We start from the raw sequence: 210,881 nt of genomic DNA on the forward strand, positions 1-210,881 counted from the left end.
TCCAGCCCCGACTCCCATGCGCGAGGAAAGGGCTGAAGACCTAGTAGAGTAGAATCTACAGTCCCCCCCAAATTGCCGGAGATTACTATATAAATCCGCCTGCTGAAGAGCCACTGTCGCAGAGTTCGTGCACTGGGGCACAGATACGGGTGGAACATTATCCATCGAGTTCCTACTTCTAGTTTGGGTATTTAGTCTCGGTCTGAGCATGCATCTTCATTCAATCCATGACAATCCTGCCAAAGAAGGAAAAAGAAGGCGGTGTTGCTTCTCTTTCGATTCCCGAGTGGATGTGGGTGAGTGTCCGCGTAACTCGTAATCTGGATTTGTGGTAGTCTTTTATAGCGTCATATCAACAACAGAATAAACAAGACAGCACTATTACTTTCGAACGTCTTTGCATTTCAACATGAGATAAAAAAAAAAAGCTTGAAGTTTATGATCCTGGCCTCCATTTTTTGAAAAGTTTTTCTATCTAAACCCCGCGACACACGAGATCGGTATCTATATTTGCTGGCTTGCACTCTTTCCTGCTTTTTAGTCCTTCTCCAATCTGACGGCCGGGTTGCTCTCGATGAAGTTGAGGTCGACCTTGTGGCCTAGCAATTCACGGATGTTGCTGACGCCGTATCTGTAGAGCAGAAGAGATAGGGGTTAGAGTTGTTGTTCTGGACTTGCCTTAAGGGGCAGGGCAGACTTACTTGATCATCGTGGGGCGCTCCAGACTCAGACCCCATCCGTACACCCGCATGTCCTTGGGGATGCCCATGGGCTCCAGCATCTCGGGCCGGAACATGCCACTGTTACCGATCTCGACCCACTTGCCCAGGCCGTTGTGGTAGCCGAAAATCTCCATGCTGGGCTCGGTGTAGGGGTTGTAGGCGGGCTTGAAGCGCAGCTGGTGGATGCCCATCTTGGCGAAGAAGACCTCCATGAAGCCGATGAGGCCGCCCAGCGTGAGGCCGTAGTCGGCGATGACACCCTCGATCTGGTGGAACTCGGCCAGGTGGGTGGCGTCGACGGCCTCGTTGCGGAAGACGCGGTCGATGCTGAAGTAGCGCGCGGGCCGCGGGTTGGCCGCCAGCTTGTGCAGCACGTAGGTCGAGACCGAGGTCGTGTGCGTGCGCAGCACCAGGCGCAGCGCCTCGTCGGCGTCCCAGGGGTAGCGGTAGCCGATCGAGCCGTATTTGCCCGTCTCGTGGACCGCGCGCACGTCGTCCCAGTATTGCTTGTAGTCGAGGGGCTTTGTAGGAGATGAAGAAGAGGAGGAAGATGTGGTGGGCTGGAGGGTCTTGATCTGGTGCGGGTCGTTGGCCGGGTCCTCGCGCGGGGGGTCGGCCTTGACGGGGTCGGCGATGTAGAAGGTGTCTTGGAGGTCGCGGGCGGGGTGTTGCTGGGGCACGAAGAGGGCGTCGAAGTTCCAGAAGCCCGTCTCGACGAAGCGGTTGGTCGGCATCTCCTCGAAGCCCATCTCGAAGAAGATGTTGCGGAACTCCTGGCGCACCTTGTTCAGCGGGTGGAAAGTGCCCGCCGGAGTGGGCGCGCCCTTGGCCTTGAAGTTGTACGGCTTCAGCTGCGCCGTCTTCCACGAGCCGTTCATCAGCATCTCCGCCGTCAGGTCGGTCTCCTCCTTGACGAACTCGCGGGCGTACTTGGGGCCCTTGGCGATCTGGAAGGTGATCACCTTCTGCACCGTCGCCAGCTTGCGCCGCTTCAGGTCCGTCAGGGCCTTCGCATCGGGCACCGCCTGCGTCTTCTGGACCGTCAGCAGCAGCTCGCGGGTCTCGTCGACGATCATCTCGGTCGCCGCCCGCAGCACGTCCTTGTCCTTCTTGATCCACCCCTTCTTGAACGCATTGCCCTGGCCGACCTTGGCGGTGTCCTTGCCGACCACGCCCGGAAGGTCGCCAATCTTCAATCCATCCAAAGCCGCCAGCACGGCTTGGAACACCTTGGCCTCGTGACTGCCATTGGTGGCGATCTCCTCACCCTCCGGCGTCAGGACGGCGATTTCCTTCTCGATGGTGTCATACTCGACCATCTGTCGGGAGGCTAGACGGTCGAGCGCAGCCTTGATATTTAGTGAGGGGGTGGAGGGGAAGGCTTCGCTGGAGAGGATGGAGGCGTCGGACGCGGACAGAGCGTCCAGAATGGGTTTCGTCATATCGGTCGCCATGACTGCAAGCCGTGGAGTCCCCAAGAAGGCGGAGTCCAAGGGATGTGGTGGGAAAAGGATGAGGGGTTGAGCAAAGGAGGAGGGGTCTTGGAGGCACCGATCAGACACTGCCCACTTCACAAATATGACTCTTTTCGGGTACGCTCCTTCAATTACGGCGGGCGATTGCGACCACCGCCGTCGTCCCGTGACCTGCCACCGGTTTAAACCCCGCCATTGCGGATTTGTTCTTCAACTGTTCTAAAGGGCGGATGCCAATTTGCCCAGCGGACTACTCTCTTTACTCGGATGAGGTACGAAGTTCAGATGTATTCATCTTTGCAGGTCCACGGAGGACCACAGACTTAACAAAACAAGTCCCATGATCCCGCCCAGGCCGTCCAGAGACCGAGCGGCTCGAAATTAAATGCATTGTATCAGCATTTGCCTGTGCGACCATGTATATTGACTATCGGTGACAGGTATGAGCATAATGATCGGAATCAACCATGGTCGATTTGCGCATATACCCTTCCAACTGCAAGGGGCTTGGGCCCCGGGGTCACCCAAAACAAGAGCGAGGTCAAGGACCGGAATGAAGGGTAACGTTATTCTTCCGTTGAGGCTCTCTCCGTGTATTTGGGTCACGATCAAAACAATCCGTGCAAAATTAAGTTCATTGGAGAGGCCCTGTAAATGGCCACTACGGCGCTGTATTCAACCTTCGAGGGGGGATTCTGTTATCTACCCCGTGACAGACCCGGGTCAAGCCGTCAAAATCCTCTGTCAACGTTGTACGGCCGTAAAATGCCAGGTCTGGAGTGTATAAATATGGTGGGCGGAACATCCGAATGGACGGATGAGATATATTCTCGACCGAACCAAGGCAGTTATGACCACAAGGTGCAGGGATCCTTGGCCCGAGGAACCTCCCGAGATTGATGGAGTGGGAACGGGGGCAGGGGGGTGAGATCCAATGATGCAGAAGCAGTTTCCACAGTCCTACACCATCTTTGGCGATGTGAAGGATTATTCCTTGCTTGTCCCGTGGTGGTGGTGGTGGTGGTGGCTGGATATACCAGACTGCATAGTACCGGTAGTGGACTACCTAGAAGCGCAAGCATGGTTTCAACACTGGGCAACGGTAGACGAGGCCCAACACAGTTTAGCCCGTCATTAGTTCTCCAGGATGTAGACACCCCAGTAATTTATTCTTGACAGGCAGGGTTAGCGTCCACCTCAAAAGCAAGATTTAGGGGGCGGCAGCAGCAACTTTTGCTACTCTCGGCTTCTTTGGTGATGACTTCCTTGGTAGTTGACCAGCCAGGCCGGCCTTCAGCTTTCATCACCCACTACTGCTATTACTGCTAGTCGAGGGCTGGTATGTAGTCCTTCTTCACTCCCTCCTCTTCCGTATCTATCTATCTATATATCTACTGCTCGAGCAGAGTCACAGAAGTGTAAAGGATAGTTAGTTACAGGAAGTTATCAATTGGTGCCTCTATTATCTGGCATTCCTCGATCCTCGCATGATAATCCGATTATCCCAGACAGGTTTAGTTGGATGGGGCTACAAAAAGCTCTTCTCAGTATCGATCTCCATGATTGGCTTATCGGGAATAATCGATGGGTCTTACACGCGACCGTTGGGTCTGGAACTGGATCTCCCCCGGGGAGGGATCGTGATAGATGAATGCTATCCGTGTGTATATCTTCCAGGAAGCTATTGATAAATCATAAAGCAAGCATTTGGCTGGCATCTTATTGTGCAAGCTCTCTACCAGTGTTCATACTTTAAGTCTTTAACAATGACGATCATGTCGCTGCCCCCATAGAAAAGACTTCGAGAAGAGGGTTGGGAGGATCCCATTCCCATGGTTCTTCCTCAAGCTGTTGCTCCACCAGCCCTCACCAGCCGTGGCTGATGCCTGTAGACAAAGACTTGGGTCATCGCCTAACACGGCTGGCAACCTAATTTGCACCGGCCGATGAACCTTGGGCGTTGAATTACTGTACTAGAATCACTATCGATTCCAGGACTGAACTTAATCACGTTAAGATTCGACCACCCCCGGGCGAACGGGCGATGGTTTCGGGCATGGACCTGTGCGCCTGGGCTGACGGTGCACAATAACGGGCGGGAAGATATGTATCAGAATCGAAAGATGAGAGGGAGAGAGCTACGTATACTCGGATCCAGCCTCTATAAACCCTACCTTCTCTGGTCGCGGGATGATACAACCAAGCAGGAGATATTGGAAACATTAAGTCATAGATCAGTTTCTAGACCATCCACATCCAGGTTGTGCGGTGGCTAAGGAACCCGCAACATCATCTCATGGGACAGAGGTGTCCTGTTCCTGCGGTGGTTTGCCTGTCCAGACCGGTCTGCCCTGCATCATTCCTGATTTCCTTGACTCCGTTACCCTCTCTCATTTTACCTCACTGTCCATTCTCCTCCCGCCCTGCAGTGCTTTTGTTCTGTTTCCCTCCGGTCACCAACCAGTCAGATTGTTGTTGTTCGATTGTGATAGGTAGATACAGGCCAGGGCCGTCCTTCTTACGTCTCACCTGCCTTCGGAGCCACGGCAATACGAATGCCACTACGTAGTCGACTAGACGAATACCTGTTCTTTGCCCCCTCCCTCTGACGCTTTTCTGCTTCGTTCACGCGGTGTGGAGGAGGAAGAGGAGGATAGGGAGGTGATGAAGGGAATATGACCGGTCCTGCTAATTTGGAGCTCGGTAGGCCACAAACATGCGTGCATCGAGGTTTGCTTGTTTGATGCTGCGAATCGATGTCTTTCTGCAAGGCTTCGCTAGACGGCACTTGTGGTAGGGTAGGTCATCTCTCCCTCCCTATGTGCACCCCCGGTGCAACGCTAACTTTTTTTTTTTTATTTTCGGTACTTTGTAAATGTCATTGACTCAGTGCATAGATTTATTCAATGTTAGCAGCCCAAAGAACCAATACTCTGCAGCCAAAGAAGACAGACACCCCTCCCTCACTTCCTTGGATGTGAAATTTTTATGAAATGATCGGTAATTAGTGAGCTGCCTGGTGCTTTCTGAACGCTCACAAAGCAGGAATGCCCGTGCGTTCGACCGCAGTAGCTACTATTTAGCAGTGGTGGTGGTCATTTGGTGGCGGTAAGGTACGGACGGTATGGGCATCATTTTTCCTCCCCCCTCTTCCTTCTTCCGTCTCTTTCCCTCACACACTAGGTACAGTACTTACCTGTCTATCTATCTGTCCGTCCGTTCCTCTTGTATGCTCACGCGGCAAGGTCGCTTTCCGACACGCGCCAAGGGCACACACACAGAAGAGCAGTTTGGTGACACAGGGAGAGAGGACTGTTAATTTTTTTTTCTCTCTTTCCCCGTCGTTTCTTTTTTTTTTGGTTGGTGTGAGACACATTTGAAGGGACCACTTACTATAATGGTATAATTACTGTCCCTATGAGACATGATTATCCCGTATTCGTTCTGGTTCAAGTGTGGCAGTTCACAGGAAAAGGGAAAAAATAGGAAGGGCAGAAAATTAAGTAGTTCGGTCAGAGGTCCCCAGTCCCCACACCACGCGAGCTGAAAAATGCATTAGTGACTACTGTCATGTTATGAACTCTCCGTTGTTGGTTCAACCAAGGGGGAAAGGCATTTCTAAGCCCCGGGAACGAAGGGTCGTTGTCATATCTCGGTACGGTTCTTTGGGAAGGGGGGGGAAAGAGGGAACACCTCGGAGATTAGGTTAGATCATTTATCAAGTTAAGGTCTGCCGGTCTGTCGGTCTGTCAAAGAGAAGTAGTGGAAAATCAAAATGTCAAATGCAAAGCGATGCGGAGTACAGAATAATATACAGATCAAGCTGTCGACTAGATGCTTACTGGTCTGTCTATCTGTACATTCCAGTTGCTCTCCCATTTTCTGTGCGGGGAGAAGGAGGGGGATGAAAATCAAGGAAAATTCTCCAGATCCTCCGGGTGGGAAGATCAACCGGTGACTGGACTACTAAAGGAACTGTCCAGCGGTAGCGATCCCTTGATAATAAATACTATACTACAATCTCTGAGGTTGAACGAGCGCTGTCTGTTTCGCAATTGCTGCTTGCTTCTTTGTTCACCGATGAGAGGCGTGAAGATCGCTATTGATCATATTGTCTCATCTAACCAATTTAGGCATCTCAGTAGACACAAAAGAAAGCGTAGTAAGTCAATAGTACATATACATAGTACCTACCTTACTCGGTGCTGAAGTACTCCATAACTTGGTGAGTACTCCGTGCAGTACCGCCAAACCCCCCTCTCCTCCCCTCCCTTCTCTCCATTGCATCCGATCACGCCTTGTTGTTTTGCCTCATCGCCGGGCGCGTTGCTTCCATCCAGCCTCATTTGACTTGCACACATGGGACTCGGACAGGCCCTTCTTATTCGTACTTTTTCTGGATAATTTTCTATCTTATCATTCTTCTCGTCCCCATCATTATTCTGAGAACTGTAATTTGTTGTCATTTGCTCTGTCGGACGGCACACACTATTATGATTGATTGTGTCTTCACACACACACACACACACACACTCTCTCTCTCTCTCTCTCTCTCTCTCTCTCTCTGCTGACTGATCCGACATCGTTTCTCTCCCCCCTCCCCCTTTAACTCTCTCTCCCAATAGTAATCCCATTTCTTCTTCCCTCCCCGCTCGATCTCTATTGCGCGCTGCGCTCTGTTTGGATCTACTTGAACCCGTCCATCTGTTGTCCGTCCGTTAATCTTACCCGGCTACTTTTCACCCAGCCTGTCGTCGGCTCTGGTTCCAACCTTTGAAACTAGGTGCCTTGCCTGCCTTAACCCACCGACCGACACTGGCAGAGTCCACCACCTACCTACCTGTCTGTCTGCCTACCGACTGTTTCTCAATTCTTCTTATTTTCCTCCCCTTTTTGATTTTACCCATCCATAATCCACATCTCCCGAGGATCAACAATTTCTTTGAGCCTTCTTGGATCTTCGCGCCTACTCCACTCCACCGGGATAGACAGAAGACGGACAGAGAGATAGACACACAAACCACGAACCCCCATGTCGTCTTGACACCGAGCCGATCTTCACCTTCACCTTCACCTTTACCTTTGCCTTTATCTACCTTCTTACCTTCTTTCAGAACATTCGTGTCACGAAACTACTCAACTCCCACTCTTGATTTCCCATCTAGGTAGGGAAGAACTTCTCTCTCTCTCTCTCCCTCTCTCTCTTTTCTTCCTCCCCCCATCACCGTCAATTCGTCTCTTGTGGCCGACATTTGCCATTTGCTTGCTTACCCACTCTTGCCTCCTCTCACTCTTCCACTCTTCCACATTTGTGCTGCCTTCATCCAATCATTCTCCCGCCGAGGCCAGTGCATTGATTTTCCATTATTTGCTGCTATTTTGCCCCCCTCTCTCAAGTCTCAACACAGCTTGTTGCAAAACTGCCTTCTCCCCTTTCCGTTGGAGTGAAATACCGAGTACTGCTGTTGCTGGCTGTTTCTCCCAACTCCGCTTTGCTGTCTAGTTTCGATTTTTTTTCTGTGTTCTTTTCTTATTTTTCTATTTACTCACATTTTTCTCTCTTTTTTTTGTATTTTTTTTCTCTCTCTCTATTGCCCACTCGCCATTCATCCTCAATCCTTTGTTATCTTTCTACCTCTTCTCATTCCTACTTTCTCCATTTCTCACTTTGATTTTCCCACGGCATTTGCCCATATTCTAATCTAATCACCCTTCGGAGTCGAGTCCCGGTCACACCCCCAATAAATTGACTTTCGACTTTTCCCCTCCTGGCGTTCCCCTCCGCCCGCTTCCCTTTCTTTGCCTTGTCTATTATTCTGCCCTTGGCTTCTTCCCTCCCTTTCTTTATCCTTTTGACATTCACACCGTTACTCCCTTTTAATTGCTCCATCTTTTTCATTCCCCCTTTCTCATATGCAGTGTCACAGTCCTTAAGCCCGTCATCGGATCTCCCCTCCCGGAACAAAAAAAAATCTCTTCTCGCCGCTTATACATATGTCCCCATCGGACTGAGAAGTCCTAAGGCATAATGGCTGGCGCAGACGAGACGCTCGCGGCCGCTACTGCCATCCTCAGGGAGCTCGCCAGAGAATCTCCCGGTGCTCCCCCCTTCGACTTTGAATTCTCCCACACCTCATCTACCAATGGTTGCGACTCGAAAGTGGCCAAATTACCAGGAGAAAAAAGCGCGGCAAAAGTAGCATTCGAACAGGAATTGGAGGCTTTGGTCCGACGGGTTCACCATCTGGAATTTCAATCTGTCAGTCATCGATCACCCCCAGGAATCACCCTCAAGGCCTTTCAGCCCACCCTCGTCCCTAGCGAGACCGATCCCGAGACCCCTTGGGCATTTGGCCTCCCACGCTTGGCATCCTCTGACGGTTCTGACTCTTCTTGTCTTATACAGCAACACAACCCACATCGCTCCCATGGATCAAGGCGATCAGCTCCCGGACCGGAAGATGGTGAAGCGGAGGAAGACATCGATGATGAGGACAGCGATGAGGACGAGGATCTGGGCTCAAGGACACGTCTAGTACGCGAGGAGGATATCAGTTACTTACGAAATCATGTGCAGAAACAGGCGGAGGAAATAAGCTTCCAGAAGGACATCATCGCTCAAGTTCGGGACGAGTTACAGCAGCAGGAGGAACAGACTCGCAGGGCTCTCACCAAGGTGGAAAACGAAGATGTCGTGCTATTGGAGCGAGAGCTACGTAAGCACCAACAGGCCAACGAGGCTTTCCAGAAAGCATTACGGGAAATTGGCGGGATCATCACGCAGGTTGCCAATGGTGACCTGTCGATGAAGGTGCAGATCCACCCCTTGGAAATGGACCCTGAAATCGCCACCTTCAAACGTACGATAAACACTATGATGGACCAGTTGCAAGTCTTTGGTAGCGAAGTGTCCCGAGTCGCACGCGAGGTCGGTACGGAAGGTATCCTCGGCGGCCAGGCGCAGATCACAGGGGTGCATGGTATCTGGAAGGAATTGACCGAGAACGTCAACATAATGGCCAAGAATCTCACTGACCAGGTCCGTGAAATTGCCGCAGTCACCACGGCAGTCGCCCACGGAGACTTGAGTCAGAAGATTGAAAGTCGGGCGCAAGGTGAAATTCTGGAACTTCAACAGACGATCAATACTATGGTTGACCAACTTCGGACATTCGCCACGGAAGTCACGCGGGTCGCGCGTGATGTCGGTACAGAAGGTGTTCTTGGTGGACAGGCTCAGATTGAAGGGGTACAAGGCATGTGGAACGAACTCACGGTGAACGTTAACGCCATGGCAAACAATTTGACTACGCAAGTGCGTGACATTGCAACAGTCACCAAGGCGGTCGCAAAGGGTGATTTGACGCAGAAGGTCCAGGCCAACTGCAAAGGAGAAATCGCGGAGTTGAAAAACATTATAAATTCCATGGTGGACCAATTGCGGCAGTTCGCCCAGGAAGTCACTAAGATCGCGAAGGAGGTCGGTACAGATGGTGTTCTCGGTGGTCAAGCAACCGTCAATGATGTGGAGGGTACATGGAAGGATCTGACGGAGAATGTCAACCGCATGGCCAACAATTTGACGACCCAGGTCAGAGAAATCGCAGACGTCACCACTGCTGTCGCCAAGGGTGATTTGACCAAGAAGGTTACTGCCAACGTCCAGGGTGAAATACTCGATCTGAAGAGCACGATCAACGGCATGGTGGACCGGCTGAACACCTTCGCTTTTGAAGTTAGCAAGGTCGCTCGCGAAGTCGGCACAGACGGTACCTTGGGTGGCCAGGCCAAGGTCGATAATGTCGAAGGAAAGTGGAAGGATCTCACCGACAACGTAAACACCATGGCCCAGAATTTGACCTCCCAGGTGCGAAGTATCTCGGACGTGACACAAGCTATTGCCAAGGGTGATCTTAGCAAGAAAATTGAGGTGCATGCCCAGGGAGAAATTCTGACGCTGAAAGTTACCATCAATCACATGGTGGACCGACTGGCTAAATTCGCAACCGAGCTGAAGAAGGTCGCACGCGATGTCGGGGTCGACGGAAAGATGGGTGGTCAAGCTAATGTGGAAGGAATCGCTGGTACCTGGAAGGAGATCACGGAGGACGTGAATACCATGGCAGAGAACTTGACCTCTCAAGTGCGTGCTTTTGGTGAGATCACCGATGCTGCAACCGACGGAGATTTCACCAAGCTTATCACGGTCAACGCTTCCGGTGAGATGGACGAGTTGAAGCGCAAGATCAACAAGATGGTCTCCAATCTCCGGGACAGTATTCAGCGTAACACGGCTGCTAGGGAGGCGGCCGAATTGGCCAACCGCACCAAGTCTGAGTTCCTGGCAAATATGAGTCACGAGATCCGGACTCCCATGAACGGTATCATCGGTATGACGCAGTTGACGCTGGATACGGACGACCTCAAGCCTTATACCCGCGAGATGCTGAATGTTGTACACAATCTTGCCAACAGTTTACTGACCATCATTGACGACATACTCGATATCTCGAAGATCGAGGCGAACCGCATGGTCATTGAAAGCATTCCATTCACTGTGAGGGGAACCGTCTTCAATGCTCTTAAGACTTTAGCGGTGAAGGCCAATGAGAAATTCCTCAGTCTCACGTACCAGGTCGACAACACTGTTCCTGACTATGTCATCGGTGATCCTTTCCGCCTGCGCCAGATTATCTTGAACTTGGTCGGCAATGCAATCAAGTTCACTGAGCATGGTGAGGTGAAACTCACCATCTGCAAATCCGATAGAGAGCAATGTGCAGCCGACGAGTATGCCTTTGAGTTCTCAGTATCCGATACAGGAATCGGTATTGAGGAGGACAAGCTGGATCTCATCTTCGACACTTTCCAGCAAGCGGATGGCTCGACAACGCGGAGATTCGGTGGAACTGGTCTTGGATTGTCCATCTCAAAGCGCTTGGTGAACTTGATGGGTGGTGATGTTTGGGTCACGTCCGAGTATGGTCACGGCAGTACATTCCATTTCACCTGCGTCGTGAAATTAGCCGATCAGTCTTTGAGTGTCATTGCGTCGCAACTCATGCCGTACAAGCACCATCGGGTCCTCTTCATTGACAAGGGAGAGAACGGTGGTCAGGCCGAGAATGTTACGAAGATGCTCAAGCAGATCGACTTAGAGCCTATTGTTGTGCGCAATGAGGACCACGTACCGCCACCGGAAATCCAAGATCCCTCTGGCAAGGAGTCCGGCCATGCTTACGATGTGATTATCGTGGACTCTGTAGCGACTGCCCGACTGCTGCGGACATTCGATGACTTCAAATATGTCCCTATTGTCCTCGTCTGCCCCTTGGTGTGTGTCAGCTTGAAGTCCGCCCTTGACCTCGGTATCAGCTCATACATGACGACGCCATGTCAACCAATTGATCTCGGCAATGGTATGCTGCCTGCTCTGGAGGGCCGTTCCACGCCCATCACGACCGACCATTCTCGCTCGTTTGACATTCTCCTGGCGGAAGACAACGATGTCAATCAGAAATTGGCCGTCAAGATTTTGGAGAAGCACAACCACAACGTGTCTGTTGTCAGTAACGGTCTCGAGGCCGTCGAAGCCGTGAAGCAGCGTCGCTACGATGTCATCTTGATGGATGTGCAGATGCCGGTAATGGGTGGATTTGAAGCCACCGGAAAGATCCGTGAGTACGAGAGGGAGAGCGGCCTCAGCCGAACCCCTATCATCGCGTTAACGGCGCACGCCATGCTGGGCGATCGAGAGAAGTGTATCCAAGCCCAGATGGATGAGTATCTGTCCAAGCCTCTGAAGCAGAACCAAATGATGCAGACCATCTTGAAGTGTGCTACCCTAGGTGGTTCCCTTCTGGAAAAGAGCAAAGAATCGCGAATCTCCAGCAGCGGCGAGATGCATCCCGTCCATCACAGCCCCGCCGATGGCAAGCATCAGCGCCCAGGTATGGAGGCGAGAGCCTTGACCGCATCAGGCGCCATGAACGGTGGTAGTCTGGCAAGCCCGACTCTGGAGAAGGAAGACCTGACCATGGAAAGGGTAAGTTGCTCACGGCATATAAAAGTTTGCTCATACTGACCAAGCACACAGGCACTGTTGCGGTCCAACAGCTCGTGAGACGATTTCAAGATTCTTCCATTCCGCTTGTTTTTTCCTTTTTCATCTTTCGAGTGGCTTCGATACAAATCATATACCCTATCCCTTTGCGCGCCTGTACGAAATGTTCACTGGCATAGTGACTTCTACGTCTTTCATTCAACATTCCTCCATCGCATCATCTCAGTTGCACATGTGAGTTTTGGGAGCCTAACTCACTGAATTTCATGTGCGACTGAACATACCCAGCTCTCGCTATTGTCTCCCCCTCCCCTGTCTCCTGCTTCTCGGTCGAATCCTCCATCTTTGCATACGTCTGGTTGCGAGTAACCATTGTCGACAGTTCTAGCCTTGGCCATTTATGCGTTGTATCTGACACGTTTTCGCGTATACTATATCTTTTGTCTGATCTCGGATTGTGATTGTGACCTGTAAGGCCCATGTGTCTCTGTGTGGTGTTTTGTGGCGCATGGAAATTTTATTCTATGACTTAGTGGGAGCGAGAAGGGATGGAGGGAGAGGCGGCGCGGGCTGCTCTTTTCAATTTCTGTCCTGAACTATACTACATGTTCGCATGGAATGAAGATTGGCATGAGTTTGACTCCGCAACCACACCCACCAAAAAATCTCCCTGTATGTCTGTAACTGGTTGCAACTTTTTTGTTACTCTTGCATATGTTTCTCTCCACCTTTTCCACTTTCCACCAGATTAAGTCTTTATTATATTGAGGTGTTTCCGGCATCACCCTTGATGTTCTAGCCCTTTTTTTCCCGTCTACTCTATTTTTCACATCTGGGGATGTGCCATTCTTCCTTCTCAAAATCTGTATTGTATTTAAACCTATATTACTTCCCTTCGCTTCTAGCCCCATCAGGAGATAGGATTTGAGTCAGATACTCAATCTATATTTGGACTGAACAAGTGTATCATTACATGGATTTCATAGGCACCATGGGTATCGCAAGCACCATAGAGACTACGAAATACTATGAATATCACTACCTACGCACCATAAATATCATAAACCACCAACTTACAACCCGGAAGACGAGGAACGAGCTAGCTATAGCCTGGCGTGGCGTGACGTGCATTGAAGAAGGAGCCAACTTTTTTTTTTAAATAACCGCGACCCCTCCATTATTGAAGAGGATATCAGATTCGAGTCCAGACTCGAAAACAGAGAGATAGTAGCAATATCAGAAGAGAAGAAACGAGGAAACGAGGAAACGAGGAAATCAAGCGAATTACATGATCATAATCATTCACCAATGAGCGTTTGTTCGCTACCCCCAAGCCCCAGCGATACTACGGACCCAACACACACCGCCCTTTTGACTTTCGAAGATTTTCAAGTGATTAGATCAGATCATACCAAGACGTCGCCAAGGTCCCGCCGAATCACGGGGAATCGGAACTCGTGGTGGCGTGCGGCTAGGTGTCCCGCTGGTGCTGCTGGAGCTGGAGCTGGAGCAGGCGGGTGTGGTGGTGGCTGTGAGGGACGGGATGACGACGACGACGACGATGATGATGGTGACGCCCGGGAAGAAGAAGGTGACGGGGCGAAGAATGATCCCGTTACGGTGGTGGAGGAGATGTGTGTGGGCGTTTGAGTGGAAGAAGAGGACGGTGAAGGAGGAGGGGCCGGGGGATGCGGTGGTGCATGTGATGACGACTCAGATGGCTCTTCTTCTTCGTCTTGCTCGATTTCGGGTGGGAAATGGGGCATGGGGAAGGGGATGGGCATTGTTGTGGGAAGTGGAGGGTGAAGGAAAGGGAGAGAAGTAGGGGGGATGGGGAAGGAGGTGGGAATCGGGAAGGTTGCGGGTGGTGGACGGGGAAGGGAGGTAGGGATTGGCGCGGAACCGGGGCCCGGGATGGGAAATGCATGGATGGGGATGATGCTGCTGCTGCTGCTGCTGCTGCTGGATGATGGGATCTTCGATAGGGTTGTCCGTGACGGTCGAATGGTGCGGCTGCGAGTGCGAGTGCGAGTGCGAGTGCGCGTGCGTGTGGTGATTGTGCGTGTTGGTCGCGGGGTTTTTGTTTCGATACCGCCGCCACCACTTGTGACACCAGGGCTGGGATGGAACCCAGGGATAATGCCTTGGCTTGCGATGGAGAGGATGGAGATTATCCCGCTGCTCGGCGGGGGCTGTACTGGCGCAGTGGAGGAGGATGCCGGGATACAGATGGGGAGGTCTTCGGGGAGAACGCAGATCAGGATGTCTTCTTCTTCCTCTTCCTCCTCCTCTTCGGCCTCCACTTCGTCGTGGTAGGTGTTGGGAGCCGCGCTTGGAGTCGCGCTTCGAGTGAAGCTGGCTGGTAGGACACCGCTGCCGTGGTTGATTAATGCATGTCTTGGGGTGAGGATGTGCACTGTAGTTCGGCTGCTGCTGCTGCTGCTGCTGCTGCTGCTGGAGCTGGAGCTGGAGCCGCTCACGGTTACTGTGACCGTGTGGACTGAGGGACAGGGTGGACACTGCACAGATGGGCATGCAGGCTCGCTTTCTTTCGGCCAAGGCGTGGGCTCGGGCAGGATCTTCGCCGAACTGCTATCGGGAGATGCAATCTTGCTAGGCTCTGAAACCGGGAGGGAGTGAGTGGGGTGCACGACGCCTCCTGACGAGGTAACGTGAATACTGCTGCTGCTGGAGAGAGGAGGACGTGGGATATGCTCGGGAGTACCGTCATGAGGTGTAGGTGTTTCCGGGACGCCGTCGTGAGGCACGGAGGGGAATGGGTGTGGTGGAGGTATAACAGGCTCAGAGGCGGAAGGCACCACTCCAAGGGGGATGTGAACAGTCTCGGACGACGTGAGTGTAGCCGTCAGTGAGATAACTGGGGGGAATGGGTGGATTGGACGAGCATCTTCATGGTCTCCGTCTCCATATGCAGGTATGGCACTCGGTGTGGCTGAGTGAGATGGATGCACGACACTTTCAGAAGAGGAAACGGGCGTGCTCGAGGTGGAGTTCCCTCCTTGAGATGCAGACACAGAACTGGAAGATTTGGTTCCTGTTGTGGAGAGAGACCCAGGATTTCCTGCAAGGATTCCTGGATACTGAGGAACAGCTGCTACGCGGGGGCCAAGAGCCCAGAAGGTCAAGACCACTGCTAGAATCTGCTTGGAGGAGGGCATCGTAGGCTGGCAATAATGTTGATCTTTCCAAAGGATGTTTACCGAGGGCAAAACGTGAAGCAAGGCTGGCAGGCCAGACCGTCTCATGTCATGGAATCAGTGGCATATATAGGAACTCTGATGACTTTGTCTATATGTAATCCGGGAAGCGATGTGTAATTTCCTTCCAACCCCTCAGATTAAAAATCCAATGAGCTTAAATTGCTCATCATGACAACAGGCATGTGTGATGGCTGGCCGCCGTAGGTTTGTTGGGCAGACCTCGTCGGAAGTGAAGTCCGCAAATAGACGTCCGGCTCGCCTCATGGTATCGCGAATGGACAGCTGCATGCATATCTATACCTATTGTTTCTGCGATGTGGCTCAAAGCCTCCAAAAATGATATTATTTATTAGACTGGGAAGTAAGATTGATACCCATCTATGTCATAGTTTAGTAGATCACGAAAGCCTGGCGCCAGCCGACACGGACCAACTTGGCTGCAGTAACGCAAACAAGACCAAGGGCATAGCAGCAGATTGTAAAGGTGATGAGACCCCAGTATTTCCCATTGCACCGGGAAAGAATCACACCAGCGATAGGCATGCCAGTAAGGGTTCTGGAATTCTCGTCATTAGCCCTGCAAAATCCTTATTAGACAGTGGGGAATCGCCTTACCCAAAACTGACGATCGTGTACGCTGTGGCATAGTATCTGCCGTAATTCTCAATCTTGCAGAGCTGAGAGATACAGACTGGCGTAAGACTGATGTTACTGCCGCTTGCAAATCCAAAAATGACACAGTACACAATCATAACCGGGACACTGTTGCTCGCTGGAAGCCAGAGGCATGCGTTGCATACAAGACACAAGGCAACAGTGACGATGAGAGTATTGAAGCGGCCCAGATAATCAGCGACAAAGCCAGGAATACCTCGTCCGAAGAACGAACCAGCGTTCAAGATCGCGAGCATCTGGTACGACAATTTTGTCGACACGCCATTATCCAGTGCGTAGGAGGAGATATAACTGATTGGGACGAAAAGACCCCATTCGATAAAGAAGATCCCCAGGGTTGTGAGAGTGAATACAGGATCCCGAAAGATACGGAAGTCGGGAAGAACGTTTTCTTTCGAAGCCGGTTTCTTGGGCAACCGGGATTTGATGAGCAGGCATGCTGCTAGCAGCGTGACGAGACAAATGAGAGCAATGACTCGAGTTGCCCATGCCCACCCTATTTTGGGGAATAGAGCTTCCAGTGCCAGGGGGAAAATGACGCCACCAACGGAGCCACCCGTTGCGGCGATGCCCGTCGCGATTCCGCGCTTCTCGTTGAAAAAGTGTCCGATGGCAGAAATTGCTGGCGTAAACAGCAACGAGGCCCCGATACCCCCTGCGACACCTATTACTAGCATGAAGTGCCAGTACTGTGTGCAAAACCCCAAGGCGATCATCATCGCCATGATCAGCACAGCTCCGGCGCAGACAAGAAACCGGGGTCCTTTAGCATCGAAGATAGGGCCTATCTGGATGCCGCAGAAGAAGGTCAGGAATGCGTAGACGCCAAAGATCCACCCGATGTTGCCAGAGCTGTAGTCCTTCAGTTGGTGGCTCTCAATGTACGCCTGTAAAGTACCGATGGTATTCACTAGACCAAGAGAGCCAACGAGGCCCATGAAGCTCCCAAAGACTACCAGCCAGGCTTCTAGTCCACCTTCAGGATAGGTGTTGCCATCGGCATCAGTCGTTCCGACAGTCACTGGGACACTATGCGCTGAATCGTCCGAAGGAAATTCGCCAGTTGAAGGCCTGTATAGACCGCCTTTGAGCGACGTTGGTGCACCTTGTGGGAGGCCATCGTTGATTAGGGTGTCCGGTTGTTTCTCCTCAAATGCTGGGGTTGTCGTTTCACTCAAGTCATTGCGCTGCGTGGTGTGTGCAGTTGACTCGACGCGCGCATTGTCCGAGGACTCGAAGTTCGTCGCCATATCAATTGCGGTACCGGCGGCAAGGTGGACCACAGACGATTCAGAGGGGGAAGCTTATTTCGTTCCCGTGTTTTCAAACGGCCAGTATAAAAGTTGAAAGAGATACAGCGGGGAAAGGGCAGATGGAAGGCACCAGGAATTAAGTAGAAGTTCTACAAGGAAAAAGCAACCCTCCACAGGACAGTCTGCCACCAGTCTTCAGGTGTAAGCAAATATGCCCGAACGAAACAACCAGGTACCCTGGGAAAGCATGGCGGCAAAAGAAGAAAAAAAAAGTGGGAAGAGAAAAGGTGTGGATGGATATTGGATACTAAGCTAGCCGGACAACCGATTAGTGGGTGGTATCCAGTGCTCCACAGTGGGGAGAAGGTTGTTTGCTTGGGCCTCTCTGCTTCTTCTCTCATACTGCACTTACTATGAGCAATTACTCCACAACTTCAGAGTCTCAGACTGACCACAAATCATGTATCATGGTGATAGACCGCTGAGAAGCGAGGCCAATGACCCTGTCGAGTCGGTTTGTAAGAGTTCAGGGTCTGGCTGTGTCTGCTCTCTTGGCGAGGCAGAACATACGCTAAACGCCATTGGGAAGGTGGAACGAGAAAGAGGAGATCGAAGATGAACTGTATCCTGGAGTCAGCAACCAAACAGGCTTGTGACTCATACTTAGAAACTCAGAAGACAGACAAAGGAGAAGAAGAGATGGAAGGGAGGCAGAGGAGCGGTGGAGGTTCTAAGATCGAAACTGAGGGAGCCTTGAACCTGAGGACATTACGTAAGGTAGGGTCCTAACACTGGCCTTTTTGGGCAGGGGTGCTTCAAGCCCTGAGCCTGTGCTGCTGTTACTCCAAGGTAAGTAGTCTGTCTTATCATGCAGTTTGTTTCATATTCTCTTTCCCTTGTTCAGGTTGCTGTACGAGCCCTGTCACCGACCACCATAGGCTCATCAACGTGCAAAGATTGGACCAGGATGCTAGTATTGCACAACAGAGGAGGTGAAGGATGTGCAAGTAGCCGTAGGAGTAGGCGCCACATACTAACACTCGATACAGAAGGAAATGAAGCCCCATGCTGTGTGACTGCTCACGTATGGCTGTCAGTCACCACCATTGCCCTGTTCAACGTTTGGGCATCTCGGCTCCGGAAGTAGCACATCCCCAACTGTTCAACATGTTCGAGTGGGATGATGTCCCTGTAGTATCAAGGCAGGCTTTTTCGCATTCGAACCCTTTACGATGTTCTTTCACACACTGTGTATACCTGAATCACCCATATTTGTAGTATCGCACCCCACGATGGCTGGTATCATGCCAGACATTCCAGGACCGCACATCAGCGAGCAACCAGTTACACTCCGCAACTGGCACCGCCATATTGCTTGGTTTAACACGACTTTTATCATTATAATACCGTTATTTGGCTGCATTGCCGCTGTCTCCACACCCTTGCGACGACCGACTGCCATCTGGGCTGTGCTCTACTATATTTGGACTGCGCTGGGTATTACCGCGGGCTATCATCGGCTTTGGTCACATAGAACCTACGAAGCGTGAGTTCTTCTCTGTGTATGAACTGGCTCCAGAGCTCCGGCAATTTGTACATATGAGCATGACTGTTGACGGGCATTCCATCTTCAAGCGGCCTACCGCTCAGAATTTTCCTGGCCTGTGCCGGTGGAGGCGCCGTGCAAGGCTCGATTCGCTGGTGGAGTGCGAAACATCGTGCCCATCACAGATGGACTGACACAGAGAAGGACCCCTACAATATCCGAAGGGGCCTCTTATACTCCCATGTGCTATGGATGATACTGAAGCAGGACCCCAAGCACTGTGGTCGGCCAGATAACTCTGACTTGAACGAAGATCCAGTAGTCATCTGGCAGCATCGCAATTATATCAGATTTGTGCTTGGCTTTGGTTTGATCCTACCGATGGTCATGGCTGGCTTGGGGTGGGGTGACTGGAAGGGTGGCTTGGTGTATGCTGGCATCTTGAGGATGTTCCTATTCCAGCAGGCGACGTTCTGTGTCAATTCATTGGCGCATTGGCTGGGAGATCAGGCCAGTTCTCATGTGCATTGGCGAAGGAAGCCTGATCTGCTGACAAGCTCTAGCCCTTTGACGACAGGAACTCGCCTCGCGACCATATTTTTACCGCGTTGGTCACACTTGGTGAGGGCTACCATAACTTCCACCACGAGGTAAAGCTATCCGCTTGAGGACCGGATACCAATTCGAGATTTTTAGGGATCGTTGATAGTAACTTCTGGGTTGCTAGTTTCCCTCGGATTATCGCAACGGCATTGAGTGGTGGCAGTATGATCCCACCAAATGGGCTATATGGACCTGGTCCAAGTTCCGTCTGGCCTCGAACCTCAAGCGATTCCGCACCAATGAGATTGAGATGGGCCGTGTGCAACAGATGCAGAAGAGACTTGATCAGAGGGTAGCCACTCTCAAATGCAGTATTCCTCCGAATTAGCTGCAGGTAGTCGACCGCAATCAATTTGTCGTAGATGTGCGGAATGGAAACGTGGTGATTGCTGTTCCGGCTCTGCACATGACGCGACAAGAACCGTCTGTTAAATTCTCATGGGAAGGGAGCTGCTTTTTCGAATGTTAGCCAGAGCATGTGCACAAGCGGATTTTGACATTGCCAATTGAGGTACAGCCCCTTTGTATGTATTGGTGAGGAGGAAGGGAAGGAGGAAGAGGGATGATCTTAAGGGACATCATTGCAATTGGACGAACATGGGATTGTTCTGCTTAGAAAGTCTCTTGACTGGTCAGTCTAACACATTGTGCTGGAGCCTAATGATGATTGTAGATGACCTGTGGTTTTCATTCCACCCGTCGAGCCAGGTTCTTATGGAGCGTGTATCAGTTTTGGGTGTCCTGACACATAGACCCAGTTGAGGCTTGAAGTTGAAGTCATACCGTAGAGCTCGTTCCAGAACTTCATGTCTTTGTATACGTTGTTAAACCTGAGCAAACATTTCTGCTTGGGAATATCCGTCATTCGTCCGTTGACAAAAACATGCTGACGGCTTTATTGACTTCGATCTGGGGTACCGCTGTGTAGGTAGAACTGGTTTCGACGTTCTCAACAGAAGGACTTTTGCAGGCGGGTTTTATTTTTGCCTTTAGGAATCATTTGGCAAAGTGAACTGTGCTTCATCTAGAGCTGGAGATGCACCACTGAAGTGCCAACTGAGTGAGAGTTCACGCCATTCAGCGATCAATGAAAGTGCTTAACTTGATATTGACCGTGATGGTACCCGCAGCCTTTGAGGAATATCTGCCGGAAGTCAAAGCCTCGACTGCTAGATCCAATCGTATACTTCAACCCATAGCAACAGAAGAACGCGCGTATTCGCTTTAAAAGACAAGAGCTTGGAGTATATTGTAGCGGAAAAAGTGCTTGTTTTGACCGGAAACACAGCGGCTATTTTTTCCTGCAAACACGAAGGCCGGATCCCGGCGAAAGCTTGTCCTCGGCCCAACCACTGCAGTGCAGTTGTCGGCATTCCCATCGCGGCTAGACTATCCCCGTCGTACTCCGTCCCTCCTCCGTAACTCGCGAGACACCGCGATATTAACCACGAACCCATCACATCATCCCGCCTTGGGAAAATGAGGAGAGCAAGGTTTGAGCCAGTGACTGCTCGTCTTTCTAATTGTCTTATCTGTGCAAATTCCATCACGTTATCACCTTCCTTGACGATCGCTAGCATTGTCGGCACTAAGCGGCCAACAATCCCGTTTGTGTATTAGCCCGGAGAATTCTCCACAGCTTAGGGACCTATCGCTTCCGGCCGGAACTGAGCATCAAATGCTACCTGATCCTGTCTTCATGTCCATCGCTGTGTCTACCGTCTGATCCAGCCGCACCCTTGCCAATCGAATGCTTTCTTTCCCATATCGCCCACTGCACCTAGTGTAATCAAACCAACCCGGAGATAGAATTTGGTACGGCGTAAGCAGTACATATCCCCGACGCTGCAAGGTCCGGTGCCTGAAAACAATCGGCAACGGTGAGGAGATAGCCGAGCACCATGCAAGGTCCCATTCTGCCTCTGCCTGCCAGAAGTCTTGCAAGCTATCAGAAGAACCAGTTAGTCTGTCCACGCTTCTCCACTTGGTCATATGCGGCCCTCTCAAGTCAAGGCATCGATTGAAGCTTTCTCCGAACCTAAATGGCTCCACACGATGACCGTATCAAATAGCTCATCACCCTATCTTGCTTGATAGGTAGTACAGCTTGAGTGACATAAATACCCCTCTTTCTCTTGCTCAGACTCAAGAACAGCCGAGCAAGTTTTTGTCCCAAGGCTGCATCCCACATTACACTACCCAGTATGCTGTTCCGTAGTCTACTGTCAACGGCTGTCCTAGCCGCCTCATTATGCGCGGACCATGCATCTGCTGGTAAACTTGGCCGGTTCGCTCAAAGATCTCGCGACGCCAAACCGGCCAAGCGCGCAGCGGAGCTTGCGAAGAGGTCTCACTCGACCCCTGTTGAGGACTATCGGTTCTACAACAACGCTACGCAGGGTATGGAGCCCGGCGCAATGATCAAAGAACAGAGCTGACTTGGGTCTCAGCCTTCCGTGTGAAGAGTCTCCCTGATGTTCATTACGACATCGGTGAGACATACTCTGGATTGATCCCCATCGAGAAGGACGATCCGTCAAGAGCACTTTTCTTTGTCTTCCAACCTACCGTCGGTGCGCCTGTGGATGAGGTCACCATTTGGTTGAATGGCGGCCCTGGGTGTTCGTCTCTGGTTAGTTCCTGGCCTTATTATTGTTTGCATAGATGCACTACTGATGCGTTTACAGGAGGGCTTTCTCCAAGAGAATGGACGGTTCACTTGGCAGCCTGGAACATACTTGCCGGTTGAGAACCAATACTCATGGGTAAACCTGACTAACGTGCTGTGGTAAGTTGCCATCTCTGATATCCCACCAGAGGCACCTGAGCTAAGCCAGCCGTTTAGGGTCGACCAACCTGTCGGCACGGGCTTCTCTGTTGGCACCCCGACTGCAGTGTCGGAGGAGGAGATCGCACAGGACTTCATTAAGTTCTTCAAGAACTGGCAGCAGACCTTCGGCATCAGAAACTTCAAGATCTACGTGACTGGCGAGAGCTATGCAGGCCGCTATGTCCCTTATATCTCGGCTGCCATGCTGGACGAGAAGAACACGGAGTACTTTGACCTGAAGGGTGAGTGCCTCCAAGAAGTTCGAGAACGAACCCGTTTGACTGATTACCCCAAATGCAGGAGCATTGACCTACGACCCTGTCATCGGACAGTTCGACTATGTTCAGACCGACGCCCCGGTCGTGCCCTTCGTTCAGGACAACAAGGTCCTCTTCAACTTCAACGCCAGTTTCCTTGCCGAGCTGGAGCAGCTCCACGAGTCGTGCGGCTACAAAGCCTTCATCGACGAGTACCTCACCTTCCCCGCCAGCGGGGTGCAGCCCCCGAAGAGCATGAACTACTCGGGCGACTGTGACCTCTGGGACCTGATCAACGACGAGGTCCTGGGCAACAACCCCTGCTTCAACCCGTACGCGATCAACGAGAACTGCCCCATCGTCTGGGACGTGCTGGGCTTCCCGACCGAGGTCGAGTACACCCCGCCGGGGGCGACGGTGTACTTCGACCGGTCGGACGTGAAGCGCGCCCTGCACGCCCCGGCCAACATCACCTGGTCCGAGTGCTCGAACGAGAGCGTCTTCGTGGGCGTGGGCGGCCCCGAGGGCGAGGGCGACCTGTCCGCCAACCCGATCGAGCACGTCCTGCCGCAGGTCATCGAGGCCACCAACCGCGTGCTCATCGCCAACGGCGACTTCGACATGGTCATCCTCACCCAGGGCACCCTGCTGTCCATCCAGAACATGACCTGGAACGGCAAGCTGGGCTTCGAGACCGAGCCCGCCACCCCGATCAACATCGAGCTCCCGGACCTCCAGTGGGACCCCATCCTGGGCGGCGCCACCGGCGGCCAGGGCGACATGGGCATCCAGCACTACGAGCGCGGCCTGATGTGGGCGGAGACCTACCAGAGCGGCCACATGCAGCCGCAGTACCAGCCCCGTGTGTCGTACCGACACCTGCAGTGGCTGTTAGGGAGAATCGATAAGCTGTGAGGCATCCGCCGGAAACTTGAACCCCTAGTCCATCCTGTATAGCTAGTATATATATGATCTGAACCTCATCAATGTACACGATAAAACAAATGAGAATCTGATATCGTCCAGAAGGATCTTTTTTCCAGAAAAGTCCACATCCTCCCGGGACGATCCCGTCACAGCCCTCCAGTCCAAGCGCCTAGGCTAGGTCAAACATTCGGGATATACGTCGACTTACCCCTTTAGGTAAAGAAACACATACGCGCAGCCATTTCCCCACGGACAGACCCCTGCCCTACAGTAAAGTCCTGCCCAGTGAAACAAGCTTAATCGACTTGGGACCACGAACCCCTCTCCGATCCAGCAGTAAACAACACCCCGTCTGCGATATCATATTGACATTGAAACCCGAATAGGGAAAAGCCCGTATCACTCCTAAGTCCCTATCGCCCATGTATCTTCCAGAAGGAGTAATATCCAGCCACATCCCAGAGAACAGGCCCCGAGACCGATAATCCGTAATCAGTATTAAACAACAGCGAGCTAGCACCACTACCACCACCACCGAAACAGGCAATCTATTCCTGGCGAAGCTCACGGCATCACGTTGAAGCTACGCCACAGCACCGCACTCCTACCACAAAAGTGCCGGGGGCAGTACCTTAGCCCTTGTAAAGCCCCGAGGAATAGCTATTGTAGTTTCGGATCATTGTGGCCGCCTGGTTAAGCACAGAGGTTTTGGTTCTGCAAGTACCGTCCATCCTGGATGGGTTTGGGCTTTGCTTCTTATGGGTTGCTGGTTAATGACGTGTGGCTGACTGGCTGTCTTTGCAGGTACTCATGTACCTACTAGATAGTAGTGTTGATGAATATGGTGATGGTGATGGACGATAATGTGGAATGGGTTTTTGTATTGCAATCTATGGTTGATGGACATGGTAATGGATGATAACTATTCAACGGTGTGAGCTAAGTGGTTGGCTAAGTCTGACAGTCGCAGTAAAGTACAGTGCCCGATGTACGTTGTCTGACAGGTACAGGGCCAAAGTACTCAGTGCACTGCATCAACTACCGAGTCACTGACTTATGCTTGTGGCAAGTGCTTACGCTGCTCTGCTTATATACTGTAGCCCAGCACAGCACTGGAAATCGACTAGCGCTGTTTTACTCATACTACCTTAGTGTCGCTCCATAACGTATACAGACTAGTCTTATTCATCTTACGGATAATGGCGAGATTGAAAATTCTCTTCGTTGTTATGCATAGGGACCCTCATATCAGACCATGAATACAACTCATTGTTGGCGGAACAGTCCTGGCGCGGATCATGCCATTGGTAGGTGGATCTTAGCGGAAGGGGGGGAATCCCTATATTCAGTAGAGACGGCTGAGGGTCTGAAAAGATCTCGGAGGGTAAATCTGGGCCGATTTTTACTCATGTATTGAGACTAATCTTGGAGGAAGAAAAGAGGCTGAAACTGAATGACGGTGGCTTACGATAACTAGCTGATTCGCTACTGTATACCTACTCATAGTGGTCTACGGTTACTATGCTCGGGCTCATGTAGCTGACTGGGACAAATCTTCTCTTCCCCCTTCACCCCGGTTCATCTGAGAAATAAACAGAACACATGGGAGCCGAAATTGCACAACGTAAGTCGCAGTCTCGAACAGATTGCGACTCGTGTCCTAGTCCGACATCAGTACGCTAACAGGTCGGGGGAACACATCTTACCCCATACCTCGGGATGTCTTTTGCCCCCCAAGACGGTCCTTTCTGGTTGAGAATGAAAGCTCCATCCGGATTGGCTGGGACCAAGGTATGGCAGTGCCGAGCGAAGTCGAAGAGAAGACCATGGCGAAACAGGCTAAGGGGTCCCTAATCATACTAGACTAGGAGATGCTCGACTTTGGCCCCATCACCATTGGGATTCGGGACGGGTAAATGAGTCCCGGGCCACTTCGGCGGAAAAAGTACCGTCATTGGTCAGGGCGAGACAACGTTTCCCGTCGCTCACTCAACGGATTGCAGGAGTGACTGGAGCAAAGACATTATGCAATATTGTCCAGACTCGTCTCTTCTGTTTCTCTGTTCGGTCGTGGGGCAGGATTGGTGCATTATGACAATTGACTTGAGGGTAGGGGTAGTAGCGGAGGCTCCGGGCTGAGGCATCATGGCTCAAGACGGATGCGGACATGACGAATCGGACCATGACGAAAGGCTGCATCAACATCGAGCCTAAGCCTGCTTGGGAATCCAGCCTCGTGTCGACAGGGTCAGACAAATTGAAATTGTTGACTCGTCGCTGAACTCTTGGCTTAAAAAAGCTCAGTTGGTGCGGGTGGTCGTTCGCATGTGTCCTGTAGATCGTGCACACTTCAGTTGCTTGTCAGATACGCCTGCTGTTCCTTACCTCGTTACCTTGACAGCAAGTATGCGAACCACCCCCTCCCATCCTAATTCCGAGAAGACAATTGCCCCCGCCATGAAGTTAGATCCCAACCGAATCTCGTCGAAAGACCGTGAGCCGACGAAGTTTGGGCAGCGGTAGAATTTGGACAAGCGATTTCGCGGCACCTTCCGAATGTTTTCGAGACATGGGCTTCGGTACCGACGCTGTCACCAGATGGGGTAATTTTACCTCCATGTGATTACCGGTTCTGGATTAGTGCCACCGTGTCTTCGATGACGTAGAGGCCAGGTCAATCTTGGCACGTGGGATTTTTTTCTGGCCCATCTCTTTTCCTTTCAGCTGGTTGATCAATCGCAAGATAGAAATGCGGTAAACCCTGCCTGAACCCCGTTCATGGTCATCACGAGACCCGAGACCCAAGACCCGATGGGCACAGGGCTGGCAACCTGGCACAATCTGAATCAGCGATGCAAGCGATTCATGAGCATGTTCAACGTGTGGTGGATCGTCTTTCCCTGAGGCGGAGCCCGAGGATGGCCGGAGAGTCGGAGGAGACCCAGCCAGCCGCCCAAAGAAGCTTAAGGTCGCTTCCCAGTTCGATTATTTCAGTTGCGACGCCAGGCTCCAGGAAACATTGTGAGCCAGCGGAGTGAGCCACAACGGCAAAGAATGGGTCGCCATGATGGGGTGGCTGTTCCCGTTCGTGGACCCTCCTCCAGTTGACCATGAACTTTCAAAAGATGCATAATGATGGTGGGATGAAGGAGAGGAAGGGAAGTAATAACTATTTCTGTACAATGTTGTCAGTTCTTGCCCTTTTAGTACAAACATCATTGATAGGACCCCAGTGACCTAATCTGCAAGATAAGGAAGAGGCGACTCATTATCAATGGAGTTCTCCTGTCCTGTCTGATTGTTCCTGTTCCCTTTCCATCCATTCCTTTGCAGTGCTGCTTTTAGCGGGCCGTTCTGCAGCCAGCCCAATGCCAAGTCCACTAAAAGCCCCCACCTCCACACCACTTTCGTCTTTTTGGCCAATGAGCATTCAACCAAAAAAGGAGTCGGCGTCGGCCGGCGTGATCTGGGCTGAGCCTATCAAAGCTTCCGCGCCATTCTCCATTCACTCCGCTCCCGGCTACCCTTCACTACTAACCAAGTGCATGTGCTACTACTACTATTACTACTACTACTGCTACTACTACTGTATGTACAATCCCTCAATGTGGCTTGTGAACAACCACCATCCCTTGCAACTGCCCGATTTTATTGTTACTCACTGCCTGCTATTCAAAGAAGCTCAGAGGATCTTGTTGCAACAGAGATTTTCGGCTGGTCGCCTGGAATTGAGCAGCCAATGCTAGAGAATCTGATAATCCTGGGTGACACCGAAAAACTTTTCTCTGCCTTTTGCAATCTTGATGCTGACAGACTTGCTCCACGCTGACTGGCTCATCGGCTGCATAACGACCCATTGTTGTCTTTTGCCCCTCCAGTCCAATGGTCTCTCTACCTATCGATAGCGTACTAGCGTAAAAAAAAAGAAAGTGTAGGGAAAGAAGAGAAGTAGAAGCAAGATGAGGGACAATGCCATCACTCGTTGCTCCTTCTCTGTTGCTGTTTCCTCGACTCCCAAACCGTATATAGACTGCGAATTATTCTCTGTACCCTGCAATCTTTTCTCTTTTTCTCTTCCCTACCACCTCACGGCCCTACCCTCTCTCCTCCTCCTCTTCCTCTTCCTCTTCCTCTTTTCCCACCTTTCCTCCATTGCTAGTGGTTCCTCTCCTTCCTCTCCGCCCCTCCCCCGCAATCCCACCCATCCCTCCTTCCTTCCTATTTCATCCATTTATACCACGGCACCAGCAGTGAAGACGCCCGCCTACTGTTGCGGTAATTGTCTCATCGCCATCAGAAAGCTTCAATTTCACCTGCTTTCCCCGCTCATCCCAAATCTCCCCAAGAGGTTCAGTCTCCCTGTCTGTGACCTCAGCCTTTCCCCCCAGGTTCTCTCGTCCTGTCATATCAGGTCATTGGACTACCGGTTTTTCCAATTTCCTCGCCCCCTGGGCTATCAACATACCATTTACTTCTTCTTGGCCATTTTCAATCATCGCTTGAGCAGTTCTGCTGTACTCTTCGTCACTGGCAGCGACATAGGACCGACTGACCCCATCATTTCCCTCGCGCCAACTACCGCGTGTCCCAGTCCCTCGCGCCACAAACAATACCATTGCGCCTCCCACTTGACCCTTGCGACAATCCGCTTCGTTAGCTTCTTCCCATTCGCGCTCTATCGTCCCGATTCCCAGCCTAGCACCTGCGTCCTGTGCGACTTGAGAAGTAGAACGAATCTCTCCCCTGCCCTCGGTGACTGCAGCCCATTCTACACGGTAGACGAGCCCTCGACAGCGCTTCCTCGGTCCCACAACCGGTCATTAACCCTCGAAATTGACCCGAATTCCAAGCACCATCGTTCCCCGAGCGACAATGCCCTTCGGAATCAACCCCTTCAAAAACCACGACCACAGCGACTTCGCTGGGGTCGTGATCCCTCTCGATCAGGCCCCAATGCGCTCGAGACCCGACGCCCAGACAGCCAAACAAACGGGCGATACTGATGACAAGACTGATGAAAAGAGCCTTGACAGAGCTCCCTCCGAGGAAGCTGGGTTTGGATCCCTCCACAACTACGATCATATGACCATCGAAGCCCTCCGCGCTGAGATTGAGGCCGATCTGGTTGCCACGGGGCAGGACTCTGTCTATGACCGTACGTTACATAGCATTATCCTTCGCGCTAAGAAGTGGCTCCATAACAATCATTCTTCTTATTCGTGTCGATGAGCGAAGGCAAAGCTAAATTATATATGCAGGCAAAGCAAAGGTCATCAACAGAGCCATCCAGGATATTGGCATGGGCCGGTATCAGTGGGAGCTTTTTGCTATGTGCGGCTTCGGTTGGCTTGCAGACAAGTAAGTAGCAAAACGCTTCCCTCTCGCAGTGATCGTGTTGCTGACGCCGGGCCGCTAGTCTCTGGTTACAGGTAAGAGACCAAAGATGGTACCATCCAATGTCTATCATACTAACCTTTCAAGGGCATTGCTCTAACCCTAACACCGATTGCGGAGGAATTTGGAGTTTCCTCCACGCGGGTGCGATTCACCACCTGTGCTCTGTTCTTGGGTCTGTGCATTGGTGCTTCATTCTGGGGTATCGCTTCTGATATAGTTGGACGCCGTCTCGCCTTCAACACGACGCTTTTCTTGTGCAGTGTCTTTGGTGTGGCCGCTGGTGGCGGTCCGAACTGGATTGGGTATGTTATGGCTTTCATGTCTAAAGATAATCAACGATTGATGCTAATCGTTCAGGACTTGTGCCCTCTATTCTTGCTTGGGTCTTGGTGTTGGTGGTAACCTACCCGTCGATGGAGCTTTATTTTTGGAATTCTTGCCTTTTGCTTCCGGAAACATGTTGACCATGCTGAGTGTCTGGTGGCCTGTCGGTCAGCTGATCTCCAGTCTGCTCGCCTGGGCTTTGATTCCCAACTTCAGCTGTGACAGCGGTCTTCCTTCGTGCGGTGACGTCGCAAGTGGGGTCGCTTGCTGCAGCAAGCAGGACAACATGGGCTGGAGATACTTCGTCTTCACCATTGGTGGCTTGACCTTCCTCATGTTTATCTGCCGTTTCTTCCTCTTCCACCTCTACGAATCGCCCAAGTTCCTGCTGGGCCGTGGTCGCCAGGCTGACGCCGTTGCTTCTGTCTACGGCATTGCTCACAAGAACAAGACCAAGACGTGGCTCACCGAGGAAATCCTGAACGAGATCGGCGGTTATCAACAGGAGGCTCAGAAGGAGAAGCTCAGCTCAACCGAGATCGTGAAGAGATATCTTTCCAAGTTCTCTTTCGACCACATTGCCCCGCTCTTTGCCACAAAGAAGCTTGCTATGAGCAGTACGTATTAGCCATTTCAAGTGTAGCTCGTGTGCTTGCTAACATTTCGCCTTAGCTATTCTGCTCTGGTTCTGCTGGACTACCATTGGAATGGGCTATCCCCTCTTCAATGCCTTCCTTCCCCAGTATCTGGCCAACAATGGAAGTGATGGCTCCAGCTCCACTTACATCGCTTATCGGAACTACGCCATCACGTCCGTTGTCGGCGTCCCTGGTTCCATTCTAGCCTGCTATACCGTGGAGATCAAGTACGTCGGTCGCAAAGGAACGATGTGCATCGCGACTCTGATCACCGGCGTCCTGCTCTTCTGTTTCACTGCCTCCACCGACTCGAACGTCCAGCTCGTCTGCTCCTGTCTGGAGGCATTCTTCCAGAACATCATGTACGGTGTTTTGTACGCGTACACTCCGGAGGTCTTCCCGGCCCCCAACCGCGGCACTGCCACGGGTATCTCCTCCTGTCTCAACCGGATTGCCGGTCTCTGTGCTCCCCTGGTCGCCATTTACGGCGGTTCCGCCAGCCCTGATGCCCCCATCTACGCATCGGGTGCATTGATTCTGGCTGCGTTCCTTGCCATGTGCCTGCTGCCCATCGAGACTATGGGCCGGCAAGTCATGTAGAAAACCCACCCTGAAAAAGGAAAACGGCGTCACCCGTGCCTTCTCGATGGGAACCTCATGTCCTCATGTTTATAACCCTGTGTTTGTTGACGATGCAGCATTGATCTGACTCATGATTGATACCATTTTTGTACGATTTGTTTTTGTTGGTTTCTTGGGCGATGTTTTGTGATCCGTGCACAAAGGTGAGGTATGGGTTCGCATGCATCGGTTGGATGTTTTTTATTTTTCCCTGTGATTATGATGTCTGATGGATGGAGCGAAGGCTCCGCTTATACATACTTTAGACTTTTGTGTATAGAATCATGATAGAATACAGAAACCCCCCCAACCCTAAAATGGCATTCTTACGTTACACAACACAAAACCCCCACGACCTTTACATAGCAGATTTTACACACCATTTTGAGTCAAGTGCGGAGTAATATCCAAATACATTCATCTATCATACAACACACATGCCGATCATCAGGTCACTTCATTTACAGACCAAAAATAGGAAAATTCAAGAGAGAAAATTGACGGCAAGTCGGTACTAGTAATCTACGTACCAAAACGCACCTTCTACGCACAAAATTCGTCAAGGAACAAGGCAATCATGTCGAAGACAGCAATGGAAAGGGAGCGAAGGGCAAGAAAGAAGAGGGGAGGAAAGAAACGGTGTAAACCATAAAGTCCAGACATCATTGTTCCTGCGCAGGTATATGTTCATGGACGAGTTGCATCAAGATATATGACATGACAAGATCCAGGGGGGGAAGAGGTTTAAGTGAAGAAGGGGGGGGGGCAGGAGATGTATATGGTTCGATCATGCGAAGAGAGGAGGGCGCATATATCCATCCGTAGTGTAAGTCCGGCTGGCAATCCCGACGAAGAAGGTAGGAAGGTAGAAATGATATGTGTAAAGTGTGGGGAAAAGAAGAAGAAAGGTACCGTATGTTGGGTTGAAAATGGAAGGGAAACTGAAACTTATCAACGCAAAGAGGTAGAACACGCACAAGAAGTTTTATCATAAATGAAAACATAGTAGAAAGTCGAAGAAGAGAAAAAAATAAAAAAGGAACACCCTGAGAAATGCGACCGATTGATTATAAACCACCCAGAGGAAATCAATCCCATTCACCAAGCCAGAGAAACATTGTCACCGTATGCACTGAACTCATAAAAATAGGAACTCGTAGCCCGAAGGCTGTCTCGATTCGTTAAGGACGTGACCTCGGATCGTCGAAAGAAAATTAAGCAACAGGCTGGTGGCGTCGACCGCGTTTCTCTAGGAGAGTTGCATTATCCAGGTTCAGCTCGAAGGGCTCCCGCGCGCCTCGGGCAATGCTCTGCCTTGCAGCGGCGGCCACCTTGGCACTGTGTTGCCCGTAACCTTGTTGCTGTCGGGGTTGATGGGCTTGTCGTGCTTGCGCGGCATGGCTGGGAGCACCACTCAAGTTTGTAGATCGCAATTTCGCCTCCATGGCAGCGACATCACCAGCCTGCTGTGAGGACTTGGGAATCTTGGAAGGGGCAAAATCTTCGCGCTGGACGGGTTGATAGTTGATCTCATCCGGCTCATCGTAGTCTTCGTTCAGAGGGTTCAGCGCCGACCGGAAGTTCGTCGAGGGATTGGCCCCACGATAACCTTGACGGAAGTTCTTGCGACGTTTGCCCTCCTCTTCTTGTCTGTGCACGGCATAACCAACATCGAAGACCTCGCGCAAATTGATCGCTCCAGGAGAACGGAAGTCCATGGGGCGTTCCATACCAGCCGATGGTTGGTCGCCGAGGCGGGCACTGATCGGAGCGAATGGCGCTTGGTCGGCCGCAATTGCATCCAAGGGCTGTCCCTGCTTGCGGGTAGTAAGAGGCGTTGCAAGTGGAGGAGCATCCGCAGCAGCTTCAGTAGCTTCATCGGTGCCACGGATCCAGGGATGGGCAAGGAACTGCTTGATGGTATAGCGCTTCTCCGGATCCACCGTCAGAAGATGAGAGATCAGATCCTGGGCGGACTTGGAAATATCGTCCCACCACGGCGATAAGAAGGTGTATTGACCACGAGCAACCTTTTCAGTCAGGATCTGAATGCTCTCGTCGTAGAACGGCGGGAAACCACAGAGGAGAGTGTAGAGAACGCAACCCAGGGCCCACATATCGACACTCTTGGAGTACCGCTCATCTTTGACGATCTCAGGGGCAGTGTATCCGACTGTTCCACATGGCGTCATGGTTTGGCTGTCCCAGATAACCTTCGACAACCCAAAATCGGCGATCTTGATCAAGCCAATACCACCAGCACCTGTTCCAGGTATAAACTCGCCCTCGTCGACCTTGTCTTCGTCACCGGGCTGGCGAGGTTTGGGGTGCTTGCTCGGGATGAATTCTGTCGGGTAGAAGAGAAGGTTTTCGGGTTTGATATCACTATGACTTCAGTTAGTGTCTTTCGATCATAGAACATATGTTTCTAAATCTCGTACCGATGCACAACTCCGGAAGTCTCGTGGAGATACTCAATTGCCTGGGCGACCTGCACAATAACATGGCGACTGAGCTCTTCACTAAAGTAGGTCAATCTCACGATTTGATGGAACAGCTCGCCACCGGGGCAGAGTTCGAGGATGATATAGTAGTATTGACGTGACTCGGAGAAACTGATCAGCTTGACGATATTGGGGTGATCGAGATTGCGCATGATCTGCACTTCTTTCAGGATGTTGGCACGCTATAACAAGGTCAGTTACTCTGGTTTGTAACACAATGGGTGGCAGCTATAGCAAACGACGCGGAGCGGAACGTTGCAGAGCAGGTGTGAGCGATAGACAGGGATGCCCGATGAATGGATGATGTTATCTAGTGTTTGCGCACCTCCGTAGCTTTGGGTTTCTTTCTGATCCCCGGATGCAGATGGGCGGCAGTCTAGTAGAAAGACATTGGCCAAATGATTCAAAAGATGACAGAGCACAGAACAAAGAACCAAGAAAGAAATCGAGAGAAAGCAGGAAGCGACTGGCAAAAGAGCAAAGAAGATAGCTAGCGGTCCTACCTGGTTGCTGTTCATTTCAAACTTGCGCACCACCTTGATGGCGACTTCCCCGAACTCGCCGGTGGTGTCCTTGGCGCGATAGACGTTGCTAAAGGCGCCATCCCCCATCTTCTCCATCAAGATCCAGCGCTCAAGACCCGGGTATTTAGGCATCTTGTTCCGACTACTCTTCTCTTCGGCGATGATCTGCTCGATCTCGAGTTCGCGAGCGCGCCTAGACTGTGACGAGTCGGAGTTCCGCTGAGAAGGCTGGGCGTTTCCGTTGCCTAGTTTGCTGTCAATGGCGTCGAGGTTGCCGGCAGCGGCGGGATAGGAGCCCTGTGGTTGACGTTGTTGTTCGGCATGGATGGGCGAAACATTGGTGGTGGGTTCGGCATGCGGCGTCACCAGGCGGGCTTGCTTGCCATGACGTATGAAATTTTTGAGATTCTGTATGGTACTCATAGTGCTGAGTAAGGGGGGGGGCAAGGGCGTGGAAAATAAAATGAGATCAAAATGGGAACGGAGAGGGAAGGGAAGGAGAAGGAAAGGTTGGAGGTAAGGTAAGGTAGCAGCAGAGCAGCAGTAGCCGGAAACAAAAGGTGATGATGAAATAGGATTTGAAAAGAGACTGTCAACCAGGAATGGTGCGGCTGTCGTCCGGAAACTCTTTTCTGTCTAGGGTTTCCCTGTCTTGAATAATTTGTCCTCTAATTATTACTTGTTGTGTTTGTGCTCAACAAGGTCTGAGTGTTGAATGTTAGTTGTGTGATTGAAAGAGGGTGAGGAGAGAGAGATTAGAAAGTGGTGGAAGTGATAATGATGACGATAGGGAAATGGGTCGGGAGTCAAGAAGACATGAGATGGACACAGAGAATAGCAAGAGGGGATGACAGGTCCAAGACAGTTGGGAATGGGATTGGAAAAAGAAAAGAAAACAGAGATCGAAGGAAAAAATGCAGGTGGGGAGGGGGAGATTTACCAGGTGATTAAATGCGCCGTGCAGAAGAAGAAAAAGGTGTGCGCGGATGACGGTGGTGGTGGTGGTGATGATGAGTGGGGGGGGGGGGGAGGGGCTAATGATTATCGTAGGGGAAAGACAAAAGAGGTATGAGATAATTTTAATTTAAGGCTGGGCTGATGGAAGGCAACACAGAAGGCGAGAGAAGAAGGCCGTCCAAAGCAGTTTCAGTACCTGAAAGAGGAATTCTAAACGTCTTGCAGCCTGAGAGAGGAGAACGACGAAGGGAGATAGTGGGGAATGGGCCGATACAGTTTCAATAATGTCTTTTAGATTGTTGTTGTGGGAGGGAGAGAGTCAGAATACGGAGGAGCAGGAAGAGGAAGCAGAAGAAGAGGATGAGGGAAAATGAAACAATGCGATGGAAATGAGGATATAAAGTCTAATTCGATCCAGTGCTCCGTAAGCACAACGCCATGGCTTTTTCTTGGTGAGGCAAAGATGTTAGCAGCTGATGAGCTGAAGCAGAAAAAAAAGAGCAAACCAATACGTACATCATCAACGAGAGGAGCAGCAGCAGCATAAACTGACAGTGACAGTGACAGTAACAGAGAGATAGGAGGGAAACAGCGGACAGCGTCATCATCAGCTACCATCAATACCACGCAATACAATGTCCATACCTGAGTGATACACTCCCATCCATACCCAATGCCCCAGTTGGACCCAACTTCTTCGATCAAAATTACCGCCTGACCGAAAACCACAAACAAGATGACGTCGAGGGCTCCCGGAGTATGGTGGCTGAGTCAGCCGCCCAGGGCATGCATCGCATCCCCTCTTGGAGGTCTGGAGGTGATTCCTAACTAAGGCTGGCTCTGTTTGTCGCTTCTTCTTTCCTCGGATCTTTCGTCGTCGCCCTCCTCCTCCTCCTCCTCCTCCTCCTCCTCCTCCTCCTCCTCCTCCTCATTCATTCATTCTCCCCTCCTCCACTAACGGGCAAGTGACGGAACTCAGCGTCATCTCTCGTCATGTTCCCTTCGCGATCGTCGCGACCGTGGTTCTTTCTACTGTTTGGTCTCAACAGAAATAAGATGTCATAGCTCCGCATCTCCGCAATCCTACACAATAGGTTGAACTACAGGTACTCTTCATATAACCCGGGAACGAACAGCCCCAGTCGTTGTCTAGATCTTGATCTGATCCACCATTCACACACGAAGAAGATCCCTGAAACAAGAGATGGCAGATGGATGTCATGGTGATAACGCATGGCGGCTGGAGACAGTAACTAGACTCATCCGAGTACTTAAGAGATCGAATCTTGCTGGCTACCCTTTGCCCCTTGTCTTTCCCCATGTGTCTTCTCTCTACCAATATCATGGGTTAATTCCCGGCCATCAATATCAGCGACTATTTAAGCTTCCCTTCGGTTGAAGCGAGGTTGGTGAGGATTGACCATGGGTTGCGCAGCGCCACTCCCGAGCGACGGCCATGAGAGGATGTCATCGATGATGCAATGCCAGACACAGCGCCTGGTCCGTGGGAAGGGAAAAGTACACTCGGTAAACAAATACTAAGTACCAATCGTGGGGAGGGAGATATTCTGACAGCCAACTGTTAGTGTTGGTAACCTACTCATAGTAAATAGGTACTATGTAGTAAGTAGTCGAATTGGTAGTGCAGGAAATTCCCGTGATGCTGCAGGCTTGGTTGGTGGACGAAATCTCCCCAACTTTTCCTCTTTCTTCCTTTTCTTCCTTTTCTTCCTGTATCTCTTTCAAGATCCTCTTCCCAACCTTTGTGTTTGCCCTTTTCAATTACCTTCGATTTACTGTCCCCTGTCACCCTTTCTCTCCCTCCCTTCCACCCCCCCCCCCCAACCAAAATTCAACTAGCCATACAGATGTATCCCTTAAGTTCAGTCATGTAGATCATCCTGGCCCGACATCGATTGTCCGCAGCCAGTCTCATTGCTTTCTGGAGGGTGTGACTGTCACTATCCGCCTGCCCGCGCGTCGGATCCCGCAACGTGGAATGTCCCTGCAACTCGCGCACTTTGTCTCGTTCTCACTCGCTTTCCTCGGGTCTTTTCGTGCCAACAAGATCGCGTTTTGCGGATCGTGCCTTGCCTGCTGTCCGTTCTTATCTACATACTCTATTTGTAGAACCAGCTGGGACTAAATTTACCTGGCTGTGGGTGTGGGCTGGCCTAGAGCGGGTGTTGGACTTTGTAAGACGCGCATTGGAAGACAGTCACACACACACACACATACTACACTATACATTCACCACACATTCACCACACACTCAACCCTTACGCTGCACCAAATCTCCCTTGCTGGTTAGCATTCATCAGGGTGGGAGAGGAGAAAGGGACCGGAGTTCTTCGCCGTGGAATCTCTTCGGCTCTCTTCTTTTGTTCTCTTTCGCTGTCCATTTACAAGATTGTAGTCCTCCTCCACCAGACCCAACCGAGACACAGCATCACCTCCCCCCTCACCATTCCTACGATATGCGACCGGCACCAAGTTGATTTGAAACTCATTTTTTCCTTAAAAACAAAAACAATAGAAAACAAAAAAAGGGAACCACCAGAACTAAAACACCATTCAAACCCGACCACTGCCCGCTTGTCACTTGGACCAATCTGCCGGACCGTTGGGCCTCCTCACAATGCCCAGCCTGGCGAATGCTGGCACCTCTGTCGCCTCACCAGAACACTTGGATCCGCCCCAGTTGAGGGCCCACAAGTCTCTACGTCGCCGGCCAAATGTTCTCTTGAATTCTCCATCCGCCGCCCAAACAATAAAACCAGTGGGCCACAATGGCCCCCCGTCAGGGACAGCCTCTCTACCACCAGCTCCCGTTCGTCCCTTGACGCCTCCCGCGGTCGCCTCAACTGAAGATTCCAACACCCACGGGGCGCATATCGCAACACCACCTTCTTTACTCTCTGTGAGCGATGCGATAACCCCGAGGCCATCGCATCCTCCCACGCCCGAAACCACCCCTCCTCAAGTCGCAGCCTCGGCTCAGCGTCCGGCCCTCAAGCAACTCGCCCAGTCCTTCTCCTCGTCTCGGGCGGATTCCTTTCGGACTGCGCTGGAAGTTATCTCAGATGCTGGAACTGAAACCCCGTCTCGGTCAGCTCGGTCCTCCTCGTTTGTAACCAGACAGAGCGATCCGTCCGACCACAGCGACACGCGAAGCGGAGAAACAACACCGATACCAACTCATACTCCTAATCGGATGCGTTCCGCGACACCAGAGATGTCCACGGCAGAGAGTCGGCAAGATGCGACACGAAATCCACCGGCACCTGCTCCCCGTCAAAAGGGATCTGCATCTAGCCGTATCGACCGTGACTCAGACACAGCGGAACACCTATTTTACATGGTCGGGTCGGATGCAGACAGCACGGACGTGCTTCCCGTCCGCTCGAAAAGCGTACGAAGGCAGGGGGCTGACTCGCACGAGCCTGTAGGTGGATTGTCAATCGAGCAGTTCCGAGAACAAATCGGCTGGCCCCAGACCGAGCCTATTACAGCCGAGCCAGACGCCTCGCGAAGATTCTCCAATGTGTCCACGACGTCCACCGTTGAGGTTATGATTATTGACTCGCCACGATCAACTCAACGATCACTTCGTCACACTGAGAAGAGGAGCTCTCTCCGCTCAGTCAGCTCTCCCTTGACAAAATCGGAACATACCTCACTGGTCTCTAACCCGGACTCGCAGCATCGGCTGGTTCATAAGAGTGCGCGCATCACAGAACAAGACCGTCGAAGTGTTGCTTCGGAGATGTCGATTTCGGGGGTTTCGACAATGAGCTTTCTCCCGCCGAATGTGGAAATAGTACCGGTGGTGGTGATACCCGAGCGGCGGTCGTCCCTGAAGTCCTCGACCTCGACCAGCCGGAATACCTCCCAAAGTCGCTCCCGACATTCGAGTCGACGAGCTCCGGTCGCCTCGGGCAGCCGCCCAGGCTCGCTGGAACCTCCGCGCCGCAAGGAGCGGACGCTGTCCGATGCGAGCACCAACGCGGACAGGCGGGCGCAATCTCGAGGCCGTAGCGATGGTAGGCCGGTTATCCCCCAGCGTAATTCGTCGTTGTCTGCACCAACCAGCCGCAACAATTCGCGGACCACGTCTCTCACCTCCAAGAGCCTACGGAATCACACGATGGCAATGGAGCAAGAGACGCGAAAGAAGCCAGCGCCACTTCCTCTGTCCCAACCTGAGGGGTCGTCCCACGGCCGGGCTGCGCACGATGTTCCAGAAGCCGCGAAAACGCAGTCCATCATCATCGGTGTCGAAGATATGTCGCATCTGCGGCCGCCATCCATGCCCTATACCCAAGTCTCCATCCAGTCATCATCTCCCGGCGTGATCGAAATCAGTGAAGCGAGGACGATCGCCATCTTCCCGCACAACAACGAGTCATTATTGCTGGTAGAGCCACTATCACAACCTACCGCGCGTGAGCAGATTCCTGATATAGCATCCCAGGACAAGCCCCAAACGCCGGTCCCGTCGACGCAGTTCGAGGTGGAGTCACCGTTGAAGAACCCCCGCCAACCTCCCAAGCCGCCGGTCTGCCAAGTGTCGCCGCCATCGCCCGTGCAAGACGCCAGTCGCCAACTGGGAGCCGCCGTGAGTGAAGCCGAAGCGAATGGACGTCCGGCCCGTCGGTTCGGGTCCATCCGACGTCCGTGGATGGTACGTCCTCGGTCTGATTCTTATAATTCTGCTCTCGAGTCTTTCTCACTGACGTCCGTGAAGAACCGCAAGGCGGACAACCCCGAGATCGACGGGCGCCTGCAGCCCTTCTGGCGACCGCGTCGCTTCTGGGACGACTCGGAGACCGACACTTCCTCCCCCAACGGGACTCCCGTTGAAGACCGACACCACCACGAGCCCGACACGGTGATCAAGAACTCGCTGGGGATGCCGCAGCAGCGGACGGTGCTGGAGGGGCCGCCCATCTCGCGCAACCCGGAGACCCGACGCCGGCTGGCCGGCCACCACCACGCTGCCAACCGCAGCACCCTGGTAGGCAGCAGCCAAGTGTTCACGCCGGAGGCCCTGTACTCGCAGACCTCCCTCCACCACCACCGGTTCCAGTCCCTGTCGTGGTGGCGATTGCGGCTGCGGGCCGGCAAGGTGCGCAGCCTCCGCAAACGCATGCGGCGGGTCTGGCAGCAGCACGGCGAACGTCGACGCGAAGCCAAGCGCGAGAAGCTGAAGCAGAGCATCGGGGACGCGGTGCTGGTCGATTCCAGCACAAGCCCAAGGCCATAGCCGAGGCTGCGCTACCGTTAATTACAATCGACAAATGTTGCATTTTGGCTTAGAGGATTGGATACACAGGTTGATTTTGATGTTACGCATGCTTATGATTTGTTTGTTTTTTTGTTGTGTCATGTTTACGATTGATGATATTGACGATTGACGATACCAATTTTGTTTCTGTCTGTTTTTGTTCTCAACACCGAAGCAAGCCCTCGTTCGTCCCACTTTCATTCTATTCCCAAGATTCAGACCAAGATACCACAAGATAAGCAATTACCGATGACCACAAATGATAACCCCGAGTGCAGCATTCCTATGAACCCTCCCTCTAAGAACAAGCCAGACCTAATACAATACGCAAACCCCTTCCACAATCAACCAGCCCAACTCAAAACAGCACAGACATACAACTTAGAAGCAATCAAAGCATCCCTCGCCCTCTCCCATGCCCATTCAACACCCACCCCAAAACAACCACCTCACATCCCACCCCAACTCACCACAAATAGATATACAAGCATCCCACCTCCACGCAAATAGATAATCAAACAATCCCGACTCACCCACAAGTAGCTAACCAAACACACCCCATCCCCATCCAAAACCCCCTAAATCCCTAAATCCCAAAGAAGATGCCGACAAGACCGAATCCCCATCCCCATCCCAACACTCCAAACCCCCAGTAACCCAGGTACCAACAGAAAAATCACCGCAACCGCCCGCGAACAGCCATCCCCCCAAACTCCGCCTCCCTGGCCCTCTTCCTTCGCCGCAACTCCTCACTCTCCTCCACCCCCGGCCCTACTTGTCGTGGTCCACCCCCATCCCCGCCCCCAGATCGTGCAGCATCAACACTCCGCATCCGCATCCGCATCCGCTCCCAACACCCTGGATCAAGGAACGGCTGCGGCGCGAGCGCGAAGTTGAATTCCGTGTCTCTTCTGCTTCCTGCTTTGTCTCTGGATGCGGGGTTGGGGTTGGGGTTGGGGTTGGGGTTTGAGGATGGGGATGTGGGTTCGATGAGAAGGGAAGGGGGACGGGTGGTTGTGTTTGGGTTCGGTGAGAGATTCTTCATCTTCTTTGGGGGTAAGAGAGCCCGTTTCTGCGGGATGAGGAGGGAGGAGGAGGCGGGGCGGGTTGTTTGGAAGTTGGGGGATTGCGGGTTGGAAGGGGTCTGGGGTTGGGCTTGGGCTTGGGGCATGATGGGGCTGGGTCTTGGGTTTTGGTTGGTTTGGGGTGGTTTGGGGTATTGGAGGGGCTGGTCTAGGAGGTGAATTTAAGGGGAGTATTAACTTAAAACTTGCTGAGTGTATGTGAGGGTAAGGGTTTACTGGGTGGATGGTTGGTTGGTTGGTTATCGATGGCCTAGAGGTTCTGAGGTGGTGACGTAGACACGTGATCTTATACTACACACAGCACCTGCACCTAACAAGTATTGCCACGGTATCTGAATCGGATGTAGTTCGGATTAGAAATCGAACCTGGCAAATAACGTCCGATGATACTATGTAATATATACAGCAAGCCATTCGCCCGTCAAATAAGCATCGATCGATGCATTCATCGTTTGTAAAAACAGGTATCACATGATTCAAGAAGCAGCAACAGCGGCAGCAGCAACGGCAACAACAAAACTCCATCGATCCCTGTCCAGCTTATTCTCACGGTGGACAACCTTGTCATCGTCATCCCGCTAATTATGGTACACATGAAAAAGAAAAAGGTCATAAAATTTTAGAATCGACAGCCCCCACACCACTACGCCATCCCTTGCGACTCCATCCCGGATATCGTGGAATAGGAATATGGCAGGTCGACCAATCCATCCAGAAGCCAGTTCAGTGGATCGAAGACTTCATAGTTCGGCTCGATAAACCCGCTGGGCAATGCCCCAACGCCACCGCTGGGCGGCACGCTGATGCCGGGCTGCGGGAGCAGAGGCGCAGGCGCGAGACTGGGGTCTGCACCGCCTACCCCGGGCGTCGCGGTCGAGGTGCGCGTCGGTCCGGTTGACGATGCCGACGATTCGGCGTTGGAATCTGGGTTGGTCGGGTTTTTGAGGCACGCTGCAAGCCGGGTCAGCTTTGAGTCACCCGACGTCGAGTTGGTGACACATACCTTCGATATTACGCCCCTTGGTCCGCGCATCCTCTCGCCACCGCCACACAGAGTCGAACAGAAGAGACATGCTCATCCGGCATCGTACCTTCAGCATCAGGGAGTCGTCAATCTCACTGCCGTCGGGCCCGAACTTGGGCGTCGGCGCATTTCCCAGTCGCCACATCTGCGCCAGAACTTCCGCCAGCCGCTCGGGGAGATCGTTGCTAGACACCGATACCCCCCGAATGGCCCAAATGGTCCGGTTGAAGAGGTTCTTGGCATAGTCCATGTCAATGTGGGCTGCAAAGAAGCTCTTGCAGAGTTTCAACAGAGTGCAACCTCCCGCAACCATCATCTGATACACGTAGTACGGGGTGTAGGAGAGCACGGGCCCAACTTCGGTCTCCAACGTCATTGCAGCCTCGAGGAAAGTAGTTGCGGCGACGTAAAGCGAGAGAAGGCGTTCTCGGTAATTCTTGGCCGTAGTATCGTCGAAGAAAGCCGACAGGTGGAGATGGAGATTCGATGCGCGCAGGAAGAGATCAGTGATAGCTACATAGGTTAGAGAGTCTTCCATGCGACCGGATTTAGGGCCTTACGGTCTCGTTGCGGCTTTAGTTGGCTTTCCAACTCGTCAAAGTCTCGAGAGAGAAACGAGATCAACGCCGATCTCTCCTTATCACTGCAAAGCCCGACAGGGTCCCGGCGATTTTTGTAAAGTGACCTTGTAATCTTGTCGCAAAACTTTTCAATCTCCAGTCGGGGTTTCATGTCCTCCGGCAACTTGAAGTTGGGATCCATGGACTCGTTCGAAGACAGTGTCCAATCATATAGGGTTGACGGCGGCTGACCGTAGCCAGTAGCGACTCTGCGCGAAATTGATTAGCTTGTCGGTTCATTCGATCCTCGGTCAATGCTTCTTCAACACATACCTCTGCGCAACTATATTGCAAATAGCCCAGGTTCGGACCTTATCTCGAAGCTCCTCTTCAATAAGTTCCACCCGAAATTTGCTGAAATCCTGCGTATGTGACGGCCGATGCAGACCAAGCTGCATGGCAACCTGCACCATCATTCCGCACAGCATGAATGTAGGGTCCGTGGAGGTGCTGCTCGTAGGAAACGGCCACGTGCATAGCAAGCACAGTGCTTTGACTACATGGTAGCTCTGTGGGATGTCCGCCAGCGTACTCCAGACCAGTCGTGTCACCGGGCCAGCCAGAGAGTTGAGGAGATGGGTGTCGGATTGGTACCGTCGGGCGCCAACACTGATGATTGTCCAGAAAAGTAGAGGCGATGCAGAATAGTATTCATCTGGCGACTGCTCTCGACTAAGGAACGGAAGAAACGGGTGATAGAATGTGAAAAAACTAGACTCGTTAGACGTGCTGCAACAAGAGCCGACGGCGTACACTTACAGATTGAAGAGCTCTGTCACTCTCTCCGGAACCACAGCCACATCCTCAATCCTCTTGAAATGATGAGTGCCATTTCGCATGTAGCCACTGCCATCGAAGCCTGATCGCAAGTCCAGCAGGGATGCGACAGCTTCGTGCGACCCCATGTACTGATCAGTAGACATGGCTGACGGCGTGTGGTAGACACCAGCCGAGCCAACCTGGCTGGGAGTCTCTTGTTTCGGAGTCTGCACCGTGGGCAAGGAAGTCGGGGTCTGCTGTGGCGTGCTCCCGTTTGCCTGCACAGTCGCGATCTGCTTCCGAAGTTCAATGATCTCACGCTCCATCTCGGCGTTGCGGCTGCGCTTCCCGACACGTTTGAAATTGGATTCGATCTTGCAATCCAGTTTCAGGCGACGGCATCGGGAGCAGTCGCTCCACGGATCTTGAATTACATCGCACCGAAGCTACACGAATAACAGTTCACGTCAGCGGGGGAAACCCCGTTGGATGAGCCCGGGCACGCGGCATACCTTCTGCTGGCGACACTCATTGCAGGCCCGCTTGACAGGCTGTCGCTTCTTCTCATCACGGCTATCGAGGTCTTCCACCTCGTCGATACTGGCAGCGGGCGAGCTGTCCAAGCCTGCGGTAGCAACAGTACGTTTCCTGACAGGTCCCCCGCCATCGGACCCGACAGCAGGTGAGACAGATGGATGGTCGGCACCTCCCATTACGGGGCTGGAGGCAGCCGAAGCATTCTTCCTTGCGCTTGGGTCCAGATTGTTGCCCTGCACACCCTTGCCTCCGATTTCGCTGGGCGATCCTTCGAGGGAATCCAGACTGGTTGCGTGCAAGGCTGATCAACGCTGGGACAGTATAAGAGGGAATGGCGGAGAAAAAAAAGGCTAAAAAAAAATAACAGGTCAAAAGTCACAGGTGCACTGGACAGTAATAAAGACCACGTGCCAATATAGCAAGAGGGGAGAACGAATTAGCGATGAGTCAAAAAAACTTTTACCCACCGGCTTGCACCGTGTTTGCAGACCCTGAAATTAAGTGGTGGAGGAATCACACTCGGCGGCGGGGGTCCTGCGAGGAGAAGCTGTCCGATCTCGCTCTCACGTGCAGTGGACGGATTAGCTGACAGCACGTGACAGTTGCATTGGACCAGTGATTAGTCACGAATAAGTCAGCCCAGACCCATCAACCGTCCACGGCCCCACCACCCAATCAGTCCGTGCTTGACTGCTTGTCAACATCATGAATTGAGTAACTACGTGCTAAACTAACTTACTACCTACTCAACTACTACACTACACCATCTCAACTGTACTTCCTACACAGTCTGCATCATACAATTGCATACACAATGGACAATCTTTGGCACCAGTGCCTGAGAGCAACGATGTAGAGATGTCTATTCCCTCGTCACAGGTCATACCACAGACCACAGGCTGCCCCACGCACAGACTCCCACCACCGTGCTAGTTCCGGCGGTCGCCCGACAATTGTCCATTGGCTCTTCTTATTAGCGGACCATATGAGGTCGATCCCATAAGATGAATCCGTGTCTTCTCAATGATACGCAGTGATAAGCACTGCCACCTGCGTTCTATCTGGATTCTCCTTAAATCGAGGTCGATCACAGTCTGTCGTCTTCTGCTTTCAGAAGTGAAGCTTCCCATCACATCCGACTGCACTTCGTATCCTGAGGCTTGCGCTTCGCCTCGATGTTCCACTTGCTAGAACCACTGCCCACGAGGCGAACCTAGGTTAATCCTTGTATTGCGGCACTGCCCTCTGTCAGCGCCGTGGTTTGTCTAGAGACGGGGTTGACCCTTCTGCTCTAACGAGGTGCCCGACGCCGGCCTCTGCCACTATCTTAGAACCTACCCAGTCACACCAGGCAGTTCGGGGTCTACTCACCCACAGTTCGGTCGCTCCCGTACCTGTCAGACTACAGACAGAGAGCATAATTCTTTCCTTTTGGAGAATCTGTGGTTGCCCCGCGTCATTGCCCCGGTGGCATTGCTAGCCGATTATTCTGCCTCCATTCCAATTATGTCAGGCGTCTATCGAGCAACAGTGACCTACAAATGATAGTATAAAGGAAGATTGTTCCGCTGCAGCATCAGTCTCGAATTCTGTCATTCACACTTCTACAGTCCATGCGTGGCATGCAGCCAAGTCCAATATAATTTATGCCTGCCAAGATGGCTAAAGAAACCGAGACTGGTGGAGGTCAACCACCTGCATACAATCAGCTCGATCAGTCGCAGTTGGCATTACCCCCCTTAGACCTTTCTCGGGACGCTGGCCCATCCCAATACACGACAGTCACATCTGATCAGTGTGCCGCTCACCTCAAGCTGCTCGCAGCACTGGCCGATTTGCGCGACAGCGTAGCCAGCACTCGCGGAATCTTCGGCATCCAGGATCCTGATCCGGAGCTATTCCAGCCAGGCTCCAAGGAGGCCAATGAAGCATGGGCTCGAGTAAAGGAGAAGCGGTGGGCGGTTTATACCACCCGAGCAGTGGACCGATATGCAGCCTGGTGGACGTTGTGTGCCCCCGCTTCTCGCGCGCAGCCCAAACTCAGTACCCTCAAATATACCAGCTACGAGAAGATCACGACCTCTGACGAGCCAATGAAATGGTCTCAAGACGATATGCCTCCTCTCGGTAAGTTGAGTCACGGTGCATGCTTGGTATCGGCCACTAACCATTCTAGACGTGCTGATGGTATGGCATGCGCATATGCTGAACCCCCGTGCTTTTCTCGAGGACTGCATACGGCACGGGAAGATCAGCTTCTGGGCCAGTGGCCTGCCCTGGGAGGCCGTTGACGCTTGCGTTGACAATGTGACCCTCGACTACGATGCAGGGCCGAAGGCAAAGGAGACGTTTCTTCGCAAGACAAATTTCCCCTGGGACAATCTTGTGGACACGTCTGAGAAGTCGTTAAACTGCCCCGGTTGCGGAAAGCATGTCTCTGTCCCTTGGACAGACGGGGGCATGCTTCTTACGCTGGACAATGCATTTGAGCACTGGCATGGGTTCGCAGACAAGGATTTTCGCCACTCATGCCCTCACTGCTCCTACAAAATAAACCACGAAAGTCTAAAGATCGCCAAATTCTGCGGGGACATCAACCTACTATTGCAAAAAGACCTTCCGATGCCAGGAACTTATTACAACCTTCGGGGAGTCCCTGAGCCGGCCAGCGATACCAGACGACGGAAACAACAATTCAATTTCCCCAACCGCCTTCTAGAGGTCGTCGGCACCGATATCATCAATTATGCCTACCCCGGCTGGAATCGAGGCAAGAACCTGACCATGAAGACGGTCAACGATTACCTGGCTGCGCAAATGAAGCAGAAGGACGTCATGTACAAGGCCAACCCCGGCAGCCTGCAACTCGCCCTCCACCCGGAGGAAAAGGTCGCCTACCGCCGCATGATGTCGCACTACTGGGACAACAGCTCACCCCTGGCGCTCGATCTCGTTGGGGCCGTCATCCGCCAGGGCACCTTCATCCAGAAAATGGATCACATCGACTGGCTGCACTCGCCGACCCTCACGGCCACCATGGACCGCCTGATCAAGAGGTACCACGTCTTTTTCCGGATCATGTCCCAGAACCCACGGCGCATGGCCGTCCCGACCCTCGACGTCGACCTCGCCTGGCACACGCACCAGCTCGCGCCGGCCCGCTACTTCGCCTTCTCCACCCACCGCACGCGCGAGGACGGCGGCGGCGGCAGCAACAGCCTCGCCATCCTCATCGACCACGACGACAAAGTCGACGAGACCAAACTCTCCGACGGCTTCGAATGGACCAGCAAGGCGTACAAGAAGCTCACCGACGGCGAGATCTACAGCGAATGCACCTGCTGGTACTGCGAGGCCGTCCGCGTCGCCGCCGACTCCCCCCTCGCCATCCCCTTCTTCTCCTCCACCTCCCGCGCCCGCCAGGCGGCCGCCAAACTCCACGACCGCGACGACATCTCCTCCGACCCCGACAAGAACCCGCACATCTCCGCCCACAACGCCGTCCGCCCGCAGACCACCACGACGGCAGGTAACACCCGTGGTCTCGATCCCCGCGAGCTCAAATTCCTGAAACTCCGCCACGACTACGAGAAGGCGCGCCGCCGCGCCGAGAAGCGCAAGTCCAAGGACCAGAAGGCTGCTGCTGCTGCTGCCGCCAACAAGGAAAAATCCGGGGCCGCCGCCGCCGCCGGGGTGGACCCCGTCTATGGCTACTACCCTCTGCTGTGGGGGTATCCGGTCTATGTGCCCTTATATGCCCCGTATACCTGTGATCCCGGGGTGCATGCGGATGCGTATGTGGCGAACCCCAGCTGTATGAGTTTCGTGGAAGGGGTGCATGGGAACTGTGCGGCGGGGACGTGTGGAGGTGGGGTTGCGGCAGGCAGCTGTGGAGGGATGGGAGGGAATTGCTCCGCGGGTTGTGCTGGGGGTGGATGCGGTGGTGTTGGGGGTTGTGGTGGTGGTGCAGGGGCTGGTTGCGGCGGCGGTGGTGGTGGTGGTGGTTGCGGAGGTGGAGGCGGAGGGGGAGGTTGTGGTGGAGGAGGCGGGGGCAGTTAAACTGCGATGTTTGTGATGTCCATGCTTTCGTATGCTCTGAAATTCGTGCACGTCGACAATGATCAGTATCTAATTGTTTACTTTTGACATCTTAAATTTGCCAGCCAACATTTCGAACACGTTTCGCGGATGCTGAAATATGAATGAGACATTTAGTTACCAATCACACGAGACTGGATCAACCCCAGCCCTCCTGATGCGTTTGAATATATAAGAAGCCAACTTCTTACCTGTAACACAGATAATAGTCCCAGGCTCTAAACTAAAGAAAACGACGCCATCGCTCTACAATCCCAAATATGTTCCTGGTCCTATCAATATACACTCCAAATCTTCGAAACCAATGATGCAACCCAGAAAGAAAAAAACCAAATCGAATCGAGATCTGATGAAAAAGCAAAATGGGAAAAAGCAGCCCTGCTACATCACAATACACTTGCTTCGCCGTTTGCTCCTCTCGTAAATAGTTTGTTCGTTCCACTCCTCTATGCGTCTCCGCCACAGGTCATGGGCGGCAGCTTGAGAGCTGGCGGATAGCGTGGGATCCGTCGAGGCCCGGTGGTGAAGGGGTTGAATGCTGGCCCCTATCAGCGGTAGTGGAAGGTCCTGGGATTGCGGACGACGGTCGCCCATCTGGTGGGGGTAGCCGGAGCGCATATGACTGTCTTGGAGGACTTCTGGAGCATCGTACTGCAGGGCGGATGGAACTTGGAGGTTGGGGGAGGAGAAGGAGTACTGGCGGGTGTTGCCGAGTTCCTGCGTGGCGGGAATGGTTCCCGGAACGTCGATGCAGGCATGTATGGTAGGCTGCTCGGGCGACGGATTGGCGTAGTTGGCTTGAGAATTCGAGGGCGGTAGAGATGGGTCAGTGGAGAGGAGGGGCACGGATCGGTCAGGCTGCGCTGGGTAGTCGGCTATGCTCTCTAGTTGGAAGTGTATATGCTGCTCGGCGTGTTCTTGAGAAGGAGTGACCAGCGGTGCGAGTCCGTTCGTGTCCTCGATGGTTTGCGAAGCGCCGGTGGCTGAACCTCTTCTCCTGCGCATGAATGTGTTTTGCCTGCGCGCTCGTTCGGGAGATACGGGCTCTCTGATGCTATTTCGCATTAGGCGAGAAGCGAGCCTCGAGCTCGCGATGCTGTTCAATCTGTGCAGTGACGCCCGAGAGGACGATTCTTCGACCATATTCTCTAGACGGCTGGTTTGCGAGCGCTGGACTTCGGCCGGAGGTTCGCCAACTCGGATGATCGGCTCTGTCCTGGAGGGTAGCAGAGTCCTTCGCAAATGATCAGGGAGAGGTGCATCCGGCACGCGAGTATAGGGTGGAGGGGGCGGTACCCAGTTGTCAGCGTCACTTTCATGAGGTACCTGGAAGGTCTGCGACGCTGGTCTCGGGTGGATGGGGGACTGCGCATCGCGATGTGGAGGGTGATATCGTTCCCTCGTGTTGGCGGCAGCAGTCGCAGCACGACGCAGTGTATCCCTAGACCGCGGTTGCCCATTGTCATACGGGGACTCTGGGATATGATACGCATCTCCATTCGAAGAACTGGAGAAGAAGGAGCTGTTGCGGCGAATATTCGGCCGAGAAGCGTGAGACACCGAATGGGCCGACGGATATGACTCCCTAGCGAAAGCTCTGGCTCGCGGCGACGTAGCGCTTGCACGGTGTATGCGAGTCCTTCTTCTTTCTAGTTCTACCTCGGTGTCTAGACTCGAGTCTGGCTCATAAAGCATTTTTGGTTCCGCATCACCAATCTCAATGCTAATCTCGGTATAATTGCCATCGCTCGCTGAACGTGCAAAGTCCAGCAGAAGGACTCGTCCACCATCCACCGGCACATCTTCTTCGCCAATGGTTGGGGGGCTGATGCCACCTGGTGCGACGGCCACCAGGCGGCGATTTTCTGTAGCGAGACCCGTACATTCCACCCAGTGGGCTGCAGTCATGCCCGGCATATCACTGATTTTATGACCCTTGATGAGTACTTTTGGTTTGGTGATAGACCGCTGCAGTCGAGATGAGCAATCTTCAACAGGCAGCGCGCCTTCGTGTTCCCAGTGGTACAGCTCCCCATTGGACCCAGCTGGTGGTCGTGTGCTACTCGCTACGGGAGCGATATCCAGACGATCGGGTATGCCATACACCCAAAGACCAGATTCCTCAAAGCCAGCCGCAACCAGTTCCCCCATATCATCAACAGTAGGTAGCATGGTGGGGGCAGATTCCCTGGTTCCATCATCGGACATGGGCGTCACAAAGTACGTTGTACCTGAGCTAGTGTTATTGGCCCCAAACGCTCGGAGTGAGTTGATTTGTTCATCAAAACCCATGATCCAGCTACCTTCGCCCTCGGAGTGGAGGGGGAGCATACATGCGCGACTGAAGCCCGTGGTAACATCCGGAAAGAGGATTTGAGTAGTCCACATCCGTCTATGGACATCTCTCAGAGAGAGTTCAGGCTCCGATTCGGCATAGAACGGTACTGTTATCGTGACCAAGCCACTATTTTGAGGATCGGCAGAAGTGCCAAGAAGCATGGCTCCATCTGCAGAGAAAGAGACAGAATCGACGCCAGAGCAGCGCACGGCTCGTCTCTCGGTGGCCAGTACCCCCTCTCCGGTCGCATGTACTTCAATGCGATCATCATACGCAATAGCAAGCACACCTCCCGTGGGAGATAGCGCTAGCGTCCGAGGAACATCGTTCAAGGTTAGGTCTTGGACCAGTCTTACTTCCTCGTCACAAAGACTGTAAACATTGACGCGATGGCTAGAAGAAACCACCGCAAGCAGAGACCCGTCGTCAATGATCGCGGCATGCAATGGACGCCTCCAGGTTTTGAGTTCATGCTTCACTGAAGCAGGGTTTGAGGTGACGTCAAGGACAACAATTCGAGAGGAACTGATGCACAGGATTAGTTGACCGTTGGGGGAGAAAGAGAACCGGAAAGCTTCGCCCTGCGGAAATGCTGTTGACGAGCTCATCGAGGTCGATATCAGCTTGATTAGAGTCTTGCGAGGTCGCAAGAAGGTCTCAAAAGCATTCCGTCTGATTTGAGTGTAGAACACTTGTTTGAGGTGTGACAGGTCGCATGGCTGTTGACATGGCTCCGCGATGGCCTTCTGGGTCAGAGAGAAAGATGGGCATTGGGCTAAATGATGAGAGTATAGCAGAGTCGAGTCGGAAATCCGCCTCCATTTGCGATTCAGTAAGGCTAGAGAGGCGAATGTGTTTGCATCCGCAACGTAAAGGATACTGTGTAACCCGTTAAGAACGAACCGCATATAGGTCAAGTTACCGCGCAGTGCGGGTGAGCGATATGGAGAAGCGAACAAGCGCCTCCCAGCTGACCAGCTAGAAGAAGTAGAATGAAAGTACTTACTGTTCAATGACTGTGCGAGGTAAACGGGCAAAGGGTGAGGAACGTTGCTCGCCTGCGAGCTCTTTCTCCTGCTTTACCATATCGCTTTGCAGCTTGATCAAACATGTTGTCGGTTGCTGGTCATCATCGTCTTGATGGGGCCCATCGAGCCGCTCAGCCGCAGGTAATAGGACATCCTCATCCATGATCAACGATGTCCAACCCATGGGTGTCTACATTTGCTAAAGACAAATGCAGACACAATTATAGGATCAATTGCACCCATCCAGCATCATGGCGGAAAAAAGGCGTAGGGGGAAGTTGGCAGGATCCCGAATGCAGGATTTGGCGCGTTGGGGGGGAGTGTGGGTGGTGGTGACTCTGGTGAGTGGAAAGCACGGGAAGCGCCAACTAGCGACCCCGGTGGCTGTGTCTCTCCAAACGTAGACCAATGTAGACCAATGCAACGGTGATCGTCTGGTCCGGTTTCAGTGGATAAAACTCAAACAGAGCTAAGCTAAGCTAAAGAGGCATAAGAAAAGACAGCAAGTCCATGCGTTGGCTGCATGGTCTAGCAAATAATCAATCAGCTGGGCTGTACGGAGTACTCGGAGAGTGGATGAGAGGTAAGTGAATGAGTGAGCTCACTGCAAGTCCGTTCGCGCATGCCAGGCGGGGAGAAAGTGAAACGGGTGCCTGAAATAGGCCTGAGGCGGGCGCGGGGACCCTGTCCAGTCCCATTTGGGCCTAGTCCACCCGATGTGAATACGGACTCCGATTTAGGAGCACGTGGTTGGTCTGACCCGCTGACTCAGCTCTTTTCCTCCCCACAACTTCACAGCAGCCGATAAGAACGAAGATTTTATCGGATTCGGAGAAAACGCAAGGGAAATAATCATCCCGCGCTGGATGGACCGAACCACCCCCTCCCCCAAAAGTGAACTCGTCGCTCATCGCAATGCCTGTTTGATTTCTGTATGCTGAGTGACCATGCAGTACTTGGCGCAGCTTCGCGACTAGCTTACCCCGGATCAATGCTTTCCTCTCCTACTCTCAGAGTCATTTAGCCGGGTACAGCGCTTGATCCCCGATCATCGGTGGCCGGCCTAGATCCGATCCTCCACCATACGCACGCTTCGCACTCGACGGTGTTCGCCCTCTATCACGATTGCATGATTTGCAGTGTCCTCAATTGGCTTACGATTAGTTGATGATCTACACAAGAATCCCCGAGCAGGTCGCCCGTTTGCTGAAGGCTCATCATGTCGTCGACGACAGCTCCGAGTAGCTCCACCCAGAAGCTCGCCTCTCCGGGATTCAACGCCGGCGCCAGACCATACAGGTCACATAAGGTCAGGGCATGTGATCTGTGCAGGAAGCGCAAGTCTCGGTGCACTGTGGATATACCCGGCCAATCGTGTCTGCTGTGTCGCGTGCAGGGCGCCGATTGCCACTACCAGGAGGATTCCAGCCAGGATGCTCCACTCTCAGACGGCCATGACACAAAACGCTGGTCCGCAGATCCGGCGCAAGTGTCGACTGTTGGTCAGAAGCGTAAGCGCAGCTCAGAAGTCGGCTCCCCGGCCAGTGGCAGCCGCCCACGGGCATCCAGTGTTCCCCAGACAGACTCAGTCGGTGGCCATCGAGGAAGCGAGTCCAGATTCGATGATCCTCACAATGAGTCTGTCCTCATTGTTGGGCCTGTGGTGGCTGACGACGCCCAAGTGATTGAGAAGTACATGCCCACCGAGCGGACGAGCAAGTCCGTAGAACCGAAGAACAATACGTATAATGTCTACTCGAGCGATCCAAGGAAGCCCATTCTGTACACGACTGTTTCGAGACGAAGACAGGGAATGCGCGTTGGTATTCCGCCAGGAGAGAATCAGAAAGAAATCCTGGAGCAGATCTTAGGACCTTTCAAGCACGACCTAGTTAGACTGTATGTCTCCGTCTAGGATTGGATCGGATCGGAATGACCTACTAATCACCCAAAATAGGTTCATTGACAGGTTCAACGCTGCGTTCCCCATCTTCGATGGAGAAAGCTTTTGGGAGGCTTTTATTTCTGAGACTCCGGGGGACCCGCCAGCCTCTCTTTTGTGTCAGGTGTATTCGATGTCTTTAGTGTATTGGAAGCACACTCCCAAGCTGGCGTGTCATCCAAAACCAGACGTCCGTTACGCGGTCAACATGACTGTGGCCGCTCTACACGAGGAATTCTCCGCCCCTGGTCTGTCTACCATAAGCGCCGCTCTTATTGATTTGACCGGTCGCCCGATCTTCTCCATGACTGGAAATGCGATCAGTAGCGGCCGTATGGTCTCCCTTGCACACTGTCTCGGACTCAATCGCGACCCTAGTCATTGGAAACTGTCCCCAGCTGAAAAGAATCATCGCATGCGCTTATGGTGGGGAGTGGTCATCCACGATCGATGGTAGGTATCGTTTCTACATAGCAAGAAAGGGCTACTGACATTGGTTTCAGGGGGAGCTTCGGTCACGGTGTACCGCCACAGATCGCAAAGAATCAGTACGATGTCCCTCTTCCGACAATCGACGTACTTATACCACCAGCATCTCGCACCCCTGAACGCGTCCGAGCCGCGCATTGCCACATCGCGCTGTGCCAATTGACGGAGATTCTGGGCGAGCTACTGCCCCTTGTCTACGGTCTTCAGCACCGGTTCGCGCGCGAAACCACTAAGAAAGTGAGACAGATCCGGACGGACCTCGATGTCTGGGAGGACTCGCTGCCTGACTGGCTGAGAAACCCTCCACGTACCTCTGAGGGACGCATCTCCGGCACAAGCAGTCTTCAGCTAGCGTTCCTAGCTGTTAAGATGCTAGTGAGCCGGGTGGAATTGAACGTGAGCGACGCACCTGCTACAAGACACCTCCTGTCCAGCCAAGCTAACAAATCCGTAGGAGGTCAACAACTCGGAGACCGAAAACCCGGAAGCACGCCGGTATTTCCAGACTGAATGCCGCAAATCGGCGGAGGAGATAGTACAATTCATCTCCTCCCTTCGAAAGGAGAATTTCCAAGAATTCTGGCTACCATGTAAGCACCTCTCTCTCACTTTTGTGACTCTTGGACCCATTCTGCCAGCCAAACCAGAGACTAACAACCCCACCCCCCCAAAACAGACAGCGCATTCCACCTCACCACGACTGCGACGCTTCTCGTCCGCTGCGCCCTCGAAACCACCGACAGCGAAGTCGCGCGGTCCTGCCTCACCAACGTCGAGACCTTCCGCGCCATCCTGCGCCGCGTCCGCGAGGACGAGGACTGGGACGTCGCCGACATGTGCCTGGACCACTGCGAACGGCTCCTCAGCCGCCTAGCGGCGCCCCCGGGCAGCGGCGGCGCCGGCGCCGGCGGTGGTGCCACCAACCCCGACACGACGTTCAGCCAGGTCATCGGCCTGGGCGGCGGCATGTTGGGCGGCGGCAGCGCAGGCGGCGCAGGCGGCGCGTCCGACCACCCGGGGGCCACAGGCCGTCTCGTCAACCCGGCGGCCATCTCGCTCCCCGAGACGCAGACCAACAATGACATCGTCGACGACATGATGTCCATCTCCGGCACGTTCGGCACCATGGACGGCTTTCCCTTCGATATGACGGGCATCTGGGACGTGTCTGTCTTCCAGGACGTCAACCTATCGTAAAAGCCCGCAAAACAAAATAATCCTTGAACAAGGCAACATAACCGTAATATTCTGTGTAACCAATCACCCCAGGTTCTCATTGACTTTGTTTCAATGATCTCTATCAAATCATGCTCATTTTTCAACGAGAGTATGGATACCCACTTCTCCCTTTCGACTACTTGATCTTTTCCCCCCTCTGTCTTTTCAACAAAAGAGTCGAAAGTGAGGGTGAGGGTGAATGTGGAGGTTGGGGTGGAAGGAGGAAGGAGGGGAGAGGGGAGGCTTTCTGTCTTGGTTTTTTTTTTTTTAGAATATACCCATTGAGGCAGTGAGTGCAAGGTTGCTGCTGCTGCTGAGTTGCAGGTTCTTTCTGCCTAGAGAGAGAAGAATACTACAAACATACATACCTTTTATGACATTGAAGCTCGACTGCCGCAACGATTGTTCTGCGATTGCGGAAATCTGGCGGTTCGGCAGACAAATGATTGTAGGGACCCAGGTGGTAGCCGGAAATATATACTTCAACTCATCCACACCATACATAATTCGAGCCTAACCTGCTATGCAATTCAGCCTACCCTACGCGTAAGTAATATAGAAACCATGCATATGATTAGATTTTATTTCCAATTTATACATAACCTCCCTCCTAGATGGACAACAATAACGAAAAAAAGGATGCTATTTTACAATCAGCCCGTGATCAAAGGATGGGTGCGCGGGACAGAAACCCCTGCTTCTAAGGAAAGAGAAGAAAAAAAAAGCACAACACGAAAACCCCGGTCCCGAGAACAACAGTAACAACAGTGTACCCCAGGTATACGTAGATTAAAAGAAGAAGGAAGACAAGACACGAAAATAAAGAAGAGGAGAGAGACAGAGAGAGAGGAAGTTCGTTGGTGGCGCTCGTATGGAACCCAAGCACCCGCTCTCATAAAGAGTGCTCCTGCAATCAAGAAACACAAAGCAAGTGACGATCGGTTTCACTTTTTGACTTTTTGCTTACTGCTTCCTGTCACCACCAGCACCGAACATGCCGGTCAAGGAGCCCTTCATCATGGCCATCTGTTCCTGACGAGCCTTCTCCTCCTCGGCGGCCATCTCGGCCAGCCACTTCTCACCGTTTTCGCGGATCTCCTTCTCGATCATCTCGTAATTCTTCTGGCCGCGCTCGCGGATCTGGTCCCAGAGCATCTTACCCTGGGCCAGGCCCTCGGCGGGGCTCTGCTCGCCGTCCAGAGTCCGGTTGGACTTCAGACCCAGAGCGGAGGCGAAGCCGCCCAGACCACTCCGAGGGCGGCGCTTCTGCTCCTCGGCGAGTTCCTGCTCGAAGCGCTCGCGCATGGCCTTCTCACGCTTGGCAAATTCGACGGGGATAGACGAGCCCTCGAAGGACTTGAGGACGGGGCGCACATCCTCAACGCCCATACCGGCGAGGTATTCCAGGAAAGGAATCAAGGCGACCAGGGTCTTATCCTTGGGGTCGCCACGCCACTTGTCAAGGACGATAGCGTTCTCGGGCTGCAGGCGAGCGTGTTCCTCCTTGGTGTCAAGAAGGATGACCTTGGAGAGATCACGGTTCAGGTAAGACAGATCCTATGTAGCCCATATTAGTGACGTGGATGGGGAAACAGCCGGCTAGAGTCAATCGCGTCATACCTTGATGTATTCACCGTCCTTATATCTGGTGGCCTCTCGGAACAGGGGCCAGCGGATGATGCGGTAGGGGTCGAGCTTCCGGAGCACCTGATCGGCCATCATGCTGGGCACGCTGGTGAACAGGACAAGCTCGTAGTACTGGTTCAGATACCGGAGGAAGTAGTCGACACCGGGTCGCTTGGCCACACGCCAGCCATGTTCGCGGCTCCACTCGCTGTGCACCAGCAGGTCCTCCAGACTCAGCACCAGAGTGTAGGGCTGGCGCATGTTGGGGTCCTCGTCCGGTAGCAACTTGGGGAAGGCCGGGTCCTTGTAGTAGCTGGTGATGTCACCGAGACGGGCCTTGGCGCGGTTATACCACAGTCCTAGACCCCAGCCGGACGGAGTCTCGGGGTGAGCCTTCTCTTCCAACTCGTTCTCCCAGTTCCGACCCAGGTAAGCCACTCCACCAGCACCGGCTAGCAAGAACAACGCCGAGAACAGGTTGGCCATGCGGGCGCGCTTGCGGTCGAGGGAGGAAGTATAGTGGTCTTTGGATTTATCGCCGCGACCCTCATCTTCGGCGTAGTCTTCGGCGCGGGAGGGATCCTCGGTGAGGTTCAGAGTGGTAGATGGGCGACCGGTCTGGCGAGCTTCCAACTCGGCCGCGAGGGTGGAGGGGATACCCTGGGTAAGGTCGGGGAGGGGCTGGCGAGGGAGTTCCTTTTCTTCGGGTGCGTGTGATTCAGGCTAGTGGAGCCACACTGGTCAGCTGAACGGGCTTAAATATCAATAGGATGCAGCGCAACTCACGGAGGTCTGTTGGGAAGAGGCATTGCTCTGCGGGTCGGCCTTGGTATCAAATTCGGCCTGCTCTGCGGCATAGTCTGCTTGCTTGTCTTCTTGCTTGGGAGCCGGAGCCTGAGAGGGCTGCTTGGACTGCGACGCCTTGATGGAGTCGGGAAGGTTGTAGGAAGATTTGGGTTTGCTGTTCTTCGCATACCAGCGCGAGTGAGGGACTGTGACTGTAGAAGCACGGACAGTTGAAGCGAGGATATTAGGCCTCGTCAGAGGCAGTACGGCCCGGCTAAGCATTATGGATGGATGGGGGAGGAGAATCGATCAAGGATTTTAGAAATGCAGATGGTGATAGACAGTTTACACATGCACCGCGGAGCACACAGCACACGGCAGGTAACAGAAAGACCAATGTGGGATGAGGAGAATGGCAGGGTCAAGAATCGATGATCCAGAGTGTCTGGTCGAGTTTGGGAAAATCGGCAGAGGTCGGCGGCGGAGAAGACGGACGCTAACTAACACTTGCACTTGCACTTGCACTGGCAAGCTCTCTCTCTCTCACTCTCTCCGTCACTGCAAAAAAGTTCAAGGCACGGACCAGCACTGCTCCGGTTGGCGACAGAATCCTTCAACGCAGTTTATCTCCTCATATAAAATCCTCCGTCTCCTGCCAATCCCTCTCTGTTTTTTCTTTTTTTCTTTAACCAAATGAAAGTTGAAACCCAGTCCACAAATTTGACCCTTCGTGCCAATTATATGCATGCCGGGTTGTATTAGCTGGGGAGACCAATGAAGTTCTGCTTCAATCCCACACCCAAGAGCCGCAGCAAAGGTCTCCTCTGCAGCTGCAGCCCCGTTAGTGGGATATAATTCTCTTGATTTCGCCTCCTCGGCTAAGTAGTTGTTGTCAGCGATTCGATCCATTTGCATCCGCTCCCATCCCGGGTCATGACATCCCCAAAGTAGCGATGGATGACCGAAGCTTGCATTATCTCGGTTAAAACAAGATCTCTGCCTTTTATTGTTCGTATCGTGCCGCATAAACTTTCCCATTGTTTTCGGCCGCAAACCTTAGAACACAAAAACCCGACCACATACATATATCGATTGGTGTCCTCCGAGACAAGATGACCGCGTCCCTCTCCCGAGACCTGGAGAAACTAAACCTGAGCGGCGGTGCACCACCGCCCAGTAAGGGCTCCAAGAACCTGCGCCCGCAACGGAAGAAAGGCAAAGCGGCGATCGAGCCCTTCCGCTTCTTCGACCTACCCTCGGAGATCCGGCTGCGCGTCTACCACTACGTGCTGTTCACGCCGAAGCGGCGGCGGACGGTGCGCGCGGCGGGCAGCGTCGGGGCATCATCGAAGAAGAACCCGCCGCTCGCCCCAGCGTCGCACCGGATCGCGCTCTTCCTGGCGTCGCGGCGCCTGCACGACGAAGCCGCCGACTACTTCTACTCGACGCAGGTGTTCCGCCTGTTCCACCTGCAGGATTACTCGAAGATGCCGACGGTGCGGGCGATCGCGTCGCAGTACCGGCCCTCCATCGCCACCATCGAGCTGATCCTGGGCTCCAGCTGGACCGACCCCCCGACCGCGTGGCGCGTCACCCCGTCCCTGGGGCTGGAGGAGATGGTCCGCATCCGCACTTTGAAGGTGTTCCTGGAGGTCGACCCCTCCCACCCGGTTTTCGAGGGCTTCCGCATCTCCCGCGACTTCTACACCAACTTCTCCGGCAACATCCTGCACGAGGTCCTCGCCCGGCTGCCCAATCTCGAGTACGTCGAGTTCGACGCCTGGCCCTCCGTGCGCAAGAGCGGCGGCCTGATGAAGCGGCTGCTGCACGAGGCGCGCGCGGCGCGGAAGAAGATCGCCTGGGGCCCCGACCGCGGGTGGACGGATTACGACGGCGAGGAGTTCGACGAGGACGCCTACGGTCTTAAGGCCCAGGAAGCAAAAGCGGAGGAACACCGGGCACAGCAGCTCGCCCGCTTGAAGGCCATGATGCCGGCGGGCTTTGTACCGGAGACGCTCATGCCGGAGACGGCTACGGTTGTCGAATCGTGACGAGAGACGATTATTTATACATATACACACACACGCATATATACTGTACGATATACGCCGGCTCGGACGAGGCGGATTGATGCTGTGGGATGTGCTCAACATATACAGACATTCTTCGCATCATAGATTAGATATTTTTAGATTGGTTAGCGATTTCATGGTTTACGCATGGTTTACGAATTGAAGTCATTCTGCAATGAGTTTCTTTCCCTGGCGTTCACACGACTCAGATCGCCACTGTAACGTTGACATCATTCGTAGCTGGTAACTGCCAAAACTCAAGACTCTATCGTCCGTCTCCGCACATGAAACCTGTCCAGTAAGAAGGAAATCGCTTTCACTCGTGGTATGCATTCAGAGACAGATATTATACGTTGATCAGAAGCTTAATACATGCTTAGAGCTCTTCGTCCACTTCCATACCAGCGCCGTTCTGAGACTCGGCTCCATTGGATTGCCGTGCCACGGACGCCTCCTTATCGATCATCTGTCGGGAGACAGCGACGATATTATCCTCGATCAGCTGCTGACTGACGTCTTCGATGTCTGTAATATGGGGTTAGTCCTGATCCGACAAGACGGGAGTACTGCATATAGCTTACGCTTCTTCGGGTCGACCTTTCCAACATATCTCGTCTTGAGCTGGTCCTTACTCAACTCCGTCTCCTCCTTGACCCGCTTCTCATAGCCCTCAGCCAGGCTGACGAGCTGCTTCATGCGCTCCACGTTGTGCTCGCCCTCGTCGTGGAAGTCCTTCATCTGCAGTGCCTCCGTCCAGACGTGCTTGTGCAAGTTCATCAGCATGTTCTCTTCCAGACCCGTCTTGCGGTAGTTGATCGCAATGCTGTAGTAGTGTCGGTTGAGGCCGTGAATCAGGGCCTGGATGGAAGGCTTGTTCAGGTGACCGAGGTTGGAGGTGGTCTGACGGGGCTCCTGGCCCATGACGACGGTCTGAGGTTGGATGAGACGGAAAGCGTCGATGACGACCTTGCCCTTCACGGACTGGATGGGATCAACGACAACGGCCACGGCACGGGGGGTAAGCTGCTCGAATGATTGCTGGGTGTTGATATCGACGGACGAAAGCCAACAACCGAAACCAGGGTGGGAGTGGTACCAGCCAACGACGGTTTCGGGCCTATACGCAACAGATGGTCAGTTGAAGTTGAAGCCGGGGAGCCGGTTCGAGTCTCGTCTTACCGTCCAGTTTGCCGCAGCATGTCCATCATCTTGGTCTGGAAGACAGGATCCACCGCCTCGACACTGACACCCGTACCACTCTGAGGCATAGCAAAGACATCAACTACCCGAACCGTGTATTCATCAACGAATTCACCGAGCATGAGACCCATGACTTCCATAGGAACACCTGCCCGACCATGCCTTAACATCTTCAACAGAGCGAGCGACGAGATGTGAACGGTTTCGGAGTTATCGATCAGGTTGGGAGTATCCTAGATTAGGTATATTTAGCTATTACTGTCGAAGTATTGCTGCAGCGTTGATTGGCGATTCCGCCGCCTGGCGGAGGGCGGCATGATAGCCTTGGATAGAAACAGCAAGCAATCGGAGTTGTGGGACTTACGCCACCAGGAGCTCCTCCGCCCATGCCCATGCCCTGGGCAGCCTGCAGCATTCTATTGAGACGATCCATGATTGATGAGGTGATGTGAGTTGAGGTAAGTTGGATGGAAAGACGACACCGGATGTCTTCCTGGGCGGAAGCTCCAACAGGAAAGAGGAAACGGATGGATCGAAGGGGGTTTGGAGCTGCAGAGAAGCGCGGAGTAAATCGCTTGAAATGACGGGGTCGTAAATGAGATCTAAATGGTTCTAGGGAGGCAAGAGTGAGCAGCGGGGAGTTGACGGGAAGATGAGTGGTGAGCGGCGCAACTCAAGCGTGAAGCCATCGGTCGAGCTTCCAAGAAGCCTGACGAAGGCGGTGGAGCAGCTCGGGGTTCCCGCCTTTGCGTCTCTCCTTCCCTTCCCTCTCTTGTTCCCGTTCCCCATCTTTTAAGTTATCGTTCGCCCGCCTGATTGGGAATGCCTCTTCCTTGTTCCAATCCCGCTACCACAATCAACTTGCTTGGTTGATTGACGAGGGGATACCTTCTGTCACTCAGACTTGGCTTCTTGCCTTGGTCTGAATTCCATTCCCTTCCTTTTTCTCCCATTCAGCCCCGTTGTGATCAGACCGAGAAAACACCGCGCATAATCCATAGAATCCCCCAACTCCTAAACTGCGTGAGGATCCGTCTCGTGTACTTACACGTTTCCCTCCAACATGTCGACTTCCTTGCCTCCTTTGGACCCTATCACCAACGGGTCGGGGGACCGCGGTAAGAAGGTCGCTTACTTCTACGACTCGGACGTCGGAAACTATGCCTATGTGTCGGGTCACCCCATGAAGCCTCATCGCATAAGGATGACGCACAGTCTTGTCATGAACTATGGTCTTTACAAGAAGATGGAAATCTACGTGAGTCTAGCTGGCAGTCCTCTGGTGTTTGCGGAGGTGCTAACCGTAAGATCGCCACAGCGTGCGAAACCGGCCTCCAAATACGAAATGACCCAGTTCCACACCGATGAATACATCGATTTCCTTTCCAAGGTGACTCCGGATAATATGGACTCCTTTGCCAAAGAACAGAGCAAGTACAATGTCGGTGACGACTGCCCTGTCTTCGACGGGCTCTTTGAATTCTGCGGTATCAGCGCGGGAGGTAGTATGGAGGGTGCGGCACGGTTGAACAGGAACAAGTGCGATATCGCGGTCAACTGGGCTGGTGGTCTTCACCACGCCAAGAAGAGCGAAGCTAGTGGTTTTTGCTACGTGAATGGTGAGCCAAAGAAAGTATATTGGGTTCAATCTTGACGCTTACTGACTGGGTGATAGATATTGTTCTTGGCATCTTGGAGCTGCTGCGTTTCAAGCAGCGAGTGCTCTATGTTGATATCGATGTTCATCATGGAGACGGTGTCGAGGAAGCGTTCTATACTACCGATCGTGTCATGACAGTCTCTTTCCACAAGTATGGTGAATATTTCCCGGGAACCGGTGAGCTCCGCGATATCGGCGTGGGCCAGGGCAAGCACTACGCTGTCAACTTCCCCCTTCGTGACGGTATCGACGATACTTCTTACAAGAGCATTTTCGAGCCTGTTATCAAGAGCGTGATGGAATGGTACCGGCCCGAAGCCGTGGTACTGCAGTGCGGAGGTGACAGTCTCTCAGGTGATCGTCTGGGGTGCTTTAACCTCAGTATGCGCGGCCACGCCAACTGCGTGAACTTTATCAAGAGCTTCAACCTGCCCACTCTAATTCTTGGCGGTGGTGGTTACACGATGCGTAACGTTGCTCGAACCTGGGCGTTTGAGACCGGTATCCTTGTGGGGGACAACTTAACCGCGGAGCTTCCCTATAACGACTATTACGAGGTAAGATCGAACGTGCGAATTTTGGTTAACTTGACTAACAAGTGCAGTACTTTGCTCCCGACTACGAATTGGATGTGCGGCCCTCTAACATGGACAATGCCAACACGAAAGAATACCTCGACAAAATCCGGACGCAAGTTGTGGAGAATCTCAAGCGCACCGCCTTTGCGCCTTCCGTGCAAATGACTGATGTACCCCGGGAGTCTCTTGTGGACGGCATGGACGACGAAGCGGATGCGATTCTGGATGATCTGGACGAAGATGAGAACAAGGACAAGCGCTACACGAAGCGACGCTTTGACCAGTACATCGAAAAGCCCGGCGAGCTCAGTGACAGTGAAGATGAGGATGAAGCTGCGGCTAATGGTGTGCACCGCAAGCCCCAGTCGATGAAGCGCAGAAACCAGGTTAACTATCGGAATCTGGACGTTGCTGATTCGGGCCCGGAGAGCGGCATGGCCACCCCCGTCGACGCTTCCTCAATCCCCGACGACGACATGGACCTGACCGCCGATACGAAGATGACGGAAGCTCCAGAGCCATTGACTGGGGCACAGGGTACGCCCGCGGCCGCTGACCTGCCGGCCAGAGCTGAGGCGGCAACGGGTGCAGATGCCATGGAACTGGCACATGATGGACTCGGGGACCAAGCTGCTCCCTCAGCGCCCATCTCTCGCCAACCATCTCCCAAACCCCAGGATGAAGATACGACAATGGAGGACGCGGGAGATGAGGCGCCTGGGCCGGAGCAGGCTGAGAGCGCACCGGCCGCCGCCGAAGCAGAGAACAAGGGCGAGGATAAGAAGCCTAGCGCAGAGATTTCTGCCTTTGAGAACACCGCACCTGAGGGCTCATCAGCGCCTGCCAAGAGCCAGTCAGCCTCGACAGAGACGACCCAGCAACCCGAGACCACCGAGGTCGCAAACGCCAAGTCAGCGGCTGCGTCAGCCGAAGCCAGCGAACCGAAGGAAAAGAGCCCCGAGGCTCCAAAGAGCGACTCGACTGTTCCTAAGGCCGAGTCGGAGACGAGTGACGGAGCCAAGGAGGCTACGAAGGCAACGCAGCCTGACGAGCCCACGAAGAGTGAGGACTAAGGGGCTCCTGTATTCGCGGGGGTTGCTGGCGCAAGGGACGGGCAGTAATGGTGTTTCTGGGTGCGATCTTTGCATGGGAATTAATTCCGACATATATCTCTGGTCTGATTATTGCTTCTGTTTTTTTACTCTTTCTTAGATGTATGTACTAGGCGAATGCATGATGATATAGGATGTTCATGTGTTTTGAAAGTAACAGTCGGTTGCTCGACGAAAGCCACCTACCTATGTGCTCTTGTAAAGTGGTGGAGGCGAACGGCGGCCAATGCAAATATACGAGAAATAAGTGCCATGAATTTGTATCGACTGAGCGAATCACTCAGCCACTACTTTGCGAAGCAGCTGGAGGACACTCATAAAGTACCTCTTTTCTTAGCATGCAGTCCGATCTATCTACAGTACATCTTTGCCCTAGCTATAGTCACAGGGCACGTGACTGGATCACAGGATCACATGACCTCTACTCAGCCTAGGAGACTAGCCCTAGGGCATTTCCCGCCTCGACCAATCAGATTCTCTCCGCCAAGATTTCGCCCACTGAATTTGCGCGCCCACTAAGCGAGGATTCGACCGACCGCCCCGACCGCCCACACGCCCGCCGTGCGACCCCCCCGACGCCCGCCCGCTGAGAGAACGAAGCTCGAGTTCGACCTTGTTGTCGTTGTGTCCATCGCCCAATTCTCCATCTCTCCCGACAACCCCCGTGTTTAGAGATACACAGCAGCCAAGATGTCTCAGAGACCGTGAGTTGACCGTCCCCGTTTTCGTTCAATGAAGGAAATGAGGTATTGGAGGAGAAGGCAAAGGGGAGAGAGGGAGGAAAAATTGCATCGCAAGAGGTGGAACTTCTGAGTGATCTGGGACACGGGAAATCGGAGAACGACAAATTTTCGCACCGGTGCCGTCGATTACTGGGATGTTGGCGCTCGAGAGGCTTTTTCCTGCACCTTGGTCAACAAGGAGAAGGAAAGAGGATCGAGCAGTCGAGGGAACAGACCGGGAAACATGAAGAGTTGGGAAACGATTCGAAAAGCGCCCTTTCATACGGACTTCAACGACACTTGGGAGTTTCTCTCTCTCTCTCTCTCTCTCTCTCTCTCTCTCTCTCTCTCTGTTCTTCCGAGGATAGATTGAGTGTTCTCGACGAGAAAACTTCACGACGAAAATCTTTCGATATCCTTTTTACGACGGTTTTCGGCATTGAATGGTCAACGCTATTACGAATGGATCTTGAGGATGCAATTTTTCTTCTCCGGGTGTTGAGGAAAAGAGATGCGAACTGAAGGGAACTTTGATATACTCAGTACTACTACTACATCGACAACAACGAAAGCTGACCATGTTCATCTCTTCCACAGGCGTCCCTCCGGCAACAAGCTCAAGATGACCCTTGGTCTTCCTTGGTACGTGTGCATCGAATGCTCCCATCCCTGATGAACATCGATCCAATCGACCATTGTTCTACCCACCACTTGAACAAATTCCCGCCATCGAGATCAACGACATGAAAATCGATCGAAAGACTAACAGTCGCAAACAGTGGCGCCGTGATGAACTGCTGCGACAACTCCGGTGCCCGCAACCTTTACATCATCTCCGTCAAGGGTATCGGTGCTCGCCTGAACCGTCTCCCCGCTGCCGGTGTCGGTGACATGGTCATGGCCACCGTCAAGAAGGGAAAGCCTGAGCTCCGTAAGAAGGTCATGCCCGCCGTTGTCGTCCGCCAGAGCAAGCCCTGGCGCCGCGCTGATGGTATCTACCTTTACTTCGAGGACAACGCTGGTGTTGTAAGTTTTTTTCCGAAATAAGTCGTTCCGGCACAAACTAATTTTCTTGGTTAGATCGTCAACGCCAAGGGTGAGATGAAGGGCTCTGCCATCACCGGTCCCGTTGGTAAGGAGGCCGCTGAGCTTTGGCCTGTACGTTTCCCCCCTCTTTTCCCTCCACACACAACATTGGAAGATTACTAACGGGGCTGCTTCCTTCACAGCGTATCGCCTCCAACTCCGGTGTTGTCATGTAAAAAAAGCCTTGAATTATCTTGCGGGTGTGTGACAAAGCGGATTTGGGGAACTGATACCAAAGCTCGGAATCATGGGTGGGGGTTGCCAATTCAAATCTATGACCTCGAATAAAATGAAAATGAATTCATAAAAAAGTTATATTCTCTCTTGTTGTAACTGTAAAGGTGGTTGTCCGTCGTATCACAATAGTTCCTTCCCATGTTTCCTGTACCAGCACTTGTTGAGCTCACGTACCATGTCCGCGTGGCATGTGAACGTCCACTGAATTTGTGCAGGGTTCAATGGTCTTTGATGATGGTAAATATTATCATGGATTTTATGCTTGCAGGTTATACCTGATGTGCTTGTTATACCTGATGTCTAAGATTTATATAGATGTGTGTGTGCAGATCCCCCTGCTATAGTTACAGTTTCAAGTCGACCTTTTGCGGCCGACTTTTTACACCATTTTCCCGATCCTGGGGCTTCTTTGACCGCACCGCTGTCAAAAGGAGTAGGACTGCTACCACCACCACAACGCCGAGCGTCACCAGATCCACCACATGTACCGCCCACCAGATGTGCTGCACCCCGGCCGCGCACATCTGGATCTCATACTCCCACTCCTGCTTGTCCATGTCAAACCACACGGACAGCAAGCCCGCGTACCCGCCATACGCACCCATCATCGAGCGCATAGTGACCTCGCGGATGGAGGGCGTTGACGTAGAAGTAGTAGTAGTAGTAGTAGTAGTAGTAGTAGTAGTAGCGGCCTCCTGCGCGGAGGAGTAGCGTTCGGCGTCCCATTGCCAGTCCCTCTGCTCGGAATCTGCGTCTGCAGCAGCAGCAGCATCTTCAGTTTCCTGTTTGCCTTTGCCTTTGTCCTCGCCTTCGTGCTCACCGCCATCCTCACCCTTCCCTTCACCCTCACCCTCGCCATCATCTTTCAAGACCGAGTCCAAACCCCCACCCCACCTCACAAAATGCAAAACATCGCACCCCTCATGATCATGCCCCGTCAACACCAATCCCTTCCTCCCCCATCCACTACCTTCCACCGCGCCATCCCCACTCATCCCAAACACCCCCTCCAACACCCCATTCCCACTCACCCACTCACTCAGATGATTCTGCTCGCGCAGCCCACCGGCAAACCACCTTTTCTCCTCCCCAGTGGGGGAATCATCATCCTCCTCGAAGAACTTGAAATGCGGCGCGTCCACGCAGACGCCCGCCCGCTTGTGCAGCGGGAGATGCGTCAACAGCAACGTGAACGTGGAGCGGTCGGTGACCGGCGCGAGACGGTCGGCGATGAGGGCGTTGAGGTAGTCGTAAGAGGCGGACTGGATGTCCCGGCTGTGGGCGGGGGTGTCGAGGGTGAGGGAGTTGAGGTTGATGATGTGGATTTGTGGGGTTGCATCGTGGTTTGAGGCTGAGGTTGAGGTGGAGGATGTGTTGAGCCAAAATTTCACGTCCCAGTTGACTTTGCCGAAGGTCTCTTCGAAGCGGGCGATGCGCGCGGCGCTGGCGTCCCCCGCGTATCCGATGTCGTGGTTGCCGACGATGTTGAGGAGGCGGTTGGTCCATCGGGAGGGTTGGGTGGTGGGGTTGAGGGCGAAGTCGTTGTCGTTGCTGTCATCGGTGTCGGCAGGGGGGGCGGAAGGGATGAACGAGTCCCCCCGCACACCACCCTGGAACACTCGCTCCCAGTATCGGTGGCCTCGGCGCTGGAATTCCTCATCGCTGACCCATTGACTCCCGATTAGATCGCCGAGGACCGTGACGTGCGTGGGCTGCGTCCACCAGTGGAGGGTGCGGTAGATGTGCGCGAGGTAGTAATCGTTACCCAGGAGGTCGAGGCGTTTGCGCGCGGCTTTGAGGGCGCGGGGGAGGTCGGTGTGGAGGAGGGAGTGCAGGGCGCTGGTTATGGCTTGTTGCGTGGCGGGGAGATTGATTCTGAACGGGGTCGATTGGTTTGCGCGGGTGTTGAGGTCGGGGTTGGGAATGGGTTTGGGGTCTGGCTCTGAAGCGTTGCTGGAGGTAGCATCCGACGTAGACTCAGCATCAGTGGCCGAGCTCGAGTTTAGAGGAAGAGCTGGAGAGGTCAGGGCAGCCCGTATCCGCCCCCAGTGGAGTCGCAGACGCGCTGGCAGCTCATCCTCTGCCTTAGGTAGCGAGCTGTCTCCCTCTAGTTGAGGGTCTGCAAGGACGAGAAGACGGAATGGCGCTGCTGGTGCGGGCTCAGCGTCTATGGGCAAGTGCTGTCGCACAGTGGCCAGAAAGGCATCCGAGAAAGAGTGAGAGTCATGCTGCGGCAGAGGAAAGGCGCACCCGTGGACGACGGGATACAGATACAGATACAGGCTGCTCGTCACGGCCAGCGGGACGAGCAGCACCAAAAGACGGCAAAGAAGGGATTGGAGGGACATTAAAATAGAGTAAAGGAGTGTGGTTGAAAGACAGAAGCATCAGGGACAGTCATCATTATCCGGAGGGGCGTGAGGTTGTTGGAAAGTTGGTCGATGCGGCGGGAAATAAATGGGCCTGCGCGTCTCGGCCCGCCGATCCTCACGCTATCGCCGTTATCAGTTGACTTCTTTTCGGGTCCAGGGGTATGTAAATACAGTAGGCAGTGCTCATTCTAAGCTTGGAGACGAAGAAGGTAAGAAAGTGTGACCTGGAGACGAAGAAGGTAAGAAAGTGTGACCGGGTGATTGACTACAGATCTAGTAGGCTGTAGTTGGAAATAGTCCAACTATCGTTTCATTAACCATGCTTCTACGAAAGGCAACATGTGAATCAGGGTTCGTAGACAATGCAGAGCTTCAAAAAAGGAAACCATACAACAACTCATTCAATCCAGTATCCAATCAAGCTATCGACTCAACACAAGTCTTCGCGGATCATCCAAGTCCGCTTTGAAAGAAATTCCAATGGGTATATCACATCAACGCCAAGCGAGCTCGCCGTCATCACTACAAGAAGATATTAAAAGAATGTGAGGGAAGAATGGAAGAATGGAAAAATATAAACCCCATGCGACATCACTGCGAGCTTTGAATCGAATCCGGAAGTAGAGACGCAGGGCCAGTGTCAACTTCTAAAGGTTTCGAGAGTCTGGAACCATCCTCATTGCCGTCGCTGCTGGCAGGCTCGCCGTCCAAATTGAGCCCTTTGATCATCAAGCCTCGTTCCTCGGGTGTTTCAAACGATTCAGCGGCTGTCTCCGCGTCGGTGGTCTCCGATGATGCATTCAAAGACGCATCCTCTTTATCCATCGCCTCGGGCGCCGCACCCTCTGGTGCTCCAGCTGCCGCTCCCACCATCAACGCCGGAGGCCGCTGGTTCATCAACTGCGCCTCCTTAAGACTGATAGTACGCTGCTTATTCGTTGTCTCCACTGGCAAGTCCATGTCCCGCTCAATAGTCGCCTTCATCAACGCAGCCATCCAGCGTCGACCTTCCTGCACATTGTCGACCTGGAAATAGTGAACTGCCGGCTTCGTGAACTGCACTGTACGCGAAGAGCCCGACTTGGGCGGTACCAGCTTGAAGAAGAACGGGCCCTCACTTCCGGACTTGCTAGCTCGGGGTGCTTCAATGCTTGGAATGGGATCGGACGATGAAGTCCCGTCGGCCAATTGAACCGAAGGGGCAGGAGCGGTTGGCGACCCGGTGGAGCCGGTAATTGTGGCATGCAGCGCGACCATAGGATCGTGATCGGCGCGTAGCACGCGATGCGCAGTGATGTCAATCAACCCTCGTTCCTCTGTATCTTGTTCTGAATAATAATACGACAATCGGCGACCCCGCAGCACGAATAGCCGTGGCTTCCAGGTGGTAATCAGGTTCGGAGACTTCTTTTTCATCCAGCCAACGTAGTCGCACCCTGCCATCTGCTCCTGCGGAGACTTCTTCTCCAACCCACGCATGTAGGCACTGGTGTCTTTCTTTGACTTGGGGCCAGTCCTGACGGACGGGCGGGAGCGGGGCCACAGACCACCCTCCGTTGCCTTACCGGAGCCGTCCGTACTCAACCGTTCGGAACTTTTCGTGGTCGAAGGGGTCGTGGAACCAGTCCGAGGCGGAGCAGGATCTCGATCCTGAACTGGGGACGGCGGCGCAGCGGTTGTATCAACGTTCTTGCTCACCACATCCGACATGGCTCGGAGGCCAACGGCGCGACGGAACTTCGGGCCACCAATCTTAGTTGATTGCTGAGACGAACGGGGTGTGTCGCTCTCCGACTTCCCACCGAACAGCGGACCGAACAGACTAGATCCTCCAGAACGGTCCTCAATCGCGGAAACGGGGGCCGATTGTGGTGTTCGCCGTTCGACCAGACGGGTACTGAGACTACGAAGTCGTCCCTTCGGCGCAGGAGTCGTGTAAGACTTGTTAGGCGGAGCAATAGGCTGCGTGGCCTTTTCTCGAATCGAGTCCATGCTACTGATACGTGAATGCCGCTTCGCAACTCGAAGGGGCTCCCCGGGGACCGGTGAAATGCGCGCATCGGCACTGCCGGCGGCGGATTGCCGTTTCTGCAACAGTCGTCGTTTGCGGGTGTCCCCCTCGGGGCCAGAGAAATAACCGCGATCAAGGTCATCGGGCGTTGCACCTGCCGTGTCTGAGCCATTCGACTGGGTTGGATGGTGGAAACCAGTATGTACGAGCCCCGTCTCTAATGCTGGAGAAGTGCCCGTCGAGGTCCCGGCCGATGTGCCCGGCCGCGTGGGAAGGCGTTGCTGGGGTCCCGTCGACAACGACCAGGCACGGTCAAAGGAGCCGCGCTGTGTGGGTCCTGGTGAGCCATCGACGACTCCCGAGTAGCGAGTCGTCGCATCTATAGACGAGTGTCGACGCGAATGATTGATTTCTCGCACGGACGCAGCAGACGGGCGACGCGAATGATCCATGAATGATGAGCTTTGCGGTGGGATCGGTGAGCCGCTGCTGGTACTGGGGACGGCGTTGCTGACCAGTCGAGGATGGGGCGTGTTCGACGTGCGCAAAGTCGGGATGCGCGGTAGCAAAGGCGCAGTCTGTCCAGTTCGGCTGCGTGTGCGCTCAGGTGAGCTAGGAACTGCCGCCAGCGAGCTGCGCGGCAGAGTTGGTGACACTGCCGGCGATGGCTGCTTGTGGCCAACTTTGACCTGGTCTTGGAAGGTGCGAATCTTGTGCCAGGTTTTCAAACGACGGCCCATAACCCCAAAGTCAAACTCTTTCATAAAAAGAAAGTCCTGGTTCATATCGAGTAAAACTTCGCCACTAATCTCTTGCTCCTCGAAGATGTCACAGTGCTTGTCCTCAATGCCTAGCTGGCGCAGCTGCCGGGCCGTATAGGCAGGAGACCAGCGTCGAACCTGGGCCTCCTGTGGCTGCCGCTCTTCCTCCTCGTCGGTTTCATGACCATTGATGTAGGAGCGACGGTGATCGAGATGACTGCTATACTCGCTGGCGGAGTCGTTCAGAACTGAAGGCTCTCGGTCAGCCACACTATGCCGGGGCGTACTGAGATCGGTGATGTGTTCATCTATCACACTGAGGGTCTCATTCATGACAGGGCTATCTTGGCCATTGCGATGTTGCCCCTCCAGTGCCTGGCGGATCTCAAGGGACATCTTGGCAGCCGGCAAGGGGGAAGAGGCGGAACGTTGCTGTGGCTGCTGCTGTTGCGGGGGCGACCGCGGCACCTCGGGGGCGCGTAGGTCGGAGATGCTGGTATGGCGCGAGACTTGAGGGGTGGATTCGCCGCTTCTGAGAAGCGGTTCGGCGTCAAGAGCAGCGCCATCGGTGTCTGTCGAGTTTTCGGAGGTCGTATGCGTTGTGCTCTCGGCAGGAGGGCGACTGCGGATCTTTGGAGCGGTAGTGGTGTATACTAGATAATTGACTGTTAGTGTTCGGTTGCTCAGCTGTAGGTAGACAAAATTGGACCCTTAAAAAACCTACCTCCAGGAAAGAGACCAGTCGAACCGGTGGTCAAGTCCTTGCCCAGATACCAGCCATCTCCAAAGCCCTCATCCAGCTCGACCAATTCAATCTTCTCACCGCGTCGCAAGGTCAGCTCGTCGGGGCCGCGGGCGTCGAAATCATCTGCGCAGGTGAGCAAGGCTATCGCAAGCAAGGTAACAGAAATAAACATAAATAAAAATGGAAATACTTACGGACGACGAGCAGGAGATCCCCGGGGATAACACCGCGGGGAGGGGCGGCGAGGGCCATTGGGGGGGGAGGGGGAAGTGGGAGGCGTAATGACCGAGAGAGAAGGGTGGGGGGAGGAGGAGAAAGTGAGACTCAAGTGCCGGGCATGGGGCCGCCGCCCAGATCAAAGATGGTCTAGAATGAACGGAGGGATCGCGAGTGCGGGAGGGAGGAAGTAAATATGGACGGAAAGACGGAGAGAGACACAGCAGAAAATAGGTCTGGTAGGCACTCGAGTACTAGTTGTTGGCGCAGGGAAGGAGAGTTAAGCTGGACTGAAAGAACCAGTCAGACAGAGAGAGGAGTCGATGATGCAGGATGATGGCAGTAGTGGGCAAAATGATGTCGATCAGTTGGTCCTTGCCCAGGGGATTGATTGCAGCTAAACAGAGGGGGGTTTGGACGGAAGGATTTTGATGGATCAAAGCAAGTAGTAGGTAAATAGGTAGGTAAGAATAAGAGAGTGAAATTGAGGAACGCAGAGAAGAAGAAGAAGAAAAGAAGAAGAGAGAGAGAGAGAATGCCCGAGAGGAGGAGAAAAGGAAGCAGAAGAAGCAAGAGAAGCAGAAAGCGAACGGTTTGAATTGGCAAGCGTCAAGACGGACGAACCACGAATCGGAGCGGGGAACGAATTCTGTGCTGGTCGGGCAGAATTAAGATTAATTTGGTTATAATTAGTATAGGATATCTAGATGGGATGATACTATGAGTATCAGTATCATAAGTCCCATCTGGATGTCCACTGATTAGGAATCGGTGATAATTATAAATTAAATTGTTTTCTTGAGGAGGAGAAGGAGTGGAGAGGAAGAAGGAAGAAGCTCATACCGCCGAGTAACCCGAGTAAGTTAAGTTATCTCCAAACTATGTACAACTATGTACATGTACAGTAAATACCGTTGAAGTATATACTTGCTTCTTCCCCCTTCCCTTCCTTCCCTTCCCCTTCCCTTTCCTCAATGACTGCATTCATCCATTCATCCATTCAACAATCCATATTCTCTTGATAACCATTAACCCCCCCCACCACTGCTTCAGGATCAACCAAGTCTCCTTCCTAGTCGTACAGTTGGCTCACCTCCAATTGACAGGTCAAGACACTGCCCGAAACAACGCCCTGCATTCGGGTAATGATGGATCGCATTCAGCCCATTGTGATGTATCCAACCCAACCTGGTCGGGGAATGTTCGGCTGTTATCTTACGGAGTACCTCTGTATACACACCTCATAGTCTACCCTGGTCAAGCTTGAACGAACTATTATTCACTACTCGCAGTACTACTGCACCAGAGCAGTAGTTAGTTACATAGTTAGTGTGGCACAGTCTGTCATTTCGTCTCGGCTAGTTGTGAATTACCCAAGGTCAATCTCGTACTCCTATTCAATTTAGTTTCATCTTCACTGCCAGATGTTTAAGATAGTTTCTGGAGGGAGAATTCACATGTGGTCTTCTTTTGTTTGTTTGTCTGGGATCGAAGGTGGTTGAGTCGTTCCCCTCCTTTTCTTTCTCTCGAGTCTACTACTTTGGCTTCCTTTTCTACCTTTCCAGTCCTGCTTCTTCTCTATTTCGATTGGAAACAAAGAAAAGTAATCGAGATTGATGTATCCTCTGTACTATGTGATCAGAATCCTACAACAACAACTAGGACTGCCAACAAAACATGCACCATGTCATCCGCGAATCAACCCGCGTTACAGTCGAGCAACTCCACCGCCCACATATTTCTAGGCGGCGCCCGACCAGCCTGGATGAATGCCTCTCCTCCTGTTGCTGTTCCTGTTGCTTCACCACCTTTGAATGTTTCCCGCACACGTCCACATCCACATCCACATCCGCAGCCACGTCCACGTCCCCTTGGCCTGTCGATCCCTTCTCCCTCCGCCAGAGCGTTCCCTCCGCCTCCTCCACAAACCCCACCATCAACTTTAGCAGCACCAGTTCCTTCTCCTCCCGCGACAAGCTATCCCACGTCCTTACGCCAACTTCAACCTTGGTCGAGTCCGCTTCAGAATGTGGCTGCAGCGCCTGTTCCCTCGTCGCGCCCTACGCCCTCCATTGCCCCGTCCATGACGCCCCCTATCACACCGGGGCCACCCATTGAACCCCGAGGGCGTCTCAGGCCCAGAGCTGGTGCAAAAACCGCAACAACCATTGCGGCAACAACCACGGCAACGACCGCAGCAAATGAACCAGTCAGTACTATACATATACCGGACGTTCCTTTGACCTATCCACCTCAACTCAATGGGAATTCCGCGTACTTTCCCGCCAGCTTAAAGAAGCTGGATGCTTTCGCCTCTCACCCGGGACGAAAGACCTCCGCATCCGTGACTTTGGAGAACGCCCGCCTGCGTCTGCTGCACGATGCCCTATCATGTCAGGATCTCATTTATCTAGTGATTCATCAATTATACACTCTAGTATCTTATGCTCCCGCCGAACTGGGGCAGCTGCAGGGTTTGTCCGAAGACCAGCTTGCTGGCTTGAAGGCACTGGAGCAGCTGCTGGTTGACAATGCACGTCTGTCGCCGCAGTTTCTTCAATGGGCCGCGTGCTTTCCCGAGCCAATTTGCAATATGTTGCACCTGCCGTGGTGGACGGCTGCTCTTTCCCAGGCCATGACTGCCCTGGCCATGCTTGGCCACCGCTGGAATGCCTTTGAGGCGCATATTCGTGAGCGAGGCCTACCACCTCTGATTGAGGAGCTGGTTCAAAATTTCGCCTTGCGCTCTCATGTGCTGCATCATACCATTTTCTTGGCCTTGACGCGCCGTATCTCGGGTCCGAACAAGCGGGAAGAACGTCTCTCCGAGATCTTTCGGCACGACGCTGCCCTGACAGAGGTCCGTCTGGCTGAGGCCATGAAGAGATCGGTTCCAATTTCGCGCGCGCGCAAGGAGACCGATGCGATCCTAACGCTGTATCACATCAATATGGGCTACCCTCCGCCCCACACACCGCCGTCCGTCTTTGGCCCTCAACCCGTCATTGCCTCAGCTCCCCCGCAGGCAGGCCGACCCATTCACTCGGCTCGCACGCCGGGAGTGTTATCACTGCCCACCCCACCTCTCGCCGGCCATTCCCCACAATTCACACAGGCCTCACCTGTTTCCGCTGCGCCAGCCCCGGTCTTGCATCCTCATACACCCAACCTGACACCCACCATGGCTCACATGTCTGTCACGGTTCCTTCTCCAGGCTTTATTCCTGTCCCCACAGTGACGCCGGTTCAAGGTCCAGGTCATCCTCGTCGCCCGTCTGTACAGGCCGAAGCTGCTCAGCAAGCTATACTCGCAATGCGTCAAACCTCGCGGCCGAGGGCGCTTCCTCCAACACCATCTAAGCCTTCCACGTCTACGTTGCTCCTTCCTGCGTCTGGAAAGAAAATGCCAGCCAACGCTCCGCCATTACACCCTCTGCGTGATGCGTTACATCAGGTCCATCTTCGAGAACCAGTTCACCAGCTAATCAGAAGGGACTCTTCGGGCCAGGCTCAAGAGACAAAGCTATTCCAGTATCTAGATTCGTTCGCACTCACGCCAAGACCACTGGGCCGCTTTGAATGCCAGTTTCACTGGTCCTTCACCCTATCACAAGAGGCGGCGGATCGCCTTCCAGCTCCCTCGCAAAAGAGTTCTGGCGAGCTTTCCCACCCTGTCCGTGTATTGATGGACGGCCAGCAGCTCTATCGGATGCGTTGTATATCTGTCTCGCCCGACACAAAACCCCCGATCGACGAATCTACCTGGAGTCGGGCTGACTGCGCCTGGCCCAGCGTGATCTATATCTTCGTCAATGACACTGAACTCTTTGTACGTCGGAAATTACATCATCAGAAGGATGTACCTCTAGACATATCTCCTCATTTGCGCGCGGGTGAGAACAAAATCTCGTTGCACTTCATTCGCGATGCAGCCGAGCAGAAGGACAAACTTTACGCCGCTGCCGTGGAGATCGCCCAGATTGCCGCTATCGAGCCTGTCATGGCCCTTGCGCAGACTCTCCAAGCGGATGACTCCCGTCGCCAGATTCACCAGCGTCTTGAGCAGTCCTCCCGCAATGAAAACGAAGATGATGACCTCCATGTGGTTAGTAGCGACCTTATGATCAATCTTGTCGACCCCTTTACCGCTCGCGTGTTCAAGCAACCTGTTCGTGGACAGCTTTGTCTTCACTCCGAATGTTTCGACCACGAGACATTCATACAAACCCGGGCCGGGGTCTCCGGGCCGCGTGCCTTGCCCAACGACTGGCGCTGCCCGATCTGTCAGGGTGATGCTCGTCCACAGATGTTGGTACGCGACGAGTTTATGGTTGACGTGCACGAGGAATTAGTGCGCACGAATCAACTTGACGACGCCCGCGCCATTCGAGTCACTCTCGATGGTTCCTGGACTGTGATCACTGAAGCAGATCTTGCAACCTCTAAACGCTCCTCCACGGGCCTGGACAGTCCTATCCCGAAGAGACAAAAGATGGTCCAACCGGAGACAAAACCCCAGCCCATTCGGACAGTAAGCGCGACCCCGGAAGTGATTGACCTCGATTGAAATTCCGGCGCATCATTTGGACTTCCAAGGAACTCCCCTGGCGGAGAACTCAGTACGGCGTCCATCTAAAGTTAATTCATGATTACGTCAAGTGTTGCCCAAAAACGGTGCTTTTTGTCTCCTTCGTTTCTTTTCGTCTTTCTTCTTTGTTCTCGTTTATTTCTCCCGGCGTTTAAGCAAAAGGAGCTCTCTCTTCACGATACCCCGAAATTATTGTTGCTCTATGTCTATTTTATACCTCTAGATGAGAATGGAATTAGGATGCCAATTCCGTGGATATAGCGCTTTTTTTCTTCGGTAAATACAGACACATATCCCCAGTAAAAAGTCAGTTTCAACTGTTTCTGAATTCGTACCTTTCTGACTAGTAGTATGTAACACACTCCGTCCATGCACCGGTTCCACACTGACATTCTCAACTAGTGGTCCAGGGGTGAACCTACATAGGCTATGTGCATCTTCCGCTTCCAGAAGACCATAGTCCACATGATGGGTTACGTCGGTCCATTTGGTGCATTATCCTTAGGATGTGTATCCGAGCACAGTGTGCCAATACTCTACATCCAAGCAACAAATTATCGTATCTTTTCTCCACCAGGCGGGATGTGTATCACCTCGGAGTTGTTCTGGTATGACGAAATGAAATCAGTCAGCGTCCACCTGAACAGCTGGAGTGAACGGCTATCCATCACATGAAGTAGGCAGTACGGCTGAGATCCGATGTGTCTCTGAGTACTTGCACTTTGCATATTCTTCCACCTGCGCACGAAGTGATAACTGAACCACCAACCTGTGCTACTTCCACCGAATCCAACCATGATGATTCCAGCAAATTCAACCAGATAAACCCGTCCGTCTGTTTCGGATAAACTAAGCCAAGGCACACACCACACAAAGAGAATTGATTAGGGAAGAATGCATCAGGTATATATCATGTCATTACCAATAGAATTAGAACTTTGTTTCTTCCTCCATTTTCCCGGAGCTCCAAATAACCACTGCACCCACCCCAGCCCAAACCGATCGTCGTTTGTATCCTCAAGGTTTTCCCGCATCCATCCGGAATTGACTTTTTTCGGCCCCATCCTCATTATAAGCTATAAGATAAAAGATCATCTGTCCGGTGGTTCTTTTCCGCGAGATATTTTGGTGTGCTCTACTACTACTATTCCAACTCCGTACTACTTCCTCACTCTCCTTGCATGACTGACGAGATTTTCAATCACGCCTTCAAATGCCTCTTTCTCGCTTACTAACCCATCCAGCCGTTTGAGCCAGTATTCCAGCACCGAACTCGCCCGCAACGTGACCCATTCCAATTCCTGGACGTGGCCCTTGAGTTCCCCGTCCGTCAGGCCCCCGAGCGCCGCGTCTGTGGTGGCGCAGAGGCGGCGGACGGCCGAGAGATCGAGCTCGGGTGGTGGGGAGGCTTCCCGTCTCCGACGGGCGGCGGTGCTGCGGGGCGTTCCGCCGGGGCTGCCGGCGGTACTTTGGATGCTGTTGCGGTTGGCGTTGGCGGCGAGGCTCTGGGAGCGGGAGTGGGAGCTTGCGTGGGTTGGCGTGGCGGTGCCGGGGTTTTGGGAGGCGGTATTAGGCGTGGCGGTTGAGGAGGTGCTGGAGGAGATGGTGAGGGAGGGGAGGACGAGTTTCTTCTGTTTCGAGGCGGGGAGGATCTCGTCGAGGTCGACGGGGACACCGAGTGAGACGAGGAAGAGACGGCGGATGCGGGATTTCACCCAGTTCTGAGGCTGAAGAGGTGGGGGAGCGACGAGTTGGGACCAGAGGGAGAGGGAGCGTTCGGTGCTGAAGATGGCGGTGGCGTTGGGGATGGGTTCGGGTTTCGAAGATGGTAATGGTGATGTTGTGGAGGGAAAGAGTTGATCGAGAGGGTCGTCCAGCGCCGCGTAGAGGTCGGGGATTGTTTGGTAGGCGGTTAGATCGAGGAGGGTCGGCTTGAGGGAATCGTTAGCAAGGAGGCCCAGGACGAAAAGACTCTTTCACATACAACAGAGGGCGGCGTGGGAGGTTGCGAGACTTCAACATCCACGGGGACCGCTGCACTCGGCTCCTGGAAGCCGTCGTCAAAGTCCCCAAAGTCCGCGTCGTCGAAGTCTCCCATGTCGTCTTGCCCCTCGGTGAAATCATCGAAGTCGTCTGCACCACCCCCAGGCGTTTCTTCTTCCCCGAACTCTTCGCCCGTCACTGATGATTTCCGGCGGGTGTGACTTCGATGGCTTGCAGGCGAGTCTGCATTGGTCAATCGTCCCTGAAATTTTATGCTGGTGGTTAACAGAAACCCGACTTACCTGGGGGCGCCGCGGTGACCGTTTCCGTTTGATCCGGCTGGGGGTCACTGGGTTTTGCCCGATGAGCATGTGGTTGTGATTCTTCGGTGTCATCTGATGATACTTGTGGCGATGGTGCTTTGTCGTTTGTAGGGGAGTTGACTTGAGACAGCAGCGTCTCGGGGACCGGCGTATCAGTAAGAATGGAAACGGACTCGGGGATGGGCGCAGCATCCGACTCGGATGCTTTCACGACAACGTCTGGTACTGCATCCGCTCTCCTTAGTTCGTAGGCCGGAGTACCAGGTATGTCCCCGTGACTCGGTTGATTCAGATCCACCTTCTCGACCACCGTCCGGGGAATCGGAGAACTGGGCGTCATCGGTCGTGGTTGCTGCCCGGATGTCGAAGTGCTCCGACTGCGGGACCCATCAGGGACGACTTGGACTTGATCGGGAACGGCGTCTTGAGTCCTAATCTCATATGCCGCCGTGCCGGGGACTTCGCCATGTGCTGGATTCTCATCGACTCGTTCCACTCGTGTTAAGGGGATAGGGGATGCGCGCCCGGCGGAGGAGGAGGGGCGGGAAGGTGGGAGTTGATGACCCTCGCTGGCATCAGAGAAATGCTCATCGTCGCTATTGGCGGCTATCATGTCATAGGAAGTGTTAGAAGGTCCCGCGACCAGGGACCAGTCCAAATTGCGAGGATGGTGGGTTTGCAAAGAGGCTTACCGGAGTCCTGAGCACCGGGGTCTTCCAACTCGACGGTCTTCCTTGGAGGCTCCAAGTATGGACTGGATGGACGGGAGATCCGATCCGACATTTGAGGAGCGGGGCGTTCAAGTCAGATTCCAACAATAGAGCATGTATTTCTAAATGCTGTCGTCCGTGTTGTAAGAAATTACGAGGCAAAGGGGACTGGGGGGGGAGCGAGTAATAGCCAGACGAAGGTGCATGAGGTCGTCTCAGCCGTGATCGTCGGGGTCGATGTGAGTCTCGACCGTGGCCTGAGGCAGCAAGACATGCTGTTCTTTCATGCCTGATTCTGAGCCTTGTGGCCTAACCGCCAGCCGCCACAAGCGCCGATGTTGCTTCCTTCAGCCGCCTGTCCGCCGCCCAAAGAGTAGAAGCGGCAGAAAGTCTGGAGATTCCCAGCTTCAACTGCCACAACGCTGCTGACCTTGATTTTGTCTCTGCTTGTCAAGCACGCGGATTCCGCTCTCTCAGTCCGATCAATTGCGCTTCTTGCTTTCTAGAGGGCGCTTCCGTGACCTCGTTCTTGGGCGCAGTCAGTATCCCTCTGCCTGTTCGGACTCTTTTCATCTCCTTCACTTCCCCGTCCGAGACTGACTTTGTTTTCTTTTCCCCTTTAGGGTAGCCCTGTCAAATCCATATCCCTCACTTTCCCTTGACTTCCGGCCCTATCGCCATGAGTATGTTCTCCTTCGACTCCAACGCCTCCAGCGGCGCTTCCAAAGGTGGTCTTTTTGGGTCCGCCGGAGGCGCAAATTCTGGTGCTCCCAGCGGCGGTGGGCTCTTTGGCAATGTAGGAGCTACCACGACAAGCGGCTCATCTACACCTCTTTTCGGTAACGCTGGAGCTGCCGCTGCCAACAGCACCGCCTCACCCTTCAGTTTTGGCGCTGCGAGCAAGCCAGCAGCAACGGGCCAGTCGACGCCCTTATTCGGTTCTAACGCTTCCTCCACCCCAAACAAAACGACCGAGACCCCCAGCTCGGGACAGACTGCTACCAGTGGACTTTTTGGGAACAACGCCCCCAAGCCTCTATTTGGCAATGCCACAGCTACCCCGGCGCAACAGGGAGGAGGCCTCTTCGGAGGTGCTTCGTCCACTACGCCTGCTGGACCCCCGCCTGCCACTACCGGCCAAGCGCCTTCTCTCTTCGGAGGAGCCCAGCAGGCACAAAAGCCCGCCAACTCTCTGTTTGGGGGCTTGAACCCAACTCCCTCCGCCCCGGCCCCGGCTGCTACAAGCACCACCAGTTCTGCGACCACCGCGGCGACCGCCGCGGCGACCACCGCTCCTTCGTTGTTCGGTAATGCCAACGCTACACAGCCGCAGTCGACTGGCGGCGGCCTTTTCGGGTCAAATGCGGCTCAAAAGCCATTGTTCAACGCAGCCCCTTCGGCAACCACGGGCGGTAGTCTCTTTGGAAACGCGAACAAAGACAAGCCTGCCGAAACCACAGCAACAACCCCCGCGACTACTACCAATGACAGTGCCCCAAAATCTCTCTTTGGCAATGCCGCTCCGGCTGGAGGTGCTGCCCCTGCTTTCAAGCCACTGAGCGGTGCCGATGCGACAAAGCCAGCCTTTCCCTCGCTAGGTACCCCGACTACCGGCACCACATCCTCCACCACACCCGCTACTTCCTCTTTCACTCCTCAAAAATCACTATTCCCTACACTCGGCGGAGCGACTTCATCAGCCACCCCTTCTACCACCCCAGCTGCCCCTAGCGGCGGATTGTTTAACCTTGGCGGAGCTGCCGCGACGAGCACAACCACAACGACCCCAAGCACCACAGCTACTGCTCCCCCAACAACCACCCAATCCGCTGCCCCTGCTACCGGCGGGTTGTTCAGCAAGCCCGCTGCGACCCAACCCTCCACCCAACCCGCTACCACACCTGCAGCTACCGCAACCGACAAGCCCGCGACGTCGACTACCATGCCTGCAACAGGCGCCAGCGGCCTTGGTGCCTCCACGGCCGGCCCCACCCCTCCCGCCCAGTCCCGCCTAAAGAACAAGACTATGGACGAGATTATCACCCGCTGGGCTACCGATCTTACCAAGTACCAGAAGGACTTCCGCGAACAAGCCGAGAAAGTTGCCGAATGGGACCGCATGCTCGTCGAGAATGGCACCAAGGTCCAGAAGCTTTATGGTAATACCGTGGATGCCGAACGGGCCACACAAGAAGTGGAACGCCAGCTCGCCTCCGTCGAGGGACAGCAGGACGAATTGAGCTCGTGGCTTGACCGGTACGAGCGTGAAGTCGATGAGATGATGTCCAAGCAGCTCAATCCTGGTGAATCTCTCCAGGGACCGGATCAAGAGCGTGAGCGAACGTAAGTTGCTTCCTTCCGTCCAGTTGATCAGCCACTGATTTTAAAACAACTACAGTTACAAGACTGCTGAGCGACTTTCGGAGCGCCTTGACGAGATGGGCAAGGATCTTACCAGCATGATTGAAGAAGTCAACACTGCCTCTGCTACTCTGAGCAAGACAAGCAAGGCTGATGAGCCGGTGCGTATTCATTCGATACTCTTTTGTAATGCTTCTTCCCTGATACTAATCCACGAAATCACAGATTTCTCAAATCGTCCGCATCCTCAACTCCCACCTTGCGCAGCTTCAAACGATTGACCAGGGCACCACCGAGCTCCACGAGAAGGTCGCCAAGGCGCAGCGGGCGGGTCAGTCGCTGTCCTCACGATTCGGATACGGAGGATTGGGTAACTCGACGATGGGCGGTAGCGCAGCGGATGATTTCTATCGGTCTTACATGGGACGGCGCTAAACATAATGCAGTGGAGTTTTGATTTCTTACTGGTGGGGGCTTCTTCACGTTTGCGCTAGGCTTTTACTCTGCAGTTTTGTATCCACTGAGAAATGCTTTTTTACCGGAGTACTCGTTTTGCACTTGCGACTGTGGTTGCGTCGGATTTGTCTTGGGATGGGATGGATAATGAAGAATAATAAAGTATCATTCTACCTAGAAGTCCTTTCGTATGCCTTGTACTGCGGTATAGGTATTGATTCAAATAATCTATGCGTTCTTGAGCGGAACCGTGGGACCGTAGGTATAATCATGATAGATTTACACATAGAACACAGCGAAGAATCAAATGCTTCCGTGTAGTAAACGTCTCAGCGTAGACTAACTAGCTACACCGTATGCTAATATCGAAAAAGCATGACCATCACATCAACATACAAGTCATATTCGTTAAATATCGCTCCGATTTACGAAGCAAGGATAGCGAGAGGGGTGTGACACGTTCGCGGGGATATAATAGGAACGAAACAAAAAGAAGAAGCAAGAGGCTTATGTAGTAGACCCAGCTGAGAGGTCGACTTCGAAGCTATAGAGGGTGTTGGGGGTATTGGTGAGTGTGCTGTGCACGCAAATCTAGTTCTGCTCGCCGCCCTGCTCCTTGGTGATCTCGTCGCTATGTGAACAATCGAGGTTAGTTAAAGGTTTGTGGACGAGTTCTCTTAGAGGGGCTGGAAGCCTTACATGTGCTTGTCGAGCTTGTCAAGGTGTTCACGCTGTGCCTTGATGCTCGCTTTTAGCTTCTGGAACCTGTTGATTTTAGGTCAGCATTGAGGTAGGCGATTGTGGTTTGGGGACAAAATTGGTCGATGGACGTACTTCTCCAATTCCTTCTCGTGGATGTAACGGCCTTCCTGGGCGGCTTCACGCTTGGTGAAAGAGTCACTGCGTTGGGATTCGGGTTAGCCTTAGTCTTGAAATTGGTGGTTGAGGTGGTGATGATGATGATGATGTCATCTGTGAGCAGTGTTGTGGAGAGGATTGGGATGCTTGCGCTGGATGGGATTGGCTTTGAACGTACCTGGACTGAACACCGCCAGCGCGGGGAGCACCGGTATCACCTGCAGCCATTCTGGGGGCAAGAGCAGAGAAGGAGCGGCTGATGACAGTGCTGGTGAGAGGCTTGGTGATAGATTGGCGGAGCATGGTGATTGAGTTGGGCTGAGCGGGAAGTGGTTGGGGATGTGAGGAGTGAGGAGGGGGTGGTTCGAAGGGTAGAAGGTGGAAGTTATCGGTTGGAGGAGGATGTGTCAGATGGTGATAGTGACAAGACAAGGTACACGAGACGATGTAGCGTGAGGCGAGCTTTGCTCAGGTACTTGTAGTACTTTGGGCTGGTGGTACTTTCGTGCTGGATTACCTAACTTCCCACTGCTGTCGAGACCAATGACGACATTGAATGGGAAGTGGTTGGCACGGCACTGGCCGATCATGTGATGCGTCGGCCGCGGATGGGGAGATGGTCCGGTGTCGCGGGCGGGTTCAACCCAGAGCGGGTGACTCAGCCATCGTCAGGTCGGGCCCGATAACTAACTTGTGTTGTGTTGCTGGTGGTCAGGTGAGCTGCCGCCGGCAAGCTCTAACGGGTCCCGCGTCATGACTGTGCTGCTGCTGCTGTTGTTGTTGTGGTGGTGGTGGTGATGGTGGTGGTGGCTGAGAATGGAATGAAGATTGTTGCCATCTCCTCAGTCCCTGCCCACCTCCCCCCTTGGTGGTATCCTCACGTCAAATCTACAGATTCACTTTCCACACTTCTAGTGTCTACACAGACTCTTGGCCTAAATACCAATCATGTGCTACATTCGAGTCCCTGTCAACAGGCAACGGGCCAACACTGATGATAAGCTTGACGAGGAGCCGCCGACCTGCCACTGCCAGCGATCCCTGAGGGATATTAATAGGATGAAAGATGGGATAGCTTCCCTCCAATAGTCGGATCCATCAGTACTATTATTCCCCGAGGTTCCAGAAAAAGAGAAACGCAGACCCCCTTGAGCCCAGATCAATCAATATTTCCAATACATCGGTCACAGATTGCTACCTGGCGGCTCCTCCATCTTCACCCTTTTTTTCTCCCCTATTGTTTTCTTTTTTTTCGGTACCCGCTTCATGAATTGTTATGTGTATCGTCGGCCCCCTTCATGATGACCTTGACTGGGGTGGTGAAAGAGTGGGCTGGACAATTGGCGGAAGTGAAATAGGGATGACGATGAGAGGCCCACCGAACCACTCAAGCCACCGACCTAAACCAGCCAGATTGGCAGGCAGGCAATCACCCACGCCATTAAGGATTCAGGACTCAGGAGAGACGTATCCTATGCGATTTTGTGCAGACGCTTTGGAAGCTGCTCTGTACGGAGTAGTCGGGGAGAATTTCTGAGGATTCTTCTTGATTCTGTCCCAGTCTGGATCTTTGTTCAATGGGCGTCATGCTTCCGGTCTGCTGTATGCGCCTTCACCCAGTGCATTGGGCTTGATGTGCACTACGTAGGCGCCAACCGACTAGCAACAGAGACCTTCTGTCTGCTTCTGTCCGTCTCTATTCTGCTTTCACGCTGGCCTACTCTCCCAAACCCTGCGCACTCCCCAGCAAATCAATTCTAGAAATCCACCAGAAGGGGAGAAGATCTTATTATTGGCAGTAGTACCGTATTGACAGCAATAATATCCCGGCCCGCAGAACCCATAGTGGTAATATTGCGGTGTATTTCTCCATTTTGGATTTTTTTTTCTCTGGGTAATAATGAGGGGAAGGGGGTCGAAAATGGATACGCCATCATCCACCTCCTATCTAGACTCTAGCCTAACCGTGCGATGTCCATTGTCGCAACAGGAACTGACTATTCCGTACGGTAGGGGGGAAAGAGAGTGGCTGAATGGTTCATTTTCTTTAGGTACGGATGTAAAAAGGAGTAAGAGGCGTGCATGAGTTCCTTGAGTTAAGTTACAAGTTAGGCTGAAGAGGCTGAGGATCATGACGATGATGACAATAATGATGCGATGTACGGAGTACTTGACTAGGCTTGGGGGAGGGGGGGGGGAAGATTTCCTGACCATAGAATGAGAAAGGGAGGAATAGAGGGAAGTAAAGAGTAAATGAGTGCGTGACTGAGTGAGTGACTTGGTTGACTCTCTCCTGTCTGTCTGTCTATCTGTCGGTGTCTGTTCTGTTCTGTTCTGTTCAGTCTGGCTCCTCCTACGCCTCCGTTCCCCTCCCTCTCTTTCCGGCCGCCATTAATTGCCCATTTCCCACCTGGACTAAACAGACCCCCCCCTTCTGCCCTTCCCTTCTCCCTCCCTCTCTTCTTCCCTTCTCATTCCCCTCCCCTCCCCCGACACTAAGCCAGCACCCGCCAACAAACTACTACTAAACCTCTCCCATCTTACATCCTCCAACTTACTACTACTACTACCACCACCACTCTAAATCTATCTCTCTTCCTCTCTCTTCCCTCTGACTAACTCCTTCCAACCTATCTCACTTCTTCGTCTCCTCTCCAATCCGGTCAGTCAGCAATCAATTCTCTGATTTCTCCCTAATTTCCCCTCCGTCTTCACCCAAACCTACCATTTCCCCCCTCCCCCCCCCCTGCCCGCTTAGTGATCCAACTTGGCCTCTCCCCCTCCCCCAATCCTCAAAATTCGAAACAGCAAAACATCCCAAACGAGCAGTACAACAAGGAATAAAAAAATCTCCCTGCTCTATAATCCTTCACTCACGCCTATCTCACTCTACAATACCACTGACTTTGCAGACAACAGAGCAAATACAATCCCTTCTCTATCTTCCGTTCAGGTGAGTTGGTTTCCTATCTGTTCCACTGCCGTCATCTTTTCCACTTCTACCACCAAAGACACTCCCCCCTCCCCTCAAACTTCCCCTCCTCATCCCGGATGACGCAGCCGCTCCGTCGTTTCCGGTGGCTTTCACGATCGCAAATGATTTAGACTTGTGGTATCGAGAGGTTCTGGAACACTGGAGAGACCATAGTCAGCTCGCGCGTGAAATGGTTGGAACCACATGCAGTCGTTGCTCTCCCCTCTCCGTCCTAACTACACTGGAACGCGACTCAGCACTTTTGTCACCGGCTAGCCGAACGGAGGCCTAGCAGAGCAATTTACCCTCCTTCAACCGTCAACAAGCCTCTGGGATCGTCGCCGTGCGTCTTGTTGATGGGTGGATGGATGTGGGTGCGTGGTAGGGGGCCGATCAGTACAGCGGACAGGATCTGAGGAACGATCATGCTTGCTTGTTCCCACCTCCATCTTCTTTACTCCCGACCATTTTACGTGCTTGCTGCGACGGATGGGCAATATATTCCCTATCGCGGGGAACGCTTCCAGGAAGCCGGGAAGAGGAGGGGAGGGCGGTTATCGCTTTTCGTGTTCCTTGCACCACTTGACTTCACAGCCTCACTTTTGTCCTGTGACTGGCTGCCCCTCGCTTCGGAGACACTATCTATCATCTTCCGTTGATCGCTGTGGCGCATCCCCCCATCATCCTCATTTCCCCCATCAACACCATTTTTGTCATCACGTCGACTCTCTGCCAGAGGACTCTCTGTTATTTGACTAACCATTTCATCTTCGGTCTCACACAGATAACTCACTTTCACAATGGCCCGCGAAGATGCTGTTTACCTGGCCAAGCTCGCCGAGCAGGCTGAGCGTTACGAAGGTACGTCATCCCTGAACGCTCCACCCCGCGCTCGCACGACCACCCTCATGCTAACCTTTTTCTCGCAGAGATGGTCGAGAACATGAAGGAGGTTGCCTCCACTGATGTAGAGCTCACCGTCGAGGAGCGCAATCTCCTCTCCGTCGCTTACAAGAACGTCATCGGTGCCCGTCGTGCGTCCTGGAGAATCGTCACCTCCATCGAGCAAAAAGAGGAGTCCAAGGGCAACGGTCCCCAGGTTACCCTTATCAAGGAGTACCGCCAGAAGATTGAGACCGAGCTCGCCAAGATCTGCGATGACATCCTTGAGGTTCTCGACAAGCACTTGATCCCCTCTGCCCAGAGCGGCGAGTCCAAGGTCTTCTACCACAAGATGTGCGTCTGTCTCTTAAGTACCGTTTAATGGCTGCAATACTGACCTGGGCGGGTGCTCTTAACAGGAAGGGTGACTACCACCGTTACCTTGCTGAGTTCGCCATTGGCGACCGCCGCAAGGGCGCTGCTGATGCCTCCCTCGAGGCCTACAAGAGCGCTACTGAGGTCGCTCAAACCGACTTGGCCCCTACTCACCCCATCCGTCTCGGTCTCGCCCTGAACTTCTCCGTCTTCTACTACGAGATCCTCAACTCCCCCGACCAGGCTTGCCACCTGGCCAAGCTTGCTTTCGATGATGCTATTGCCGGTATGTTTATCGTATGACCCCGTGTGAGCAGGGCAAAGACTGACAAATGCCCGCAGAGCTTGACACTTTGAGCGAGGAGAGCTACAAGGACTCCACCCTGATCATGCAGCTTCTCAGAGACAACCTGGTATGTATACAGCTACACCCGGCTTGACACGCCCGTACTAATGCACACCTAGACGCTCTGGACCTCGTCGGAGGCCGAGACGGCTGCTCCTGAGTCCAGCGCTCCTGCCGATAAGGAGGAGGCTGCTCCTACTGAGGAGAAGCCCGCTGCCGAGTAAATTAGTAGAGATAACGATGGACTCGCGTCCGGGTTTGCAAATGAAGTCGGACAAAATACGGCGTGGGTTACGGGTGCGCAAGGGCTGCGGGGCCAAGGTTAGAAAAGGGGATCAGCGCTGCACGCTTGCCATTATGCCCGATGACTTTGCATGGTCTTGAACTATCACTGGCAAAGGGCAGAAGTCAAAAGTTGGTCTGCGCTGTGGGGGTGCTCTGTGCCTTTGCTTTCCGCTTTCCGTTCATGCGATCCTCGCTATGCTCTTCCATCCAACACATTGCCCATGTTTCCCCTCCGGGTTCACCTGCGGATCTTCGATTCCTGTTCTATTTTTCCTTTACATTTTCTCGTTGATTTCTTTATCTTTTTTTTCTACTTCCTTGCCTATTGCCGCAATTCCCCCTGGAAAGAATACCTCTCTCTTGTTACCTACCCACCCTCATACAACAACAAACACAATTGTCAAGAACGACCCTCTCGCGTGGGCATTGACCTCGGAATACCTTCGCAATCATGGCGCTTGCCATGGTTGGTTACATTTGTCTCCCGTATGGCGTTTGATCGTGCGCCTTAGCTGCGTTTTATTAGATTTCATTTCCAGCCGACAGGCTTCAAGAAACAAGCTTGCAATTCGTGACTTCCGGGTGGGAGGACTATAACTAGTCAGGAACGCGGGTGGCAGATAAAGAAATAAGCATAGCTGTAAGCATACCGCATGTACACTAATCTGGGCAAGGATTTGGGCAGAGATACATGGGCATGGAACTATGGCGCAATTGACCCCAGCTGTTTCTAAATAGAAGTGGGAAGCCGAGCACCGTACTCCGTATAGTATATACACACACCCGGCACAACACTCGACTACACTATGTGACTCTCAGCCTCACATCACATGCGCCCGTCCTTGGTGAAATGAGTTTCTGCATCTTCTGATTGAAACACTGACCGACATTTAGCATTTAGCAGGAATAGGTTCTTGAACAAGATGACTAGATAGGTGAGACTTGGTGCTAAGTTCTCAGTCAATTGTATGTGGCTAAGAAAGATTTCTTCCTATACAATGCTACATAACGGTATACACCATGTACTGTGTACATACATTCCAAGACGAACAATTGCGATGTCTGTGCTTTACCTACAAGACTGGTCTCTGTCCCCTTGTTACTGAGCCAGGCAAGAAGAAAAAAAACTTGATCGATCTATCCTATCTCTGCTAAATGCAAAATGTCGGTCAGTGTTTCATTCAGAAGATGCAGAAACTCATTTCACCAAGTCTCACCTATCTAGTCATCTTATTCAAGAAGACACAAGATCAAAAGTACTGTCCCTATAGACTTATGGGCCCATATACTAGCCGCCACATACCTCCCTCAATTGTACAGAGTACCTTGCCAACCCTGTACTTGTATGAGTAGAATTGCTTTTAGGTAAGAAATCTATGGAGCATGGAGCATGGAGTCCCACAAGAGCAACGGGATGTGATTTGATCTCCAGGTTCCTGTTTCCAACACTATCATGAAGTCTGTAGAATGCACACCAGTCCCCTATATCCCTGGCCATAGTCCACTCTGTTAAGCTTGTCCCGGGACGACTTCCACCCAAAACCCCATGACAAACCCTGTACTTAGCACATTCAAATTTATTTTCTTTCATCATCTTCTTATTTTGTTTAATCATCTGTGACAAAGGATGCCTCTCTTTACAGACAGTTGGTTGTCACTCGTTATTTTTTGTACCATTATCGAACATCGAGATTAACAGGTTGCCACATCCAATCAATAATCCCAGCAAAGGGGGAAAATAACAGCCAAGGCACAAGAAACTGTCGAAGCTTGCTCGACTCACCAAAATCAAGGTAGCCACCTACCTAACCTCACTAACTTCACCCTTCGTGCAGAGTCCATAGTATTGTACACGGTAGAAACGAGTATACACACAGCTCCCCGGCACCTCATCCCTCAGCCCCAGCCCCAGCCCCAGTTCCTCTCCCCCACCGCAAGACACAGCGGGCAGCGGCAACGGAAGTCAACGCCACGGGCCCCGGGACCCAGCAAACCGCAGATGGGAGGGTAAGGTATGACGTACGCGGCTTGCAGATTCACGGGAAGATCTTAATTTATTCTTCTTTTTTCTTTTTTCTTTTCTTTTTTTTTTTGCTTGGGATTTACATACTCCGTAGTACTGACTGGGCTGTACTGTACATAGAGTGATTTATGGGATACGATCCCTCTGGCGATAGTACGGTAGTCCTCATACTACTGACCCTATTTCTTTGGTATGAAGGCTGAAGGCTGAGCATCGATGATAGTGGGGTTGGGACTTCGGGACTCCGTGAGCATGTATGATTATTGTGCTGCTAAAGAAGTAACGGCTGTAATGCATTGGTAGGGTTGTGGGGTGTTGTTGTTGCTGCCGTCATACTGTCTGTCCACTTTGCTTTGCTGTGCATGGATTGTACTAGGAGTGTCAGGATCGAGAAGAAAAGTCAGTGGATGTTAAACTGCCCATGAAATGACGTTTCCTCTACCCCTCTGGTCTAGTCAAAGACAGAAGTGCGAGCCTCCGGACTACATCAATTACGACAATAGGCAACACGCATACACTATCTGGAAGGTGGATGTAACCGAATGCTTGTTGCCCCGGCAGTCATTGTTCCTCACACCCATACTCATACTCTCCAGTCGGTTAATCGGCTGTCGGGGAGAGGGGGGGGGGGGAAGAAAGTACGGGGGAAAGTATAAGAAGACCCCAGTGCACAGGTGAAAGATTGTGACTCCGCCGATACAGAATGTCCTTGATGTATGTACGTAGTATTATCGATTTATGCAGAGTGATGCTACTGGGGGTTACTGTAGTACGACCCTTCGGAGATGACGACGGGATGTTTCATCCCTATAGCAACTTCCGTTCTATAGCAAACGGATCTACATAGGTACCAGCCCACACCGTGTCAGACAACTCGTGGTTGACTAGGTCACAATCATGGTATTTTCAGCGCGATGAGCGAGCCCCACAGTCAAATCCTACAAAGCTACGCGAAACACCAATGTATCGAATTTCTTTTTTCATTTCAAATGTATCAACAACCGCTCGCTTCTGGGTATGGTAAGCAAATGTCTTCAGTGCCAAATGAGAACAATCAAACAAAAAGAAAAGCCGCAATTTCCGAATCGTCAGACCGGGACGATTCCAATGTACACGAGTATAAAGGGGGAAAGGCGTTGAGAGCGGTGGTAAGGTTGTTCGAGGTGGATGTGGAGGAGGCGGAGGGGGAGAAGGGTGTGAGGTCGGATGACGTGGACCCACGATGGATGGTGATTTGTAACTTGACGAGGGATAGTGTTGGTTGGTGGATGTTGATGATGTTGATGCAAAACCACATGAAGATATTGGCTGCTCCGTGAAAATGCTTTCCCGCCTTTTTGCAGACCATGAGAACAAATGCGCCCAGTGCGGTTCCGTATTTGAAAAAGAGATGAAATGATGGAAACAAACAAAAACAATCGAGTCTAAGTATCAATCCCAGTCAAAGTCCCAACGCCACGCGTGCTATGCCAATACACAAGGCCTCCGGTATGATAAGACAAGTAGGAAAAGAAGTGGAATAAGACGAAGGCATAAAAAGAGAAAAAAGAAAAGGGAGAAAAGAAAAAGAAAAAGGTATGAACAGTAGAAGGTAAACAGGTCCGGGGTTTGGCTATCATCGGCTTTGACAGGCAGCATAAACAATGGTGCTACCATCACGGATCACGCGCTGGCATAATTGCCAAGATTGTAGGCGTCGATCGACGAAAAAGCTCCCATAGAAACAGATAAAAAGAATATGCAATGATGTCACAATCGTTCTTCGGGACGTGCGCAATGCGAATTGACGTGTGGGTCGGCGACATGCTGGGTGGCACGGCAGACTAGGCCGGCCGAAGTCGTGAGATTGTCAACGTGATCGCCACCCCTAAAGTCATATCGATTTCGTAAACAACACGGGTCATCCGAGGACGTATGTTTCGCGAGCCTTCGGTCGAATATGGCGACCGCCCTGGGTAGCACGAGGTTCCACCTGACAAAGCCGCAGATGTCATTCCAGATCCCAAGTTCAAAGAGCCGGCCTGCTTGTGAAAATTGATCGACTAGCGGATTGCGGAGGACGCGCTTGGGCCAACAGCAACCATTCTCGACTATGCCAGGCACGCAGGGACCGGCCGGGAATGTGGCTCGACGAAGACCAAGAATTTATCGGCGGGGATGGCGAGAAATAAGGAGAAAAATGGGGTCATCGCATGGCAGATGTGAAGTTTCGTGGCTTTGATCGAGCGCTCGCCATCCGTCTCGTGGCAGCAGCTGCTAGGCCCCGACCGTTATCCGTCCCAAACAGCCAGGGTCGATTACAGGGATCTTGTGGTTATTTCTGCGCCTTTCTGACTTTGGTGCTCGTCCGTCCCATTTCCGTCTTGGTCATGTTGCGGGTCAATCCACCAATATAATCCTGAAGGAACTTGTTTTCGCTTTCCAGTTTGTCATGATCGGATTTCACGGCTTCGATGCGTTCTGCTAGCGCTTGGAGTGAGGATTGAAGGGCTCTAGCTTGCCTGTTCGTAAATCGCCAGATTCCATTAGCTTCTTCCTTTTTTGACCCCCTTTGTGCGTGGTCGGAGTCGCGCCCATGCTATGAGACGGGTATATTGATGGATGGTGCCCAAAACTCACTCCTGTAATGTTTGCCTGGCCTCCTTGCCCAGTCGCTCCAGATCTGCGGAATTTCGGCGGGGACTCATGGCGCGCGCGTCGTCGGGCGGGAATTCCTCTTCTTCAATCTCGATTTCGGGGTGATCTCGTGGTACAAGGATGGACGCACTCGGTTTTCGACTGGCCATGCGAGGGCGTTCGGATCGTCCTCTTCGTTCGGTTTCGACGTCAGAGATGGATGAGGATGAGGAAAGTGAGGACATATGCGAGCGACCGTTGTCGTGGGGATGCGGCAGGGTTGGGACAGGCGAGGAACCGTGCATGTCTGACGTCGACGCCATGGTTTGTGCGTGCTGGCGGTGGCGCCGGTGGTTGGATTTAAGAATTCCGGTGGTTGAGGGTGGCTTGAGCAATGGAATCAGAGCAACTCTCGGGCGGTCGCTGTGACGGGTTTCCAGGTTTCCCGGTCGTTCAAGGTTCGGTAGAAATCCCACAACAGGATATGGTCAACAATCGAATTCCTTCTATTCTCACAGTAGGCCGTGACTACCTCTAGCGATGACCTCAGATTTGAAAGATCTGCGTTTCGCTGGAGGTAGCTGTCGTTGAAGCAAATGGGGGGTGTTTCCCAGGCCGGCAGACGAGGATTCTGCCGGAAAAAGCAATCCAGGACAACGAAAGCAGACAAACAGCTGTAACGAGATCCGGGTTCACCACGTCGGAGAGGCGGCGACTTCAGGGGATCGATTAGAATAAAACCCTAACTGGAATCGTATAGACTTTGATTGATTTGTAACCGGAAGATTGAAGCGCAGGGGAGGGGGGGAGTAGAAAAGGGGAGGGCCTCCCAAAATAGTGATGGTCAAAAAAGGGAGTGACCGAAAGGACAGACGTATCGGTTAAGCGAACTTGGAAAGATAGCCGATACAGTTGCTGGGTAGGTAGGTAGGTAGGTAGGTAGGAAATGATAGAAGAAATAGAAGAATCAACAATAGCAAGCAATTCAACAACGCAGGTTATGTGTCCCTGGGGAATAATTGCTATTGCCAATGTTCCTTTTTCGGGCGAAGGGTCTATTTGAATTAGGGAATTAGATTTTATTCGCAGTCGTCGAACTTGAGTGGGAGAAAGTTCGTTGGGCAGTCCGAAAACGGGCGGACTAAAATCTTGGACCGGGGGGGGGGTGGTTAAAAGTGGTCAGTGGAAGTGGGTGGAGAGGTAGAATTGGTGGTCGAAGCGGTTTGGTGGTAGTGTGGTTGAAGCCGTTAAGGAACGGAAGTTTGTCACCGTCGCAATCCCGTTCGGTCGAAAAGGGGAGGGAGGAAGAATGGATAGATGTGCGAGTGAAAAAGGAAGAGGGGGGAAAGAGGAGAAAAGAAGAAGAGAGGGGAGAGAGAGAGAGAGGGAGAGAGAAGAAAGAGAAAGGGAAGGGGAGAAGGAGAGAACAAGAAGAGCTCTGTCTCTGTGTTGGTTGGTAGTAATAGTGGAGGAGGAGGAGCAAGAGGAGTAATAGTCTTTAAAAAAATTGGAGACACTGGAGGAAGCCGCGGCGAGAGTCGCTGTAGGAAGAGTTCGTCGCAATAATAATGATGGTTCCAGTGGATGTTTGGCGGGCAGAGCGCGGGTGTCGAGGTGAGTGGGAAATAATAATGGCGGTAGTAATGAGAGAGAATGGTAAGTGATAATCAATTGACCCAGGGACAGATACTTTTGCTCATATAATTTCATTCGGCCGTAGTCACCAGAATCAAGTTAAGTTAGTAAGGGAAGTACAGTAATGAATGATACCAGAAAAGAAAAAAAAGCCGGTTAATGACTCGGTAATAAACCATATGGAGACTAATATTACCAAATTTGTACCAATTGGGAAAGGAAAGAAGGAGGCCCGGAGGAGGGAAGGAGGGGGAGGGAGAGGAAAGGATGTGAGAGGAGATAATCCTACGATAACCTACCACTCACTACACGCGGGATACCTATATTTGTCCACTTTTACTCAAGAGGAATACTTCCGATGACCAAAGCCGCTTACTCACTTTCCCTAAGCGCATACTATTTCCCTCGTCATCAAACTATGTGTAGTGTACCATATAATCAGCTTCGGATATGGTTTATAAATAAAGAGGCGAAAAACGCCCTGACATAAAAAATAAACAGAAACAACAAGAAAGAGAAAGAGAGAAGCTGAAGATAGAGCGAATCCAGTACGTACTGTACAGTGTACACAGCCCAGTAGAGACCACACTACCTACGTATGCGATGGAGCAAGTGAGTAAAGTCACATAACCCATCTAGTACATGGTGTACTTTTGGGCAGAAAACAGTGCCAAATTCGGTATGGGAGGTACAAACAGAGTACGGAGTGGTACCCCGGTGGATGCTACTTGTCCATTTTCGGGGCTAGTGCCAGCGCACTAAAGGTGGGAAGACTCGTGGCCGCCACTGGAATGATATTCGCCGTATTCCTGGGTACGGGAATATTCAGAAAGAGATTGAGATATGCCCAAAAGAGAAAGAAAATATTAGATAAACATCACCTCCAAAAAATGGCATGGGAAATAATATACAATATTATACAGAGCAAGCAGCAGCTGAACCGGCAGTTTGGTCAAGTAAGGTACCCTATCGACAAGGAAAAGAAAATCTTCCTACGCGCTAATCATTCAAGATGATGATGGTGATGACGATGATGTGAACTTCAATCGTTTCTTTTGTTCTCTAATTTTCTTTTCTTTTCTTTACTTTTTTCTTGATTTTCTCAATTCCCCTCTCCCTCCTCCCAACAACACAGCATCAGCAGCAGCAACAGCAAGCAGCAAGCAGCAGAGCACTGACTGTTGAATGTTTCGGTGAAGGAGCTCCGTTCGGCCTGCCTTCCTGTGGTTGGTGGGCGGGCGGAAGAGGGGAAGGGGGAACCACTACTTACAGGTTTTCCACGGCTCTTTAGGGGTTCGTTCGGTGCCTCTAGTTCGGTTAGTGACTTTCACGCCCAGGATTTCAAGCCCCTTGGTTCGACGACTCCTTCTCCTTAGCAGCGAATCCAAATCCCCCCCTAAAGGGGGGCAAAAAGCCAACCCGCCCGACGAGAAGAAAGTTGTGGTCCATCGGAGGAATGGCGATGATCCTGATCTGTTTCCCACCGCTTCCCACACTTTGCCCAGTGCCACACCACACTCAAAAACTGTCTGTGTGTGTGCCGGTGCCGAGGAAGGCGGAGAAAGGACACCATGAGGATGGGTTTCAATATAGGCGATGATGATCGATGGCGATGAATGATGTCGAAGCGTGACATGATGATCTTTCTCCTTTGTTCGTGCCCGTTCACGGACAGCCGCCGCCCCCTTTGACTCAAGTCGTTCCGTCGCCACGGGTTCACTAATCACAATCGGCATGATTGACGACACAAAAACCCATGAACCACGACCATCATTCTACTCATACATACAGTACGTAGCCAGGGTCATAGCAATACTCATGCCCAGCGAGTGAGAGCAGGCGCGCTCGCGCGCGCCTCCCCCTGCTCGACTGCCGAGGCGGCGGCGGGCGGCGGATCATTAAGCCACGCAGGGCAGAGCGAGCCTACCGTAGATGGCTAATCTCCCTCTTATGGGGCAACAGCTGTCTGTAGTCAACGGTAGTCAGTCGGTCATAGTTCAAAACGTCTTTTCGTTTCTGAAGTCCTTCAGGGGAGGTCATGCAATGTCGATCGAGCCCATCAGATTGTGGCTTCTTGGTTTGATCCCCAGCGAGACACAACCTGGTAGAAATGGGGATCCTCAGGGCCTTGGGACCTAAAAGTACCCTAGTCCCATGCCCTATGGCTCCCCCCCGCTGGGATACTGGTAGATGGGTGGGAAATCACCCGCAATATCAATCAGTCCATGGCTGATTTCAGCCATGAAGCTGTTACTATTTCTGCTTCTACGACGACGGAGCTAGCGATGGCAATCAAACTGCGCGCCCTTCGACGGTGCAACATTCCATTGTCCTCCTAGTAGGGTGTCCAGCTGGGTCGGGAACCGCGATTCCACCAGCTGGTCAAGTCTCAGATTAGCACGGAGTCCTCAATACAATACTACACATGGGTAATCTACACAATACACGATACTATACACACAGAGCGACACACACACATCCACCCACCCTTGATGTGCAGAAAAATTTCAAACTGCCAGTGATCGATTGGCGGCGGGTTTACTCCCTCTAGCTTAAATTCCACCAGCAGCATCAACGGCTGGGGCAGGACGATCCATTCCCGCGGGTTCGACATCTTCTGACGGATCATGGCCGGGAACAGCCAACGACTGAGGAGGCAGCGTTGAATATTGGGCAAGGATGTGCAAGCCGCCGATCCAAGAACCACCCGGGAACATGTGTCTCTTCGGGGGGATCGAATCACAGCGTTGCTAAAGTGACGAAATTGGTCCCCTAATTAGTTGTGAATTGTGATTCCCCCCTGAGATGTATGGGGTAAGATAGTGAGTTTAGTACATATGCAGTGGATAGGATCGATAGATAGGAAGATACAGCACATCTACTGCTGCTCTTGATTTATAGGGTGGATGTTGTTTGAAACAAGGATTCCAACAACGGCCATCACGAAGTCGATTTTCCTTGTCTGTGCTGTGCACATGGGTAGATACAGTAGACTGGATGAAAGAGCTTTTCGCGGTGGTTGCACAGTACATGGCCCATATTAGTGGGATTCTAACACCGGTAGCCACTCCACGCCCGACCACGGGAAACATCTCACAAAAAATTCAACACTGAACAAACTCCCTTTCGTTGCGCGCCTGTCTTTTCCAATCACTTCTTACCTTTGGTCCCCCTTTTGGCCCTTGCGGCGCTGACCGTCGGCCACCGTGGTTCAATGCTCGGGAGAAACCCAGAATGAATAAGGAAGTATCGTCGCCCAGTGATGACGGGTGAGCACGTCATGGGAAGTCTTCTTATTGGACCTGTCTCTTGTCACGACCTTTTTTTGCCCTCTCGAAATCACAAATTGAACAGTTCTTTCGGTTAGGTCTGATGGTACTTTTGTTTTTTTTTCATTCCTACTGGCTCCGATTCAGGAAGGACTGGGCCAAAGTACGCGAGGGAGGAGAGGGGGAAACCCAGAAACAAAGGATTTACTTCAGCTGAGGCTGTCAAGTATCTCCGACCGACTCCATTCCATCTACTCCGTACCTAACTCAAACATAAGTATCCTTCCTATCTATCTATCTGGTGGAGGACTGAAACAGATCAACGTCACTGGGCGGAGTCATATTATGAGTTGTAGGGACTAGGGAGGGGAGGGAGGGGGGTGGTAGGAGGAGGAGGAGGAGGAGGAGGAGGGGGAAATTGATTTTATGATTATAATCTAGTATCAATACTTAAATCCTTCAGCACCGACAGAGTACTATGTAGCAGATCGCATCTCTCAGCCCTTTGGACCGCTAGTACTATCGTGGCAAATTTGCAGCAAGGCGCTGCAGCAAGTTAACTGGTTTAGTTACACATACGGACATACATGAGCCCCAACTCAACGGACGACGCCCGGAACGTTCCCCGGCGGCTACTTTAGTGCACCTTTTTTTTTCCTTTTGACTTTTTCTCGTTAAATGTCGGTATTATTTCATGGGGTTGGTGAATTTTCTTTGGCTGGTCTTCTGGTACACTAGATATACACACCGTCCACTCTTTTCGAAGGAAGAGCAACGCGTCTTCCTTCTGGTCCGATACAATAGTTTTGTCTATCCGGTTTTCTGCTCTCACTTACACGAGCTCGACCTTGACTCCTGGCCGGACTGGGGTCCCGCAGAGGGATAACACAGAGAAAGCTCGCGGGGATTCCAAATTGCAGAAGTCAGGAAAGGTCCAAGAAACAAATGACTAGGAGATCTTGGCAGTTTGATCCTCGTTAAGGGCAATTGGCAGTACTACTACTAGTAGTAAACCCGGGTCAATCAAATGAGGTTGAAATTGAACACAGCAGACCAGCAACCCGCCGCCAGCCAGTGGCAGATGTTCCTTAACCCCCGCATCATTGCATGCAGTTGCGCGCGCGCTCTTTTCTCTTTCTCGCTCACACATCTTACTCTTAGCCATGGAACACTCTCTCATCCCCTGAAGGAAGCGAGAATATGACTATGAGAGATCCAAAGAGCCTTGAAAAGATCATGGGACTATCAAGTCAACTGCGCTTACAATCAGTTCCCCATCATCTCTCATGAACTACTACTTAGCCACACTATACCTGTCGTCCGATGCTCTGCGCGCGTGTGCGTATAGTGGATAGCATAGTGGGTTAACTTGGTTGGGTATGCGACTTAGACAATGAAGAGGAATAGCTGTAGTAAGTCAGTCATGTAGTACGTATAACTGGAAGTACAGTACATACATACAGTACAGTACCACCTCTTCCTCCTCCACTTCTCGCCATCAGGCGATGGGGAATGTCGATGGGGCTGTCTTACTGTTGCTCTTTGTCTCGTAAGGACCCAAAGGAGAGACACAATGCTTATTTGACGATCGGCAGGCATGGAATCCCAATTCCTTCGCTTACTGCTGCTTCTATGCTGCTACCTGCTGCTGTCTCAAATGTGAAGAAAGGTGACCAAGTCAATCAATTGTCATTCTCCATATTGTTCAGCCTCGTTTACCTAAAGGGAATACATGAAACCGAGACAAGCGAGGAAATCCCGAGATGAGAGAAAAGGAAGGAAGGAAGGATCCCAGAGGGGGGTCTTCCGGTCGAGTTTACCATACCATACCAGCGTTCCCGTGATGTACTAAGTAAGGGTACACACAACTGACTGACCGCGTGACTACTTCTTGCTCCACCAGTCCATTCCACCCTTCTCCGGTGATGATGATGATGATGATGTTGATTGTTATTGTGATGGTGGAAGACGATGGATTATCCACGATGCACCTGTTTCTTTGCAAGAAACAGAATGCAGTGCAGGAGAGTGGCTACCTGCCTTACTTCAGCGTGAGGCATTTGATAACTTCACCTTATCCACCGGATCCTTTCTTTATGCTTCAGGAACAGTCAAGACAGATAGCTTAGGTGGTTACAGGACAGCATATCATACAGCACTTCAGGTCAAATGGTAAGTACCAGGCGAGTACCGGGATACACATGTCCCATTGCCAGTTGAAACAGCGATGAAATCACCCGACAGCGAACGAACCTCACAACCACATCACCCCTGGTCGCGCTGACCGTGATGACAAGCAAGCTAAAGTGCCTGCCCACGATGCTGCCCTCGTTTCCTACACTCCCTGAGCGAGTGACGATAAAGAACAGAACCGCCGATCTGCGATCGGGTAGTGGCTGAACTGCGATTCTCCGCTATTACCGCCAAGTGCGAGCAAGCCTTTCCTTTCTTTCACTCAACCTTGACGATGACTAAGATAGGGCCATCTTTTGGCTGACGGTCTCAGCAATCCTGATCAAATGTCACTTGATATTGGATGGGCTCTCCCTATCGATAATCCTGATCGGCGCATAAATGTTGCCGCCTCCTCATTTTGATTTTCACACGGCACACCGTTCTCCTCAGACTTACGGAGTACATACACGAGGCGGAGAAAGAAGGTCAATTTCGGAGCCACTGTCATCATCTATCAAAGGCTGTCAGTCATCGCCGTCGGTTCAGAAGGAGGGGCAACTAGAACTACTGGGCTGTGGAAGAAAAGGATCAATCGTCCCTCCGTATCCATCACCTAGTGATTGGAACCCCCCCCATCAAGCTACCCACTACCCACTATCCACCACCTCGGCTGCTCCCCTCCTTTATTTTGAATTTCCCACCCCCTGCTCTACCGTTAGCATGCCAAATGGAGTCAGGTCGTGGTACGTATACACCTCTTGGCTATTATTATTGCCTGGTAGGCTACCACGCCCTGACCGTGTGTTAGGTTGGTTTACTGGTTCTCAGGTACAGTAAGCACATACCAACTCACCAAGCAAAAATCAGGTAAACTAGTCAAGGAGTTGGTGATAGATACTACTATACTAGCCAGGTACCAACCACCGCCCAACAGTAGCACCCACCCATCTGGAGCTTGGGGGACAATTTTCCCTGGCAGATATGCAACATTTCCCAGTTCATAACCCGTTCACCGTTCTCACTGTCCACACACACCCCTTGGCCGTCCATCTACCGAGCCAATCTATGTTTTCTGTCAAGCAATCCAAAGTGCATCTCCAAACCAACTAGCTAGCCCACTTGGCAGCAGCAGCAGCAACAAGGAAAACAACAAAAAAGTCAAGCTCAGGCACCACCCCTCATTTAATCAAATCTATCAATCAATCAATCACGGTGTCAAAAAAAATGGTCACCAGTTCCGAACCCAGTAGTTCCCTTCCTCGGTCGTTGATTTGCCAGAGACCGGGGGTTCATATGAGAAAAAAAAATTAAAACTAAAACTAAACCACTTTTCACATATCCACTCGGACTAACAACAAATCCAATCCGATTTCCTCCTCTCCCCCCTTCCGAAAACCTGCATGGTGGCTTTCAGCCCAAACCGCAAGATGAAAAACCAGCAAGAAAGAAAGAAATTAGAAAAGTAAACCATCTTTGAGTTCCTGATTTGTAGCTCAACCACACTGGCAGTTGTTTAAGGGCATATAAAACATGACATTGCACTCTTATGAGTATATTGAGAGACCCTTGGTCCAATCAACATAGATACTAGATGGGAGTGTGGTAAAAATTCGGAGGTTCGGAGTTATAAACCTCAACCACATTCGAAAGACCTTGAAGAAAGGCTCAGAACTATTCATGTACAGTACATTTCCACGATCTATAAATACATCTAAATGAAGTTATGAAGATATAGAATCAGATATCTTGCGAGTAAATCCGTCCCCTAAGGGAAAAGGGCATCACTATGACAATATCTATAGTTACCATCAACCATTATTCATCTATAGCATCTTCTAGCTCAAACGTCAACAGTTACGTATCATGCAATGAGCATGGACAGACAAACAAACAAACTCAGGTACTCATAAGTCGACTCCTGCTCCTTCATTCCCAAATCCTCCAATCTTCCCCGTAGTCTACTCCGTAGTCTGTTCCGTACAGCAACTAATGTACGGGTACAGGGTCATCAGAATCGACCCCCCGAAAGAAACCTGAAAACCCCTCCCCCCTCCTCCTCCTTCCAGAAGGAAATTAGAATCCTCTGTTCCCTCCTGTCCCCACCATCTCCGATCCTCCCACAACCTCCTGGCGACCAGTCAACTCGCCTGGAATAGGTAGTCATGCTGTTTGATAACGCGGATCCGATATGCTCATAGTACTAAGTACTTATGCGCTTGTTGTACAGCACCTCATACGTACTCTCGATATCTTCTGCCCCCTTCAATCGGTATATGAAGTTTCCTACAAACCTAGAAGAGTACATACAGTAGAAAGGATACGGCCAACCGATCAGCAAACCCACAGTATACATCCCAAATCACCGCACACTGCACTGCATGCACATTGTCACCATAACACACAACATGGAACTCAACTACCGCCCACTGTACGATATAACCCACTAACTACCTACTAGCCTAGCATAGAGCACCAATATAGGTGGATATACTGTGTAGTCTACAACAAGTCCCTTGAAGCCTGAACCCGATAATCACCCACCCACCCACCCACCAACCAACCTCAAATGAATCCCCCTCGTCCCAAATTAATATCAACTCCGAAATCACTAGCACTAGTACTCATAGCAATCTAGGGGAAACAACAAAAAACGTGGCTTTTAGGGGAGGGAGGGAGGCGGAAGGGAGGCGGAGGGGGGGGGGTGGGTTCGTGCTCGCCTTGTATAAAAACAGACTAGTCTCAATCAAACCAAGTCAAATCAATTCATCATGAGATCCTAGGAAAACACTAAGTATGAATGTTGCATCATCAACGTTGTTTCATCGACTGTGATGTACCTGCGCATTGTTGTGTATGAACACACGAGGATAGCACCCTCGGTATCTTCTCGGTGGCGGACCACCCCCCCAATTGACTTGATATCATGGCTGTTGCTTTTATGAAAGTTGGTCTGAGTCTGAGGATCTCTATGTAAAACTCTCCCGAAAGAAGAAATTGGTAGAACTAACTACCCTAGGGATCAGAGAATCGGGAAGTAATGCCGTCGTCGTCGTCGTTGTCTACTGTCTTAGTGGGGAACAACAGGAAGGGATTGGAACTATGGAGTAATAGCACTAATTAAAAAAAAGGAACCCAAGAAAAAAAAAAAGAAAAGGAGAGAAATCCTGAGTTACGGAATCTGCCGAGTAACCGACACACGCCTTCCTCTTTTTACTCAAGAATCTTTTTTTTCCCAGCAGGAATTAAGTACATAACAGGCTAATGGCACAAGGAACCTGAAGAGGCCACATAGGATACGGTAGAGACGAGAAAGGAAAGGAGTCCCTGAAGTCAGCATCATAATTAATTCTGAGACTTTACGGAGCACTGAACAGTACAGTACATACACCGACTGCTCCAACTACCAACTTTCTGCGGATCGTTCATCCTGTAAAACAGCCAAATGTTCAATCCCGCCTGGCTTACATCATTTGAACAGTTCATTATGCAGATCTCGGGTCTGCTGATTACTGTTTTTTTTTCTAGGGACGATCTCACGTTATATCATTCTGTCGGTCAGATGGGGCCGGCATACTCGGGGGAGGGGACAAAGGGGTTAGCCCCGGTGAGCCAAAGCTTTCCTCTCCCCATTTGGCAGCCTGCCATGGAGAATGATGTACAATGTACTCGGTATATGCATGATTCAACGAGGTCTAACACTCATTTGGGAATCTTGTGGAATCATATCGTATGCATGCACGGCTACAACATCGGATGACGCAGGTGCCTTGCCACCGGGCCCCAACTCCCCATGTCTATAATGACCCCTGACATATAGGTATGTGCATTATACTCATAACCGCTAAAATATACAGGATACTTTAAGCAACTTCCCCCAATCATGCTAGAGACGGTGAGCTTTTCCATTGGTATAGGGCCCGCAACACTGCGATGCCCCCTGACTGTGTCTCAACAGTACGTCCTCGGCCCCGATCATTGGCATCGTGCTTGCCTTGCTCGGTTACGTCTGACTGTTCCTCTGAGGAGCGTGACCACCCGGATGCGAGCCCCCAACCGTACGGCTGCGTTCCGATCCCAGAGCCGGACCTCTCGTCAGCGAGTCCCCGCGAGTCACGGCTGCGCAGGAGTCCCGTCAGCCCTTCGGATCCCTCAGCCCGTGCTCCATAGTTCTCATAGTCAATCGCCCCCGGCGGCAGAGGGCTTTCATCGGTGATAGTGCTCCCAGATACGCGGGACTGGTTTCCCCACCACATGCCAAACTTGCCCTCGTTGTTCCGAGTCACAAGAGCCGCGTTCGCATTATGCTCGATCCACGGCCGATATGCGCGGCAGCGAGCTTGGTGCCACTCGTACACATACTGCCATGCCTCTCCTTCCTCATCTGTCTGGTTCGCACTAGCCAGGAATCGTACCTCCTGCGGCCGGATAGGCCGACAAAACTCCGCCAGGTGATGGAAGAAAATCCCCTTGAATGTGTGACTGTTCTGAGAGCAACTTCCGGAAGAGTCACACACTTCCTCCAGAACACCGCCGCGTCCAAGACCTTGCCATTGTTGACTGTCCTTATCGGGCCATCCGGTTGCCTTGATCACATTCAGGACTAACTGATGACCATCATACAGGTACTGCTGCAAAGCAGTTGCCAACCAGAGTCCCCTTAGCCCGCTGAGGATCACCCCCTGGTTGTAGGTATATACCATTGTGTTAAGGACATCGCACTTGCGGGTGCCAGGCCGGTCATCGCTCTCCCAGCCACTGATGTGGAAGCCGTCACCATAGAGCCCATTGCTATCGGTCATGTTAGACGAATTGAGCCAGGCATAGCCCTCAATGGCGGCTTGCAGGTGGGCAGGGTTATGCGGATAGCCATCTGACCAGTTCTCATCCTCAACGATTTCTGCCACAAAGGGGGATTGAATTTTGTCACCTGGAAAATACAGGTACATCCCAATACTCGCCGAGATATATAATTCGTTCGTGATGGCATTCTTGTAGGGGGTCAAGTAAGGGCTCCAAATCATCCCACCGCCACAGAGCAACTCATCCCACCCGCCGGACGCGAGGCCGTAAAACACACGTGCTCGATGCGCCGCGGGGGATCGAAACTGGGTTCCGTGCCAGCGTAGCTTCGCAGTTGCGTTGGGCGAGAAAGGGTCGTCATAGTGCAGATCAGAGTGCAAGATTTGAAACTTCATGTTTTCCAGCCAACCCAGGACTACCCACAGCATATCATCGAAGGCCTGACCACGCAGGGAGATGGCATTCTCGCCAAAGTAGAACGCGGAAGTCTGGTCGAAGAAGTGGTTGATCAGGTTCTCCGAGCCCAGTTCGTATCGACCGCGCTTCGTCGAGTGCATCCAATCTTCAAGATCACCCAGTGACACAGCGGTCGACAGCACGTCGCCGGTGGTGGCAGTCAGCGAGGCAAGTGTGGCAGAGACATGGGTGCCCAGCACAGCCGCAGTCCAATCGATACTCGACGGCCAAGTGCCTTGCCACAGTTCGAAGTAAGCATCTTGCATCACATGGAGAGCATCCAACAAGTCGTGCAACGTGCGGCTGATGCTCTCGGTGGACTCGGGAGGTGAATCCGGGGCAGGCAGGGGGAGCTGCTCCGACGGTGATGCATTTGTCCCCTCGAGCGGAACCTGTGCGTCCAGGGCGACTGGCGCAAGGACGTCCTGCGACCGCAACGCCAGCGCATTGGTCTCAAACAGGGTTAGGAGCAGACAAAGAAATCTAAAAATGAGCAGAAATGCTTGCATGATTGTAATTCTGTTCTAACTGTATTTACCCCGGATCCGAGGGGTTGGGGATCTGCTTGTTTCGAGAGCCTGATAATAAAGGGAGGAAAGGGACAGCAGTAGCAGCAGCAGTGGAAAGGCAGATAAGAGGGATGACGATTGTCTTTTGATTTTAAAAATAGCTATTTCAGACACGCGGGGGGAATAGATGCACGGAGAGTGGGCTGCATGCAATTGAGGGAGCTGATCGAATGAGACATAATCGGCTCAATGCTGCCCAGTCCGTGCCATGAAGCAGGAAAGGAGGGAAGGAGGGAAGGAGGGAAGGAGGAACCGGGCTTAGTCCGGAGGAGTGATGATGATGATGATGATGATGGAGGATGATGATGGAGAGATGGGGAAAAGTAAGAGTCGGGAGTCTAAGGTTAACTTCGGCGTTGTGCGGGGGAGGGAAGGAAGGGAAGGAAGGTAGGGAGAAGGGAGGAGTCTCGGCGGACTTAACTAATCCCACCTTGGAATGAGCTCCATTTCTTTCCACGGCACCTTCAACTGGCAGTTGGCACTTCTTTCTTACAGTCAAATCTTGGTCTTGCATCACGCGCCCTCCTTGTTGTTGGTCGCATGCCATTCAGAACTTAACCCCGGAGTCCCGACGATCCTATGCTGATTGCTTCGCTTGTCCGGTGCCTTGACCCCCCCCCTTCCCAATTCCCCCCTCCCAATCCCCGCATTTACTTCTCGGATGATCATTTATCAATCATTTGGAGAGTGTTTACAAGGATCCATGGTTTCCCAACAGTCTCGTGGGTTAAGGGTGCCTGTCATGTAAATCACCAAGGTGAGCAACAAAGCATTTTGGTTGAAGGGCGCTACAAGCATTGAGATGGCCACGCGACACTCGTATTCGGTGAGTTCAAGCGACACAAAGATTAAATACACACGCTAGTAGACAGAACGGGATATCTAGCTCTGTAACATCAGTCATCCAGGCTGGATGTTCCTACTGCAACATTAGGTGACGGTCATACAGAAATAGGCAGGGCAGATGAGAGAGACCAGTAGCACATACCATATCACTGAAACCTCATGATGCCGGCACCATGCTCCTTTGAAGGTTTTTTTCCCCCGTCAGGCGACGAGCATAATATGGAACTCCCAGGAGACAATGCCGGCTTTGTTCTGCTTCTCCCACCCCCTCCTCTCCCTCCCCCTAGAGCCGATTTGGTCGAGCCAGCTCCCAGACTTCCAGCTCATGGCATGAATTATCTGGACAATCCTAAGCAGCCAATGCGATTCTTATTGTAGTGCGAGCGCAAAATAGCAGGACCCCAATGCTGGCGGAGGTCTGGAGCAAACAAAAGGCCAAGTGTCTGGCGCATCCACGGCCTGTGAGATGAATTGAAAAGAAGACGCTCTCCCAACAAACAAAACATCACGGCGGGCTTAGTCCCGTGCATCATCGGCTCCAGGACTGCGGCTCCTCTCGCGGCTTCTGCTGCGGTTCCTACCGCCGCCACGTCCACCTCTCTGTCCTCCACCCTTTCCTTTATTTGAGGGAGGCGGTCTAACGAATGCGAAATCGACGGAGATGGTCTGGTCCAGTAGTTTGGAGCCGTTCAGGGCTTTGATGGCGTCCGAGGCTTCGGGGAGGGTGGAGTACTCGATCAAGGCATATCCCTGTTTCACCACAGACGAGTCAGTATCTGGCATACTATGAGAGGCAACGAAGAGAAGTTCAGGGGGTAACAGCTGGCAGAGCTTTCCAGCTCCGGTGATGCTGTGTATGGTAGAAGTGAAGGAAGCAGTAACCGACCTTGACGTAACCCGTCCGGCGGTCCAAGTTCAGGCTGAAATTCTTGATCTCTCCATATTCGGCGAACAAGTCCGTGACGTCCTCTTCAGAGGCCTCTTCATGGATGTTGGTCACAATGACAATCCATCCCTCGATGCTGCGTACTGCGACGGCACCCGCCTGTGTTCTCGGATCGTGGCTACCGTTGCTGGACTGCGCGGGAGCTTCTTCCTCTTCCTCTTGTTGCACCACCGGAGGGTCGACTTCCATTTCCGTAGACATGATGGTGGTATTGGAGTAGTAGCTATACGCTGAGGAAGAAGATAGCTTTGAGGTAGTAGTTCGAGGAGGGCCAATGGCTGGACTTGCAGTTCACCGTCCGAGGCTTGCCATGGGATCTTGCGAAGCTTTGCGGTGTGCTTAGGTAATCGGACTCACTTCCCGACGGCACTCAGTGACTGGCCCTAACCTCGTTCCTTATTCGATCTCAGCATATTCAAGGGCTAGAATAGTGTGATAGAGTGCAATCCAAGCAGGAAGCAGATCTTGACTTTCTAGTCAAACGAATAAAGGAGGATTTACTAGGGAAGTCGTGAAGTTGACAGTGAGTCCATAATGATACGTAAATATATAGATCAGCTAATGACCTACACTTAGATCTCACCTACTTATGAAATGCAATATCGCATAGATTGAAGTTCCTTCTGTAACTTGTATCTGACCAGCTTTGAGACAAGTTGCCTATTACCATAGGTGAATAGATGGTCTTACTCAGTACGCTTAATGGGTGCAATGACTAGAACTACCTTAGGCAATAGCTTCTTGTAGGACACCTGCTATCTTCAAGGAATGACAGTATCGAAGCTTCACCAGTGATGCTCACCCACTGATACATTCAACCTAGGGGACAGCAGCTTTCGTGGCAGCATGTCTATTATACTAAGCAATTGAATGCGGCTGGAGGTGTTCTACATGTGAACGGCAGTTTGTGTGCTGGGATGATATCTCACTCTGTGAAGCTGATCCAAGACCAGTGACCGCTGTATAGCTGACATGTTGGGGGCACTAAGCTTTTAAGCTTTGGTTTCTAGCTCACTCTTCACATGTAGCATCTAGTATATATTGAGAATTGTATAGGATTTTGAATTTGCGAACACAGTCCACTCTCTACATCAATGATTGATTGCTTGATGTGCAGGTATTGAAATGATATTGAGAAGCTTCCATGCTTCCTTTAGCTTTTCTCGTTGTAAATGCAGTGGTACTTCCGCTGAGAGCTCATCACCATAATGTGGCATAGCACCTTGAGGCGAAGTGAAAGTTAGGCAAGATCATCTCTTGACTATGGAGTGCTACAAAGATAAGCACAATGTTCCCAGTGAAAACTGCTAGTGAACCGACAGTTGCTGCGTGCTATCATAGTGTAAACACCCGCGCGATCCTAATACCAATCCCATTCCCTCACACAGCTCTCTTTCCCCTCATCGTCCCCGTGTACAGATCTTTACAGAACTCACATCTTTCACGAGCCAACCTAAACACAAGCTCTTGAGAGAAAGCAATCTCAATCCACCATGAAGTACTTTCGTGCACTTCACCCTCATGCACCTGAGAAACCGACAGCCGAAGATGATCAGACCAAGCGTGTGTCAGTCGCGAACAATCCATGGCAAGTCCCCCCCCTCCTCCTACATCAACAACAAACATGGCATGAATTCTCATACCTTGAAAACTCCCTCGGCCAGCGACGATCCGTCGTGCGTCTGCCACTTCAGATATCCCATCCGTTTCCGCAAGCTCGAAGCCGTCGTATGCGGTCCGGAAACAGGCCAGATCCACGAGCTGCACCAGGACGAAACCCAGCTAGACGTGGCCTTCGATGCGGTCGGCAGCCGAATGCTCATCAACGAGCACTACCCCAACCCCGTCAACCGCTCCATGTCGGTCGACGTCAGCCTGATCCTCAAAGCCAAGTACGTGCAGTTCGTGAACCTCGAAGGTCTCTCCGACCACTCCCTGCTCCTCACCTTGCGGATCGGACGCACCGCCTCGGCCGTGAGGGGCAACAAGATGATCCTGAAGGAGAAAGTGCGCGGCTTCTTCGAGTGTCCGCCCTACATGCGCCTGTTCGAGGATCTGTACAAGTGCCGCTGGCCGGAGAAGTTCATCCAGATCCGGCTGCCCGAGAAACGATGCAAGCGCTGGAAGACGGTAGCGCTGATCCTCAAGGCGTTCAACCAGATCACCTCCGAGAACTATTGTCAAATGGCGGGGATGATGATGACCCCTCGTGTCGGGGGCTTGGATGCGCGCGCCATACAGAGGGAGATCAAAGTCAGGAAGGAGAAGGGCAAGGGCCCGAATAAGGTCCGCCGTCAGGAGCCTGTCTCGGCGAAATACAGAGTTGCAGTGAGCGATGCGGACAAGATTGAGCGCGTGAACCAGGCATATGCGGTGCATCTCATGGCTTTCATTAATTCCTCCCCGTTCACCCCGCGCGAGTATATCGACAGGCTCTCTTGACTGCTGCGTAGCTCTGCGGCCGAGACTGTGTGCTGCGCATCACCTTCGACTTCGATCTAGCAGTGAGAAGGAGGACATATGAAGAGGAAGAGGGGATTGTGACTATCACAGCCTGTGGTGCTAATGGGCTTACACCACAACCGATCTTCGGGATTAGCGAGAGAAAGTACAGACTCAGCATAAGCATAAGATGCTCGAAAATGAGGGTCACTTGGGGCATCGAGGTCTTCGTTTCGGTCTTTGCATCAGCGTTGGGCGCAGGTATTTAGGGAGAAAACGCTTTAAGTCTTTTCATTCCGGATAATTTCTTCCATGATGTGAAATGTTAATATCTAATGAGGTAATGTTATTACGGATGATCTTCGGCAGAACACCGAAAAGAAAATGATTGATCTAGGCTCGATTGTCCGCGTTCCTGATCTTATATGGTGCCGTATCTCCCAGGGTTTCCAAGCCATGGATCCATGAAAGAGACCCAAGCTGTCAAGACTTGTGCCTCACATGATCACATACTTTATCAGTCGATTCTATCATGTGATATCTGCTAATTTTGGCTCGGACTTATGAAGAAATTGATACCATCCCGATTATGCCCCTTGCATAATGCTCTGTACCGTACCTGGTCGAGATCACACCAGGCTCTTCCTATGAGCAGGTATTTCCCATCGGTTTCTGCATCTCAGCAGAGGCCCCGCGCATAGCTTCTTTCCTCAACTGATATATTCCTCGTTTCTTCGAAAACCAATTGAGAAGATCGGATCGAAGGTATGACTCTCCTATCCTCAAAAGTCAAGAGCCTATGCCAAGCTTTTCCATGTGAGACCAAGTGTTTTGGGTTTGTCCCTTACATACTACGTATTCTCTTGCGAGGGCCGGATGGGTTGAAAACACAATACTCCGTAGAAGGCCGAAGGATGTCTGTTTATGAGTGAGGATGCAGTATGGCGCTCCAAAAAAGACTATGCTTGAGAATAACTCCCTGAGCATCTCGTTCTTCTCATCCAACAACCTCGATTCCCGAACCAGTTCATAATCAAGGCCGCATGAGCTGTAGGTTACCGCATGCTGCAACACGCCCTTGGCCATGATTTACTGTCACGGTGCGGCTGGGATTATCCTTACATACAGAAAGGGCTGCCATTGTTTCACAGACCGTCAGGACGATTCAAGATGAGCCAATCGCATGTGAATCCGCTCAAGGATACTTACAGCATAGGTCAGGACGAGAGGCCGCCTCTACATTGACCGTTTTCTCCCCGCAAAATGTTGCGCCGGTTCGTGCATCCGGAGTTATGCCTGCATGTTTCATCAGAACGAGCGAGACTCGATCGAACCACCACAGCGTGTGGTAGCACAGTACAGCACATTGCGATACCCACAGCACAGTTTCGAAGTTCTGCATGGTTCTTTCATTCAGTACAACCGCGTATGATGCAAGCTGCAGAGCAACTTCTGGCAGCTCCACTTGGCAGTATGCCGGTCATTCTCCCCTTGAACCATAAATCACCGAGGGGCATCTTGCCTAACCCTATAATGAATCCTCTCGGACTCGGCCGCTCAGAATCTGAATTTCCGAGTCTGCGTGCGTTGTCTTTCCTTAATCTTCTTGCGCAATCACATTCATTTGTCGATACCATCTAAAGTATAGATTCGAGAATCTCGAGATCAACCCTTCCTTAATAGACCGGCTCCAAAATCAACCCTCTGTTTCTCTTGTCTTCTTGCTCTCAAGCAGGAATATGGAAGATATATGAAACAAAAAAAGTAGCGGTGGCATTCAGAATAACATCCCCATTATTGGTTGTCACATAACATAGCCTCTTCCCAGCATACACCTGCAAACACACTCGTACGCCATGGCATCACCACCCCGCAACGCGCGATGGCTTCAAGCACTGATGCTCATAAGCCCCTTTAGCACGGCATTGACGGCAAGCACCGGGGCATGGCGAACCAGATCGGTGTATCAGACGATGACCGACCGGTTTGCTCGCACGGATGGGTCGACGACTGCTCCTTGCAACACGACCGCCGGTCTATACTGCGGTGGCACCTGGCGCGGCATGATCGACCACCTGGACTACATCGAGGGGATGGGCTTCGACGCAGTGATGATCTCCCCGATCATCAAGAACGTCGAGGGGCGCGTCGCCTACGGGGAAGCGTACCACGGCTACTGGGCGGAAGACCTGTATGCCTTGAACCCACATTTCGGGACGGAGCAGGATCTCCTCGACCTGAGCCAGGCCCTCCACGCCCGCGGCATGTATCTGATGATGGACACGGTCATCAACAACATGGCCTACCTCACGAACGGCCACGACCCGGCCACCAGCATCGACTACTCGAAGCTGCAGCCCTTCAACGAGGCCCGCTACTACCACCCCTACTGCAAGATCACCGACTACAACGACTACCCGCTGGCGCAGCGGTGCTGGACGGGCGACGACATCGTCGCCCTGCCCGATCTGAAAACCGAAGACCCGGACGTCCAACGCATGCTCAACCGCTGGATTTCTGAGATCATGGCCAAGTACTCGATCGACGGGCTCCGTCTCGACGCCGCCAAACACATCACCCCGACCTACCTGGCCGCCTTCCAGCAAGCGGCCAACAACTCGCTGGTCACCGGGGAGGTCTTCGACCGGTCCGTCGACACCATCTGCAGCTACCAGGCGGACAACGAGCTGACCAGCGTCCCCAACTACCCGATCTACTACGCCCTTCTGGACGCCTTCACCATGGGCGACACCACCGACCTCCCCAACCGCATCGAGGAGATGAAACACGCCTGCCCCAACGTAAGCACCCTGACGACCTTCTCCGAGAACCACGACGTCACGCGCTTCGCAAGCCTCATCAACGATCTAAACGTACGTCTCTTTGCCCCTTTGCCCCAAATCCCCCATCCCCCTCCATCACCCCCAAACTAACCCCATGTCCAAACCCAAAGCTAGCAAAAAACATCCTAACATTCACCCTCCTCTACGACGGCATCCCAATGATCTACCAAGGCCAAGAACAGCACCTCACCGGCGCACACGACCCCCTCAACCGCGAAGCTCTCTGGCTAACAGGGTACGCGAGCACGCCCGAGACCGCGCCGCTGTACACGCACATCGCGACGCTCAACGCGCTGCGCCGCCACGCCATCCGCATCGACCCGGCCTACGTCGACGCTCCCACCTACCCGATCTATCGCGGGTCCAGCGAGATGGGGTTCCGGAAGGGCCGCGAGGACCGCCAGGTGGTGATGGTGCTGTCGACGCAGGGCAGCGCCAGCGGCGCGTACAAGATCCGGCTCACGACGGGGTTTCAGCCGGACGTGGAGCTGGTGGAGGTGTTGAGCTGTGAGCGTCTGACGGCGAGCGAGGTCGGGGAGCTGTGGCTGGGGATGGATCGCGGGGAGCCGAGGGTGTTGTTTCCGGTGAGGTGGATGGAGGGGAGTGGGTTATGTGGGTTTGGGGATGGGGAGGGGAATGGTGGAGAGGGGATGGGGGGGAGAGGGAGGGGGAGAGGGGGGGCAAGGGTTGGGAGGTGGTGGTGGTAGTGCTGGAGGTTCAGCGGGTGCGGGGAGGAATACGGGGATACCTTCGGGGGCTGTCTCTGTTCGCGTTGTTAGGGGTTGGGGCACTGGGATCGGGGCACTGGTTGGGTTGTGGATGGTGGTCCTAGGGATGTGAGCTGGATTAGGGTTGGTGTAATTGTGGGTTTGACATAAGTTACAGGTCAGATGCTTGCGCCGTAGTGAACAAGCTACTGAACAAGCGAACAGTCGAAAAAAAAAGATACTACGAATGCTATGAACATGAACCTGAGTGATGATGAGTGGAGATGTCTATTGTTTCCTCCTGATATGCGGCTAATACTAAAGCTATGCATACATTTGATGCTGGACCCCCATATTCCTAGCACCTAGAGCCGACCATTGCTGTTTCCCAGCATAGGGAGGGTTGGAATGTGCCCTAGTGAAATGTTCCATCTACAGGCAGTAAAGAAGGATCAGTGGGAAATATGAAAGGAATAAAATTACACCGGGCGCTTAAGCAGAACCGAAATATCAATCAACCTTGTTCCAACTTCTCAGTGATCCGAACTCCACAAGGGTTCCGGTTATTCATGTGACGAGTAGTCAACCGGTTAATAAAAATAGCTCTCGATGGAGCCACAGGATCGGATGTTGTGTTCACAGAAGCTATAGCAGAGCATTTACTTCCGCTGCTGGCGCATGCCCAGAATCTGGACCATGCGGACGAAGATGTTGATGAAATCCAGGGTCAAGCTGATGCTCTCGTTGACAACATCCTTGCGAACGAGACCGCGCTGAGAGAGGCGAGCGTGGTGAAGGATCTTCTGGACGTCATAGAGGGTGAAGCCACCGAAGACAGCCAGACCACCGTACAGCCAGATCTTCTCGGACCACATGAGAGTACGGGTGGCGGTGACAGGGAGAACCATAGGAGCGAGACCGGAGAGAGCAACGATGGCAACACCAGCGAGCAGAGGACCACCCAGGTACAGGTACTTCTCCTGCTTGGCGGTGGCACCAACGAAAGCAATGGAACCCATCATTCCGACAGTGTAGAGACCGGCGCGGGCGAGCAGAGCGGGGCTCATGAACATCAGAGGGGACAGGAGAGCGGCTTGAGTGATGTTGAAAGCAGTCCAGAGACCATACTTTACGACGTAGCTAATGGTGCTGTTAGCATTGCTGTTCGGCCTAGCTAGAACGGGGAAGCCTCGCGGAGTACTCACTTGTCAGGAGAAGTGTACAAAGTACCGTACATAGTTCCAATGCTAGCGACGAGACCAAGACCCATAACCAACCAAGGGTTGGCAGCCATCATGCGGTAGGAGAATCCGTTCATGTGCATAGCGCGAGCGGCAATGGCGATGATACCGACACCAAGTCCGGTGTGCATGAAAGTCTCGTTCAGGTAGCTGCGCTCATAATGGGGCATACCGCCATCCTCGCGGGTCTCGCGGTTGAAGATAAGGTTCGTTGCAATGATAGTACCTCCAACGATGGCGGCACCGTAGCCCAATTTTTGCAAAAGTTCGCCACGAGTGCTGTAGGTTGGCTGTTGCATATACGTCCGGCGGAAAGCATTCTGGAAGGTCTGACGAGATTTGGCGAAGATGGAAGATGAGACGGGGCCAGTAGGCTTCGGCTGGGCAGGCTTGAATGGGGTGTTGTGGATGAAACGAGCGCTGTTAGCAGGCTTGGAGATTTGACGAAGCGCCGTCGGAACGGCGAACGGGCGCCGCAAGAAGAACGCCATGATTGTTGGGGTGGTGTATCGCTGGATGACGACGATGAGAAGGAAGAGGAGGAAAGCGCTTTAAATGCGAAGCGATGATATCAATCCGGGGTCCCGCTGGCTACGGCGGCCCGAACGTTCGAGAAGTGAAGTCACGTGTAGTGACTCAATAATTACTCAGCGCTGGCCGCGCCCGGCGATAATCTTGGTGGAGGAGGGGGAATTAAGGGAATTAAGCCGGATATCTGCGATTCAATTCTACGTATTCAATACTTGTAAGTGACCTCGCACCTTCTAGCATGTGCCTCTGTTATATTTCTGACCACTGCTCGGCAGATCTGTTCCGTAATCAATAGCCTCGCTTCGCGCCATGTCTTCCTCGTTCGTCGAAACCATAGAGCTTGCGCATCTGCCACCTTCGATGCCCGTGCATGTCGCACTTTATCGGGATGTCAAAAATGCTGCTTCTCTTCGACAACAGCTGATCTCAGGAAACGCTGACTTTGAGTATGCCTTCATTGATGCGAGCATGGTATGAGATGATCATCAAAAACCTGGGTCAGTCAATTACCATTGTTTCTGATGGTGGTTCGCAGGTTCTCTCCAGAGCTCATGCTTTGTCCGCCGTCTTCCGAGCTGTAAACGACTCGATCAACGGACGCCTTAAGTCTCGCAATGTTCACTCAGAGATTGTGTTCTCATTCAGCCCAGCGAATAACGTGCGTTTTTGAGGTGGAACGCGACAAGCACCGACAGCCTGGCTAACTCTCTCCAGATTGCCGAATCATTCCGCAAATTCGGTATTGCCGACTCCACTAAAGACCTACTTGTGATCAAGGTCTCGATGACACCGGACGTCACCCACGACTCAGTCGCAACCCATCTTTCTCAACATGTTGACGGCTCGACTGTGCCATTTGACGACGAAAACCTGTCGAACATTGCCGATGTGACGAAAATCAAGAAGGCTTATAAGCTGGGTGCACTGAAGACTCCTTCCTCAACTCAGGCAAATGGCACACAGGGAGATGGTATGAGACAGCTTGAACTCTCTATCATGGGAGCGATTGCGTTGCGCGGGGCTACTTGATTGGCACGTAAGGTTTGAGATACCTTTCCTGCCAATTCCCATGATGGAACATCAACAGGCTTGTGAAAGCAGCCATCTGCTGCTTCACGCTATTCGACTTGCCTATTGCATTTTGGGACTGTGTTAAACAGGCCCAACCAAGCCTAGCTTCGTCCAAGGCTTGTCCCAAGAGATGCTTCTCGTTCCGGCTCCGGAATGAGTGAATCATTTGAAGCGCTATTGCTCTAGCATATAAGAGACAAGGGTTTCCAGGATCTGTGCACCGGATTTAGACAGACAGTGCTCGGAGTTGCAATGCCATGTACTGTACATAGTTCATGCAAAGCAATGAACTAGAACAGATAGCATAGAGATATCCAGTGGCCAATACATTGCTAAAACACTTTTAAAAGTGAAAAGTGTAGTCGCATAAATTAAACAGACTACATAGTAAGATGGTAGCGACAGGCGAACAGATCACATGCACGCGGTTGCCCAGCCCACCAATGTCGTCATCCCGAAACGGAAATCATTCAACTTTGCCAAGACACATCGCGGAGGTCTCGATCCTCGCCGCATCTACAATTTGGACAATTTCAATACATCTTGTTTGGCCTAGCAACTCATGCACTATACCACAACCAATGTTCAGATTCGCGTTATAGTATCGAGACTTGTGAGTCATATCTCAAGCAAAGTTCTACGGACCATCGTCGCCTAGATGTCCCGGAGAGATCGGACTCGTCGATACTCGCCACCATGACCGCCACCGCGGAGGTCATTGTACTGTCGTCCTCGCCAGAGCACAGCCCAGTGAATACACCCGCGCCACCCAAGTACGATGCGCAGCAGCTCTTCGGGCTGTCACCGATCGATACCTCCACTTCCCAGCCGCCGTCTCCATCGGACCTCTTCCAGGACCCTACGCGCTCCAAATTCTTCGAGGACGGGAAACAGACCACCAAACGAGCTCGGAAATCCCCCAAAGCCGCATTCGAGACTACAAACGTCGAAGGGGCAGATGCGACAGGGGTCAAAGACGGTTCATCCGAGGATAAAGTGAAAAAGAGAGGGAGGCCTAAGAAGAAAGCAGAGGAAGGCGTGGAAGAATCAAGCCGTACGGGCGAGGGTCTGTTTAAGAAGAGCTTGTCGAAAAAGCCGACTACTAGGGAAAGGAAACCGAAGGTGCCGAAGACTACGACGAAGCGCGCGACAGCTGCAAACAAGACCATTTCGGGGAGGGTTGCGAAGGCTGGTAGCTCGTCGCAGCCAATCGAGGGACAATCTGGCAAGAAATCCGATTGTCCCTCAACTCCGCAGCTTTCTTTGGATCAGAGCTCTGCGAATGATACCCGCGACTGGGAGAAGGATGGCCTGCAATTGGAACAAGCGTTAAAGAGAAGACTGGATTGGACGCCCACGAACGGCACTATAGAACAAACTAGCGGGTTGGATCTCAAATTGGATCACAACATCAATGAAATGAAAAGCTTTGGGACTTTGCTATCTGAGTTTGGTTTTGGTGGCATCTCTGCTCCTCAAGCTATGAATCAGGTTCTAGAGGAGAACGGCCCTACCAAGAGGAGGCGCATTGAAGTATGTCCCATATGCTTGATCTCGACGATCATTCACTTTCGTCTCGACCCGATAACTAACTTCCGCACAGCTGATTGACGCTAGAGTATATCCTGGGACAAAGCCAAAAACCAATGAGAGTAGCGAAAATCACTCCACTGAAGATGAAACCTCGAGTTCAAAAGCCCCAGCCGCGAAAAAGAAAGCCAGTAAGCCAAAGAAGTTCTCGACACTTACAGCGAGGGTAACTGCTCAGTATCTCACCAATGCTGCGGAGGCTATGGACAATTCAGAAGGCAGTTCTTCGGCCAGTATGCCATCAGCTCTCACGTCCAAGAAATCGACAACAAAGAAGGAGAAGAATGCTAGGGCGCAAGAACCAGAGCTTGTCTTACTCTCACCTGATGCCGCCATCCGATCTCTGGAGGATCAAGAGCTGGTCTTTGGCACTTGCAGTCAGTTAGAACGTGAGGACTCTCCTACTATGATAAGAGAATTGCAAACAGCAATTCGGGAATCGGAGCAAAGTCTAGCCTTGGAGACAAGCATCCGTGTGAGCAATGGCGCAAATGAAAGCCTACCGTTGACAGTCTCACGTTTCAAAGCTTCGAGAAATCTGTGGTCTGTCGCAGCCCGCGATGTTGACGGGTCGGCCTTGCCGGTTGAGGTAGTCGACTTAGTAGACGTCTCAGACACACCGAAGCCTTGTTCTGCTGTCAACAACGGAGACAGTAAGGAAAAGAAGGATAGAGATGTATCTGCAACCTCCAACGAAGCAATAGTGCTCGATGCACAGAAACCCGGAGAAGATGTGTCTACTTCTGCCCCTGAAACCTCAGACACTCTTGACAGACAAGCAAGTGTGGGCACATCACAACGTCGAGCCCGACAGCCTAAAATGCCACATTTTAGTGGCTTCACAGATGCTGAACTATCTAAACGAGTTGCCTCTTATGGATTCAAGCCCATAAAAAACCGCCTAAAAATGATCGAAATTCTCACCAAATGTTGGGAATCCAAGCATGGCACAGCTGCTCCATGCGCACCAGGCAACCCGGCTCCCCAACCCCCTACTTCATCATCATCGAAAACAGTGATTCCCAAGACTTCAGCCAAGGGCACTCGATCGCAAAAGATTACAACCACCAAGAACACATACGCAAAACCAAAGCCAAAGAAATCAGATGCAATCACGGAGTCAACGATAAAACCAACAGCAGCCAGGAGCAGACCTCCCAAATCTTCACAAACACCCACCAAACCCAACCACTCATCTCTCACGAATAGCGTCACTTCAACGATTTCTTTTGCAGACGTTGAAGAGATACAAGACTCCGAAGAAGACGAGAGCATTCCCTCCCCGAGCCGCTTACAAGAGAGATACCTCCTCCAACACGCCGCACCCCAACCAAGCCTACCAACCACTACTACCACCACTCCACCCACTTCCAGCAAGATCAAACCACTTAGCCTCTCCCGGCAGACCACGGATAGCGTAACGACACTGAGTTTCGATGCCCCCAACCTCCACGATCAGATCACCCAGGCTGTCCACGTACAGCCTCGACTCCGACCCACCAGCATCAACAGACAACCCAGTTGGCACGAGAAAATCCTCATGTATAATCCCATTATCCTTGAGGACTTCACAACCTGGCTGAACACGGAGGGTCTGGGCCTTGTCAATGAGGATCGTGAAGTTGGCGCGGCGCTGGTGAAGGAATGGTGCGAGGGGAGGGGCGTTTGTTGCTGTTATCGACCGAAGGGAAGAGACGGGTGAGGTGTCGTCTTCTTGCTGTCGGAATTGGATTCTGGTTGCGTTACGACTGCGTATCATGTTCGCATATTCGATCTCATACATTGATCTCCTATGTTACTGGAAAGGGCGTTTTGAGATACAAATCTGGGTGCTCATTGGGAAAGGGAAATACTCTATATAGGTACTTGGCATAAGGTGTTTTGAATGTGAACTTTTTTTCTTTTGGGGCATGCATAAATCTCAATTAAGTATCTGGTTATCTTTACTAGTATATCTGCAACCGCTAGCCATGGCTGTTTTCACCGCTAAATTGCACTCCAGGCAAGTCCATATTATGGATACCCCCTCCCTCCTCCCCCTCCCCCACAGTTATACATATCGCAGCCTCACGCAAGCCATCACCCCAATCTGGCAGCCCAGTGTTGCTGCCTATGTACATCACGCACTGTCAACTGATAGGCTACGTACCCTTCCTTCTCCTTCCTCAGCCTCATCCCTCTGGCAAAAGCAGTAAGTACGAACAATCGCCGAAGGGACTGGATAACATACGAGAGCTTTCCGCAAGGGCCCAACGGATATCGTGCATGTGTTGCTTGCCTGGTCTACTGATATGATGATGCTCTTCTACTTAGTAGCCTTACACCAAGATATCCGAGAAGAGAGAAAGTGGGGAGGAGGGATGTTGGATGTTCTCATGACGCATTGGGAAGGCGCACCATGATGCTCCCCCCCTCCCCGGGTTGTGGTCTGTCGTATAAAATATCGTGTACAGTAGGTATTTAGTCAGTATACATGGATGGGGATTGCTGAAGCGGTGGGATTGAGTGAGCCCCAAAACAATTCACAGCATAGGATAAGCTGATATTCTGCTGACTCGACTTAGCAATTCTGATTTCCACAGACTTTGCACACTCAGTTGATCAATTGGTAGGAAACGAGTCAGAAAAGAGAGAGAGTAAAAATTCAGATAGAGGAATCTAAGGTACAAAGAACGGAAACTGGCACAAGTTCCTACATGCATACAATATCAACCGGCTCAACCTGGTATAATAGACCATGCTGCCATGTGCTTCTGTGTCCAGCATCAAACTCCTTTCATGCCTGCGTTGCCGTCATAACCTGTAATATCAACTGCGAAGATAAAAAAGACCCCCAAATCCCACCCAAGTATGGACATATAATTCGCCAGAAGAGCCGACCTAGAGTTGAAACTATCACTTCACAAGTTCATGCGATGCAACCAAAATCCATCACGACTTCTCGAGTCGTGAACCTGAAAGACATATGGAGAGAACCAAACTCCATGACCCAAGCGAGAGTATAAGATAGAGAGGGAAGGAAATGGAGGTTAGAGATATAGCCTCTTATAAAGCGTTATAAAGCGATGAGGAAACGGGAAACAAGTGTGTCCCACGGTCAATGCGGATGGCGTATATTAGACAATAATTGCTCCGATTCTGGAATCTAAGGACCATGTCTGCTTCAGTGTCGACAATTGTCTAGAGGGCCATTGACTTGTGGCGATGAAGTTCTCCCGCCGCGGCTTGAAGCTGCCGACGCGACGCCGCAAAGGCTCACCGGAAAACTTTCCCGTTTACAGCAACGGTTTCGAAGCTGATTCGCCTTGCGTATTTGGAAAATCCTCCAGCTTCCAGCCATGGCGTGAGATTCTTGCATTGACTGACATCGAAGGACTCTAATTTATCGCAACCCTCTGCCACAGCCTCAACGCCAGCACCAGTGACTCGGACACAGCCACGAACAGACAGACGCTTGAGATGCAGGAGATGGAGTCCGATACTGCGCAACGAAGGGTCAGAGATAGCAGAGCCGCAAAATGACATGTTGAGGTAGGTCAGGTTGGAGCATTGTAGGGCGAGTACTTCTGTCGCAGTATCTGAAAGGGCACAGCAGAAAGACTTTGCTGGTCAGTAAGCGTCTCATGCGAGGAGGTAAGGAATGCTCCTGTGCTTACCAAGTCCAATTCCTGAAGTTGTTTGGCGGCATTCGTCAGATAGACAATAGCATTGTCGGTCAAATATGTACAGTCTGCTAGACAGAGCCTCCTCAGATTGGTAAATTGCGCGTTTCCCCAGTACTGAAACCCTTGATCGGTGATTGTCGTGCAGCGGGTGAGGTCCATTTCCTCGATTCTGGATGCAGCATGCGACGCGATATGATGCATCGAGCGATCGGTAACATGTTTGCAGTAGGATAAGGTCAACTTCTTGAGATCGGGGCAGCCGTACACAGTCCCGGCTGCAGTTTGCATGGTGGGTTTTAAGGATGCTTTTCCGGACTTCGCAGGCTCCTCGCTGGGCTTATGTTGACCGGGTACAACCCAGCCTACAATCCGCGCCAATAGTGTGTCGCCCACCTTTCGACAGTTGCTAAGATCAACCTCCTGTAGGCCTTTTGCTTTACTGGCCATGTCAAGGATGGCCGATCCCGTTACGTCCCACACACTCTTCATCTTCCAGGCAGTAACGTTGGAACCACATACGGCAACTAGCTTGCTGAACCCCTCATCCGTGATATGGAAGCAATTGCTAATGTTGACGTAGCGAGGTCTGCTGCCGACAAAGGGGCAAATGATTTTCGCCAGGACGTCATCCGTGATGCACCGATTATACACACTCAAGTCGAGATTATGGAACAGTTCAGCGGATGTGCTCAGGAGCTCAGACCAGTGCATCGAGACAGCTCGGAGGCGTAGAAGGTCATGAAGCTCCATATGCCGGAAGATCTTTGTGAGGATATTATCCGGAAGCACACCATGGTTATCCTGGCGGGGTACACGGGTGCTGTCCTGGGACGTGGAAAGTCTAGAGGATCCAGGTAACGTGAGAAAGGATGAACTCGTGGACCGTGGCTCAGAAGATGGAGTTGATGGCCGCTGTTGCTCTCCGGAGGCTTCCTCCGGGGTCATCGGGGCAACAGACCCGCGTCGACTTCGAAGGCGAACTTTATCCAAGCCGATGTTAAGAAATGGGTCTGGATCTGATGGGCGTAAGAGAGCCTGCTCATCTACACCATTGGGTCTTGGCGTGCTATCCAACTCTGTCTCTGTCAGTGTTAGAAGCGGCATAGACTGCCTCCGAGAAGCCCTTAATTTGAAGTTATCATCGACCTCCATCTGATTGCCGTAAGGCTCAGCGCCCGCATCATCTGACATCACAACATCGCCATCAGAAGCTGACTGGAGCCGCTCTTTAGCGGTTTGCTCGACTTGCTGACGGACCTTCTGGGGACACCTCTCCCAGAACTCGGCCAACACCTCACCGCTGATCATCAAACATTCTACCGCACTAATAGACCGCACAGTAGCGGTTCTTCGAGGTGCTAGCGACAGGCTTACGACCTCTCCAAAATATTGGCCTTGTTTCAGCCGTGCTTTTACCTCGAAGCCCGGGTGTTCGATAGTCTTCGGTAGGGACTGCGTTTGCTGTGCTTCTGCCCTCTCCGATAGAACCTCCACTTCGCCGCGAACAATGAAGTATATCTCGCGTCCCTGAGAATCCTGTTTGATGATGTCGGTGAAAGGAGGGTAGGATCGGGGTTGCGCATTGAGTCCCAGGAAGTGAAGGATATCCGGCGGCAAGCCGGCAAACAGCGGTAGTTCCTTGAGAAGAAGACGGACATTGACCAGTCCATTCGCCAGCGCACTGGATGATCCGTCAGCCAATCCAGGGCTGGGGGATTTCCGCTTCTTGTTGACGGACGCCAATGACCTGCCATCCTGCTCGCTGAGACTGAGGTCTCCAGAAAACGTATCTCTCACTCTTTTCGAGCCTCTCCTGGCCGGACTTCCGGGCTCGACCACTGGCACGGATGTTTCCTTCTTCTTTTTCTCCAAGATCATCAATCTCTCCTGTGCTTCATCCCTGATGGCCCGCTCAACATCAGGAAAGCGGGGGAGAATTTGTCTGAAATCCTCCTTGGTCAGTACGACCAGTAAGCACCTGGTGCGGGCGACAATGGTCGCGGTCCGTGGGCGATCCATCAACACGCCAATCTCACCAAAGAATGCACCTGCTTCGAGGTCGGCATACACACTCTCGCCATCGCGGGAAGTCACCGAGACCGCACCGCGGACCAACCAGTAGATAGCCTTGGCTTCGTCGCCTTCCGTCAGGATGTAGTCATTGGCTTGCTGGAGCTGGGGGCGGAGATGCTGGCCGACATCGATCAGGAATGATTCTGGGGTGGATTGAAAGAGAGGAAAGGAGCGCAATCGGTCGATGAGGTCTAGCGGCAAAGCTCGGATGCTCGACGAGGTTAACGGCGACGGACGTACAGGACGATTGGGGTTTATCACCGAGTCGAACGAATGTAGCAGGGATGCGGTTTCGGAGATAGGAGTGACGGCTTTAGTCGAACCTCCGCTGGCCCTTCCATGGCGGCGCATTGTGAAACGGTTGAGGGGGAGGTTCCAGGAAGCTTGGGAAAGATACAAAGGGGTTTTAGAAAGAAGATTCGATGGGGGAGCATATAGTTTAATTCGGCCCCAAAGCGATCAATGAACCGATGACGTCGACGAAAAAGGGAATCACGGGGGGAGCTTTTTTTTTTCAGAGAGACATCGTTCGGGAACCACGGTGCGGGGGAGGAGGACAAAAGATTCGGGACAGGCAGGACAGTCGGCTTCGAGCCGTTCAGGGTTGACAGTGGGAAGAAGAGCGACAATTAATTCAGGTTGTAATGAGAGGAGGTCTGCAGAAGTGAAGCAAAAATGGAGTGATGGGCTAAAGTGGTAGAAAGTAGTCCTGAAGAAGGACTACAGAGCATAATGGATGGATGGAGGGGAGTGGAGGGGACGGAAGAGGGGAGAAGAGGGGAGTTGGAAGGGTGGTTGAAGAAGCTGGGTTAGTTAATAAGAATAATAATAATTAGTAGGTAGTCTTAGTAGTTTAGTCTACTTAAGCTGTGAGTCGGCGGAGCAGAAGGAGCAGAAGGAGCAGCAAGAGTAGCAACAGCTTCCCACAGTAGCTACTAGTTAAGCCTAGGACTCTTAAAATTCTAGGACTGACTCTAGGGAGAATAGACACTGCAGTTAGTCTAGAGCAGTAGCAGTTGCAGCAGAGCAACAGAGCAGCAGGAGCAGCAGCAGCAGCAGCAGCAGCAGCAGCAGCAGCTTAGAGAGGCTAGTCCAACAAGCAGCAACATGAAAGCGGGGATCACCAACGTCAAATTCTTTGGTTGAGGCTCCACCGCCGCCGCAAATGGTCAGTGAGTCTGGGACCCGACGGAGAGTCTGGGACTCTAGGTCTCTTTCGTTCTGTTCTTTCTTTCAGGTTTCTCTCCGCCACTTAAGGTTCCACACTGTCGGTACAATCCCCTATCCAACCAATATCCCCTCCCCTCCCTCCCCCCAACGGAGTATGTTCAAGCAAGCCATCCACCATCTTGTCGACTCCAAGCAATTTTGCCTAGAGTAAGCAGGTGCGGAGTTGTGCTCATGTGGTGAAACATGTGGCCTATCTTTCTGGAACAATCGGGACTTCTTCTTATCCACTGCCGCTGCTGGCGGCAGCATAACACAATCAATAAATCATACCTAGTTGTCGGTTACAGGTCAGCAACCATTGAATGAAGCGGAGACCATTACCTGTTTCTCTCATCCCTTCTTTGCTCTCCTCTTCTCTATCTTTGGTATCTTATCAATTTGGTACCTATATTTCCCCCTACAGTTGAATACATCCGACCATTTTTTCAATGCATTATGCTGCAAGTAGATCTCAAGTCGTCTCATTATCAACGGCCACCTGCATGTAGCGATCAACCAGGGCACGACCTCTTACCCGTAGAAGCGACACCACTTGTTTGGCTTGTTTGTTTGCCGCTTTTGTCACGGCTTGGGGACCGCTTTTGCAGGCAGCTCATCCTGATGCCATTCAGTGTATGAGTATGAGCAGTGAGCATCGGAGCGCGTTTTACTCAAAAAGTTACCAGAGGCTGCATAATGTTCACAGAGCGTAGTTTGTTTGTTGCTGTGTTGCTGGATCATTGGATTGTTACGATTCACCAATGCCCATCCCCACGCACTGTACCTCTCGTAGCCAAGTCACCTGCATTGCTGAACTAATATGCCACATGACAACCTTATCCCCTGCAGCGGAAATTATGCACCACCCCAGGCTGAGCAATTTCTGGTACTCAAGCTCTGATGCAACCCAGCGTTGATGCAGACTCACTTGGAATTCAGTTCACACAAAACCCGTGTATGCTCATGTGTCAGCAATGGAGCATACTGTAGCAGTTAACTAAGATCTTCCTTGCTGACGCGACTAAATGGGTCAGATGATACCGCATGCACATTAATTCAGACAACAGTCCTAGAAAATAGTACGCAGAGGACTGGCTCTTCCTGCTTGCTGCGATGGAAAACAACATCAATTTGCAAGGCTCAAGTGTGCCATAACTTCGAGCTGCCTGTTCAGGTTTCTAGTACAGAGCTGGGGGAGTGAATTCCACAGAACGAATTGGCACTTTCACTCGTAGATAACCAATGGACCAACAGAGTCATGAAGATACATAAAAACTATATGACAAGTGAAGCCGAGAATTTAGCACTGAGTTTCAGCTATTATCTGTATCAATGCTTAAAGGGCTTGCCGCCCGCTCTCTCGAAGTGTGAGATCACTTCGCCCTCGTCAATATATAACAATGGCAAGCCACGATACCAGAGACAGGAAGACTGTGTCATCAATGGCAGCTCCGTCAATGAACAACAATGACGTGCAGAGTGTGCGCTTTCTGGAGAGTAGACCCAAAAGAGATTCAATGGTGCTGGTTTCCAGACAAATGCTCAATTTCACCAAGCATAGTAAGGAGTGGTCGAAAATAACTATCTGGAGACTCTGTCTCCGTGCCGTAGGCTGAAGCCTGGAAGTCTGACATGATGCAGCAAATCGTGGATGTATACTCCGAGATTTGACAATCCACCGCTTCTTCATTATTTGTATTCGTAGGGTCGCGCCGTGGCACCCACCGGAGTGGGAAATGTCCAAGCTGTGCTGGGCAAGGCAGTAGGTTTGAATATGTATCCAAGGAGTCTGGGCCTGTGGCTCTGATGTAGAGCTTTCATATCGGAAAAAAGGGTTGTGTGATCTTCAGTATCATCACTCGGCCTTCGATTGAGGTTTGCCCATGATAAATTTGACATAGGCGGGCGGGTTACCCTTCAAGTATGCAAGGCCGTCTTGAAGCAGTCCGTATGTCAGGCCTAATTTCAGACCAAGTTTGGCGGTACGGGCTGCAGTGAAGACATCATGACGGGCTAGAAAGATAGGAATAGATTAGCTGGCAATCTCAAGAACGCCGAGGAGCTTCAGTAACGGACCTAAGAGGCTGTAGATGCCGGAGAATGACAAGCCTGCTACAACCGTCGACAGAAAATCCCGTTGGCCGTGTCGGGCATTGTCCACGATATCCTCAAAGACGGTGAAGACCATGGCACTGCCGCCTAACCTGGATCCCATTCTAAATCCCTCTCGCATGCCTGCGACGGTAGCAACATATCTCCGAGTCTTATGGTATTGCCACCACGCCATTGAGGTCAAAGGCTGTCGATGAGCGTTCTCCGCACGGAAACGATAGGCCGACGTGGTGTTGCCTTTGGAGAATCCGAGACACAAGCCTACGCCAAAGGCAGTAGCACCTGTAGCCATCATGCGCCTCCCAACACTTACTCCTAGTCTTTGATATGGATCAACACTAAGGAGCTCCTCCTTCATGGTAGCGTAGGACAAGGACTCGGGCGCGTCTGATGGTTGCTGGACATCCATGCTGAATGGTAGATGAGAGTGACCCGTTGGACTCAAACTGATTGCGAACCAAGTCAACGATAGACAGGGCCTGGCAAATGCTGTCGGTTCGGTGTGCAATTGGCTGTGAGAGTGTCTCACTTTCTCTGAACGTGAGTTTTGACGTGCGGTGGACGTGCCGGACTCGACTTTTGGCGGCTCGCCGAGCTCCGAACTCCAAAGGCTCCGCGGTCCCGCCAAAGCTCAGCCATCAACTTCAAAAGCACTAAATCCAACACCATGGTAGGTACCGCCTCGCGCTGATCACAAAAAAATGTCAAACTAGTCTGATCAATTTACTTACAGCCTCAGCCCGATCCTCTCAGCTGGACTTTGTTGTTCAAAAAGCACAGAACGACCGTGCTTCTGATGCTTCCTGCATCCGAAACGATCGCCGCAACCAAAAATGCATTGCTTCGGGCCCTTCAAGCTCGGGGCCTGAGAGATATAAATGGGGATGTCGTTCCAGTGGACGCTTCTGAAATTGAGCTTGGTGTTCCGGTAGACAAGAACGACTTGGAAAAAGGCTGGACGAAGCTTGAGGTTGACGTCGCCGACTTCGATGTTACCGACGCGCCCAAACGAGGAGCCGGGAAGAAGGCAGCTGGTTCGCTCACCTTACTAGCCGCCGATATCAAGAATGGACAATCCATCGCATTCAGGTTCCGCATGCCTACGACCGACGATTCTGAGAAGAACGATGAGTTGGCTAAGTTGGCTGAGCTAGATCTGGAAGATCCAGGATGGGATGTTGTCCTCCCTAGCTTCGAAGACGAAGAAGATGACGTCCAGAACTGAGTGCTACCTTCAAACCAAAAATAATGAAATGAATGACATCAAGCCCGTCTGTTGGCCGCAAATGAGATCCAGTATACCACACAGGTTGACAGAGGTTGCTACCCGGACAAGTGAGCCATGACCAGAATAAAATGTCGACAGTCTCATGATATTAGCTCTTATGCAATATCTGGCCAACAGGTGTACACTTTCGCTTGCATCTACTCTCTGTGAGAGCGCGATACGATGAGCTATCTACACTCTTGAGTTACCCTGGCGCATGGCTCATATCGGTCTATAGCAGGCGGCTTTAATAAGCTTCCGTGAATATCACTTTAATAAGATCCTTAGTGTATAACCACATGCTTCTTTTCTACCACATTACCTGATTGTAGTACGCGTCACTTCAACCCATGTTGGTAGAGGAGTTTTCCACATATTGGCGAATACTTCCTACCGCCTTAGGACTATATACCCGCCCGTCAGATGGCCCCTACATTTTGGCTGATGGGCCTATAAGATTTGAGACCTCGTTTTGGTCTGCAACAGCTATCAGATTATAGCGCAGATCCATAGTAAACTGTAGACGAGGACTCCGACATAATAATCTCAACTGATCATGTAGATACCCGTCTCTAGCCGTTTGCATTGAAGGTGGAGAAGATGGATCAAAGGTGCGTGGTGATAGTCACAAGCTGGACGTGCTCTTTCAATGGCAGTCGGCTAGGATATGTGAGGCGGTGTGAGAGCACCGCAGGGGCACGGCAAGCTTACTTTATCTACACGTCGCCCGGTTGCTAGGAGTAACAAGGCGGTGGAAAACACGTCAATGTCAACAGATTGGCTGAAGGTCGAACTAGTGCCAGCGTTGCTCAACAGGGGAGACTTTCTGGGGCCGTCTTTGATTAATAGGTCCACAATCAACATTCCTCACTTCCACGTTTTGTGCACCTAGTTTTTCCATCTCTTCGTTGTTCTTTCTTCGTCTGCCTTGTTGACGGTACAGGGCGTCGCTCCCCTGGATAGCCGACCTCCGCGTTGAATTACCTAGAGGGACGTGACGCCTCTGCGGTGATAGTTGATTGCACTAATACAATATGGCCGACGCTTCTTCCATCACTGTCGCGGTCCGGGTAAGGCCGTTCACAATTAGAGAAGCAGCACAGCTCTCAAAATGTGAAGACGGCCCATTGTTCCTTGGTGACGGGTCACTGGCGGCAGCGCCGACACCCAAACTCAACCAGAAGGGTCTTCGATCTATCATCAAGGTCATTGACGATCGATGCCTGTGAGTAGCACAGCATGCGTGGCCAGTGTGCATGGCTTGACTGATCTCTGTTTCTATCAGTGTTTTCGATCCCCCGGAAGACAACCCTGTCCAAAAGTTCTCGAAAAGCGTCGTACCAAACGGAAAACGCGTCAAGGACCAGACCTTCGCTTTTGATCGAATTTTTGACCAGAATGCCTCTCAAGGCGAGGTATATGAATCGACAACGCGGGGCCTTCTCGACAGCGTACTAGATGGGTACAATGCTACTGTGTTCGCTTATGGTGCCACGGGCTGTGGAAAGACTCATACAATTACTGGAACCGCCCAGCAACCGGGAATCATCTTCATGACGATGCAGGAGCTCTTTGAGCGTATCGATGAACGATCAGACGAAAAAGCAACCGAGATCTCGCTCTCCTATCTCGAAATCTACAACGAGACAATTCGTGATTTGCTGGTGCCTGGAGGTAGTAAAGGAGGTCTGATGCTTCGGGAGGATTCCAACCATTCGGTTTCGGTGGCTGGCTTGTCGAGCCATCATCCGCAAAATGTCCAGCAAGTGATGGATATGATCATGAGGGGCAACGAATGCCGCACCATGTCGCCTACGGAGGCCAACGCTACCTCTTCGCGCTCGCATGCGGTCCTTCAGATCAATATTGCACAAAAGGATCGGAATGCAGATGTGAACGAGCCCCATACAATGGCCACATTGAGCATCATTGATCTTGCAGGAAGCGAGCGTGCCAGCGCTACAAAGAACAGAGGAGAACGACTCTTCGAAGGTGCAAATATCAACAAATCCCTTCTTGCCCTCGGAAGCTGCATCAACGCGCTTTGCGATCCCCGGAAGCGAAACCATATCCCTTATCGAAACTCGAAACTTACCCGGCTTCTGAAATTCGCGCTGGGCGGCAATTGCAAGACGGTTATGATCGTTTGCGTTAGCCCATCAAGCCAACATTTCGATGAGACCCAGAATACGTTACGCTATGCTAATAGAGCGAAGAACATCCAAACGAAAGTTACGCGAAATGTTTTCAATGTTAACCGCCACGTCAAGGACTTCCTGGTGAAGATCGATGAACAGATGGCGTTGATTAATGAACTGAAGGCCCAGCAAAAGAATTATGAAAAGGTTGCGTTCGCCAAATTCAGGAAGCAAACCGAGAAGAAGGACGCTGTCATGCGAGAAGGAATTGCTCGTATCCGCAGCGCTTACGAACACTCACTGTCAGAAAGACAGGAAAGGACCAGCAACATGATCAAATTGAGACATATCAGCCGCCGGATCGGACTACTCTCATCTTGGATCGCCGCATTCGATCACGTTTGTGCATCCTCCGAGTCTGAACAACCACTATTCAATCTCAGAGCCATTCGCAAAACAGCACAAGGAATCCTTCTCGAATTGGAGAGTAGCAGGCAACACTACCATCAACGGTTGGCGAAGTCCACGTGGGACCGCAGCTTGGTTAGTGCTGTCGAGCATGCTGTTCGTCAGCTCCAAGAATTCAATTTCAATGACAGCAGCGACATCGACAATATCCATCGTGAAGCGGAATTATTGCGAGCAAATACGGAGCGCGAGGCTCTCTCCGCGGTTGCTGAACAAGATAAAGCTGGGGACGCAGCCGCCGTGCAGACGCTGCTTCAGGCTCAATTCGAAACGATCTCTGGGATTGAGAATATCATGGAGATGAGTGAAGAAGAGGCTGTCGAGACAGGTAGAAAGATTCTTGCCAGAATGCTTGGTTCCTGCTCTGGTGTGACATCTAGCCTGGTCAAGCCTGATGGTAGTGTTCCGTCTCTCTTACTAGCCAGTCCCATTAAAACTATGAGCTCTCCCAAGCAAAAGAAGAGAGTTAGTTTAGCCGCTGCACCGCCCATCGGTCGACTCTCATATACACCTGTGGTCTTGACCCCAGCAGCACCGCCTTCTCCTACCAAAGGTTCTCCTAGACGCCGCAAGCTGAACGTGGGAAGGAAGAGCGTCAGCTTTTCGCCCAAGAAAGCCCAGCCAAAGCCGATCATCAAAAGAAGTGTGCGGTGGAGGGATGACGAAGAAGATGGTGCCCTGACGGAAGTCCAGAAGACCCCTCAAAAGCCGGGTTTAGCACCAGTACCAGAAGCCAGCCCTGGCGAACCCCCATTGCCTCGGGCATCTCCTATCCCGCGCGGAATTCCAGTGCCCACCCGCAACTTCAGTCCGTCAAGCGCCTCGTCCCCAATCTCAGCTGTACCAGAACCGACATTGAATATCCAGAAGAACAGCAACCGCTTCAAAACTGGGTTCCTGTCGAAAAAGCCCAGTAGTTCGCCGATGGGACCACCTCCCACGTCCACTCTTCCCCTGTCCGACAACGAAGCCTCGCCCCTCCGGGACATTGAGAACAGCAGCTTTTTGAACCGTTCAGTCGAGCGCCCCTCAAGAATTGCTGTTCGCACACCGAGTGGAAGCTACTCCGGCAGCCCTGCATCAGACACTAAGAGTGCAACAAGCTGGAAGGCAAGCAAAGATGACGCTATTAAGATAACGTCTGCAATGAGGCGCATCTCCGGAGGCTCGTTCGGAATCGGACCCTCGGCTAACGCACTCCGCGTTCACCGTCGCCGAAGCCCAACAGCTGTAACCTACGGCAGTTCTCCCACGGAGAATACCATGTTCACAGCTTCGCAGGCACGACGCATGGTTAAGAGCGAGAAAGAGGAGACCAAACCTCGTGTCTTGAGTCCTCGTGCTCTCCCGATCATGAAGAACACACAACGCCGTAGCACATTGGGTGGAGACATTCGCCCGCGGGATATCAGCCTTTCCAGTCGTGATGCCATAAGGCTCAGCATGGTGGCAGCCCCTTCCCTGGAGAGACCTCCAGAACGTCTCTACCCCAGCAATGGATTCGGTATGAGGTAGATGAATTGCATATGGAATTGTTTGGTGTCATTGCATTGGTGATTTGGGTTGCTGGTACGGTGTTTGGGAATAGATACCATTTGCTTTCTTCCATCCTTGAAATTAAGACCGCGCAATCCGAGATTCGGTACAAACCTTATACTATACTTCTTCTCAGCTTCAAGAGGCTTGAGTCCCATCCAGGGCTTGGACAGACATCGTCGGCCATCTTCCTTCATTGTTGATGGCTACATGCTTTTGTTTTCTTTTCCCGTTTCCCGGGAGTGGCATATTGCTCGGGATATGTACAATAACAGCTTGCTGCAAATTTTTGGGGCCAATGCGCGTCTACAGGAGGCCATCTATCCAGCCCACCACTGATAATAATACCTTCATCGAGAGCACAACTCGTATTATAGACAGGTGAGAGATGATTTAATGGTACCCATGTGGCCACCAATCTTATGTCATGCGCGGAATGACGCCACCAGAATTGGAGTATGACAAATTCACAATGGCGGGCGAGTTCCCGAGACCCCAAAGTGAGAGAGAGAGATACTGGACTTTGCATTGTACAATTAAAACAGCCCAAACTCTTATTCCACTGCAACTGTGTTCCAATTCGCTTCACTACCTGCCTGATCTCGCTAATTGACCAAAAAAAAGAAAATCGATCTCGGATCTGGAGAAGGGATTTGTCAGGTGCCCCTCTCCGACGGAAACCAAAACCTCAGGTGGAGCAAGAAGCGCAATCGCATAATTATTGATGGCCTTTGCGGCGCCCGCTTTTGGCTCGACTTTTTTCTCTCGAATTGCCCGTCAATTCTCGACCAGTTCACCTTTCCTGGCCTTAACCACCCCGTCCACCTCGTGCAACATGTCGACCAACACGCAGACCGCCACGGTAGCCGCCGGATGTTTCTGGGGTGTGGAGCACCTCTTCCGCAAGCACTTCGGCAATGGAAAAGGTGTTTTGGAAGCCAAGGTCGGCTACTCCGGTGGACACAGCGCGAACCCTTCTTATCGTGCTGTGTGCACGGGGGAGACTGGTCGTAAGTGATTGCTCGAGCTGAGCGGCTATTTGAGTCGCACGGAAACTGACGTTTTGACTTCTCGTGTGGTTACTTTGCAGACGCCGAGGCATTGCAGATGACGTTCGATCCCTCAATTGTCAGCTACCGCTCCCTTCTAGAATTCTTCTACCGCATGCACGACCCCACCACTCTAAACCGTCAGGGCGGCGATATTGGCACGCAGTACCGCAGCGTGATCTTCACGCATGGCGAGGAACAGGATCAGATTGCTCGTGAGGTTACGGAGAAGGTCTCCCAGGAATGGTACAAGCAGCCGGTCACGACCGCAATCGTGGGCGCGGGCCAGTGGTGGGATGCGGAGGACTACCACCAGCTGTACTTGACCAAGAACCCGGATGGGTATGAATGCCCTGCTCAGTATGTGGAACTCTTCCTTCTCTGCGCCCCGAGAGTATTTGGCTAATCGGTCGTTCTCTTTTCTTTTTCCCGCTAGCTTCGTGAGGTCGTTCCCTCCGCTTTCTTCTTGACTCGCGTGTAAGATTTGAGATATGAGATATGTTGCCATGCCTAGTAGTATGAGAGATAAATACTGTCAGTTAAGCTGCGCTCAATTGAGAAAGGGACCTGTGGTTCGTTCTGTATTTTTGTTTTGGGAAAGAGAGACCCGTGCCTAGCTGCGATCTGTAGCCTTAACTCATGCTACTAATGTCCCCGTTGAGACGGACTGCATGGTCAGCTACTCAGCTTGCAAATGATGGTGGGTATTGGAAGATGCCCTTGATGCTCAGTATGTCTGTAGAGAGAAGCTTTGATCTCGGCTGTCTGTAGGACACTGATGTCAATGCCGGTGAGTGCGTTTTCAGCATGTCTCCAGCTTCGAATACGCATGTCCTGTCCTGCCAAGGCAGTTATACTGCAACACAGGCTGGTTCCTTTCCTTTCTCCTCTGAGAAATATACCCTTCAAGTTGGAGCACCTTCACTTGTTCATGCGAGTTGTCTTCATCTACCAGCTATATGGTTCAAAGCTGCGCTCACATTTTCTATGTGAACCTGAAAGGCGTGCTGGAATAGAGGAATATCAGGTTGTGTGGCTCAATATTCGAACAAGGCAAGTCTGATCAGAAGAGTCTCCGATATACCCAAGAAGTCCAGCTGTAAAGGGTCCGCGAGGGTCCATAGAGCTCCGCTGTAGGTATCAGTGAATAGTCCGGAATCTTCCCCTGGTTGTGAAGTATTCACTGTGCGCGTACTCCCTCCATATATCAAGAGCCAGCCTGTTTCCCTCCATCTCCCCCTCTCCCTTTCCTCTAACTTCCCTCTTTCACTTCCTTCTCTTCCCCTCTTCTTCTCCTCTTTCTTTCTCTGCCTCCTCTTAGTCTCTCTCTCTCTCTCTCTCTCTCTTCATCTCCCTCTTGCTCTCTTCCCTCCCCACCTCGCCCTCACCACCCCTTCCTCTTCCTCCTGTTTTGAATATCTTCCTCATATCTAAAATCCCCAGTTCCTGCATCGTCCTCAGCGACGTGTTCGCTTTCTGTTTGTTATCTTTCCTGATAAAGTACACCTGCCCAGACTGTCAGCTTATCTAGACGGCAGCCAGTGTACATAACACGAGTCCGCCGACACCCACATTCCGGTCAAGTCCTCTTGTGTGGGTGTCCTGGACTCACTCCGGTCTGGAGCTTGCATTGGACTCATCGTCCAGCTTTGCCTTTGGTCCTTCGGCTTCTTATCTCTATACGTCGACGTCTTCGTCGTCCTGAATACCCTCGGGAAATACTCTCGTATCTCTTATCTGGAGTTTGACAATCTGAGACCACTTGAGTAAAGTCTCAAGCCGACTTCCCAAGGTATGTCGTATCAACTTCGCGCGACTGACGCGCACTGCCGCCGATATAAGTTAACATGCATGGACGTCGATGTTAGGATACTTCTCCTGCTCATATACTCCTATTGCCCGCATCTGTTACCTTCAGCAACGTGGACACGAGTCCTATACTTCAGACAACATGTCATACACTGTCAAAACAGTTGATGCTGCGATGGCCGAGGCCCTTAGACATCTGACCCAGATATCTACCTATGTGTGTGCATCGATGTTGAAATGCTTGTTGGTGAAGTAAATCACTAACCTCGTCAGTTTCGTGATCGCCAAAACAACGCTGATGTCGCCAACGATATCGGTAGATTGAGCACCATGATTGTCATCAGATTCTCTGAGGGCATCATGGATGTCCCAGCCTCGGATTTCCTCCTGGAACCGCAGGTAAGAAAGCTCACTGCCATTGAAGCTATAAGTGCAACAATGCTAATTGGAGTAGGTCGATGATAACAATCAGATCGCCGGCGAGGGTCAAGCTTTTGAGAACTCCTCTCAGCCTACAGTGGCCCCCTCTTCTCTGAGCGAGGCTCAACAGGAGAATCAACGCAGCCTTGTCTTGCAGCAGGCACCGATGCGTGACAGACAGCTTCTGCCGAATGGCAATTGGGCTCGCATTGTTGGCACGGTGCCCGAGTCTTCCACTCAGGCCCAGGCCCAGGCCCAGGCCCAGGAGCTAGTGCAGTATATGTCACCCGCGTCCTTGACTTCGAGTTCTCTATCTAGACAGAGCCATAATAGTGAAGAGGAGGCCGAATGCCTTGAGTTGGCCAATGCTGCACTCAGCCTCACTCCGCATATTATGCAAAACCCAACTGAGGCCAAGGCTGGAGTAATCCGCATCTATGGCAAGGCTGCCAGAGAGCACACTTCCTTTATTACTACTCGCATCCACGAGGGTGCGCTGCAGGAGATTCGCGTCGAGGCTGACGATAGAACTCGCGTGACTTTCCAGCTTGCAAGCGCGGCCGTCGAGTTCCTGAAGTCCAACCGCGAGATGCAACAGCTCCTGGGCTACGGTCGCTTCGGCACCGGTTATCACGTCGAGTTGGCGGAGATTGTGGACTGGAATGATGACCTCCGCCGCATGAACCAGCCGATCCGGGAGCGTCGCCGCCTCTCTTTCGCCAGAAAGAGACTTTTTGCGGAGGGCATGACTCCTGACAAGTGGAAGCATGATATTCGCCAGCTCGCGGGTCCTGGCGCTATCGACTTTCTTTGGGTTTTCAATTCTGGTAACGGTAAGTGAGCGACTGTACACGTTGTCCTTCACTTCATGGCCTCACCCGCTAACTGGCCTGTAGCTACTGCTGTTTTCAACAGCACCATTGTCGCTCGCCGCGTGCTAGAGACATTCGAGAATTGGAAAAACGGCCGCAACTTTTACAGTGGTGTCTCTGTGACCTACTCCTCTGATCCCTGTGAGAAGGAGCTCGCCTTAGTTCGCGAGAGCCGTGCCAACATGGGCAGAGGCTATGTGAAGCGGATCATCCGCTGATTGAATATGTCCTTCATCTGGGTAGAATTATCCCATCACGGTGATGATTAAACCCGAGGACAAAAGACATTATCTGATCGATCTGGATTTACAACATGCAACTGGTGCGAGGATCTTCGGATTCAAGGAGAAAAAGTCAAAAAAAAAGAGACTCAAGAAGTGAAGAGAGAAAAGGAAAAAGGAAAAAAGAAAAAAAAAAAAAAAAGAAAACAAGACTTAACTTTGCAGAACAGGGATCTGAAGTGCTTGCTAGTTGAAAGTCTTGTACGGAATGTTTGTCCGGATGCTGGAACAACGTGGCCGCCTGGTGCGCGCACGCACGATCCGGTCCGGATTGCAATCCCAGGATGTCGACAGGCGCACGAGCAGTGGTGGGATTATTCACTTTTTCTAACAGGGGTATCACATCACTGCATGTTTGGATCCTTGTTTCTGGACGTGTTGCTTATGCTAAATTGTCTTTTACTTACATTTACATCTACCATAGTAAAATATCCCTCCATGGATGTTGTCACTTGAAAGGTACGAAACATAATGTAGCGAAACTTGGCTCACAAGGTCTATCATAGTAGGCAACTAGGCAAGTACCTGTAGATAGAAGCAGTAATTCGCTCGCGAGTACTCCGCAGTCGCAAACGAAGTTGTGGTACCAAGTAGGCATAGGCAATCGAGTCATTGCTGCTGAGCATTTGCAGATGTACTTACTCACCCCAACAAACGCCTTGTCCCGATTCTGTACGCACGCGCACGTACAAAGTAGGTTTACCCCCAAGATAGAGTACTGGAAATTGAGATAAATATCGCCCAGGAACCCAGATCCTCTAAAGTTTCTGTAGAGTTCCTGTAACAAAGGCCCTTTTGCATCAGCCTATCTCGTTCAACCCACCTAGTCCAACCTTTTGAACTTCTTAACCTAGGTAGTGGACAGAACTCATATAGTATAGATCAACAGGGTGTTGCAGTAACTAAGCGGATGGCTTCTTTCTTTGTTTGGTGAGGGAAAAAATGAGAAAGCACGGATCGACATTACCCGATAATGCCTATCCCCCGCTTTTATGCATTCATATCTGTAGATCCCCTTGCGTCCCTTGCTCATCATCATCAACAAGAAGAACCAACATGATAGTTCAGCGGCGGGTTGGCTGGGTAATCTTGTGCTGTAGAGGTGGATGTATACCGGTGGTGCAGGTTGTAGAGATGTAAACCCGGTCTGAAATTAGGAGTAGAGGTCGGTGGTGTGGCGTATAGGCTTACAGTCTATGTAACTTATACTGCGTGCAGAGTATTAAGTATAACAATGCAATGCGAGTGTGTCTCCTCCAGCCGGACTTGTTACACCTTTCTTCCAGACAGAGAATGGGAAACAGTTCGTGTGTAACTGCGGAGTACAGTACATAGAAGAGACAATCGATGACAGGTTCAGTCCTCACTTTGCAAAATCATCGCGTGAGGGCTAACTTATAGGCAAGAGTAAGTGTAAGAAATGCAGGAGTTATACAGTACACTATATCGATGCATAGGCCAAGAATATTTAGTACTATCCTGGTACAGTGTTCCCCTGAACTAACTTCTTACAACTACCGGTTAACAATCAGAGTTGGGGCTCTATTCGTATTTTTTTTCTCTATGGTACTCCGCCGAGAGTTCGCCAAGGAAGCAAGAGAGAGACATGAACCCACACCCTACCGAGTAGTTCTTTCTGACCCCTGCATTTAGTGCATCTAATCTGCAAAGCATTTACTGAGTCAAAAAAAAAGGGGGGGGGAGGGGGAGATTGGGGGTTGTGATTGGTAGCTTGGGGGTTGGCGGTTTTGGCGAATAAGGTTCGGTAGATGGATGGTTGGTTACTGAATACCTACTACAGTATGGTGACTGCAGGAGACTGGTCTTATCATAATTGCTGTTTATGGATAGATGTTCGACTGTTTCTTTCGAGAAGGATTCTACATACAATATCCGACATATGATTTTGATAAGTGATATGTGGACGGTAGACGGTAGACGGTAGACGGTAGACGGGGATATTTTTTGGCGAAATTGATTGGTGATTAATTGCTTTGAATTGGGGTGGGTTTTGGATTGATTGGGGATCTAGTAATGAAGGGCGGGCCCTGAGAAAGAAAAAAAAACCGTTTGAGATGGAACGATGCGGTTATTGCTGGGGTTGTTTCAAATGTTTGGGGGCTCAAGTCTTTCTTTCTTTATGCGATCCTCATTGATTATACATGGTATAATACCTTAGCAATTGGAATGGAATTCTTCCTTATGTTCTACCCTTCATGATCGCGAGGATCGTTCGTCTGTGAGTCTTGCAGGACACATTCCATGGCTGACGGGGCGACGGACGAGAGATCCTAAAAATAATCCCTATCGAATAACACAAAGAACCCACGAACCCAAGAACCGTGGAAAAGACCGGAAAGAAGTTGTGGCTTACCCAAACTAGCTAAAAATGAGTAATCTTGTGTGCCTACCGTTACCCATGGTCTATCGGTACGAGAGCGAAAGTAGAATCCACTTGAATGTTTTCTTGACTTAGAATAAAAATCGACCCGGAGTGACGAAGGATCAATGTTGTCTACTAGTTTAGTAGTTCTGGTCCGTGAGGAAGAAAACAAAAACACAAGACTGAGTGTGTTGTGGTTGCTTTCCCTCTTTCTTCCCCCTTACTAGAGATAAGGGACGGGCGGAGCAAGCGGCAAGGTTGTCGATCGGGGGGAAAGGGACAGACGGGGTCCAAGGGACCCGAAGTAGTGACTGAGGTAATCGGAATGTGCGCGTGGAACAGACAATGTGAGGGTGAGTGTTCAACACTCACCCGTGGGCGTCAACCTCACGAAACCGGTCAGTTCGTTTCCGATGAAGCGGCGACACGGACCGAACGCCAGTCGAGATCTGGACTTTCTGGTTTAGATGTGGTTGTATAGCATTGGCATAATATGATGTCAGTTTAGCTTCAACCCTAACTGTTCTCGACGAACCCCCGAGTATTGTTGCTTGTCTGGCAGCGCTACAGATGTCAGGTGAGCATGGGGGCAAGGGGGAACAGAGAAGAACGAGTGGGTGGGTTAGTCCGCGAGCAGGGCTCACAGCGCGTGGGTACCTGAACTGTGAGCGACTCGAGCGACAAGCAGCTTGCTCCATCGAGTCTAAGACATTACTTTGTGGGCGTTCAGACCATTGATGATCGGGCTTGCACCAGGATCGGAGGTTCTCCAAATTGGTTCATTTCGGCTGAATGGGGTCAACAACGAAGGCATTTATTTTAGTTTAGGTTTGAGAGTGGCGCAAGTTGACAGTTCTCATATGGTTAGCCCACACGCAGGAAAGAGGGAGTGATACTAGACGAGGTAGGATCAAGCGACTTGATTGGCATCTTGAGGCAAATACAATGTACTCAGAATAATGATAAGCCAGTCAACGGTCAGTCAGTCTACTGTGTGTAAGCGGAGATAAGAAGAGTCAAAAGCAGCGAGGGAGTGGGGAGGGGACAAGGACCCCGAAAGGGACTACTAGTGGAGAATTTATCCCTCGGAGGCCGAGGGGGAAGCAAGAGAGAGAGAGTCCTGAGCCGAGCGGAAGAGGGTCCTGGGGAAATTCAGGGAAAATTACAATTCAGGGCCTAAGGCAATTACTTACTTACTTACTTACTTACTGCATTCGCACCTCGTGGCCCAGTCAACCATCTGAGGGTCAACAACTTGGCATACCACGCTTTGAATGGTTTCATGCTGCCGTCACCACCTACCTCTTCGGAGGATTCATTCGGTCATTCGTTCATCCATTCTTCAAAGACAATCAGGGGGTTACCCAGGGTGATCATTACGTATTTTGCGATAGCAATCTTCGAACTTCTCTCTAGAGGGTGTCTTTGTCGAGGATGTACTGTACTGGGTACAGTAAGTACTGACTGACTACTGAGGAGTTTACCAAGGTTACTTAGCCACTAGCTCGGCAACTAGCGTGGCCATGCAGTGTGTTAACGCATCTAGCAAATTAATTAGCCTTTGTCCATTCATCCATATACACCAGTACTTCCTTCCTTCCTTCCTTCCTCCTATATATGATCTCTCCCTCCCTCTTTCCCCCATTCGGAGAGGTAAGCCTCGTGGTACAATTCGTTCGATCTTCGCGGTTTCTCTTCGCCTTTTGACTTCCTCCTGTTCCTCTTCTCTCTTTCTTTCTCTCTTTTCTCTCTTTCGCTTTCCCTCTCCCTCCTTCTACTCATTCACTCGCTTTCAACAACTGATACTACCACGACGACTACTACTACTACTACTACTACTATCACTCCCATCCTGACCCTCTATCTACTACTCCACTAGTGGCAGTTCACTCCCGAATCGTCCCGTGATCCCTCATTTATTGGCGCACTCGTTGGTTGGTCTTGGTTCAAACCGGTCGTTAATAATATACTGTATTCTTAAAAGGGAACTGTGGGGATTTTGGGTAAGTTCCTTCTTGCTTTCCGTGGCTCAGGAACCCGCTCTGCATCAGACGATCCATGAATGAATGATAAGACATGTGGTTCCCGTCCCGGGCACAACAGTTTGGCTAATATATTGCCTGGCCCTCCGCGCTCCCCCAGATCTGCAGTGATTCTCGATTCTAATTCTTCTTCCACTCTCTGTCTTCGATTTTCCCCCTACTCGTTCGCCGCCTTTTGGTCTCGCGAAGCTAGGACTCGTTGACTCTCGCCAATATGCACATCGTATCCTCCCTATTCTTGGCCTCTTTGGCCGCCACATCCGCCTTAGCTTCCGCTCCGACATGCAGCACCAGCTCGCAATGCCCTGAGGAGTACCCCTGCTGTTCACGTAAGTGATCCTGATCAACCCCTAACCCTCACAAGTGTCATTGCTGACCGTCCTCATCAGAGTACGGTGAATGTGGTACCGGCGCTTACTGTCTGGGTGGATGCGATCCAATTTCGTCTTACTCCCTCGACTCCTGCGTTTCCGAGCCCGTGTGTCAGAGTAGAACCTACACGTGGGAGAACCTGGACAAATCTGCCTTGAACACCAAGTACCTCGGAAATTCTTCCGAGGCCGACTGGGTCTACAGCGGTTACCCTAAGATCGAGGACGGGAATCTTCTATTGACAATGCCCAAGAACACCGTGGGCAGTCTGTTCGCCAATAACCACTACGTCTGGTACGGCAAGATTTCTGGCAAGGTCAAGAGCAGTCGGGGTAAAGGTGTTGTCACCGCCTTCATCCTGCTGTCAGATGTCAAGGACGAGATCGACTTCGAGTTTGTCGGTTCCGACCTCGCTAACGTCCAGACCAACTACTACTGGCAGGGTGTTTTGGATTGTAAGTTGACCCCTGTGGCCCACACAAGTCCGCTGCTGACATTCGATCTCTAGACAACAACGGAGGAAAGTCCGCTGTTAACGGCAGTGATACTTTTGACGATTGGCATGAGTACGAGATTGATTGGACCGAGGATGCTATCACCTGGTCTGTGGACGGTCAGGTCACTCGCACCCTGACCAAGGAGTCCACCTACAATGCAACTTCCAAGACCTACAAATACCCTCAGACACCTTCCCGAATGCAGCTGTCACTGTGGCCTGCAGGCCAAGCCAGCAATGCGGAGGGAACAATCGAGTGGGCTGGCGGTGAGATCGACTGGGATAGCGAGGATATCAAGGACAAGGGATACTACTACGCCACCTTCGGAGACATCACGGTTGAGTGCTACGATGCCCCGAACGGTACGGTCTCGAAAGGCGACAAGTCTTACGCGTTTGTCAACGAGGATGGACTCGAGGGCTCGGTTGTGATTACCGACAACAGCACTGTTCTTGCCTCTTTTGGCGCTACGGGCCTGGATATGGATCTCGGTAGCAGCAGCACTACCAACACCACGGGCGACAACAGCACGGTCCCCGAAAACCGTGGAGGCTCGGGCAATGAGCCTGGAGCCACGAGCTCAAGCACCGGCACCGGCACCGGCACTGGCACCAGCAGTGGTAGCTCAAGCGATTCGACGGGTTTCAGCCAGGGTACCTCAACCGACACTAGCTCCAACGGCGTCGCCTCTCCGAATGAGCGTGTTCTGAGAGGCTCCTTCTTTGCCGCATTGGTGGCAATTGTCGTTTCGGTCACTCTATAAACAGAGTCAACAACCTCCGTTTTCCCCTTCTTGGACATTCTTATTCATATATTTGCTTGACTCTTACCTGGCTCGAAATACCGTCACTCCTTTTACGACTTCAGCGTACCATTCTTACTTCTCGATGTTTTATACCTGGCGCACTATTCGCCCTTGTCTGTTCTTGACCCCCTTACTACTATTACTCTTTCCCAGTGGATGTCTTGACGTTTTTTAATGATTGCGCATCGGAGGTTGCGTCCCTGTTTTGACGTCATGAAAATGACTTTTGAAGACCTTTACTTAATACCCTGTTTTGTTTTCCGTATTGGCGTGGGCATGCCGGTTGGATGCTTTTGATGTGCTGTGCCGTAGATAAGTACCTTCAGGTCAACAAGTCACCCTTTTTCAGCGGATTATCTGCAAATAGATACACCAGTCAGATTTCAAGACGTTGTGTCGCTTTGTGTATTAGTTCATATAAGTGATCTTTGTAATCTCTGTGCGTTTTACACAACCTACCCAAGGGACGATGCTCTATAAAAGGAGGTTATGATGTAGGGGATCCATAGAAGGACGGTTCTGCTTTGGGGCCCTTTCCTTCTCTTAATCCATCCCAGAGCTCCAGGCAGACAGCCATAAACCACTAGACCTAACTACGATAACAGTATCAGTGACCTCTACTCCAGCCACTCTTCTATCCTCCTCGACCGAAAGCCATTATTGGCGTACCCATCCGCTCACCTAGCAACACCAGCCATGCCATTCCCTCCATGCATCCAACCCGCCGCATCTTCATCCCCCACCCCATTCTCTGAATAGAGAACCATCCAGCAGCCGAATTAGCCTTGCATTCGAGAAACCAAACGACGCACATGACCGAAGCTCATTCCCCCGAAAACCGTCAGAGTCCTCCCCGTATCGCGTTGCTTACTTCGGGCTTACGCTATCGACGATGATGCGCGTATACCGCACGCGAGATCAATGAGGGTCCATTCTCACTGAACTTCACGTGACCTCAACTCGGGTCGCATTCGGTCGGGTTCGCTTAGCAGACAAGCCTACTACGAGGATGGGGTGGGTGGGGCTCAGGGGAAGCCTACTGTAGCAGAGATAGAGTGTATGTACGTGAAGATGGGCTATTAGGTACTGAGTAGTTGTAGAGCACAAGGAGGTTGATTTCTGATTGGTACTGTACTTTGGACCCACCCCCTGCCCCCCCTACTGAGGGCTTTGCTGCAAAGGACTCCAAGCTTATGCTCATCTTGTTCATGTAAATATTCGATCGTAGAAGACTATGTAGAGAACTTGACCAACCATGAAATGAGACAAACCAATTGGCCCTGATGAATGTGGTTGTTGTTGTGGTTATGATCCAGCCGCCCGGACGCCAGTATGACCATGCAAAGTTGTCATGACATGACAGTTGAAGTAAGTAAGAATGAGGAGTATACATTTGCCTGTTACAGCCGACTATAAGTCTAGTGAGCACCGCCGCAGTTGCAGCCTCCCTCCGTCAGCGAGCGCTTGAACTCGCCATGGTAGGCGTCCATCCCCTCAGTGCGGACATCGGCACCGAGTGGGTCACCCAGCCAGCCGAACGATGATGTGTCGACCTGATGCTCTGACGAGGCCACGGACCAGTATTCGGACGCTTGCAGCTTATCGGTAATGGGCTGCAAATCAAGATCGAGATACTTGGTGAGGAATGATCCCACATCGATGTTCTCGTTGTTTCCAAGAAGAGGCCAGGCATCCTTCGTGGAGGAAGCATAAATGTTCACATCAACAGCTAAATGCGATGGTTAGTGAATCAATCAACAATGGGATAAGGTGGACGCATACCAGAATGTCCATGTGTCGCCCATCCAATCTGAGCCCTTCTGCTCACAATGTCTGCGAACACATATTGGGGAGTGATTGGCGAGTCGGGATCAAGCACGGCCCAGATTTCCTCCTCGGTGGCATCTGTGATGCCGAGATCCTTCTCCAGCAATTTCCGGACAAACTTCTTCTGTGCAGAGGAGTCGCTTTCCTTGGCGATGAAATCCTGGAGCTTCTTATTCACGTATTCGGACGAGTGACTAGCGTTAGCTAGCACCCCAGGAAGCCACTTGTAATCTGGGTAGGAAGCATGGAGCTGTCGCGCGGCAGCCAGACCGCCGGTCTCGTGGTCGGACGTGCTCACCACCACTCCAGGGGTAGAGTCCTTCTCAAGGAAGTCCAAGACGGCCGCGAAAGCCTTGTCATAAGCCAACACCTCGTTGACCTGGGCAGCTGGGTCGTTTCCATGGCCAGCATGGTCGATGCGGGAACCCTCAATCATGAGGAAGAATCCCTTGTCACTGTCAGCGGTAGCCTCGCTGAGCGCCTTGAGCGCGGTGCGGGCCATCTCCTCCAAAGACGGATACACATCATTCTGGCTGCGGCGGTCGATCTCGAAAGGGATGTCCTTCTCGGCGAAAAGACCCAGGAGCGGCAACTTCACGGCAGCGCCTCCGTCCAGCGAATCGAATCCCTCCCGGTCGTTCAAGTAGTGGAATCCATTCGTCTTCGCCAACTCAATAAGATCACGATCGTCAGCCCGGCAACTTCCTTCAGTCGAGTTAGGCAGGAAGTGGCACCGGCCTCCGCCCATGATGAGATCCACCACCCGGCCCAGAGGATGCTCGCCGATCTCCTGCTCCGCGATGCGATCTTCATACTGCCGAAGGTTGACGTGGGAAGCGAAGCAGGCTGGTGTTGCGTCGGTGATACGGGTGGTCACCACCAGACCGGTCTTGTAGCCCGCAAGAGCGGCCGCCTCGAGGACTGTCCCACAAGGGGAGTGATCGGGAAGAACGGAAATGGCACCGTTGTAGCTCTTGAAGCCACAGGAGAACGCCGTGGCGCCCGCGGCGGAGTCGGTCACGAGGCTGGAGCTCGACCGCGTCCTGGAGGTACCGATAATGTGCTGGTCCAGGACGAGAATATCGTCAATCGGAAGCCCTTCTGTGTATTGCTTGTAGTTCCGGGTCATGGTGAGACTGGCCGGGCCCATACCGTCCGACACCATGAAGATCAGGTTGCGCTTGCCGGTCGGCTTCCCCCCGGGGCCCCACGGATGCTTGGAGTGATCATTGACTCGGCTTGCCTCGTGCTGATAGACAACAGACAGAACAATCACAGCGACGGTGGCGAGCAAGGCCCATGTGAAAAGACCAACGTCTTTCCAGAATGTCCAGCCCCGGCCCTGACTGCGGTTGGTGCGTTCTCCGGTGAGCAGAGCGTCCTCTTCCTCGGCGTTGCGGATGGACGAGCGATCGGAGGACGGGCGCGAGGCCAGGAGTGGCTCTTGTCGCGCCATGTTCCTGTGCTGTTGCCTCTAGAAGACGAAAGATAAATGTATGATTGCGCAGTAGTGACAGTAAATCTGAGTATTTAATGGAAGTTGAAAATGAGAGAAAGAAGACAACAGGAGAGAGGAGAAGAAGACGAGGACGAAGTCACAGCTGCAGGAGCAACTCGGGGCAGCTGATAAGCAATCAATGGGCCAGCGTGACCCTGACTTGCTGTTTTGGGAATGGCTTCGTACGGGGGATCGACGTCACCGCCTCACTTTGATAGATTAGGTAAGTGTTATCCATGCAGTCTCAATGCTCTTTTTTTTGGCATAATATACATACATTAACACAGAAGAAAAAAAAATAAGAGTAGAGAAAAGAGAAACAAAAAAAAACAAGCCCGTAGTGGAGGTTCTCTCCATGGCGTGCTAGTACCCTCTCACACAGGATACTGTTTCCCCAACCTCGTAATTTACAGCTATCAACCTCCGCATCCGAGGTCTTGAGTGTACCAGACCATCCACCATGAACAACTCACCACAAAGTGATATGCAATAAACAGTAATCTATCTTCTGATATTCCCCTTCCATCCGATCGGAATCATCGCCGCAGCGATCTCCGACACTCCTCTCTCAGTAGCAAGCAGATTGAACTGTGCAGCCGCATTGCGAGTGTCGGCCACTTCAACCCGCACGCCCAGGGAATTGAGATATCTCTTCGTTTCCGGCGATAGAGGGAAAACATATTCACCCATGCCAAGAATGAGAAGATCTATTGGGGACGGGGAACAAAGGAGGTTAGCGACACATCTATCAATCTTATTTCCTCCTTATTTTTTTTGTTGCTTTTTTCCCTGGCATACAGGATAAGCAAAGGATATCGTGACTTACCAGGACGAGGCCACACCAGATCCAATACACCCCAGGCCTGCTCGTCAAGCTCGAATTGACTCTTCTTGTTGAGCATAGCATCCCGATGACCCCCGGCGGCTACCTGCCACGGACGCCACGGGAACGCCTCTCCGCCCACAAGCATCACGCCGTCGCCACCGGTGATCTTCACCCCGTTGTTGAGGTGGAACCCAGTGTCCAGTGTGGCATCGATCGCAGTGGTCGGCGCGGGGATGTTGCCGAGGACATTGAGGGCGGCGAAGTCCGTTTGCGTGTCCTCCGTCGACTGAGGGCCGCGGTCGTGACTTGAGGGCTTTGCGCTGTGGGCGCGAGGAATCATGCGGGTAGGGCGGGCATTGTTGCTGTTGTACCGCGGAGATGAGGCCGAGAGGCCAATCCGAGAGAAAGGCGAGCGAGATCGGGATGTGAGCTGGGCACAGAGATTGACGCTGCGGTCAGCGAAGATGGAAGTACGCAAGGCGCGCAGAAGCTGGGGTGATGGGCTGTGCATAGTGGTGGAGCTTCTGCTAGGACTCGCGGTGGGTGATGTTGATGATGATGATGATGATGAACCAGGTCTGTAAGTATTCCTGGTTTGATACTGTTGAGAGAATCAACCTTAGAGCACAGATTCCATTCAACTGGTATTTGAAACCCGTCAGAGGATGTGCAGGGGCAGGAGCGATAATGATGTTAGCACAAAATATCTAAGTCCGTCTTGGAGCTCCGGACCATTTGAGACATCCCTCCCGACATTGGAACGCCGCGCAGGCGGCGCCCGCCGGCATAACTACCTTAACTATCTTGGGCAGGCGGTGGCCGCATGATCCATAATTTACGAGCCAATAGGCCGGCAGCCAATAGTAAACTTCCCCAGAACTGCCAGGCACAAATACCGGCCCCAGACTGAGTATTCATGAATACCGAACTGTTGACTATTGAACTTCCGTACCATTGCAGTAATCAATCTACTCCGTAGCTTTGATGCTATCCTGAAAAACTCTTTTGTATTAAGTACTATGTTGGCAAAGTGCAACACATGAGGTAGTCAGCTAAATGCAATTCGTCTAACACGTTTCATTCACGGTTCCATGCTCGTAACCTTGGGCCGATCTAGGGGTCAACCCGACGTCTCCCCTGAGATGGCAATGAAAGCAATGCCATACAAGTGATAAATCGATAGGATGCCTTTGTATTCAAACGATTGTGTGGGACTGTATAATATGTCGCTGGCTACAAATCTGAATCGCCAGAGTCTCGCGCAATTTCCACGACAGCTGGTAGAAGTGGATTGCGAGACAAGGACGAACGATGCCACCCGTGGTATTAACGCCGTACCATCTATACAATGACTCAGGCCCTCATCTTCGGCTTTCTTCGGTAGGCTTGTTGGTAGATTGACCCTGACTTGGTCGACCTGCCGCGTCATGGGCGTTACTGTTCCGATCCTCGTCAGACTGACTGGAGCTATCATCGCCAACAGCGCCCGACGTTGATGCACTACGCAAGCGTTGGGCTCGATCTTGTAGCACTTGAGCTTCGGCTGCGGCTCTCTGGGCCCGAATCTGCTTGCGCCACATGCTTGCGTAGCGGCCCTTCATAGCCAGCAGTTGATCGTGTGTGCCACGCTCAGCAACGCGTCCTTCATGCAGAACTAGGATTTGGTCTGCCGTTGTAATTGTGCTCAACCGATGAGCAATGACAAGCATGGTACGACCACGAGAAAGGCTAGCAAGTGCCCCTTGAATGTGCTCCTCCGTCTCGGTATCGAGAGCGGCGGTCGCCTCATCCAGAAGGATAATCCGCGGATTCTTGAGGATAGTACGAGCAATGGCTACCCGTTGCTTCTCTCCTCCACTCAACCGTAGGCCACGCTCGCCGACTTTAGTGTTATACCCGTCGGGGAAGGACAGGATCTTGTCGTGGATGCTAGCCGCTCTACACGCTTCATATACCTCCTCGTCCGTGGCGTTCTGGTTAGCATATTTCAGGTTGTACATCAGTGTCTCATTGAAGAGGACAGTGTCCTGGGGCACAACGCCCATGTGCCGCCGAAGAGAGTCGATCGTTATACTTTCAACGTCGTGACCATCAACGCACATACGACCGCGTTCGGCATTGTAAAAGCGGAAAAGTAGTCGGAAGACCGTGGACTTTCCTCCGCCAGACTCACCCACCAAAGCCGTCGTGGTGCCTGGTTCACAGTGGAATGTGAGGCCGTTCAGAGCCGGCTTCCGCGTGTCATATGAGAACTCAACATTCTCAAATGTGATCCGGCCGCTGCACACGGACAGAGGCCTTGCGCTAGGGCGATCTACAACGGTAGGTTGTTCCCGGAAAAGCTCCAGCATTCGCTCTGAGTTGATAAGGGCGGACTGGATGGAACGGTAAAAGGTTCCAAAGAAATTGAGAGGCCCCTGCAACTGTGCCATGTAGGTGAGCAATGACACAAACTGACCTACATCTCGCTGCCCCATGGACACCTGATATGCAGCGATAAAACAGGCAATGAGCAAGCCCAGCATGAAGACAGTGTTTTGTGACGTATTCATAAGGTTGAGAGAAAAAAGAACGTGATACTCGGCTCTTTGATAGTCTGACACGGCTTGGCGGTATCTGCCGAACTCATAGTCTTCGGCATTGAAGTATTTGACGGTTTCATAGGAGACCATCGAGTCATTCCTGTGGTGATTTCGTCAGCTTCCGAAACAGTGAAACGTTGGCCCAAGCTAGCCCTTACTTGACGGCATCTTCCTGTCTGGACTTATTGACCATTTCCCTCCGAATCTCCGCCCTCCACTGTGCCAAGCGCACTGTGACGTAAAGGTAGCAGAAAGTGATGATGGTGACCACAAGGGCGTAGTATGCATCGAAGAAAATCAAGAAGAAGACAATGGCCACGCAAAGATCGACCAGCATAGGAACAACTTGGAAGGTGACCTGCTCGAGGAATGTGTTGATCGAACTACCTTTGCTGAGCGCAGATAGCACCTCACCCGTCTTCTTTCCCAAGTGAAAATCGAGACTGAGACCGTGCACGTGTTCGAAAGCCGCGGTCGACAGCTCCATGTACGAGTATTGGCTCACAGGGATCCATAGATTTGAGCGCAAGGATCCGATTAGTCCCTGGTTGCCCTGCAACCATCGGTAGAGGATATACAAGCAGATCTCGAACCACGGAATCCTGAACTCGCCATCCTCTCTAGAGAGGATGTTCGTGATGACACCCACCTGATATGGGACAAGCACATTGACAATGCGCTGCAAAACGATTAACACGAAACAGATGACCACCACAATCTGCAAACGGCGGGACTTGGACGGCCAGAGGTATGGAAAGAACAGGGAGTATCCACTCAAGTATTCCCACCAGCTTGTAGAAGGGACAGTGGTCGGGCGTACCCATGGGTCGGTAGGCTTCGAAGGTTGAGCATGCCCGTTCGTCGCACCATGGCCGTTTGTCGCACCATAGCCATCCCCATTCTCTACATTGTGGGCATCGAGTAGTCCCGTAGTCTCGGTAGAGCCGTACGCATGGCTTCGTTCCCTCTTTGGGTTGACGTTGATCGAGTTCGCGATATAAGTAAGGACCATGGTGGCGAGGATGAGCACTCGGAAGCAATTGAAAACGACCCCTGTCACTTCCCAGGGAGTTATCCCATGTCGGAGACGACCACCAATAGGATCTCCAACCACTGGTTCTCGATGGGGCCCAGTGTAGATAGAGAGGGATGTGCCAAGAACACCGATTTCGATTGGAATTGCGATGAGCCATGGGACGAATTGAGCAAATGTCGGAGACGGATTCGTGTCCAACAGCGAGACAAGGATAATGGCATAGTCAAAGAATGACCCAACGACATATATCTATGGAAAATTAGAAGCTGCTTCGCAGGGCGGACAACACATGGCGATTACACAGGGAGCTCCACAGGATCAAAGCAGCGAACTTACCACAACGGACTGGCCGCACCACCAATGCTCCGATCTAGCAATGATGACATGCGACACATTCAGCGCACCTTCTGCGACAATGGTCAACAGAATTCCTACTGAAAACCATTTGAAGAGCATCTTCGCGTTCTGAGAAAATCGTTGAGGAGATTTGAGTACGGTCATTGTGCTCCTTGACCGCTTGGGGAGCGGTCTTCCCCCAGGTCCCGTCTGCGCATTTTGGCTATTGCGATTCACGTTCTTGGCTGCCAGGATAGAATTGGCAATAAACGAGGCGATGAAGACGAGGAGAAGGAGAATTGGAGATCCAGTACGAAGGTACCCCAGGAGTTCCCGGGTTGCATGATGAGGATCCATGGTGTGATGGATGTCCACTCAATGACCGAGATTTTTCCTTAGACGTTCAAGGTATAATTTCCATGACACTGCGACCGCGACCCTTTCTCCAGGACGAGGAATATAGATGACAGGCGGTGAGAGCTTGGAGTGCGGGAAAGTACTCGAGGTTCGAGGCGAATTGTGATCAGGGATTCGTCGAACGAAGAAAGCCGGGAGTTGAACGAGAGCCGGCGGACACGTGGGAAGTAGTAAGGTAATGTCTGTCTTGTAATGTTCTATTAAATTTTAAGAGCAAAGAAATTCTTGACGCAAAAAGACAGGAAGAAGCGCAGATATGAGAATTGAAAGAGAAGAATTTTTTAGAGAGGATAAGGGCGTGAAGGTTAAAAACTTAAAATGAGGTTAAAATGAGGAAAAAAAGGGACTGTAATAGATACAGGAGAAGGAGAATACAGGTTGATTAAGCAAAGACTATAAAGAAGAGTAAAAGGTTGGCAACCGGAGGTGTACGTTGCACCAATATCTCTGGTCATGCAAGAAACAAATTAAAAGAAGAGGAGGGGAGGGAGGGAAGGGAAGGGAAGGAGGGAAAAAAAGGACAGGATAGACCAGAGGCACACGAGAGGAAAGGATCGTTGGATACAAATAGCAGCTTGACGAGAGGAAGATGGAATGACGGTGTGGATGCGGAAGAAGTCGAGAACCAGAACTGCACTAGCTTGGGTCTCCAAAGCTAGTTCCGTATTAAGCTTGGTTGGATCCGGAAGGCGAGGGGAAGGAAAATAATAATAATATCTAGCATTAATATTATTATTATGATTATGTTTCCTTGGAGCAAGAAAAATAGAAAATTCGAAAAGGAAAAAAAGAAAGAAAAAGAAAGGCAGAAGGCAGGAAAAAAATAAAAAAAAAAAAAAAAAAAAAAAAAAACAAAACAACGAGGGAAAGAAAGCAAAGAAGAACAGAAGGAATATCCGCCCTACGTACCTCGCCCCAACGGTCGTTTTCATTATTCCCGGCTGATCAGATGCAGGCAGCATCGGAGGTTTTCTTTCTCACCTGCGTTCTCTCTGGTCTCTCTTAATACCTTTGCCTCCCACCATCCCCTCCTATGCGCAGTTTAATGGTATGAGTCAAATTAAAATAGAAAGGGTGAGGGCCTAATCAATCAGAAAGGATAGATCATGGTCTGGAATGATCAAACTACAGGGTAGTACGTATTCCGTTTGTCTCTTTAGGATGTACCAGCAGTTGTAAACACCCTTCTGGTGGAATCCCGTGGGGATTTAGAGGTGTAGAGGTGCATCATGCCCAATGAGAACAGGGGTTGGAATGAAGGTTCCAGTGTGCTGAAGGAAAAGAATCCACTCAAAAGGAGTGACAATGATTTCTCAAGCACTACTCCGTCTATTCAAGAAGAATGAGACAGGTGATGGCGGATGAGGGGAGGTGAAGGCCTGTGGGGTAGGTTGGTAAGTCGGTAAGTACGTAGTAGAATAGATGGCACAACTGCAAGTTACCGCCAAGTTGATACATAAAGACACCATGAGGCACACGCATGAGCTCCGCCGATGGCGACAAGCGAGAAGCAACTGGAGGGGGTCACTTGTAGGGGTATGTCATGACAGATCTCGATGGAGGAGGGCTTTGCGCAGATCGATGCGAGAAGGTAACAATGGAACGAGGACGAGGAGGACGAATGATGGAAGGCCTGAGCTGCCGCAGTAATTAACCGCTCGGGGATTCCCTGGAAGACTATGTGCTGGGATGGAGGAGAAGCTCTCTGAGTGGCCTCTGACCCCGGTTGGAGCAAAGACACATCACGGCCCAGATGCCGGTCCATCAACTTTGACCCCTCCTCCTGCTGGAGCTGGTGTTGCTGAAAGATAAAGACCATGGCGCTCACAGGACGAAATACGGGCGGGATTGTCGATGGATCAAGCCCTTTCAGATGCAGGTGTTTTCGCTCGAAGGATGCGTAGGTGGCTGGCAGGTTTTCAGGGACATCTGTCGGTATGGATTTGTCTGGCCAAAATCAGATATTTAGATGAATACCATGTATACATTGTTGAATGGTTATCAGAGTACACTCTTGGCGTTAAATATATAATTCATCTATTGAGGCCGTTGTGCCACCCACCCCATATATCGACGAGATGGACAGAAACGATAGAGGCAGTGCAGAATTAGAAAACAAACCCTCCCCCTTCCATTCAAGCTACCAATATAACCACGCATCAGCCGACTATAACCAAAGAGCAAGCGTCTATGATGGTGCAGGGAGCAGGCGTTCTTCATCCGCGACAATTAGGCGCATCCCTCACGATTTCGACGAGTCATTCGGTAACCGCCCCAGACTAGTTCCATTTTAGCTTGTCCCACCTTGAAGTCCCGAATGTCCGGATGATCTAAAACAACGCCTGGAATGTACAGCACCGGACCATTGGAGTAGTGAGACAATGACATGGCCACCCCAACTGCTTAATCTCGGACTTCCTGTCTCAATTACCGCACCGCTCAACATGCATGGGAAGAGTCTACCGATAGGTGGCGGTCGATTTAAGCACCTCCCTAGGGAGAAAAGTGAGAGGGTAAGACAACCATGATCATCATAGGCGGGTGTCGTAATTATGCTTGCAGGTTGGACAGGAACAATTCTTGATCCGATCGAACCCCATCGACTCGTGATTGCACACCGCCCTGAACCTGCATGCATCCCTTGTCTGCATCCATCCACACTACTATACAGAGAATGTTTTTTTTTTTCCGCAACCAACTCCCTCTTCCCTCCACAAGATTTTTCCCCGTCTTTCCTCTCGTTCTCATGTGGGTGGATGGCCACACGGGAAGAGGAATCTTGTTTGAGATACCGTTTACAAGCTATTTAAGCTAGTTTCAGGAAAATTGCTCCCATCATAGGCAGCAGTCAGATCGGGCGGCGAAGGAATAATTTCGATGATACGGATACTGAAAGCTATAGATCAGTTTCCAGCCTGCAGAAAGTTAAGTAAAGATAGCGAACTGATCGTACGGAGTTCCCTCCGTACAGTTCCCAAGAACACCAAACTCAGCAACACCCGGTAAGTCACAGTACTGTATGTACTGTACAGTACATGAGTACTCTAGTTAGCTCTCCCATAACCGAGGTATCTCTTCCTATGGAAATCGACGAGTTTTGCACATAGTGTGGACAGTATATTGTATCGACCTCAAATCTGCGTTACCTTTCGCCGGGCAAGCAGATAATATATCACGGGGTAAGTTGATCTAGTTATTGCCACAGGTTACATAATCGCTCGCCCCCAGCTTGGATCTTCGCTCTAAACCAAACCAATTCAGGTATCAAGCCGTGTCATTTATTGAACCGGCAGAATTCCATCCAAGGCGGTTTGTTGCTCCATTATTGCACTGTCCGCCTCACATTCCTGCACTACTACTACAATTACTTACTGCTGGTCCTCGACGGTATCACCTCAATATCCAATCATACTCATGATTTACCTTTTCTTCATAACATCCACCTTCATCTTGTTTCCCGGGTTGAAATCATAGTTCCAGGAATCAGCTGCCCCCCTCCCTTTCACTCATCTTCCGCCTCCCCCTTTCGTTCTCCTTTGGCTTTACCTTTCCAGGTTCCTTTCCAGGTTCCTTTCCCTTCCTATTCCCCACCTCTCTTCTGTGCATCACTCTTGTTTGTTCGTCCGGGGAAAAACCTTCACAGCCATGGGGCCCCAATTTTCATCCGGTTAAGTCATGAATGACTGACCTCCGAGAGAGTCTCTGACCCTGGAAATCATGGCCGACTTCTCTCGATTGCCCCCCCGAGGCAACACCTCCCCAGCGCCGCCGCCTCCCCCACCTCCAGCTCCCGTGCAACAAAGTCACAAGTATTCGAACCGCGCGGCCAGTGCTTTGGCAAGATTTGCCCAGCCTTTTTTCTCCGGGTCTCGACCTCCCAGTCCGCATACGCAAAGTGGTCGTGCAGATCTATCTGCTGGTCCCCGTTCCACTAGGTCCAAGTCCTTGTATAGCTCTCCACTCCCCTCCTTCCCCCCCGCCCTTCCGAGATACTGCTTCCTCGCCCTCGCTCGACTCTTGCCCTACCTCCCCCTTACTTCTTTCCTCCCCATTAGTGCTTTGGCTTTACCTAGTAATTTGGTCCCGATGACCGGGGTGACAGAAGCTCTAAGCATCTTGAAATGTGAAAGGTGAATGACTCTGACATCTTCCTTAGACCTGGTGCTTCTCAGACGATCTCTCATAAGACTGGGATTCCTATAGCTGCGCTAGATATATCTCCCCAGCGGACACATGCAGTTATCGGCGGCAAAGAGATTTTGAAAACGATCCGTGTCTCGCCGGATCATTCGTCCGAGGAATTCAATCTTCGCAGTGCAATTATTAGCTATTCTTCTACTCATCATGTTGGGAGTGGGCTTTCCGCTCGGCACAAAGACCAGCTGACGGTTAGAGATGTGAAGTGGTCACATGGTGAGCATGACCAAATCATCGCCACCGCGGTGGCCAATGGCCGCATTGTTGTCTACGATCTGTATCGGACTGGCTTAGAATGCTGCCGGTTTCAGGGCCATAGCCGTCAAGTTCACCGCCTAGCCTTCAATCCATACCATTCATCGTGGCTGTTGTCTGGAAGCCAGGACTCTTCGATCCGCATGTGGGATTTGCGGACAGCATCGGCAGAACGGGGCGTCTTAGTATGTGGAAGTACGGAATTATTCAACGGTAACAGTGATGCTATCCGTGATATCAGATGGTCACCGACCGACAGAGTACTGTTTGCAACAGCCACAGACAGTGGAGCTATACAACTGTGGGATTGCCGCAAGACCAGTGCGCCGTTGATGCGGATTACTGCTCATGATCGCCCCTGTTATTCGGTAGACTGGCATCCTGATGGAAAGCACCTTGTCAGTGGAGGCACAGACAGGCAAGTGAAGGTTTGGGATTTCTCCATTTCAGCAGAAAGAAGACAGAAGCCGGCCTTTCAGTTTCGCACCCCTCAGGCTGTTCTCAATGTGCGCTGGCGGCCCCCATCATGGGCGAGGGAGCCGGAGGGAGCAGGTGATTGGCAGTCGTCGCAGGTAGTGACATCTTACGACAAGGAGGACCCCCGAATTCATCTCTGGGATCTTCGCCGGCCCCACATTCCCTTCCGCGAGTTTGATCGTTATGACGCTCACGCCACCGATCTGCTTTGGCATTCGAAGGATCTGTTATGGACGGTGGGTGAAGCCGGCGCTTTTACCCAGACAGATGTTCGATATGCCCCTCAAGTGGTCAATCAACGGTCAACCTGTGCTGTTGCTTGGAGCCCAAGTGGAGAAGTGCTCGCCTTTGTCCAGAAGCGTCCTCGACGAAGTGCTCTCGGACCCAGCACCGCTGAGGCTGTAGGCCCTCGACAGGACGAGAGCAGCAGTGGGGAAATCTTGAGTCAGAGCCCTGTGGACGATTTCCTTGATGACGCCCAGCTCACCTCGACGCGGCATCGATACAGTAAGTCAAGTAGCATTCGACCGTCTAAGTCCTTAGGCAGTACTCCCCCGAGTGCATCGGAGCTTGTTCCTATTCTCCCTCTAGAAAGGTTATTGTCCCAGATCAAAACCCCAGAAGTACGTCAGCTCGGGGTTGTTGGAGGGATCCCGGGAGCCACACTGGATCAGGATACATACCAGTATCTAGCTTCGCACTATCATCCTCTGCTCGATGAGCCTGACATTCTTCCCAAGAGTTCTATACAGTCTTTGCTTGAATCACTTGGCCACAATGCCCAGTGCTCCGAAGATATATCTTTATTCAAGCTTGCTCAGACCTGGCGGGTCATCCAGTACGCGGTCATCCAGGAGCTTGAACTTAGGGCGAAGCAGCAGCCCCCCTCGCTCGATAAGGGACTTCGGGTCATGAAGAAACGTCCGTCGAAAGAAGGGCCGGTCGCGGAAAAGCAGCGGACAATGGAAGACGGTCGACAGGACAAATTCAAGAACAAGCTGATCAAGAGCGTCATTGAGAGCGATACATCAAAGCATCCTCTCACTGATACGGAGGGTGCTTCGACTGTGACCACCCCGCTTGCGCAGCCCCTACCTGATTCTCCACTCGGGTCTCTGGATAGTTCAATATCCCACATGACATCCTTAAATGATACTACAGATATTCAACCTCTTCCTGCCTCAGTCTTGAGTCCCAATATCGGGACAATGTCTTCAAACGATTGGTCATCGGTATCGGACGTTGATCCTCGGCCAAGCCGCGACTTCAATGAGAGCCGAGAGCAGGTAAATAAAGGCGCTCATTTTGCGCCTGAAAGTTTACCACCTGATTTCTTGCGCCCTTCTGTAGCCCATGATCTGGCAGATGACCAGCGATCTGCACCACGAGCCATAACCGGCAGGACAGACTGGCATACCAGAAAGCCTGCGGGTATTCCAAAGGACGCTTCTGCAGTGGATGATTATGATTTGAAGTTGGAGGACAAAAGAGCGGCAATTCGTGATTACAGGCTTCATCCAAAAAAAGTACTGACCTTGGAATCTCGGATGGAATCTGCCAAGCCCCCAACGTTTCATCGCCAAGAGTCATCAGAAAGCTTCCCAATGTTTTCCGCATCAACAGAAAGTTCACATCCTTCTAAGTACATGGGCACCTCCCTTAATTCTGCTGCAAGACTTCATGATGCAGCGGGGACCGTGAGCCGAGGCAAGCAGGTGGATATACCCAGTTCAAACAATAACAGAACCAGGAGTAGAGGAGCATCCATCCTAAATCCTGACATCGCGCATGAGACAGAAATGCTCAGCAGCGAGTCGTTCGAGGAAGAGCCTCCAGGCTCTGATACTATTCATCTTGACCGGCCGTCCAGCCCCCCTCCGCTCCTCAAAGAGAGCCAACCATTGGAGTCTCGTACTTTCGAGGACAGGTCTCAAACATGGCCCATTGAGTGGGGTGCTCGGAGCACCTCTGGAGTGTTGAAACAATTTTCGGACGTCAGCATTCCAATCATTCCCGATACAACCACTAACAAGCCCTGGAGTGTTGAGATACTGTTCAAGGAGGCGATCAGACACTATCATAGTGGCGCTGTTGTTGACATCCAGTCTGCTGCTCACCTGCTCCTAAAGTTGCGCGCTCTTTTTCAGGAATGCGACAAGATCCTTCCCAGCGAAGAGACTGAATTCATTCTCAAAGCCTACAACGAACAATTACTACGACAGTCAATGTACAAGGAGGCGGCCGAGCTCCGGCTCCTCTGCGTGCCGTCTTACCCAGCAGTTTACGAATATGCCCAGGCGGACACATACATGAACGTGTTCTGTTTCTCATGCAAACGGCCATATGAGAACCCAAAGAGTGACAATGGGCGATGCTATCGTTGCAACACCCCACAGGATCCGTGTGCTATCTGTATGAGTGTTGACCCTCCTCCAGAATGGATCGCAGAGCTATCGATGTCCTCGGATCACCCCGATCTTGGGTCAGGATCACCATATACCTTGTCCGCTTCGCATTCCTCCTTGGAAACAGAATCTATACCTCAATACGAGTTACAGCAAATGGACGCAATGTTCTCCGAAAATACTCAACCGCGTCGGCCCAGAGGAGCCACTCTCTGGATGTGGTGTCAAGGCTGCGGCCACGGCGGACATCTAGCTTGCATCAGTACCTGGCTAAGTGATGTATCCATCAGCGAGGGTGGCTGCGCGACCCCGGGGTGTATGCATGATTGTGGGCCAGGGCCCCGCCGTGAACATAACCGGTCTGTTCTGCTAGAGGAGTCCAAGAAACGAGATTCCGCTGGTCGCAAAGCAGGTGCAGGCTTTGTCAAACGAGACACATGGGCCAAAGGGGAAAGCAGGGCCGTGGAGAAGGTGCGTGGTATGTTGGGGGTTGGTGCATCAGCTGGAAGCACTTCGACCACGGCTACCACCAGCGCTGGGCCCAGTGGAGCCTCCTCTACCACGATGTCTCCCAAAAAGGTGCGACTAGTGACACCTAGTGAACAAGGGAAGCCGCGGCGAAGTGGCCATCGGACAAGCTTTGGTGGCAGCGGCAGTGGGCTGAGCAATTGATACTGAATCTATCCATACGAGCGACCGACGTCATTGAATCGGCAGAAGGCCGAGCCGATCTATCTTTTTTTCCATGTTTCTGTCTGTCGTCTCATCTTGTAAAGTGAGGCTTTAGCACCCAGCCTCGAATTGCCAGTGGACAGAAGTTCCAACGGATCGATAATGATGACTGTACATAATATAATGCGCCTACATTGTAGTAGTAATGTGGATGACCCAAGAGAATGGTATTCCTGCCGCCGGCCTATCCAAAATACAACTTCTAATTAACCAGCACAAAACTGTGTCCTGTGCTTTCAACTCATGTTAGTAGTCTCCGGAAAGCCAAGTTCAGAATTTTCGTTTCTTCTTGGCTGGAGCTTTGGCCTTCGCCTCGAGTTGTCGTTTCAATTCATCCCGCTTCCTGTCGGCCCGCTGCTGTTCACTCTCCTCTTTCTCTTGTTCCGCGGGTAGTGTCAATTCAGGCTTTTGTTCCTGAGATACTGAAAGGGCTGCTCGCGGGTCTGCTAGTTCTGCAGTGGCTCCTTCGGGTGCATCATCCGAGTGTTCTAATTTGGCAGATGACGCAGCGTTTGTTGGTGGTTGAGATTCCGCAGTGCGCTTAGTAGAGCGTGCAACACCTCCTATCACCCCCAACCGACCGGGCCGTTTGGGCGGGGTCTGGGTCTTTGACTCAAACAGCTGGTCTGATGGTGGTTGAGAGGGTTGCCGATTTGAAGATGATGGCAAAGATGGTGGTTGCTCTTTCTTCTTGCCGCCTATGATTCCAAGGCCGCGCTTGACTGGTGCTGGTGCCTTCGGTTTCGGTGGTGGGGGTGAAGAGAGGTCGTCGTCTCCGTCTGTCTCAGAGGCGGTTGCATCGCTATCTGTTGCTCTGGAGGGAGGTATTGATGGCTTGGCTCTCCGTTCTGGGATGTCGACCTCTGAAGCAGAAGAGGGCGGTGTCTTCTCTTTCGACTGTAGTCTTTTCCTGCCGCCGATTACACCAAGGCCACCACCTTTAGTAGTCTTCCGTACTGTTAAATGCTCCGACCTTGACGGTGATCTCGTCCCGTGCCCTGTTGAGCTTGGCTCCGCACCAGGGCTTGGACTTGACGTCTTGACTGTGGTGCGTCTTAGATGCGGCGGTGTTTCTTGTCGCTAGGGCGAGAAAAGATAGTGAACGCTGAACTGCTTAGAAAGGCCGAGCGGGCTGAAAAAACATACCTCAAAGTCGTCGTCGTCGTCATCCTCATTTCCACTATCAGTGTCAGTCTCGAGACCACCATCAAACTGGCGCTTCTCTACGGCAGGCTTCCGGGGCTCATTGTCGGACGACGAGTCCACGACTGCAGTTGAGAGCTGCTTCCACCATCCGTCTGCTGGGGCAGTGAGGTTTCGCACTCTATCGGCAGCACCAACCCCGGAGCCAGTGGCTTCCGTGGCAAGATTGGCCGCGGAGCTGAGCTCGGGAAAGGATACATTGGTCTCGCGAATCCAGGAGTCCTTGTCGAATGGCTCGACCCCTTTGATGTATTTGGCAGTATGTGACAGCATCGTGTCTTTCTGTCCCGGACGATGACCGGAGACGCCAGGGAAGACTGTGCCAATGTCGATACCTAGAGCTTCGAGCTTGTCGAAGAGCTTCCCTAAGACCCAGTCTTTCTTCATCAGCTGGTCGATCAAAACCTGTTCCCGCGATTGCCATACGGCCTCAGATTTGACCAGCGGCAAGAGCAGATGGTCAGTAGTCGTAGAATGAGGGTTCTGGGATAAGTAAAACCTCCATCGGAGAGGGTTGAGCGGAGCCGGGAGCTTTGTTGTGGTGAACAGGTGTAGGTTCGCACCCTCTGAGCCCCGGCTGAGCGCAGCACTATGCCCAGAGTCATGATGCAGCGCCTCTTCTATCTTCTGTAGAAGCACTGTAAACTGGTCGTTATCTTCACTGGGGTCAATGGTGGTGTCGTCTTCATCTGCTCGTCGCAGTATAGATTTACGATCCAAATGTTCCGACCACATGTATGTAAGGTCGGTGATATACAGCTCGTATCCGTCCACAGTGAAGGTAAATTGATATAAGAGAGTGGGGACATTGCCAGAGGATGAGACATGCAGTCTCTGCCATCTCGAAGGCATTTTGACCGCGACTGGTTGGGTTTGCTTTAAATGGTAAGTTGAGAAGTAAGAGCCGCTATTTAAGGCACCAGCGGGTTGGTAGGCAATAGATTAGATGCACGTGCTGATAGAGAAGGTTTGCCGCGGCGGCGGCGCGATCGATTGACCTTCCTGGTGCGGGAACCTGTCAACCCGATCTCTGGACTATCCGATAACAGTGCAACTTGGAAAGCCTGCTCCTCATTTGACAGCCACTGAACAACCCTGTTCGTTCTTCTTCTTCATTTCTTTTTGTTTTACTATCGTATACTCACGACGAATTCGGATTAATCCTGGGCCTCCCCCCAACAGGATGTCATCGCGATTTCCCGAGCGAGCAAGCTCGAAGCGCAGCCGTTCTCGCTCCCCGTCGCGTCATCCTCAGAAGCACCCACGCCGATATGACGACCGAGACCAGCAATACGACTCCAGCAGGGCCTGGAGAGGCGAAGAAGGTCGTCCGTCGCAGTCGCGACCGCGGATTATGAAGGACCAGGTGCGGCTCAATCAGCTTCAGGAAGATGAGCAGGTCCGAGAATGGGTGGCGCAGGAGGACATCTTCGTTCTCAAGCAGGCCAAAAAGAAGGCAGAGATCCGGGTGAAGGAAGGTAGAGCCAAGCCGATCGACTGGCTCACTGTTACTCTACGGGTGATCGATCCTACGAGGAACCCTCTAGATGATGAAATCGCCGATTCGGAGCTCGATCTGGTGGACCCCGATGGTGTCTTTGAAGGACTGTCGCCGGCACAGTTGCTGGATCTAGAGAAGGATATTGATACTTTTTTGAGTCTGGAAAAGAACTCGCAGAATCGGGAGTTTTGGAAGGTATGAAGTCCCCTTTGGTCTTCCGGCTGGCCAGAATGTTGTTTAGACGATGCTAACCACTATCCTTTCTGGCACAGACGATGAAGGTCATCTGTCGAGATCGCCAAAAGATCACCGGGCCTGAAGGTCGAGCGCTCAGCTCCGTGGCTTCCGACATCAACCGATTGCTGAGTCCCAAGTCCTACGAACAACTTCAGACACTCGAGGTGCAAGTTAGGAGAAAGTTGGATTCGAACGAACCCATCGACACAGACTACTGGGAAGAACTTCTGCGCAGTCTCACTGTTTGGAAAGCTCGCGCCAAGCTGAAGAAAGTGTTTCAAGATGTCATAGATGAGAGAGTTAAGGGGCTGCGCACACAACAGTGCGAGGAGGCCGAATCTGTGCGAGCGAAGCTCGCTCCGCTGGCTCCCTTTATCCGGCCCCCCTCGGGGAGTAACGCTCAACCCGATCATCACGACTTTGAAGGCCTCGATCCGGACCCATTGCTTCAGGTTCGTCCAGAGGACAAGATACTGGAGATTGTCGATGAAAGTGCTTTTCTTGGTCAAGTGGTCAGTCCAATTTGCACTATGTATCATAAATCAACCCTCGAAAGACTGATGCCAACACTATGCAGGCCCGGGAACGACAAAAAATCTTGAAGATGGGATTTGTGCCGCTGCGCCAGCGACATGCGGAGAAGCCTTCGGCTACTCCCCTGAACCAAGCAACAAACATGCCAGTTCCTAGTGCCCTAACTAGGTTCTCGGCCATTCCAAACGATGACTTTTCTCAAGCGACCAAGGCCCTCTATGAACGCGAATTGGCGAAGGGAGTGAGTGAAAATGAAGAGATCTTCACTGGCGAGGAAGCTGTAAGCTCCGGCGCCCAACCTTTGTGGGCAGGCAAGTATCGACCCCGCAAGCCGCGGTACTTCAACCGTGTTCAAATGGGCTACGAGTGGAACAAGTACAACCAAACCCACTATGACCACGACAACCCACCCCCGAAAGTCGTTCAGGGCTACAAGTTCAATATTTTCTACCCAGATCTGATTGACAAGACCAAAGCTCCGACCTACCGTATTGAGCGGGAAAATGGCCGCAAGCGCGGTCAGTCCTTTGCGGAAGCAGGGGAAGAAGATACATGTCTCATTCGTTTTATGGCCGGCCCGCCGTATGAAGATATCGCCTTTCGCATTGTGGATAAGGAGTGGGATTACAGTGCCAAGCGAGAACGCGGTTTCAAGAGTACTTTCGACAAAGTACGTGACATCCACCTTTTTTCGTATAAAGAAAATGAGAATTGACGGTGTCGGCAGGGAATTCTGCAACTACATTTTCAATTCAAGCGGGTGAGTCGAGTCCCTTACCGACGTCTCATCCCGGTGCTATACTAACTCGATTATCCAGATCTACTACCGGAAGTAAAATCAAGGCGATTCTCGGAGTTCCGGCGGTATGGAACGCACAGAAAACCCTAGCGTATGCCAGAGGCAAAATATCGTCAGGTTTGGGTTCCACAGGGACGAATTCGTCCGCGTACAGCGAAGAGCCGTTCTCGCTCTTCTGATTGGACTGCAAACTTAATCCATCTGATCACGTATTGGACTCTATCCCAGCCAAGCTAAGACGTATCATATTCGATCTCAAGCTACTACATGATCCGGCGCGCAGATCGTGGTCTCCACTCACGGGATACCTGTCGATGCTTAATTACACTGCACTCGAGATCTGTATATATTCGGTCAGAATTGCTTTCCGTGCCTTGACTCTCTCCAGCAAAGGCTTCCCCACCCCGGGCAGCGCTGGTGTATATCACGTGCAATAAATCAGAATTGAGTCGGGGGACCTCATGCTTCCCTCGCATGGTCGTCGTGGAGTTGGGAATGGTGGTAACACTGATGCGGCTTTGGGGAAACATTGCGTATTGTTCTAAGGTTCCGGCTGGACGGGGAAACCGGGAGAAGCAGTGGTGTACCTAGTAACTGCAGGACAACTCTCTGAAAACTTCTCATGGCTTGAGGAAGAGGGAAAGGAGAGGGGTTATCTTCGATTCTGAGAAAAGTTCTGCATCTAATTTCTATTCGTACTATTTCATTAGTTAGTGCGCCTGTTTTTCTTTTTCTTTTCTTTTCTTTTTTTTTTTTAAGAAAAATTTTGTTTTTCTATTTTCGTTTTTGGTGGATGGTAGAATGTATCTGCAGGCTTCCGGTATCGCCATCCTCATAATACGTGCATGACCCCGGCCCATTTGGCGCGGCAGGCCACCTAGAGACCGCTATCGCAAGCCCCCTCGGACTAGATCTAGCCTCCGTTTGGGTATTCGTGATTTCATGGTCTTTGACTGCGCTGCAAGTGGACTAGAAGACCAGTTCGGTTTCACAACCTTATGAGGGGGGCGACTCCCGCGGTTGTCAATGCAGCTACATTTTCAACACATGATAGAACAGGTGGGCTGGTAGACCATTGATATCATTCTCATCCTTTCCTGAATATTGTCCACCATCCTCTCTCTCCCCGCTCCTCCTCCTGGGTTGTGGAAGAGACGATTCTTGACATCTTATTCAAGCTCATCCTTGTTCTGAAGGACTAAACATGTGCAAAGACGGACTGATCGCAAGCTTACAAAAGAAGAAAGAGGGTTAGTATGAGAGAAAGTCAGACATACCGAGGGAGGGACTGATACCGTAGACAGACCCCAAAAAGAAAAAGAAAAGGAAAGGAAAGAAGAGACCAAAAAAGACCAAGCTCGTACTGTACATTGTGAGCTGGCATTTTCTTTTGCCTCGCAGCTTCAATTGCAAGATCCGGCTCCCTTCGTCTCAGTGGTCACACGTCTATTTTTTTTTCTGATCTATTCGAAGGCCTTTATGGAGCCAACCCCTCCTAACCCTCCTTTCCTTTGTTCAGAAAGAACCCTTCATTTTTCAGCAAGCTACTTGATGGGAGTCTAGAGGCAAGGGTGTCGTCGAAGTCTCAATAAATTTATATAATATTTTTATTCCGCTGTGAAGCTACACTTTTTTTTAATGTTACTCTGAACTGGTCATTGACCCAGCTCTCGTCACAGACTGCGTTCATCCTGGCTCATACTACTAGTACAAGCACAAGCACAAGCACATTATGGATCGTTTCTATCCTTCTCCTCCTCTCAGCTCACACCTGGACTCACTTCCACTCGGCCGGGCTTCTTCTCAAATTGAGCCCGTGAGACAAACAGTGACCCCTTCCTCATCTGTAACAGATGGCGCTCGTTTGATCCCTTCTCACCATGTCTATCCCTGTTCAGCAGTCGGAAATTGGACGAGTTCCCATTCCGGCAGTTCAGAGACGGCGATGTCTCACTACCACCATCACCAACAACATCCTTATCATACCACCCCTCTATGGAAGGCACCGCTATACCAACCCTCTTCTTCTTCACCATCCAGCGCTTCATCTGAGGAGGAAGTGCCAAGTCTCTTTCCTACTCACAGCGTTGAGTCTTCCGAGTGGTCATCGCATTCGACGGCGCCCAGTTGCCCGGAGTCTAAACAAGTAAAGCTCGAACCAGGAAGTGGTTACGAAAGCACCAGAAACTCTCTGCTCAGGTCGCGGATTTCAGGGACCCAGCAACCTGGATGCTCGCTTGAATCTGGCACCTATTCCGTACCTTCTCGGATAGCTGCACCCTATCCAACACGGCCAGATACCTTTAAAACGGCTTGTCCTACCCCACGGTTGCCACCACCGTCACTGGCTTTTCCGAGCTCAGGTCATCGCTCGTTCCTATCTGGCAAGGTGAAAACCCATGCAAACAGACCAGGGACTCACCATGAGGAGTCACGACCTAGTCCTGACGACATCGGAGAGGAGGCAAACTCGGAGGCCCCATATTCCTGCCTTATCGAGAAAGCTCTCCTTGAGGCTCCCGATAAGAAGCTTACGCTTCAGGATATCTACAGCTGGTTTGAGAAGCGTACAGTAAAAGGAAAGGATCGTTCTTCCAAAGGCTGGCAGAACAGCGTCCGACACAACCTCTCAATGAATGCGGTAGGTGATGCTACTTCGCGATACTCCACAATTGCTTGTGCTGTTTGTTTCAGGCCCTTGGTCTTGTCCCGATGATTGACACCCAATAGGGGTTCGAAGCTGTTCGAGAGGAGGAACCCGGTAAGAAGCCCCAGAACTACTGGCGCCTAACGGAAGAAGCTGTCAAATATGGCGTCCAGTCCACCACACGGTACCGAAAGCAAGCGAGTAACAAAAAGACATTGAGCTCAGACCCACCAGCACCCCAGCGCCAGCGGTCAGGGGCGAAAGGAGGGAAAGCTACGAAGATTAAGGCCAAGCTCCGTGGGCGCCCATCAGGCCAAGATGAGCTGCGAAAGGACAACTGTCAGCGTGAAATCACACAACCATCACTACAAATAATAACCTCTAGTCATGGTTATCCGTGCACTACCACAACATCACTCGCGACGGCGTCCGTGATATCATCCTTTCATGTGTCAGTGCCAGTCACACGGTTATCAACCGAGTCATTCAACCTGGGCAATGCTGTTCGCTGTACAGATCCCCATCATTATTTTGCCATGCCAGGAGGACAGGGATCAAATTGTCTGACAACGGAAAACAGCTTTCTTCCATGGGGGGAGCACACTTCGTTTTCTGCCGGGCTGATGACCGGGCCTGGGATTACGGCGGATCTTCCCCTAGGGATATAGAGGGTGGAGTAACTAGATAGTGTCGTTAGCGAATGGTCCATGGAATTTCCGGAATATACTGTACTAGCTGTTCATTGAGTGGTCTGCCCATGTTTGAACCATGCATTCCTCCCTGTGCAAGGTTCTCTTAGACAATAGGCTGTTTCTTTCCTGCTAGGTATCATGTGTGCCTTTTCGCTGCAGGAGCTGATGGGCAACACACACGTATGGCGCTTCGGAACTGGTTTGATTACTTTTCACTGGCTGTCTGATCCTTCCTTCCCGATTGAGATATATGGCCAGCTTACCACTACCTCTTACTAGGCATCTTACTACCTACCTACCTTACGGCTCAACACCTTTACCTACCAGCAGCCTGTCTGCCATACGTGGCTCGGAGAGCATCATTGCCTGCACGCCATGATAAGATGATTGAAGGCACATCCCAATTCCATGGCTGTAGCCCAAATTGCCATCATTTCTAATTTGACATGAATGATCGCACACCCATGGCCAGTATCCTGCAACAAAACAACTCAACGTGTCACTTCTTCCCACACGAATCAGGGATCAGGCAGAGATCGGTGCTCGAATCGAGTCCCCTCCCACCCCCGTTTCTATGATAGCTTACAGCCTGTCACAAATCAACCTACTTTTAGATTGCATATTCTCTTGCGGGTATACATGTTGTGTATGAATAGTAGGTATTTTCTTTTTAGTGACTCTCACTGATTTAGATGCTTCCGTCTAAATAATCAGTGAGCTGGGCTAATGCGAGCAACTCCCGCGGGCCTTCGTTAGAACAAAACTTCTGCTTCTCATGTTTCGACCAGTCCTGAGACCACCATTCTTTTACCTATTCTGAAGTGGGGAAGGGGAAGAGAAGCAGTTATTCTCATTCTCCTTCATACCCCGTACCTATCTCCCTGTCTCTCTCTCACTCTCTCTTCGCCCATCCCCACTCCCCTCCAGCATCAATCTTCTCCATGGATGCCCAAGAGGGTATGGTGCTACTACTCAGTACGAAGTAGTAGTAATAGTAGTAGTAGTAGTGTTGAGTGTACCAATTCATTTCCCCTTTCCATTCTCCTTCCACACCAAACTCCTAGGTACCGCTATCTGCCCGGCCCTTGTCCGCTGTCCCCACCACCCTCTACAAACGGATCTGCACGAGAACTGTTGCTTTCATAGCTTCAAGGCCGTCTCCGGGAAAAGACGAGCTATGAGACGCGTGCGTTAGTTCCAGTGCTCGGCTGCCATAGTCCGATCTGGGTTTCACCGGGCGGCTTTCCTGCCTTGCCAATCAACAGGAACAATCTCCACCTCAGCCTTTCTTTCTTACAAGGAATTGTCGATGCTCATATAGCTAGCACGGGACGGTACGGCAAGCAGCATTTGGCTTACCGGCTTTCGCCGGACTGGCAGTATCTAATCTCGATTTGACAATGTGTCAAAGATCCGTCCTTGGGTACCTAAGGCACTCACACGCCCAACCTGACACTTTTCACTTGCTTATCCACTTTTCTTAGCCAAAATTAGTGTACGGAGGCATCAAGGATCACTGCCACTAAATGCCATGGTCGGGGGACAGCTCGCTCCGAGATCTTTTCGCAAGCAAGGTGGAGTACACCAAAACAATTTGGTTAGAGCAACGTTCAATGGATATCTTCTTTCATCCTGCTTTTCGGACAAGCCCAAGATCCTTGAGGCTTCGGAAGACTGACTTCGGAGCGAGCTTTCGAGCTGCGACCAGTATGGAGGGTGCGATGTGCCTACCACGCTGGATATAGATGCTACGTACTAACTAAAAATTACTGACTAGACTAGCTCTATTGACTCTCGGATAGTGGAGCCATCGTAAGGTTCGATCATTTCGTCTGAGCATTTCACTCTCCACCATAATGGGCAGACGGTGGTATCGGCAACGTTGCCCTTCGCAATGGTCCCGACTGGCTAATCAGCAATTGCAAAAAAAGCGAGAAGGGTTGCCCATGGCTCGCTTGGTCGAATTATGGAAATATATCAAGAGTCATCCATGATGTGTACACTCTACATGTGCCAACCTGCACACACACACACACAAACTCACTCACTCACTCACTCACTCACTCACATCAGGCCTGCTACTGGACTGAATCTCGGCCTTCTTCCTTTGTCTCTGTCTCATCCGAGTGCCGACATGTTGGTAAAAGAATGCAAGTCTTTACACCACTTCCCCGATTATTCTGATGGGACTAAAGTACCTTTTACTATCTCTAGGATAGCGCGGTGATCTTGGGGTAGCATCCAACGCTAAGCTGACCGTAGCCGAACTAGGGCGTTTCGTCCATGCTGTACAGTAAGTAGTAAGTTACTGTACATACTGCACATACCCCTACTTCTAAGTCTCAACTCCCGCTACCTAAAATTAGGCTGAGCGAGGTGGTTTTCTTCCTTTGTATTTGTATTTGGATTTGGTTTTTCTTTCCACGAAGGGTAAGTGCTTCATTAGTACTTTTGCCCTAAACGTCTTGTTACCGCACAACGTACTGATACTTAAATATTCAGCTACGAGAGGCCCAGACTTGTTCGAATTGGGAGCGAAGGTATATTCTTGAAGCCGACAGGCTGGAAAAAAAGTACATAGCTAATGGTCGTCTTGAAATTCCCCGCTTCCAATTAATCTCGGTAGTTCTTTCCCTCCAGCCACAGGGCGTAGAGTACACCGAAGGCAATTCATGCCCCCAAAGATTTGACACGAACGATTTGAATGCATCCAACCGCGAACCCTTCGCTCGCGGATGCACGTTTTAGTCTAAAGGTAAAAAGTTAAGATCAAGACAAGACAGCAGTGGCGAAAGACTTCGGATCACGGGTCCTTTGCCGATCTACCCACTCTTTCTTGATTCTTTTCATTCAGCAAGATTACCTTTCCTATTATCTGTGAGTTGATGAGATGTGGAGTCCTATATCACAACTCTGATCTCATCAGATTGCCGATCCACTGGTGGTGTGATACAGATCCGGACGACATCTCAGTCTCTTGAGCAGAGCAACCTGGGCAGCTCTCAACATTCGTCATGCTGCTTCAGCTTGATTCATCCTGTGTCATCAGGTCACCTGTCTCCGCTCACTAGTACAGCTCCTCTACTGGATGGAACTGGACAGTGGCATCGTGCTTGTGGGAAGATAAGCATGTACTGGTAGTTTAACACACACTGGCGGCAGCCGGCAAATGGGGTCAGCACAGCACACTACTGACCGTACATCAATGTACCCCGTGCTAGCTTGGAATGGTTGGTTGCCTTCTTCTACTTCTTCGCTTTGGAGGTTTCTCGGTCCAATCTCCGACATGCTGGAGATGCAATGAGCAGTAAGTTCAGTAGTGCCCGCTCCCCTCTTCTTGCTACACTAGGGTATGGATTCCTTGCCCATTGCCCATCACTAATTTCGTGCCCCACCTTACCCCCCCTGTTTCCTTTGTCTCTGACCAAAAGAAGCTAGCAATAATCCAAAACATTTAGTCGAAGTCACATCGGTGGCGTATATCCAGTTGGTTAGCGGTAAATCGACAATTATTAACCAGGACAGAATGTCACTAAGTACTAGGTACAGTATTCATTCTATCCTCAACATGCTGACTTTCCGATCCAGCACTAGTCGCAGCAGGCTATTGTATCCGACCAATGACCGCTGCGTCTTGAAATTGGCTTGCCGATGCACGCCGACTATCATACAATGATTGCGTCTTCTGTCATGGACTCAGAGGGACGAAGAAGAAAATTGAACCGGGCAACTTCAGGCTTGACGGAGGATGGACGCCGTCAAGTGGCGGTGGGAGATTGGCTTGTGGCCCAGGTGCTTATCTCCTTCCTTCTTAGATGTCGCTCTGAAGATCTGAGTCTGCACCTCCATCAGCTCTTTCACCGCTGCATAGGAAGGATGCAGAAACATAAAGCATCGGAAGTGGGCGAAAGGTGAGAGAAAGGCATGGATGGAGAGCGATGCCCCCCAGTGTCATTCAGGATTTGGACTACGGTTATCCAACAGACGAGAGTGTTGACGATTACAAAGATGAAGAAGATACTGACTTCTCAGAATGGCGGTATTGCCAATCATAGTCCCTGCTGTGCTAGACAGGGGTTACCTATTTTCTTTACCTTCGTTTCCGCCGCTTGACGTGCCCATATTTTCGGGCTTATGCAGCCTCGAAATAGAGGAATGTTCTAGGTCCCTCTCTAGAACCAAGATCACTGGCAATGCCTAGGGGGAGCGATTGCCCAGGCTGCAGGCTAGCTGACAGCTTCCATCTCGCCTGGACACTGAATTGGCCAGCGGCTGTGGGCGAGTCCATGATGCAAAGGAACAGCACCACCGGAACCGAGACGGAACCCCCGCCTGTCAGTTGCCTGTCAGCTGCAGAACATCCTCCTCTAGTGCGCCGACATGTACAAGGGGGCCGATCCAATGGACAGAAATGGTATCGCTGTGTTTGATGGGAGGGTGCTATGGCTGGGAATTAATTGCGTCAAATAAAGGAATTTGAGCATTGAATGCTGACGACGAACAAAGAATCGACACTCGACTTTTAATTTATGCCCGGTAGATGTGACAATGGGACATCATCAAAGGGATTTCCTACAATCCCATTCATTCTCCGCAATCATTGAATCGAGTTTGCCTAGCCTGTTGCTGTGTTTGCCAAGTGGGTGCCAGTATGCGGGCAGCGTCAGGGTCAGCCCTCCATAAAAGAATGCGCAAAAACGAGAACTAACGTGTCAGGAAAAGCAAAAAATTACAGAAAAAAAAACAATGACAAAAGGAACTTCATGTATCACAAAGCAAGCCATCTACTCATATCATGGTCAACCAAAGACCTGGAGAAATAGCCGTGGGACCAATCCATGCTTCCTACTTAGCTGTGATCGGCCATTGAATATACCTCATATACCTACTACCTAACTACCCATACAGCGGTGATCTGAAAGACTCCGCGGAGGTAGAAGGGAGATCGTGGGAGGTATGGTCATAGACGCGCCGCGCACCTCCTACCAATGCTTGCTAGCAGGGCTCTGGAGGTTCCAGCCTTGATGTATGCTTGCTAGATATGGCTTGTTTTATTTTTTTCTTGCTGCTTCCGAGACAGTCATTCTTGACACTTAACGGAACCGTTCAGTACTTTGGGTTTCTGCTCTTGCCTAGCCCTTCGGCCCTTGTTTTTGGCGTGTTTCTCTCACCCTGCAGGAAAACAGGGCCTTGGCCATCCTTCGCTGGATAATGACGCAAAGGCTCGCCTATTGCGGCAGGTGTCCATAGAAGCCTGAACCTGAGCCTGAGCCTGCGGTTATGGGGGAAGCCACAAGTATGAAATGGATTTCCAAGGCACGTTGGACTGCTGCATCTAGGCAGCTTTGCGACAGCTGAACCTTTTTCCATTACAGGAGATCACCCCAACGAGAACGTTAATCTTTCGACGTGAAGACAAGGGCCTAGATCTTGAACTAGCCTTTGAAGAAGCTTGTCGTCGATAATAAGGTGGAATACAAGCTAGATGCGTACGTACTTCACGTTAAGACGTGCTTCTTACTAGCAAGGTGCAGGTGAGTATTTAGATTGCCACGAGGCCCAAATGTCACGGAGACATGTGCTTTCGGGTGTCAAGCCCGGCTACACCGGCAAGGCAGCAGGAAGGAATCCTTTTCTACAGTCGACACGCAAGAGAAATCATCTCGTGAGTTCTTGGAAACCAGCATGGACGCGAGGAAAATTTTCAATTCATGAATATAATTCATTGAGTCACGGGCCTTTATTCTGCCGCGCTAGCCGTCCGTTCCCAGCTAATTTTAAAAATTTTCCATGTTCCGCTCCTTGATTAAAGACAACAACACAAAAGAAAACCGTCGGGGACGCATTTAGCGCTTGCCGGCAGCCTTCTCCTGGGACTCCTTGAGGACCTTCTTGACGATCTTCTGCTCCTCAATCAGGAAAGCGCGGACGATGCGGTCCTTGACGCAGCCAGCGCAGCGGGAACCACCGTAGGCACGGCTGACGTTCTTCTTGGGGCGGGAGATCTGAGCGTACTCGCGGGGGCGGAGGGCGGGGACCTAGAAGTGGTGACGGAGCCACGATCAGCCAACTGCGCTTTGCTGGATTTCCTTGCATTGCCTGCTTTCTCCCTTCCATTCTCTTTCCTTTCGAATTGGCGTTGAGGAAGAGAATTTTCTTGTCGAAGTCTGCGAGTCTTCTTCCCGGTCGATTGAGCGCACCCGCGGTCACATATGATCGAAGATATCGTGATTGTCGTTCGCCTTTCACCTCCCAAAACTTCCGATCGAACAGGAATCACTGGGGTTTACTCACACCAGGGAGCTTGATGCCACAGTCACCGCACTTGGGAGCGGTACCCTTCTTCTTGATGTGAAGGTAACGGAGCTCACCGCCAGGGGTCTTGATGATCCGAACCTGGTTGGACCGCGTGTTGTACCTGTAGACGAGAAAAAAAATCCATCAATATTCTTGTCCGTCATGAAAATCGCATGGAAGTCGAAAATCCCCTCTCTCCAGCACATTGTCTCTCATCGCAGAACAAAACTGAGCACATTTGTGATTTGCATCGTAGCGATCGAAACAAAAACGCTGGTGGGAGCCAAAAGGGATGAGGAAACACTGTGAGGGCTGGGAAAAGAAATTTTAAACGTACGGGTTCCGGCGGCGCTGCAAAAGAGATCAAAAATTAGTATCCTGCTTCAAATTACCTTCCAGATATCGATCTGACTCACGTATTGCAATCTGTTGTTCGCCATTTTGTCTGTCCGTACCTCGAGGCTGGGGTGGTCAAGAAGTTGGCGGCGGCGTCGTCGGGTTGTCGTCGTTAACCTCGTAGAATTCTCGCAGGTAATCTGGATTTGTGTGGGTTTCGCTCGGAGCCCTGGGCGGCCACGCTAGCGCAGATTTGGCGAGACTGCGCTAATACCAAACCGGACTAGTGCCGGCCCGAGCAGAGCCGCCACCTCTTTTCAGACTTGCTTCATCTAAGGCCAGGTGCCAGAAGTGAGGAGCTTTGCTATCACCCGTGGCGAGAAGGGGATCGTCTAGGCGCGGTTCTATCTTACTTTCCGGGGTTGACACCCATTATCATCATTGCCTTTTTTCTCACAACGCGTTTGATACTCACGCAATCACGACCTACATTCCCCATCTAAACCGATGAACACGCGATAATCCCAGGACCTTTTCTTCTCTCGACGTGATCATTGACGCGACTCGTGTACGAGCATCAATCAACGTCGGATCAGGAAAGAGAGGGGACATACCTCCAACCATATCCTCCAATCCATCATGGCGTCTCTGCCTCCTCCCCCGCCTCCCGGCTGGGGTGCATCGGCGCCGCCCTCGATGCCTCTGGCTCCGCCACCGCCAGGATATCAACCGCCGGCCGATCCGAATGTCGCAAAGTTCGCCCAGAAGAAGAACGAATGGCTGCGGACGCAACGGAACCGCTTTGGCGAGAAACGGAAAGGCGGATTTGTCGAAACCCAGAAGGCCGATATGCCCCCGGAGCATCTGCGGAAGATTGTGAGAGACATCGGCGACGTATCGCAAAAGAAGTTCAGCAATGAGAAGCGTAGCTATCTGGGTGCGCTCAAGTTCATGCCCCATGCCGTCTTGAAGCTGCTGGAGAACATGCCCATGCCCTGGGAGTCTGCCAGAGAGGTCAAGGTGCTGTATCACGTCAACGGCTGCTTGACTCTGGTGAACGAGACCCCCCGCGTCATTGAGCCTGTGTTCCACGCCCAATGGGCGACCATGTGGGTGTGTATGCGGAGGGAGAAGAGTGACCGGAGACACTTCAAGAGAATGCGCTTCCCTCCATTCGATGACGAGGAACCCCCTTTGTCGTGGTCGGAGAACATTGAAGATGTGGAACCGTTGGAACCCATTCAGATGGAGCTGGATGAGTCCGAAGATGCAGCTGTCTATGAGTGGTTCTATGACCACCGGCCTCTGCTCGATACGCCTCATGTCAACGGACCGAGCTATAAGAGCTGGAACTTAACTCTTCCACAGATGGCCACCCTTTACCGACTCAGTCATCAGCTCTTGAGTGACGTCGTCGACCAGAATTACTTCCACATGTTCGACTTGAACAGCTTCTTCACGGCCAAGGCGCTGAACGTCGCTATCCCCGGTGGCCCTCGCTTCGAACCACTTTACAAGGATATCGATCCCAACGATGAAGACTTCAGCGAATTCAACGCCATTGACCGAATCATCTTCCGCGCGCCCATCCGAACGGAATACCGCGTCGCATACCCCTACCTGTACAACACCCTGCCAAGAAGTGTCAAGCTCTCTTGGTACTCTCATCCTCAGATCGTCTACGTCCGGACCGAAGACCCCAACCTCCCTGCTTTCTACTTCGACCCCGTAATCAACCCTATTTCATCCCGGTCCGTCGCCCCCAAGAACATCACCGTCAGCCACGAAGATGAGATTTTCGGAGATGGTGATGAGGACGACTTCGAACTCCCTGGCGATTTCGAGCCTTTCTTCGGCGATGAAGAACTATACACTCCAGACACGGCCTCCGCTATTGCCCTGTGGTGGGCTCCTCACCCCTTCAACAAGCGCTCTGGCAAGATGGTGCGCGCACAAGACGTTCCTTTGGTGAAACAGTGGTATCTGGAACACTGCCCACAGGGCCAACCCGTCAAAGTCCGCGTGTCTTACCAGAAGCTTCTCAAAACCTATGTGCTCAATGAGCTGCACAAGAAGAAGCCCAAGGCTCAAAACAAGCAGAATCTGCTTAAAACCTTGAAGTCTACGAAGTTTTTCCAGCAGACTACCATCGACTGGGTTGAGGCTGGTCTGCAGGTTTGTCGCCAGGGTTTCAACATGCTCAACCTCTTGATTCACCGCAAAAACCTGACCTACCTTCACCTCGACTATAACTTCAACCTCAAGCCTGTCAAGACCTTGACGACCAAGGAGCGAAAGAAGTCACGTTTCGGAAACGCTTTCCACCTGATGAGAGAAATCCTCCGCCTTACCAAACTGATTGTCGATGCGCAAGTACAATACCGCCTGGGTAATATCGATGCCTTCCAGTTGGCTGATGGTATCCTTTACGCCTTCAACCACGTCGGACAGCTGACTGGTATGTACCGTTACAAGTACAAGCTGATGCACCAGATCCGTTCCTGCAAAGACTTGAAACACCTTATCTATTATCGGTTCAACTCCGGACCCGTGGGTAAGGGTCCTGGATGTGGTTTCTGGGCTCCGGCGTGGCGTGTTTGGCTCTTCTTCATGCGTGGTATCATTCCTCTGCTTGAGAGATGGCTCGGAAACTTGCTGTCTCGTCAATTCGAGGGTCGCCACAGTAAGGGTGTTGCCAAGACAGTCACCAAGCAGCGTGTGGAATCTCACTTCGACCTTGAGCTTCGTGCTTCTGTCATGGCTGACCTTATGGACATGATGCCGGAAGGCATTAAGCAAAACAAGGTCAACACGGTCCTGCAGCATCTCTCGGAAGCATGGCGATGCTGGAAGAGTAACATCCCTTGGAAGGTCCCCGGTCTCCCAGCTCCTATCGAGAATATCATTCTGCGGTACGTCAAGAGCAAGGCTGATTGGTGGATTTCTGTCGCTCATTATAACCGTGAACGTATCCGTCGGGGTGCTACGGTCGACAAGACGGTCGCAAAGAAGAACCTTGGACGACTTACACGTTTGTGGCTCAAGGCAGAGCAGGAGCGACAGCACAATTATCTCAAGGATGGTCCTTACGTGTCATCCGAAGAGGCTGTGGCCATTTACACGACAATGGTGCACTGGCTCGAGTCCCGCAAGTTTTCCCCGATCCCGTTCCCTAGTGTCTCTTACAAGCACGACACCAAGATCTTGATTCTTGCTCTTGAGCGCCTGCGCGAGGCCTACTCTGTCAAGGGCCGACTTAACCAGAGTCAGCGTGAGGAACTCGCTCTCATTGAGCAGGCTTACGACTCTCCCGGAACGACCTTGGCCCGTATCAAGCGCTTCCTCCTGACTCAGAGAGCATTTAAGGAAGTTGGTATTGATATGAACGACAACTACAGCCACATCAACCCCGTGTATGATGTTGAACCTATTGAGAAGATCACCGACGCCTACCTTGACCAGTATCTATGGTACCAAGCGGAGCAGCGCCATCTCTTCCCTGCTTGGATCAAGCCTTCGGACTCGGAAGTTCCTCCGCTGCTTACATACAAGTGGGCGCAAGGAATCAACAACTTGTCCAATGTTTGGGAGACCGAGGACGGTGAGACGAACGTCATGATCGAGACTGAGCTTTCTAAGGTCTATGAGAAGATGGATCTTACTCTGTTGAACAGAATGCTGCGTTTGATCATGGACCACAATTTGGCCGACTACATTACCTCAAAGAACAACGTCCAGCTTAGTTACAAGGACATGAATCACACCAACAGCTACGGTCTGATTCGCGGTCTCCAGTTCTCTGGCTTCGTGTTCCAGTACTATGGTTTGATGATTGATTTGTTGCTCCTTGGCCTGCAGAGAGGTAGTGAAATGGCTGGCCCCCCTCAGAGCCCTAACGACTTCCTGCAATTCAGAGACCGTGCAACTGAAACCAGACACCCCATCCGTCTTTACACTCGCTATGTGGACAAGATTTGGGTCTTCCTTAGATTCTCTGCGGACGAGTCTAGAGATCTGATTCAACGTTTCTTGACTGAGAACCCAGATCCCAATTTCGAGAACGTAATCGGTTACAAGAACAAGAAGTGCTGGCCACGCGATTGCCGGATGCGTTTGATGCGACACGATGTCAACCTGGGTCGTGCTGTTTTCTGGGATCTGAAGAACCGCCTGCCCCGGTCGATCACCACCATCGAATGGGATGATACTTTCGCCAGTGTATACAGCAAGGACAACCCTAACCTCTTATTCTCCATGAGCGGGTTCGAGGTTCGCATCCTCCCGAAGTGCCGCAACCAGAACGAGGAGTTTTCCGTGAAGGATAGCGTGTGGTCCCTGGTCGACAACTCGACCAAGGAGCGCACTGCGCATGCTTTCCTGCAGGTAACGGAGGAGGACATCCAGAAGTTCAACAACCGCATTCGGCAGATTCTGATGTCGTCTGGATCAACGACCTTCACCAAGATCGCCAACAAGTGGAACACTGCCTTGATCGCCCTCTTCACCTACTACCGTGAAGCTGCGGTGTCCACTGTCAACCTTTTGGACACGATCGTGAAGTGTGAAACCAAGATTCAGACTCGTGTCAAGATCGGATTGAACTCCAAAATGCCTTCGCGTTTCCCTCCCGCCGTGTTCTATACCCCGAAGGAATTGGGAGGTCTGGGTATGATCTCGGGCTCGCACATCCTCATCCCCGCCAGTGACAAGCGTTGGTCCAAGCAGACGGACACCGGCATCACCCACTTCCGCGCGGGTATGTCTCACGACGAGGAGACGCTGATCCCCAACATCTTCCGGTACATCATCCCTTGGGAGGCCGAGTTCATCGACTCGCAGCGGGTGTGGATGGAATACTCTCAGAAACGTCAGGAGGCGCAGCAGCAGAACCGCCGCTTGACGTTGGAGGACTTGGAGGACAGCTGGGACCGCGGTCTGCCCCGTATCAACACCCTGTTCCAGAAGGACCGCAGCACCCTCAGTTTCGACAAGGGCTTCCGTCTCCGTGCGGAGTTCAAGCAGTACCAGTTGATGAAGAGCAATCCGTTCTGGTGGACCAGCCAGCGTCACGATGGTAAACTGTGGAACCTCAACGCCTACCGTACCGACGTCATCCAAGCGCTGGGTGGTGTCGAGACAATCCTGGAGCACACGCTCTTCAAGGCCACGGCTTTCCCCTCTTGGGAGGGTCTGTTCTGGGAACGCGCCAGTGGCTTCGAGGAATCGATGAAGTTTAAGAAGCTCACGAATGCCCAAAGATCTGGTTTGAATCAGATTCCTAACCGTCGGTTCACTTTGTGGTGGTCTCCGACCATCAACCGTGCCAATGTGTACGTGGGTTTCCAGGTGCAACTAGATCTTACGGGTATTTTCTTGCACGGAAAGATCCCTACACTCAAGATCTCTTTGATCCAGATCTTCCGTGCGCACTTGTGGCAGAAAATCCATGAGTCTGTTGTCATGGATCTGTGTCAAGTTTTCGACCAGGAGCTTGAGCAGCTTGGTATTGAGACTGTGCAGAAGGAGACTATTCACCCTCGTAAGTCCTACAAGATGAACAGTTCTTGTGCGGATATCCTGCTTTTCGCAACGAACAAGTGGAATGTCACCCGTCCTTCCCTGCTATTCGATACCAAGGATGTGTATGAGCCGACCACTACCAACAAGTTCTGGCTTGATGTCCAGCTCAGATACGGTGACTACGACTCTCACGATATCGAGAGATACGTTCGTGCTAAGTACCTGGACTACACTACTGACAGCATGAGTATCTATCCTTCCGCAACGGGGTTGATGATTGCCATCGATCTCGCATACAACCTCTACTCCGCTTATGGGCAGTACTTCCCTGGTTTGAAGACTCTGATCCAACAAGCCATGGCGAAGGTCATGAAGGCCAACCCGGCATTGTATGTGTTGCGAGAGCGTATCCGGAAGGGTCTGCAGCTGTATGCTTCGGAAAGCAACCAGGAGTTCCTCAACTCTCAGAATTACTCTGAGCTCTTCAGTCCACAAATCCAGCTTTTCATCGATGATACCAACGTCTACCGTGTGACCATCCACAAGACCTTCGAAGGTAACCTTACGACGAAGCCTATCAACGGTGCTATCTTCATTTTCAACCCTCGCACTGGACAACTGTTCTTGAAGATTATCCACACCAGCGTTTGGGCGGGTCAGAAGCGTCTCGGTCAATTGGCGAAGTGGAAGACAGCCGAAGAAGTTGCAGCGCTCATCCGGTCTCTGCCTGTTGAAGAGCAGCCTAAGCAGCTCATTGTCACTCGTAAGGGTCTTCTGGATCCTTTGGAGGTGCATTTGCTGGACTTCCCCAACATCTCTATCCGTGCTTCGGAACTGCAGTTGCCTTTCCAGGCTGCGATGAAGGTCGAGAAGCTCGCTGATATGATTCTTCGGGCGACTGAGCCTCAGATGGTTCTGTTCAACCTGTACGATGAATGGCTGAAGTCGATTTCCCCTTACATTGCCTTCTCTCGTCTAATTCTGATTTTGCGCGCCCTCCACGTGAACATCGATAAGGCCAAGATCATTCTCAGACCTGATAAGAGTGTCATCACCCAAGAGCATCACATCTGGCCCACGTTGTCCGACGAGGACTGGATGAAGGTTGAAGTGCAGCTCCGCGATCTCATCCTCAATGACTATGGCAAGAAGAACAATGTCAATGTTCAGAGCTTGACGAGCAGTGAAGTTCGTGACATTATCTTGGGTATGGAGATCAGTGCACCGTCACTCCAGCGCCAGCAAGCTGCAGAGATCGAGAAGCAGCAGGAAGAGCAGAAGCAGCTTACGGCTGTCACTACGAAGACGCAGAACGTTCGGGGTGAGGACATCATTGTTACCACCACGTCGCAGTATGAACAGCAATCGTTTGCTTCAAAGACCGAGTGGCGCACCCGTGCTATCGCGACCTCCAACTTGCGGACTAGGTCGAACAACATCTATATCTCCTCCGACGAGGTTAGGGATGAGGGTTACACCTACATCATGCCTAAGAATGTCCTTAAGCGATTCATCACCATTGCTGATCTACGTGTGCAAGTTGCCGGTTTCCTTTACGGTAGCTCGCCACCCGACAACGATCAAGTCAAGGAGATTCGCACGATCGTCATGGTTCCTCAGGTTGGTAACACGCGTGAGGTTCAATTGCCCCAGCAACTACCCCAGCATGACTACTTGAACAACCTCGAACCTCTTGGTGTGATCCATACTATTTCCGGAAACGAGCCACACTATATGACGGCCGCGGATGTGACGCAGCACGCTCGCTTGATGAACGCCCATTCTTCCTGGGACAAGAAGACGGTCACGATGACTGTTTCTTTCACCCCTGGATCGGTTTCGCTTGCCGCGTGGGGACTCACTCCCCAGGGCTACAAGTGGGGTGCTGAGAACCGGGATATGACATCGGATCAACCCCAGGGGTTCTCGACTAGCATGGGCGAGAAGTGCCAGCTTCTGCTCAGTGACAAGATCCGTGGGTACTTCCTTGTTCCGGAGGATAATGTCTGGAACTATAGCTTCATGGGAAGCTCCTTCGGTAGTGTGGAGAAGCGGCCAGTGTATGTTAAGATCGACACGCCCCTGAAATTCTACGACGACCAGCACCGCCCACTTCACTTCCAGAACTTCGCTGAGCTGGAAGATATCTGGGTTGATCGTTCGGATAACTTTGCGTGATTGATGACTTTCGGCGGCGTTGGATGATTTCATGTCACGTTCCTCTTCTCATGGGTTTCATATTCTTGTCTATGTAGCTAGCCTTGATTTTTCCTTTTTTTTCTTTTTTTCTTTTTTCTTTCCCCCTTCTCCTTAATCCTTCTCTTCTCCCGATTTGTCTTCATTCCAGCAGAAAAATTATTTCCCCTCATGTGTTGTTACAGCGATTATTGGTTGGCATCTGGGATCGAAAATGAGGGGGGGGGGTGTGATGGTGATTCAATCAGGGGGTTTCACTTGTATTGCTGTACCATATTCGTATGTAGCCTACCTGGTGTCTTAGATGCTAATTGAATCCGACGACCATTGGTTAATCTTGAAGAACTGGATCTTGGCCCTGTGTAATGCTCAAGTCCCAAAGTGCCAAAGTGCTGTTACACTAACGGTGTTTTGGTCCTAGGGGATCGACCATGTGGGTGTGGGCTGGAAACTTACCGTCAATCATCTTCGGAGAATGATCCGTTTTTTTAATATCGGGACCATGTGTGAGTCCACTTAAGTAGGTTTGTCGTGGTAGTTGCTTAACTCAGTGAGGCCATGCAGATTGCAGAAATGAATTTAAGGTGGATTGACTGGTTGCACAAGTGTGGGTTGATCAGCAAACCTCGACTCGAAGGCTGACACGAACCAAAACGAACGTGCCTCGAAGGACCGGAGAAGAATTTGATTGTGTTGCTTGTTTCAATTTGACTCGTAGTTTGTTGATTATTGTTATGCTTATGGTTATTGTTACTTACTTTATTATTGTTTGTTGGTACAGAGCCGATCGTGGATTGTCTGTGTGTTTTGATTATTTGCCTGATTGTTCTGCCTCAACTCACTGCTTTCCCTTCCTGCCTTTTCTGGTGTAACTACCGTACAGAATATTTTTTTTCTCCCACCGTGGACCTTTTCTTTTTCTACTCCTTCATCTTTTTGTTGCCCTGCTGTGCCCACCATAGCAGAGTGGAAAAAGTGCCCCGAAAACCCACATTCACTTGACTCTGATTTGAATCAGTCCTTGCTTTTCTTCTCTCTCCTTCTCCAGCAACAGCGGCTCCAGCTAGCTCTCAAACAGTGCCTGCCCCTAGTTCGTGGCTTCAAAACAACCGCCCGTTGCCCGTATTCCCGCTCACGTCCGAGTCATCACCGTTCGTGAACTTCGTGCTATCTTTAGTTCTAAAAAAGAATAATGGACAGCACTGGTCTGTTCTACGTTTGAAACCAAGCTCCTCCGCTCCGTTCTCAATCTCCCTCCAGTGGTTCGATGAAATCTAATCATTGCGTTCTGTTTCACCACTGCTTCAAGAGCTCAAGCCCTCCGGGGGTGGAAATAAAGTCAAAACACGCCTGTCGGAAGAGCTTGCCTTGTGCCGCAAGCCTGTACGCCTGCAAGATGCAATGGGCACAGGTCCCACCAAGTCCGACTCCGAGACCAGCCCGGAGTCCGGAGCCTACGCCCAGTTAAGGCTACTTCAACGCCAGGCTCTGGAGGGGTCTTACGTGTTGTGTATAAGCTCCGTTGCTCTACCCGTGGACATGATTCATGACAGCCGTGCTCATTGACTAAGTAGGCAATAGAGCGGGCTTAAAACCGCCCGCAACAAATCATCGGTGGCCATCAGCTCTAGGCCTCCATTGCCCCCCTCCCCCCCTCCCCCCTCGTGCGCCCACATCACTCGCGGGCATAGACAATCATGACACCCACGCGCTAAGCTCTCGGCCTCCGACCGTTGTCGGGGCTCGTCCGCCAGGGTAATCTAACAGACACGAGCAAATAAGGTTGACAGACGCTCTCACGAGAAGGGTCAGTCCGGCCTTTCCATTGTTGATGGGGTCACTGTGTACTCAGTACGGAGTAGCAAAAGCCAGGGGAGAGATGGTTTATCATGGTCACCCTGTATAGTGACCTCCCGGCGCAAGGACTCAGAGCGAAAGATTCCCTGAGAGACCAGTCAGAGGAACAGAAAAAGGGGAAAATAGACGTGGACAAACGGTTGGACCTCGAAGCTAACCAGCCACTTTTTTTTGTGCGGGCGGCACGATGCTTGCAGACCATATCCCGAAGGTTGCTGTATCCTTCTCAACATATCTATCTATCAACCTATCTATCTATCGAGTGGGTGTGGGTTAGGCGGTGGTTGAGTTCCCGCGCCTCCTGCCCCCAAAAGGGCCCCCCCAAAACCTTTTTCGGGATTATATACTCAGAGTACTCTCAGAGACTCCACCATCCCTCATGAGAAGGCTCGGCCGGAACTCACCTGCCTGGTCATGATGATGGCCCACTAAACAACAAACTAGCCCTTCTCCAGCTAGTGGTTCAACTCACCCTGTTCAGGTGGATGTCTCGCACGACGACTGCTCTCATTCCTCCTCCGCTATTGGCGTTTCACTGGGTGGAGTTGCTGCGACGACCTACGATGGGCCTTGCTCTGACAGGGGGCAAATTCCCTGAGCGAGTTAGGAGCACGCCAGCAACAGGTTTGACTCCCTTAACCCGAATCCACAGAGCCCAGAGGTCACTCAACCCACGTTCGTATCCAATAAGTTAACTTAAGATTATGTTAGGCCTACGTATGGATTGGGCTTGGATCTCCCCGCTTCTAGCTGATCAATCATCCAGAAGGATGTCCAAACGCCGCCAGAAGCAAGCTGGGCGCCGATAACCCATACAGGAAACCTCTTAGACTCTTTGTCTATCTTAGTGTTTCATACTTGTACAGTATCTCCCGGCAGTTGACTCTAATTTCCTTCTCCACGACTGTCTGCCATGCCTTGGCAACCACCAGACGGGCCGGCGGAAGGCAAATCGTAGCCTCATCCTTCGACATCGCTGGCTCTGCTAGCTATGGCCGTTGTTGACACTGGGCCCCTCTGCAAACTAAGCTTGACTGGAATGCCGATCCGTCCGTCAAATGGGGGATTTATTTTCCCAGCCCACCTGCACCATTTTGTATTCGGGCTGTATGGAGTATCTCCGTGTCTCGTCGAAAATCCCCCAGTACCCTCTTATTTATTACTTTTTTCCCTTTTCAGAACCTTACAACTACCGCCCATTCTGGCTGAACTGGCCTATATATCCTAGAATAAGTCGAGTCACTGCACGGGACTTTTACATGCAGCTGGAAGAAGTATCCCGGCATCGCCTCCACTTGTCTCTCCCCCATCTGTTTCTGCATCTCCAGTGACGGGGCTTGACGTTTTTAAATCTTGGCTGTCTTGACCGTTTGCTTCCCATTATAGAGGCCTGTGGCTTGACTCTATAGATTCGGTTGAGTCGGAACCAAATTTGAGGTGCAGCAGACGGATGCAGGGTTACTGGCAATTTCCGAACAACTTGGTCTTCAACGTTTTCTTGATCTAGGTGAGTGCGTTATCGCTTATATATCCATCATGTTTACCCTGCCACTGGTTTGGTTCTTTCTCCTCATGTTGGCCAGACCGTGCGTCGCCTTCAAGTGTCCCGCTTTTCCCTACAAATGCGTTCGGTTGCTTTCGATGAGGCCTCTTTACTTCCATCCATTTCCCGTGGGATGAACAAGTTCTTTGACTTGGCGCTTCGGTCACGTCAGTCCGTTTATTCTGCCTTTCCCTAACGTCGACTAGTACTGGAAAACTGCTTTGAACAACGCGATTCTGTTGTGACGAGACTGCGATCTCAGCTTGCGAGACTTTAGATGACGAGGGATATTGGCTGATGCTCAACCCACTGTCGACTTCGTCTTTTTATCACTGGTTTATTCTCGAATCCAAACTCCGTCCTACCAGCGAAAGGCCTCTTGTACTGGGACCGACTCCCTCGAACTCACCTCTTACCATTTTCTAAGCCGCGTTGAGCAGCCTGCCAGGGCTTTCAAGCTCTAGCGGCGCAGATGTATGTCCGCTACTCTGGCGGATCCGTATCGTGACTATGCGATTGAGTACTCTCAACATGCCACCTGCAAGCCCGAGCAACAGGAAAGCACGCTTGTTTATCACACGCCACAACCGCACCTCCACCATCACAAACAGGCCGAACCCCCCTTCTCGCAACCGCATTCTCACAGCAGCGCAGCATTTTCACAGCATCATGCGAGCGCGACCGTCCTTCCAACGGCGACCCCTCAGCCATCAGTGCACGATATGCCACAAACCGTTGTCCTTGGCCATACGCCGATGCTCCCACGGCAACTTCCCGTCCAGTATCCCCCACCCAGCTTCGAAATCCCTCCACTCCACCGTGGCAAGAAACGGCCTCATTCAGAGACAGAAGGGGATGAAACAGACCATGGTCTTAGACCTCAATTACCGGTCCTGCCCGCAGACGGGCCGGCCGAGCATGGTCACTCGCCGGAGATGCTCTTCTCTGTCCACGGGGCACCTTCCCAACAGCCTCCGATGCCAGGGCACGGCTTTGGGCACGCAGAGTCAGTTGGGCTGCCGCAACACCACCACCACCATCGCCTCCCGCCCCATGCGGCACTACGGACCCCTGGGCGCCATGGTATGAATGTGGAAGCCTCGCCTATGCCGTCGGGTCCTCCGAGTGTTGTAGGCCAGCCCGGGATGCCTGAACCGGCTCCCCGGCCTCGAGGCCCAAAACTCAAGTTCACACCCGAGGAAGATGCTCTATTAGTGGAATTAAAAGAAAACAAAAACCTAACTTGGAAGCAAATTGCGGACTTCTTTCCAGGCCGGACGAGTGGTACCTTACAGGTTCGATACTGCACCAAGTTGAAAGCGAAGGACGTCACCTGGAGCGATGAAATGGTAGGTCTCTTCTTATGCAAGGATACACTTCTGCGTATGTGAAGTGGTGGCTAAGACAAATCAAAACAGGTCCAAAGACTGCAACGTGCCCTTCAAGAATACGAGAACGATCGGTGGCGTATCATCGCAGGGAAGGTTGGCAATGGCTTCACACCAGCCGCTTGTCGCGAGAAAGCGACGCAACTTCAATGACTGTCATTTGAATATAATCTTACTACGTCCCATTACTCTGTCTAATGTCTCAAATAATGCGTTCATTTGTCACGTTCTTCCTCGATGTGCAGATACGTAGGAACCGGTTGTGAGGTTCATGGCGTGATCTGACACCAGAGGGGGGTCAATGTACGGTACGGAGTAGATTGATAGTGTATGATAAGTCGATTCTGCTGCAGAATGAGGGGCCCTGCGCCGGTCTCACTTTGCAGGCGCTAATGCTCACTAAAGCAGTGGCTCGTCTCGTGGCAGCGGCCATATTCGTCAGGCAGTGAGGCTAGGCACTACGTTGACGCAAAGAGACCCTCCGCGCAAGCCATGCAGCCCTAAGCCCTGAGTCCATGTCCCGATGAAGCTCATCTGCTCAAGTGGCTTCTGCGGCCGGCCGTTGTAGCTCCGCAACCAATCATCCCACACGGCTGACTAAGACCATACGACCACGGGCCGAAGCGGCTTCAAACTCACCTCAACCTCCAAACTCCCTCTCCTCCAAACGTCTCGCCTTGTCTGCCGTCATTGCATCACTATCCACCAGGACAATGTTCCTTCAACGCACAGCCTTCGCCCTCGCCAGGCGCACTCCCACCCGGGCCATTGCTGCTCGCCCCTTCTCCTCCTCTGTTACCCGCTGTACGTGACCCTCAGAGTCGACCCTCAGAGTCAGACCAAGACCGCCTTTTCAGCCCACCCCAGAGACCATCGACCTGTGTCTGTGTGCTCCCATGGCGCCGACATCGGTCAATTCTATATCATAATGCATTCTCGGTATTGGTACATGCACTGACATTGGCTTTTCACTTCTAGTCGACCAGGCCAAGAAGTGGCAGGTCAGCAAGGAGGGCAAGATCCTGTCTTTCGAGGGTAGGTACCCGCACACCCTCATTGTCGCGCAGACGTCAATTGTTCGAGCCTGCTTCACTTGCACCACCTTCCCTGTGCTTCTTCCGCGAGCGGCAGGTGCAATTGAAGGGGTGAGGGCAACTGTCGAGCTTCCGCGCTGCAGGCATTTGGGTTCTACGGATCGTATGATGTTTTTCCGGATCTGATGCTAATTGTGCGCTTTTCCTGTCCCACAGAGATCAAGACCGAGGAAGACCTTGTCCCCCCTGGTGCCAAGCCTGGTACCATTCCCACCGACATCGAGCATGCCACCGGTCTCGAGCGTCTCGAACTTACCGGAAAGATGCAGGGCATCGACATCTTCGACATGAGACCTCTGGATGCCTCCCGCAAGGGTACGTCGAATTTCTGGCCGCGGGATTTATGTCCACCGGACGTGCTGCCGGCTGTGGATGTAATCGATAATCGTTTCGAGTTCCTGACATAAGTGAACTGCAGGAACTCTTGAGAACCCCATCATCGTCAACGGTGCCGGTGATGAGCAGTACGCTGGTTGCACTGGTTTCCCCGCCGACTCTCACCAGGTTAACTGGCTCACCGTAAGCTTTTGCTGAATCCCGACTTAATTCATTGGACCTTGCTCGGATACTGACTGGCTAGGTTTCCCGTGACCGCCCTATCGAGCGCTGCGGCGAGTGCGGCAACGTCGTCAAGCTGAACTACGTTGGTCCTGAGGAGGACCCCCACGCCCGTAAGTTATAGTGACATTACATCATCGGTTGGGCACACTTGCTAACAAATGTCCCTCGCGGCCAGACGACCACCACGGCCACGACCACCACGGCCACCCTCCCTATGAGGAGCCCAAGACCTTCGCCGACTACGTCAAGCCTGAGTACTGGTACCGGTAAATATATGACACTTCCGCAATGGAGCGATTGTCTTTTATCTTGATCCATTCCCAGTAACGTGGGAATGGGCTCTTTGCAAATGGGTTCGATAAAAGGACAACTGTACGTGTACAAAGACAGGGCAGGGACGGAAAGGAAGAGCGGAAATCGAGAGAGGAGAGCTTAAGAGGGTCGTTCGGGAAAGACGAGAGAGATGTCACAGGAAAGCGTCCGGATGGAGCTTGCAATTGGTCGTTTTGTTTTCTTTAATATTTTTTGAGGAATGCTGTGTATGAGAAAACCCATGTGGCTTTTTTACTTTTTTCTTCTACTTTTCCCCCCGACATACTCGATAGGTGTCTTGTCCTCTTTCTCCCCTCTCGTTCTCGTTCTTCTTTCTCGGCCCGACCTGTCTACCTCTGTATTTGTGGTTTGACCCCTTGTGCACTTATCTATCTCTTTCTGCTGGGTCTTCGTCTGTATTGTTGTTGTGTTGATTTCAAGACTTCTGGTTTTCGTCTACCTTGTATGCCTGTAGATAAGTTGGAGCTGTTGTCAGATTAGAGGATGGTTTGCTCCGCTGGCTATAAAAGAGAATTATGCCTTCCGGGACTAAACCCTTCCGAGCCCTAGACTGTTGTCGAGGAGGGAGGTCGGTTTTTGGTCTGGTTATATCTGTGGAGTAGTATACGCTATCCGAGATGTCACACTGATCATTGATGTCATTGACCCTAGCTTGAGCTGGAGCTGGAGCATATCACCGAAAATGATACATCCACCTCATGAGGTATAGATGAATGCTGTTGCCCTACACAATTAGAGCCCTAGCTGAGTCGACTACAACAGTAGGTAGAGATTATACCCATCCATCCCGTTTTGGCAAGAAAAGAGAAAACCAGCAACAAGACTCAACCTCGATATATCAATCGCAAGAATAAAAAACCCCCTTTGTCTATAATCGCACAAAGTGGAAAAAAGAAAGGATACCTCATCTCAGTTTCTACCAAGTCGTAGCAAGCTTGGCCAGGAGGGAATGAATGGTGGGTGTCCCCCGGGGTGTGCATCGGGGCGGTCAAGCCGCGGAGGATGAGATGCGTACTGTGTGGCATGATGTCCTCCAGTCCGCCCGTACCCGTACAGCTGCCTAGTAGTCCAACGGTTCAGCTGCTTCCTTATCCTTGCCCTTGACCTTATCCTTGCCCTTGTCCTGGTCCTTGTCCCCGGACCGGCGGGCCGGCTGCTCGCGGGAAACCTGTCACGGTCATTTGCCCGAAGTACTGTACTGCACCCTACACTCCGGAGTACCAGGTGGCATAACTACAACCATCCTTATCCCTGCCACCAGTAGGTAAGCCTGTGATTTTACATTGGTTCATCCTGTTACATCAAAGCAAGAAGTAGGTAAGTTTTCTTTTCGTGTTGTGTTGTTATTCTCAATCTCTAGGATGTACTATAGCCAGCCAGGTAGGTTGTTCGGGTAGACTACCTTTTCTGTCCAGCATGTCAGATACATCTAATAATGAATGATGGCCCGGATGCAGTGGTGGACCGGATGCTTACGGCGGGGAGCTGAGCCTGGAGCTGAGCTGAGGGAAGTGTGCTCTTCCCGAATAGGCAAGAGACTCGGGATCTGGTTTGATTCGTTTTCTACTCCGTGGTTGTTGTAAGATAACCACCTGATCATGATTTTATATGTGAGAGTAGATTAATCTTACCTTCTGGACTGCTGGGAGTGGACTAAAAAGATGTGAGGTGATCATACGTATTCTTATTTCTGATTTTTTTTTTGTTTTCATTTGTTTATCTTAGCTTGGCGTGGGTTTAGCGTGCGTCGCGGGGGTTTTTCCCAGACAGGGCCCCGGGGGGAGGTGGAACTGCCGATTGTGATGGGATGGGTGTGGATGGCGGTTCATTCCGCCATCAGATCAGGGAAGATGGTGATCATCCTTTGGGTCACTAATCTCTATGTATTCCGTAGTGCAGGAGATTGTTCGGTGATTTACTATGATTTGATTGACAGTTACTGGCAGGGCAGATTGAGCTTGACAAGGGATTGGTCAGCGTCCCACGCACACTCCTGACCTTGGACTCGTATCGGCGGCCGAAGCTGGGATTCTAGATCGACGAAGGTCATTGGGTTGCATGAATCGGTATGAGGTTGGTTGGGAATATGCGATGTGGCGTTGGCAGGGGATTTTGTGCTTCGGGTTGCACTCGTTGGAATTGTCATATATGCGGAGTACTTATCATGCGGCTCTTCAATGCTAAGTACTGTACGTCTATTGTCAATGTTTTGAGCATCTCGATCCGGAATAGTGGCTTCTTATGACAAAGGCAATCAATATTATATGCCTCGAAATGAGCAATATACGCTATTTGTTATAGCTTTAACGACAATGAAGTCCGTGCCCCCCCCCCAATACCACGCGTATCATGACAAACATCATATTATACAATAATATATAACTTTTATGGCTCGTCTTATATCACCACGACGACCCCTTCGACTAACCTAACTCGCATCCAAAGCAGTTACACTTCAACCCAGCTCCAACTCAGCACTCGCAAAGACAATTCGGTGTTCAAAGTATTTCATCAGATCACCGGCCGAAGTAACGCCGCTCGAGGTACCGAAGAGGAGGATACACCAGGCCTGTCCAAGAGAACGCGACATAGAGGCCCATCTAGTTCATACGTCAGTGGGGGAATACGGCAAGCAAGACCCAGAAAGAACTTACATCAGCACCATACTCGCCCACCAAGCGCGCGATGGGTCCGATATACCACACCTGTGCCATGCACAGAATCGCACCGGCCCAGCCAACCAGAAAGGCGATCAAAGCGGCGATGCCAACGGGCAGCTTAGACGGATCGTTCCAAGCGTACCAATTGTACCCGCTACGGAACCGGAAGATGAGCTGTTCTTCTAGAATGATGACCACCCACATGACCACCCAATAGCCCATTAGAGCCAGGAAGTTGGTGAAGATATCAGAGAGGTTGCTCCGGCCGGCCAAGGCGCATACAGTGAAGATCACTGCTCCAAAGGTGTTCCAGAGCACTCGTGGAACCTTTTCCGCATAACGTCCGAGAATCTGAAAATCAACTCCAGCCGAGTAGGAAGGAGCCACGGTGTTGGCGATCAAACCCAGCGCGACAACCACCGAGCAGAATTTGCCGAACCCACCCAGCGGGCTAAAGCCTTCAACAATGAGTGCTCCCGCACCGACGGAATATGCTTCGCTATATTTCGCATAGTTGGCGACACCTGATCCGAGGCCAGCACCGCAAATGATCGCCATGGTGAACGAACATATCAGCCCCGCCAGAGATAGAGAGGAAAGGGCCCATTTGGAGGTATTCTGAGGGTAGTAGACAAAGAAGTCCGCTGCAAGTGGCGTGTAAGTTATTGCGGAACTAACACAGAGGGAGAAGAACGACAATCTAGATTGCGAATGGTCAACATTGAAAAAGGGACCAAGTATCGAAGAGCTTACCTGTTTCCAGCAATTGTGCGAGCATCCCCGGTGGATGAGGCCGAAAGGTCGAAATGTTTTGCGGAGACGCCAAACAGTATGGAGACGACCACGAGCTGAGGAAGAAACGCAAAGCTAAAAGCAAGTCAGCGTCAGGTTGAATAAAGCAAGGTAAACCGTAGCGCACCGTTCGTAATAATGAAAGACTTGAATGCCAAACGTAGCGATAACCCAGGTGATGATAGCGATAATCACGATACCTTCCAGATTGTTAATATGATTACCTCAAGCGACTGAGAAAGGGACAAACGTACCCACAGCTACCGACATGTTTCCATGCGGTGACATAGCAGATAAGATTTGGCCGCCCACCACCGAGTCGATCAGACAGTAACCAAGCATTTGAATCAGATTCAAGATGACGATCAGCTTGCTAGGCCACCAGCCCATAGAGTAGCGTCCGAATGCCTAAGGACGTGGAAATTAGCGGACACGCTAGAGCAAATGCTTCATCTTTCACTCACCATAGTCCGAATACCAGATACTGGACCTCGAGTAGCCATCCATGCCGCGGGAATGCTACCAAGCAAAGCCCCGAAAACGGCGCAAAGCGCCGTATCGCGGAAGCTCAGACCATAGGTAGCAGGGCCCAGCATACCGAGAGTGATATTGTTGGCTGCTAGATTGATAGAGACCCAGAGCAAAAACGACTGCAGGTACGCAACCCAGGTCAACTTGGTCATCCGCTCATTCTCCGGCACGCGTTCGATACCGCGAGCCTCGAAGTTGTACTCGACCAATTGCTGCTCGAATCTCTTGATATAGGAGGTCAAGCGCGTCGGCGCACGCGCCATCCGATTGATATTTTCTTCGCCATTGTCCATAGGACGAGAGGTATCATAACCCGACTGGACGTTGGCGATGTCCTTTTCAGAGGAACGCCTCATGGCGGCGACTGGTTGTTCGGAAGACATGCTGTTGCGGTTGGTCAGTACAAACCTGTCCAAAGAAGCGGGATTGATAATAGCGAGAAGCGCGCATGAGTCCTTTCGCTGGAATTATCCAGATCAAGTTCAACCGTATAATCTCAGAACGAACAACGTAGTAATCACACCTTTTCTGGGGCCCTCGCTCGCTAGCAGATGTAGTAACTAACCCTTGCCCACACCGACAGAGAGCGAGCGCCCCAGATAGTCTGCGTAACGTACAGTTGTCGAACACCGGTCTTCATGCAGGCAGATTACTTAGATACCTTGATCGACAGACAAAACCACGCTACTCGTCTTCATGATAGCCGTCCCTTGCATATGGTTCTGCGAGAAGACGGGAGGCCTGTATGCACGGGGACGTTGTGATTGCGATGGGGGGGGGAAGACTGTGGCGACCAGACCTGGTTCAACACGATCTCAATTGTGCGTCAGTCATACTGATTTTAACAGAGTTTTGTGGCAAACCATTATTTTTGGGAGGAGAATAGACAACCAAAGAAAAAGGGACTTGGTTGAATGCAATGGACGATTCTCTACTAACCTGAGCACTTAACACTGACGAATGCGCAATGCACACTGGCAATGGCTTGTACTATAAGGCGAAAAATGCCTGAGAGTTGAGAGAGAGAAATAGAGAGGAGAGAACCCAGTGTTGTCAATGATTGCAGTGTGAGCGAAAGGTGGAGCGGGTACAGTGAAAACCCCCAGATAGATTTTAACGGCGGCGGCGGGGTCTGGATCGAGTCATAGTCTCTTCATAGGTGGGTGGGTTTGTGGCCGCGGATTTCCCGCGGACTTGCCCGCCGCCGCCCCCCGATTTCGGATGACATTTCCTACCCGTGCGTTATACTCGTATTTAGTGACCGGGTAGTACGCCGCTCCCTCTACTTACCTACCAACTATGTATACTATACGAATACAGGTGCATGTTATGCGGTTAATCCCCTCACCGACCTGTAAGATCTGGGCCATCAACTCTTCATGGGTATTGCCCCCAATCACATCCTGCCCATGTGGTAAGCTGTTTGTCTGCAACCTTCATTCTTGTTCGCTAGCGATTTGCAGGTTGCTCTGCAGAGCTTCCAAATGCAGGCACATCAACATTGTCCTCTACCGTCTACTATGCGACTCTTGCCCTCTACCTAAGTTTCCAGACCCATAAAGAAGTCTATTTAGAGTAACCGAGGACATACGCAGCAGGGGTTCAAATTCACCAGCAATGTGTATCATCAAAATTGGAGACGACAGCCCTGGAAACAACTGAAGCCGCAAAGGAACGCGAGAATGTGAGAGGATGGGGGACTGACAAGTAATATAGTAAGAAATGAACAAACGCAACCTAACGCCGACGACCCTTCGCCAAGAGCTTTGCATACTATGAAGAGAAACTGATGTGTGTGAATATGAAAACACAGGCTTAGATCAGCTTAAGTCATATACCATGCCTCAGATCGACCAGTGGGTGAGAATATGCAGATTGTCATCACGTCGTCATCTTTCGTAAACTCTAGAGGTCCTTGAAATGTTCTTTCGCATACTGTTCACAGGCCTATATCGGGAAATGTCAGTCGGTTGCGCTGGGGCTGGTCACTTTGACAACTCGCCTTGGCCGGCTTTCCAACTTTCTGCCCGATTACTTTCCACTTGTTCGCCTCGTATTCTTTGATCGCATCGCGAAGCGCTACGGACTATAACCCATCATGTTAATATCGATTCGGCGCTAAGACGGATGCCGTATGTTCTTACCTCATCTTCCGCAAATTCAGCGTAGTGCATGTCCTGCCACATTACTCAGAAACTCATTCTGACCTAGAGCGAGCTTCGGGTAGATGCCTACCTTATACCAATGCTTCTTGACACTTCCCTCGGTCCGAGTGGGGAAAGTCTGCGAAGCCGGACAGCAGCCAGGTTAGCACGCTTCAACGTGGTACAGAACCGACTGGTGCACCTTGGCAATTTCACTCCAGCTGCGGCCAGCATCGCGCATAGTCTTCAACCGCTGTTCCTCCTCGGCAGTCCAAGGAGTATTGGTTCTTCCTTTTTTCTTCGGTGTAGGCTCTGGTATCCCAGACCCCTGTTCATGACCGGGCTCGCCTCCAGCTCCGGTCGCGCCTGAAGCTGGCATGGCCGCGGTGGTGCCTGCTTGGGGCGAAGCACGGCGTTTGCGCGGGTTCGGCGGAGGAATCTGAGTTTGGGGCATAGGAATGCCCTCGTATGAAGGCAATCGTGAGTAGGGATTGACTTGTTGCGGAGCTAACAGATGGGATGGTGCGTTGGCGGGGACGGAGGTCTTGATTCGTTTCGATGTTGGAGGAGACCTATTGTCATTAGAAGAGCCCGAGGGCGTCGGTGTCAGAGCCGTGACTAATACATGAAAGGGGAAAAAAGAAAAATAAATAAATACGCGGAAGTCGCAAGAAGCGAGGATACAGGGCTGATGTATAAAAGAAGCCAGATGAGGATGATGGAAGTAATGGTAAGGATAATCTGAGCAATAATAACAAAACAAACAAAAAAAAATAACGACCTCAATAATAATAAAACAAATGACGGAAAGAGCCAGTCGATTTGTGAATCAGCAGATAAGGACAGGCAAAGGCCCCAGGTGAATAGGAAAAACAAAAACATAAGGCAAGAATGAAAAGCACATGACCGGGGTTGGGGAGTGGTTCATCAAAGGTATATATGGACAGAGAGCAACCCTGGAGCCTTTTTTCGCAGCCCTAAGACTAGCTTTGCTGGGGCTTGGGAGGACGAAGGGTGACTTACGACATGGTTGAGGATATGCAGTTCTCCCAATCACGCTCCGTCGATTCATCTGTAAGTACACACGCTTAGGAGATTAGCAAATCTGCTATTCAAGGAACGCTCCGTGTAGATCGTCCTGTCATGTCTAGGGAAGCGAGCGCCTGGTTACACCAAAGTGACGATGACACCAGTGCATCATACGGCATGGTAGTAGCGCCGCAGGAAGGGAGGCTGGACGTCAGGAGTGAAGGGGAGAGTCGACAAAAATGTTACATGCATGTGTGGAAGTGGTCGGCAGCGAGGGACCTGGAGATGGCGCACGAATCTGAGTAAGAAGGAGAGCAACACGAGACGAGAATAAAAGAAAGAAAGGGGAAGTGAAAACTAGACAGAGAAAGGGAGGGAAAGAGGGGAGACAGGGCAAGTCAAGGGCAAAAGGAAAACAAATATAAACAGGTTTAGGCACAATCACAAGTAGACCTCTCGAGCATCTTAGGATACATAGGCTGGAAATAGTACGGAGGAATACTGGAGTTGCGATGATAAGACGTTCTGGTCAGGACAAGTGGAGATGGAGACCAACACAGAGTGCAAAGAAAGGCTTACTGGTCGAAGTTCATGATTCGAAATCTTTCGAGGTTTTTCTAACAGGTAGACACGAAGTAGCAGTCTTGTTGCTTGGAGGTCGACTAAGTGACGGAGTGAGGCCGATCAGGAGAGTAGTAGTAGGCAGGCGGGTAAGTAAGAAGTAGTGAGGAGGATAGCGAGAATAGTATAGTAGTAGATGTTGGTAGACAATCAATCGGAATACTAGGCCGGTTGGCAGTAGCTAGGGAAAGGTAGTCAGTAGTCAGGATGATCGTCGTCGTTCTGATCGTTGGCGTAGAAGAGATGATCAGCAGGTAAATAAGCAGGCAAGATCGAGTCGATTCGAGGTCAAAGATACATACATGCCTTTACCATTAGCGGATTGCAGGAGGGAGGAGTGCCGGTACGCGGATTGCAAGGTAAGGTATACTAAGGAAACATTCGGGTGAGGAAAGAGGGAGAAGAGAGGGAGGATTTGTTTTCCTCGCCGTGAGCTAAAAGAAGAAAAATAGAAACGAGACGAACATGCAGAGAGAAACGGAATGGTAAGAAAAGAAGTGCAGGAGAAAGACCAGCAACTGCGAAAGTGCAAGGCGAAAGAAGACGAATCAACGGCAAGTGACTGACTGACTGACTGACTGACAAGACCAGACAAGACTGACTACTGCTGAGGGGAGATCCGAATCCACTCCATGGCCAAGCAGCTTCCATTTCACCAATCCCGCGAGCTCCGACTCGTGTTTGCTTTTTCTTCTAAGCAAGCGTGGATAAAGTCAATGATTACCTCCCCTGCTCACTCATTCCCTCACTCACGTTCTACCTAGCAATTGATAGTTCACCAAGAAGACGGATATGAGATGGTTTCTGCACATCATTGCATGGTCTCATGATGCCAAAAGAAGTAATTCCCCTCCTATCTCGCTCGAAGCCAGTCTTAGATCGAGTGGTTTCGCTTTGACAAAAACAGTGTACCGTACAGACCCCGAGCCCCATTGCCAGCAGCGATTTCCCCTCTTTGATCGGTCGAAATTCCGAATGAATTTTCTAAAAAAGAACGGCAGAGACCCTACGCCCCGTTATGACCTATGGAGGGGAAGTGGAGGGGGAGGGGGAGGGGGAGGGGGAGGGGAGGGAAAAGGATGAGAGAGGAGGAGGGGTGGTGCGTCTGGCCTTTGACGCCTACCTACTCATCCTTGTACTCATATACAAGGCACCTATACTACTTCGACTTCCTCTCCATTTGTTCCGTTCTCTCTCACCAACCGACTACGTTGTATCCCGCGCATGTCATTCCACGCTATCTATTGTCTACAGACCACTTTGGGTTGTTGCGGCCATACCATAATCGAAGTTCAATTCCAGCGCATCCATCAGCCACAAATCGCACCTTCGAATCCTGTCTTCCAACAATCAAGACAGGGAGCGACTATGCTGGTGGCGGCGACATACGTTCCATACGTTCCATATAGCCTGCCGTCTCGGTTGTTCTCGCCAGGTTAACCTGGCGTCGCTGCAGTGTCCAGGTAGGCCAAGCGGGTGGACAAGGCCAGTGAGGGAGCGGGGTCTGGACTACCTGGTATCTGGTGACCGTGAGCAAGACTACAACTTGAAACACACATTTTTGGTATGCAATCATTGACCTTGGCACACCAGAGAAAATAAGAATTCAAAAAAGCAAATCTTGAAGGGCTCAAGGATGATGAATTTTAGTGTCGACGTGGGCTCCAGCCTCTTCCTCCTCCTTCCCAATCAGATGCTCCTGACGGGATACGCTGGGAGCGGGGTAAGAATCCCTGAACTCCCACTAGGGCTCCCGTGTTTCCAATGATCCGTCCTCCGTCTCGTTTGCTTCCATCCAATCTTGGCCCTGGCGGTCTTTTCGCTCTCCCGCGTATTCTAGACATGATCTGGACATCTCTAAATGCAAGATTCTCCGCTGCTGCGATCTGGAACTTTCACCTTGCTAAAGAAGTAGGCCGGTGCCCGCCCGAGTCCGCAATGCTGCATCTCCAGGTCTTCAAGGTATGCATCTTATCTACGCCCGCCCAGATGGCTCCATCCTAGGCGGGTTTGAAAGATCTACAGTAGGTCCGTGAACCGTTATTTGACCCCCTGCGAGCTCTTATTGAGTATCGTCCTACCGAGAATGTTGGCAGTCGAACAAGCCGGCTTGGGCTTATTGCTATCACGTCCATGGCGGAACTTATAAGATGAGGCACTGTGCAGAAAATGTTTCTGGACGGCTGAATACGATCATGAGCGAGGGATTTCTACAAATCAACAATGCTTTGGGTTCGTTGGAGAACTCATGCATCTGGAGGAGTAATATTAATGAGTTGCGGCTATTTAGTGGAAAGTTATCGCTCATATACAACTTTCCCATCGCAGCTGATAGCATGTGCAGAACATATCGGATACGGTGACATGGATCGGAGCAAAATAGAATTGATCATTCCTGTCGTATGTATAAACCAGCCTATTCGCTTGGAGGACCGCATGTCAAATGCATGAAACTGATATTCTGACCAAGCGCTCACTGTATGTATCCCTTTCCCAGACATCGAGACCACTACGTACGCCGAACTCAGTCCTCTAGGAGAAAGCTCGTCTGTTACTCATAAGTTCAGGTCAAAAAGCTATTTCTATTGGGAGCACTAAGCCTCCCATGCGTCTTGGTTTACCTCCCGCTCACATGTGCTGGTGGTTGAGCATTGGCTATATAATACAAGAACATGTCGTGTATTTAGTTCGGTCTCGCTCCCCATTAGTGCCCCCCTGAGCCCTCAGCGTAAACTAAATAATGATATCACGTGTTTAAATCGAAGCAACTATTATACAATTCATATAGAACGGACTCGCTCATGAGTCTGTGGAAGTCGCTATACCAGAATGCCATCTGTTCCTCCAAGTAGGGAAGACTCCTTGGACTCACAGTAAATGTCTACATTTCCCACCGACCGGAATATACCTGCCTGAATGTTTGAGGCTCATCCCATTCAATATTCGAGACCAAGGAGCTTCATAACAGATCCATGTATCTTTGGGTCGGCTGTCAACGAACCTTGGCGGTTGTTCACTGATTCAAAGCTTGTAAGCATATCTTGAAACAACCGTCTAAGATACCCAAGCAGCCTAAAAAGGAGCTAGTGCTATGTCTCGCATGCCTTGGGAGCTGGTCTCAGAAGAAGCGGTGACAGGCTTGATGATACGTCGATCCCATTGACACAAACAACATGGCAGCAGGAGCCGACTAAGAGATGATAGTAGAAGATCAAGAAACAACAGCACGAAGAATACATATAGAAATCGGGTGTCAACCTTTACCTAGCATATATGCCTTAGAACCGCCTTCTAGCATGGACAAGAACATAATCTGATTATTGTGAAGCTATACTGGAGCGACAGGTAAATGCTGACGTCATCGGTCTGACAGATAGCTGCTCAATCACGTGCTGGACACGCGGCCACGGGAACATCCTAACATCCCCAGCTTCTTGCGCCTTGAGGTGGATCCCGCTGTGACGGTGAACGGAGCTTCCCCCTTCGTTGAGACCAGATAAGACGGAACCATCGCTGAGCTTCACAACCACCACTTTTACGATCTCTATTGTTTCAAGCTATATATAGCCCCGTTTCCAAGGGTCCTGTTGCATCTGTTCTCTTATTATAACCAGGTTGCCTGGTGCACCTCTCTCATATCTACAACACAATCCGGGACAACAACTCATATACCCCCCGACCGGGCCTCGCTGATAAACGAAGCACGGTCCACAGTTAGTCACACTGTCTTTCGGTGACAGTTGAGGCTCGTCAAGTATCTCAGACTGTGAAGCTGGACGCCTAACACTACTGGCCAGCTCTTATATACAAAAGCAATCATGGTGAACATCAACATGAACCTGTTCCGCGCCCTAGGCGACTTCTCCCACCTCGGGTCGAAATGCGTCCTCATTTGGGCCATACATCGGAACAAGAGCGCTGAAGGTAAGTACGGCGTGACACGAGGCTAGACCATCCATGATGCTAACAAATTGTACTACAATGCAGGTGTTTCGCTCCTTACACAGATGCTCTATGCCTTGGTCTTCGTCACTCGATATCTTGACCTCTTTCGAAAAGAGGCCTGGGGATCTTTCTATCTTGTCTTCTTCAAGATTTTCTATACTGTGACGTCGTTCTATGTCATCTTCTTGATGATGAAAGTCTTCCCCCGCACACGGGAGAAGGAGAGAGCATGGAAAATGGGCTTGATCTCTGTTGGTCTGTCGCTTGTCCTGGCTCCTATCTCCCTTGCCATATTCAAGGAGTACAAATCTGGTCGGTGGTTCACTGAGGTAAGCTGAATCGTGGATGGTCTATCTGTGAGTGTCACAGTACTGACAGAATGTGTCTTGCAATGAGTAGACATGCTGGGCTTTCTCTATAATCCTTGAATCTGTCTGTGTCCTCCCCCAATTGCTCCTCCTGCGCCAGACCACCGTCCCGACTGTCATCGACTCGTACTACCTGCTTATGCTGGGGTCATACCGAGCATTCTATATTCTGAACTGGCTTGTGCGCGGACTGGGCGCCGAGGGCTTTTGGGAGCCGATTGCCGACATATTCGGGCTTGTCCAGACCGCTTTTTATATCGACTTTGCTTGGGTCTACTACTCTCGCCAGCGTGTGAAGCTCCGTAACGGAGGGGTGGTTGACTCGGACGACTTCCGCCACAGCTGGCTTGTCAGCAAGGTGCTCAATTTCAGACAGCGCAGGGTGGCGGATGAGGAGCAGAGTCTGAATGATGATGACTTTGAAGAAGAGAGGGTCAATGGGGAGAGGCCAAAGAACAATCGATGGGGCGCAAGAGGGATTTCGGTCTCCGCCGATGACACATTGGAGGATCAACGGCCTCGAACTCATGGCTCGAGCCATGATAGCAGCCTAGAAGGGTTCTCGGATGATGAGGAAGATGACGTTCCGGTATATCAAGCGAACAAGACCTCTTCTGGGGCCACTGGGAGCGGAGTTTAAATTGATTGGTTTTTTTCGGGCCATATATAGATTTCTCTGATGCAGATCTACGTCTCTGCTTACTCTCTCTTGGGTGCAATTTTCGATTCTCTACTCTGCCTGCGTGTCATCCTATCTCCAAAGCGAAATGTTCATCATCTTTAGTGTCTCTTTCACGTCAACTAATTTCCGCAATTCCAAATCCTTCTAGAAAGCGCAGTAGTGTCGAGCGACGACCGATCATCTATACCTTGTTTGGGACTAGAACAGTCTCAGCATCAGCATTCGAATGTTCACAGTATAGCAGTATGCTATTGCAGGATTGGGATGAAGTCATCCGAGACGGGCTTCGACGTGGGGATGAACAGGTTTTAACAGACGGACCCAATGTTTCAGACTTGATCTCCAGAGCACATTGCTGCGCCTGGCCATAGCCACGGCTAGGTGTTTGAGGATCTGTGCATCGATGCAGCAAATGGGCGAAAAGTGTTACAAAGTTGCGAAAGGGGTATTACGTGTGTGGCCAGCGCAAGCAGAGACTATGGGGAGGGGGCCGATTTGTTTTCACTCCCTTCGGGTTTGGAGGGCAAAAAACGCCTAGGGAACAACCTTGCATTACTCGGCATAGCCGGGGTGTGGCCTGTCATCATGATGGGGGGTAAACCTTCTCCGTCAGATCCCCACGGAGCAAAAAGAGAATCCTTTAGTGTTTAGCGGACATAGCCGTTCATCCTTTGGAGCGCGGAAATGATGAAGAAGGATACTACTTAAACGACACTATGCTTGAAAAGGGAAAGCGATGGGGAGTTCATGACATCACGTGTGCATCACGGGGTCTCCGATCGGTTGACAGGCAGAGCGACGATCTTCCCTTGACCACATGGCGACTTGTGCGATCCATGCGATGGTCGCAATCATGATACACCGGACACAACCCCTCCATAGGGCCAAATGCAAGGGTGCCAGGAAAACACACACCCGGGAAATTGACGGGACGAGATTGCCGTGCATGTTTCCAGAAGCCCTATGCCCGGCTGCCCTAGCTTGCCAGAAACAGTAACAGTTGCGCTTTTCAACATCCCCAGTGCGAAATCCGCGCCGAACGAACAGACGGCTTGATGTCGGCGATGGACGATGGACAGATACTCCGACAGCAATATCGCGAGGAGGCTGTTCCCTTCGCTTCTGGCGCGTAATCGCCCGTTTTCCCTTAAGACACGTGGCTTGGGTAGGATGCAGACAGCCGCTCGAATGGAGCATACGAACGTTCACGTCTTGAGCCTTAATTTCTGGATGATACTCCCTCCCCTCCAAAACAGTCGTGTCTCGACGAGGCCGGATGGATGCGTCTAAGAGAACAAGAAAAGAGATGAAAAGAGGCCATGCTTCAAAACAAACCTCCCATCCGGTTATTTCAGGGCCGGCAGCGAGACCGACTTTGGTGGTCAGCTTTTTGCTTTTCTTTTTTTTTCTCTCTTCTTTTTTCTGTCTTTTCCACGTTTTCCTTAACGAGCTTTCCGTAAGGCGAAGTCGAAGATCGCAGAAGCATGCCTGAGTATGACAAGCCTGGCCAGCCTGGGTTTAGTTCCGACCCATTTTGATCCACCAGGATTTACAGCCGCAATCACGACGAAGCGCTTAATGGCCTAACCCTGCCCGTAGGATCCCTGCCCCAAAGGAGTTTTGACTCTGTCCCTTGATAGTATTATTTCCCCTATGTTTTCGCTTGACCGTATTATCCCAGAGCTTTCCGAACAGGGTTTAGCTGCGTCTACTAGGCAAGCACGAGGATCCTGGCTGATGACTTTCGGTCGTTGGGGCTACCTTTCGCAGCCTTTCAATTCGTCCGGTCTACCTCGCTCTCCACATTTCGTAGCCGCTACAGGAGCTGCGATGCGTTCATCTGCCCGTCGGCCCTTTGACAATAATGATTTCTTCCTCTCTAGCATTCTAGCATACTTTCTCAATGTCCTCTTGAGTTTAGAGAACAAATCATGATTCGAAATTTCCCATTTTGTCTGCTCTTTTGGGACAGTTCTGCATCGATGGCGGTGTCCCATCTATGTACTGTTCAGCTCAAGCGCTAACCTATGGGCTTCCATTTGATATGGCGATTAAGCGGCTTTGCAACAACGTCAAACCGCGCTCATTTTGGACTGACATAATTCTACGATCCCTAACCCGGAGATCCAGGACATCGGCACTAAGATCGCAGTAGTAGGTGCTGCCTTGCTCTTGAGTAACGGTGGGTGGGCCTGGGGATGCAAGTCTGAGCCCCCCGAGGGTTTTTGGGGGCTGGATTGTCTCCGTTCTCATGTCGTGAGCAACCATGAGAGATTATCCTTTCCATTTTTCTCCCCTTTCAGAGCATGGCACTGTTTCTATCAGAAATGATCAGGCGCTTAAAGGCAGGCCCACCGTCGACCTTACACCTCCCACCAGGAACAATTTTGTGCGGCACAGCAATAGTGGGCGGTACTTACTATGGTCATCAAAGCTCGTCTCGTCCGTTGATAGACAAAAAAAAAAGCTTCAAGCTTCTGGCCCTGCCTTGCGAGGCATTTCGACTTTCTTTCACATTCCTTTACTTTTTTTATTATTATTATTTTACAAATATATGAACGCGCGAAGACTCTATCATCGATACGCCCTTTCATACCTTCTCCACTTTCAACCAGATCACTACAATTTCTTATACTATAATCTTTCCATCTTGAGGGGTGTAGGAACCTCGGATTATCTTTGTCATTGATATTGGCGGCCTGACAGCCTATTTATCTTGTTGGACCTTGCCATCGTTCTCCAGCTAGTCCTCATATCCTTCCTTCCCTGTTTCAATCACGGTTCAATACACCTCTCATTCACCATTCCGTCCTTCAACAACGAAGAGCCTCAACAGGCTTCCATCATGTATCCACAAACCCCACTCGGCTACTCGGGACCGATGACCTTCGGGCATGGTGGTGTTAACCCCGGGGAGGGGATTGAGGACCTCTATGCCGTGATGCAGCCGCAGTGGACCGGATTGGAAGCTGTATGTTGCATAGTCAGCCAATCTCCACAGACGAGCCACTTGAAGCTGACCAGCTCTGAGTCGATGCAGTCGCCTTATGGAGGAATCAACCATCCGTATACTACAACTACAGCCTTCCCCACCGGCTCCATCCTCACCCCTATCAGCCTTCCCGACAGCTCTTTCAGACCAAGTCCGGTACTCAGTCATCATTCGCAAGAGTTCCAATACAGTATCAGCGATACTGTTCCATCTCAAGGACTAGGTATCACGGCTCCATTTCCGAGCAACTTCCCTCGCACTGTGACTGCGGGCCTCGGCCATACCATAGATCAGCTCGAGTATGGTCTGGGCGAGGTGGGTCACTCGCCCCGGCCCCGGCCAGCAAAGAGGGCCAGGCGCGGCCCCAAGCAGGCAGCCACACCTCGGGAGGCCCCCGTAACGATACTTCCCAACCCCGAAGGTCTCCAGCGACTGGAACAGGAGCGAAGACAAGGGGCAGCCGAAGCCCAGCAGCAACAGCGGCCTCGAGCCCCGGGAAGGGGGCGCAGAGACCCGCAGGCGGAGGAGGAAGATGCATTCGTGGAGAGACTGCGGGAACAGAACCTCGCATGGAAGGTCATCCGCGAAATGTTCCGGGAGAAGTTCCATAAGGATGCATCCGAGGCGCGGCTGCAGATGCGCATGCTACGGCGGCGCAAGGAGCGCCTGGCTCGGTGGGATGAGAACGATGTGAGTACGTGCTCCGTCCGCAGGCCTAAAATTGCCAACTAATCATTAACGGCGAAGTCATTCAGATCCGCCTACTCATCCGGGCTCGGGATTATTGGGAGCACGAGAAGTATAATGTGATTGCTCAAAAGGTAAGGAGCATTAGGTCCACCAGCAAGAGAAAGATTTTTACGAGATGCTGACTATATCTCTCTGATCTCAGATGAGGGAGCTTGGTGCCGGGCAGTACACTCCGCAGCAGTGCGAAGCGCAGCTGCGGTATCTTGACGCGCAAAACCGGGATCGGAGTGGCCTGGCTGCGCGGCCACGAATATCTGAGCCTTCGCAGACACGACGACGAGTCTGGCCTCGTTCATCGTCTCAGAGCCTGGCCGGTGAAACCAGAAAATGATTATTCTTGTTATAAATGCATCTGTGGGTTCCAGGAGCATGTTGAGGCGCATTATGGCTTGGTTGGAGCTTTTTTTCTTTTTTTCTTTTTGCCTTTCTTGATTCCCTTGGGCTAATGATACGCCGGGCTGGACTACAATCGACGATTTGCATGGTAGCGTTTTCTTGTAATTGTCACACTCCTTTCTGTTGGTTTTCGTGTTCATCTTGATATTACTATACCCTGTGACCGAACGAGTACGAAATGAGATATCAAAAACGATAATAAATCAAACCCTTACAGCATGAAGTATATACAGTTACAATCTATTTTAACCCGTCAAGGATATCCATTCCGAAGATCGTGTAACTCATCCCTTGACAAGACGATCAGCATGCGGACTAACCAATGGGCGTGTAACTCTCGAGTATCCCCTTCTTACCCATCATAAAACGAAGAACAAAGAAACGATATAGTAAGCCAAGAGTGACACAAAAACAAGAACAATTTAAAATAGACTCTGGCGCAGTCATTTTCTTCTTCGCAACGGTTGCCGATCTCCAGCCTCGGAAGCCCACGAGTTGATACATACAGCCCGCAGTGCCGCAGCAAGCAGCAGCAGCAGCAGCGCCTCATCGCCAATAGTTAACCGCCGCCAGCCCCAAGCCACCGCCAGCAACCTTGAACCCACCACTAGCTTGACTCAACCACGAGGGACGCCGTACCCCGTACTGTACAAATCTCGTCTCTTGCTTATGCTTAGCCTAGGGGAACTCGTTTGCATCGCTTTCTCCATCTGACATCTTTGGTTCCGACCCTGTCCTGCCCTGTCCTGCCCTGCAGTACGACCGCTGCACCGCACCGGCATTTTGTTTTGGGGGATAATTATAACCTGAGTCGCAATCTGTGCACAGCACCAGCCTTACTATGCGCATGCCTGCCTTGACTGCTATACTTCGTGATCTTGTTCCCCGAGTTTCAACATCTATCTATGTTTAGTATCGTTTCCAAAGCACGCTGGATAGAGAGAGGGAGAGGCACAGCATCATTCTTCCTTCGTGTTTCAACTTCTATCCATCCCGACTCAGACTCACCAGAAAGACTACTATCAATATACTTACTTACTATCAACTTTCTTTCTTCCTAACTCAACCGAAATTGAACTCCATCCTTGAACCCTAAAATCAACCCGCAGATCAAAAACGCCACGTTTTTCTGTGGCTATTTCTCAGCCGCACACAACCCCCACACTGAGAAAGAAAGGGAAGAAAAAAGCAAACAAGGGCTACTACGTATCGCGTTCAGTGATGGATGTGGATGTGGATGTGTATCAGACTCTACTCCAAATTCTTGAAGTTGTAGATAGCCGCTATGGGCTGTATACGTGCCTATGGCTGTACTACAAAACAAAATGTATGGGCAAGGATCGCCACCTGGTCCGGGGTATGGGGGAGGACATGACTCGTTATACTTTTGGCTATTGACTACCTACCGTATCAGTGCTGTGCGGGTTGTTTGTTCTTCTTTTGTTGTCGGTGAGAGAGGTACGTACATCACATAGTTAGAGTGTCGAGGGACTTAAAACGTAAGTTGCTCTCCCTTATGCTTGTTCCAGGTCGTCATCGGCGTCTGAACCGGGGTTTTCTTGGGTCCAAAGACTGGGTACCTACCGGTAGCCCCCGGGATGGTGCTGGATTGACTCTGCCCTCTCGGATATGGACTGAGTGAGAGCGGGAGCAGGTTCGGGATAGTGAGTCAGATGGTTACTCCAGCTGGACCTGGATGAATAAGATGGGCGTCTCGCGTTGATCTGTCCGTTGTCTGTGACTGCAAGTTACTAGCCTCCGACGGTGCTCCCTGCCCTGAACGACATCGGCTGGCTACGGTATGTTGTGTGAGGTGCTACTAAGGTACTATGTGTATAGCCGATGGACGATCTAGATCTCGGGTCGCCAGGGCTGATATTTTTCTTCGCTGTTTGTGTTGTGTGTCTGGAAGATATGGAAGATGAGGGCGATTGCGCTTCTGAAGGGGGGGATTTGACCTGTTCATGGAGTTTGGATGTGTAGGCTGTGCTATTGTTGTTCTGGAAAGAGTCCTGAGGCTGACAACTTGTTTTTGTCGATCTTTCGGAGGGAAGGGGGATGTATGCTACAGATGTGGACCTCCCGGGGTGACACTACAAGTACGGATCGGCAGCATGGATCTGGAGCAGGACCAGGGGCATCTAAAAATGTCTATCATTGGCTATCGTCCTCATCCTCGTCCTCGCCGGCATCGTCGACGATCGGGAACGTCAACAAGGCCGCAACGCCGCCCAACCCGTCCAACCGCCGGCCGCTCTCATGATCCGAGCTCAACACGCGCACCTCACCACCCTCGACGTCCCGCACGCGATCTACCAGCGAGACCCAGCGTTTGCGCTCCGCCACGTCCTGCGACCGGAACAGCCGGTTGGAGATGATCAGCACGCCGCCGCCGCGGCCCACCGCCCCCTGGTCGACGGCCGACTCGACCTCGCGCGGGCCATAGGTCGCCTTGTTGGTCTCCTTGCGCAGCTGGTCCAGGAAGTCGTCCATGAGCTTCGTCTCGCGCGCGTACTTGGTATCCGCCAGAATCGTCTTCACCGCGGGTGACTGCAGCACCTCCGCCAGGGAGTGGAGGTAGCCCGAGGCCGAGTGCACCACCACGATGCTCGGCAGGAGACGTTTGAGCGCCGGCATGCTGGTGCTGGCGACCCCTTGGATGTATTTCTGGAACCCGGCCGCGACAAAGCCCGGGGACGCGAGGAGGACGGGTCGCACGGTCTCGTTGCTGGTCGAGAGCGCAGTGGCGCTGGTGTTGAACTCCATCTGCCGGACGAGGGTATCGAGGGTGACTTGAAAGAATTTGTTCATGCCCTGCAAATTCCCATTGCCATGAATGGGACCGTTAGCAAAAATAGACCGTTACAAGCGGGGTATAACAGGGGGAAGGAAGAAAACGGTTGTTGGGGGACACAAAGTAGCAAGGGGAGGGGAAAACATTACCTTGTCATGATCCCCGCCGCCGTGCCGTTTGCGAGGCACAGACATCTCGACCTTCTGTTTGAGGATCGTCTGAAACTGCCCGATGAAGCAAATATGAGCCAGTCCCTCCTGCATCACCACGGCCACGGCCTCGGCCCGCCGATTGCCACCCTCGTCCACTGCATCCTTGAGCATCTGCACGGCAATGCTGTCCCATCCCACCCCCTCCCCGTCGGAGCCAATCTCCTTCTCGAGCGTGAAATTGCGGTTCAGTTCGAGGTCGAGCGTGTGGTGCTGTCCGACCTTGGTATGTGCCGTCTCGTTCACAATCTGCCCGCTGACGTGCAGCTGCGAGCTCTGCGGGTCGAAGTCGAGGCTTTTCACCCGGATCTCGAGGTTCAGGTGCACTCGCGCCGAGCTTGTCGAGCCGGTCTCTTGGGTGGTGGTCACACGGCGGATGGCGCTCGCGCGGAGGAGGTCGCCCGGTCGGATGAGATTGTATGCGTGCCACTGTGTTTGAGAATAGGGGGGTAAGCATGGGGACTCGCCGTTGGGGGACTCGCCGTTGGGGTTCTCGCGTTGCGTACCATATCCTCCGGTTCTTCGGGGCACAGCGTCACCGTCCCGGAGCCATTGAGCTCGATTTTATTCTTGACAAGACGCATGATCGTCTATTCTCGGATTTGACAGGATATATGTGTATAGAAGAGAAAGGAGATGGGTATCAGATTCGCGTGAAAGCAAAGCGCTTACTCGTTGTTAGGTATCACGCTCTGCAAACTCGGCGCTGCTGCTGTTCTCTATTGTGTTCTGGAGAAATGACGAAGGGCAGCCGGCCTAAGGCAGAAGTGCGGGACACTTCCTGGAAAGGAAAGGTGCTGCTTGTGGCCGATGCTTATCGATAAGAGATAACGAAGCGAGCTCTTCGTGGATCATGGCTTGATTGTTAGCATGTCTCTGTGCCTCCATTCGAGGGTCTTCTTCTGGTATACTATATCTCATCATGACTGCTTGTCTTCAACTGGAAGATATACCCCTTGTTCGACAATAGGCTCTTTCATGTGTCAACTTCGTTTTTGACTCATTACCGGCAAGATATATTCTAGCAGCTATCCGTCTACAGAGTTAGAGGATCACCAGCAAGTAGGCTAGATATTTTTATAATCAACTGCTTTTTTGATGTCTCTGATACAAGGCTCTACAGGAGTACGGTATCTCATTGGAGACCTATAGGTAGGGAAGATCGAAGCCCGCCTTAACAACCAATCTTGTCTATAACACCGGTGTCTAGAGAGAAGATACTCTGTGCATCAATCCCAGGTACATATCCATGATCTAATTTCCATCGCATTCGTTCTGTATCTTCCTATCAGGCCATCAAACCCTGAGATTCGTTGAAAGAAAGGAGTTTTCCCGAGTGCCAAATTCCGCGGGTTCCTCTTTCAGGAGTATCCACAGCCGTCTGTGAATGGATAGGAGACGTCGGCTCGACCCTGCTACTTCACACTTCGATCATTTGAGCATCCGCAATTGTCAGTCTTAACACCGCACCATTACCTATATTGTATAACCAGTTCATCTGGTCGCTATCATTAGAACATCACGCAGACACAGACTTGAGGCCTCAATCGTACTCGTCAAACCTGAATGAGAATACAAAATTCTCAGTTCAAAAACTCTAAAGAGACTGAGGCAATGCTATGAATGGATCATGAAAGCATGTCCGGCGTCAGAAAAACAGAAGCTTGCTTCGGATATTCGCTCGCATCCTCAATGCAAAGCCGCGAAAGAGCAGGGCACCGGCGGTCGGATGTCCGAAACTCGGCTTGACCGCTGTCTGCAAGCCCAGGGACGGACGGAATCTTCAACTGATTGATAAAGTCAATGGACCCACAATTGATCTCTCGGCCCACGGCGATGGCGCATCCCTCGTGGGCATGCGGAGCGGGCACCTTGGAACTTGGAAATTAGTTTTTGAATGTTCTGTCCGCAACTTCGACGTTCCCTCTTGTTCTGTCTAGATCCGTCTACCTCAGTGCCCCCATTCACTCGTACCCTGCTCGATCAGAGTGACAGTGTACACTCGCAATCCCATATATCATGGCTCCACTTTCCCTCGCGTCGACCAGGAAGATGGTTTCGGGAGACGAGATCCCGGTCATAGGATTCGGGGTGAGTGATGGTCAATCCACGAAATCTCCGTTTCAAGCAGCGATTAACAGAAACCTCGGCTTTTCAGTCGTATCAAACGTATGTCTTAGGATCGAGCAATTGGCTTTCCACTGGTGCATACTGTGGTTCTGGCTGACAATTGCTTCTCCGCATCGTAGCCCTCCCGACGTCACCGAGAAAGTGATCCTCAAGGCCCTGGAGGCTGGCTACCGTCATGTATGGCTCTCTATCCGTTCTCCCGCTCACCATTGCAGCACTATGGAGTTAACTTCACAACTATCTACGTCTGCTACAGGTCGACTGTGCGCAACTATACCAAAACGAAGCCGAGTGCGCGGCAGCCATCCACAAATCGGGGATCGACCGGTCTGAAGTCTTCTACACAAGCAAGATCCCCGACACCCATATGTCTTACGAAAAAGCCAAGGAAGCCATCGAGGCCAGTCTGTCCGCAGCAGCATGCCTAGGCTACATCGACCTGTACGTTCTATCCTTCGTCCCCCCCC

The 210,881-nt window shown here is 51.7% G+C and overlaps 56 protein-coding genes across 56 annotated transcripts in view; 29 read left to right on the forward strand and 27 right to left on the reverse strand.

Annotated features, from left to right (window-relative positions):
• Positions 1-431: 431 nt before the first annotated feature.
• ASPACDRAFT_76154 (phenylalanine--tRNA ligase subunit alpha) lies at positions 432-2,245 on the reverse strand. The gene is made up of 2 exons (XM_020204652.1): positions 702-2,245; positions 432-631 (listed from the first exon to the last, which is right to left on the reverse strand). The coding sequence occupies exons 1-2, from the start codon at positions 2,174-2,176 to the stop codon at positions 538-540; spliced, it is 1,569 nt and encodes a 522-aa protein (XP_020059419.1). The 5' UTR covers positions 2,177-2,245; the 3' UTR covers positions 432-537.
• A 5,980-nt stretch (positions 2,246-8,225) lies between these two features.
• tcsC (putative two-component osmosensing histidine kinase (Bos1)) lies at positions 8,226-12,320 on the forward strand (the record flags this gene model as incomplete). The annotated part of the gene is made up of 2 exons (XM_020200745.1): positions 8,226-12,242; positions 12,294-12,320. The coding sequence occupies 2 exons, from the start codon at positions 8,226-8,228 to the stop codon at positions 12,318-12,320; spliced, it is 4,044 nt and encodes a 1,347-aa protein (XP_020059420.1).
• Positions 12,321-13,666: 1,346 nt separating this feature from the next.
• ASPACDRAFT_40400 (uncharacterized protein) lies at positions 13,667-15,439 on the reverse strand (the record flags this gene model as incomplete). Its single annotated transcript, XM_020200746.1, has 1 exon — positions 13,667-15,439. One exon carries the CDS (start codon positions 15,437-15,439, stop codon positions 13,667-13,669), a length of 1,773 nt encoding a protein of 590 aa, XP_020059421.1.
• ASPACDRAFT_76156 (MCT family MFS transporter) lies at positions 15,398-17,638 on the reverse strand. Its single transcript, XM_020204653.1, has 2 exons — positions 16,097-17,638; positions 15,398-16,037 (listed from the first exon to the last, which is right to left on the reverse strand). The coding sequence occupies exons 1-2, from the start codon at positions 17,404-17,406 to the stop codon at positions 15,872-15,874; spliced, it is 1,476 nt and encodes a 491-aa protein (XP_020059422.1). The 5' UTR covers positions 17,407-17,638; the 3' UTR covers positions 15,398-15,871.
• A 1,075-nt stretch (positions 17,639-18,713) lies between these two features.
• On the forward strand, positions 18,714-19,886 carry ASPACDRAFT_23720 (acyl-CoA desaturase; the record flags this gene model as incomplete). Its single annotated transcript, XM_020199218.1, has 4 exons — positions 18,714-18,955; positions 19,045-19,477; positions 19,519-19,605; positions 19,683-19,886. 4 exons carry the CDS (start codon positions 18,714-18,716, stop codon positions 19,884-19,886), a joined length of 966 nt encoding a protein of 321 aa, XP_020059423.1.
• Positions 19,887-21,762: 1,876 nt separating this feature from the next.
• sxa2 (putative pheromone processing carboxypeptidase (Sxa2)) lies at positions 21,763-23,560 on the forward strand (the record flags this gene model as incomplete). Its single annotated transcript, XM_020203307.1, has 5 exons — positions 21,763-21,958; positions 22,009-22,190; positions 22,246-22,346; positions 22,404-22,630; positions 22,689-23,560. The coding sequence occupies 5 exons, from the start codon at positions 21,763-21,765 to the stop codon at positions 23,558-23,560; spliced, it is 1,578 nt and encodes a 525-aa protein (XP_020059424.1).
• A 4,864-nt stretch (positions 23,561-28,424) lies between these two features.
• Positions 28,425-30,855, forward strand: ASPACDRAFT_76158 (putative sugar transporter). Its single transcript, XM_020204654.1, has 6 exons — positions 28,425-28,727; positions 28,831-28,930; positions 28,989-29,001; positions 29,054-29,271; positions 29,327-29,910; positions 29,966-30,855. Exons 1-6 carry the CDS (start codon positions 28,445-28,447, stop codon positions 30,529-30,531), a joined length of 1,764 nt encoding a protein of 587 aa, XP_020059425.1. The 5' UTR covers positions 28,425-28,444; the 3' UTR covers positions 30,532-30,855.
• A 427-nt stretch (positions 30,856-31,282) lies between these two features.
• ASPACDRAFT_76159 (serine/threonine-protein kinase) lies at positions 31,283-34,043 on the reverse strand. Its single transcript, XM_020204655.1, has 3 exons — positions 33,560-34,043; positions 32,994-33,238; positions 31,283-32,937 (listed from the first exon to the last, which is right to left on the reverse strand). The coding sequence occupies exons 1-3, from the start codon at positions 34,001-34,003 to the stop codon at positions 31,767-31,769; spliced, it is 1,860 nt and encodes a 619-aa protein (XP_020059426.1). The 5' UTR covers positions 34,004-34,043; the 3' UTR covers positions 31,283-31,766.
• Positions 34,044-37,175: 3,132 nt separating this feature from the next.
• Positions 37,176-39,803, forward strand: ASPACDRAFT_40406 (uncharacterized protein; the record flags this gene model as incomplete). Its single annotated transcript, XM_020200747.1, has 2 exons — positions 37,176-39,221; positions 39,285-39,803. 2 exons carry the CDS (start codon positions 37,176-37,178, stop codon positions 39,801-39,803), a joined length of 2,565 nt encoding a protein of 854 aa, XP_020059427.1.
• Positions 39,804-40,500: 697 nt separating this feature from the next.
• On the reverse strand, positions 40,501-40,995 carry ASPACDRAFT_58039 (uncharacterized protein; the record flags this gene model as incomplete). The annotated part of the gene is made up of 1 exon (XM_020203308.1): positions 40,501-40,995. One exon carries the CDS (start codon positions 40,993-40,995, stop codon positions 40,501-40,503), a length of 495 nt encoding a protein of 164 aa, XP_020059428.1.
• A 318-nt stretch (positions 40,996-41,313) lies between these two features.
• Positions 41,314-44,201, reverse strand: ASPACDRAFT_76163 (putative C6 transcription factor (Leu3)). Its single transcript, XM_020204656.1, has 6 exons — positions 43,825-44,201; positions 43,313-43,758; positions 42,827-43,264; positions 42,494-42,762; positions 41,913-42,446; positions 41,314-41,860 (listed from the first exon to the last, which is right to left on the reverse strand). The coding sequence occupies exons 1-6, from the start codon at positions 44,023-44,025 to the stop codon at positions 41,553-41,555; spliced, it is 2,196 nt and encodes a 731-aa protein (XP_020059429.1). The 5' UTR covers positions 44,026-44,201; the 3' UTR covers positions 41,314-41,552.
• A 1,306-nt stretch (positions 44,202-45,507) lies between these two features.
• Positions 45,508-47,908, forward strand: ASPACDRAFT_24369 (uncharacterized protein; the record flags this gene model as incomplete). The annotated part of the gene is made up of 2 exons (XM_020199263.1): positions 45,508-45,976; positions 46,026-47,908. 2 exons carry the CDS (start codon positions 45,508-45,510, stop codon positions 47,906-47,908), a joined length of 2,352 nt encoding a protein of 783 aa, XP_020059430.1.
• Positions 47,909-48,328: 420 nt separating this feature from the next.
• On the reverse strand, positions 48,329-51,476 carry ASPACDRAFT_50495 (F-box domain protein; the record flags this gene model as incomplete). The annotated part of the gene is made up of 2 exons (XM_020202357.1): positions 48,329-51,164; positions 51,292-51,476. The coding sequence occupies 2 exons, from the start codon at positions 51,474-51,476 to the stop codon at positions 48,329-48,331; spliced, it is 3,021 nt and encodes a 1,006-aa protein (XP_020059431.1).
• Positions 51,477-52,514: 1,038 nt separating this feature from the next.
• On the forward strand, positions 52,515-55,114 carry ASPACDRAFT_76165 (putative C6 transcription factor). Its single transcript, XM_020204657.1, has 5 exons — positions 52,515-53,212; positions 53,271-53,708; positions 53,759-54,140; positions 54,199-54,334; positions 54,421-55,114. The coding sequence occupies exons 1-5, from the start codon at positions 52,533-52,535 to the stop codon at positions 54,939-54,941; spliced, it is 2,157 nt and encodes a 718-aa protein (XP_020059432.1). The 5' UTR covers positions 52,515-52,532; the 3' UTR covers positions 54,942-55,114.
• A 435-nt stretch (positions 55,115-55,549) lies between these two features.
• On the reverse strand, positions 55,550-57,806 carry ASPACDRAFT_76166 (protein translocase subunit TIM50). Its single transcript, XM_020204658.1, has 3 exons — positions 57,375-57,806; positions 56,583-57,311; positions 55,550-56,519 (listed from the first exon to the last, which is right to left on the reverse strand). The coding sequence occupies exons 1-3, from the start codon at positions 57,654-57,656 to the stop codon at positions 55,926-55,928; spliced, it is 1,605 nt and encodes a 534-aa protein (XP_020059433.1). The 5' UTR covers positions 57,657-57,806; the 3' UTR covers positions 55,550-55,925.
• Positions 57,807-58,274: 468 nt separating this feature from the next.
• Positions 58,275-59,439, forward strand: ASPACDRAFT_1879224 (uncharacterized protein). The gene is made up of 2 exons (XM_020198155.1): positions 58,275-58,550; positions 58,590-59,439. Exons 1-2 carry the CDS (start codon positions 58,487-58,489, stop codon positions 59,423-59,425), a joined length of 900 nt encoding a protein of 299 aa, XP_020059434.1. The 5' UTR covers positions 58,275-58,486; the 3' UTR covers positions 59,426-59,439.
• A 274-nt stretch (positions 59,440-59,713) lies between these two features.
• On the reverse strand, positions 59,714-61,267 carry ASPACDRAFT_76167 (proteasome regulatory particle lid subunit RPN11). The gene is made up of 4 exons (XM_020204659.1): positions 61,011-61,267; positions 60,626-60,879; positions 60,028-60,563; positions 59,714-59,971 (listed from the first exon to the last, which is right to left on the reverse strand). Exons 1-4 carry the CDS (start codon positions 61,077-61,079, stop codon positions 59,823-59,825), a joined length of 1,008 nt encoding a protein of 335 aa, XP_020059435.1. The 5' UTR covers positions 61,080-61,267; the 3' UTR covers positions 59,714-59,822.
• A 204-nt stretch (positions 61,268-61,471) lies between these two features.
• rpdA (histone deacetylase RPD3) lies at positions 61,472-64,130 on the forward strand. The gene is made up of 4 exons (XM_020204660.1): positions 61,472-61,904; positions 61,965-62,265; positions 62,322-62,863; positions 62,911-64,130. Exons 1-4 carry the CDS (start codon positions 61,710-61,712, stop codon positions 63,955-63,957), a joined length of 2,085 nt encoding a protein of 694 aa, XP_020059436.1. The 5' UTR covers positions 61,472-61,709; the 3' UTR covers positions 63,958-64,130.
• Positions 64,131-64,572: 442 nt separating this feature from the next.
• ASPACDRAFT_76169 (60S ribosomal protein uL14) lies at positions 64,573-66,114 on the forward strand. Its single transcript, XM_020204661.1, has 5 exons — positions 64,573-64,700; positions 65,316-65,360; positions 65,498-65,744; positions 65,799-65,876; positions 65,948-66,114. The coding sequence occupies exons 1-5, from the start codon at positions 64,687-64,689 to the stop codon at positions 65,978-65,980; spliced, it is 417 nt and encodes a 138-aa protein (XP_020059437.1). The 5' UTR covers positions 64,573-64,686; the 3' UTR covers positions 65,981-66,114.
• A 123-nt stretch (positions 66,115-66,237) lies between these two features.
• On the reverse strand, positions 66,238-68,482 carry ASPACDRAFT_113809 (uncharacterized protein). Its single transcript, XM_020195748.1, has one exon. It carries the CDS (start codon positions 68,387-68,389, stop codon positions 66,386-66,388), a length of 2,004 nt encoding a protein of 667 aa, XP_020059438.1. The 5' UTR covers positions 68,390-68,482; the 3' UTR covers positions 66,238-66,385.
• Positions 68,483-69,004: 522 nt separating this feature from the next.
• On the reverse strand, positions 69,005-72,182 carry ASPACDRAFT_40418 (putative polarized growth protein (Boi2); the record flags this gene model as incomplete). Its single annotated transcript, XM_020200748.1, has 3 exons — positions 69,005-71,838; positions 71,910-72,053; positions 72,125-72,182. The coding sequence occupies 3 exons, from the start codon at positions 72,180-72,182 to the stop codon at positions 69,005-69,007; spliced, it is 3,036 nt and encodes a 1,011-aa protein (XP_020059439.1).
• A 1,648-nt stretch (positions 72,183-73,830) lies between these two features.
• ASPACDRAFT_40419 (MIZ zinc finger domain protein) lies at positions 73,831-76,713 on the forward strand (the record flags this gene model as incomplete). The annotated part of the gene is made up of 1 exon (XM_020200749.1): positions 73,831-76,713. The coding sequence occupies one exon, from the start codon at positions 73,831-73,833 to the stop codon at positions 76,711-76,713; it is 2,883 nt and encodes a 960-aa protein (XP_020059440.1).
• Positions 76,714-77,514: 801 nt separating this feature from the next.
• On the reverse strand, positions 77,515-79,944 carry ASPACDRAFT_113816 (DUF5102 domain-containing protein). The gene is made up of 4 exons (XM_020195749.1): positions 79,733-79,944; positions 79,020-79,646; positions 78,719-78,960; positions 77,515-78,665 (listed from the first exon to the last, which is right to left on the reverse strand). Exons 1-4 carry the CDS (start codon positions 79,821-79,823, stop codon positions 77,895-77,897), a joined length of 1,731 nt encoding a protein of 576 aa, XP_020059441.1. The 5' UTR covers positions 79,824-79,944; the 3' UTR covers positions 77,515-77,894.
• Positions 79,945-82,769: 2,825 nt separating this feature from the next.
• On the reverse strand, positions 82,770-83,842 carry ASPACDRAFT_76179 (uncharacterized protein). Its single transcript, XM_020204662.1, has 4 exons — positions 83,604-83,842; positions 83,402-83,467; positions 83,267-83,332; positions 82,770-83,198 (listed from the first exon to the last, which is right to left on the reverse strand). The coding sequence occupies exons 1-4, from the start codon at positions 83,726-83,728 to the stop codon at positions 83,159-83,161; spliced, it is 297 nt and encodes a 98-aa protein (XP_020059442.1). The 5' UTR covers positions 83,729-83,842; the 3' UTR covers positions 82,770-83,158.
• Positions 83,843-87,199: 3,357 nt separating this feature from the next.
• artA (14-3-3 adaptor artA) lies at positions 87,200-88,226 on the forward strand (the record flags this gene model as incomplete). The annotated part of the gene is made up of 5 exons (XM_020199231.1): positions 87,200-87,260; positions 87,329-87,635; positions 87,701-87,942; positions 87,999-88,069; positions 88,122-88,226. 5 exons carry the CDS (start codon positions 87,200-87,202, stop codon positions 88,224-88,226), a joined length of 786 nt encoding a protein of 261 aa, XP_020059443.1.
• Positions 88,227-92,624: 4,398 nt separating this feature from the next.
• On the reverse strand, positions 92,625-93,249 carry ASPACDRAFT_58055 (short coiled-coil protein; the record flags this gene model as incomplete). Its single annotated transcript, XM_020203309.1, has 2 exons — positions 92,625-92,811; positions 92,930-93,249. 2 exons carry the CDS (start codon positions 93,247-93,249, stop codon positions 92,625-92,627), a joined length of 507 nt encoding a protein of 168 aa, XP_020059444.1.
• A 10,634-nt stretch (positions 93,250-103,883) lies between these two features.
• ASPACDRAFT_50507 (putative glycosyl hydrolase) lies at positions 103,884-106,499 on the reverse strand (the record flags this gene model as incomplete). Its single annotated transcript, XM_020202358.1, has 2 exons — positions 103,884-105,713; positions 106,485-106,499. 2 exons carry the CDS (start codon positions 106,497-106,499, stop codon positions 103,884-103,886), a joined length of 1,845 nt encoding a protein of 614 aa, XP_020059445.1.
• Positions 106,500-107,192: 693 nt separating this feature from the next.
• On the reverse strand, positions 107,193-107,823 carry ASPACDRAFT_40427 (RBM8 family RNA-binding protein; the record flags this gene model as incomplete). The annotated part of the gene is made up of 2 exons (XM_020200750.1): positions 107,193-107,426; positions 107,563-107,823. 2 exons carry the CDS (start codon positions 107,821-107,823, stop codon positions 107,193-107,195), a joined length of 495 nt encoding a protein of 164 aa, XP_020059446.1.
• A 949-nt stretch (positions 107,824-108,772) lies between these two features.
• On the forward strand, positions 108,773-110,440 carry ASPACDRAFT_113836 (uncharacterized protein). The gene has a single exon (XM_020195750.1). It carries the CDS (start codon positions 109,144-109,146, stop codon positions 110,062-110,064), a length of 921 nt encoding a protein of 306 aa, XP_020059447.1. The 5' UTR covers positions 108,773-109,143; the 3' UTR covers positions 110,065-110,440.
• Positions 110,441-111,920: 1,480 nt separating this feature from the next.
• Positions 111,921-113,614, forward strand: ASPACDRAFT_1865034 (alpha-amylase; the record flags this gene model as incomplete). Its single annotated transcript, XM_020197847.1, has 2 exons — positions 111,921-112,937; positions 113,018-113,614. The coding sequence occupies 2 exons, from the start codon at positions 111,921-111,923 to the stop codon at positions 113,612-113,614; spliced, it is 1,614 nt and encodes a 537-aa protein (XP_020059448.1).
• Positions 113,615-114,273: 659 nt separating this feature from the next.
• ASPACDRAFT_50509 (Bax Inhibitor family protein) lies at positions 114,274-115,346 on the reverse strand (the record flags this gene model as incomplete). The annotated part of the gene is made up of 2 exons (XM_020202359.1): positions 114,274-114,754; positions 114,820-115,346. 2 exons carry the CDS (start codon positions 115,344-115,346, stop codon positions 114,274-114,276), a joined length of 1,008 nt encoding a protein of 335 aa, XP_020059449.1.
• Positions 115,347-115,534: 188 nt separating this feature from the next.
• Positions 115,535-116,798, forward strand: ASPACDRAFT_113841 (EKC/KEOPS complex subunit CGI121/TPRKB). Its single transcript, XM_020195751.1, has 4 exons — positions 115,535-115,600; positions 115,662-115,857; positions 115,922-116,044; positions 116,101-116,798. Exons 2-4 carry the CDS (start codon positions 115,696-115,698, stop codon positions 116,413-116,415), a joined length of 600 nt encoding a protein of 199 aa, XP_020059450.1. The 5' UTR covers positions 115,535-115,600; positions 115,662-115,695; the 3' UTR covers positions 116,416-116,798.
• Positions 116,799-116,951: 153 nt separating this feature from the next.
• On the forward strand, positions 116,952-119,978 carry slx4. Its single transcript, XM_020195752.1, has 2 exons — positions 116,952-117,990; positions 118,061-119,978. The coding sequence occupies exons 1-2, from the start codon at positions 117,154-117,156 to the stop codon at positions 119,747-119,749; spliced, it is 2,526 nt and encodes an 841-aa protein (XP_020059451.1). The 5' UTR covers positions 116,952-117,153; the 3' UTR covers positions 119,750-119,978.
• A 1,324-nt stretch (positions 119,979-121,302) lies between these two features.
• Positions 121,303-124,136, reverse strand: ASPACDRAFT_24245 (cyclic nucleotide-binding domain protein; the record flags this gene model as incomplete). The annotated part of the gene is made up of 2 exons (XM_020199256.1): positions 121,303-121,647; positions 121,704-124,136. 2 exons carry the CDS (start codon positions 124,134-124,136, stop codon positions 121,303-121,305), a joined length of 2,778 nt encoding a protein of 925 aa, XP_020059452.1.
• A 2,713-nt stretch (positions 124,137-126,849) lies between these two features.
• On the reverse strand, positions 126,850-127,515 carry ASPACDRAFT_40434 (uncharacterized protein; the record flags this gene model as incomplete). The annotated part of the gene is made up of 2 exons (XM_020200751.1): positions 126,850-127,007; positions 127,071-127,515. The coding sequence occupies 2 exons, from the start codon at positions 127,513-127,515 to the stop codon at positions 126,850-126,852; spliced, it is 603 nt and encodes a 200-aa protein (XP_020059453.1).
• Positions 127,516-127,724: 209 nt separating this feature from the next.
• On the forward strand, positions 127,725-128,672 carry ASPACDRAFT_113846 (uncharacterized protein). Its single transcript, XM_020195753.1, has 2 exons — positions 127,725-127,776; positions 127,840-128,672. Exons 1-2 carry the CDS (start codon positions 127,774-127,776, stop codon positions 128,329-128,331), a joined length of 495 nt encoding a protein of 164 aa, XP_020059454.1. The 5' UTR covers positions 127,725-127,773; the 3' UTR covers positions 128,332-128,672.
• Positions 128,673-129,144: 472 nt separating this feature from the next.
• Positions 129,145-132,884, forward strand: ASPACDRAFT_1896523 (kinesin family protein). The gene is made up of 2 exons (XM_020198709.1): positions 129,145-129,598; positions 129,659-132,884. The coding sequence occupies exons 1-2, from the start codon at positions 129,408-129,410 to the stop codon at positions 132,492-132,494; spliced, it is 3,027 nt and encodes a 1,008-aa protein (XP_020059455.1). The 5' UTR covers positions 129,145-129,407; the 3' UTR covers positions 132,495-132,884.
• Positions 132,885-132,938: 54 nt separating this feature from the next.
• On the forward strand, positions 132,939-134,368 carry ASPACDRAFT_113851 (peptide-methionine-S-sulfoxide reductase). Its single transcript, XM_020195754.1, has 3 exons — positions 132,939-133,525; positions 133,606-133,924; positions 134,001-134,368. Exons 1-3 carry the CDS (start codon positions 133,351-133,353, stop codon positions 134,032-134,034), a joined length of 528 nt encoding a protein of 175 aa, XP_020059456.1. The 5' UTR covers positions 132,939-133,350; the 3' UTR covers positions 134,035-134,368.
• A 1,696-nt stretch (positions 134,369-136,064) lies between these two features.
• ASPACDRAFT_113852 (uncharacterized protein) lies at positions 136,065-137,007 on the forward strand. The gene is made up of 2 exons (XM_020195755.1): positions 136,065-136,617; positions 136,672-137,007. Exons 1-2 carry the CDS (start codon positions 136,188-136,190, stop codon positions 136,881-136,883), a joined length of 642 nt encoding a protein of 213 aa, XP_020059457.1. The 5' UTR covers positions 136,065-136,187; the 3' UTR covers positions 136,884-137,007.
• A 4,578-nt stretch (positions 137,008-141,585) lies between these two features.
• On the forward strand, positions 141,586-143,003 carry utr2 (putative cell wall glucanase (Utr2); the record flags this gene model as incomplete). Its single annotated transcript, XM_020203310.1, has 3 exons — positions 141,586-141,700; positions 141,761-142,198; positions 142,252-143,003. The coding sequence occupies 3 exons, from the start codon at positions 141,586-141,588 to the stop codon at positions 143,001-143,003; spliced, it is 1,305 nt and encodes a 434-aa protein (XP_020059458.1).
• Positions 143,004-144,228: 1,225 nt separating this feature from the next.
• On the reverse strand, positions 144,229-146,434 carry ASPACDRAFT_76194 (alkaline phosphatase). Its single transcript, XM_020204663.1, has 2 exons — positions 144,828-146,434; positions 144,229-144,774 (listed from the first exon to the last, which is right to left on the reverse strand). The coding sequence occupies exons 1-2, from the start codon at positions 146,326-146,328 to the stop codon at positions 144,464-144,466; spliced, it is 1,812 nt and encodes a 603-aa protein (XP_020059459.1). The 5' UTR covers positions 146,329-146,434; the 3' UTR covers positions 144,229-144,463.
• A 190-nt stretch (positions 146,435-146,624) lies between these two features.
• On the reverse strand, positions 146,625-147,831 carry ASPACDRAFT_76195 (Mth938-like domain-containing protein). The gene is made up of 2 exons (XM_020204664.1): positions 147,197-147,831; positions 146,625-147,077 (listed from the first exon to the last, which is right to left on the reverse strand). The coding sequence occupies exons 1-2, from the start codon at positions 147,705-147,707 to the stop codon at positions 146,872-146,874; spliced, it is 717 nt and encodes a 238-aa protein (XP_020059460.1). The 5' UTR covers positions 147,708-147,831; the 3' UTR covers positions 146,625-146,871.
• A 327-nt stretch (positions 147,832-148,158) lies between these two features.
• On the reverse strand, positions 148,159-151,932 carry hmt1 (putative vacuolar ABC heavy metal transporter (Hmt1)). The gene is made up of 3 exons (XM_020204665.1): positions 151,151-151,932; positions 149,937-151,063; positions 148,159-149,878 (listed from the first exon to the last, which is right to left on the reverse strand). Exons 1-3 carry the CDS (start codon positions 151,505-151,507, stop codon positions 148,558-148,560), a joined length of 2,805 nt encoding a protein of 934 aa, XP_020059461.1. The 5' UTR covers positions 151,508-151,932; the 3' UTR covers positions 148,159-148,557.
• A 3,352-nt stretch (positions 151,933-155,284) lies between these two features.
• ASPACDRAFT_23239 (WD repeat protein) lies at positions 155,285-159,573 on the forward strand (the record flags this gene model as incomplete). The annotated part of the gene is made up of 2 exons (XM_020199179.1): positions 155,285-155,514; positions 155,724-159,573. The coding sequence occupies 2 exons, from the start codon at positions 155,285-155,287 to the stop codon at positions 159,571-159,573; spliced, it is 4,080 nt and encodes a 1,359-aa protein (XP_020059462.1).
• A 330-nt stretch (positions 159,574-159,903) lies between these two features.
• Positions 159,904-161,688, reverse strand: ASPACDRAFT_40444 (uncharacterized protein; the record flags this gene model as incomplete). Its single annotated transcript, XM_020200752.1, has 3 exons — positions 159,904-160,523; positions 160,591-160,687; positions 160,780-161,688. 3 exons carry the CDS (start codon positions 161,686-161,688, stop codon positions 159,904-159,906), a joined length of 1,626 nt encoding a protein of 541 aa, XP_020059463.1.
• Positions 161,689-162,019: 331 nt separating this feature from the next.
• On the forward strand, positions 162,020-163,913 carry ASPACDRAFT_23824 (splicing factor cactin; the record flags this gene model as incomplete). Its single annotated transcript, XM_020199228.1, has 4 exons — positions 162,020-162,532; positions 162,610-163,086; positions 163,152-163,778; positions 163,836-163,913. The coding sequence occupies 4 exons, from the start codon at positions 162,020-162,022 to the stop codon at positions 163,911-163,913; spliced, it is 1,695 nt and encodes a 564-aa protein (XP_020059464.1).
• Positions 163,914-173,092: 9,179 nt separating this feature from the next.
• ASPACDRAFT_113868 (60S ribosomal protein eL34) lies at positions 173,093-173,663 on the reverse strand (the record flags this gene model as incomplete). Its single annotated transcript, XM_020195756.1, has 2 exons — positions 173,093-173,284; positions 173,541-173,663. Coding segments are annotated over 2 exons (315 nt in total), but the record flags the coding sequence as incomplete, so codon positions are not given.
• An 855-nt stretch (positions 173,664-174,518) lies between these two features.
• On the forward strand, positions 174,519-181,577 carry prp8 (U4/U6-U5 snRNP complex subunit PRP8; the record flags this gene model as incomplete). Its single annotated transcript, XM_020200753.1, has 1 exon — positions 174,519-181,577. The coding sequence occupies one exon, from the start codon at positions 174,519-174,521 to the stop codon at positions 181,575-181,577; it is 7,059 nt and encodes a 2,352-aa protein (XP_020059466.1).
• A 3,894-nt stretch (positions 181,578-185,471) lies between these two features.
• On the forward strand, positions 185,472-186,536 carry ASPACDRAFT_24071 (uncharacterized protein; the record flags this gene model as incomplete). The annotated part of the gene is made up of 2 exons (XM_020199247.1): positions 185,472-186,344; positions 186,414-186,536. The coding sequence occupies 2 exons, from the start codon at positions 185,472-185,474 to the stop codon at positions 186,534-186,536; spliced, it is 996 nt and encodes a 331-aa protein (XP_020059467.1).
• Positions 186,537-187,096: 560 nt separating this feature from the next.
• On the forward strand, positions 187,097-188,308 carry cox5b (cytochrome c oxidase subunit IV; the record flags this gene model as incomplete). Its single annotated transcript, XM_020200754.1, has 6 exons — positions 187,097-187,187; positions 187,362-187,418; positions 187,634-187,792; positions 187,896-187,996; positions 188,058-188,148; positions 188,214-188,308. 6 exons carry the CDS (start codon positions 187,097-187,099, stop codon positions 188,306-188,308), a joined length of 594 nt encoding a protein of 197 aa, XP_020059468.1.
• Positions 188,309-190,612: 2,304 nt separating this feature from the next.
• On the reverse strand, positions 190,613-193,121 carry ASPACDRAFT_76209 (purine-cytosine permease family protein). Its single transcript, XM_020204666.1, has 6 exons — positions 192,288-193,121; positions 192,078-192,231; positions 191,951-192,023; positions 191,785-191,898; positions 191,026-191,731; positions 190,613-190,971 (listed from the first exon to the last, which is right to left on the reverse strand). The coding sequence occupies exons 1-6, from the start codon at positions 192,735-192,737 to the stop codon at positions 190,888-190,890; spliced, it is 1,581 nt and encodes a 526-aa protein (XP_020059469.1). The 5' UTR covers positions 192,738-193,121; the 3' UTR covers positions 190,613-190,887.
• A 1,172-nt stretch (positions 193,122-194,293) lies between these two features.
• On the reverse strand, positions 194,294-195,526 carry ASPACDRAFT_58080 (SANT/Myb-like DNA-binding domain-containing protein; the record flags this gene model as incomplete). Its single annotated transcript, XM_020203311.1, has 5 exons — positions 194,294-194,440; positions 194,499-194,531; positions 194,590-194,637; positions 194,701-195,070; positions 195,522-195,526. 5 exons carry the CDS (start codon positions 195,524-195,526, stop codon positions 194,294-194,296), a joined length of 603 nt encoding a protein of 200 aa, XP_020059470.1.
• Positions 195,527-199,761: 4,235 nt separating this feature from the next.
• ASPACDRAFT_76219 (ER lumen protein-retaining receptor) lies at positions 199,762-201,390 on the forward strand. Its single transcript, XM_020204667.1, has 3 exons — positions 199,762-200,072; positions 200,136-200,422; positions 200,493-201,390. The coding sequence occupies exons 1-3, from the start codon at positions 199,967-199,969 to the stop codon at positions 201,099-201,101; spliced, it is 1,002 nt and encodes a 333-aa protein (XP_020059471.1). The 5' UTR covers positions 199,762-199,966; the 3' UTR covers positions 201,102-201,390.
• A 2,570-nt stretch (positions 201,391-203,960) lies between these two features.
• Positions 203,961-205,503, forward strand: ASPACDRAFT_1853698 (uncharacterized protein). The gene is made up of 4 exons (XM_020197323.1): positions 203,961-204,114; positions 204,184-204,829; positions 204,883-204,956; positions 205,028-205,503. The coding sequence occupies exons 1-4, from the start codon at positions 203,989-203,991 to the stop codon at positions 205,214-205,216; spliced, it is 1,035 nt and encodes a 344-aa protein (XP_020059472.1). The 5' UTR covers positions 203,961-203,988; the 3' UTR covers positions 205,217-205,503.
• A 1,615-nt stretch (positions 205,504-207,118) lies between these two features.
• Positions 207,119-209,059, reverse strand: ASPACDRAFT_113915 (putative translation factor pelota). Its single transcript, XM_020195757.1, has 3 exons — positions 208,791-209,059; positions 208,225-208,713; positions 207,119-208,095 (listed from the first exon to the last, which is right to left on the reverse strand). Exons 1-3 carry the CDS (start codon positions 208,866-208,868, stop codon positions 207,436-207,438), a joined length of 1,227 nt encoding a protein of 408 aa, XP_020059473.1. The 5' UTR covers positions 208,869-209,059; the 3' UTR covers positions 207,119-207,435.
• A 1,083-nt stretch (positions 209,060-210,142) lies between these two features.
• The window catches only part of ASPACDRAFT_1886147 (aldo/keto reductase family protein), a 2,427-nt gene continuing 1,688 nt past the window's right edge, over positions 210,143-210,881 (forward strand). The window contains exons 1-4 of the mRNA XM_020198413.1: positions 210,143-210,375; positions 210,443-210,453; positions 210,534-210,591; positions 210,671-210,855. Coding sequence (XP_020059474.1) covers positions 210,304-210,375; positions 210,443-210,453; positions 210,534-210,591; positions 210,671-210,855 — 326 coding nt within the window. The 5' untranslated portion in view covers positions 210,143-210,303. The remainder of the gene's footprint in view (positions 210,376-210,442; positions 210,454-210,533; positions 210,592-210,670; positions 210,856-210,881) is intronic.

Source organism: Aspergillus aculeatus, assembly GCF_001890905.1.
Source record: "Aspergillus aculeatus ATCC 16872 unplaced genomic scaffold ASPACscaffold_3, whole genome shotgun sequence".
NCBI classification, from domain to species: domain Eukaryota; kingdom Fungi; phylum Ascomycota; class Eurotiomycetes; order Eurotiales; family Aspergillaceae; genus Aspergillus; species Aspergillus aculeatus.

Bases quoted from the DNA above. Each gene is read 5' to 3' on its own strand.
- ASPACDRAFT_76154 (XM_020204652.1), bottom strand. From the start codon at position 2,176: ATGGCGACCGATATGACGAAACCCATTCTGGACGCTCTGTCCGCGTCC. The intron at 632-701 runs GTAAGTCTGCCC...TCTGCTCTACAG, and splicing joins GAGCGCCCCACGATGATCAA to ATACGGCGTCAGCAACATCC.
- ASPACDRAFT_76156 (XM_020204653.1), bottom strand. From the start codon at position 17,406: ATGGCGACGAACTTCGAGTCCTCGGACAATGCGCGCGTCGAGTCAACT. The intron at 16,038-16,096 runs GTAAGGCGATTC...CGAGAATTCCAG, and splicing joins TACACGATCGTCAGTTTTGG to AACCCTTACTGGCATGCCTA.
- ASPACDRAFT_76158 (XM_020204654.1), top strand. From the start codon at position 28,445: ATGCCCTTCGGAATCAACCCCTTCAAAAACCACGACCACAGCGACTTC. The intron at 28,728-28,830 runs GTACGTTACATA...TTATATATGCAG, and splicing joins GCAGGACTCTGTCTATGACC to GCAAAGCAAAGGTCATCAAC. The intron at 29,911-29,965 runs GTACGTATTAGC...ATTTCGCCTTAG, and splicing joins AAAGAAGCTTGCTATGAGCA to CTATTCTGCTCTGGTTCTGC.
- ASPACDRAFT_76159 (XM_020204655.1), bottom strand. From the start codon at position 34,003: ATGAGTACCATACAGAATCTCAAAAATTTCATACGTCATGGCAAGCAA. The intron at 33,239-33,559 runs GTAGGACCGCTA...ACCTTGTTATAG, and splicing joins TTGAAATGAACAGCAACCAG to CGTGCCAACATCCTGAAAGA. The intron at 32,938-32,993 runs GTACGAGATTTA...CTGAAGTCATAG, and splicing joins ACTTCCGGAGTTGTGCATCG to TGATATCAAACCCGAAAACC.
- ASPACDRAFT_76163 (XM_020204656.1), bottom strand. From the start codon at position 44,025: ATGGGAGGTGCCGACCATCCATCTGTCTCACCTGCTGTCGGGTCCGAT. The intron at 43,265-43,312 runs GTAAGTGTACGC...TAACGAGTCTAG, and splicing joins GTGACAGAGCTCTTCAATCT to TTTTTTCACATTCTATCACC. The intron at 42,763-42,826 runs GTATGTGTTGAA...AATTTCGCGCAG, and splicing joins TGCAATATAGTTGCGCAGAG to AGTCGCTACTGGCTACGGTC.
- ASPACDRAFT_76165 (XM_020204657.1), top strand. From the start codon at position 52,533: ATGTCGTCGACGACAGCTCCGAGTAGCTCCACCCAGAAGCTCGCCTCT. The intron at 53,213-53,270 runs GTATGTCTCCGT...CACCCAAAATAG, and splicing joins AAGCACGACCTAGTTAGACT to GTTCATTGACAGGTTCAACG. The intron at 54,335-54,420 runs GTAAGCACCTCT...CCCCCAAAACAG, and splicing joins CCAAGAATTCTGGCTACCAT to ACAGCGCATTCCACCTCACC.
- ASPACDRAFT_76166 (XM_020204658.1), bottom strand. From the start codon at position 57,656: ATGCTTAGCCGGGCCGTACTGCCTCTGACGAGGCCTAATATCCTCGCT. The intron at 57,312-57,374 runs GTGAGTTGCGCT...TGGCTCCACTAG, and splicing joins CCTCTTCCCAACAGACCTCC to CCTGAATCACACGCACCCGA. The intron at 56,520-56,582 runs GTATGACGCGAT...TGGGCTACATAG, and splicing joins AGGACGGTGAATACATCAAG to GATCTGTCTTACCTGAACCG.
- ASPACDRAFT_1879224 (XM_020198155.1), top strand. From the start codon at position 58,487: ATGACCGCGTCCCTCTCCCGAGACCTGGAGAAACTAAACCTGAGCGGC. The intron at 58,551-58,589 runs GTAAGGGCTCCA...AACGGAAGAAAG, and splicing joins CGGCGGTGCACCACCGCCCA to GCAAAGCGGCGATCGAGCCC.
- ASPACDRAFT_76167 (XM_020204659.1), bottom strand. From the start codon at position 61,079: ATGGATCGTCTCAATAGAATGCTGCAGGCTGCCCAGGGCATGGGCATG. The intron at 60,880-61,010 runs GTAAGTCCCACA...TACCTAATCTAG, and splicing joins GCGGAGGAGCTCCTGGTGGC to GATACTCCCAACCTGATCGA. The intron at 60,564-60,625 runs GTAAGACGAGAC...TGTTGCGTATAG, and splicing joins ATGCTGCGGCAAACTGGACG to GCCCGAAACCGTCGTTGGCT.
- rpdA (XM_020204660.1), top strand. From the start codon at position 61,710: ATGTCGACTTCCTTGCCTCCTTTGGACCCTATCACCAACGGGTCGGGG. The intron at 61,905-61,964 runs GTGAGTCTAGCT...AGATCGCCACAG, and splicing joins ACAAGAAGATGGAAATCTAC to CGTGCGAAACCGGCCTCCAA. The intron at 62,864-62,910 runs GTAAGATCGAAC...TAACAAGTGCAG, and splicing joins CCTATAACGACTATTACGAG to TACTTTGCTCCCGACTACGA.
- ASPACDRAFT_76169 (XM_020204661.1), top strand. The intron at 65,361-65,497 runs GTACGTGTGCAT...AGTCGCAAACAG, and splicing joins ATGACCCTTGGTCTTCCTTG to TGGCGCCGTGATGAACTGCT. The intron at 65,877-65,947 runs GTACGTTTCCCC...CTTCCTTCACAG, and splicing joins AGGCCGCTGAGCTTTGGCCT to CGTATCGCCTCCAACTCCGG.
- ASPACDRAFT_113809 (XM_020195748.1), bottom strand. From the start codon at position 68,389: ATGTCCCTCCAATCCCTTCTTTGCCGTCTTTTGGTGCTGCTCGTCCCG.
- ASPACDRAFT_113816 (XM_020195749.1), bottom strand. From the start codon at position 79,823: ATGTCGGATCGGATCTCCCGTCCATCCAGTCCATACTTGGAGCCTCCA. The intron at 79,647-79,732 runs GTAAGCCTCTTT...ATGACATGATAG, and splicing joins CCCCGGTGCTCAGGACTCCG to CCGCCAATAGCGACGATGAG. The intron at 78,666-78,718 runs GTATGTGAAAGA...GATTCCCTCAAG, and splicing joins CTCCCACGCCGCCCTCTGTT to CCGACCCTCCTCGATCTAAC.
- ASPACDRAFT_76179 (XM_020204662.1), bottom strand. From the start codon at position 83,728: ATGCTCCGCCAATCTATCACCAAGCCTCTCACCAGCACTGTCATCAGC. The intron at 83,468-83,603 runs GTACGTTCAAAG...ATCCCAACGCAG, and splicing joins GCTGGCGGTGTTCAGTCCAG to TGACTCTTTCACCAAGCGTG. The intron at 83,199-83,266 runs GTAAGGCTTCCA...TTGTTCACATAG, and splicing joins GACAAGCTCGACAAGCACAT to CGACGAGATCACCAAGGAGC.
- ASPACDRAFT_113836 (XM_020195750.1), top strand. From the start codon at position 109,144: ATGCACCTGAGAAACCGACAGCCGAAGATGATCAGACCAAGCGTGTGT.
- ASPACDRAFT_113841 (XM_020195751.1), top strand. From the start codon at position 115,696: ATGTCTTCCTCGTTCGTCGAAACCATAGAGCTTGCGCATCTGCCACCT. The intron at 115,858-115,921 runs GTATGAGATGAT...GGTGGTTCGCAG, and splicing joins CCTTCATTGATGCGAGCATG to GTTCTCTCCAGAGCTCATGC. The intron at 116,045-116,100 runs GTGCGTTTTTGA...AACTCTCTCCAG, and splicing joins CATTCAGCCCAGCGAATAAC to ATTGCCGAATCATTCCGCAA.
- slx4 (XM_020195752.1), top strand. From the start codon at position 117,154: ATGACCGCCACCGCGGAGGTCATTGTACTGTCGTCCTCGCCAGAGCAC. The intron at 117,991-118,060 runs GTATGTCCCATA...ACTTCCGCACAG, and splicing joins CCAAGAGGAGGCGCATTGAA to CTGATTGACGCTAGAGTATA.
- ASPACDRAFT_1896523 (XM_020198709.1), top strand. From the start codon at position 129,408: ATGGCCGACGCTTCTTCCATCACTGTCGCGGTCCGGGTAAGGCCGTTC. The intron at 129,599-129,658 runs GTGAGTAGCACA...TGTTTCTATCAG, and splicing joins GTCATTGACGATCGATGCCT to TGTTTTCGATCCCCCGGAAG.
- ASPACDRAFT_113851 (XM_020195754.1), top strand. From the start codon at position 133,351: ATGTCGACCAACACGCAGACCGCCACGGTAGCCGCCGGATGTTTCTGG. The intron at 133,526-133,605 runs GTAAGTGATTGC...GTTACTTTGCAG, and splicing joins GTGCACGGGGGAGACTGGTC to ACGCCGAGGCATTGCAGATG. The intron at 133,925-134,000 runs GTATGTGGAACT...TTTTCCCGCTAG, and splicing joins GGGTATGAATGCCCTGCTCA to CTTCGTGAGGTCGTTCCCTC.
- ASPACDRAFT_113852 (XM_020195755.1), top strand. From the start codon at position 136,188: ATGCAAAACCCAACTGAGGCCAAGGCTGGAGTAATCCGCATCTATGGC. The intron at 136,618-136,671 runs CTGGTAACGGTA...TCATGGCCTCAC, and splicing joins CTTTCTTTGGGTTTTCAATT to CCGCTAACTGGCCTGTAGCT.
- ASPACDRAFT_76194 (XM_020204663.1), bottom strand. From the start codon at position 146,328: ATGGCGCGACAAGAGCCACTCCTGGCCTCGCGCCCGTCCTCCGATCGC. The intron at 144,775-144,827 runs GTATGCGTCCAC...CATCGCATTTAG, and splicing joins GGCGACACATGGACATTCTG to CTGTTGATGTGAACATTTAT.
- ASPACDRAFT_76195 (XM_020204664.1), bottom strand. From the start codon at position 147,707: ATGCACAGCCCATCACCCCAGCTTCTGCGCGCCTTGCGTACTTCCATC. The intron at 147,078-147,196 runs GTAAGTCACGAT...CGTCCCCAATAG, and splicing joins TCTGGTGTGGCCTCGTCCTG to ATCTTCTCATTCTTGGCATG.
- hmt1 (XM_020204665.1), bottom strand. From the start codon at position 151,507: ATGGATCCTCATCATGCAACCCGGGAACTCCTGGGGTACCTTCGTACT. The intron at 151,064-151,150 runs GTAAGTTCGCTG...AATTTTCCATAG, and splicing joins GGTGCGGCCAGTCCGTTGTG to ATATATGTCGTTGGGTCATT. The intron at 149,879-149,936 runs GTAAGGGCTAGC...AAATCACCACAG, and splicing joins AGACAGGAAGATGCCGTCAA to GAATGACTCGATGGTCTCCT.
- ASPACDRAFT_76209 (XM_020204666.1), bottom strand. From the start codon at position 192,737: ATGTCTTCCGAACAACCAGTCGCCGCCATGAGGCGTTCCTCTGAAAAG. The intron at 192,024-192,077 runs GTACGTTTGTCC...ACAATCTGGAAG, and splicing joins AAACATGTCGGTAGCTGTGG to GTATCGTGATTATCGCTATC. The intron at 190,972-191,025 runs GTAAGTTCTTTC...CGTATGAACTAG, and splicing joins TGGGCGAGTATGGTGCTGAT to ATGGGCCTCTATGTCGCGTT.
- ASPACDRAFT_76219 (XM_020204667.1), top strand. From the start codon at position 199,967: ATGGTGAACATCAACATGAACCTGTTCCGCGCCCTAGGCGACTTCTCC. The intron at 200,073-200,135 runs GTAAGTACGGCG...ACTACAATGCAG, and splicing joins TCGGAACAAGAGCGCTGAAG to GTGTTTCGCTCCTTACACAG. The intron at 200,423-200,492 runs GTAAGCTGAATC...TGCAATGAGTAG, and splicing joins CTGGTCGGTGGTTCACTGAG to ACATGCTGGGCTTTCTCTAT.
- ASPACDRAFT_1853698 (XM_020197323.1), top strand. From the start codon at position 203,989: ATGTATCCACAAACCCCACTCGGCTACTCGGGACCGATGACCTTCGGG. The intron at 204,115-204,183 runs GTATGTTGCATA...GAGTCGATGCAG, and splicing joins AGTGGACCGGATTGGAAGCT to TCGCCTTATGGAGGAATCAA. The intron at 204,957-205,027 runs GTAAGGAGCATT...CTCTGATCTCAG, and splicing joins ATAATGTGATTGCTCAAAAG to ATGAGGGAGCTTGGTGCCGG.
- ASPACDRAFT_113915 (XM_020195757.1), bottom strand. From the start codon at position 208,868: ATGCGTCTTGTCAAGAATAAAATCGAGCTCAATGGCTCCGGGACGGTG. The intron at 208,714-208,790 runs GTACGCAACGCG...TCTCAAACACAG, and splicing joins CCGAAGAACCGGAGGATATG to TGGCACGCATACAATCTCAT. The intron at 208,096-208,224 runs GTAATGTTTTCC...GGGAATTTGCAG, and splicing joins GCGGCGGGGATCATGACAAG to GGCATGAACAAATTCTTTCA.